Source organism: Varanus komodoensis, unplaced genomic scaffold (genome assembly GCF_004798865.1).
Source record: "Varanus komodoensis strain SLA01 unplaced genomic scaffold, ASM479886v1 scaffold3, whole genome shotgun sequence".
Lineage (NCBI taxonomy): Eukaryota > Metazoa > Chordata > Lepidosauria > Squamata > Varanidae > Varanus > Varanus komodoensis.
In genome coordinates, this window is record NW_025335761.1 from 36,226,760 (window position 1) to 36,446,269 (window position 219,510).

At 42.4% G+C, this 219,510-nt stretch overlaps 1 protein-coding gene across 3 annotated transcripts; it reads left to right on the forward strand.

Annotated features, from left to right (window-relative positions):
* The first annotated feature begins 69,755 nt into the window (after nt 1-69,755).
* On the forward strand, nt 69,756-188,169 carry ESRRB (estrogen related receptor beta). Of its 3 annotated transcripts, XM_044436349.1 has the most exons (8): nt 130,872-131,268; nt 145,476-145,592; nt 170,762-170,872; nt 172,340-172,345; nt 172,610-172,624; nt 172,778-172,939; nt 184,276-184,545; nt 187,925-188,169. In XM_044436349.1, exons 1-8 carry the CDS (start codon nt 130,872-130,874, stop codon nt 188,167-188,169), a joined length of 1,323 nt encoding a protein of 440 aa, XP_044292284.1. The 3 variants fall into 3 exon arrangements, with proteins under 3 accessions (XP_044292283.1, XP_044292284.1, XP_044292285.1); XM_044436348.1 differs by lacking the exons at nt 172,340-172,345; nt 172,610-172,624 and adding an exon at nt 69,756-69,922 and having other exon boundaries at nt 130,859-131,268; XM_044436350.1 differs by lacking the exons at nt 145,476-145,592; nt 172,340-172,345; nt 172,610-172,624.
* The last annotated feature ends 31,341 nt before the right edge of the window (nt 188,170-219,510 follow it).

A 219,510-nucleotide genomic window follows, 5' to 3' on the forward strand; every position in this document is an offset into this window, starting at 1 on the left:
TCTCTCTCTCTCTCTCTCTCTCTCTCTCTCTCTCTCTCTCTCATTCCTCCCCCACTACATTGTATAAATGTGTTGCAAAGGTAAACTGAAACAGGATAGCAGTGACACTTGTTTTGAGAAACGCTTACCTTTTCCAAGTTGAAAAGTCTATTTTTTCTTCTAAAAATCTGCTATTTCCTTTGAGAATATAGAAGAAAGCAACATGTCCTGTCTAAAAATCTTTCCTTTCAAATAGGACCAAACTCTTATTTACTGAAATATTTCTAAAAGGAGGGGCAGGAAGGTTAAAGGGAAGATATCTAAGTAACATACCAGAGTATAAATTTTCCTGCTATTGGATTATGACTACTAACATCATCATCATCCCACATGGACTTCTACAACCTTTAGTGCTAGTCTGAATTTTTGCCTCTGCATATTGGCCCATTGGGCAGTGTTATATAACCTGCCCTATTTACCTTCAGTTTTCTGCAGTTCAGGCTGGAACTTCATAGTATGACAAGCACCCCCCCCCCCCGTCATGTTTAGTAATGCAACCTGTGATGATGGCACAGGTGGAGCTACCTGTTTCCACAAGTGATGTGGAGTAGGAAGAGGGCAACTCTTGATGTTGCTGTGGCACCTCACCTCACATGCTTTACTAGACGTTCTTGGGGAGATGAGAGGATGGAGAGAAACTTGTGTTCAGCTGTAGTCCCATTGGTCAAAATAAGTAATCAGTCAGTATCTGGAAGTTCATCCTCTCTGTTTTGTTGAAAAGCCCTAGGAAAGTCACAAAAGCAGGGAAGTGAAGCGTGCGTGTGTGTGCGTGTGTGAAATCTTCAGTTGGACAGACTGCTTGGCCCAGGGGGACCCTCTTCTCCTTGATCTTCATGTCACTTTCCTGTGTTGTCAGCAGAATTCTGGTGTCCCACGAGCAACTTTATATTCCAATAGCTTTTCCAGTGACTTCAAGAAGCAAAAACGTTTCCCTTTGCTTAGCTTCCCAGTGTGCCTTTTTAAGTGCTTTGAACTGGGGAGGGCTGGGAGTGAGGGAGAAGGAGGGAAATAGAACTTCAGTCTCAAGTGTGAACTTTTTATATATCCCTTCACAAGTTTTATCTCCTCATTACTATGGACTAGTTGGTCAGTCTGTAAAATGGACAATCTGTGCTTTCCTTCCTGTAATCCTAATCTCTATGGAGGGCTTTATGCTCCAAGAGAATTGTAGCTAATGCTACATTTATATTCTGAAGTCTCCTACCCACTTTGCTGAAACTAGTCATCTACTTCTCATTACAGCATTTGGAGCATTTTTCAAAATCTTCAACATTTTTCTCCTCCTCATCTCCTCTGTCTCTTTGTTCTGGTCAAAACTTCTCTGCTGTTATCCTTCTTTGTCTCTTCACATTCCTGTTTCTACCCTCTCTGTTGGCTGTTCCTCCATCTGCCTCCGTGTCTCTGTCAGGCTGGATTTCACAGAATCTGCTTCTTTGCTGTGGTGATTCTTGCAGTTATCCTGCATTTGGAAACCAGAGCACCTTTATAAAGGGACCATGCACAAGATGAGTTTTGCAGCCAGCAATCTGTGCACAACTTACATTGTGTGGCTAATCTAATAGGCATTTGCTGCAGAGACCATCATAAGTTAGATTAAGCTGAAGATGGATGAAGAAGATTTCTCCCCACATACACTGTGGGATAAATTGTCCAGAAAGCCTACATTTTGTTTTTGCTTTTCCACAGAATTCATATGGCTAAAGCATGATTTGGCCATTAGGTTCACATACTGGGTTCATCTACTTCCTCCTCCCATCCTCCTCCTTTCCCTCTTTCTCTTCTCCTCATGATTTATTCTCTTATTTTCCAGTTCACATTGGGTTAGATCCAGGATCTGCCTTCTACTTGCAGGAGAAGGAGTTGAAAAGGACATCTAGGACATCAGTGCAATTGATGACACATAAAAATGGATCCAGTCTAATAATTGTAGCTCACTATGACATTCACATTGGGCAAGTCATCATGACAACAAACCTGGGTTTTCCTCAACACCATTACTGGAATCCAGAGTTCAAACCTGGAAGCAACCTATGCAGTAACTATAGTTTGCCCAGTTTGGACATCATGACAAACTGCAGTCATTATCAGCTAGGAAGTTGAGGGTGGGTAGAAACATGCAAGGGGAGGAGGCAGGGGGCCTGAGCCAAAGCCCAGTGACCAATCCATGGCTCATCCAATGTATGAAAAAGGCCATGCTGAGTAACTTGGTTCTTTTGCTTGGGGCATCCAGAGGGATTTGCTTCGTGGGCTCTGTTGGACACCTCCTTTTTGCCTGTCACACATGATGGTTTAAATTGTGCTCTGAAGTAAGTCATACTGATTTGATTGCGAACTACTGGTAAGCTTGGTTAGAGCTGCAATCTTACTTCAGAATGCTGAAGCTAGAACTGTTTGTCTCTCTGCCTGATTGACTCTTCCCCTTCAGGAAAACACACCCAACAGATGAAGAAAGTTTCCTTATCACAAAGTACTATTCTGGTTTGAATTACCACAGAACTGAATTTTAGGTTCGAGAGAACTGAAACTGTAATGTATATTTTTCATAAATATGCAGTCCCGTAGGGAAACTTGTTCCAGGTGTGGTGGGTGTAGTTCCTGGGTGATGCTTCCACATCTGGGGGCTTGGTGCCATCCTAGAAAGGACTGAGCTCAGTGCAACGTTGATCATCCCATTCCAGAGAGGACTCTGGATCACCTGAAACCTTTTCCAGACCAAAGGGCTCAGCCTTCCTATGAAGGATGGCTCTTCCAAAGCTTTTCAGCTCTTTCATCCACAATGAAGCATGCTACAGAAATGAGCTCGGGCCCTTTAAAGCTGCAGGCAGTGCTCAGTGGATGGGAGAGCTTCTGGGAGACATTAGCTGACCAGCCTTCCTAAGCTCCCAGTGACTGCTAGTCTCTTGCTGGAACAACAGCTCCATTCATCAGGACCTTCTCTCGCCTAGCTGCTTCTGCAGAGCTCTCTCCAAGGTGCTGGTAGTTTCTGCCTTGCCAGCTATAGACTCCTGGGGTGTGTGTGTGGGCAATCTACACTAGAGGCCCCTCCATTTATCAGGAAGCAGTTTTGCAATGTTTATGCATGTATCTGCCACTGTTGGGGTACATGCAAGCACAGCTTCCACTGGGTTGAAAATATGTTCTTGTGTAACACAAATGCAATTCTGGGAGAAGTAGGAAGAGTTGAAAAGGTAACATGTGCAAGGAAATGGACCTTTCGGGTTCATTTTTTAAAAGAGATCTGTTCACTTATTTGCAGGCTCAATCATATGAAAAAAAATTACAACACTTAAAAATTTTCAGTACCTCTTGTCCTCTCACCAAAAAAATCATGGACAAGGTAAAGGAGAGGTTGGGATTTGACAGCTTCATGGGGTGAAGCCATTGAATCGGTACTCCCATTCCCCTTGATGCACAAGCAATTCCCAAAAGCAAGTGCAGCCCCACTTCTGTGCTGACTTTCCTAAGAGTAAGCACCACTGAAGTCAATGCAATTCATTTCTGGGTAAGTGCCATTGACGATAAAGCGATTTACTTCTGTGTAGGCATGTGTATCAGTACATTTTCAGCAAGTTGTTTTGTTAGGCAAGAGGACAACGGAGACATTAGGAAAGACATTCCAAACTACGTTTTCAAAGGACAGAAGAACAGAGGGGATGAGAGGGTGGAAGCAGCATCGCATTTTCTCTCCAGTTCATTGTGCAAGGCAGAGACAGATAGCCAGGCAGGCAGATAAGCTATGGGGCTGGGAAAGGTGACGGAGGCGGGAAAGCAACAAAGCTGACTGGGCTTCTCTCCTCCTCAGCGTAGCTGCTGTTTGGTGGAGGCTGCCCAAGCCAAGCAGAGCCACAAGCAGCCTTCCTCTTTCGGCCCCTCAAGCAATGTGAGAGGTTTGTGCTGTTCACAGGTTCACAGCCCCACATTAGCAAATACTGCCAATAATAAAGAAAGGACACTTCCTATTGTATTGCCGCTCTCCGGCAGCCCACCTGCTCCCTAAGCCATTCCTGCTGCCCTCAGAACAGTATCTCAGATTTAGCATACATTGTAATATGTGCCTCAGAAAAAGCGCAATACAGGAAAACTTTGAGATCTGAAGTGTTCTGAAGAAAGCTGGGATACAATGGCAGAAATAGTGTGAGGAGGTCGGTTTCGGGTGAGTGTCATACAGCATACCAATGTGTCAGGCATTACCCTGCTGATAAAAACCTCTCGTGCAGATCTCCAGAGTCTCCTTGAGTGCCTGACTGAGCAGCTGCTTCCTCCACAGTCCAGTGCCAGCCAGGACAGCCAGTGATCCAGACTACGACATCTTTAGTTGTTTAGACTTCTGTAAAGCACTCTGCGTGGGGCTGCCCTTGAAGACGGTCCAGATACTTCAATTGGTGCAAAACAGAGCTGCCAGCTTGCTGACGGGGACTGGGCGTTGTTCTCATATAACCCCAGTCCTCCGTCAGCTTCACTGGCTCCCCATTGAAGTCCAGGCCCAATTCAAGGAGTTGGTTAACACCTATAAAGCCCTCAATGGCTTGGGTCCTGGTTATCTAAAGGAGCGCTTGTGTCCATATATGCCCTCCCACCCCCTGAGATCGGCGGGGGAGGCCCTTCTCCGGGAGCCCTCTGTGAGGGATATTAGGAGGGTGAGTACCCCGAGGAGGGCCTTCTCTGCGGTGGCGCCCCACCTATGGAATGCGCTCCCCAGAGAGGTCCGCCTGGCACTGTCATTATTTGTTTTTCGGAGCCAATATTTTAATTGTTAATTGTTGTTTTTATTTATTGGTTTTATACTATTGCCAAGCTGCTCCGGATTTTTATGTTTATTCTATGTTTGTTTATTCTGCTTTGTAAGCCGCCCCGAGGCTTTCTGCGATGCGGGCAGCATAAAAATGCTGTAATAAACAAACAAATAAATAAATAGTTTTGGTGGGACTAAATGAGGCAATAGCCTGTTTTTGCATAAGAACAAAAGAGCCACGCTGGATCAGACCAAGGGGCGGTCTACTCCAGCATTGTGTCCATACAGTGGCCAACCAGCTGCCCATGAGAAACTCACAAACTGGAGTTGAGTGCAAAAACACGCTTCTGCCTGTGTTTGCGCAACTGGTGTACATGGGCATACTGCCTCTGATACTGGAGATAGTTTTATGCTATCTGAACTAGTAGCCATGGGCAGCTTTATCCTCCATGAATTTGTTCAATCCCTTTTTAAAGCTATCTAAACTGTTACCCATCATTACATTGTATGGAAGTGAATTCCTTAGTTTAGCTATGAGCTGTGTGCAGAAGTGCCTCCTTTTATCTGTCTCCCATCAATCCGACCCTGGGTTTTAGTACTATGAAAGGGTAAGAAGAAAATCTATGTCCTTCCTCCACATCAAGCATGATCTCATACACCTTTATCATATTTCCTTTTACTTGTCTTCTTTCTAAGCCAACTCTTCCAGATATTGTAATCTTTATTCATGGATGACTTGCTCTCACCCCTTGACCATTTTAGTTGCCCTTTTCCCAACTGTACAATGCCCTTTTTTAGGTGTGGTGACAAAAATTGTACGCTGCATTTTAAGTGTGGTAACATCACAGATTTGCATAAGGGCCCTGCGATAGTGGCAATTTTATTTTCAACACCTTTCCTTATTAAGCCTAACACGAAATCTGCTTTTTTCATAACTGCTGCACCCTGGGTTGACTTTTTCTCCATGCTGCCCACTACAACCACATCGTCTCTTTCTTGGTCAGTCACTGCTCATCCATGACCCTACCCATTGGGAGTTTTTCCGCAAAGTGCACCATTTTGTAAGCTGTCTGTAAGTGCACAGCTATGGTAAGCCATCCTGGGATCTTGTATAATAGGACAGCATACAAATGCTTTAAATAATTACCTGAAGGAGCGCTTACATCCATATGTGCCCAGCCGCCCCCTGAGACCTGTGGGAGAGGCCCTTCTCCGGGAACCCTCCGTGAAAGAAATTAGGAGGGTGGGTACTCAGAGGAGGGCTTTCTCTGCGGTGGCGCCTAAGTTATGGAATGTGCTCCCCAGAGAGGTCCGCCTGGTGCCGTTGTTATTTGTTTTTCGGTGCCAGGCGAAGACGTTTTTATTTAAGCGGCATTTTAATTGTTAATATTATTAGATTTTATCTGGCCAGGGCGGCTTATTTTATATTGTTATTTTTGTATTTTTAATTTTAATGTTTATATTTTTAATTTAATGTTATTTATTTTTAACTTATTGTTGTAAGCCGCCCCGAGGCTTCGGCGAATGGGGCGGAATAAAAATGTTTTAATAAATAAATAAATAAATAAATAAATAAATAAATTTTACATTTGCTTACATTACACTGTATTTGCCATTTTGATGCCCATTCTCTCAGCTTATCAGGCTCTTTCTTGAACTCTTCACAGTCTTTTCTTATTTTAACTACCCTAAATAAATTGGTGTCATTGGCAAACTTGGCCAATTTCGTTGCTCACTCCTAATTCTAGATCATTTATGGGTAAGTTGAAAAGCATTGGTTTCAATGATTGGTTTCAATGGTTCTCATAGAACCCCATTGTTTACATTCCTCCATTGGCAGCACTTACCTTTTATTCCAGTTATTCCTTTGATAGGCTGATGATGCAGCCCTCATCTCAGAAACCCAGGAAGGTCTAAAGCAATTGATCCAAAGAATCAAAGAAGAGAGTGAGAAGTTTGGCCTCCTTCTGAACATCAAAAAGATGAAGATCTTGATGACTGCACAGAATGAAGCCATCAAAATAGCAGTTGATAATGTGGAAATTGAATGTGTAGAGGAATTCACTTTCCTGGGATCTCTGATTACTTGCAGCGGTGAATGCAGTCCAGAAATAAAGCGATGAATTTCACTAGGTCATATGGCAATGACAAGCATGAATCCAGCATGGAAAACAAGAACATCAGCTTGGCAACCAAGTGCAGATTGGTCGAAGCAATCATTTTTCCTACAGCAACCTCTGGTTGGGAAAGCCCGACAATGAAAAAGTTAGACAAGAGGAAAATTAACTCATTTGAGCTTTGGTGTTGGCAGAGGCTCTTGTGCATTCCATGGACAATGTGCGTGACGAACAAGCAGATGCTAGAGCATATTAAAGCAGATGAATCCCTGGTCGGCAAGATAACAGAGCTGCGGCTCACTTATTTTGGCCATGTCATGCAATCAAGCTCATTAGAAAAAGACAGAATGCTTGGAATGCTCAGTGGCAAGAGAAACCAGGTCACCAAACAGCAAGGTGGTTAGTCTCCATCAAAGAGGATGCAGGTCAGAGCATAGTTCAGCCGAAAGAGGTGGCGTTGGATTGAAAAGTGTGGCATAATTTGGCCCATGGGATCACTTATAGTCAGACACAACTGAACAGCCAAACATGAACAACCTTTTATTCCTACTCTCTGCTCTTTAACCAGTTACTAAGCTTTAGTTTAAATATGTTGTTGAGGTTCTCTTCAAGCACTTGGGAATCTCTGTTAGAGCAAGACTGCAAGAAGTCAAGTGTCTGTTGGATTGTCCACCTCACGTTCTTAAACCCTCAAAGCTTTTTAGTTGGTAGCTTTGGCAGCAGTGCCAAGTGCTGCTCTTGGTGGAGTGACTTAGAGTGGTTGCTTTCCATCTCCTCCCTTTCCAGCTTAAAGGGTTTGAAGGCTCACAGTGCAGGATGGTGGGGAGATCAAGACAGCTGGACAAGAGTAAATTTAGAACTCTTGAGAGAACTCTGGCACCTGGATAGGGATGGTTGCATCTGTCCATTCTGTTTTCCCCACTTTTGATTTTTCACAAATCAAGATCTTTTCATTGTGAATATGAAGAGATTTGCCAGTATTTGTAAATTCTTATCCAAAATGAAATTCTCACCCTCTGTACTGGCCCAGTTCAATAGGCACAGCTATTCCCAGCATGGAGAGGCTCATGGGAGGAGCCTCAGAGAAAAAAGATGTGCCAATCTGAATTCAGCAGTAAGGTGCTTGAATACACAGGGATTAAAACACAAACTTTTAATAGCAAAGCACTCAAACCCCTGGCCCTGGATGGATGGATGGATGGATGGATGAATACATCAGTTACTGAGTCTTCCATATTCATTTTTAAATCACAGATACTTTCCATTCTGGATATGTGGAATGATGTAAATTTTGGTAAATTCTTATTAAAAAATGAAATGAAATTTTCAGCACATCCTTATACTGAGAATGGTTCTAGGGTCATGGGAACCTGGAAAATGAACAATGAAAACAAGGTCTTGTGCAATCCAGTGCTTTGAGTGTCATTATGAATTTAGCACACAATCCTATACAAGTTTAGACAGAAAAAAAATCTTACACCTCCCAGCATGTGTTTGAAACATGGTATTGGAGGAGAGTTTTGTGAATACAGAAAGGCAGCAAGTAGTTCTAGATCCAATGAAGCCAGAACTTTTCATGGAAGCAAAAATGGCAAAACTGAAGTGGTAGGCTGGACCCACTGGAGAAGCCAGTAAAACTGAAGGCAGAAGAAGAAGAAGAGGGGGAGGCGGAGGATGAGGACCAGCTATGAGATGAATCAATTCCATAAGAGAAGCCACAGCCTTGAGGTTATAATAGCTGAGCAGGGCTGTCAAGGACAGGCCATTCTAGATAGTGTCCATTCATAGAGTCACCAAATGCTGGGGGTGACCTGAAGGCTTGCAGCAGCAGCAGCAGCGATAACAACAGCAGACCTGCACAGGATCGCGCTCTTAATTATTTACTCATTGGGTAAATTTGCATGTCAAGCTAAAGCAGAGAAGGCATGTTACTTCCTGCCAGTGATCGTGTTGAAGTCAATGGGTGGTGAAGTGAACACATGTTTTTGAATGTGGGCGAAAACAGTTCTGTCAGAAACATTTGCCCTGCATCAGTGCCCTTGTGCAATTGGCCCACTGGAGTTGCTGGCTCATTTATTTGTTTATTTATTTATTTATTAAAACATTTTTATGCCGCCCCATTCGCCGAAGCCTCGGGGCGGCTTACAACAATTTGCCCATGTGAGCTCTTCAAAGGAAGTATTTTTATTAGCCTTCAAGCAGAAGTAGTGCTGGATCAGACCAAAGGTCTGTCTGCTCGTATAGTGGCCAACCAGCTGCCCATGGCTCTTACCAGCAGGACATGAGCACAGCATTGCTCTCCCAGCGATGCTTCCCAGCCACTGATGTACATCGGCATACTGCCTCGGATACTTGCCATAGCATAGAAGCATCGGGACTAATAGTCATTGATAGCATTCTCACTCAATGTGTACAACCCTCTTTTAAAGCTGTTCAAATAGCTGGCCCTCACTATGTCTTGTGGAAGTGAATTCCATGGTTTAACTATGCACTGTGTAAGGAAGTATGTCCTTTCATTTGTCCAGAATATCCTGCCAAAGAACATGATAATGCATTAGTGAACAATTTTATTTTGGGGTGGGGGTGGGATCTTGTGAAAATATGCAGGAGTATAAGACCACCTGCCTGCTATTTAACCCAGCAGATTGAAATTCCCCCCTTGTCAATGTTACTGTCGATTTCATTCTCTACTTCAGCTCTTGCCTTACAAAATGACATCCTTCCACCAAACAGGAAGCCCCTTGTCCTGCAGCTTTCAGCCACTTTCAGCATTTCCCACCTTCATGCTTATCACTCCCTCCACTGGTCACTGTTTTCAGCCTTCACACATACATATGGGTTAGACTGGAAAGATACACACACTTCAAGGCAAATCTGTAAAGCAGACGCTGATTCACAGCAATGGACTTTTAAATGTGCACACTTTGTGCATGACTGAAAAATTTAAAAGTTACAGAAAAGTTGCAAGCGCATACAAGAAACTCTCAGTATCTTTTCTTCTTGGTTTTTAGGAGCTCAGGAACTGACAAGGGATGAGGGAGGATGGCAGTGGCCCTGCCAAGATCCCAAGGAGTGTCTGGCAGGGTTTTTCTGCTACTCTTGCCAGGTAGTTTTCTTGCTTCTTTAAACAACAACTGCTGAAGAAATTCTGCCATGCTCACATATCACAACAAGCAAACTGTAGAATGAACCATGTTAAACAAGCCATGTGTTCTCAGAGTGGCTCATTTGCAAAAAACAAACAAACAAACAACCCATGACAGAAAGGCTGCACTGGGTTTAGATGTCACACTAAGCCACCCTGCAACCGCCCATGATAAAAACCCATCACAGCTTAGCCTAGTGTGTGGACTAGATCTCTGTGTTCTTTAGTTCTTGATGTTCATCTTAGATTAAGATTAGCACCCTAGGAATGGCTGAAATTCTACAGGGTATCTACTGGATTTTCTACCATTCCATTGGCCATATGGTCAGGAGATTGATCCTGCTGTGCAAATTAGCAGTGTGTGAGAAATCCAGTTTGGAGTGGGAATCTACTGGATGTCCTTGGTTTGGCTTCCTGGAGTCTGGCCCCCTTTGTCCTTAGGTCATCTTGTGCTGAGGGTTTGTGTGAGTCTGTGAGGCCAGCTTGTGCACACATTCTCTGCGTGCTAGCGTGCAAGCGTTCTTCTTCCACACATCAGTGCAGGCTTTGCATCCTTTGCAGAGATGATTTTGTACTTTGTGTACTGTGCGCAAAGAATTATGTGCTTTGCCTACTTTATGGAAAGAAGCCATTAGTGTTACTGAGAGTTTGTGAACTTGATCTAATGTGTGCAACCAGCTGCCTGAAGCAGATTTCCTCACCCCCTTCTCTTCCCCATAACAACTCCTCTAGATCCCACCTGAAAGTGTTACTGTAGAGATGACTGGGGGACTTCGCTGAATGGGGGAGGCTGCCGTGCAAGGAGAAGGACGCACTATTTCTAAACAAGGATGTATGGACAGGGTGGAGGAGGGCATTTGACTTTAGAAGAAAACTCCAGGCAGAAAGATTCAAGGAGTGGGGGCAACAGGGGGTGAATTGCATGTGGGCAAAAAGCTGGCCAAGCTGGGGGATCAATTGCAGTAGAGAACATAGGGTCCTTGTACTTTGATATCAGCAAGTGCCTGTGGACAGCAGGGTTGGGGGGCAGGTAGAGATTCAGGGCTCCAGTCCTTGTGGGCCACACCCAATATTGCCTTTGCTAGCACCCTTCTGGACTCCAGTGGGCACAGCCCCTCTGTATGGCCCATACTGGCTGGGATTTAGAGGGGTTGTAGTCCAAAACTTCTGGAGGGTACCAGCTCTAGTTCCTTGAAAGCACTTGATAAGATTGACTCAATCCCCCTCTCCTCACATTTTCATTGTTTTGTGACACTCCCATCACCAGCAGCAGCAGCAGCACCTTTTCTGCTTCTTTGCAGGACTGCAATCCAGCCTTATTTAACACCACAACCAAAAGTAGAAAACAGGAAGTCCAGCTGGTTTTGACAGGGGAAATCAGGCCAGCTTTCTCTAAGCTGGTGGCCTTCAAATGTGTTGCCGTCTGCAGCACATTTGGACACTATTAGCCATGCTAGTAGGAATTGCCATCCAACACACCTGGAAGGTTACGGGTTGGGAAAGGCTCTGTCTCAGAGAGCTTCAGCCAGTGGGGAACATAGAAAGGTAATAAATGAATAAATCAATCTAGGAAGGGTGGGTTAAAGTGGAGAATTCATACAGCTTTTGTTTTGTTTTTTTGCTCACCCTTTAAACTTCTTTCTCCAGGGCTGAAGTGCATATAGCTAGCTTTAAAAACAAGAGACCCTTCTGGTTGCATGAGTTGTCTCTTTCCCACAGCAAAATTGTGTCTTCCATAGCAAGGCATCCCTTACTATTCAGAGGTCTAGTTGCAAGCCCAGGACCAGCAAATAACCATTCAGAGAGCAATGTGCAATGCCATTCACTTCAGCATCTGCTCTTCTTATTTAAAAAGCATACCCACAACGTTTTATACTCCGATGGCAAGCAACTGATAGTTACTGATGCGCATTTTACTTTATTTTTACTTTTACTCTCTTCCTTTTTTTTTTTTTTTTTTGGCAAACCATTAATACTTATTCCCATGTCAGTGTGGTTAGCATCAGGGCAGCAGAAGAAAATGCCATTTTATTCCTGCAGTCAGGAAGGATATTGTGACCAGAGTGATCTTAAAACGTGAAGTTGCACATGCTCAAAGTAGTTGTTCTTTCAAATCAGACTTGGCAAAAGGGTTCTGTTTTGTGTTGTTTTCCTTTTAACATATCAGTAATGTGGAAGCAGTTGTAAAGCATGGAATGGTGATGGCACGGGAGGGGAGAAGAGGAATATTGGCTGTGAGTTTCATAACTGCAGCAGAACACATGGACTCTAAAGCCTCCCCCTCCCCCGTAAGCTAAGATGTCCAGGATCTAACACTGATTAGCCACACTGTTGCGCTATTGTGATGTGTGAACAGGACAGGGGTGGGATGGGAAAGGAAAACTGGAAATCTTTTGCAGGATCATGGTGCATAATCAATCATATGGAACTTTCTATTTAAAAACGATTAGAAAAATGCTATCCAGCAGGAGTGAAAGGGACAGAAACTGAGCTGTGTGGGGGTCATGCATTTCAAGGGAATGTGACTCAAGCTGACAGCATATTTGTGTGCACACGTGTGTGTGTGTGTGTGTGTGTGTGCGCGCATTGTGCACAGAAACAATTGGCATTGACCTATGCAAACACACAGCATATGATAGCTTCCCCATAAACAAATTAACTTGCTTTAAAAGGTGAAAAGCGCTATAAAATTGTCTCCCCTATTGTTTATGGTGTGCATGTGGATGCATTACATTGCGGAGGCATGCAAATTCCTGCATCCTCTCCCTCCCCTTCCTGAAATGGACTCAAGCTCTGTCCATTTTGCCATTGTTCCTGCCAGCCTGGTCCCAGCAGGGGCTCCCTAATTAGCAATCTCTTCATTTCCAATCAAAGCACAAAGCAGCCCCAAAAGCCTCTCTTTATGAGGGAGCTGAGCAGTGGCTGGGGACACAGAAGGGATAATTGCCTTCGCCACTGGCAGCGGTAAGCAGCCTGGCTAATTCATTATTGTAATAACTTTGCTTGTCCTTGGGGAGTGTGGAGGTAGTGGCGACGGAGCGGAGTGCCTGCCTCGGTGTGTGCGCGTGTGTGGGGTCAGAGTGGGAGAACTGAGCCAACTGGTGCCAGCTGAGGACAGGAGGGAAGTTGGGAGCCCAGCCAGGGTTCAAGTAAGATGGGAATAATTAGCTAGCAAGGAGAGACCTTTCCAGGTGAGTTTTTTGTTTTTTCTTCCGTTGTGAAAACTAAATGGTACTGGTGATAACCACCACCCCTTGGTTTAATATTAACAGGGAGCAATAATGCAGTTGTCCCAGCATGAACAGGATAATAAAACTGAGGTTGTGATGAGGGAACAAAAGAATACGTTTGGACTGTGATCAGAGGTGCATAGGCATTTAGTCAGAATTTGGGCAGCTGATCTTTCGGCATGGCTGGAGCATCTCCTTAAGCAGAAGATGTCTTGCCCTCATCATAGGGTATTGCATCATACCCTTTTCTCATATCGATGAAATCTGGGAAGGCCAAAGCAGCAGGGTCTGTGTATTTAAACACTGGGCTTCCCAGTCAGCCTTTGTCTTCATGGGAGAAGGGAAATTTGGATTTTAGTGGCATTTGGGCATTGAAACCTCTCTGCTCCTGGTGTTCATTCCCCTTCCCCATCTTTTCCACATGTTTGCATGCATGTTTTGGCCCTGCCAAGGTCACTTCTGGCATCATAGAAACATAGAAACAGAGCGATTCATGAGAGGACTCCTGGGTCATCTAGTCTGACCCCTGGCTCCAGCCGACTCCGCTCAGAGCTCAGCTGAGGAGAAGCACTTTCTGGGAGAAAAGCTGTGGGGAACATGGGCGCATTATTCACTCTCAAGGGTGGCTCCAGAAAAACTAGAGGGACAAATATTTAATCCATGCTACAGAAGACCTTCATATCCTAAAGCTAGGAGAGCAAATGGGGCATAGGAAGTTATTATCTGGAATTATTCCCATCACTTTTGCCTGCCCCTTTCGCTAGTGAAATCACATCCCATTTGCTACGTGATTGAAATAACTCCATGTTTACACTCAGAGAACTGCTACCACTGCCTCTATTTTGGCCCTGTGGTAATTCTGCTAGATGGGACCCAATGTGTGGGAAGGAAATGCAGATAACACAAGGTACCTGAGATGTTGAAAAGTGGAATCGAATACTGGTGAGGTGGTGACTATCTTGAACCTTGAAGTGGTAAATGATGCACCTGGCTGTGTACATGTTACACTAGTGTTAAAGCACCTTGCTATTTGTTAGCTACAAGTTCTTCCTCTTGACATAGAAAGCCTTGAACCACTTGGGACCTGGATACTCAAGAGAGACCTATGAGATTGTGAAGAACATGGGAAGGGGTCTTGCTGGTTGCACCCTGGACTGCAGATCGCTATTTTGCAGCAATATGAAGTGGGCCTTCTCTATGGTAGCGTCTACCTTATGGAATGATCTTCCCAGTTCCCCCAGTATTTGGGAGGAGTGATCCATAGCATACTCTAGGCATTGATTAAATGTTCATTTCGCCTGGCGCCGTCGTTATTTGCTTTTCGGCGTCAGGCGAAAACCTTTTTATTTAAGCGGTATTTTAACTGTTAGTATTAACTGATTTTATCTGGCCAGGGCGGCTTATTTTATATTGTATTTTTTGGATTTTTAATGTTTATATTAATTTATTGTTGTAAGCCGCCCCGAGGCTTCGGCGAATGGGGCGGCATAAAAATGTTTTAATAAATAAATAAAATAAATAAAATTTCTTCACCCAGGCCTTCCCTGAGTGCATGGACTGTTTACTTTGTTAAGTATGGTATTTTATTGGTTTTAATGTTTTTATTACTGCTTGATGTATATGCTTAAATAATTCTCTCTCTCTGTGTGTATCACAGGATATGTTAGAATATTTATTTTTCTAGTGAACCCCTTGGAAGTATTTCTGGATATAGTCAGCAACAGATAGACCTATTTAATAGTAGTATTTATAATAATAAGATGGATGAGGTCCAGGGAACTGAATCTTAACCCACAGAAGTCAAAGGTTCTGTTAGTAGTGGTGTGTCTGTCCAGTTAAGTAGCATGCAGCCTGCTCTAAATGGGCTGGTGCTCCCCTGGAAGGAGCAGGTTCATATTCTGGGGGTGCTTGTAGCTCTAGCTCTGTCACCTGAGGCCCAGGTGTCTTCAGGGGCATGAAATGCTTCAGCAGATATACCAGCTTCAACCTTAACCTGCACAGTTATCCATGTGCACCGAAGGATTGCAGTGTGGTACGAGTGAAGCTACTTCTGATGATGGTCTGCAAACTTCTGTTTATGCTGAATATCCGGGCTGCATACTGGGCCTGGCCAATTTGAACATATTACCCCAGTACTGTGTCAATAGCACTGGTTGCCAGTTAGTTTGGGGGCCTGACTCAAACTGCTGAGGTCAACCTTCAAAGCCATAAATGGCTTAGGATCAGCCTACTTGAAGAAGTGTCTTCTCCCATATGTGTCTGCTCGACCATTAATATAATATTTGGAGGTTTTTCTCCAGGTGCTGCCACCCATAATGATGTGATGGGCTGCTACCAGGGAGAGAAGCTTCTCTATAGTGGGCTCAAGTTTGTGGAATGCCCTTTCCATGGATTGACTCATCTATGGTTTGATGTCTTTATTGTTGAATGCTGTCCCTTCATCATTTTGATGTAGTTACTATCTTAATGTTTCCTTATTTCCATTGGTGGTGTTCATGTTGTTGAGTGTTTGCGGTTATATCATTGCAAACTGCTCTGAGGGCATTTGTCTGCTTCTCAGGATGTGAATCTAGCAAACAAATATTTTAGAGAAAGCATGGCTGCCACCATTAAACAAATCCTTTAAAAACAAACAAACCAGTATCAATGCTATTTTACTCCAAATAATTTAAGTTGGATTTATATCACTATTCATGATTTGTGTTGGCCTTGTGTGTGTCTACAAATGTTTTACTTATATTATGGAACCATCCTTTTTATGCAACCTTTTGGGACCAATATTCAGAATAAGTTTAATAAAGTTAAGTGTTTGCTCAGTCCACAAAATCCTAAAGTAGGAGCACTGTGTTATCTTAAAGATTTTGTTTATATTGACCCTGAAATTGTTGTAAACCTGCTCAGGGCAGCTAAAATGTACATAGCAGCAAACAGAAAGGAAGCTGCTGCTCCATCGATAACTGAATGTTATGACAGATATTGCAATTCTGTCAAAAATAATGATCAAAGATCAAATAAAGGACAACAAACAAATACATTTCTTGAAAGACAGACTTGATTTGTAATGTTCTGCAATATATCAGGACAGTATTTAATCGTATCTATTCTTCTTACCATAGAGTATTTCCTGCCTTATTGTATATGTGCTTATATAATCACGCATTCTGCAGTTTAATATATGTATAAAATAAATGAAACACGGCTGTTGCTGAAAAAAGCAGCCCCATGTTTCCCCTTTCCTTTTCTCATGGCAACATGTAGTAAACCTCAATGAAATGATGTGAAGTTTCTCACCCATGCAGATGGCTGCTAATGAAGTAGAGGAGGGACAGGGAATGTTACATGGAATGACAATGTATGTCACTAAAATATGTAGATGGTACTAGAAGAGAAGGAAGGAGAAGATGGAGAACTGTTGTTTCGTGTTTCGTGGCTGTCATGGGTTCTCTGCGGCTTCTAATATCATCGCAAATGTTGGTGCTGAGGGCAGTGATGTAAAAGATGATCAGCCTTGTAAAGAACTTAGCTGCTTCCTGTTTGAAGTTAACTCTCCTGTATGCAAACTCAGCAGTCTACAAAGGTGAAACCTTGTGTGCCCGTGCAAGTTTCAATCTTTGAAGTACTTCATCTTCATGACTACTAGGAAACGAGAACGGATACATAGGCCAGGTCACAAATGGGCAGGTGGGAGAAATGAGAAGAGTTTAAGATCCTCTCTGCTCTAGCTAAAATCTGAGTTCTGCACCCACAGACAATTCCATAACAGCAATCAAATATGGCTAAATTGTACTACCTAAAGGCTTTCCAATGGCAAATGCAGAGTACAAGTGACAAGTAAAGTCTCTCCAGTTCTGTTTGCCTCCTTATTTATTTAAATTTATATCTGAGTTCTCCATGGACTCAAGGTGGCCCACTCTGCTTCTTCTTTCATTTTCTCTGCTTGACTTACAGTGTGAGCACACTTTGCTTCGGTGGTAAGTCCTGTGGTGTCAGTGAAGGCCTGGTGTCTTTGGGCAAGGTTGGCATTCAATCTGAGGACTGGGGGCAAGTCAGTTTCAGGGAATTCTGACCAAGCAGTGATGAGATTGCCCAGAGTGACAGGAGGAAATACAACAGCAGAGCTGCTACCAGCACCACCAAGAACTCCAAGTGATGCTGTAAACCAGACAAGTTTGTTGATATGTTGCTTCTATAAGGAGCAGATTGTGACCAAGCTTTAAGTATAGTTTTGGCTTCTTTTGATCTGGTAAATCCCACCTATCTTTTGGCTGAGGCTTTCTTTCTTAAAGGGGATGGTCTGGTTCAGTGGACTTGGCTGCAACAATATGGAAATGACTTTGGCATGGTGGTATCTTCATGACTAGAGACTGTGGAATCCAAGGAGGGCAATACATCCTTCCCTGGACATGTGGAGATGGTCCATGGCCCCTTCTTGGGAAACTAGGTCCTGAGGAGGTGAGAACCTCATCATACCCCTCTATAACTAAGCCCTTTTCCTGATCCATTAACTTAGGAGTTTTGTCCTCTGATGAGAAGAAGTTGAGGTCCTGAACATAACAATGAACAATTTACAAAGAGGACTTGGGACCTGTTAGGTGATTCTTGGTCTCTTTTGACAAGCAAACTAGGATTGGCCCATGCAGGGTGATGGAAAGCACTGTTGCTGATTGGCATGCATGTCAGAATTTGGCAAATATGGCTGAGAACTGATGGAAGGGGTATCATGGGCAGTTAGGATCTCAATCCTCTTTGCCCTCCTTTCATTTCAGAGCATAAACTGTTGCGCTAGTAGCAATTGCTTGTGAAAAGGTAAGAAATTGTAGCAATGGACAGGAGAGGGGAATATTAATGATTCAATTTCCAGCTGGGTTCCACTCCAAGGCCTCGCTGGAAGACGAGCATTTTTAATCATAACAAACCAGAATGAGGAGTCATTTCGATGAAGCAGCTTTGTGTGTAGGACTGCTGCATGCGACATATCTTGTACATCTCCTGCTGAAGGGAAACTGCTCTTACGTGCACTTGCATAAAATCTAGACTCCACTATGCTTTAGGAATGCACCATGTTCTAGCATTTGATTGGAATTCAAAAGACCAGCATAATAAAGTGATCTCCACATCCACAGATATGCATACATGATGAGTGTTCTCCCTCACCTTGTGGGGAAAGTTGGTCGAACTAAATGTTGCGGAGTGTCCAGAGTCATGTCTATATAACTGTCCATTGTGAATTTGTAAATGTTCAGTGGGTGACTGCAAAAGAAATGCTAATATTGATGAAAATGTTGGTAGAATTGGAAATCTGTTCCATTCACTCCAAATACTTTCTCCAAGCTGTTGCCCAAGGCTGTCCCCTGAATGGCCACCAGGTGACTGTTACCCAACAGTTGTAACCACGGGGTATTTGGCAGTGTGTTATTGAAGGATGTGGTGACAGCTTGCTTGTCTGAGCTGAGAGGTCCAAAGAAGCAGGGATAATCATCATACTGTGATGATGATTCTGCCTTCCTTCAAAGTGTAAAGGCTGATCTCTATCATCCCCAGTTTAGGACATCCCCCAAGGTGCCAATCAAAGTTTTCATCAAACAAACATGAACTAAGTTCTCCTCTGCACACCCACAGCACAAAAACATGCCAAACATAATCTCATCTTTCGAGCTCTTTGTAAACCTTCTGAATGTGGTGGTGCTAACATCAACTATTCTGGCTATCTTTTGAGAAAAATTGATTGGAGTTACATGATGCATTCGGTAGCTTTTCTTCATCAGTTGCCACAGACACAGTATCTGAACTAAAATCATGTTCAACTTGTTTTTTTAATCTGCTTCCCTAATTAGTGTATTGCCTGGGTTATTTTCATAGCATACATAATCCTTTCCCAAGCATACTGATACAAATTGCCATCAAAGAAGTACAATTGGGAAAGAAACTGATCCTAAGCTGATAGATATTCAACAGGAGGGCACAGAAACTTTTGCAGACTGATATACCCAAAATACATAGAAACAGAGCAAATCAGAAGGGATCTCCCGGGTCATCTAGTCTGACCCCCAGCTCCAGCCGGCTCTGCTCACAACATGCCCACCATGTGCATGTCTAAATACAGAAGCAATCCGAGAAAATATCACAAGTGCCAGCTTCCTCAAGATCTTATATGAGGCAGCAGTCGCTTCAGTCCACTGCGGTAGCAGACTCAAGGCTCCTAGAGTCTGCTACCGCAGACTCAAGGCTCACAGAGTCATTTTGATTATCAGGAACAATGACATCATCTGCCCCGTGTCAGGATTCCTTGTAACCTCCGAGCTTAGCTGGAACCCTAGTAGTATATAAAACTGATTTCCCCAACAACAATATGTTCTTGTGAGCCACACACATGTGCAAACACACATGGGTTATAAATGCAATATATTACTAATAGTGATAATAATATTCCTGTTTTATTTTGGATTGGATTGGTTCTGAATGGATAATTAAGATAATTAGCCCTCAGAAGACCTACAAAAGACATATATGCTGTACAGAAAGAGAGAGAGAGGAACTCAGTTGCTCATATTTTTGAATTTTGGGGGGCATGGCTATGGAGACTGTCATGATGAACATCCACGTTACAAAATATACCACTGCATTGTAGCCCAAATACTCATGAGCCCGCTTTGGACTCCTCTGTGTCATTGCTGCACCAGATTTGGCTCTTGAGAGACTGAAAGAAGTATTACCATCAACTGCATAGCCTAGCTGTGGAAGCGTTTATATAGTGTGGGTAATGGGGCAGACAACCTAAGTCATTTGATGGCAACAATAGAAGTTGGTTCAGATCTGAGGATAAGAGTATATTGAGATATGGGGAATGCTTTGACTTGGATTTCACCCACTTTTCTGATCAAATATATTTGTTCAAAATGAACTGCAGAGTCATGCCCCTGGGTTGTTACAAACAGATGTAGCTCTGAGACTTTTTGCTCTGAGAAATAATAGTGACACAGGTCTGCTCCAGTTCCCATGTTTGACATCATGTTGGAAACATTGACCTGTGCAGTATTCCGAACAGCAACATTCAGTCGGCACAGCTACAAAATTCTGGAATTCAGAAGCTACCAGTAGATTTGGACAGGATTCCTCTGGCCCCAGCTCTGATACCTTGGTGCTGAAACTTACGGAGCTGACAGAAGTGTATTGAAACCAGTGGACTTTTAGCAAATTGAACTCAATCAAAAGATTTTGAATTTAGAAAATCTCTCTCAGTGCACTTGGATGGGAAATGGTGAATTAGATACCTGCCCAGCTGTATTTTAAATATCTCAGTACTTGGGTCTCCAGAGAAATTTGGCAAGTAATACAGATCAATAAGAAGGACTGTGTGCATCCATCTCTGTTAAGAAAGACAGTCTTCTCTAAAAGACAGGACAACGAGTTCAGTATAGGGAAGAATTCCAGGATTAAAATCAAAGTGAGTTCATTCTTATGGATCTATGGCTAGGAGAAGGATAGAGAAGAATAACTTATTCAGGAGCACAGAAGGAATTTTGGGAGGAATATAGACTTTCAAAAACATGAGTCTGGCAATATTGACAGCAATGGTTTTGGCAACCCATTCAGTTACATTAGGAGCTTCACTCCTTTCTTTAATAACTGGTATGGTTGCTGAATATTCCTAATTTATTTTTCACTTTTGAATGAATGCAAAAACCAGAACTTGGGTCCAGGAAGCAGACAGAAAAAACGATCCTTCCACGTTAGTGGTCTGAGGCTCAAACATCAGTTAAGCATCACAGAACACATTATTTTGGTCTGTTGGACTCAAGGGCAGCCCATTTAGGGAATGATCTCATCAGAGGTGCCTGCCTTGCTTGTCTGTTGTCTATTTTTGGTGTTAGGGGATCACTTTTTTAATTGTTCCAGACATTTAATTTCTTCTGAAGATTGTTGTAATTGTTGCTATTCATCCTGCTATTTGTATAATACTGTTTTTATTGTTTTATTTTATTGCCTCCTACTTTGAAAGCTGCCTTGGAACTGATTTATACAGAAGGGAGGGATATAAATGTAATAAATAAATAAGCAAGCAAGCAAGCAAGCCTGGTTCAATAGAAGAAGCCAAATGCCAAATACCATTATTTAATTTATTTAAGACATTTCTGTGTCGTCCTTTGCAACAAGCCTCAGGACAGTTTACAAACCATGAGATGAGATTGTAGCCTTTGCCTTTTCCTTTCTTTCATGATCTTGCTATTTGTGGTGCTATGCATACCTTGTAAAAGATCGGCTGTACACAGGCTAGTCAGTATTTTTCCAATGAGTACAAGAATCATCTGAGTGCTTCATTTCCTGAAGAGAAGCACAGTACATCTCTCTCTGCTCAACAGGTCAGTCCCCTGCCACAGTTTTACTAATCCACTGGGGATGAGTACACTGGGGAATGTTAAAAAAGGACTAAATTTCACGAACTGGATATGGTGATCCAGTGGTTTGGATCCTTAGAATTAGAAATAAGTAACTAACCTAATTGTTGGGAAAATACTGACTAGCCTACCTCCATTTATTCTTTGAAACGTTTTAGGGCTTATTCCAATGCTCCACGCTCTCACTGAATGTAAAACTCTAGGCCCGGAGAATTACATGCATCCTATGCCTGCGAGGAGGTGGAGTAGAGGTCATCTGCACCATGGCTCTGGTTAGCACCATGCAATTTCTCTGGCTGGCTGCTTTTGGTCAGGGAGGTGGGAAGGAAGCAGTGAGATGCTAATAGGGATAGGCATAAACCCTCGGGCCCAGCCTTGTCCCTAGCCCTGAAGTGCCCCTTCTTCTCCTCTCCAAAGTGCGCTGGTGACTTGGGCAGGGCAGCTGGCACAGTTCTTTCCACACCCACTGCCAGGGGCTTAGTCTCTGGAGCACCACTTCCAGCACAGCAGGTTCTTGGAGCTGGGGCTCTAAATAATCTTGTTGATGTTGGGAGGCCTTAGGACCGTTCATTTAATGCATTTTGTGTATATTCTTAACTGTTCTATGGTATTGCAGTTTTTAACTGTTTGTAATTGCTCAGGGTAATTGTGCAGATTAGAACTGTCATAACAGAAATGAATAAAACTAATAGTTACAAAGCTGTGATGTAAAATGTGGCCAATACATTTTTTGCTGGTGGTTTTATTTTGCTTTCATTATGCGCTGCAGAGTTCTCTTGCTGCTGATTTCTTTCTGAACCTTTTCGTTGTGATTTTCTATATAATCCCCTACCCCAATTAACCTGTTCACTACCCAGAAAACTTTTGTTGTCATGTGATCTAAGTGTCATTTTCAAGAGAAAGCGTGGAGCTTAGTGCTGTACTTTTACAGTCCTGAAATGGATCTGATGAATGTTCATCTTTGATGGCTACTTTTACATTTGTATTTTGTACAATGGATTGATGTCAGTGGGTGTTAAACACTTCTTGTTTGACTTTCCCCTCTTTGTACATGATAATGTGTGAATATGTGTACACTTGTGCTGGGCTTGTTGTTTCTGTGATACGTAGGGGAGCACAGGCTTGTGGGTTCTGTGCTCTAGCAGCCTGCCTCTGATTTAAGGGCAGGTTTTATTCCCCAGGTGCCTCAGGGCTTCTCTTTTCTGATTGCATTCAACTCTCTGTAATTCTCCCCTCATTAATGATTGGCATATTTTTACCTTTCACTGAAGGAGCTTGGAGGCAACTCCCCGTGGGAAAGGGAGGGGAGCCGCTTCCCAAATGAAACAATTTCATCTTGCTCCAGAAATGCATTAAAAAGGGTTTGTCAGGATCTTATCGCAAGTTAGGGGAAAGCTAATCAAATTACTTCTATTTATTAGCTGCCGCAGCCTTGTGCCGTTCTATCAAATACAGCTACTGGGACAGGACGGAGAGCTCTGCAGGCCGTTCAGGAGTTCAGCTTCCTCTCTTCGGTGCCTCCTGCGGGCGGAGGGCGGGTTCCGAAGTGGTGAGCTGACCCCCAACCCAGCCCTTTCTCTCCCTCTCGCCCTACTCCCTTCCTGCCTTGTGCCACTTAAGCGGCCGTCCTGTTGGGGCCCAGCTGGCAACTTTGCACTTAACTGCCGAATTCTCATTGACAGAGACGCTTGCTAATAATAATTGCCATGCAGGAAACAGGCTGTTCTTTCTCAGTCCTGATTACATTTCTATCCGCAGACCCTGCATTCGAAGACAGGGATGCAACACCTCAGGCCCTAGATCCCAAACTGGCTTCCAGGGCTTCCTGGGTGGTCCCGCCCCTTCTCCTGTCCCCACCCCTTTCCCCAATCACAGATCCCTTGGTGGTTGCCTAGCTTTGTAGTTTTTACTTATTCTAAAAAGCTTAAGTCTTAGTTACAGAATGTGAGCCCTATAAGGTAAAATATGCTGGCATCGTTGCATTTTTGCTCCCACCAAGAATATTTGCATAACAAGAATGCCTTCAGCCCCAATGCTGCACTGTGGTTCTTGACAGCTTCTCCAAAACTGAATTTGACCCTTGGGCTGAAAGAAGTCGCTCAGTCTTGTTCTGTCTATGGAAGATCTAGGTGTTTTGCACATCACTGCATTCCTAAGTCCCCCTTGAGTTTAACTGCATGTACATACAAAATGGAAGCCTTGTGGGGAGCCCAGATTTGTTGGAGACCACATCCAGGTGTGATCTTTGAATAATCAGGCCTGCAAATTATGTCATAACTGGTGGTAAGGAAGTAACTTATAACCAAAGGCAGAGAGATACATAGGTTTATCTGCCTCTCTGAGTAATACCATGATTTTCTTCCTAGGAAGTCAAGGATGGCATAAACAGAGCCTCTCACATTTTATCTTTACAACAATTTTGTGAAGTGAGCTAGACAGGAGGATTGTGACTTGCTCAACAACTAGATTAGTGATGGGCAGCTTCTGGGTCTCCAGGCTCCCCCCCCCCCGCAACATGTTAATGGTATTGTAGTCCAGGCATGGCCCCCTGGCCAGTCATCCTTGTACTTAAGCAGCATACAAGAGACAGACCTAAAAATGAAATACATGTGCCACAACGTAAAACCATGATTTTATAAATAAAACTATGATTTATAAAATCATAAAACGTTACAATAAAACAAATTGAAAGCATAAAAGTAGTACAGCAAATTGAACAAAGCAATGCAAGCCTTCAAAGAATCTGGGAAAATACATTTTAATCTGCGGCCAAAATTATAGCAGTGTAGGTACCAGCTGAAGGCATTTCAGTGATGAATTCATTTTGAACTCAGGGCAAGCTCATTAAATTTGCTTTAGGAATAGTCCTTAAAATGCCTCTGAACTTGAACCCGAGTCCTTAGAATCAACACTGGCTTGACACGATGGCTGGTACCCTTGGCTCGTTCCTCCCATGCTGCGGTACCCTTGTTATCCCACGCAATTGAAAAGGCAGTCCAGAATGGCCCGACACATTCCACAAAAGGCTGTATCGATTGGTCTGTCAGAGTGTTTCCTGGGGTCCTTTATATCTCTCTGCCTCTTCATGGGTAATGAAGAGGCTTTGCACAGGGAGAGTCGGCAGATACCCGGCTGCTGGGATTTCTTCATCTTCTCATCAGGATTTTAATTAGACACGTCCGAAAGGGCACACTATGTGAGGGCGGGCAGGAGCTTTATCAAATGCGCCACATCTTTAATTACTGTTTACTGACAGATAACAAGTAGCAGGGTTGGGGTGGGTGGTGGGGTGGTGGGAAGCCTTAGAGAAAGGACAGCAACACCCAGAATATCCTTGCAGTGCAAAAGCGAAGGCTTCTTTCTTCATAGCTCTGTGGGAAATTCTCTGTCACTCTGCTGCCCAGAAGTGGGGAGGAACTGTTGGGTTTTTTGCCAGTTGCACTTGCTTGGTAACTTAAATGAAGACAGGACTCAATGTCTGATGCGAGTGTGAAGCAGTGCCATATGAGAAATAGCCGTCTGAGAGAGATTGAATAAGCACTTCCTTTGACAGGCATCTTCTACCTTGTGAATCACCCAGGTACTGGGTGGTATAGTAATACTAGTAATAATAATAGTAATAAATAGTATTATGAAGCAGTCATCTTGTGGTAGAGGGAGGTAATGATCGGGGCACTGCTGGGGTCAGTCCTGGGCACAGTGCTGTTCACCATTTTTATTAATGATTTGGATGAGGAGGTGCAAGGTATGCTTATAAAATTTGCAGGTGACACAGTATTGGGTGAAAAGCTCTGAAATGACAGAAACGAACATGATCTTGATAGGTTGGAGTGCTGGGCAGAAATCAACAGAATGAAATATAATATGGCAAATGCAAAGTTCTCTGCTTAGAGGAAAGAAACCAAATGCATAGTTACAAGATGGGGATATTTGCTCAACAATATTAAAAGTGAGCAGGTTCTTGGAATTGTTGTAGATCACAAACTGACGATGGGTCTTATGATGTAGCTGAAAAGAAGGCAGATGTGGCTGAAAAAAAGTAAAAGCATGACTTCCAAATCACACATAGCCATAGTTCCCCTCTACTCAGCATTGATTTGGCTTCTTGACTACTGCATCCAGTTTTGAGTGCCACAGTTTAAGAAAGATAATACAAACGGGAAAAGGTTTGGAGGAAAGCAACAAAGATCTCCGGTCTGAAAACAAAGCTGCATGAGGAATCCCTGAAAGAATTGGGCTTGTATGGTCTTGAGAAGAAAAGGCTAAAGGAAGATACAATAGCACTCTTCCAGTACTTGAGAGGTTGTCACACTGTGAGGGCTGGGATCTCTTCTCAGTTATCACAGGGTTCAGTACAGAGAACAATATGCTGAAGTTACAGGAAGCCAGATTCCAGCATCAGGAAAACCTTCCTGACTATTAGAACATACAGCAATGGAACCAAATACCCAGGGAGGCTGTGGGCTCTCCCACACCAGAGGCATCCAAGATGCAGCTGGACAGCCTTCTGATAAGGATGCTTAACCTGGAATCCTACACCGAGCAAGGACCTTATTGTCTTCTTCTAACTCTACTATTCTATAATTAGACCGTATGAGAGAGATTGAATTAGCAGGTTTCCTACGGAAGTCAATACATTTAATAACATTTACATGGCAGAAAACACAGGGATGGGAAAGGCACCATCATCGCTTAGAAATACCTCAGGGAAAGTTATGGCAAACTGTTTCATAACCATAACCATTTCATAACCAAAATGCCAACTTTCTTGGCTAGCTCCTCCAAGTGGAGTTTACATGCTTTTAAAAGTGGAAGAGAGATGATGCTAACAGGTTGATAAATCAGGTCAGCTTGTGCTCTTAGCAGTATCTTGAAGAAATTTTTAAAGGGCACATTAAAATAAAAACAAGTTTATGTAAAACAGCAAAGGGAAGATACATCATAACTCACAATTCCTGACAACCTGGTAAAATTTCAGTGTTTTTGCTATGGGAGTCAAATAAATGGTTAGTACTGGCTCAGTTCATCACCTGCCTTTCCCCTCCTTCCACTACAGGAATGACATACATTTTTTTCCTGGTCTATTCACAAAGTATCTTAAAGAGGTACTGGCCAAAAAGTTACTTTGGAGCACAAGCTTATCTCAACCAGTGGCTAAGAGCTTCCTTGCAGCTGGCTCTAGCACAGAACAGTGATTTCAGAATGAGGGCAAACTTTCCCCTTTTGCTCTGAGAGACCCCAGCTGTGCTGCACAGAAAAGGAGCTGAAGGATATGCCCAGGAGCAGCAAGGACTCCATAATTGTTCTGTTGTTCTTCCACTTTGCTACGCAGTAGTGAGCAGATTATAGAGCCCACTTGCTATAGATTTCCTGTCAGCCCTCATGAATCAAGTTCCACTGTCTTATTTACTGTTATTTACTGTGAATTACATCACATGGGGATATGCTCTTATGCAGTTCTTCATTCTCCCTCCCTCCCTCCCTCCCTCCCTCTTTCACACACACACACACACACACACACACACACAGTGTGATCACATACTGGTTTTGAGTTTTAGTTTTCATCCTCGGTTTTCTCTTCCACCTTCTCCTCTAGCCTTCTGGAAAGATTTATTGAAAATAGAGGCTTCTTTGTTTATCCTCTGGGCACTCAGTGGCAACCTACAAGCCATGCAAGTTCAGCACAATTAATAGGCATGCCTCCTCCCCAAAGGATGGTTGCATCCACTTTTTATAGCATAAAAGATTGGCATTTATATTTAGTTTTGCTGGTGGGAGATGTTAGTGCTGCCTGTTTATACCAAAATTCCTATAGATACTATATGCCTACTTGTTTATAACAAACCTGCTAAGTGTGAGACCTTGGGAACGGAACTTGGTTGCGGTTAAGTATCAGAAACCTCTTTTCTGCAGCTGGCATGATATCATAAGGTACTAGCCTCTTAGCAAATTATTAAAAATATTGCCTTCTGCAAAATGAACTAGTGGATGGATCTTACGGATGAGATTACCTTTCTCTGGGGGCAGCCTGGGAACTCAGCATTTTGGCAGATAAGGATTAGAGCAGTTGCATAAGGATTTGTCACATGTGTTATCCCAAGCGTGTTGGGAAGCAGTTCAGGGCTGGGAAATGACATTGCACTCAGTGTCGGGATGCATGTTTCCTTTTAAAACTTCTCTGTGTTTGTTTAATTAGATGCCTTCTAGTATTTATATTATGTGGAAACCGTTGTTTCTCTAATCCTTACAATATTTTATGTCACTACACTAACCTATTACATTTAGTTCTTTTTTAACCTGAAGAGACTTGGTAGAGATAATACTTGTTGCTCTTGTATGATTCTGAAGATTGTATTCTTGAGAAAATGGCTATTTCTGTTGGGTGCAACTTATCATGGTTTGGCATTTTTGGCATAAGCTGTGACTTTCTAGGTGGCAGATTTACAAACCTTTTAGAGCTGTTGGCCTGGTGGATCAGTTTAGTAGTTGTTGCTGGCCAAGCTTTGTAAATGTGTTTGTCTAGACTCCGTCTCCGTGTGCGCTGTATGCCCAAGAGAGTGCAACGTGCGGCATGAAAAATGCATGTACTACATCGTGTTCTCTTTCTCGACCAAAAAGTGAATGTAATTCTTATAATGTGATCACAGAACAAGAGAAGCGACACAATTCTGCTATTCTGAAGTGTACCTTTCATTGCAATGTGTATACTTTTCTAAGTCTCAAGAAGCACTTAACAAAATCTACTTGAGTCTCGTACATTTTGTCTCCCTTACAGACACATAACAAATTAATTGCTTAATCTGCTCATGTGTCTAACAACTCCTGGGCCCCCAGCCCCATCCCACAGAGATTCATATCAACTAATTGCATAGGGCTACCTATTGCTACCCTTAACTTATTTTACATAGAACCTTAATTAGACAGCTAGTGTATGTAAGCCAAAGTGAAAACCAAATAGTGCTGGTCTTTGCTGTGGTAATTGCTTCGGACAATGAACTTCTGGATAACTCACATTTTATTCTGTCATATTTAAAGTGGTAGTTTCCACTGTACATGGTGAAGTGCAAGATTTAAGAATGTGACAACGCCCAAAAGCATACAGGCATTCCTAATATATAGGAGAGGGTATTAAGTGGGGTAGGATGGAGGTGCAGTAAAATGTAAGCTCATTAAAGAGAATGCTGTTGTTTATGCTTCTGGGCCTGCGTTCAAGTATCAACGCATCTATTACCGGGTGTTTATAGGGCTGCCATGTTAGGTTCACAAGGTGCAGGGTTTACCATTTTAGAATGAAAAACTACCAACGCTTGCAAGTAAGACATTGACTTGAGATGAAGACTTGTAGCTTGGGAACCACACAGTACCTAGGATGTGCCCTGATGCACAGAAAGCCCAAATAAGACATTTCCATGATTGCACATATATGCGAGCTGGATGCAAAGTTGCCCTGTATGATCTGTAAGTAAGGCAGGCTGGACTGATTCATGAGCTGCACACTGACGCGGGATTCAAGCAAAAAACAGAGGCAGTTCCTGATACACTAAGCCACCACTACCAGCATCAGTTATATGTGTAGTATGCGTGTTCACTGGTAGAGGTATAGGTGGAGGGCAGTGCAGGATCACATTGCACTCTTGACTACCATATCTTCATAAAAGTGCCTCTGCCTGCATGGTTCTCTCAGCAGGATAGATACTGCTGAAAAAGTAGAGGTCTGTATCGCACAGAGATGCCCCGTGTGTGTGAAGGTATGCATGGTGGTTCCTTTAGACTTTAATATTCCGGTATATGCCTGTTCGAGTTCTTGGGAGGCCGTTCTCCAGATTCCCCTATCAAATGAAATGAGGTGGGTCCCTGCTAGGTGGAGGGATGTTCCAGCAGTCATACCATCATTAAGGCATGTGCTTCCCAGAAAGGTTCACCTGGTGTCTATGCTCTGGTCTTTTTCTCAATCTTTTAAATTTTCCCTGGCCTTGCATTTTAAATCTTGATTTATTTTAGTGATCTATAGTTCTCATGACATTTTTAGTTTAAAATATGATCTGTGAAATTTCTGATGCTGCCAGAAATCATATTTATTTTATCCTCTGCTGGTGGTTTATATGTTGTATTCAGGGTTTATGGCTGTACCTTTTCTATACATTAAGAAGATTTCTTGGTGAGTTGCTTGTACATATCATAATTTTATTTATTTATTATTTTAAATGATTCATGGGTAGAAACTGCTTTATAAAAATGCAATAATGATCTTGTTGCAGAGATTCCTGTTCGTTTTTCGGATTCCATATGTTCATATAATATCTGCAAAGGGCTCTTGTAGTACTGAGATCTGCAGTCTCAGCTGTGGACATTCAGATAAAAGGTGGGCGGCCATGAGTGAGAGGTATAGCAGCCAATTGTATTTGTAGGTTCACGGTGAAGAACCCCATGTTGCCGTCACAACATGGAGATTGTTCTGGCTCCCTGCCATGTTGGGCTGTATCCAGGCAGTTATTTATTTATTTATTTAAAACATTTCTATGCTGCCCCCATCGCAACAAAGCCTCGGGGCGGCTCACAAAAAATACATAAAATATACATAAATAATAATAATATAACGGGGACTGGGCATTGTTCTCATATAACCCCAGTTCTCCGTCAGCTCCACTGGCTCCCCATTGAAGTCCGGGCCCAATTCAAGGTGTTGGTTATGACCTATAAAGCCCTAAACAGCTTGGGACCTGGATATCTAAAGGAACGCTTGCGTCCATATATGCCCGCCCTCCCACCCCTTCAGATCAGCAACAGATGCCCTTCTCCGGGAACCTTCTGTGAATGATATTAGGAGGGTGAGTACCTGGAGGAGGGCTTTCTCTGCGGTGGCGCCCCATCTATGGAATGTGCTCCCCAGAGAGGTCCGCCTGGCACCGTCGTTATTTGTTTTTCGGCGCCAGGCTAAGACCTTTTTATTTAAAACTTATTTTAATTGTTAAATTATTTGAATTAATAGGATTTTAAATTTTTAGCCGAGATGCACCAGGGGCTTTTAAACAATTTTTTAAAATTGTTATATTGTTATTATTTATGTACTTTGTATCCTGTTGTGAGCCACCCCGAGGCTTTGTTGTGATGGAGGCGGCATAAAAATGTTTTAAATCAATAAATAAATAAATCTCACAGTTGGCCTTCCTTTCATCCTTCTGCATTCAAATTTCCCTAGCCTTATTGGCTTCTCCACTGAGTCTTGTCTTCTCATTATGTACCTGAAGTAGCACAGCTTCAGTTTTGTCATTTTTGCTTCTAGGGATAGTTCTGACTTGATTTGATCTAGAATGCACTTGCTTGTCTTTCTTTTGGTCCAGGGTTAGGGATGTATTTAGGATGCATTTTGGGGGTGGGAATCCATTGGGTTCCCTGAGCTTGACTTCCTGCACTGTGGTTTGCTTTGTTGAAGCCCCGAGTCCAAATTCCTGATGAGCACTCCCAGTGTTTATGTGGAATCAGACCCCATGCGCTGCACAAGCAGCTTCCCTCTCATTTTTTATTTATTTATATATTTATATATTTCTATGCCGCCCCTTGCCGAAGCCTCAGGGCAGCTTACAACATCTAATAAAATACACAATAAATGCCATGTACAGCAGCCTTTGCTTGTGCTGTTACACATGATACAGAAAAAAGTTGCCGGTTGTGCAACCTTTGTTACAAAATCATTTGTGGACCTCCTCACAACGCTCTCACTTTCTGAGACCAGGCTAAGTATAAGAGGAAGTCTGTGACTGCTATGGGGACTTCTGATGAGTTTTGTCCCAACTCTATCCAGGGTATTTGCAAAGCTCTCCAAAGCACCATGTTGAAATGGTGACCCAGCCAATGTACGCAAAATCTTGCCCAATTTCTGACTCTTTACTGAGCAGAAACTTTGTATGATTGTTATATAAGCACAGTGTAAGTTGGTTGTTTGTGTCATCCTGTCAAGCAGAAATTATTTTTATAAAATGACCATAGATCGGGTGTAAACACACTGCAAAATGCCCATTTGTCCTCTCCATGTGTCACTAAAAAAAATTTACCTACTCTTAGTACTCAGGTACTAAGTAGTACCTCTGTACTGCCTGTTGCCCAAAGTGTATCACTGCAATGGGATGGCCAAAAGTTGGCCATAGTCACTGTAGTGTAATGGAAATGCTGTTTTGTTGCATCAAGTGAGAAAATGCCCATTAGCCACCATGTGGTGTCAACTGGAAAGATGAACTTTTCCTTAGCTAATAGTGTTTTAATGAGTTCCAGTGGTTTCAAGATGCTTGCTTAAATGAGCATAGATGCCTTGTGTTGTCTGATGGCAACTAGCCACTTGACACACACCTAACCTGCTTCAAAGGGAGTTGAAGAGAAAGTTCAGGAGTCACTTGGCAAGAAACAGAGCTTTCTCTCTCTCTCTCTGATGCATGTGGTTTGACTTTGAGAATTCCAGGATTGCTTTAGCATTTCCCATCTCCAATAGGTGTCTTCCCCACTCTGGTGTTCTCCAGATATTTTGGACCATAATTCCCAGTATGCCTAAGCTTTGGCCACTCTTACTGGAGCTGAATGGAACCCAGAATACCTGCAAGGCACACTGTGTAAACAAATATTTCTTATGAGAGGCACTATAAGTCTTCTCTACTTTTTTTTTTAGGACATTATCCTTTTAAAAAGTGTCCATCCCTGCAGAACTTCTTAATACAAAGGCAAGCAGGCAGCATGAAATGGTAGGTAAATGGCTTTGCTTGATCCTCGGTCTTCAAGAACTCCGAATAAGTTGCTTGTGTCGAGATTGCGGATTCTCAACTGAGTGGGGGAGTCTCTGTGTTTTACAAATCTGCCAAGTGGAAAATGTTTGTTTGCTGCTTTGAATTCCAGATCAAGGCGGAAAGAAAGAATAAAAGTGATTTCGAAATCACCTGACTGAGCAGCAGAGGACAAATGGGACAAAGAGCTTGTGTGGGGTGCAGCTGGAGATGGGGAGGCATAGATGACCAGATTTATTTATTATTCATATTCTAATTTTTCTCTGCTCGTATTTCTTCAACTGCTGGAAATAAGGATTTTCTTAACTGTCTCCGTTATTTCGTGACTTGTGGGCTCTTTCCCTGACATTGACTCTGTCTTTGAGATTTGGAGCACCCTCTAGTGGTCAAGGACACACCCGCACCTGCATTACTCTATCTTGCTTGTAATGTGCAAATACTGCAGTGCATTTAGGGGGTTTCTCTTGGTGGAGAATACAGAGTGGAATCTGAACGGAAAGGAATTGGAGAAGGAAATCTATAGTGTGCGTTATCAATACTTTTTTTTTCATACTTGTTGGAGGTTACTTTTAAAGACATCCGATGCTGAACTTGATACTATCCTTCAGGAAGCAGTGTTTTGTTAGGGTCCTACTACAGTTCACTGCCAGAGGTTGCTCTGGGGAGCATAAAAGATCTTTCGGGGTAATTGTTCATCTGATGGCCACTTCATGAAATCAGCATGAACCTTGCATGAAGCTCATCATTGAGGGTGATCCTTCCTACACATGCATAATTCACTTTTTCTCATAGATTCATTTTACATGATCCTCTAAATGGGGGGTTTGGGCACCTGTGTTCCTAAACAGAAGTGGGTTCAAAGCCCAGTTTGCATTTTCTAGAGGATTTGCTTCTGTACCCCACCTCCCACAAACAGAAATGCTTCCTACAAATTTTATTTAATTTCAAATTACACTTTCAAATACACTTTCAAATACACTCAAATACAAATTACACTTAATTTCAAATTACACTTTCAAATACACTTAAAGAAGTGCATTCCATTTTATGGTGGACAGGAATTCAGCTCTTGCTCTTAAGCAGTTAAAAAGGCTGAGGTGAAATCTTTGCCTGAATCTTCATTCATTCACATGTTTTACCAGGTAAAGCCACATCCTGAGGCAGGGAGGGGTGCTTGCCTGCAGTGGACTCTACTGTCAGTCACCTGTTAAGCACAGAATATGGATAGTCTTCAGGGAATGGAGGAGGATGAGAGCCAGGATGCAAAGTCTCTGGGAAACCAACAGGGCCTACGGCAGAGATGACTGCCCTCAGTTTCCTGAGCATGTAGAGTTCTCCAAATCTTACTGGAAATGGCTTGGGGGTAAATGCCCATAGATCTCTGAAGAGGAGGCACCTGCCTTCATAGGATCTGAACTGGCAAATGGTTGAACAAAGGAACTAGGCTAACATGACAACAACGTGAAACTCTGCATAAGCCCAAAGAAGCATGGAGAAGACAAAAGATGCAACTTTAGATCATGCAGAGGCACTTGAAGTGATGGCTCCAAGTGGACGTGGCCCTACCATAAGGTAGAACCAAGCCACCTACTTTATTATGATTGTATTTTACTCCCAGGGAGAGCTGTTTGTAGAATTGTCTCCCTAAGTTCCAGAAAAATGCAGCCTTGGGGTACTATGTCTGGTGGCTTTGGGCTGTTCCTCAGGCAGTAAAATGTCTTGGACTGGCCCAGGCTCCAAGCCACAGGACCAGGTTGGAGAACCTGTGACCCTCTGTATGTTCCTGTACTGCAGCTTCCATTATCCCTAGGTCACACAGTCAATGGTGAGATATGATGGGAGTTGCAGTCCAGCAGTATTTGGAGAACTAACCATGCCTTATAATTTTTCCTGGGGGTTGGTATTCTGACAATCACTGGGCAATGTCTGTTCAGCATGGGAGCTCTCCAATGTGCAATATCACTGTGATCTCCGTTATCAAATAGCTGCTCCATGTTTCTTGCTGGCTGCAGCCTGCTGCCAGTTAATCACTTTTCCTTGGATATCAACCAGTATCACAGATGACTTGGTGACTCTTCTTTGGTTAAGATCAAAGACTATTATGATGTGAGAACCTAATACAATTAGGTGGGTATGCTCCTTCTAGCTTGATTTGGAATCAGCTTGCTATGTATGGCATTTGTCTGTGAATGTTTGGGAAAAGTTTCTCTGTTTTCTCAGAGTTATCTCTCAGCTCATTATGTTTAGTCCTCTACACTGAAAGCAAATACATCCATGAACAAAAGCACTGTGACTTGTTTCCAGAATGGCCTTCTTCACTCTGGTGCCCTGAAGATGTTTTGTGTTAGAATGCCACCATCCCCAGCCCATATGGTCAATGGTGATTTCAACTTGGGAATGATAGGGGTTGTGGTCCTACACAGTTGAGGACACCAGGTTGGGAAAGGCAAGTTGAAGAGTTCAAAATAGGGGGAGAGATGGCATTTTGAGGGTGAGTCATAAATACATTGTCTATGCATACAGCTGGGTCTTCATTCAGAGCTGGTGAATAAATATCTGGGGACCTAATACTCAATTTGTACTGTTCTGAGCTTATCAGTTGGACAGAATTTGGTTTCCATTTCAGACTATGGCACAATGAATCATAATGTTGTCTTGCCTGTACTCTTAGAACTATTTGACATTCCAGTTTTGAAAGATGGAGTTTGTTCAGAGCCCAACTACTTTGGCCATAGTTTGTGACACCACAGTGGGGTGGAATCCTGTTCCTGTAGGATGTATGTAGAGTTGACTAGCCCGGAGCTGCTTCCCCCAAACCTGGGGGCAATCTAGACTAGGCATTTGCACCAGCTTTGGAATGTCTGACTCAGTGGCGTGTCACAGGATGCTCACCCCCAAACTGTCCTCCTCATGCTCTTTCTTCCAGTATTTCTTGGATTTCTTTGGACCAGTTATATCATGGCTCTTTTATATGTTGCAGTTTTCCCCCAGAATGCATATGTGTGTGTTTTATCTCAGTGTGGTCCTGCTCTGGGATCAGGAGGAGTGGCTTCAGTAGGCTGGTGGGGAAGAGGAAGGGTCCTATCCGGGCTCTGGCAGAACAACAGCAGGTGAACCTGCTGCTGCTTTGAGGCCTCTCCATTGTCCCCAGTGGCTCCTCTCCTGACTTGCAGTGCTGCTTTCCCTTCCCCTCTCCTTTGAAAAACATACCTTGCAATGGCTTTTCAGACCTCCTCAATTCTCTTCTTTGTCCTCTTGTCTCAAGAAACTACTAGCTGAACACATGTCTCCTCAGAAGTTAATCACCTTTTCTTTAGTGACTTTCCTCTCAAGGAAATCACATTGACTTCAGTGGAGCTGTTATGGGAAATTCAGCTCAGAAGAGGGTCTCCACTTGCTTGCATTTGGGTGTGGGGGGGGGAAATGGGGTGCTAATCTTGCAGGCTTCACTCCAGAGAGGGATGGCAGGATATGGCATCACAATTCCTCACCTCTCCCCTTTCCTTTTCTCCATGCTGTTTTGTGGGGGAAGAGAAAAAGCTGTCTTTTCTCCTCCTTTTAAAAGTCTGTGCTCCTATGCACCTCTGCACTTGTCTAGCTCAGGGGTCAGCAACCTTTAATACTCAAAGAGCCATTTGGACCCGTTTCCCACAGAAAAGAAAACACCGGGAGCAGCAAAACTCTTTTGACCTCTAAAATGAAAATAACACTGCATATATCGTTTTTTACCTTTATGCTATGTATAAAAAAAAAACTATAGTGTGTTGCATTTATGAAACAGATTGGCGGCTGTGCTATGCGGGAGCGGGTCGCAGATCGGGGGCTGTGCTGTGCGGGGGGCTGTGCCGGCGCAGGTCGCAGATTGGGGGCTGTGAGCGACGGAGCCGCAGTGGAGGGATTCAAGAGCCACGTGCAGCTCCAGAGCCATGAGTTGCCGAGCCCTGGTCTAGCTCATGTTTTTAAAGGGGTATTCAGGCTCATAGCAGAAACTACACGGCATTCTTTAGCATGTGGCACAATTGCAATAAATGCATTCTGCATAGATACTGAGACTTGCTCCTTCATAAATGGAAGGGGCTCCAGTGTAGATCCCCTTCCCCTGATACTCTCCAGAAAGTTGGACTTTAACTTTCTTCAGCCCCAGTCAACATGGACAATGGCAGTTACAACCCAAAACATCTGCAGGCACCAGTTTGGGAGAGGCTTATGTAGAGCTAGAATGCCATAAGGATGATATGCCTCTGTGCAATCCTTAAAAAGAAAGAATCAATTTGTTAAGGCTGCTGATTTTTCAGGTCTTTGCTTTTCCAGAAGAAAGAGGGGCTAATCCTCTTTCAGATCTACATAGACCTCCCTCAAAAACCCACAACCTGCATGTGTTGTTAAGTTTGCCCTGGGAATCATGCAGCCCTGCCTTCGGAATAGGCAGAGTTGGTAAACCTTCAGTTCTGTCCTGAAACTCTAAACTGGCCTATTCTATATGTATTTCTCTGGATCTTCCACAGGAGTCCTGCTCCTGTCCATATTATGCTAAACACCTCCCCAATCCTGATAAACTCCTTCCCAGGAGAAAACCCTACTCTTTACTGAAAGGAAAATAAGGAAAGCAAAATCACATTTGGAAATCCCTTGCAGACCAGCACTGCTTCAAAAGGGGAGCTCAAAGAAAATACATGGTCCCTTCCTAGTGTAATCGGTGTGCTCGTTGTTCCCAGGAGGCCCCCTGGATGCTCTCAGTAGCCTTTTCTGCCCCTGAGACATTTGTACATTCTGTGCAGCATTAGGAACATTCTGGGCTTGAATCATGCTCACCTTCCTGAGACCCAGACTGTGGAAAGGGAGTTCAAGCAGCACCTGCCACCAACTCCCCATCCCTCCAAAATCTTTTCCGAGCAGAAAGGGTTGCCCCAGGAGAAGAGGAACGAGTCCATAAATAAATAATCTCTTCTGTCTTTTTCAATCAGTCCAAGGAGCTGTGAGTGGTCCTGGGTGACCCGCCTGCTGTAAAGATGGCTTTTAAGCTAAAGTCACCCTCAGTATGAACATCCAGATCTTCCTTCTTTCTCTGGAAGACCAGCTGCAAATTTTAGAATGGTACTCTCTCTTTCCATTTACATATTTCTATGCCAGTCTCCTTTTTCAAAAATGGGAAAATCTGCTTATTTGTTTTGGCTAGATGAGAGATTTTTTGGAAAAGAAGAATGAGTTATTCCACTGCGGAGTAGTGATTAGAGTGTTAGAATAAGGCAGAGGACATGTAAGTCCTGGTTCACATGTGACTGTGTAAGACACCAGGACTGTGCTCCTATATGCTTTTACAACACTGAAAGGGATTCTGGGCACACCTCTTGGATTGGAGGGCACTTTGCTGACTCCCCTGAAAATATTGGTCCCACAAGAAATTACTTTAGCTGGCCCTGCTGCAAGATCCTAGCCTACATCACTCCATCCAGCTGTCTCTCAAAGTTGGATCTGCTCTGCATTCTGTCTACACTGTTCGTCTGGATACTGTGTCCATTGTGGAGGGGTTTTCATGCTCTTTCTAATTCTATCCCCCTCTCTTCCTGGCATGTCTTTTGAACACTGTTGAGGCTCTTCTTTGTTCTCTCATTCCTTCTCGGTGCTCTCTTGGTGGTCTTGTTCTTTTGCTGACCCTTTGGGGGTTTTATTGAGGTTGGTGTCTCAGCAGTGCGCCAAGTCACTGTAGAAGGTTGAGCCCAGCGGCATCCACTTCCAGAGAGCACATTTCTCTCCCTAGGGGATTTCAGCATGTAACATATATCATCACCCGTCATTCCGAGACAGCTTTACTCACTGTACAAGTATTAATTAATTAACCCTCACCATGTGCTGTGAGGGCAGCACTAAAATGCTCATTTCCCCATGAAGGCAATGAGAGGTTAAGTGACTTGTGTCCTAACTGTTCGTTCAGTGAAATGATAGATCTGGGGAAAGAATGACAATGTTCTGAGCCCCTATTCTCTCCTTTCAGTATTTACTTAGATATGTAGCCTGCCTTATCTCTAAGACTTAAGGCAGGTAACATGTGATCCTTATCCTTTTCTTGCACACCATGGACTGGTTGAAGTGACTGCTTGCTTATAGATGCATAAGTAGGGTTCTGTAGATATACTTGATCAAGAGAGTTCATATATGAGCTGAGATCTGAATCCATGTTTTGTATATATCTATATCTCTGTGTATAGGAACCTGGCTGATAAATGGAATAATCTATTTAGATACCCTTGAGATCTATCTCAAGACATCATTATTTATTGCCCTGTGGGACCAACACAAACTTTGGTTCTTAACTAAGACCAGTTTATTTGTTACAAAACTATCTGGAACATCCAGGACAAAAGCTAAGGTTGGTGCAATTAAAAAATAACAATTAGCTTGTCTTTCATCCCACTGTGCCCTTGAAATGGTGATACAACAACTGTATTTACTGCAGACTAAGCCAAAATGCTGCAAATCTGCAGTTTAACAGCTTGAACTCAGGACTGCCAGAAACATTTCTGGTGCTGAAAAGAGGCTTGCTTTATTAATTTATTTATTTGCATTTTCTTTCTATATTAGTTACCCCATAAAATGAATTATCTAAGTGGTATACAAGTGTAAAATCTATTCAGACAAGTGAGTCACCTCCAGCATCATCATATTCAGTGTCAAAAAGTCCTAAAAAGCATAGCAGGAGAAGAAAACAAAGCCAAAGTCTACATATTATTATGCATGTAAAAGGTGCTAAAACAACTTCAAGCAATTGCCATCAAAACTGCCGAAACAAATAGTGCCAAGGATCATTATAAATATTACACAGCCAGTGAATGATGAAAAATATTCCAGATGTGGTTTTTAAAAAGAATTTAATAGGTCAAAGGCAGCCTTCTGAGTGAAGCTCAGAAGCAAACTGGAAAACAGTGAAGGTAAGACAAGACTGGAATAATATGGTTATGACACCCGATTCTTTGAACTTTCACAGCCGTATTCTGTGCTCTGTACCACAGAGGTCATTTGTGCCTCTAATGACCGTGATGGATTGGAGATTCACCCTCAAACCACAAAGAATATTTTAGAAGAATGCAGCCATCTTCAGCACAGGTTGAATTCCACTGATCTCACCTGAGAAACTACCTACTATCAGTGTCTTCATCTTCTTTGGACTGAGTTTCAGTTTCTTAACCCCCTCCCAATCCATTGACACAGTAGCCAGCAAGACAGCACACAAATTATATTATTTTCTAATGATAGAAGGTATTATGTACAGAAGAGAAAACTCTCCCCAAAGAATTTAGAAATGTAGTGTAAGCCAGTTCCTGGCTCCTTTCCCATTGTTTTGCTGGACTGGATGATTAAAATAGCAGGAGGCAGTGTTGCATTGTACTGTGGTCTCTCGCTCCCACATTAGCATCATCTCAGGAAACTGGAAAGGGAAGGAAGATAAGATAGAAGCATGTCTGCTGCCTGTGATTCAGACTGGGACCTGTTCAGGTGATCATGGCAGCTGGGGTGGTGCTGTGCAATTCCGACATTCCTATAATCCTGGCCTGTATTTCCCTAGTCCAGAGAATCCACTTTTTTGTCTGCATTGCAATAGAATATTGGAATGTTGTGTGTTACATGATGGACTTTTGTACAATACCAGAATGGATTGTACCAAAAATACCTGTGCATATGCTACACAGTTACCATGAGTTGAATATATCAGGGATGCTCATAGGGTACTGACTTGATGTTCTGCTGACCATTTTACATCATCTTGCTGGTTAGAATTTCTTTGTATTGCAATGTTGTATTGGAGGAAAATCTCTGTTGTGCTGAAATATTAGGGTAGCTGCTTATCAAGACGGTGGGCTTTTCAAGATTAGTTTTATACTGTGCAACAATCACCTGTTTATTTCTCATTTACATTCGATAGTCAACTTACCTGCCCTCAAGGTTGCACGTCTATTGCTGAGATACTTATTTCCCCAGCACCGAAACATCCTGTGTTTAATGCAGAAAAGATGACATTACTCTTCAGTAATGTGCACGTGCTTCTAACCACATCCAGAATTTTATGTTATGCTGATGCTCTGTGCTGCCTTGTTCTTCACAGCATTGTTGGGATCACACTTCTGAAAAGGTTTCAGAAGGTGTTGCTTGGCATCATGCACACAACGGTCTCCCTGCTGTTCAATCTTCAAATGTGAAAAATGTCCAGTGCTTAGAGATTCCTTTGTGTATGCACATGAAGGGGCAAAGTAATGAGGAACATCAGTGTTGAGAAACAAATGCAAAACTAAATTTTCTGCATTGGTAGGGGGTTGGTTTAGATGACCTTTGAGATCCCTTTCAACTTTTAACAGTCTAAATATGGCACAACTAGCAGGAGCAAACAAGGCACCCAGCCTTGCCAAACAAAACAGTATGTCCTGCACAAAGAGGACTATTGATTAGCCAGGCTTTTAATTTATTTGTTTTAAATGATGTGATGAGATAACAAATTATCTTATCTTGTAGAGTGCCTTACAAAAGGCTACAGTTCACTAGGAAACAAGCCCCATTGAAATTGCTGCTCTGTTGCACAACACACATTCATTTCAAAAAGACTTGCACAGAAGTTCCCATTAGACCATGCCCAAGGTTACTTAAACCATGAACTTGAAGAAAGCAGAGTGATGACAATTAAATCAGTTGCTGATAAATTCAAATTATTGTACCTTATAAATAAATACTAAAATAATGATTTTACAACAGACAGTATTGAGCTCAGATCATCATCATCAACCAGTGGCAACTGATGGCTCCTAGGGCTGGTAGGGTAGAAACTTAGACCAAGAGAGGCTGAGCCAACAGGGTCATGAGAAGTGGGGCAGATTTTTTAAATCCACATCAGCCAGGGAAGTTATGAACTTCAAGCTGAGTGAGAAGCAGGCAGTGGGGAATTCACAAAGTCCTTCTTCACCTTTTTCTGTTTCCATTTACAGAGAATCGAGCGGTTTTAACTTCATAACAGCAAAAGTAATAACAGTAACTACATCACCACAGATCGTTATAATTATGAAAATGAGAATTATGATAATGATGATTTTGATGATGATGATGATCTGTCTTTGGAACACATCAGCAAGTTCTAAGGGCATAAAAAAACTCCCTGTTCTGCATAGTCTCCAGAATGCACCCCAGAATTACCCCCACTTCCCTACTCAGACCTAAGAGTGAGAAGCAATGCAGTATAATGTTCATGCATATGTACTATGTAGTAAGAAGAACTGGATTACTGGACTGAGCACAGAAGCAAGTTTTGAGCACATTCGCAGTCCATCCCTCTGAATGTAGTAACAATTATTAGTAAGGTATCACTGGAACCTCACAGTGTGATTCATGGCAAAATACACTCACAGACACACAGCTCCACCTCCACATTCAGAGGCTAACCCCATTCACTCTTACAGACACAAACAAGCCTCCCATTCTCACAGCACTTTGAGCCAGCTTTGATGCCCACTGATGGTTTCTCTTGTTTCGTACTGCAAAAAGCTGTGGGTAAGAGAAGGGCACTGGGAAAGATGCCATTGCTTCAAAGCTTTTCGGGTGCCAGCGATTTCTCTCTCACCCCTCACGCCTCCCACAGCGCTGCTTCTGTGCTGCTGCCATTCCATGTGGCTGGTGCTGAGTGTGAGCAGTGTCACGAGGTTCCCAAGGAAATGGACTGGCCTGGCTGCAGTGAAGTGGGGAACCCACAGGTGGCCTCATGGATGTCCCATCTTGGCAATCAAAAGGATGTGCTGGGTCCTGTACATCAGCAGATTGGCTTGCAGCCATAGCATCTCTCAGAATCTGTGTAAGCAGCTTTCAGGGGATCATTGGTTCCCCTTTGAGAAATGTAGGCACTCGTTGCCCTGTATTGCCTTTGGCCTCATCAGGAGGAGGAGGCTGATGGAACACAGATGGAACCAGCATGATTGTGGAGATAGTTCTGCTCTACTTCAAAAGAGTAAATTTGTGGTTCAATGTCTCTCTCTTCCTCTCCCTCTCAGAGGCAGGGACTGACCCTCTCCAAATGAAAAAAGGGCCACCACTGCCAGTCAGAACTTTGTGGGGGAAGTAGTGCTAGAAGTTCATAGGAACAATCAGTTCTGTGTCTTGCAGAATAAAAAATTTAAGGAATGAACAAAGCAGGGAGGCAAATCAAGGCATGTTGTGGACAGATTGGGATGTGGATCTGCAGGAACTGATTTCAAGTCTCCTTTCTGTCCTAGACCGACCTTGGACCTGTCTTGCAACCCCAGCTCTCCATCCATTGCATAGCAGGATTTGCCACCTATCTCCCAAAGGTGTTGTGAGGCAAAGCATAGTAAGAGGAATGCAGGCATACACAGCTCTTACTAACAAGTAAGTAGGGAAAGACCCTTGCAATGTGGACCTCTGTGTTTATCCTGGAATTTTGTAGAACTTTGATCTGCGGTGTGCACCCTAGGTATTCTTAGATTATTTTAAAAAGCCACTGGTGTGCAGTATCTTCACTGAAAGCATCTTGGCTGTCTCATACACCATTTCTTTACTGCATGCATAACATTGCCATATTGGTGGTAGCTCACAACCCACATGCAGATTGCCAGGCATCATGATTACAAACGTGTCTGGCTACCTGTACCTACCCTGGAAAGTCAAGGTAAAATGAGGAATTTTCACTCTTGAGTACATGCAGTGAAATGCATGTCATTGTCACATGTGGTGCTCAACATGTGGATTGCACAGAATTTGCTACAAGGATGGATTTGGTGGCCCTCATTGTAGGTGCCACTTCAAAGTAGTTATGTGCTGTCAAGTCATCTCTGACGTATGGTGACCCTATGAATGAACGCCCTCCAAAATGTCCTGACCTTGATAGCCCTGCTCAGCTCTTCTAAACTCTAGGATGTAGTTTCCTTTGTGGAATTGATCTATCTCATATTTGATCTTCCTCATCTTTTTTCTTTGTTTAACTTTCCTTAGCATTATTGTCTATTCCAATGAGTTTTGCCTTCTGAAGCTTCTCAGTCCGACAGCTTCAGTTTCATCATTTTTGCTTCCAGTGAAAATACTGACTTGATTTGATCTAGGACCCACTTGTTCATCTGTTTGTCAGTCCAGGCTATTCATGAAAGTCTCCTACAGCAAAACATTTGAGTGCATTCATTTTCTTCCCCTCAGCTTTCTTCACTGTTCAGCCTTTACACCTGTACATAGTGACCTGGGATCGAATTGGGCGGATGATCTTGGTCTTAGTTTCAGGTGAAACATCCTTACACCTCATGATCTTTTCTATTTCTTTCATTGCTTCCCATTTCTTGGCTGTAGCTTCCATCTAAATTGATGATTGAGCCAAGGTATGCCAAATTTTCTGCAATTTTAATTTCTTCATTGTTGACATCAAAGTTGTATAAATCTTCTGCAGTCATGGTGTTTGTTTTCTTAATGTTCAGTTGCAGTCCTGCTTTTGCATTCTCTTCTTTCATTTTCATCAGGAGTTGTTTCAATTCATTGTTGCTTTCTGCCAGTAATATGGTATCATCTGTGTATCTTAAATTAGTGATGTTTCTTCTGCCAATTTTTATTCTTCCTTCCTCTGATCTAATCCAGCTTTCCCTATGATATGTTCTGCATACAGAATGAACTGATGTGAAGATAATATACAGCATCCAGAGATGGGCAACAAAAATGAACCAGGGTTTGGAAACTTCGCTCTTTGAGGAGATACTGAGAGAACTGGGCATGTTCAGCCTTGAGAGGGCTGTGGGGGGTGGGGGGGTACCTCAGAGGTTGTCACAAAGAGGAAGGTGGAGATCTCTTCTTGCTGATACCAGAGTGTAGGACATGGAATAATCAATTCAAGCTGCAACAGCCCAGATTCAGCCTAGATATCAGGAAAAGCTTCCTCACTGTCAGAGCAGTACAACAGAGGAACCAACTGCCTAGAGTGGTGGTGAGCTCTCCCACACTGGAGAAATTCATAAAGAAACTGGACAGCCATCTGAGTGGGATGGTGTAAATGGGTGTCCTGCAACAGAAAGGGGCGGACCTGATGGCCTTCTTGGTCCCTTCCAACTCTACTATTCTACACATCTTTGTCTGATGCCTTTGTCTATAGGAGACCATTCTGTTTCTCCATATGTTGTCCTAACAGTAGTTTCTTGTGTGTGATACAGGTTACTCATCCGGACAAGCAAGCGGTGAGGCACACCCATTTCTTTCAGAACCACCATAGTTTCTCATGATCCATACAATCAAAGGTGCTGTTATAATCTATAAGGCATAGACAGATCTATTGAAATTCTTTGGTGTGCACCAGTAGCCAACATATATTTGCAAAATGTTCTCAAGTGCCTCTTTCTTTTCAGAATCCAGTCTGAATGTCAGGCATTTCTTGGCCCATTTAGGGTAATATTCTTTGTGGCAACACCTTGAGCATCACCTTCTTTACATGGGAAATTAGTTCAAAGCTATTATAGTTGTTGCACTCCTTAGAATTTTCTTTCTTGAGGACTGGAATGTATATTGAAGACTTCCAGTCTATGGGTCACTGTTTTGTTTTACCTATTTGTTGGCATATTCTTGCTAGGATTTGGACCTATTCAGTCTCTGCAGCTTTGAATAGTTCTATTGGTGTCCTCTCTTTTGCAAGTGCTTTACTTCTTCCAAGTGCTTTCAGAGCAGCTTTCACATTTCTTTCTAATATTTCTAATTTTCTTCCTCATAGGAGTCCTCTTTGAAGGAGTCTGTCATCCTTTAATTTCTTTATAGCTCTTCTGTATATTGTTTCCACCTTCTGTATATTTTATCCTGGTCAAATAGTTTGTTCCCCTGCTGGTCTTTCAGCATTCCTAATCTAGGTCTGAATTTCCCTAGATTCTGGAAGGTCTCTTGCTTTTCTCTTCTATTGTTGTCTTCTGTTTCTTTGCGCTGGCCATTGTAGCAGTTCCTTTTGTTTCTACTTGATAGTTCAGATAGTCGCACAAGAGTTGCATTCAGAATTCTGAACCTATTTCTGTTGCACTTTACTTTTGTTTCTGGCCTGTACCTAGCAGTTGTGTTTCTTCTGTCATCCATCTAGGCTCTCCCCACAGCCCTTTTGCTGTAGGAATGGTCCGTTTGCATTCATCCCTAAACTGGTTTCAGTCTACAATTTTTCTGGTTCGCAATCAGGTCAATTCAATAATTTATTTATTTATTTAGCAGACTTATATGCCGCCCCATTCGCCTAAGCCTCGGGGCGGCTTACAAATAAATAAGTACCATTAATACAATAAAATACAATTGGAGACATCCTGGCCAAAGTTGTTCAAATCAATCAATAAATCAACAATTAAAATGCTGTTTAAATAAAAAGGTCTTGGCCTGGCGCCGAAAAGCAAATAACGACGGCGCCAGGCGGACCTCTCTGGGGAGCGCATTCCATAGGTTGGGTGCCACTGCAGAGAAAGCCCTCCTCCGGGTACTCACCCTCCTGATGTCCTTCATGGAGGGCTCCCGGAGAAGGGCCTCTGCCGCCGATCTCAAGGGGCAGGAGGGCACATCTGGACGTAAGTGCTCCTTTAGGTAACCAGGACCCAAGCCATTAAGGGCTTTATAGGTGATAACCAACACTTTGAATTGGGCCCGGACTACAATGGGGAGCCAGTGAAGCTGACGGAGGACTGGAGTTATGTGAGCACAACACCCAGTCCCCGTCAGCAAACTGGCAGCTCTGTTTTGCACCAATTGAAGTATCCAGACCATCTTCAAGGGCAGCCCCATGTAGAGTGTGTTACAGAAGTCTAGTTGGGAAGTTACCAATGCGTGAGTCACTGTTGCTAGGCAATCGTTCTCCAGGTAGGGACGCAGCTGGTGAATCAGCTGAAGCTGAAAGAAAGTGCTCCTTGCCACCGCTGTTACTTGAGCTTCGAGCGAAAGCTCTGGATCGAGGAACACTCCCAAGCTGCAGACCTTGTCCTTCAGAGGGAGTGCAACCCTATTCAGGACAAGGTCAAGGTCCCCTTCCCCGAAGCCCGAACCACCTACCAAAAAGACCTCTGTCTTGTCTGGATTGAGCTTCAGTTTATTGGCCCTCATCCAGCCCATTACCTCGGCCAGGCACCGGTTCAGTACAGCCACTGCCTCACCTGAATGTCCCCTTGCGTCTCCCTTTATTCTATAGTGCACTAGAATAAAGCTGATTTTGGCTCTAAGTCTTGTCTCAGGCTCTGTTTGGCTTGGGTCTGGGGTCCACCCGGGTTTGCCCCAGCTGTTGACTGGCTCAGTCCAGTAACATGGACATTCATGCATAACTGTTCTTTATATGGACTTCCAATTCTTCAGGAATGTTATTTAAGTTGTATTTTGGTACTATCCTTCTGTCAATGATCTTTTTCAGCCTTACTCGGATTTTTTGATATTAAGAATTCACGGTTACTACCATAATCTGCTCCCGGTCTTGCTTTGGCAGTGAGAATATCAGGAAATACTTTGTGTTCATATCCCATTGGAATGAAGAGAAGCTGCACATGAAAGCTACCACTACATGATTGATGTGACCATATCAGTGAGACTTGCATAGCATACCTTCCTTGTAAATTGTGAACAAGTTGGGTTGCACTGATTTGAATAGAAGCTAATGTTTCTAGTAAAGCCTAACGAGATACAAAAAGGTGTGGAAGTCAAACAGCCAAAAGCCAGTCTACATCCCACATAGAAAGGGCTGAAGATGCACGTAGAGGAATTCAGAATGCTAGTAGATGGAAGATCAGGGCTGGCATCAAGAGTGGGCAGAATCAGGCCCCTGATGAGGGTACCACACTTCAACAGCGGCCCACTCCTCCTCTTCATCATTGCAACCTTTTTCACCTGTCTCTCACTCTGGCCCAGAAAATGAAGGTGATGAAGAGGAGGAGCGCTGGTCCTGCCTACTTGCTCACTGGCTACCTGTCAGTCATGCCAGTAGTAGAAACAGTGAGAAAGCAGGTGAAGAACCATAGAAGCTGGTGAGTGAGAAGGTGGAGACAGTGATGGAGCAGGGTCTTGCCAGGGCCCCCAACATTTTGGAGCTAGTGCTGAAGGAGGCGTTTGTATCTTTGGATGCTCCTCCACTAAAAGGTTTCTGTATGTAGAACACTAGTATTGCAGTGGGTGACAGCTATCTAAACATGAGCTACATTTCCTCCTGCAGAGGAACATTCAGAAATGTGAACCTTCCCATCTGTAGTCTGAAGTGGTACAGGAATCAGAATGCTTTGTGCAACAGTGCTGAGGTTAGTCCCTTCCTTGACTTTTTTTGGAAGGCGTATTAGTCTGTCTTTGTATCTTCACTTGCCATTTCCACAGCTGTCTGCCCATTTTACTTGGCACAATATAAATGTTATCAGGTACCAGGCAACCATTTTCCACCTGGCTTGCTGTGTGGTTTTTTGTTCATTAAACTCTTCTGCAGAATGTTGCCATGTTTCCATTACAGCTCTGCCTTTCCTCCAAGAATATTTTGTAATCTATGAATGGGAGAGCCCCTGTTCCACCCCCTGCCCCTGCAGCCAAGTCCTCTTCAGTCCACATTTGTTCCCTTTATTTACATGCAGTGTTATGTTATCAAACAGCACAATCGGGTCCACTTGGCATGAATTTCTAGGCTCTCGTGTATATTATACAAAATGAAATATCTGCCAGTCATTCTGTCAGCTCACTGGGAAGTTGGTCATTATTTTATGATAAAAGTAAAATATTAATCCGTCACAAAATTGCTTAGTCATTAAAGGAGAGGGGTGAGGGAAATGCAAAGCCAATTTCTCAGTCCATCACCTCTGAGAATAAAATAAAAGGCAGTGTGTTCTTGGGGGTGGGTGAGAGAGAGAGGGATGAGACTGAGCAGTTTTACACCAGGCAGGAGTCCTGTAGTGGAGGCTGAGCGCTAAGGGAGGCAGCACCTGCACTTCTTCATTAGCAGGGATGCTGACATCACCTGCCACCCCACTCAGAATTCCCTTTTGCTCTGCACTTACCTGTAGCTGCGTGAGCATGGAAGCAGGCCCCTTTGTTCAGAGGCCTTTGGCCCCTTTGGACCCATTGCCTCTGCCAAAGTCAACTGAATTCTCACATAGCTAGAAAGGCTTTAGATATATGTCAAAGCTTCAGGTCTGACAATGGCCGAAATATAAGGCTGAGTGCAGTAGTAACCAAATTTGAAGATTACTGCATGCCAACTGCTAATGACATCTCAGAAAGATAGGTTTTGTTTTGCAGCCCTACACAGTTGAGGAAGCCACTGTGACAGTGTAAAATTCTGGCTATTTTGGGAAATGTGTAGAATCCAAGTATGGTGACAGAAATATATGTATGGTTACAGTGTGTTAAGTCAGAAGGTGCTTAGTATGGGTGGCTTAATCCGAAAAAGACAAGATCTGTAAGAAGCAGAAGACACCAAATATTTATTTATTTATTTAATTTCTAGACCCCCTCCCCCCCATAACACTTGGAAGTATTTTCTATTCACTAAAAAGAAAGGAAATGTAGCCAAAGAAATTTGATTCACACCACAGCTGTATACCTGTCTACCCAAATGTAAGCCCCACTCTGTTCAATGGAAATTTCTCCCAGGTAAGTGAAGTGGGCATAGGACTGCAGTATTAGATTACAGAGGAAGTAAGGAAGGTGGCCATGAAGTTAAGGACCTTCTTGGCTGTGGCAACCCAATTATGGAACCAGCTTCCCAGGGAGCTATGCCTGGCACCCATTCTATATATGTCAGGTTAAACCCTTCAGTGCCAGGTTAAGCCCCTTTAATTCTCTTGCTATTTTAATTGCGGAATATTATTGAATTTCATATTGGTTTTTATCTATATTATTATTTGTACATGTAGATTAGCTGTTAAATTATTGTCATGTGTTGCTTTCCTTATTATTGATCATAATCTATGTTGGCTGAATTTTATTGGTTGTACAGTTGTCTTATGACAGGTGTACCTGATTGTTGATACTATATATTGTTTTGATAGGATTTTATTGTGCACCATTCTGTGAGCTCTGTGCTAATGAACAGTATATAAAAGCCTACCTATTTATTTATGTAAAACTTTTCTATGCCGTCCCATCACAGACGTAACTAAATAAAATAAACTGGGAGAGATTAGCTCATACCAATGAAGTTGCATGGAACAACACTTGCATTCAACTTTGACAGTGGAGCTCAGGTCAATATTTTCCCAGATTCAGGCTATAAACAATTAAAACTTAGACCAGAAGCAAAACAACCAATATAGAGGGTTATTCAGGAAAACTATGCAAGTGAAAGGGAAGTCCATCATTAGCATGATGTACAGACAAGAGGAAGCTGTTGCCTGCTATGCCACTGGGGCCCCTCATCCAGGGCAGCTTTTCTTTTAAATGAAATATCTGTGATGCAGAACTCCAACCCTAAAATAGGCTCACCACCATGGAGCACCTATAAATCTAAAAAGAAAAGCTGTAATAGATGAGGTGCTCCCTGTACTTCTGAAGAAAGTAGTGAAATGAGTACTTGCAGGAAAGCAAATTCTGAGGTGAAATATAAGGCACCCCTTGATAATACTAGGATGTATTTGCCATACTATGCTTATATATTTTATTATATTTATCTTCCGCCTCTCCACTCAAAATAGTGCTCAAGGTGGTGAACAATACGATACAGATAAAATAACAAAGCTATCAAATAACGTGGTGTCTGCAGGCAATGGCATGTAAGGGCGAGCCACTCAACCATGGGAATGTACCCACAGAGTCAGAAACCTCAGTGAGCTTAAAATGCCTCTTGAAGTTGGATCTATTACTCAAATTTCCCCTAACCTGTGGTCAGTGGCGATATTACTCTGTTCTCTGTTGTCTTTGTTGTAACATTTTTAATGTACTTAGTATTCTCTATTGCTTTACATTGGTTTTTACACTGTACTATACATTTGATGTAAGCTGCTTAGCAGTTTTGAGACAGAAAACCAGTATGCATGAAGAAGTAGCTGATGAAGTAACAAAAACACACCAATAAGAAAGAAATGAAAGCACTCAACAGCAAGTGAGCATATATGCCAAAATCTTGCTGACAGAAGGACAACCGAGATAGAGCTATTCTGGTCTCCCTTGACAGGAAGTTTCAAAGCCTGAGAGCAGTCCCCAAGAAGGCCCCTCTCACATTCCCACCCAATTTTGATGGCAGTAAAATAAAATCCAAATAGGGGGTCCTTTTCTGTATTCATCCTTGCAGAAAGGTCCCAGCTGCCCTCTCCCTCAGGAGAAGGGTAGCAAGGATATAAGCTTTACAAGTCATCCAGAGCACTGAAGAATCAACATAGTGAGTATTTTTGTCATTACAAAGAAACATCATGGCAGCCTTCCCCATGATGGCTGACAAAAAAGAAATCATACAACTTCTGAGACATGCTGGGTTTTTCTGTAGACATTTCATCTTAAATCTATCAGGAAAGCTCTAAGTTATGTACATTTCTGCTTGCAAGGTTCAAATGTCTGTGGCTTCCTGAAAGTGTATCACCTAAAAGTGTATCACAAAGATCTAATGGTACATTGATAGTGAGGATACATCTATGAATGTATTCTTATCTGAGGTTCCACCAAACAAACAAACATGGCAATTTAGGTGGAAATAGGATGCTAGCCTCATAAATGGCTATTTTCAGCAAACTGCAGAATGTCTATAGCAGGGACAGGCATGGGTACCAGTATGCCCCCAGACATCTTTCTTGGTGCCTGCCTAGGTGCCGTGTCCTCCAACTTCCTAAACATTTTCCAACACATTTTCATCAGCAGCCGGGATTACTTCAAAGTAAAGTGAAGGCCTTGAGCCACTGCTACATTATTTCTCATTACTGCCAAGGGCAGGCGGCTACAGGCTGATGCTTTCCTCTGTGGTGTTCCCACCCATCAAGAAAACAAAAGGCGAAAGAAAAAGGCCCTCCTGTCATTTCTGTCTGGCAAACTGTGGGTAGGAGGAATGAGAAAGCGGGGGTGGGGCACTTGGGAGAGCAGTGGGAAAACAGGAAAGCGCAATAGTAGGTCAACTTGTTGTGTGTGTGTGGGTACTTCATGAAATATGTTTCTGTACGTCCTGAAAACTGTATTTAAGGAGATCTTTTAGTGTGTTGGAGCTCAGACGTTTGGACTCAATGCTTCTGCCTTGTACTCAATGTTTTAGATAAGTTACTTGACCTCTGTGACTGGCCACATCTTTGTGGTGCTGCCCAGGACAGCTTCTGAAATTGCCAAATGTGCCTATGGTGTCAGGGCCTGAAGCCTTGACACACCTTGACCTGGTGATGAGCAGCACAGTTCACCTTGAAGTGCCTCCAGGGCTAGAGCAGACTGTAGGCACTTGCAAAGGAGACTATGCAATCACGCAACACCGTTGGGAGCTAATAGAAGCCTCTAGAAAAAAACTCCCCTGCATTGCTCAGTTTGGTGATAATAACACATGGTCTTTGTGGTGGCTGCTTTGTGTTCCTGTTCCTGTTTCAGACTTGCCCCAACTTTGCTTGTTTTTGATTTTGCCTTTGCTTCTGGCTCTGCTGCATCAATGCCAAGAGCTCCATCATCCATAGTCCCAGTGTTCTAGCCACAGACAGTTGCTGCCTGCATCACAGATAGGACCTATGAGTCCCTCCCACTACACTATACCTTCAAGCACAAGTGGGGAGCAGGTAGCCCCACAGATGTAATCGGAACTCCTACTACTACAAGCTTCAGCCAAGGTCAGGTAGGAAGGAAGCTGGGAATTTGGGACACTGCAAGTTGTCCCAAAACATAAGGAGGGCCTCAGTTCCCCACCCCTGTCTGCAGGATCCAAATGAATTACTTAAATATCATACCTATAACTATATATACATAAATAAAATATAAGAGCAAAGGGGTACAGAATTAACCAGGGTGAATGTATCCAGATAAACCTAACTAGATGATGTCCCTGTTTTCCAAGTTTTTGAACAATATAGTACTGTTAGAGCTATTTGCTTTCCTATTAAGTTTTCTTTCATGACAGTGATGAGGTATTTCATTTCCATACTGCCCCATAGTCAAAGCTTCTTTCCTTTCAACCTCCAAACCTTCTTCTCTGTTTTGATAATTCCTGTTCTAAGAGTTTAACCTTTTATATGTTAAAGCTACTTGTTCTCTTCTAACTGGCCAATCAAGAAGGCTTGTATTTACCATATATTCCTTTTGCTGAGCTCCTTGGAAACAATTCTGCAAACTGGAAAGGGCATCTTGCAAAACTATAGACCATTTCACACTGAATGTAAGACTATCCTCACCCTCTTATCTTGTTCACTAGCTGATGAACCTTGTTCTTATAGATTTATTGGCACCAAAGCCCCTCCCCCAAAACATTAACTGAATGTTTAACCTTTTGATTTCACACTGATCAACACACACAGAGAAGAAAGTAACTCCTAACAGCTATATACATAATTTTGACAATTCTGTTCTCTCATATTTGGTCTTTCTTATTTATTAATGCATATGTTTATTAAATTTCTGAACTGCCCATATATTAAGTTCTTTGTGTGATTTCCATAGATATTACAATATATTGTGATTCTGTTCCCATCCCCCACACCCTTTTTCATGTTTGTCCACAGACCTGGAGTAAGTGTGAGTGCTATTGAATGAAATGTCCAAATTTGCTGTGCCATCAAGCAGATTTTTGTCTTTGACACATATGGATGATTTGCTAGGATGTAGTCCAAAAACTATGCTTTTTCTTGGTTACTATGTGTAAATTAAGGATGAGAGTATTTGTTGATTAATTGGTATGATCAATACATCAAAACAGAGTTCTTATTTATCCAAATTAGATTTCTGGACTTTCCCATAGCTTATACTAACACTTGGCTTGCTTCTTTGTTCTTTGCTTTCTCCTTTTGTAGTACTCTCACTTTGTGTTGGTGGATTTCACTAGAAAATAGAAAGCACAGGCTGACTGGTTCATGAGGACAAGACAGAAAATGGAGACTAAAGTGTGGAGGACTAAAGCCTAGCAATGCTGCCACATTCCATTGCTTTATTGTTTCTGTAGTGTAGGCCAGAAATGAGCAAGGATGTTTCTGATGGAAAGAACTCCTTGGTGAGAGGAAAGATGGAAGAATTCATTGGCTTTATGAAAGTATTCCTTACTTTAGAGCAGTGATGGGGGAGTTGTTTTCCCCCATATGTTTGGATTCTAACTCTCATTGGTACCACACAGGAAGACTAATGGTAATGTTGGTGACATACAGGTATGTGAGGGGATGTCACATGGAGATGGGTAGAGAACTGTTCTCCCCTGCAGAGGAAGGCGGGACGCGTTCCAACGGAACAAAGCTCAGGGAGCCAAGGTTCCATTTGGATGCCAGGAAGCACTTCTTGACAGTCAGGACCCTGAGGGTGTGGAATGGGCTTCCACGAGAGGTCGTTGAGGCCCCATCGGTGCGGGTGTTCAAGGATAGGCTGGACGTGCACATGGTGGGCATGTTGTGAGCGGAGCTGGCTGGTGCTGGAGGTCAGACTAGATGGCCTGGGAGGCCCCTTCTGACTCGCTCTGTTTCTATGTTTCTATGTAATGGATGATGTGAGTTTTAATCTAACAACATCTGGGAAGTCACAGATTGACCAGTCTTGCTTTAGCCAATGCCCTAATGTGTGGGGGATTTGTGCTCTGATTTGCATCTACTTCACTAGATAGCCCATCATTTGATAACTTACAGCTGAAAATGTGAATAGCTTCCATGGAAAGACAGTCTTTTTGAGATAATGTGGCATATAACTCTGGCCGTGGTATTTAAACTTTAGTAAATGCATCACATGTGCAAGTCATTATTTGATGTTTCAATCAAGTGATAAACATAGAGGGGTAAATTGCACTCAGGCTGCAATCCTATACCCACCTACCTGGCAGTAAGTCTGTGTGCATGAGTATGCCTCCATTTGCCTTGATACACCTGCTCTAGTAGAGACTCTTGAAAGTTGCAATAACTGTGAAGTGTTAAGTGCATACACTTACATTGTCGGTTTGATCTTTTCATAGCTCAGATACACTCAATTGCATTATCTATGTGCCCAAAGTCCCCTGAGCAAAGCCCATGCTGGTCCCTTGCCTCCCTGCATTGTGGAAGAGGACATCTGATGTTGAGGTTGCCTGGATGAGGGCTCTTTGGGCCACAAGGGAGCTCATAAATGTATAAATACATTTGTGTAAATGTTCAAAGCTCCAAAGAGTCTTCAGGGATAACCATTAAATGGAAAAACAGGGACCTGAGAAATCCATATATGGAGTCCTGCTTCTGACTGTCAGGATGGTCAAGATGATAAATGTAGAAAGTCCAGACTAGTGGCTCCTTCAGCTAGTCCAGAAAAAGGAAAAAGTTACATTTGTCCTTTTACACTGACTATAAAGTAATATTAATTTCTCTATCAATAATGGTTTTGTCGAGCCTTTTCAGAAATTCTCCTCTCTCTTTTCTGCATGGGCATTTCTCTGTCAGCAGGAGTCCATTATCTGAGCACAAACCTCCATTGTGTTACCGTTATCAGTTAATTAGACCACATGAAGTCTGTGCCAGCCAATCCAATGGCTCCATGGCTCACTCTTTTAGGTCCTGATAAAAGTCAAAACCCCAAATTAAAAATATCAGCTTTTGGAAACCAGCACCTGCCTTCTTGGAGGTTCAGCACCAGAGCATGTGAACTGTAGGGCACAATCTCACATGCTTCCTCCTCCCTCCTTTCCTGGTTCCAGTGCAGGGTGAATCCTGCCACAGAATCAGGTCAGGGCTGGTGGGAGCTATAGCCCCAAACATCTGGATACCTACCTCTGCCCCACAGATCTATTATGAAATGATGCTTCCAAGGAGACAGCTGCCCAACCATCCTGAAACAGATATAGAGGGGTCAGGAGGGTTAGGCTTCCAGGCTTCCTAGCATGGAAGGCTTTTTCGGTTGAACCAAGGGGGTAGCTGTACATGCATGCCTCCACTTGCATGCCTTGAATACAGGGGTGTAGAACCTCAGCCCTGGACACCCAATTCAGCCTCCTATGCTCTCAATTTGGTCCTCTAGTTCCCTTTCCCCCAATGCATGGGTGCTTTCCTGGCTTTTGCAGCCCCTGCTCCCCGAATCCTTCTCCTCAGGATTAGTTCCTGGCAGTAGGTACTTTAAAGTAATAATCTATCCAAGTTAAGACAGAAAAAGGCCTACAACGCCTTATCTGCCCCAGCCAGCCTTAGTCTAAATTATAACATACTGGTTTGGGGCTCCAACCCTTTTGAGTTTGGCCTCATGCACCACTAGAGTGTGGCACCAAGAAGCTGCTCCAACTGGGATTTGGCCCTCTGGCTCAAAGAGGTTCAGTGCGTTTAGCCACAGCATGAAGTAAGTTATCAGGAAAGCTTTAAACTGAATCTTACAGGGTAGGGAAAGTACACCTGGGCATAACAACATACAAAGGCTTATGCACTACAAGAGAGAGCAGCTCTAACAGTGCCCAATAAAACTATTCCAAAAAATGTAGGAAGAAAGCTAAAGCACCTGGTCTCCACTATCTCTACACTAATGCCTGGAGTATGGAAACAAACAGCGTAAACTTGAACTCTTAACACAGGAGGGTGAATATGACCTGAACTGAAACTTGGTGGGATGACTCACATGGCTGAAATTCAACTGGACACATACTGCTGATAATTTCCTCCACAGTGGTAGCTATGGGAACTCTACAGGAGAGTGACCATGTCATACTTGAATTCTTGATTCTAAAGGAAGTAAAAGCCAAATGCAGCCAAATATGTACCCTGGATTTTTGGAAAGCCAATTTTAATGAACTTAGAACAATGATAAGTAAAGTTCCATGGCAAGTGACTAATGAGAAAAGGAGTCCAAGATGTGTGGAAAGTTTTAAAATAGAAACTATAAAGGCACAATTACAAATAATTCCAATAAGGAAAAACAGTATAAGACAACAGAAGAAGCCATTTTACTTTTCCCATGTGTATAGGAAGTGGAAAGAAGGCCAGGCTACAGAAGAATACAGGCAGGTAGTATGGAATTGCAGGTATGGCATGAAGAAGGCTAAAGCTAGGAATGAACTGAGGCTAGTTAGGGATGCTAAAAGGAGTAAACAAGCCTTCTTCAGGTATGTCCAAAGTAAAAGAGGAAAGAAATTTTGCCATCCACAATACTCAGTGTGGATGGCAAAATGATAACAGATAACAAAGAAAAGGCAGAAGTGCTCAATTCCTACTTTGGGTCAGACGTCTCCCAAAAGACCTTCCTGATTAAGGGGGAAGTACAAGATGAAGGAACAGGGTGGCATCTCCAAAGGGTCATAGATCATTTATTTGGGCTGAATGAGTTCAGATCTCCAATAAACTGCATCCTAGAGTCATAAAGGAGCTAGCAGAAGAACTCTCAGAACCACTATCTATTCTTTGAGAAATCATGGATGACAGGGGAAGTGCCAGGTGACTAGATGGGATAATGTTGTCCCCATCTTCAAGAAAGGAAAAAAAAAAGATATGAATCTGGGAACTATAGGTCAGTCTGACATCAATTCCTGGGAAAGGTCTGGAGCAGATTATAAAGCAGTCAGTCTGAAAACACCTTAAAACAATGCAGCAATTTCTAGAAGCCAACATGGATTTCTCAAGAAAAAAACCTGCCAGACTAATCTGATTTTATTTTTTAAAATTGGGTAACCTAATGGACTGTGGGAATGCTATGGACATAATATATCTTGACTTCAGCAAAGCTTTTGACAAAGTGCCCCATGGCAGCCTGATTGGTAAACTAGCTAAAAGTGGGCTAGATGGAACAATGATCAGGTGGATCCACAGCTGGCTACAGAATTGGGCTCAAAAAGCGCTAATCAATGACACCTTCTCAAACTGGGGAAAGGTAACAAGTGGGATACCACAGGATTCTGTCCTGGGCCCAGCACTCTTCAACATTTTTATTGATGATTTGGATGAGGAAGTGTAGGGAATAAGTATAAAATTTGCAGATGACACCAAACTGGGTGGGATAGCTAATACCCTGGAAAACAGAAAGAAGATTCAAGATGATCTTGATAGAGTACTGCTCTGGGCTGAAAACAACAGAATGAAGTAGGGACAAGTGCCAAGTTCTGTGCCTAGGAAAAAGAAACCAAGTGCATTGTGACAAGATGGGAAATGCTCAGCTCAACGATACTGCAAGTGGAATTTGAATTTTGGAATTGTTGTAGATCACAAGCTGAATATGAGGCAACAACGTGATGTGGCAGCAAAAAGGGTAAATGCTATTTTAGGCTGGATTAATTTTATTTATTTATTTAAAAACATTTGTGTCCTGTCCTTCCAACAAGTGCTCAGGACGGCTTGCATTGCATTAATTAATAGAAGTACCATTTCCAAATCACATGAAATACTATTTACTCAGCACTGGTTAAGCCTCACCTGGAATACTGTGTCCAGTTGTGGGCACTGTAGTTTGAGAAAGATGCAGACAAGCTGGAAAGGGTTCAGAGCAGACCAACAAGGATGATCTAGGGACTGGAAACAAAACTTTGTGAGGTGAGATTGAAAGAACAAGGCATGTTTAGCCTTAAGAAGAGAAGACTGAGGGGAGATAGGATAGCACTCTACAAGTACTTGAAATGTTGTCACGAAGAGGAAGGATAGGATCTCTTCTTGATCATGCCAGAGTGCAGGACATGGAATAACAGGCTCAAGTTACAGAAAATCAGGTTACAGCTAAATATCAAGAAAAAAATCCTGACTGTTAGAACAGTGTGACAAGGGAACCAATAACCTAGGGAGGTTGCAGGCTGTCCCACTCTAGAAGTATTTAAGATGCCACTGGACAGCCATCGGAGAGGGGTGCTTTAACTTGGAGTCCTGCACTGAGTTGGACCTGATTGTCCTCTGGCCCCTTCCAACTCTACTGTTCTATGATATGTGACCATTAGCCTTGTTGGCTGGGGTGATGGGAATTGGGGTTCAACAAAATCTAAAGTTAGATACAAAGGTTACCCCTTATATATTCCACAAAAGGAAGTCCTATTAATTTTCCATCTGAGCCACAACCTTAACATATGTACACTATGGAGTAAGTGTAGATGCATTTTGAAATATCAGGGTGGGCAAGAAGATTGCTTGCTTTTTCCCATTGGCATGAAAAATCTGGCATATGAGAGGATCATTGTAAAGAGGATAAGAAGGAACTACTGTTGATGACTAGATAACAGAGATATTTAGGTAGAGTCTTCAAGTCTGTGGCTTTAGTATTGTGCACAACTGTTGTCCAGTTATTGCTGTATGTATATCTGAAGTCTAGTTACTTCCATGTTGATGGTAGCTATTTTGAAATTGTTTACTTATTAAACAGTCAGTTGCTGTATCAGTGACTTGAGTCAGTTGCTGTATCAGTGATTTTCTTTTGCAGGTTGTGACAATTAAAAACAAATGCTGCTCATGTATTTTGTTATTTTTAAACTGTTCATAAGGAAAAATATGTAATCATTCACCGTATATCCAATAATTAATTACATTAATGAATATGAAAGGTCAGGCCTCTTGCTCTGTGTGGGATGTTCAACTTTCATTATTTTAAAGTGTACCATGAGTAAATTTGAAAGTAATGCAGTTTTGTCAAAGGAAATTAATTTTAAATGTTTATGAGAATTCAATCAAGGTGTTCAAATGACCCTTCCATATGGGATTTGAATGGGTTGAGGGTGAACTGCATCATTCCAAATCTCCAGACTTCACTGGGCCCACTTGCAGTGTGCATACACTGAAGCTCAGATGGCAGTTTACACATGTGCAGCTGTTTCTTATGTAGGTTGGGATGCTTAACTTGAGGGCACTGCACCAGTTCCAGATCACGAGTCCAAATCTATCTCTCCAGCATTCCCCACAAAGCCAAACCCTGTTCTCCCAACCTTTCTTCAGCCATGTAGGTTTGGTGGATTTCTTGTTCTTGTACAGCTTCTCCCTCTCCAGATTCTAAAAATCTGGAATGCCTCTCCTTAGGCATAGTTAATGGCAACAAGAGCTTTAAGCTAAAGGATGCTGATATTTGGCCATCAGCCACCCCTGGAATGCCTCTTCCAGGGACTTCTCTGAATTGTATGTGGTTCTTGGGCTGAAAGACTGTCACCATCCAGTTGGGAACCTTTAGGAACCCCCTACCTAAAGGGCAACTATCTCCTACCTGAACCTGTCTGGCTATTCAGATTGGCCTCATGTGTGCCCCCTCCCATCTGAAGTAAGGCAGGTGGTAGCAGAAGAGCCTCTTTAGCTGTAGCAACTATATTTTGTTTCTGGTGCCATGTTAAATCTTTACATTTTATTTTCCCAGGCTTTCTAATGATGTACATGTTTTATGCTTAGATTTAAAAAAACATGTAAATCTTGGGTGCAAAGCTAGTTTTTATTGTGTGATTATTAGCTCTGCTTTACTGTTTTATTGTCATGGTTTTATTGCTTTGTTGATCTGATGTAAGCTGCTATTGAGCTTTGCCAAAAATTGTTTAAATAAATATAAGCCTGTGCGGAGTTTCCAATGGCATGTGGAGAATACAAGTGTATATAGCTATGCATGGATAGCTCCCCTTTCTAATATTGCACTGAATGCATGGACTCAGGGGTTCAGGCTGAGAAGCAGGGCTCCTGCCCCTATGTTGGATGTGTGTATATATGGAGTAGATTGTTGAACATCACTCATATCTCTTTGGAGTTGTATACATAATTTTAATTGTTAATATTATTTATTCATTTTATTCTTTGGCCAGGGCAGCTTAATTTATATTGTTAATTTATATTATTCTATTGAAGTTTATTTATGGTTGTGAGCCACCCTGAGGCTTCAGCGAATGGGGCGGCATAGAAGTCTCCTAAATAAATAAAATAAATAATTTAGAAGGCAGCATCTTTTCTTTTTCACCAAATGTGACACGTATGTTACTGTGGAGTGAGATTTATCTTCTCCTTCTTCTCGAAATCCATTCTTTATTTTAGAATTTCCTGCAACATTAAGTTCTGCTGATCAACAAGGTGTTCTACTGCATACATTTTTCTCATGCAATCACATATTTTAATCTCTGTTATTTTTTCATCCCGCAAAATCTGTAAAATAAGATATTACTGGATCATATGGAAGAGCAATTCACAGGATCCTGCTTCTTTAGAAACATCTGTTATGTAACCATCATAACACCACCTTGGCTTTTAAATGAGTTTTGAGTAGAGCCTCTTTATAGACTTAGCACATCAGCTTAAATCAGTCAAAATTACACTTTAGTGGAAAAATATACTTCTGTTTGATTTTTTTTTTTTTTTTTGCAATCTGAATGTTGTCTGAGTTCCAGATCAAGGTGGGAATAATACTTTTAAAATAAATAAAATCTTGCCTACCAACTTTGAAGATGGGACCTGCTATTAAGTTTTTTATCCTTCTCCTTCCCTCAGCAGCTCTCTTCTGTCTTGCAGTGTTATAATCTCATAACCACGTAAGCCGTCCCAAGGCTATGTGATGGGACACCATACAAAAATTCTAAATAAATAAATAAATAAATAAATAAAATTATTCATATCAGCTGACCAGTTGGTCCATTGGTCAGTTTTTTGTCTCTGGTTCCTATGTGTCCACTGAATTCAGTGAGACTTATGAGTAGATACGCATAGGACTGCACTGCTAGACATTCACCTGTCACGTCTCCCTCCCACAAAAACTGACCTAGCAGAGTACGATGATGTTCCTTATTTTTCTCTTCTGTGTTTTCTTAATTAGATCTCATCTCTACAAATTTCATTTAAAATCTGTAAAAATCACACCGCTTTAGAGTCCATGCTTTTCAGGCTGATGGTTCAATCCTCAGCAACTCTAGGAAAAGGTAGGAAAGTCTTCTGCTGGACCCTTTTGAGTAGCCTTTCCCAGTCTGGTCCCTCTAGAAGTGCTGGACCTCTGGCTTCCATTATTCCCAGCCAGCAATCCAATGTCCATTGTGGCCCGGAGATGATGGAAGTTTTAGTCCAACACATTTGGAGGATGCTAGTTTAGAGAAGGCTACTTTAGAAACTCTGACGATGGTCCATGTAGACCTTGGGGTGCAGAACTGTTTAGGGATGAAGGGAAGATCCCCCCCCCCCGCCCCATATAAGATCTACATAGTACCAGTGGTCTTTGTATAAGACAATTGCTCCTGTTCCCTTTGAAGTTTCCATTGGAGCTTTCTAGGGAGTAAGTCTATTTAGACATGCAGCTGGTGCATAGGTGTGATCCAGCCAAAATGTAGCATGTTTAAAACAAGTCCCACTGGATGCCATCCCTCAAAGGATCCTCATGAATTATTGCTCCTAATGTTCTCAGAGGAACAAAACATTGAATATTTATTTAGTTCTACACATAACAAGCCTATAAAGGCAGCTGCATATCTGTGCACTGCTTTTACTGGCTCTGCATTTTGATGCTTTACATGGGGCAGAGGAATCTGCACCCCTCTCTGGATGTTGTAGGACTACAACTCCAATAATCTCGGACTACTAAATGGTTATATCGGTGTTGCAGTCCAACAGGGGCTGGAAGGCCACAAAGTTCTCAATTCCTGGTATATAAGTGGATGCATTTTAAATATATGTGACAGTGTAATGTAATGCCCATATAAGATTTTGCCTTTCACTTCGTGGTCAAAGTGTCGAGCTTGTAAACTTTGTTCCTGCACCTTTTAAAACGTAGTGGGAAGTGGAAGAAAGCTAAGACAACCTCTTTGGTTTTGTGCTTGTTCATGAGTACATGTATTTTTAGATTGAGTCAAGGTGCAATCCTATACATGTTTAGACAGCAAAAAGACTTTTTCTGCCCAAAGATATATAGGATTATATCCTTAGTCATTTAACCTTGTCGTTTGAAAAGCAAAAGGAAATCCATTTGTCTAAGATTTCCTTTTCTGCGATCCTCGGTTAACTAGACACCAGCCCGGGACGACCACTTACAAAACGGCGATTCGTTAGTGGGGCGGACGATAAAACGCTGTCAGACTTTCCGACACGCGCCCAGTTCTGTTCGGTATGATTTTAGGACAAGTGTTTCCGAAAGTTGAAGATAAACTGATCTTTTCAGTTCCTCGTTAGCAACCGGGAAAACCCCAGCCAGGACCGGGCTTTACAGTGCGGCGGCGGCGGCGGGGGGTGGGGTGGATTAACGCTTCCCTTTTCGTGTAGCTGCGAGGCGGAGCAGGTCGCTGGGCAGCCAAATGCCACCCACGCCGCTTTTGCTTTCTTCCTTCCTTTTTGTCGGGATAAGGTTTGCAGACTTGCTCTTTCTCGCTGCCCGTACCCCGCGATCGTTCAGAACTCCTAAACCGGGGTGGGGGTGGGGATCGACACGGTTGACAGATGCACACGACCGGGACCGCGCGCGCGTCGCTGCTGCACCGCCTTCCCCAGCAGGCCCTTTTTGAATCGGGTATCCGAAAGCACGTTTTACAGACTTGGCGCCTTTAGAAGCGCACCAACCTCGCCCCTCGACGTCCAATCGGGACTCCACCGCACGGCGAAGAAGCGGCTGCGTGCGGGGCAGCGAGAGGGCGCCCGGCCGCTCCTGTGGCGGTTGCTCCGCCACGTGTGGGAATGTTACTTAGTCTCGCTCGCGCGGCCGCCCGCCAACGGCTCCCCGATTTCTCCAGTCCCCGACCTCCCCCTCCACTCGCCGCCGCGGCGCTGTCACTTCAAGTCCAGCCCCCGCGAGGCAGCCAATCGCAGCCGTGCCATATTCATCCGTCTCCCGGTCTTAAAGCTACAGTGGGGCGGGGGTGTCGCTCGTGGCATCTAAATCGCTCGTGCCTGCGCTCCTCGGCTGTCTCCCTTCTCTCCGCTTGCCTCAGTGTGATTGGACGAGCGGGAGTGTGTGGATGTGCTGGATGCTGATGTCTCTTTCCCTCTTCAGTCTCTTTCTGCCTTGCTCTCTTTCCTTGTTTCCTCGCTATCGCTCACTCCATCACCCTCCTTTCTTCGTGTTTCCCCATGTCCCACTTTCCCCGTCTGGTCATTTTCTTTCCCTAATTGCCCGGCGCTCGCCTTCCCCACCCCCATTGCTCTCTTTCTCCTCAGTGTGATCTAGTCGCTTTTCTCTGCCAACTGGGAATGCTAAAACAGAACTGATGGACATTTCCGAACTTTGCATCTCAGACCCTCTCAACTACCACAACCAGTAGGTGCCCTCATTGCTTTCATCTTTCTTTCGAACGGCGTTGCGTTTTGCCTGTTACGGAAGTGACAGGCAGGATGGCATCCGATCCAAATGGGTCGCCGCGGTGTGGGATTTTGAGTTTGGAAAGGGAAGAAGCACTCCTCTGAACTTCTCTACTCTCCTTTACGGGAGGAGAAGAGCCTTTATACCTGCCTCCTCTCTTGGGCATATGAAGTACAAAGGCGTGTGTGTGTGTGTGTGTGTGTGTGTTTGGGTGATGTGCATCATGGTGCAAAAAGCTCGCTCCTTTTTGAAAAGCAGGAATGATGCAAATCCTCATTTAGTACAGAGGTAATACCCAGGGAGCAGCGGCTACACGAATTAAAAAGTGGAGGCTTCCGAGAGAAGCTGCCTAATTTTAGCTGACTTTAAGCATTCACTACTTAAATGATCACATAACTTCTTTCTCCCATTTTCCAGGCATGCAGAGGGATTAAAATGGGAACTCCACATTTTCTGCTTTCAAAAGCTGGGCTTTCCCCTTTACTATAAAAGTTTATGTGGCTGAATTAACTCAGAATATGTATAGATCAAGGCGTCCCTTGGCCACTTATAACAATATCAAGGGGTGTGTGCGTGTGTAAGAGAATTCTCTCTCTCTCTCGTTCTACACACACATCTGAAAGAAGGCAGCCCTTCTTTGCATAGCGAGAGCAGCCTGGGCAGGGATGTTGTTGAGCAAGTATTCCAAGTTCAGACTGATGACAGAGTCACCTGCTGTTTCTTGTTCTTTATAATGCTTTGGAGAAGTATCCATTGATGATGCTTTGCGTGAAATTGTTTTAGTAAGTAAAGGCTGAGCCTTCTGAGGAACTTTGGAAACTGGGTGGAATTCACTTGTCATTTGTGTCCACTCTGCCAGCGTGATTCCTTCTCAAGTCTGCTGCTCTACATTTGATGAATCAGTTTCTGAGCCAAGTCCCCTTTTGTGTGCTTGTGTATTGGTCTGTGTGATATTTCTGAAGGTGTTGTGCCTGAAGAGATCCAAAACATTTTCTGTATCATTACCCTGGGTAGACCTTGTTTAATTCTAATAGCCACAACTTCAGTATTAGTTAAGAAAAATGAATATAATTTGACTGAAAATAATGGCCATTCCTCTTCCTCCTCTTTTTGACCTCTCTCTTTCTGGTCTATCTTTTTCTTCTTTTTTCTGAGTAGCTGTCATTGCTTCTGAGTTCCCCATTCCATTTTACTTTAGTCTCCACTCCCTTTCATGTGAATAAAAGACATAAAGAATATAATCTCTGTTGGGTTTTGTTTCCTGGAATGCTCTGACCTGTGCCAGGTGCCCCCCTCCCACCTCCTCAAGGATTAACAGTATCATTTCCAATCTTTGTTTTTAGTTTTCATGAACCAGTGGATTAAGAATTAAAAAAGGAGATCATATACCATTTTGCATTGTACTGAATGCAATTAAGTGATTCTCTTCACAAAAAAGGTGTTCATTGTTTTCTAGAGATTGACACTATGTCTTCCCTTTTAACTTTCCCCCTGATCACATATAACCTACTTGTAGAATAACAGGAGTGAATGACCAACCTACAAAATAACTGAAATGAAGCATTTACTTGATTTTTAATGGCTTGCATAATTTGATAATGTTAATAAAAAGTCACCAAGAATTTTTGGCTTAATCAATTTTCCTACTTTACTCTTAGCTTGGTTTCCAATTCAAGAAACAAAAAGTGGTCCAGGGGTATGTGGCATTGAAAGTCCTGATATAGAACTGATGGCTATAGAGGTATAATATTCTTTCAGTTACTAAAAGTGCAATCCTCTACTGAAAAGTAAGTCCAACTGAGTTCAGTAGGACTTATTTTTAGGTAAATGTTGGCATGGAATTTACATTTTTAAAAAGAAAGATTGCATACTATATTAGGTTCAGAGAATTTTAAAAATATTTGGAATGGATTTGGGATGTGCATAGAATGGTTGCTGGAGAATAGGTATAGGATTTTGAAACTAGTCCTAATTATTTCATGATGCTATTTCCACATCCATTAGCCCTTTTTTCTTATGTAGTTGAACATAATTATAAATCAAGGCCAGCTACAGCCATGTGAATAACAATTTATCCAGTGCACATAGATGTTTGTATGGGTGCAGGTACTTATGGTACAGAAGAATTTTAATATAATCTGCATATATATACATATATAAAATCTGTCATGAGTACCCATGCTGAATACTGGCTATTTTGATATCTACTTAACTATTTTAAAATAGCTATGATTTTCTATAGTGGTTATTAGTCTTTCTAGGCAAATATTGTATATAAAGTTGTAATTTGCTGTATTTAAAAGGAGCTTTTTTCTTTTGAAAAGCAGCTTTATTACAATAATGACCATGGCTGCAACTACTAGTTTTCTCTTTCAAATATTTTGATTAATTCTCTAGAACTTACTGTTGCTGCCTACCTCTGTTTCTATACATCAGCAAGAAAATGCAAATAAGAGGCAAACAAGTAATCTGTTCAGATATGTACACACAACTGTGTTCAGATCCTTGAGTGACAACAAGCAGAACCTAACTGGGCTGAGGATATCAGCTTCTGCCCAGACTCAGGATATTGTGCCTTGTGGTTCACCTTCCTAGGGGAAGGAAAGTTCTTTCTCTCCCCCTGCGCACCACCTCATCTTCCTCTGGGTTCAAATGTGCCTTGATGTAGCACTTCAGAAAGAACAGAAGAGGGAAGTTGATAATTCCTGAAGCATGAGAATTGCCCCCAAGTAATATAACACCAGGCACACATGCACACCTTTTTATTAATTTGATCTCTGCTGGATTAATTCCTTGTAACCATTAATGTGGTATTGGAAAAGTTTACCTGTCTTGTCTGTAGCATGGAGAGCAAAATCCAAACTGAAACCTTTGATTAAAATTAGCAAGAATGCCTACAAAACAAATGAACCTGCAGTTTGTCTTACAGGTCAAGACAGGTGAATGCATAATATTAGTCTAACTGTATTGACAGGGCTTGTCTGCAGTGCTGCAGCTATGTAATACATATTTGCATGTGCGCATAAATATGTCATGAATTTATCTGTAACTGCATGTCATGCCTGTATTTGTGGTTGTATAAGTAAACACATGGAATACCCCTTCTAGGCACTTTTTGATAAGTGTACCATTAATGTCACAGCCTCAGATAAGAAGTAGATTACACTTCTTTCAACAACCTCCCTTCTTTTTCCCCCTTTTAGCTGTTGTCTTAAATGTTATTCAGGCTATAGAAAATACTTTTTGATTTCTATTCAATTGCGTGTATAGGAGAAAAGTAAAACAGCAAAGAGTACCCTATTAGAAAATAAATAATGCCATTTTGGTGTACAAATGTGTTTTGTCAGACATGCCTGTTAAAATGCTTTCTGACCGGCTAGAAAAATGGTCAAATATGGGCCTGTTAAATAAAAATGAGCAATCAGTTGCAAAAAAAAGAAAAGAAAAGAAAAAGATCAATTTATGAACATGAAAATCTAGATTCACAGAAAACAATGTGATTCCATTCAGTACAAGAATAGCAAAGGGGTAGATAATTCATTTCTTTTGCTTTTTCATTATTTACAGATCACAGAAATGTGACTTGGCTTCTGAAAGATGTAGCACTTTGCTTCTGTGAATGGGAAAAAATCATTGTCTGAAAGGCTGAATGAAGCTGCTTGAGTTCTAGGCACTCCTGGAAATCTAGAATGATTTCTCTGCTTTCCAGCCCTACTTCTGTGAATGAGAAGCAATTCTTAACAGAAAATATGTATTCTTGGATATCTGCAACAGAGAGTTTTTAAGTCTCTGTTTTCTTACTGATGGAATCATTCAAGAAGCTGTAAGGCAAAGGAGCGGGCTTAGTTTGCTTTTCTGAAACTGGTTTCCTATTGTTTGCTACCAGGAGTCTGGCCAGCCTTGAATGTTAAAGGAAAATGTTAACCTTTCTTCTACCTGTCTTTCAGATTCTACTTTTTTCATAGCAATTAAAGAAAATTATGAAAAGATCAATTTATTATTAATATTTTAGTTAAAAAACACCCAACAACTGGACAGGGATCTTTCATTGTATTGACTGGAAACAATCAATAGATATTGCATTTAACCTAAGAGAGAAGACTTGGGTGGGCTTACATCACAGAAAGTTGCTGTGACAGAAATTTTACATCAGAATCATGTGTGTGTTTCCTGGGAGAATATGTTGCTTATATCTTCTACCTTTAATCCCCCTCCCCACCTTTTCCTAGTGTGCCATTTTAAAAAATTCAATACAAACAAGCACTTATTTAATGCTTCTAGTGAGAAATTTCATATATACATTTCTGCAGACCTGAAACAGCTCTTTTCTGGATAGCATGGCTTCTTATAGATGATAAAAGGGGGAAAGGGTATAAATGGACTGCACAATCCTAAGCATGTTTGCTGAGAAGTAAATCTCACTGTGTTTGTGTTTGCTCCCTAGTAAATGTGTTTAGGATTGCTGGTTTAAGTGACTATAGAAGCAAAGTTCTGTGATGTAGTGATAAATGATCTCTTGCAAGCATGTCCACATGTTTAGGATGCATTTAGATGGGAAAAGAAACAGCACAAACAAGACAAACCAGGCGTGCTCCTAGCTTTAACTACTTGGTTCTATGTCCAACATCCTGAGGGTTGAGGAGTGCTCCTTGTAAATGCATTAGGTAGAACATTATGGTACCCTAGAGACCCATAGCTGTTCCTCCAGCTTATTTAAAGATGCTGCATTCCTGAACACGATTACTAGGGAGTAAGCTCCATTGATTTCAGTGGGATGTACTCCTGAGTAACCATGTTAGTCCCACTGAAAGAGGGCTTGGAGTCCTGTTTGTAATTTATTTTGAAAACTGGAAAATAAGTGGAGTGTTTCTATACATGTGTGCATGTGGGAGAACAGTTTCATTGATGTATAATGTACCAAAGAGGTACCAAGCTATCCTCTTAGAAGCATAATAGTGAAGATGGTGAATAACAGATATTCATTAATATTTTGGATGTTTGTTCAGATATATTTCAACTTTAACTCTAGCAATGAAGTAGGAAGGAAAAAAAACTGCTGTATTTCTGCTCCTTAGTATTGGCAGGGAGAGCTAGAATTACACTGTAATAAAGAAAAAGACTTTACATGCCCATGAGGAAATAGCTCTAGATGGTCGATTGGCAGGGTATAAGCATTAACAAAGACTTAAGAAAAAAATCTTCATTTACAGAGCATTATTCCTGAAGAGCCCTTACCCTTTCATTTTTCTATATTCTCTGCACTAGCTTGGCCTCCTGTCTCTAAAGCTCTTTTCTGTCTCTGCTTAGCTCTTGAGCTGCCCACAAAGTGGCCCTTCCATCTGAAGTACCAGTTATTTTGTCTGTCAAGAAGCACTTGCGAGCTTGGAGGCAAATAGCAGTTAGGAAAAGTATGCCTGCTTGAAGTGGAACACACTGTAGAATAACATCTTTGCTGTGTTTTTAATTGTAAATGTAATTAGCAAACAAGCTCTGGCGGATTAAGAATGCGAAACTTTCACTGCACATGACTTGACCCTGTGTTAGCCAAGCTAGAATGGCATGTGCTGTTTAACCTATGGCAGCTCTGTGTTTTTATCTTGGCATGTTTGGTGCTCTTAGATTCTGTTTTGTAGCGATGACCTTGCCCGTTCGTTTTCTTAGCATCCCCTGTACTTTGGACTCTCTTCAGAAATACAGCAACAATCAGTCTTGGAAACAAAAATGTGCTCATACATACTCGTTTGTTGAGCTGTTTGGTGTTAACATTAATTGCCCTTTTGGTTCTGCAGACAAGTTTGAAAAAGCAAATAGTATCTATTGTCACACAACGTGTATTGGCTTATAGGGTGGTTTCCCCCTTGCTTTCTTCTCTGGGTTCAATGTATTTTCTTCTCCCCTCACCTGCAGAAGAAAAGATTTCAATGTTTAGATTTTGGGGGGTCACATCATCCACATTCTCAAGCCTTGTGCTCACTTCTTCAGCCTGTGCAGAACATTTTGGATGCACAAACATCTTGCAAACAATAGACATCAAATCATTTCAGAAAGTCACAAACTTTTGTGTGTGTCTGGTGAGGGAGGGGGTGTTGTTTGCTTTCTTATGCAAATTTCATCATGCTAGAGGTTCTTTTCTGCTCCCTTTGTATGCCGTATTTAAGTTGCAGTAACATGCCATGACCAAGCTGTTTTTGTTTTGTTTTTTAGTGTGAAAGGGAATGGATTGAGAATAGAGAGAGGCGGCGTATCTTGTCCGATTCTGCACTGCCGGTGAGGCGTTGATTTCTAGGGTACCTCCATAATTATTATGTCCTGGTTATGGGAGAGGAAAGGGAACTACTCTAGGCAGAAAATGCAATTTGGACAAAACTGTGGACCCAGACATTCAACCAAAACTATTGTCACATGCTCTTTTTGCATGTATCAAAAAACGGTTGTGTAGTTTTCCAAACCACCAACTGGGAGCATCTTCTGTGGTGACAAAGGAGACAGCCTTACACCTGTCTCTTGAGTTGACGATATATAGTTGAACTGATTGTTTTACTGGAAGACACCTGTGTTTATAATATTTGTTTATAATATTTATTACCTGAATGCCAAGATTTCCTATCCTGTGGACATTTTTCTTTTCCCCTTTGTTTTTAAAATTCTATTATCCCACTCTTAAGCTATAAAACATTCTATAGAAATGGGATAATCTTTGTAAACAGTCACTTAGAAATGTATAGTCTGCTTAGTTAAGAATACCATCATAAGAATGTCTTCACAAATGTTTACTCTTCTGCTTTGTTTTTCTATAGGATTGCTATCCTTTAAAAAACTGTTGCTTCTTCCTTGTAAAAATGCAGGGAGAAGTAAAGGACCAATATATGATTTTCTGTTCCTGACATGTATTTACATAAAAGATTGTGTAACTTTTAAGTATGCACCTGAAAACAAGTACAGTTTTTTTTCCCACTTATATAGATATCACTTTCTAGGTCTGGAAATTTTAAGATGTATCTAAACATAAGTTTAGCAAAAAGCTTATTGAGAGGAGCTTTGTACCAATCAGGTTTTATTCTTTGTGCAATGCAAATAAACATCAATTGGTTATCATAACCTGCACATATATAAGAACCTGGTTATTCTTTTTGTGCCAGAAAATTCTTAAGATTTTCCACATTTTTCTGTGATAGTTTTTAGAGTAGTGGTGGAGCTTATGACTGGAAATATTTGCAGGTTCCCTGCCCCTCTTTTCCTGGTTCTAAAAATAAACCCAGAAAATACAGGATAACAAAATAGTTTCTGAGTCATAGCATCTTTGGTTTTGAGTCCACATCTACGTCATACATTTCATATGTGAGAAGTACTCACAAATGTTTTGATACAACTTAATTCAAAATCCTGCTTATAACCAGTCCTCACTCATGTTCTGTCTTTCTAGACATTTCTGTCTTCTCTCCACTTACTGCTTCATTCAACATTTCCAGTGTTTCTATGTTTATGCTATTTGCTTTTTTGGTAGCTGTGGGGTGAGCTGACAGGGGGAAGAAAATAGGGGTGTTCATGCTGCAGTAAGATGCTAAGCAGCAATTCCTCTGAAGCCTAAAACCTTAATGCCCATTGCCTGCCACACTTTAGTAGTCAATTTGGCATATATGCCTCTTCTGTCAAAAAGAGTATCTTAAGGGAAGAGGAGCCTTTGTGTAACTAACTGGTCTATTCTCCGTTGATAATTGAGTCAATGTAGCCTTCAGTGCACTCTAACCTGGTGGTAGAAGCAGAGGGAAAAGGTACAAAAATGATCCCAGGATAAACCTGGGCTGATGTTCTAATGTCTTTAGAAAGGTTTACCTTAACTTTTCCTGCGTGCCTTCTGCATTAATAGGTTGTAGAAACATCCTTTTGCCAAGGGTAACAGTTGAATCAAATGCAGTTGCATATGCACACATTTTCATAAATGACGGTGGATGTTTGATTTAAAATAAATGTATATATGGTTCTAGTTTCCTTCTCATACAGATATTGCATGAGTGCTAGAAAATAATCTGATTAGTCTGTGTAATGTGCATATATGCAAATACATTTATACAGCATGCATTCCTGTGCTATAATTATGCACAAATGTATACTGCAAATGATAATATGTGTGCAAATCAGTACTCAATATATGTGTATATTTTTATAAACTAATGTCCGTATGTCTAGCATGAAATTGCTAATCTGTATCTGAACAGGCTACTTGCATCTATATTTCTAAGTATCTTTAGAGGAAAAATAAAGTTAATCTTATCTCACTAAAAAGTAGTTCTGACTCAGTGCTTGTGGAACATAAAAAATCCTTGTGTATAAGATAACAAATGCAAAGTAGTCTTCTATGTAAATATAGTGCACATATATAGCTTATCAGTAGATGTAGCTTGATACAGAGTGAATATAGCAGAGGAGCAGGTAGTATGTTTTCGAAGTTTTTGAGTGATCTTTTTGCCTGGTTAAAATTCAAGAATAAAAAAGATGTCCGAAATCATGAGCGAATACAATTCTGTTTTGTTAAGAATAAGCTGGTTACTTGGGTATTTTCATTTGGACCCTTCAAGAACTTTGTGGGGAAGAGGTGTGCATGCATGTGTGTGAACTGTAGATATTACATCCAATGACATCAGTGTTTCTCTTGTTAAGTAATCAAAAAGCCAGGAGTAATTTTAAAACAGCAGTTTCTGTCGGACTTTGTAATTCAATTTCTCAGTGTAATTCTTAAGAAAGAACCATGCAGAGAAAATCATACATGTTAATGATCTCTTTGCAGGGTTCCCCAGCTTTCCAAAATACTTTCTTGTTTTAATAGAAACAATGTAGTTGAATTCTACTGGTTCACTGAAAATGTTTGACACAACTATATTTGCTAAGAAATTTGTGTGAGGAATGCCTTTGAGGAATGTCCAAAGTTGCATTATATTTGCAATTAATTCATTTTTCTTTATAATGTTCAATTTAGGAATGGGGGGGGGGTCGGACCAAAAGCTCTTTAATGGTCAACTGGAGAGTAACCTGTCTTCATCCCATTAGGTTTTGGCTGTTCTTTCTGTCACGGTGAAACTTCTTTACTTCAATCTCTGCAAAATGTTATAGATTCAATTCCCCTGTTGGCCTGGAGTTAAAAATTAATCCATGAATAATAAAAACCAATCAGTCTTGTTGAGTTTAAGAGGGATTAGAAGAGAGGGGTCTGCACAGAAGCGTTATATACCTTTGTGCTGATGTTGTTGGACTATTAGATATTGCACTGGGTCTCACTGGTTTATCAGATAACAGTGCCTGATTTACAAAATACAGTTGTTATCCTGATGACTAACGAGCCTAATATTGGATGGATTAGCAGGGGTCACACAGCTAGTGCCTATTACAAGTTCTCAGCCCCTTCTGAGATAATTCGGCTCATTTGAAAGCTTTTTGACGGTAAAGCAATTGGGACAAAACATGTTTGTACAAGAGTAGTTCTTGCTACTGCTGCTTATTAGTTAGAGAGAGCTTTTCAAAGGGATTTAGATTATTAATACCCATTGAAATCCATTTGGGGATTTAGATGCTCAAACACCAACAATGTTTTCAGAGCCGTACACTTCACAAATTTATTCACAATGGCTCCTGCCCTGAAGAGGTTACGGTTCAGTACGTAAGTACTAAACCCAAAATACTGGCAAGATGTTGGCCACAGCAGTAGTTTTTAAGTCTGGCTATTTCAGCTTTTAGAATATTTTATTTCCTCTTCTGCTTTTATACAGTAAAGCAAACCTAACCTTTTCATTTCCTGAATTGATACAGGGGAACTGTATCAATTTAGGCCTGAAAGTGGGGGGAATTCCTCCTCCTCATGACTCTAGGAGCAGGCTACATTATTCTGTGATATAACCCTGATTATTTTATTATTTTCCATTGTTACCTTGTGTTTTCTTCATTTGTATACCACTAGAGACCTTCTGTTATTAAGCAGTTAAAATATAATAAATACATAAAAATAGTATTTACCATTGTCAAACTCTTACCATATTTACTTGTGAATTCTCAGTTTTATGATGTCATGAAGTGAAGAAGTAGTGTAGTCTTCCATTTGCTTCATCCTTATCTCATATCCCAGAACACACTCAGCTTGCACAATGCTGTAAAACCATTTCCTAAGTCTTGTATCATGGTTGCCTGAGTGTCAAACAGCTGTGTCATATGAACATGAGAGGAACCTGGCTGGATTGGACCAAAGGCCTGTCTAGTCAAGCATTCTGTTCCTCTTGTGGCCAATGAGATGCTCCAGTGAGAAGCCCATGAACCAGACCTGAATACAATAGCACCCCTCAGCTCATGTTCCTCATTTCCAGCAACTGGAATGGAGAAGTACATTGCCTCTGATACTGCATATAATACATAGAGCCCTCATGACTTGGAGCCATGAATGAATTTGTCACTCCCCTTTTTTCAGTGAAGTCCTGTTGCTCTGGCTCAGGAAAATGTGAGGGACCTGCTGCCTTGAGTGCTTCACAAGCTGCACAGTTAGAACTCAGAACAGCTTGTTCATTGAACACGAACACTAATTTTTCTAGCATACACCCCTGCTCATCAGTCTTATATCTAGCATGATCTGTATGCCAGCAGATCTAACGGAATGGATTCCCTCTGTTTGCGGGTGTTGGGACCTCCAGAGCAGTCTTGGGGAGCATGAAGGGGGAGGAGAACAAGGGGAGGCTCCACTGTACAAGCAGGATTCTGCTCATAAGGTGTTGAATGTCCCCATCGTGAGAGACCAAGAATGACCACTAACTTTGGAACAGAAGGCCTGTTAAACAGGTATACTTAGCATTACACTATAAATAATATTATAGAGAGGGAAACCATGGTGAATTTGTTTCTACATGTAATAGATGCTGATTAAGGATTTTGTTCTACTACTGCTGTCATCTGGTTAAAGAAATACTAGTTGGCTAATTGTAAGTGATTTCTAAGGCTATGTATGTGTCTATGAGAGTAAGTCTCTGAACTCCATGGGACATACCTCTGAAAAGACATGAATAGGATTTCAAGTGTTAATCAACCAAGTGTCGTCGTCATCATCATCATCATTGCATTCCATGTTACTTTTTCAAGGAACCCAGGCTGGCTTACAAGGAATCATCCTTTCAATTTTATGCTTACAACAACATTCCTGCAAGGTAGATTAGGCTGAAAGTCTGATTGACCGAAAGCTATTCATTGAGCTTCATGGCTGGGTAGGGACCAGAACACAGATTTCAACCCATTGGAACACTAATCATTACGCTACACTCGCTCCCATACATAAATGAGCAAATGAATAAAACTATTCTTTTAGGGAAAAAAAACTTCCATCCAATTATTGTTACTAGATGAAGTGTGCTTGTATTATAGCATGCATTATTTTAGAAGAGGCATTCGTTACTCTTTCTGCATGAGTGAGTATGCGAGTATGAAGGAGAGAGGAGGAGGGGGAATATTTCTTCTAAGGCATTTGCCACCCATAATTTTTGTAATGGTTTTATTAAAAATAATTAGCAATGTTAAAATATTTTCTTAGTTATTTGGGGGAACTTTTTCAATCAAGCCAACATGTTTTGATTAATTAATCTTATTAATTGACTAAACATGGCAGCCCTAATTATAATATGGTTATATAGCATGCCTGCATACTGAAACTATGCCTTAGTATGTTTGATTGGAATAATTGTGTATATCCAACCCATTCCAAAATATGAGAGGAATCAACCCCATAAATGAAGCCACAGCCTTGAATGTACAAGAGGTGAGGGCCTCAAGGACAGGACATTTTGGAGGGCACTCATTCTAGGGTCATGGCATATAACAACAATCCACCCATCCTCATATGCGTCCGCTGCTTTCCTCTTTGTTCTTTTGCATGCGTCGGATTTTAACTTGCAAGCTGCTTAGGACAGGGTGCTGTGTATATTTGTATGCTATACATCTGGTTTCTGTTTGCATAGAAAATGCTGCACATTACAGGAGGCTTAAAAAGTGAACTAGGACTAAGATATCACCAGGAATCAGTATGTGAGGATGATTGAGGCAAATTTGGGACCTCATTTCATCATCCTTCCATTCATTCATTTATTATGTTTCTGTACTGCCAAAAGACCCTGCCCAGTTTGCAGTTGTTCACTGCTCAGTTAAACTGGTTTGTTATCATGAGATGACATTATATAGATTGGAAAGCAAAAGGAAGACAGAACAACGGCCTTGGGTACGGCACAACATGCTGTACAAGACAAATCCATACCAATTCAAGAAAGGTAGTTTCACTGAAGTTAGAATGCCTTTTAACCTGGTACATTACTTTTCTGTAGTGTTAATGTGAGATGGGAAGAGAGGAATCCCAGTCTGTGCACTTTTTTTCATTCAGTTTGGCTAATGCAGTTAAGAAGATCCCCCACACACGTTTCACTGCATTCCTATTCATGTTTACTAACAGGCTGTGTCTTCAAAAGTTATTCCCAGGTAAGTGTGCATAGGCTTGCAGCCTGGCACTTTCCTGGATGTAAGCCCCTCTGAACATGGGGGAGGGGGGTTACTTCTGAATATGCATGCCTAGGTATTGACAGTATGCCACCTTTTAATATTCCTTAACTTGTGGAAATGTCATGGATCATAATAAGTGCTCCTTTAAAAAAATGAAAACCTTAGAAAAGTAAACTTTCAATAATATACAAGCTGGGGCTCCAAGGAGCCATAGTATGAAACATGCCATTGCTTAACTAGGAAGATGCATCAGCACACATGGTCAGTGACACTAACTCGGTGTTTTGTAGAAGGGTTGTGACAAAAACTCCTTTGTTTTGGCTGATACAGGCTGGCTCAGCTGAGCATCCTCCGAAAGCAGTGATTGCATTTTGGGCCCATATGTTGTAATGGCCATAGAAAGTGAATGCAGAAGAACGCGACAGCCCCCTACAGGGCTTGACTGGCACTTAGCAGCACATGGCTTTCAGCGCAGCAAGGAGGCATGGATGCTGTTGAATTGCATTGGAGGGTCAGTCCTAGTATTCTTTTTACAGATGTAATCTTGAGAGGTAATGAAATTACACTGTGGTTTGAAAGGTAAAATACAAATTCCTCTGCCATACTTCGTTGATTGTTTAATCCCTTTCTCAGGCACAGAATTGTAATGCTTGAGATGAGCATACAGATTAGGTGTTCCAACTAACATCCTTTTGCCATCTCAGGATTCTGCCTTGGAAGTATTTCTCTAATTGGTGCAATCTCATTTTGTCCGATATGAGCAATGGATATTATATGCTATGAATACAGTTAATGCCATCTTTATCATTTATAGTCCCGTGTAGTTTCTTCTCCTTGGGAAGCATGTGCATATAGCATAAACAATACATTGTAGTCGATCTAGACTCATTTTATTCATATAAATTAGGTACTCTATACTACCTTTTTTATTTAGATAAAATCTTCTCCCCATTCCTGAGCTTAAGTAATCCTATTTTATTCAAGCTTCTATCTCCTGATATTCAGTCTTTTTCTTTTTCCTTTCTTCACCTTTTTATTACCATGCTAAAGAATTTGATCAGCTTTTTTGCTGTTATTTGTATTTGGAACTAATACCTATATTAGTTCCATATGTAGGAATCTTCTGTCTGTGCTGTATGGCAAGATCCTTCTGTAGGCAAATTACAGTGTAAGTCTATATGTTTTTAGTCAGAAATAAATCTCATTTTAGTCAATTGAGCTTATGCCAGGTAAGTGTATGTAGGATTGCAGTCATAGATTTTATTTATTTATTTTGCAGCTGTTCCCATGCTTGATTACCATTAGCTTTTTCTCGAAACATTCAGTTTCTATTCTGCCTTCTCTGGATTTTGTCTCAAGCAGAAACATGTTTGGTTGCATTATATGTGATGGTTTATTCTTGAAATACTTCTGTATAATACTGCACATATTACTTGTTTTTAAAACATACTCTATGTCATTTTGTCTAATTTATTTCACTTAATGTACATTTTCAAGAAAACATTTATTGCTATCCAGTGATGTTCTGAATATTAACTTTCAGAAGACATTTTCCCCATTAATAAATTTGTGGCCCCCAGTTGGAAAAATAATTAGGCATGTCTCAGTCAAAATTAATCACTTTTCAATTTTGGTGCTTTATGCAATTCTATGAATACCTACTCAGAGAAGTCCCTTTGTATTAAACGGGGTGCACCCGTAAGTAAAGGTATATAGGACTATAATCTTGGGCTTGTGTTTGACAGTATAATCCTATCATGTCTACTCTAAAGCAACTGAGTTCATTGGGATGTTTTCTCAGGTAAGTATGTATGGAATTGCTGTCCAAATCTCTTTACAATCAGTGTTGCTTGAAGATGCCTAACTTTGCTTGGAACATGTTTTCCCTGCATTAATCACTGCACAGAGCTTTGGTTTTAAAAAGTACGCCATTTCCAACAATTCTTGGGCCAATTTCCCTCACCATGTCTGCACAACTACATGTGCATACGAAGGGGCAGGATGAATGAAGTAGGGAGAGCAATATGAGGAAGAATTTCATGTAGTTATTTGCACTGGGTATTTTTATTTCCTGAATGATCCGACCTACGTTATCCTTGCATTTGGAAAAACTAGGCAGTAGTATAGCAAAAATCTGTGATCTTCACTATTTTTTAAGCATAGTTTTAAACTGCCTAATCTCCTTTGTATATTCAACAAAGTTTTGTTATTTGGATTCAAGTACTTTTTAAACCTTTCTTGTTAAATAAGATTTTGCCTGAGCCACTGAACGATTCTGTTATTTCTGTATTGTTGGTCATAAAACTACAACTGGTGCATTTTTATTTTTTTTAACGCCCCTTCAAAAAAAGGGGGGGTCAATTTCAATGTTTTCAACAAGCAGATAAACCTTCTTTGTAGTATCCTACCCTGCTTCTCCTCCCCCCCACATATGTATACCAGAATGAAACACTGTATTATAGATTGAACACGGCCAAATAAAAATGTGGATTGATTTTTTAAATAAACAAGATCTTGAACATAACATAACAAAAGAAGAGTCATGCTGAATTGGGCCAAGAATCCATCTAGTCCAGTATTCTGTTCATATAGTGGCCAACCTGCAGGAAACTCACACGCAGCACAGGAATGCAGCAATACCCCGCTGTCCATTTTCCCGAGCTACTGGTGCACATCGCCATACTGTCTCTGACACTTAAGGAGGAATTTAGCTATCTGAACTAGTAGTCAGTAATAGCCTTATCGTCCATGAATTTGTCCATCCTCTACTAATCAGAAAGTGGTGGCCCCCACTACATCTTGTGGAAGTGAATTCCATATCTTAACTATACAAAGTACTTCTTTCTATCTGCCCTAAATCCCCCACTGGTCAAAACCCCAGGCTGGTTCTAGTATTAAGAGAGCGGGGGAAAATTGCCTTCCTATCCTATATTGCTTCCCTATCCTGTATATCCTATCGTATATATACCACATCAGTTTATATTGGAAGTTGCAGATCTTTCTTTGTCCCAATGTGCATTACTTTACATTTGCTTACTCTGAATCATATTTGTCATTTTGATGCTCATTTCTCCAGTTTGGAGAATTCCTTCTGGAGTTCCTTGCATTCCCTTTGGTTTTAACCACCTTAAATAATTTGGATATTAAATTTAAAAGGGCTTAAAGTAAATCATGCCTAAATCCCATTGACAAGACTATGATTTCAAGCAATAAGAGTGAGGTCTGCAGTGAACTCTAAAATATATTCATTTTCTTTCAAAATTCTTGTGATAATTTACAGGGATGGAAATTAGAATTTCAATTTTTCGTTCTTTCAGGGACTGTTAGTAGTGGAATTTGAAGGAAATATATAGAATCTTAGAGGATGGGAAGCACAGTGATAAAGTGGCAAGTGGTGATCAGCAGGTAGTGTGGTGTGCTTCCAATATGAAAGAATGTACTCAGTAATGCATATATTAAGTCTTTTTTAAAGCAACGGCTTAGGGGATGGAAGACCAATGGGTAAAAATGTTTTAAGTGAAATGCAACAGCTTTTCCTAGAATATAGTGTTCTGAAGAAAAAGTGGATGTCAGCTTCTCAAATTCCCACCTACAAAATGGGATTGTCAGCAAGCCTTGTTACTAATGTCCTCTCTTTCCCCGGCTCTGTTTCACCTCTGAGCAAGCAATGATGGGAGAGGTGAGGATGGCAGGTGGAATCCTTTAGTGGCCAGGAATAGCCAGGAGCCACTAGTTGTCTCCTCCTGATGTAGTTGTGGGAAGCCCAGGATAATCAGTTTTGCAAAACTCTGTCAGGTGCATTTATTGACTCAGATTGCCAGCTGCTTCTTTCTGAGTTTGAGTTTCATGCTTCCAGTGCATGAAACGATTCCCTTTGCCCTTTGGGAGTAATTTGGAGTGTGTTGGAGGAAGCTCCAAAGTAGCAACTGGGGAGTTGTTTTCAATGGTAAAATGCACAAAGGACAAAAATGTCAAATGAGGTGTGAAAGGAGATGAAGTGTGAACTCGCTGAATTTGCAAAGAATGTTTTTGGGGGGATTTTAAACACACACTCACACACACAAGTTAAGCGAAGGGGTCAGAAACTGTAGCAAGCACAGATGAAAACCAGGAAGCAAAGAGGAAAGGCAGGAGGCAAGTCCATCAGAAGCTCCACCAAACTGGCAGAGGGCAAATCTGTCAATAATGACTTTTGGTGAGGTCATCATTATTACAGGAGATACAAAACTTGGAAAGTGAAGACCTCAGAATATAGGAATAATATTCAGGATGACTTAGTTAGGATGTAAAGCTGGGCTGAAACTAACAAAATGTAACAGACAAATGCAAGATTCTGCATTTAAGCAAGTAAGAAATACAACGAACATCTTCAAAGGCAAGCTTCTTAACTGGGTTGAGTCTAGAATCTGAATCTTCAAAGTCCCAGTACAGCATGCTAACCTCTAAACTACACTGTCTCTCAGTACCTTACATGTGGTGGGAGGGGTGGTTTAACAATGGAACCAATTATCTAGATGAGTGGTACTTTTTCTTGGGAGGTCTTCCAACAGAAGCTGGAAAGTCACCTAATAAGGATTTAGATTTTAGGTTCTAGATTTTGATTTCATGAAGTGATCAGCAGGTTGGACTAGGGGTTCTAGGAGCCTTCTCTGACTCCAAGGTTCTGTGATTCTGTGTAAGCAACTTCAGTAAAAAAATAATGGGGTTCTAAGAGAAACTTCAAATACACAAAACACTATGAATTTGATAGCTGTAATACCACCAAACTGAGCTTCACATTAAGTTGACAGCAGGGAAGAAGATACAGAGAGATCCAGGGTACCTGCCACTTTCATTTTAAGTTGACGCCTCTTCTCAAGGACTAATATAGTCAGTACATGAACCAGATGCTTAGAAATGTCATTTGTGTAGAAAGTATGCTTTGCACACAGGATTTTGGAGGCTATAGGGAGAGCCAGAGATTTGTATAATGATTGATGGAAGCTGATAATCACTCTTGACATGTCTGAAAGAGAACAGGAATTAAAAGGTGTGCGTTCGTTTAAGCAATATACCTTTAATTGCTTAATTGTATATTCCTCATTTAAGCAATGTACCATGTTCACTGCTGGGGAGTTCAAAGAGAGATTGTGAATGGAGGAATTAGCCAAATATATAGGCTGGCAATCAGAAGTTCTTACAAAGTCTGGTTCAACCCTTTTGAAACCTGGCAGTTTCCTTACACTACTGCATTTGATAAACGGCATGCAGTAGCTCCAAGGAGAAATAGTTTCATGTTTGAGGTTTCCAATATGAAGCTAATAGCGGCTACTTAATGCAAGAGTTATGCAGGAAGATTAAAGAGTGAGATGCTGCTTAACAGCAGTAACAATCTGGGGTTAGCCTGATGTTCTTTTTAATTGAAGATGGCAAAGTTTGAACCGTGGACCTTCTGCAGGCTAAGCATTTATTCTGCCCTTGAGCAATGGTCCCTTTCCTGCATTCCTGAGTGTCTGAGCATAAGAAAAGTCAGAGATCAGGGATTATGTGGTGTAGAAGCAGGAGGAGAAGGAAGTTTACAGGGCTTGGAAGATGCAGTTTGCAATTTTCAGAAGAGTCACTACATTAATCTGTTGTTGCTGCAAACATGGAAAAATCTCAGACTCAAACATGTATTATGGCACAAACTTTAGTGGATTAGAATCTCCTTCATCAGATGAATGAACTCTTGTTCAAAGTGGCAGGTACACATGCAACATATACACACATCTGTTTTCTATATATATGCTTGGGTACAGAGTGGGGAAAAATAAGTTGTGAGTTCAGAGGGAAGGGAAATGTAAACACTGCAAACTGCAGTGATTATGGTAAATTTAAAGTGGATGCCAAATAATTGCCACGACCATTCACAGAGTAACATCGATGGTAAGACAAACATTTTGGCATTGGTAAACTAACACCTGTAGTGGCATAAAATCCCATTATTACAATTCATAATTGTACTTTTCCTCTTCCATTAAGTTAACCCATTGCTGCATCCACTCTGAATTGGTGATGTGGCATTATCACATGGCCCAACTGGATTGGCTGTGCATGGCATTCTCATGCACATACCAGCCCGAATCATGTTGTGAAAGAGGGGGAAATGGCAACAAAGGAGCAAGAGACAGAAAACAGGCATGAACAGGACTGAAATAAAATTGCATGTATCTTTTTCAACAACACCCTCCTGATACTATTTTTGGTAATGTTCAGAAGTGCAGCTTAACTGTTTGTGAAATCCCTCTATTTGCATTTTGAAGTGGTATAGTTCTGAAAGGACTGTACCACGTGCCTTTTTTACCTTTATGTCTAAATCAACTTTTAGTCAACAAAATAGAATAGTTCTGTAAGATATCTTGGTCACAGCTTTCCACAATAGTTTTCACACCTTCGGTTGATTGAAGATGTTTGAGCAGGATGGCAAGAAATGTACTACAAATCATCAAATAATTCTTTTCCTAAGATACACGGTTCAGATAAGATTTAAACGACTTGAGAAAAAAGCTTCATCTTAACATACACACAGAAACACACAGATGTGCACAAATGTACATGGCTGGGATAGAGCAGTGGACAGTACATTGTGAAGCTGGTGAGACTGCTACCCAGGTGCCCTAAGGCACTTTCAGACATGCCTTTCTTTTTAGCTGTGTGTATATTTACATTTGCTTGATTATCCAGCAAGCAAGGACAGAACGTTTGTTTCCAGCAGCATGCTTAATATCCTTGTGTGACCACAAGGTCCTGTTGGTTTCCAGGATGCACCAAACAGCAGCACTCAGTAAAATTAATAACAATGAAAGTACATTATATAATTCATCAATCTTTTGTTTCCGGCCTTGGAGCAATGCAGTATGGGCTATTCAGGTCATATAAGGACCAACACTCTCATTACAAACTCTTTCCACATCTCCTTTTTTCCAAGAATGGGATAGAGCTTTTCTCTATAACATTTGAAGCAGGAGGAGGTGTGGAAAATGAACTAACTGGGAGGAGAACCATATAAAGTGTAATAATTCTCCTGCACATGTACAGACAAGTTTCTTCTTAGAAGCTTCCAGGATGCCAACCAGATAATCTACAACATTGTTTAATGGCCTGTAGAGGGTTTAAAAAATATTTTTGTGTGAATGTAGTGCTTGTGAATGCAGCTGGTGGCAGGCACAGGGCAAATGAACTGATTCCAGCAAAGTAGGCTTCCTATTTTATTTTCATCCTGTTGCACCTTCTACAAGGGAACTTTTGCTTATCTGAGCTTTGATTGTTTTAATCTCCTTGTGTCTGAATTCATTTTCCCATGTAATGTATGTAAATAGCATAGAGAACGCCACAGCTGGACCTCTGATTATCTCAACATTTTATGATATGATATCTTTTTGGCTTTCTGTGGAAGAAAAGAGATGGGGCTTTACTTTATAGCTGTATCTTCACCTTAGCTCCATATTTTTGTCTATGCGCCATTACCTTCTTTGTACACCTCTAATTAATCTATTTAATCTAATCAAATGGCAGATTATTTAAGTCCATTACAAGATTGCTAATTATACATTCTTATTTGTTTCTTTTGCTTGGCCTTGTAGCCCACCCCATCCCCAAGTCATAATAACATGTCAAATTCAAAATCATATGTTTCATACTGCTACTACGATAATAATAATTTGCCATCAAAAAGCAAGCCTAGAATAGGCAAATCTTACCATTTTTCTGAAAGAACCATGGCAACATCTAGCTAGAGACTACTACTACTACTACTACTGCTACATTTATTGGATTTGCATCTTTCTTTTTTGTTATAGTGAGGAATTCAAGGAGGCTTACGTAGCTCCATTTTATCCTCACAATGTAGGCTGGGCTGGGAATGAGTGACTGACCCAAAATCACCAAAGTGAACTTCATGGCTGAGTGGGGACTAAAACCCAGTTCTGCCGAGCCCCCAGTCCAACACTCTGAGCCCCAGTTCCACTCTCTTAGACTTAACGCTTATGTTGAATGGTGTGGGCAGATGTTTAGGACCTTTTGGTGACTACTCCCAGACTTTGGAACTCCCTGCCAAGGGAGGTCAGGATGGCAGCTTCTTTCCTGTACCTTCCGTTTGTATGCAAAGAGGTTTTTTATTACAGCAGGGCTTTTGTCATCATGTAAGCTGTTTCTGAAGCAGGTCTAATATTTTTAATTCTACTATTTTTAATTATGTTGTTCAGTATACGTGTTTTTCATTCAGTTTGGTTTAGTTCTGGCTTGCTTTAATTGCATTTATTTTAATGTTGGTTTTAATTTCTGTTAGCCACTACAAGCACCATCTTGTTTGGTGAAATGGCACATCCAAATCAAGTGGATAAATACTGCTAGGACACAGTTCTGCCAGGATGCCCATAAGCCCCTGAGCTCAAAGGACTGCAGGTATCCAAGACAGAGCGGGGTGAGTGCTGGAGATGACCTTCACTTCCCCTTCCTCCTGCTCCACATTTTTGCTGGATAAGCATCCTGGAGGAGGGGGACAGGAGGTGTGAGAGGGTGAAGGTTGCCTCCTATTGTGGCTTCCCTATCTCTTCCCCTCCTCATTCCACAAAACTGCCCAATTTACCCTATTTGAGGTCACTGTCCTAACTTCAGAGAGCAACAGGTTTAGGTTTTTTGTGCTGGTTGTGAGGGCTGGGGTTGGAGCTTCCCAATGCTGAATGCGGAATACTGTCTCCACCCTGGGAATCTGAGTTTTGCTGTGGTCCCTCAGACCCTGTCTAGAGTCCATAGGATTGATCCCTTAGTATAGAATTGCTGCTATGATATTCATATTGAATTATTAATCCCCAAGATTGATTATGGTCTCTGTTGTGCTTTGTACTGTTAGAAAAACACAGAAAGAAATCTTCTTAGTCCCAGCATTGAAATGATCTAAGAAAATGCAGCAAGAGCTAAATAGAAAGTACACAGAAATACAGGAAAGAACTTTGTGGTTCGGGCAGCTGACTACTACTGAAAATTTAATTCCTTGTTTTTTTTTACTTTGATTGGCAAAAAGAATGAATTCTTTTTGGTCACAATTGCATTAAAAACAAAGTATCTTTCTGGAGGATTGTTTTATTGTAGGTGATGCAAAATGTGCCCTTAGTAGGCATGTTCAAAGCCTGCAGGTAAAATGTTCTTTGGGTTCCTTTTTACGGTCTGTGAGCAGAGGATGTCTGGGCAAAGAAATTCTTTGGGTTTTGGACAGTTCTTTTTGGGCTGCTGTTCTTCAAATGCTGCAGAGTGTTCAATTCAGTCAAAAAGCCCTGAGTATATTTGCATATATGTTTTTTGCTTGCAGTCCTAGCATCACATGTAGTTGTAATGGTGCATAGGCATCAAACACTTGTGCAAGTGGAGGTAGTTTAATGTGAACAGTTTAAAGGATTGCAAGAATGCATATAGCTCAATGCCAAAGGTTGTGAGAATACATCACATTTGGTCATTTAAGAATGCCATATAATTGGATTTCTTGAAAGCATGGTGTATTTTGAAATGAGCACCAGAATATTCACAATTGCCTTGAGATAGCAAGGATCGGCAGGAATGGAACTGGCCCTGCGGTGAAGGAGAGTGACTGCCTCAGTAGGCAGGTGCTTCTGGTGGGAGATACTTCTTGTGGGGAGCAGTGGGTGGGGAGCAGCAGTGAGACAGACAGAGCTCCCTGTGCCTTGTGGAAACCCCACCTTTCCCCAGTTCGTTTTTGCAGTGGAGGCTGCTGGACTGTCCAGTGCTAAATTAAGATTAATGTGCCAGTCTCGGCTGGGCAAAGGCACTTTGCTGCCCAAGCTGAAGGACAAGATGGAGCCTTCTCCATTCCACATACAGAAGCTGACCAGACAGGCAGGACTCTTCTCCAACGCTGGTGGTGGAATAGCCTCATCTACCACACTTGAGGGCCGCATGTTAGTTTAGGGGTCGCATGCCTGGCTGTGTGGCAAGCATGACTCATTCCTTAACAAGAGGGGAATGGCTGGAGGGTCAGGAAGAATAGCCAGACACGTGCCACCACTGCCTCCAGCCTTTGCTGTCGGAGGCTGTAACTTCCTTCTGCCAAATGGAGAGCCAGTGTGGTGTAGTGGTTAAGAGCATGGGACTGGGACTCGGACGATCTGGGTTCTAGTCCCCGCTCAGCCATGGAGCCAACTGGGTGACTTTGGGCCAGTCACAGACGCTCAGCCCAACCTACCTCACAGGGTTGTTGTTGTGGGGAGGAGGAGATGTAAGCTGTCTTGAGACCTTTGTAGGAAAAAGGCAGAATATAAATCAATAGATAGGTAGGTAGGTAGGTAGGTAGGTAGATAGATAGATAGATAGATAGATAAATAGATAGATAAATGGTAGGACTGGCCCTGCTGTCACTCTGGCCAGTCCCTCTGCACACAGTGTACATGCTGATTTGTCCATTAAATTCCATTAACATGCCTTCTGGTGACAATGTCTAGTTTCATAGGTGCTATGTGCTAAGGCTATGCTTAGGCTTAGGTGTAGAGCAGCTCAGAGTATAAGGGCTGATGTAGCCTTGAATTCGTGTATGAATTTTTCATGTTAATGATGCAGAGGGCAAGAAAACCTTTTCTGTATCATTTGGACATTTATAGCAACTGTGGAAGTTCATTAAAGCAAGAGGCAATTGCATAGCTATTGTGGATATTTAGCATTTCAAAGTCAGTAAATTCTCAAATGCCAGCAACAACTAGTAAAAGGATGGAAAACCTGGACTTTGGAATAGATTGTAGGCATTCATTGAGCCCACAGACGGAGTTACCATGCTGGAAATTCCAGGTGATTCTGTACTAGATAATGATATGATACATGGCAGATTCTTAGGCTGAAAAGGGCTGGGTTTTTCTTTTCAAAGGTAGGGATCAGTAAAACCACTATTTTTGAGCTCACCTGCATGCTTGAGAAATCACCTCCTCAGCATTATTGCTGATTTCAGATATCTAAGAGCTGGTTCAGATGTTACAATTTGTGTACACAAGCTCCAAGTCCACAATTGCTTAGGCAAACATACTGGCCACCGTCCAACACAATAGGCTTAAGTGCACTTAAGTCTGCATTGGATTGTGGCCATTGAACTTATCATGGTGATTGGCCAGCAGCAGCTTCCTTGATTGTAAGGCAGTTTTTGCACCTATCATGATGCTATTGTCTATCTCACACACATTACAATTATATATAATGTTAAAAAGCTCTGTTCTCTTTATCAGCCCCTTCCTTCTAGATTTTTGCTTTCTTCCTAATGGAGTCTTTTTCATTTGATACATATTTTGCTCAACAGAGTCCAGTTTGCTATTTTGTGGCATTAGCACAGGAAAAATTAATAACTATTATCGTTCATGTTTGATTTCTAATGGATTCAACCAAAGCCATCCTCACTGTTTTGGTCTTGTACTAGATAAACATACACTTTTTATCAATTCTGTCCTCCATGGGTTCCTATTTATTTTAATTTTAACTGAATCACAGATTTCCAAGCTAAGGATGCTGGAAAATTTGGTTTAGTTCACATTTTAGAGCAAAGAGACATAGTTCATGGCTCCTAGATTTAGGTGTAATTCTGTTCTGATGATGCAGAGCCGGAGGAACAGCTGAGGCAATCTCTGTGCCCCTTCCTTCCTCCCTTGCATTTCCACTAGGCAGGCTTTTTTGACCATCCAACTAGAACATTGGGGGAAGCTGTAGTGGGATCAGGAGGCTTTGTGTCGCCTCTGCTCCCCGCTCCCCAGAATGCCTCCCTTCTCCTTGGTAGAACATATGCCTGAATTTCTGGGAATCTGAAATTGCCTATGGCCCCCCAGATGCTGTCTACAGGCCATAGGATTGCTGATTACACTGGTCAGAGCACAGTTATCTTACGGACTGGGCACTTTCAAATTTTGCAATGAATTTCTAGTCTAAAAGAAGCCACGTACAAGGAAGCAAGGGCTGGAGAGGGAATTGTACAGTCTTGAGTAGATGCGATAGCATCTGCGATTGAATTTCCCATGTGCTTCTCAGAGGATACACAAGTTGCTAACCATTAATGTAGATATGGACTGATGGAAGATGGGTGATATAGTACATTAACTTTTACAGCCATGAGGGAATTCTATCATCTACCCCATCCTTGGCTTTGCATTTTTTTTTTGGATACACCTCCCTTCTTTAGACTTTAGAGATACAGACTTTATAGATGGACTTTGGCTCAAGTCATCTCTCCTCCCTTGGATCAAGACAAATAGGAGTTTATGTTGGTAGTGTCTATTAAAAGCAGCCTGCATATAAAATGAGACAATATGGCCTTGATAGCCTCTACCTGGGATCCTGTTGAAAGCCAGAGGGCTTCTGACCATCATTGCAGCCAAGAAAACTATCTTATTATGCTCCTGCAAAGGTTAATTGCATTGAAAGCTGCTCTTGTCTTCAGTGTATAACTGCCATGCAACTGCACCACAGCTGGGAGCACAAGACCTGCCGTGAGAGGAAGATCCTAAGCAGATGACTTGAGCAGAAGCAGATGCAACTCTGGCGTTTGTAAGGTGGGGGAAGAAGAACAGATAGATCCTCTAAATATAATGGAACCATAAGATATAGTTCTGTTTCTCCCTACCCCCTTGACTTATTTCCATGTCATCCTTCATACTGTTGCCTTGCTTTTTTCTTGTATTCCCATTATGTCTTTGCAATCCATTCTTTTGGGGCAGGCCATTCTTTTCTTCTTTCTTCAGGGAATTTATCTGTGAATGAAACTCCTTTACCAACAAAGCAGCTTTGCCTTAAATACAGCTACATGAGCATGTGTGAACAAATTTCCATCACAACTTAGGATGGAAATGAGGGCAGCTGCAACTAAAGGTATCCGCAATACCACCAATTTTAAACCAGTTTGAGAACAGCTAAGGAACTGTATATTTTGTGCACAAAATATGGATATTAGGCAAAAATAAATGTATTTTCTGCACAAAAATGTTTACGAATATTCATGTGAACAGTAAAAAAATCTCAATGTTTGGAAAGAACCAAATTTGAGATTGGGCAAAAGAGATACTGAGGAAAAATCGACAGATTCCTCCATCACTGGCTGTGAGAAGAATGAAGCAGATAATTGTTATTTTTAGGGCCTGCGTGGAGATATCTTAGAGGCTGTGGCAGCTTTCACCAGCTGGAAAGGGGCTAAGAGAGAATTGGGACAGACTGGGGAGGTTCTGCATGTGGTAATTTCCTGAGCAGGGACATGCGGCTTTTTGACTGCAAGTGCTCTAATATTTCACACACGTAAATAAGGGACTTTCTTGTATTACCTTCTGGTCCATTATCTTTAGAGGGTCTGCCTATATGTACTATATTCACAGACATCTGCTTGTGCTCACCCCCAGCTTTATTTCAACAGTATAGTTTATGGTAGGGTTGAGGGAGTTATTTGGTGCTGCTGCTGTTAAACTATTAGAAGTCAAATCCTTGCCAGTCAGCTGCAACGCATCCAGAGATTTACTGCTGGATCCAGAGATTTACTTTTGCCTCCACATGTTGTGATTCACATGTGACACTTTTTACATTACTCGCTTGAAAATCAAAATCGGATCAAGGTTTTATCAGGGACAAGCCTAGGGATGTAGGGATTCAGGCCATGGCCCCCTTCCCTGACCTGGTGCTCCGCAGATGTTTTTGACTTCAAATCCCATCAACCCCAGCCAGCATGGCCAGTAGTCAGAAATGTTGGGAACTTTAGTCCAAAGCATCTGGAGGACCAGATTGGGGAAGGTTGTCTGAAATACTATATTTTTAAAATGCTACCACAACCCCAAATTTTCAAGGAGTGCCAATGGGGGTGAAAGTCTGACAGATTTTCTTGACTGGGCCCTGCAGACTCCATTACATCAATCTTGTATTGATTACAGCTTCATCTTACAAGAGTCAAGACAGTATGCAGACTGTCCATTTTTTAAATGGATCATGATTTGCATATGTATAAAACCAGGAACATTTATACAAATTTGTGTCTTCTCTGCAAATTTTTGCAAATTGCATAAATTCATGAAATTGCAGTGCAGAAGTGGAGCTTTGCACAAATCTGAAATGAACAGTTCGGAGCTTCAAGGTGGCCAAGCTGGAGTGTGTGCTTCTGCAATAAGAGGAGGATGCCTGTATACCTCTCATGTTAATCCTACAACTAGACAACCATGAATCAAATCAAATAAGTTGGCTCTAGTTAGCACAAATTGCAGTTTGCACAGATAGTGCTAGAGATACATACTTCTTGCCTTCAAATTTGTGGAAATATTTTGAGCAATTTTGCAGAACACCCCACCCATCACCACTGAATTGGAAACTTGTCAGAAGTCCATCAATCACAAATGGAATGTTTCCAGTGTTGCACTTCCCTAGGGAGAAGAATATTTATGTATGTATTTATTTATACATTTGCATGCCACCCCATACTTCAGGAGTACTTTGTAATTACTTCCCACTATCCTCCCCAGTAGTCTTGTCTCCTCAGAAGTATGCATGGAAACATCATTCTTGATAAATTACCAAACCCAGGGTTTAAGTTCTCAGATTTACGTAGGGTTGTGTTTAGTGCTGGCCATTGATCAGTGCAGTGGAAACTGCTGGGAAACAGATTTCCTTGCTGCATTGCAGCCTCCTGTAGATCTCCTCCCCATCAGCTTTAGGCTGCTGCCCCCCAAGAAGATTTGGGTATGTGTGGTAGAGGAGAGACGCAGGAGGGAGGAGATCAAGGGGGAACTCCCACTGTGCAAACAAATGCCCACTTCTGTACCATGTGATTTAACTATGTAGTTTGTAGAGGTGAGCACTCAGCTGAACTTTTGTGCAACTACCAGGGATAGGTGCATGGCTTGCTACCTTACTTTGTCACAATGCTTTGGGTTTACCAGTACCATACTAAGTTTAATGTATTGCTTCATGTATTTTTAATTCATTTGTTGATTTCATTTATATCCTACGTATTGTTCTCTGGCAAGAAACCCAAGGTGGCTTACATAAACCTCTTTTTCATGTTATCACAGCAACCTTGTGGGGTAGGTTAGTGACAGTCCCACAGTCACCTAATGAATTCCATGGCTGAGTGGGGACTAGAACCTGAACCTCCTTCCACTGGCACTCTAACCAATGCACCACACTGGCCCTCTTATTGAGAAAAATGTGCATAACACTTGCAAAAACAGAACTCCCAGAGGTTCACATGGTGGCAATCTGAGGTGCTCACCCTCTGGGGGATGCTGTACAGAATTTTCCTTAGGGAAGCATTTCTTACTTGAACTCAGGGCCAATTCTGATATGACCAAACCAACATTTTTGTGACTGTTCTGTTCCTATATAAATCTGGGAGATGGGGTGGTGGCAGCTTCTGTAGCAGTGGCAGGGGTGCATCAGAGAAGTATGAATAAAATATATTCAAATAAGGTTCCCTGCAATTTCCCTATCCAGGCAATTGGCTCCAGTCCCTGCTCCAAAGCTGGAACTGAGCCACAGACAGAGCAACAGACTGAGGAGGTGAGCAAAGAGGGAAGGACCTCTCTGCTGTGTGATCCTTTTACTGTTGAAGTCAGATACTTCTGTCCACATAACAGGGAATAAACAGGAGTGCACTCCTATTGGATCTAGTTATATCCTCAGATTCTCTGTTGGGTCTCATCTCAGGAGGAGTCCACACATTCTCGCTCAGTGCGCAAGAACTCTCTGCTGCAGTTTGGCAGGTGGTATGGGAGGAAGGGAGCTTCCAGGGGAAGCAGGCCGCTGTGGCTGTGGCTCTTAGCTGGATGGCATAACGGACGGTGTAGTAAAGTCTAAGGTCTTATTTCAAGAGGTGGAGCTTGGACAGCTTGAAATATGCCTTGGCATGGGCCAGATTCAGCTGGGAGGGCAGAATTAGGCTAAAGAAATCAGAGCTGTTTATTTGATTAGATCACTGGATGAAGTCTCCTATCCTAAAGCAAAGGGAGATGTTGCTTCAGCAGGATGCAAAAACCTTATCAAGGTTGGTCATCCTGGAAGTGCTGTTTGCTTTGGCTCCACTGGGAACCTACCAAAGATTGGGAGGACTATGGCCCTGTTCAATAGCTGCTGGCTCTGACGCGTAGAGGGTGATCAGCATTGATTCTGAGCCCATTAAAGCTGTAGTTTCTGGCCTGGAATGACATGGGCAAACCCTCCTTATCCAGGTTGTCCTCTGAGCTTGAGCAAGGGGTTGAAGGAGTCAAGGCCAGCAAACATGACCAGGAAAGAGAATGATGGCTTATACACAGTCATGCTGGAAGAAATGTTTCTGCTTTCAAACAGAACTCCTCTCTTATTTACTTTTCGGCAAGTATAATCTGTATAATCAGGGGACTTAACATAATTAACAACACAAGTATTTTCTTCACTATCATCTTAAACACAAGTTGTTCTACAGATAGGGACTTAATATGCCAGACCCACACTCAGCAACACTTATTTTTCTTTTGAAATATAAATGAACATCCAGCGTGAGGAAACATTATTTGTTACTTATAAGGTCATACATCATGTTGTGAACTTGGTAGATGCTAAAATAAGACCTATGTGATGGATCCTGTGACTATGGGAATCGGTGTGCCTAAATTGGTTTTAATTCATGTACTCTGGATACATTGTGATTCAATCTGTAGAGCGGAAGGGGTAAAGTGTCCTAGAGATCTGAATGAAGGACAAGTCAGTGCGTGTGTCTATGGCAAAGGGAGTGTGGTGGAGGGGAGTCTGGTAAGAATGTTTTGGTGTCAGGAGGGCAGTTTGGTGTTTTGTAATGTTTTCCCCATGTGCATCGGGATCTCGTTGAGGAAGGGAGCAGCAAAGAGCTCTCTCTTTATTACAGTGCACATTTTATCTCTGCAGTCTTTGTGCAGACTTAGTTTAAAGATCTCGGCTCAATACCATTAGTGTATCTCTGCTGATGGCCCTTTATAAAATTGATTAGAAACTGGGCTTTTGCATGTGTGTGTGTGGGCTCTAATCTGATTTGAGTCCGAGATGGTATCTTTAATTCAGTGCATTGTGGCAACTAACTCACGAACTTCACCGAGAGTCAGGGTCCCTAATTTGGTTTGAGAATACATTAGCAAAACGAGCTCAGAAGGCCCTTTTGGAAGGAGGCGTTGTGGGGGGATGTGCCATCGGGAGTGTGCGTGCGTGCGGGGTCTACTTTATAGAAAGCTGCAGATTGAAACAAAGATCCTGGGCAAGATATTCTTGCAGCTGTTCCCAGGAAAGAATGAAGAAGAAAAAGAAGAAACCAAATAAAAGCAGAAGCTTGATTGATGGCCAGCATCATTGCACAGGTAATAGTCAGCAAAGAGATTAACCTTTAGTACTCGAGTCAAATAAGGGATCCTCAGTAGGCTCTGCTTACAACATTTCCTCTCCATACATGCACATCTGCCTCCTCGTGCTATAGACATTCTCTCTCTCTCTCTCTCTCTCCCCCTCCCCATCCCCCCCCACACTGCTGTTGCAATCTTCAAATGCCACACAATTAAAAACAAAATTACCATTATGGCACTAGGAAAGGGTTTTTGTTATTGTTTTGTTTGGGGTAACTTCTTTGATTAAAAAAAGATCCTAGGTCATTGATGAACCCATCACTGATGCTGAATGTTGAGCGATGTTGCTGATGAATCATGGTGAATACAGGCAAGTAGCCCGATAGTCTGTTACACAGGCAGATAATTCAGTTCAGCTTATCATTCTTATTATTAAAGAAAGTAGTGATGCTGTTCATGCAGTGGGTTGTCTCCCCTCACTTGTCTGCTTGCTTTTAAGCCTGATCACACACTGACAACAAATACAGTTCCCTGAAAAAAGTCCATGTGAAATAAATGGCATTTTGACAAAGAGCAGCAATAGGGCTTGTGCCAGGGAAAGGTGGCACTGCATATTTCTTGGACTCAGGTGCTTACCCAGATATTTTTAATGGGTTTTTAAAAACTCTGTATTTGTGCTTGCAAGTAGGATACTTTATGTGTAAATGGGGATAATTGAGGTAGCACTGCTACTGAGGACTGACTTTATCACACACACATCTAAACATGTTTGTGGAAAAGGAGAGCACCCATGCCAAAAAGAGCATTCCCAAGTGTTTTCCACCTTTGGTGGAGGAGTGATTAGTCTCACTCTTGTGAGGATGCAAAGTTCTGCAAAAGCACCAGTCCTCTCCTGCCAAACTTCTGTCGTCAAGGGGAGAGAAAATGACATGGTTCATATGAACAACCAGCCAGAGTATTGGTCCTTTTCTTACCCAACATTTAACTATGGTTTGTCTGCCAGGCAATCATGCAAAGCACAAGTTACTCTTTTAATTTCCGGTTTGTTTGATTCCCTCCTCCTTTGTTTCCTCTCAGATGTTTTTGCAGTGCTGTAAAGAGCAACCAGGTTTGTTTGTTTGTTTGTTTTTACCATTCTTGCCTGCCACCTCTGTAGCCTGGTGAAACACCCCTTGGTTCTCGATTCATATGTAATTATAACCCAGTTGACTGTCGGCTGATTGATAACTATCAACCAGAGAGAGAAAACATTTCATCCTTGACCCCACGAATGTACACTAAAAATGCAACAATTAAATGCATAAAAATACAAACCCCTGAAAAACAGGGATCAGCATTAACTGTTAAAAGTTCACTATAACAGTCCTGTCTTTGTCAGCCATCTGAAGGCCATTAAGAAGAGCCAGCATGGTGTAGTGGTTAAGAGCACAGAACTGCGACTCAGACAACCTGGGTTCTAGGCCCTGCTCAGCCATGAAACCAACTGGGTGATTTGTGCTTGTTGTAAACCATCCCGAGACGTCAGTAATGGGATGGTATATAAAAGCTTTAAATAAATAAAATAAATAAAGAGCATAATTATGAGACCCAGTCCCAAAACTCTGGATAACCTCTCCAGCATGAACAGACAGACTACAGCCCTGCGGGATTCAAAAGGGTGAATAATAGTCTTCTATTACAACTATCTAGGAATGCTCTGCCAAATAGGACCGGAACTGCTACAATATGGTACCACCAAGTTCCATCTCAGCCAAACATCCAAGAAAGATTCTTTGATCAATGATATCAAATAACTCTAAAAGTTGGTTCAGAGGAACCAATAGGGATGCATTACTCATGTCTTACTCCTGATGTAGGTCATCAAATAAGGCAACCAAGGCTGTTTTCCACCCCCAAACCAGGTCTGAACCTAGATGGAAAAGGACGTAGACAATCTATTTTACTGAAGATAATGCGGAGTTGTGAGGCTACCATCTGCTCCAAGACCTTACTCAAAAAGCGAGTTTTGAAACAGACCTATCATCAAGGTTGATAAGAACCTATGGATTTATCTTTAATAAAGGTCTCACTTACCACAGCCTCCTTTAGAGAAGCCAGAACATGGTGCTCTTTCAAGGATGTTGAAAGATATTAAAAGAAAATTCCTTAAAAAAATCCCAAGCCACTACTGTGATATTTTAAATTATTGTCAATGCAGAAATGTTTTAAGATAAAACTTGAATATGGAGTATAAAATAATTAAAAGTTACTTAACAAGTTTTATGCATATGCTACTGGATGGGTACATCTGCAGATTGCAAAAATCATGCCTACCATTGAAATAAAATATGATACAGCCCAACAAAGTGAAGAAGACTGGCCAGGTTGCCCATGTGCCTGCTCAGTCTACCATTGATAGGCAACTACAAGGTCCTTCCTCCTCTACTTGTGGCTCAAAATGGACATGGTCTGGACAGGCCTTCAAAGAACGGACTTTTTTCAGCACCATACACAAAGAGAACTGTCCTCTGTAAATGAGGATGCCATCCATCCATCAGAATCTTTTAGAGAGAGAGAGCAGAGCTCAGTGTTTGAGCACCTGATTGCAAACCAAAGGTCCCAGGTTCTGCCTTTAACATCTCCAGTTGAAAGGGTCTCAGGTAGCAGGTGATGGGGAAGGAGTTTGGCTAGGAAGTTTCTCTGCTGCCAGTGAGAACAGGCAATCCTGTTCATCAACCTGCTTCCTGTGTTTAGGAGCTCATCTGTAGGCACACAGATACTTGCTGATCACATACGACTCTCTGTCTAGTAAATTATATCAGCCTCTGTTTAGTGGATTTCCTTTTTTCCACCTTCCCTGACAAACTGCCATGCTCAGCTCTTTTGCTTCTGTGGATTGCACCATTGAACTTCAGTTCTGTACTTACATCTCTAGCCAGTCAGCACCGCACTGCAGAGAAATAATCCAATTTTCCTTGATTATTAATAATTACTCCATGCTGCTATTTTTTGAGTCAATTGATTAAAATTAACGACGATCTGACAGGATACTCTACACCTCATAACCTAACACCTTAGCTCTTGCTTTATTGCTCACATTTGCTTTGATTTTCAAGGAGACCCCTCAGTCCAATGAAGGGGGAGATGGATGGTTGGGCTAGAAAGTCAAATTTCAAAGGACATGAATTACATATATCAGAGGTGGGCAGAAGGTGGGTTGGGATCTACTGGTATATCTCTGGCTGACCTGCAGTAGATTAGCAAGGTTTCCTAACTCATGTTTTGAAAAACAATAATAGCAAGAAAATGATGCCTACCAGTATCGCATGGTGGTTGGAATGTTGGACTGGAGATCTGGGTCCTAGTCCTTTCTTGGCTGTGAAGCTCACTAGGTGACTTTGGGCCAGTCACTCACCCTCAGCCTAATCTACCTCACAGGGCTGTTATTGTAAGGATAAAATGGAGTGAAGAAGGATTCCTCTCAAGAGGAAAAAATGTGGGATACAAATGTAATGATAAAAATATCAGTCTAATTATATTACTGGAGGGAATAAAGTTTGTGGGTAAGCAGGGTGGATGAACTTACAGTCAGAAATCTTTTCTACTACAAATCAAAGAGAAATTTGCTGGTACTTTGGATACTGATCTACGAAGCTCTGAACCTGAACATTTTCTGAAAGTCCTAGAAGATGTTTTAAATTGGGCTCTGGTTAGACAGGTCCGGACTAATTTTAATCCTGAAAGGTATTTTGCCAAGGTATTTTGTGCATGAGTCTTACCAAACCTTGGTTTTAATTTGGCAGAACTCCCTGCCCTCCCAAATCAAGCTAGAAATCTATTTAATTAGCTGCTTTCCATCTTCTCAGGAGCTGCACTGAAGTCAGTGCAAGTGTTTATATTAATGAATGCAAACTTGGTTGCCTGTTCCATCATCTTTCTGAAGGATTTTTAGTGAGTCACACTAAAACTTTCCTCATCCTAGTGCTCTCCAGATATGCTGGACCACAAGTCCCATAATCCTCAGCCAGTGGGGATGTTGTCTGGGAATTCTAAGAGGTTTGTTCTAACACATCTAGAGAGCATCATCTTGGGAAAAGCTGTGCTAAAGTATGATGGAAACTTGGGGTCTGCATGTTGGTGAACATCATCTGTGTCTTCGTGTTTATATGAGATAGATGATGCATCCTTGAATTTAATGTGCAGGCTTTGAAAAAGTGCAGGCAACATTGTGGTTGAGAATTATTGAGATCATAGCAGATACGAAGAGGGAATTTATCCTTCCATCCATGACTGATAATTATCACGTACCAACTGAAGTATTTGCATTCTAAAAATACCTGCCATGTCGTGTGTGTGTGTGTGTGTGTATGCATGTGTGTTTCTTATGAGTTATGGTCACAGGAGAGGGCCAGTATGGTGCACTGGAACTCAGAAGATCCAGGTCCTAGTCACTAAGTGGTACCTTGGCTCACGAACTTAATTTGTTCCAGGACTCTGGTCGTGACCCAAATTGGTCAAGTTAAATTTCCCATAAGGTTCAATGTAAATAAGGTTAATCCATTCTGTAACCATTTTTTAAATCAGAAAAATCTGAAGCAAAGTGACAACAACAAAGATCACGGCCATCTCCCTGCCTCCCCAGCACTACCAAGATTGCGCCTGTCATCCCTGCAGGCCCCCTTCATCCCAGCGCGCTGAGGGGTGGAGGGTAGAGACGGGAGTGATCGTGGGCGCAATGGGGGAGGAAGAGACGGGTGCAAACGGTGCTCTGGGGGAGGGAGAGATGGCCGCAATTGTGCTGGTTGGTGGGGGGAGATGGCTGAGATTGTGCCCATCTTTCCTGCAGGAGCACACCTCTGATCACACACACCTTCCCTGCATGAAAGCAACAGCGAACGTGGCCATCTCTCCACTTGTGAGGGGAAGATGGCCACGATCTTGGTTGCCACCCACTGCAAATTTCACGACCCAAGTCAAAATTTTTCAGAAATTTTTGTTCATGACCTGATTTGTTCGTGAACCAAGGTGTTCTTGAGCTGAGGTTCCACTGTACTTGGCCATGAAGCTCACTGTGTGATATTTAAGGCTGGCCAAATCTGTGAGTGTCACTTCCTCCTTTATTTGCATTTTCAAAAAATTCAGCTTTTCAGTCTCAGACATTGCAGAGTTTGGTAAATTCCCACTAAAAATGAGCAGAAGCTAAGTTCTCACCCATCTGTAAATTCAGCTGGTCCAGCTGTACCTAGCATAGAGAAGAGCATCATGTCCCAGGCTGCTGTGTGGCTATGAAAGATGGGGACCTTGTCGGCAAAAAGATGTGTCAACCCTAATTCAGCAGTTATCTGGTTGAACACAAAGAGGTTCAAATCCAGACTTTTAACAAAATGCACAAAATCTTAGACTTTAATGGGCAAATATGTTACCCCTAGTGACTTTGACCCACTTACTGACCTTCAACCTAACCCACCTCACAGGGCTGTTGTAAGGATAAAATGGAGAAGAGGAGGTTTATGCAAGATAGCTTGGATTCCTTGCATGAAGAAAACAGTAAGATATAAAGTAATTCTACTAAATAATAATATGCAGTAAATTCTTGAATTTCGACAGTTCCTATGATACAGTTTGCTTGCCTCGAGGTATTTAGATGCAGTTTGAATTATGCATGTGCATTCTTTCTTACTGATCTGAATTTGACGCTTGGTGATGTTTCTAAATTGTCATCCCCCACCCCCATTCACTACAAAGGTATAGATAGAAGCCTGAAATTCTGAATTGGTGTGCTGCAGATGAGGTCAGAATGTTACATGGCTCAGATGAAAACTCTGCCCAAAGTGGATCAGGATGAAGCATAACAAGGAGTAGCATAGGCAGTTGGGGTCAGAAAAGTCTTGAGAGATGTGTAATGGACATGTGGAAAAAGGAATAGGGTAAAGATAGTAGAAGAAAATAACATTGATCCACAAGGTCCCTTCCATCTGTGTGAATTCATGGTATCTACGTGTGAGCTGTTATATCAAAGTCCAGTAAAAATTGTCGCACAATTTATATCCCAACCTTTTGTTTCAAATTCTGATGTTCATTAGTTTCCAGGGAATTGAGCTTAGCGTGGTCTTTCCTGGCAATTGTTTTATTGTACTTGTCCATTTTGTTAGGGAACCCTAAGGCTCCAATCCCCAGCTAGCATGATCCATGTGATATCTGTAGCTACGTGTGATCTAAACTTCTCCACCATAGGTTGCAGGGATTCTCATTTTCACCAGCATGCAAGATCCAAATCTTCCTCATTCTGCTCTGTACCTGAGCCAGCCAGCACTTCCTTTCCTCCTTACACAGGTTTCTCTGGTGGCATTTGGGTGGTCTCCAAGGCTTCGCTGGTGACCCAGCATCTTCTTTCATCCCATCTTGTTTTGAGAATCTGATCCATGTTGAGAACTTTTTAAACACCTTCCACTGACCCATAATTTTACATTGCTTTTTGAAGCTGGGCTGCATGACTCCAAAGCAGGATCAGACCTTCATGAATAATGCAGCATCCATGTGGTGTTGACTTTCTCTCACATTGCTCAAGAACACAGAGCATGCCACAGGAGTCAGCAGGGAGAGTGATGCTTTAAAGGAGGACTGCTGTTACAGAGCCAACGTGGGGACAGGGAGCCGTGAAGGCAAAGGAGTTCCTTATCCAAAACCCCAATGGGGATGGATGCACAGGCAGAAGGAAAGAGTAGCTCCTTCCATCCCTCCATCCATCCTTCCTTCCTTCCCACTGATGCTAATAAAAAGAAAATGAGCTTTGCTAGCGCCAAAGCTGCTGTAGTTCTCCCCACATTGAGGGTGACTAGGGCACAGGAGAGCTGTGAATCTACCGTTTCATCTGAGAAGCCTTCTCTAGAGATCCAATATCAAGGAAACCCTTGGCTCAAGATCTTTCCACAACCTCACAGAGGGAGAGTACCTTGGGATGAGATGATTTTAAAAATCCTATGGACCCTGGGACACTGTCTGAGGGATCGCAGGACTGCAAACTCTGTTTTAGTCGATGAATCGATTAAAAAAATCACCTGGGAGAGCACAATTATTTTGAAGCAAAAAGTTTTGTTTTATTTTTAGATTATGGAGGTGAGTGCTCTAATAGGTATCCTCATAGAGGAAGCATCTCTTCCTATGTGAACAAAGAAGGAAAGGCCCTTTTAAGATGATGCTTTCCATCCACAGCTCTCACGGTTCAGCCTTTCCCAGCCAGGTGCCCCCCAGATGTCTTGAACTGCAACTCCCATCATTGCCAGCCAAGTTACTGGAACTGCAGCTGAACACATTGGAGGGGAAGGCTGTTATAAATGCAGTAAATGCTTATAACTATTACAAATGCTTTAGTGAAATTCATCTTCATAAAATCTACTGCCTGATGAAGCAGATGTACCTTGTAGTCAATTAAAGTTTTAAAACAAGTTCTTCTAACTGATTAAATAATGAAATGTCACATCAGTTTTGGGTCTGTGACAGTTTCATATCGGTTCATTCCTAAGCTTGCACCATCCTGTTTCTCCATCAAAAAAGGATGAAAATTCAGATTATTTTTAACACGTATTTGTCACAACACAGACATTTTTTTTTGCACAGCATTCACCTTTTTTTCCCTTTCCATATGCATTTTACCAGATCACACAGTTTGATATGAATTTTGGTAGATTTTGAGCCAAGAACTGTATGGTATGAAATTCAGAGAAGTCCCAAAACTGAAGAATAGCTACCTCCTGATTCACTAGGTTGGTTCACTTAATAATACAGACTGAACCAGAGGTTTATGGCTCCCTAGATAAAGGAGGTACTTCTTCATGCAACATATGGTTAAACTATGGAATTTGCTGCCCTGGGAAGTGGTGATGGCTGCCAATCTGGATGAGTTTAAAAAGGGATTGGACGGATTCATGAGGGAGGAGGCTATCAGTGGCTACTAGCCTCATTGGCTATGTGCTTCCTCCGTTAACTGGACATGTCATGTCTGCATGCACCAGTTGCCAAGGAGTTTGGACAGGAGGAGGTCTTGCACCCATCCTGATTGAGGGATCCCATGGGCAGCTAGTTTGGCACTTTGCGCCTCTGACTAGAAGGACCTTGATGGTCTCATCCAGCATGGCTTTTCTTGCATTCTTAAGAGCCATAAGATATTCTTAAGAGCCATAAGAAAAATATGGGCATTTAAATGTATAATCTCAGTTTGTATAATCCCGATTTTAGACTCAAGAAGCTAGGTTTAGAAGCCATGAGTTGGGATCTGTGCAGTAGTTAGGCTGATGGGTGTTAGTTTATAGATTTTCTGTCTTTATAGATCATATTGATCTTACTCAGTTCAATATATCATAGTGAGCATTTATTTTATATAATGTGACAGTTTCCTATAGCTTTGTTTATTTTTAACCCTTAGCTTCTCTGTTGTTGGCTAGCAAAGGGATTTGGTGGAAGCAAGTAGATATCACGTGTGAATAAGAGATTTACTAAACAGTCATTTTAAATCATCATAGCTTCCCACCCACTCCAAAATGACCACTTTTTCTGGGAGGTGTCAGGCCCAATCTTGCTGTGTTGTTCTAGGGCATCCTGGAATCCATGCACATAAAAAGGAGAGTAAGCCAAGCTACATATTACTATTTATTTATTTATTTATTTATTTATTTATTTATTTATTTATTAAAACATTTCTATGCCACCCCTTGCCGAAGCCTCGGGGTGGCTCACAACATCTAATAAAATACACAATAAATTAAAACAATAACAATTAAAATATATACAGTAGAATAAAATAAGCCGCCCTGGCCAAATAAAATTCAATAATATTAACATTTAAAATGCTGCTTAAATAAAAAGGTCTTCGCCTGGCGCCAAAAAACAAATAACGACGGCGCCAGGCGGACCTCTCTGGGGAGCGCATTCCATAACTTAGGCGCCACCGCTGAGAAAGCCCTCCTCCGAGTAACCACCCTCCTAATTTCCTTCACTGAGGGCTCCCGGAGGAGGGCCTCTCCCGCTGATCTCAGGGGGCGGCTGGGCATATATGGACGTAAGTGCTCCTTCAGGTAACCAGGACCCAAGCTGCTTAGGGTTTTATAGGTCATCACCAACACCTTGAATTGGGCCCGGACTTCAATGGGAAGCCAGTGAAGCGGCTGGAGAACTGGAGTCATGTGAACATAACGTCCAGTTCCTGTCAGCAGCCTGGCAGCTCTATTTTGAACCAATTGAAGTATCCGGACCGTCTTCAAGGGCAGCCCCACGTAGAGCGCGTTACAGAAGTCAAGACGGGAAGTCACCAGTGCATGAGTCACTGTTGCGAGGCAGTCGTCCTCCAGATAGGGGCGCAGCTGATGAATCAGCCGAAGCTGGAGGAAAGCGCTCCTCGCCGCTGCTGTTACCTGAGCTTTGAGTGAATGCTCCGGGTCGAGGAGCACTCCCAAGCTGCGGACCTTATCCCTAGGAGGGAGTGCAACCCCGTTCAGGACAAGGTTCAATTCACCTTCTCCGAAGCCTGAACCGCCTACCAACAGGACCTCCGTCTTGTCTGGATTGAGCTTCAGTTTACTAGTGCTCTTCACCATTTTGTTTACTCCCACACATGGGCAGGACATTTTTAAACATTCCTAATGAGCCAGTTCCCCTCCCCTCAACACACATATTTACCTCCTCTCTCCACTGGCCCAAAAAATGGGGAAAAGAGGTTGCCCTCCATGAAGTAAGTGAAATCAAGCGGACAGGCCATTTATTTATTTATTTATTTATTTTTCAATTTATATCCCGCCTTTTTCCTACAAAGGGCTCAAGGCAGCTTACATCATTCTCCTCCTCCATCTTATCCCCACAACGACAACCCTGTGAGGTAGGTTGGGCTTGAGAGTCTGTGACTGGCCCAAAGTCACGCAGTTGGCTCCATGGCTGAGCAGGGACTAGAACCCAGATCGTCGGAGTCCCAGTCCCATGCTCTTAACCACTACACACACTGGCTCTCACCGAAATGCCATTAAGTTGCAGATGCTGATGTGTCCTCATTTTTCCCTAAGGCAGGGATGGGAAGCCTCCAACCCTCAGACCAACTCTAGGGGAATCATCTCTCTTGCCTTCCTTTACTATAGATTCAACTAAATATCTTAATTTGTAGTCATTTGTATTCATTTTATTCATTGCCTTGTCACTTAGTGGCCTGACTGACATGTCATGAAACCCTGGCTAACAGTGAACAAGTGGAAATGAATGAGTGTGCCATCTCCTGGCCAGCCAGTAACCTGCCTACTTAGACAAGTTGTGATGTCTGAACTCAGTGGCTGTTGCAGGAAGGACAGCCCAGACTTGTAACCTAAGTCTGGTTTGCAACTGTTTAACTCCCTGGGAGTGAATGGGTTGTCAGAAGTCATCATGTTTGCTCAACCCCACTTCACTATAAGCAATCTATGATTAACTATCCTTGGGTTGTTTTCGATGTGTGAACTGGGTCACTGTCTGTGTGGCTGATGATCTATTTATGTAAGTTTGATTTCTTTTTTTAAAGAGATGAAGCTAACCTCAGTGGCTTCTGATATCAGTCCATGTTTTGAGGAGTATATTTTTATATTCTTGTCTCCATATGATACTTCCGGGACCAGAGTCTAAAGATAGTAATCAAATAGTGCTCCCCTTTGATGCACCCTAATTACACTATCCCCAAGATAGTGTAAGTATCAGCATCTCCCCCATGGCTTCAAGGTTGTGGTTATTTAACAGGCCTCTCCTGTCCCAAACTCAAGCAACATTTCTCTACTATGGTTTCGTAAAGTAGTGAACTGTTCCTATGAGAGGGAACTCAGAAAGAAGGTCAGAATTTATAGGGTGAGGACACTGAGAAGTATTGGGGAAAGCACTACTTCCAGGTTCTCCAACAGCATCACAATCCTTGACATATTTGTAGGAATGGGGCAAGAAACAGACATTTCTGCTTTGTTGTATGGTTCCTATCACTGCTCTGCCCTGCCAATGCAGTGCAAAGCTATTTATTATGTTCAGCCTTGCAGGGCTTTCCAGGGTGCTTTATGCCTGGCCTTATGTTGGTTGGCTGCATTTCTGTATTTTATTTTCTGAAGTTTATGTTATTTCATTGATTTTTATGATGTGACCTTTAATTGTTGTAAGTAAGCCATGTTCAGTGTGATAAAATAATGATAGATTTTTTTTAAAAAATGAATAAATAAAAATCAATAAACCTAGAGAGAGGAGACAGAGGACATTTTTAGATCCCAGATATTCAGAGTGCAATATGCAAAGAGTTACTAGGAATCCTTCTTATGCATAGAGCTTCTCAGGTCTTACACCACTGAACTGTGATGGTCAGTAGAGCAGTATTCCCCAGACTAGTGTTCTCCAGCTGATTAGGGCTACAGCTCCCATCAGGTCCAGCCAGTATCGGCAGTGGTCAAGAATGTTCAAAACTTCTGGCAAGTACCCGATTATTTATTTATTTCATTTATTTAGAGTTTTTATATGCCATCCCCTTGCTATATAGCCTCAGGACGGCTCACACAAATAAATAAATATAATACAAATACAGTTAAAACCCAGAAACACCCTGGCTGCACAATTAAAACCTATAAATATTAAACGTTGTTAAAATATTGTTTGAATAAAAAAGTCTTAGCCTGGCGCTGAAAAACAAGTAACAATGGCACCAGGCAGACCTCTCTGGGGAGCGCATTCCACAGATGGGGCGCCACCGCAGAGAAAGCCCTTCTCTGGGTACTTTGCTTCCTGATGTCTCTCCCGGAGGGCTCCCGGAGGAGGGCCTCTGCTGCTGATCTCACGGGGCGGGAGGGCAAATATGGAAGCAGGTGTTCCTTTAGGTATCCAGGTCCCAAGCCATTAAGGACTTTATAGGTGATTACCAACACCTTGAATTGATCCTGGACTTCGATGGGAAGCCAGTGAAGCTGGTAGAGGACTGGGGTTATATGAGAATAACGCCCAGTCCCCGTCAGCAACCTGGCTGCTCTATTTGTACCATCTGAAGTACCCGGACTGTCTTCAAGGGCAACCCCACGTAGAGCGCGTTACAGAAATCCAACCGGGAAGTAACCAATGCATGCATAACTGTCGCTAGGCAGTCATACTCCAGGTAGGGACACGGCTGATGGATTAGCCGAAGCTGATGGAAAGCACTCTTCGCCACCGCCGTCATTTGAGCTTCCAAAGGCAGCTCTGGGTCGAGGAGCACTCCCAAGCTGCGGACCCTGTCCTTTAGAGGGAGTGCAACCCCATCCAGGGCAAGGTCCAAGTCACCTACCCAGGAGCTCGATCCACCCACCAACAGGACTTCTGTCTTGTCTGGATTGAGTTTCAGTTTATTGGCCCTCATCCAGCCCATTACCTCAGCCAGGCACTGGTTCAGTACAGCCACTGCCTCACCTGGATTAGGAAAGCTGCAGTAGAGTGACACTTTATGGACAGAAGAATGACACAATGTTTTGGTGCTATGTAGCCTGGAGACCACATGGTGTCTTGACACCCCCCCGCCCCCGTCATATCATCTAAAGAAAAATATGGGCATTTACAAGGTCCAGTCCCTTTCCCCCTTTCCTTGGAGCAGTTGTCATTGGGAACTTCTTTTCCACAGTATCCAACTAGTGTAACTCATGTCCCTAAAAGAGACTTAACTGGTGTTTTGGTTTGGGTTTCTTTTTTCCAAGCCTGGTCCTTCAAGGTCACTCGCATCATAATTCAGTTGATCTCCAAAATGTTAGTGAGCAGGGCAGTTGCATCCTCTTCAACCTGCAGTCATTCTCAAGGAATCACAGCAATCAGCCAAGTCATAGCAGAATTGGTTTTACAGCTCAGCCCCTGTCAGTGGTGGGAGAGGCAAATAAAGTTAAAATTAAAAATCTTGGTGTAGTTCTTGTCCCAAAATAGCATGGAAAAAGCAGTGGCAGCAATCAGAAACCACCACCTCTCTTTCACTGTTTACATTGTTGGCCCATAACCACGAATTGATTTCCAGCCCTTATATCATTGGATTCTTGGATGTCGTAACCAACTGGACTCAATCCAGCTTCAGGACTAACTGTCCATCAGGAGTCTAATGAACTCACCAGTTAGGTAAATGCCAAGGAAAACCTTGTGCTGGGGCGTGTGACCTCTCCCTTGAGTCTAGCCTTCTCACACACACTTTCCCTTTCTGTCTACATCCTTCCCCCTGCTCTGCAGGACTGTCTCCCCATCTCCCTTCTATGCATCCAGTGGAGGGTGGTAATCCTGTTAGGTGCTTGCAAGAGGCAGTGCTGTTGCTGCGTTTGCTCACAGCGCCTGTGCCAGGTCGAGTGTCATTGCCAGCAGCACTCTTGGCGGGATGAAGGTTGCATTAGTGAACAGTAATTGAAATGCAAAATAACATTTTGATCGAGCGAGCAGGCTGTTTATTTATCAGATCAATAGCCAAAATGCCCCATCTGGAGAAGTCAGTGTGATAATAAGTGATAGCATTCCAAGGGCAAGCGGAACGCGCACAGCAGGGAGGACATGCAAGGAGGGTTGGGATGTTTGCAGTAGGGTGGGTGTCTCCAAAGCAGGCTCCCCCTTCTCTTTTCCTTGTTGGAGGTAGCCATCTTCCTAATAGCTTTCACCAAGGGCAGTATGTTCGTTTCCACATTTAGCAACAGGAAAGCAAACATCCCTTAAATAGCCCATCGAATCCAATTCTAGATGGGTATGTAAAATCATATGAGGGAAATGGTTCCTTTGTGTCTCCCCAGGAGAGGCAGGGCTCAGGTGTGGGGTGCCATTCAGCAAGGATATCCGGCAAGGATTTTCTTTTGCCTGTTAAAAAATCATCCTGCTGTGTATGTAGTCACCACGAACTTATTGGTATACCTCTTTTTCAAATATACCGTATTTTTCGCTCTACAAGACGCACTTTTCCCACCCTCAAAAGTAAGGGGAAATGTCTGTGCATCTTATAGAGCGAATGTTTGTGTGCCCGACGCCCGGGACGCTGCCGGCCCGCCTGCACCATGTGGCACCACCTGGCCGGCATGCGCTTGGCGTGCCCTGCTCCGCCCCCCCCCCCGGCACAGGTGAGAGCTGTGCCGCTCAGGGAGCGGTGCAGAGGAGGAGGAGCCGCAGGCTTTAACCCGCCGGCCGCACGGAGAAACGGACTGCTCACCCCCACCGCCCGGGAAGACCTGCTGCTGCCACTGCGCTGCCTGTAAGACCACCGCCGGCATGCTGCCAGCCCGGCTGCACCACACCTGGCTGGCACATGCTCGGCGCTCTGCTCCACCCCCCTCCTCCGGCGCAGGTGAGAGCTGTTAATCACAGGTCGGTGTGTGTTTTCAAATGGCAACCCGTCTTTTAATGAAGCCCATGGGGAAATGATGGGGAATGTGCCTGTGATTATCAGGAAGCTTTCCATGGATCCCTCCTCTAAAAACTAGGTGCGTCTTATGGTCAGGTGCATCTTATAGAGCGAAAAATACGGTAGTTATCATAACTGGTGACAGATAACAGTGCATAACATGTACATATGGTAATAATAGGTTATTTTCCCCTCTATTTTTTATCTTCTTCTCAAAAGAGTTTACTAAATAGCTGGATGGTATGGATTCCGAAGATGTTTGGAATTTGCTTGATCAAGCTTCCAGAGAAATGGAAAACTGAAATGATCTTCTCCGGCACATATTTATTTATTTAGCTAGTTATTTATCTGGAAATGTTTACTCCATCCATTCTTTTAATACATGCACATCACTAAAGGCAGCTCACAATTATGAAATCACCGTTTTGGAATAGAACAATGACTTCAGCCAAAGCATGACAGAGGCTGCAGGCATAATAGTTATGCTATTCCTAAAATGTGGACCTTAACTCATCCTTTTTTCATCACTGTAGAATCACATCATATTGCATGCTGTTTGTCTCCCATTATATCTTCTTTCAAACTAGTCCATCTTGAAAGTTATGTCTCATTTTCAAGAATTTCAGTTTGATACCATGTTTACTTTTGATTTTTTTTTTATAAATGCAGAGAAATATACTTTAAATCAATGGAAGAAGAATCTGTATTTTTCAAAGATGCACACAACTGAAATGTACCTTTGGGAAAATATATACAAAATATGCACAGTTTTTCATGTGAAAACAAAACAATAAAACTCACAATCTGATACAGACTCAAGTTGGGACTAGCTTCACCGAGGAATTGGAATAACTTCAGCAAGATTGAATTTTGCTGATTTTCATGTCCCTGTACTTTAGTTTTTGGGTGGATTATTGTTCCTTTACTCTCACTGAGAAATGATTTGTTTGTGAATGGCCATGCCTATTATGCCAGGCATTTTAAGAAAATGCAGGCCCTCTACACGGTTATTTTGTGAGTGTGCCCACATCACTCTTGACATTTAAAAGCACTTCAATGACCAGAAAAGATTGGGAACCCATGCCTTACCACAAAACAAAGCTGCTGTTGAAGTACTCAGCTTTCAAAGCAGCTGGTAGGTAGAAAGGGCTGCGACAGGATAACAGTTAAAGTTTCACTGGACTCAGAACTGCGGATGCGTGACACTGGAAAATTAATTCTGTTTGAGCCTGACAGATTTTGACCAGTTTCTAAGCTGACAGAGCTGAGACAGATTTTTGTTTTCACCTTTTGCAAACTTGTTTGAAATATTTGTACAAATGTGGAACCATGAACTGCGTGTTTTTAGTACAATTTGTGTACATTATGCAAATGTGTGCAAATTTGGTTTTAGTTGCTCCAGATAGCATTCAACATGTGAAGTATGGAAGCATCTTTCTTTCCCCACACACACGCCATTTTGGCCACCCTAAATTTTTCTGACACTTAATTTCATATTTGTGCACAAATCACACTTCCTTTCCATAATTTGTACAGATTTACTCAAATGTGTATAAAGAGCACAGATTTATAGAATCTGTGTAAATTTGTGCTTATTGTGGAGCAGAGACACATTTTGTGCAAATTTAAAACAAATGCAAGTTGCATCCTATTTTAACAAATGGAAGTCTGTACATCCTTTGACTCACATCAGGTTGAGTCAGTGCCAGCTCAGGTTGGACAGAAGAGAATCCACAGGGCTGAGTCAAGAAACTCTGTCAGATTTTCACCCACTATTGGATTCCTCACACATCCCTAATCTACACACTGCTCTGAATCAACATCTAGATCTGTTCCCATCTTGATTATTGTAATCTTCTTTTCAATGACCTTCCCAATTCTCACCTTGACCCTCTTATCTCTGTTTAGAATGCTGGTGCTAGAATAATTTACTTTGCTTGTTATTTTGATCGCATCTATTTTACATCCAGCATTAACTTCTTGTTCTTAGTTCATCATGACTTTACTTTCACTTACTTATCGTCTGTTATGCTAGTTCTCCATTTATGCATCTCATCTCTCAGACCGAAAATAGGTCTCACCTTTTGACGGAACAATTGGAAAGCCATTTCCTGGTTCTTCCAGTGTTAATGTGCTTTGAACTCACTGGGCAACTAGAGCTGCTTCTCAGTTGTATTTGTTGGCTGTCATTTAGTTTTTTGTGGAAAATGGCACAAGGTGAGATTCAGAATATGAAAGGAAGAAAACACAAAAATAAAGCTGGACATGCACCTGAAAAAAGAATATAATGAGGGGATTTCAATCCCTTTCAGAATGCTGCTACTAATTAACACTACTTTAGGGAGTTTTAATGTGGCAGGGGACAACTTGGGATGCCCACAGCTACCAAGTTGGCACAGAGAAAGGCATTTTGCTTTGACTTCATGATGGACTAAGAGTTGCCAATGTGCTGCACCTGCAAACTGGATGAATGCAATTCTTTCCTATCTATTGAGTAAGCTGATTCTAGTCAAACTATGGTTGCATTGAGATTAGAGGTGTGCTTGAGAAAGTTCACTCATTTATTCACATATTGACAACATTTTTATGCTGCCTTTCATTTTATTTAGAGTATCATGTTTGGTGTTTGGTCAGGTATACTTAAGTTGGTCAGTTGCACCGAATACAGTAATAAACCATCAATGAAAGTCCTTAACATACACCCAATGGAATATCACCACATGCCATTTCAAAGTAGGGCCTTCTTGGTAGTGGCACCCACTTTTTACAACACCGTTTCTGCTGTGGTCTGGGAAAAGATAGGAAATAACATAGTTTGTATGCTGCCTGAAAATGTAACCCATGTGCTTGTGATTGATGAAAATGACACTACTCCAGCTTTGATATATTTTAATTGTTTCTGTTTCTTCTTTTGCTTTATTATTGTTGTAATTGTTCATTCACTGAGTATTTTATTAGTGATTTATAGTACTTCTTCATGTAAACTGCATAGAGATTTTTTTTTTAATTTCGCTGCCCTGAGACACTGTGAAGGGGCGGGATACAAAATAAATACATATTAAATATATTCAGTTGGAGAGGAAGGGGATTATGAAAGTTACCTTGGGTTCCTTGCAGGAAGAAGCCAGGAGAGAACTGTAATAAATAAACAAACCAATTAAACAATTTGGATGAACAAAAACCATTTAGTCTGGTGCTGAAAAGAATGCCATGTGGAAACAAAGTGGCCCCTATGGCAGTCTTCCTCAAGAACCTTTGGTGATACAGGCTGGTTATGATTGTATTTCCAAGGAGGGATGTATTAAGAATCTGTTTTGGTATGTGCAGGTCCACCCAATTCGCTGGGCTCAGCTCTGTGGACTGCAGCCTGCTCTATTGTAGCCATGGGTCTGACTTCCTGGCAAGCTTCATGTGAATGCTGTGCAAGCACTGTCCCTCTTCCTTTCACTCCTAAGAAAATACTTCAAATGTTTCCCACAGATATTTTAGTTTGGAGGAAGACACTCTCTGTCCCCAAATAGACCTAGGACTTTGTGTATAATTAAATTCAAATTCGTTTGGCTTCCCTGAATTACTCAGATACCTCTCTTGAGGAGGAACCCCCAAATTTGTTTCAAATTGACTGAAGGTGTCAATTCAATGGCAACTTCCATTCATATTTTTTTACTCTCGGGCAATTCTTTACTCTGTGAGAAATAACAGAAATGAAAACGTTAATGAGCACGAATACAGAGAACTTGCTTGTTTAACTTAGAAAAAAGAGGTACTCAAGGGATACAATAGCGTTCTTGAAATGCATCAAAGCATCCCTTAAAAGTCCAAGAATTAGTTACTCCAAACTACATATTTTATTTATTTATTTGGAATTTTTGTATGCCGTCCCATTCGCAGAAGCCTCGGGACGGCTTCCAACATCATAAATAAATACATATACAAATACATACATACATATCCCCCCCTAGCCTCCAACAAGAGGCACCTTTGTTCCAGCCAGCCCGGAACAGGAGCTGTACAGAGGTGTGGACATTTCCGAAGGTGCGAAGGGAAAAGCGGAACAGCGTTTTTCTTTCCTGCCCTGCTGGGACGCTGCTCTGTTGTACAGCACTGAAGGGGTGAGGTGCCACCATGGAACCTGAGTGCTGTGTGGCTGCACTGGAGAGGCAGAAAGTGAGGAGGCTTCTGCGACACATTGAGGCTTCTGTGACACATATTTTTTCTCCCACCATCCACCCTCCTTGAAGCCTTGCCTGCTCTGACTAAAATGTCCCCCTCCCCAGGCCCTGTCAATGCCAGGGACCCTCAGGAAAGGATCTTGAAGGAATTTCTTTGCATATAGGCAGGTTCTGCCCAGCATTCATTCCAACTCCAAATCCTCGGTATCTCAGAATACAACTTGTTAGAGCCTCAAGCAAGCCAAGGTTCTCTTTCTCCTGGATTTTCCTTCCCTTCCCCTTTGACAGACTCCCGGGATATTCCGTAACCCAACCTCCTTTGACATTACTAAAATCTTGGAAGGCACAGAGTATAAATCCTTGATGGGGCATTCATCTTTTGGTTTTTCAGAATTCCTTTTCCTTTTAATGAACGTACTTATGCTTCTGCATATCTGGAAAGTCCTCCAAATATACAGGAAGTACAATCTTATTTTGGGGTGACCTGGCCTTCCGGACATGTACACACAGGACCCCTAAGTTTGGCATTAGAGGGACTCGCTTTGGTAGCAGTTTTAGGCGTTGTGCCCTCTGCACAAGGAGACAGCCCGAGTTCCTCGCTGAGGTAGCTTGTAACCTGCTTCAAACTGAAGCGGAGTCTCTAGGGAAAACTTTGCTACTTGCTGATTCTGCACTTACAAACTGAACCTTGCTGCACTTCTATGAAGCAGCATGCTACTAAGGGATCTTTACCATAATCTCCACCCACAAAGAGCCCCCCATGTGGCCAGTGCTTGTGCAGGTTGGGAGCAGATGACTGTCTGCTGTTGCCAAAACAGTTTGGATAGGATAAAAACACAATTCAGAAGCTGGAGGAAGCCAAAAACTGCAAAGCTTGTAGAAGAGAGGCCCATGTCCAGCCAGGCTTTCAATACAGGCCACAGCTAACAGAACAATCTCTGTGACACATCTGGAACCAAGGAGGTTGCTGTTGTACTCACTCGACTGTTACCTCCTTATGAAGGGTGCTGATCAACTGGTCATAGGTCAGGATATAATTCAGAGGGAACTTTCTCTTGACCAATCTGCCTTTGCCGACAGACTCCTCTATGTAAACCAGCTCTTGCATCCCATTTGATATTGATCGACTAACTCAGTAATTAGAATTAAAACAAATACCAGTGTTGCAACTTTCTGGAATGGTCACTGTTGCACACTGGCTGGAGCAAAGAGTCAAACCAGAGATTTAGCTAGTCAGGAAGGATGCACTGTGGGTTTATGTTATGATCCTCCTGATAGAGCAAGTGTGGGCAACTTGGGACCCTCCAACTGTTTTGCCTACAACTCCCACCATCCCCCACCACTGGCTATGTTGACAAGGGCTGATGTATGTTGTGGGTGGAAACATCTGGAGGGCCACAAGTTGCCCACCCCTGTGGTGGAGGATGTTTTATGGTTTCTTCCTTTCCCCCCAGAGCATAACAGAGTTGCATAAGGGATGTATCTCAGGTGCTAATTTTGTTTTTAATGGTTCAGTGGTTTTGCTCACATTCAGGATGACACTGATCGTCCTCTCCTGTTGCTGGCTAGGAAAGAAGTTTCCTCAGATTGGCTAGATCAGGGCATGGCAGGCTTTGGGCATATGGAATCTACTTTTTTTTAAAAATTACTAGATCTCCAAGTTCCATCAACTGGAGCCGGCTGCTGGCTCAGGGAGAAAAACCAGTTACCAAGTCCCATGAGCTGTATGCTGGGATAACCCGCATAAGCAAAATCAAGGTTTCTGACTAATTGAGGCGAAGACCTTTTTATTTAAGCGTCATTTTAATTGTTAACAGTATTTGCTTATTTTATCTGGCCAGGGCGACTTCTTTTATATTGTTATTCTTTTATATTGTTATTTATTTTATATTGTTATTTTTATATTGTTATTTTTGTATTTTTCTTCATGTTGTGAGCCGCCCCGAGGCTTCGGCGAATGGGGCGGCATAGAAATGTTTTAATAAATAAATAAATAAATAAATATTACTGTTGGTAAAGAATTTAGAGTTGCCAACATGTTGCAGATAGCCAGTACATCCTGATCTACCTTCCAGACTAGAGAGTGCTTGGGTTTTGTGGTTTTCCGTCATTTAACTGTGGCTTGTCTTTTTTGCTTGAGTTACCTAACCCTGTTTGCACCTTTTCTGATGTTCTGAAGTGTACCTTTTCTTAGCTTGTGGCGTGCTCTTAACTGTATTTATTTATTTATTTATTTATATTGTGATTTATATCCTGCCTTTTTCCTACAAAGGGCTCAAGGCAGCTTACATCTCCTCCTCCATCTTATCCCCACAACAACAACCCTGCGAGGTAGGTTGGGCTGAGAGTCTGTGACTGGCCCAAAGTCACCCAGTTGGCTCCATGGCTGAGCGGGGACTAGAACCCAGATCCTCTGAGTCCCGGTCCCATGCTCTTAACCACTACACCACACTGGCTCTCCATTGGTTGGTATAGAAATGGGAGCTGGTGGGTGAATGGTCATGCTACTTTTGGGCATGCTGCCCACTCCTGAGTCCTTTATTTTGTAGCCAGGGCTGAATATGGAGGAGAGGAAATAGTTGTCTTCATGAGACACCCTAGGACTATATGTCAATACAGTCTGCTACTGTATACAGTGAGTATAATCCACTGAGAAGTTTGTTTATTTGTTTATGCATTTATATGCCTCCCAATACTCCCAATGGAGTCCTTTGCATACGTTCTCTTGTAGAATTCCATTGGGCTGCCTGAGAGTTATGCAAAAACATGGTCGTTTGCATAGTATAATAACTTTATAAAGTCTTTGTTTGCAGTAGTGCTAAGTTAGCATTGGGCACATGAGGAAGCATAGATACATCTGTTTCTTTAATTCTGGGCTGGTTAAAAATAAAGCAAACAAATGAAGTTAATTTGAAAAATAAGTTTCCCAAATGGTTATTCAGATCAGCCCTTACTAGTAAGGAAGATCTTAACTTCCTGGAAAATTAGAACACAAAGTGGCCGTGTTGTATTTTTTTATGCTGCGAATTCTTCATGGATGTTAGCCTTTATGCTGGGGAAAGATAGCACTGGAAACTACCAGTGAACGTGAAAATTGCTAAGCTGTGCTTCAGGATAGCTACTGGCATATAGCTAATTGTTTTGAGGGTATATTTGTACAAGTAGGTCAAAGGAAGGGGTTGCAGGCATTCTATATATAATACACTCTTTTAACTTTCACAGTAGTTAGGAAAATAAGATCTAGTCAAAATAGGTGAAAACTCAGTGGAGAGATTTCAGGTACAGTACATGTATTGTTAAAATGAAATGGTGTCAAGATATTTTCAGTCCTGATATGTAGCAGCCTGTTCCATAACCATTCCAGATGTGAGTACCTTCTGCAAATGTGCTGATGCATTTCATTCTTGATTCTCTGTTTCATTGTTCCCTTACCAATATATCCATCTGACTGTTTTTTGGTGGCAGTTCTTTTTTACCCATGACTTAGTGTCATGGGCACATCTGGGATGGTGTCCTGGAATTTGTTTTGAGCCTGGCTCAGATATAGTTAGTGCTATGTATATAGTCTAGCTCTCAACCTACATTTTCACACTTCTCAGTATTACTTCTGCCAGAAAATCCATGGCTAACAAACCCTAACTGAAAAGAACTAATTGCCTATCATTATTTACTAGGCTGTAATACATATGACGGGATTACAACTTGTCATCTAGGGCTTGTCGTCTTTTTATCAATCTTACAGAAGATGTCAAATTCTACAGTTGGTCCAACTGTTTGCCTGCTCTGAATTTTGAACTGGAAGAAGTCCTTTTGTGGGTGGGGGAAATAGTTCCTGAAGATCCCTCAAAGTACACAAATGCCAACCTTTTAATTTCTTTTCAGTGCGATTGCATCCCTCTGTACTACTGCAGCTTTGGTCCTGTGGTAATTGCTTCAGAATCTGATTACAGTGTCTTCTTCCTCCTCAGTTAAAATCACATGGATTATCTCTGGCTAATAGGAGATCCCAAAGTGAATGGCATGACACAACACTGCTACAAAGTCAAGAGTTCTGCACATATTTCTAGTTCTTACTTTTTCTTAATGTGGAAATGGTAAATTGGTAGAGGTGGACTGCTGGGCATGCACGTTCTGGCAAACTGCAGGGGCACAAATGAGAGGCTGACCATTTTGGCTGGACTGGCAGCTAAGATCCTGAGAATGAGATGTGTGCAGGGGAGCTGGGCTATCCTGGCAGGGCTGAAGCTCAGGCCCTGATAACAAGATACTTGTTGAAACGAACCCAGTTCCGGCTGCAGTCCGAGGCCAGCACCTATGCCTGCTATGGGAGAGATTAGTTCAAGGGCAACTGTGGGGCCAGTCAACCCACCCATGGGAACGAGGAACAGTAACAAGATCCTGAGGGGGTAAATTTAGAGATGGGGGTCTATCAGATGGGGAACTCCAGTCTCCTGAGGAGGTGGACCCAATAGTCCGTTGTCACAGAAACAGGGTGACCCAGTTGGGATCTCAGAGCGAAGGCGTGCCCAGTTCCACAGCGTTCCTCCCTCCAGGGACAGGTGCAGAAGGATTCATAAGCAAAGCTTTGGGTGAAGAAGGCCAGAGAGGGTTTGACATTTCGCTTTGTGTATGCTTAGAGACTTACATGTAAAATAGAGACATTTGGTAAGAAGCAGTGGTGACATTCTTACTGTTAGGAGGGAGAACTCAACACACAACATGGCCTCATAGTGTCTTTGTAGGCCATAGTTTCTTTTTGAGTTAGAATTTTATCCTGACATACAGTGCAAGTTTAAGCCAGTTCAGAGAGAACAATACTTCTTGACATAGCATCTTCCTTCCGAATGGGCAGTTCTGTTCCCTTTTTGAGTAATTCACAAAATATAATTGAAAGGAAGCTTGTTTTTCATTGTGGTAGAAGATGTCTGCAAAAGTGTCTTTTCTGGCCTTTTCTCATAACTCCAAATACAGCACAATCAAGGCTGCTTACAATGAATGGATTTCCTTGTTTGTTTGTAGAAAAGGTGACATACAGTATTAACTATTATCTGTGATCTGGTAAGGTGGTGAATTAGGATGAGAAAAGAAAAGAAAGGAAAAAGGTAGTACTTAACCCAGGCTGTAACGCTTGGCAAAGGACGGAAAACAGCACCCACTGTACAAGAATTAAAGGGCTCAAGTAAGTGACAAAATGAGAATGATAGCATTTGGTTGTTAAGTAAGTTGTGCATTTGGAAATGAAACAGTCCATGTGTAGAGGGAGGGGGGGACCATGGTAAGAGGCTGGTGGGACTCTTTAATTTTTGTTTAAATAAACAAACGGGAGTGTTCCTCAGTGAGATTTGAGATACGATTCTGGAGCTACTTCTTTGTTCTCTGAAGGATCAAAGGAACAAAATAACCATCTGTTTTAGCTCTGTGTATATTTTAGCTCAAAAGCTGGCACCCAAGTCCCCCCCTCCACTCCCACACAAAAGAGCCTGGAATTCAGTCTTCCTACCTCCTCCATAGGGGGAAAAAAATCAATTCCTTCGATTCATTTGGAAGAACTGGGTCTCAGCCAACTTCCACATCAATAGACCTAATATAACCCAGTTCTCCTCTGACTGCCAGCAAGACTGCCCCCCGGAGCCCTGTCTTGAGACAGACGTCTCAGGCTGGGGAGCAGTCAGGTTGACTGGGCAGTTCAATTGTTTAGAGCTTGAACCTGCTTCTTCTGCATGTTCCATTCCTCAAGGTAAGCCCAGAAGTAACACATGAGCAGTGCAGAAAGAGTTCAGACAAAACACAGTGGGTGGGATGAGAGGTGGATTCAGAGCAAGAGCAGACAAGACAAGAAGTGAGAATGGAGAACTACAACCATGCTGAAGTTTAATTTAGCACTTTTTCACCAGTAGTATAAAACAGGCAGCAGATCCTCTGGGGGAAATTACCTATGTGTTTGTTTACGATTTAATTATGTATGTATTAGGTGTCTGTGAGACTTTCCCAATGGAGGCTGGAGCACTTGCACCTGGTTGAGCAGAAGGCAGGGCAGCTAATGGTAGGCGGAACTAAGAGGTCAGAGTAGGTGGAGCTGCAAATATGGTTGTACAAGTTACCTGCAAGTCTGTGAGTAACAAAAGAGAAGGGCGTGCGTGTTTCTGATGCACTGTAAAACCCAAAAGCAGTTCTCCGAGTCCTCACACAAGGACAAAAGAATGGTGCTTTGAATTTCCATTTGTGTGCTATGGTAACATCTCCCCCCGCCCCCCGCCAACCAAGATGAACTTTGACTTCAAGCATGCAAAGTGGAGGGCTGCATATATACGCATACTCGCCAAAAATACACAAATAAAAGCAAAAACGTAATCTGACTGCCGGCTGCTGCTTTTGAGTCTCTTAATTCACATCAGATTCACATAAAATGAGAGAATGCACAGCCTAAGAAGCACACTTTCTCATTCAGTCTCTCTCTCACCCCCCCCCAAAGACATTTTCTCATTCAATCATTCTCTCATATTTAGTCTCTTTCTCATTCAGCCCCTCTCTTTCATGCACAGACATTCTCTCATTCTCTCCCTCCCTTCTCTCTCTCTCTCACACACCAGGCACAGTCTGTCTATGTGTGCATTGGGGTGGGGGGCTTGCAGCCCAAACTATATATATTTTGGAGAAGTTCCACTGAGGCTGTGGAATGAAGATCATTATTGCTCTTTTAAAAAATAGTAGAACTACATACACATATTAATGCTCCTTTCTGTAAGCTCCTGGGATAAGCAGGCTAACAAGCCATTGGGGTATCCATTCAGTTGTCCTCTGGATCATCCCTCAACACATTCATACACACTCTCGCACACACCTACTTCAAATGCACCTTAGAAAGTAAAAGGAGAGGACCAGTTAGAGTAATATTTACAATTCTCCAGTAGGAAATGGTAGGGCAGCAGTGAAGAAACTGGAAAAGATCATCCAGTGGAATGATATTTCACTGGAGACAAAGGTCAAGATTATTCACACTATTGTATTCCTTATCACTGTGTATGGGTGTGAAAGCTAGACAGTGAAGAAGGAGTAAAAAGAGCTTTGTGAATATCCTAGACTGACAGAAAGACAAACAAGTAGGCCCTAGATCAAATCAAGCCAGGGCTTTCCCTAGAAGCAAAAAATGACAACATTGAGGCTGTCACAGTTTGGGCACATCATGAGAAGGCAAACCTACCTGAAAAAGACAATCATGCTAGGGAAAAATAAAGGCAGAAGAAGAAAAGTAAGACCAAATAGGAGATGGATTGACTCCATAAAGGAAGCCATGGCCTGGAATTTTTAAGTGCTGAACAGGGCTGTCATGGATAGGACTTTCTGGAGGCAAAAAATGACTTGATGGCATGTAACAACAGCAGCAGCAGCAGCAAAATGTTGTGGGCAGGTCACTTTCTTCTTTTGTTCCCTTTTTGTAGACTCAAAATGAAACTTTAGAACTTAGAGGTTACAGAACAGGATAGAACAAAGTCTTGTTCTCCTTGAGATATGGAAGAAGCATCTGCTCATGTAAAGAGTTGAATCCAAACTGAAAGGTACCCTCCTTTGCTCCTTTTCAGCAAAGCTTCTGGCTCCTTCCTCAGGGTTGTTCCTGCTACTTGTGGGCTAGACGGTGGGAAAGCAGGACAGTTAGTAATTGGTCTTTTTGATTCACTTTTGATTCACTCTTGACCTGATCAAAGAGTTCTCCATGCATCCGCTCCCACGGTAGACCTGAAAAGTCTCCCTCCCTTTCCAAAGCAGGCTGGTTCTAATGCTCTGCCTGAGAAACTTCACCAGGTAAGCTTGAAACTGCCATATCTTCTGCCCTCCTTCCTCTGACTCACTCCTCTGCCTCCACTTCAGAATCGGATTAATCCATCTCAACAGAATGTAACGTGTGACAGATGGGCCCCCTCTCTACATCAAGAATTTATTTCAGAGTAAATTTACTTGAATAGGTTTGGGTTTCATAAAGTTTGAGCGGTATAGGTTTCATTCAGTGTCTTTATGACATTCTGAGAATGCACAGAATGTGTCCTGTACTTTGCAGCAGAGATAAAGGAAACGGGAAATCATGCTTTCATCAGACCCTTTCTAAAGGCTGTTTGTGACCTGGAGGGACTGGGGAAGGCAGAGAATTGAGGCAGCAATAGGAAGGCAGTAGTAGGCAGTTTGTCTCCTTGTTTGCTCCAACTAGCCGGCTGTAGCTGTACTGGTTTTGCATTGTTGTACTTGTGGGCACCATTCTGCCCAGATAACTCGGATACCAGGATCTCTGTCTCTCCAATTTTAATTTTATTTCTTAAAATTTCATTTCTTCAGCACAATTTTTATTTGGCATTTGGTCTTTGGAGCTCAGACCAGTACGTAGACTTTTAGGCAAGTTACCTTTCTCTTAATTTCACCAGTTTGCCTTTTGGGAAATGATTTTTTATTTTTTATTTATGTTTTGGTAACAGGGCATGTCCATTATGGCAATCATTTCATGAATGAGTAAGCCCCCAGGCAGCCATTTTGTGAGAGTGTTCATGACATGATTCCAAATTCCAAATGTGCTCACTGACTTAGAAATCTTCGGGACTACTGGCTCGTGATATTTAAAAGATATCTCTAAGTGATTTAGAAAAAAGAAAGATTAAAATGCAATAAATTACCACAATAGATGAAAAATATATAATACATTTATAAGCCTACTGAAACCAAATACTCAAATCACCATACTGAATAATCAAACTGGTTATTAATCTGGTGAAATCAATCTGGCAAAACCTAGGTAAAGAAATGGGCCTTTAATTAGCACCTTAACATGCCATAGATGCCACTGGTATTTGGCACCTCCAAAATACAAGTGGGAAGCATTCCATAGTGTGGGCAACCACGACAAAGAGTAGCCAGTCCCTGGCTGCTGCAAGATGGCCATCTGCAGTTCATGGTACAACCAATAAGCCCTCCTCTAATGACCTTAAAGATCATGTAGGTCTGTAACAGTGAAGGTGATCTGCCAAGTAACCTGGTCTCAAGCTGATATTGCCACAGAAGCTTCTGGAAAAAAATCAAGCTAAGTTTATCATTTATAAGATTTTGTATCTGATTGCTACCAAGGTTCAGTGGCATAGTAGGGGCAGCAGGGACTATACCGCATGCAGGGCTGGCTGCATGCAGCCTGCAGTCTTTCTAAAGCACGCTCCTGTTTTAAATATGACCTTCACTCCTAATGTTATATATTCTGCACCTCAATTGTTTTACATGCCATCATGCTTACTCGACAGTAACCCTACTGAGTTCAGTAGAACTTGCTTCTGAGTATGTATATATAGAGGATCGTAGTCTCAATTGGATCTGCCATTCCTTAATTTTTAAGGGATCACATGGAAGGAAAAGACACTTCTTCTCAAAGCACTCTCCCTTATCCCTTTTTTATTCTATAAATTTCTCCAACAGAATATCTTTTCAGAAAGTACTAAAGTTAACAACCCTGGCTTAAACAATCCTTGCTAATTGATCTGCAGCAGCTCAAACTTGCTGCAAAGCAATTAAGCTATAGCCCATATTGCCAATAATGCATAATCAATTTAATTACTTGAGTCTTAAAGAAACAGAAGTATTCAGAAAAAGTGCAGCAAAAACTAGTTAACACTTCCTATTCATGCTATGGCATTTATTTAATGGATAATAGAGCTGTCAGAGCTGTCCATGGTGCTGCAATCAGCCAAGCAAGATAGACATGCTCACCCAGTTCTTCGTATTTCCTTTTGCTACAGGCATATATGTCGCAAATGCCAATGTAAAACAGTTGCTGTTGCAATAAATGAAATTGCAACACCTGGTTTTTATTTTGCTGACACGGCTTCACTGCTGCATTTCCCCAAATTTCATGGTAAACTCATCATATTGGTCAAGAACTTTCTCAACGTCAGTTTTTCCTTTATTTATCTTTCAAGTTTCTTTTGGATTGTTTCTCTAACCTGATGGCCATTAGAATTCAGATCACATCATCTGGAGCCTTCATAAGCATTTAAAATACATAAGATTTGTGACATGGTAGTGAAAAGCATTTCTTTATCCTGAACTGAAACTCTGGGGTTAAACAAATATTTATTTCAATCCTGTGTAGCTCAAAGAGAGTGCAAGTCAATTTTTCAAATGACCCATTTGTGATTGGTATGACAATCTGCATGGTCATCAAAGGCAAAGACTCAGTCACCTTTGCTGGGAAAACCTTTAAGCACTCCAAACCATGGGGTTTCTTCACACATTGCAATTTTCCTACATGGAGACAATCTTGAGAAAGGAAGAAAGCATGCACATTTTTCACACAATCCAGAATAAAAGATGTCTATTTATTTTACCAGGCTGGTGTATCCATGGCTCCCCACACTGAGTTTATCTTAAAATTGGATCCCTGTTTAGACAAGTGTAAAATCTAAACATGGAAAAGAGAGGGGTCTCCAGCATCACTGTTGAGCTCTTTGCTCCTCCAAATCTTTATTTTATTAAGATTTTTTTAATTATTCCTTTTTATCTGGGAGGTTGGCATGCTGCAAAGTGAAGGGGTGCCTTCCAGGACCATCTTTATTGAGGCTCAAGAGCTCAAACCCTACCTCACTTTTGTACTTACATTCTTAGTCAAATTACTTTCTTTTAGTCACTTTACCTCCTCAGTTTTCCTGTGTGACTCATCATGCTCCCCATGAAAGTCCCCACAACTGTTGTGGGGACTTTTGTGAGAGTCCCCACAACATTTTTCAAATTTCCAAATGTATCCCAACCTTTGGGGGGACTCCTGCTGTCACCACATCTGGCCACAGTGATCTGCCTGATTGGCACAATAGGCACAGTCCTACAGAGCACATTCAACTGAATATGGTTACAGTTTTACTTTAGACCTTTCCCATAAATGTGGAAAGGCTGTAATGGAGTGGGTGAGGCCAGAGTATGTATCCCATCATTCTGCGATGGATGGAATTTCCTAATACCAGAACTAGGGCTTGGAAAAACAACACACATGAAGTGGTCGTAAGGAAGGTTGCTAACGGGATCAATCCCACCACAACAGGCTTTTAAATTGTCTTTGTATCCCATGGGCATTTTTTCTGTTTATCTAGTGAGTTGGTAGTCTATGTGTTTTAATATATATTTTACTGGATGTTGTGGGTTTTGTTTCTGAACACAGAAGTTTTAAGGAAATGTAAGTTCTTAAATAACAGTGTCAAACTGTTCAAATTGGCCAGCACTGTATATAGTTCCACCTGACATACGTTTTCTGGTTTTAAATCTCCAGCAACTGTATTTGGTTTGATTACTTTCCTTTACACTATTTTATTTTTCTTTTTTATTTTCACTATGAGAGTTGGTATTACCAGTTGTCATACAATTAAATCTATTAGTTTTCTGACTGTTCCATATCATATGTATTTAAGACTAAAAAATCCTACTAATCTATTTTTTAAAATCTTGTGTGGTTATCTGAGCCAAGTTTACTTTCAGTTTTCCTAACTGACAGATTGGTTCATCCAAAATTTTGAAGTTGTCACTTCAGTTGTAGTTAGGTAAAATCAGTGGAACTTTTATAAGGCATCCCTGGATTGGACATATTAAGCCTAAGTAATAGCATAACAAGGAAACAAAATCTGTGAGTTAAAGAAAAAAGAAAATTAAAAAACCAGGGTATTAACCCCGCCCCCCCACACACACATTTATTGCCTTTGCTGGCTTTTTAAAAAAAATTCGGGTTTACTGAAACATTCTTCTTAACGGTATGATGTAAAGTAACTTTCATAATCTACAGTATAAAGTGAATTAAATGGATAAATCGAACAATATAAAGCAATTTACTGCAGAACTCAATTCCAGGGGTCCTGTTTCCCTTGACCGAAACTCAGCAAATTCAGAGAAATAGAGAACAACAAGAGAGGAGAGGAGAGGAGAGAAGAGGAGAGGAAGCACATAGTCTCCCAAGTCAAGCTTGGGAAATATCGCTTGGCCCCATGGATTCTCCAACATGGGGTTCTTTGGGAGATGGTTGCGTCCTTCATGCTACTCAACATATACATGAAACCACAAAGTAGGATCATCTGGAGTTTCAGGGTGCATTCCCCTTGGTATGCTGATGACATGCTGCTCTGTTTTCATCCTCTGCAGGTCAGGCTATGACTGTGCTAACTGGTGCCTGACTGTAACAGTAGACTAGATGAGAGTTAGTCAGTTGAAACTCAATCCAGACAAGACCGAGATGATTTTGGTGGGTGATCCTCCGGCTGAATGGAGGGTGCTTAACCTTTTCTGGGTGGGATTATATTCTCCTTGGGGAAGCAAGATCATAGCTTGGAGGTGCTCCTTGAGCCATCTTTGCCAGATGCTTGGGTAGTCTCAGTGGCACTTTCAACCACATTTGTTTGATGGCTCAGCTATGCCCCTGCCTGGATAAGGAAAGCCTGATTTCAGTCATCTATGCTCCAGTAATCTCTAAAATCTCTAAACCACTGCAGTTCCTCTGAAGAATATTCAGAAGTAGGTGCAAACTGTGGCAGAAAGACTGATAAAAAAGGTCTGAACACAGATTGCCAGTTATTGATCATTCGCATTGGTTGCCTCTAGGTTTCTGAGCCTGAATCAAGGTGCTGGTTTTATATAAAGCCTCTCCAAGCCACAATCCTCCCAGCCACCATGCTGAACATCTGGCTTATTCCTCCAAATACTGCTTCCAAGGGAGGCTCAGTTGATGGCAATGGGGAGGACCTTCTCTGTGGTAGCCTCCAAATTATGGAATGATCTCTCTACTGAGACTCACTTAGCAACGACTTTAATATCCTTTCAGCACCAGGCTGACTGCTCTCTATGCTGATGCATGTAACAACTCTCAATTGCACATTGCCTGTGGTTTTTACCGATCAAGCTGTATGAATCTGTCTTAGCTGTTTAAGTTGTTAAAATTTGAAATGTTGATATTTTATTGTTATTTATATTTTAAATGGGATTCTATTGTATATTATCAGTTGTTGTACACCATGCAGGAAGTTTTGCTTTTGAATGGAATGGAAATAACTGTAATAGTCTGGCAGGCATTTTCTTAGCCAGATTCTAATCTATTTACAGCTTTAAAGATTAAGACCAACACCCTGAATTGAACCTGGAAAGCAATTGGACAGGTGTAATATAGTCTCAGTGCTGTGTACCAGTTAGCAGCAGAGTTTTGTACTAACAGAAACTTCCAGACACTGTTTTTATTAGCCCCACTTAGAATACATGCATTAGTCTAAACCTGATGTAACCAGGGCATGGTTAACTGTTGCTAAGTCAGGCAGTTTGAGGAAGGGTGGTTATTGGTGCATGAAGTGTAATTGTACAAATACACTGCTTGCAATTGCTGCCATTGGAAAGTCCTGGAACCAGTGCTTTTGTGTGCATGCACACACCCAAGAACTGCCAAATTTCCTGTTTGATTGGCAGTTTCTCACACTGCATTGGAAAGTTTTTCTGCAAGGTTGCTAGAGATGTATGAAGAATTTGATAAATTATGAAAATCTGATAAATTATCTTGACTTTACTCCATGGTTTCCATTCCATCAACCTGCACTGGGACCAACTCTTTCTGATAAAGTCAAGCCAGCACAAAAAATCTGGCCACAATTTGCATTTTTAAAGAAAGCCAGAAAAATGTCCAAAATTTGGACATCAGTTTTGCAGTTTGCATAAATCTAAAAAAAGTAAATACTGCAAATTGCAGAGTAGAGGTCAAAATTCTGCTTGAATCTGTAAGTTTAAGAAAAGTCATGATTGCCAAAGTTAGACGCAGTGAAAAGAGGATGCTTTCATACTACTTACATTAAATGTTGCAACAAGAACAACTCAAATATAACAATTAGTGCAAATCATGCTCATTCTCAACTCAAAAATTTGAACAATTTCATGGTAGCAAAACTAAACTAAAACCCCTGTCAGCACAGGAATGTATCGAAAGTGTGCTGATACTGTTGAGCTCAAATGAAATGAATTTGGCTGCACTGGACAAATCTGTCCATCTTATTCTTTGCTGCATTTGATTTTTAAAAATCTATTACAACTGCAAAGAAAGTTGTGAAATTCACATTAAGGACAAACTGCACTTAAGCTGTCATCTGCACCAGCAAAATTCCATGGATACAGCTATTCCCAGCATAGGGAGAACTGCATTGTACCTGCCTGCTATATAACCTGTAAAGGTGAGAAGCCTTTCAGAAGAAAGATGTGGAGACCATAATTTAGCACCAATGTTGATGTAACCTAGACTTTTAAAAGCAAAGCAGTGAAATCCCTGGAACTAGATAGATAATTCTGTCAATTTTGTTTTATCTCACATTTGATTTTTTTTAAAAATTCCATGTTCTTTGTGTTCTAGATATGAAGAAATATGTGGATTTTGGGAAGTCCATATTAAAAAATGAACTAAAAAGAAATCTTTACCCTTCTTAATTTCACTAGGAAAGGTACCATTCTGTAAACACAGTAAGTTTGGCATCTAGCCCTTTAGGTGCTACCCACATGAATTCGAAATAACAAGAAGGATTGCAAACACTAATGGAAATAATTATTGCAAAGAGGTGAATATGCTTTGCTAGGAGAAACCTGAGGGGGTAAGGACAGCTATCAGGAGATAGCAATCTGCAACATGATACAGGGCTTATACTGCAAATGGCATGTTTTGCCGTAGAGCTTACTGTTCAGACTTCGTGTTTAGGAAGCAGTCTCTTACTCTAATGCTGCATCTCGGCTGCATTTCAGGTTCTGCCCAGATTCTTATCTGGGCACCTCACTGCAGGAAAGATGGAAAAAAATTTGGAGAGGATCCAGAGAAGGGCAATGAAGATGTTTAAAGGATTATAGGAAATGACCTGTGATTTAAAGCACACACACACATATGCTCACAGACACAAAAGGAAGAAAAGAATACAGTGTTTGTAACCTCTAAGCATACTACATCAGGCCAAGAATAGTAATGGAATTTCCTGTAGCAGTTCATAGAAGAACTGGGTGACATTTCTCCCCTTCCCTGTGCCTAATAAAATAACCAGAGCCAGGCAGAATGTTTTTTCTTGGTGGAGGCATCCTAGGACAAACAAGTACACATTGCCCTGATGTTGGACAACACGTGCCTTTTGTATGCTTCTAATCATTAATTCAACAAAATAACAATAAGTGTGCCATTTAAAAAAAAGTCGCAGTTTCATTGGAATGATGGGAATATTGCAGATGACACTTCAAAGAAATATGTGAGCCGTTAAGTGAACACACCAAGGATCATCTAGATTGGCTTCTTCTTTTCAAATAGGGCCAGGCATCTGCTTCTAGGAAGTCTACAGGGCACCCATTAAGACAATAGAACTCACTCATTGGTTTCCAGCACCTGTTATTTAAGAGAATGTTTCCTCAGAATTACGAGGCTTTATTTAGCTACCAAGGCTAATAGCCATTGCTAAATCTATTCCAAATAAATTTTTCTAATCTCTTTTTGAAGCAGTCTAAGCCAGTGGTGATATCTTGTGGCAAGGATTTTCATATATTAATTATACATTGTGTGAATTAATATTTTTGAACAACATGTACATACAAATGAACAAACCTGGAAGTCCCGCCCTGTCCTCGAGTGGCAAGCAGGAACCTGCTGGTTCTGGGCAGTGAGGAGAAGAAGAGGAAGGAAGGAAGGAAGGAAGGAAGGAAGGAAGGAAGGGAAATGAGAAGGGGAAAAGCCATGCTGGCGAGTAGTGAAGTCAGAACTAGAAAGTGACTCCAATGGTAATCCTCCACCCCCTCCAGCAGCACAATCAAACCCTGCCTCTCTAGCACCAGGTCCATCTCCACCATGATCCAGTTAATGTTAGGCTTACTGTTAGCTCAAGAAGTGTTAATCTTTAATAATCTCTTTACTATTTTTCTATCTTTCTGACTAAAGTTTTAAGGACTATACTGTACACATACAGATTCTCCCCTCTCTCTCTTCAGTACTTGTGGTCACTCTATTATTACTGTATTGTAATTATTAAAATGCTGTATTGTGTTTAAGATGTTTTAGTATATATGGAAGTGTTTCTTAAGGGTTTTATATGCTTTTTATATATGGGATCCAACTTACATACAAATTCAACTTAAGGACGTTCTCAGGAATGGAACTCATCTGTAACCCAGGGACTACTTTCTTTAAACAGTTTTAACCTATTTACTAAGCCAAGAAAGCTCCCAGAATGGCTTACGGATCAATGATGATGATGGTGGAGAGGATGATAATGACAAACACAGTAGCATGACAATCCCTGGGCTCAGGTTTACCGTTTGAAAGACACAGCATAGAATGAAAAAGGGATGGAAGAGGAGGAGGAAAACAGACAGACTCGGGCATTAGTTCTTAAAGTTTCAGTTGTCATAGGAACCTGCTAGGATGGAAATAGTTCAAATAGGATGTGCAGTATAGTTGGACTGGTGTGGGGAAAGGCAGCTGTTTGTAGCTGAGCTAGTGGAATAGCCTTGCTTCCCTCCTCTTCCTCTGTTGAAATTTCATGGGGTTTTGTCTATCCTGGGTCTACTGCCAATTAATTTAACATGGTGAGCCAATTTGATTGATTCTAGTGTTATGAGAAAAGTCTACACAATTCTTGATTTTATAAAGGTCAAAAATGTCTCCCTTTCCCCTTCTAAATTAAGCAGCTCCAAAATACTTTAGTCTTTCATTATCATTTTTCTAATTCTTACTATTCTGAGAAAATAGGAACGGTAAACAGTCAGACCAGTGGATTCTTTCCAGTCCAATTGTAGGCAAGTTATCCATGTGCCCATGTCTGGCATTGCAATTATTCATCAAAATAGCATTAAAATGCATGACATACTTAAGCATTTGTCATGCCAAGTACCCAATGTTTAATTCTGACTGTAACTTAATATATGCTAACTTTCTGTGCAAACCAGGACTATTGTCCAGATCAGCTTCATCCTTTTAAAAAATCTGGTCCACCCAAGTCAGTCTGTCCATGTCCAGGTTATGAATGTTCATACAAGCAAAACTTGAGGTCCTTCTCCAAATCCCACTTTGAAGCTTCTTCAGTCTTGCATTCATACCAGATAGTGAACTTTGTTTTTTGTTTTTGTATTTTGCATCAAAAATTGTACTTATTTTTATGTACATTTCCTCATATATCTTGTGAACATCTTCGAAATGTATACATTATTCTCCATGGATTAAAGTATGTTTGCATGCATTTTTCACAAGTATGCATTTTTTCAAGGAACTTTGAAACATGTGTACCTTCTAGGGGACATCCTTCAGGCCTGCAAATCACATCACAGTGGTGTTTGAGTCTGGCTGGAAGGTGTGAACTGAGTAATTTCTGATAAAAACTGAATGGAAATCATGTTCTTATTCATCCCCAGTTAAGGTACATGTTTGGATGGACCAATATAATAGGAGAATTGCTGGGCACACCTTGCAGATATATGCAAGATTGGTTGCAAGATGTATCATGGTGACCACAGAAAAATTTGGAAGGAATCCATACAAGTTCTGATATTTCTAGATGATTCTGTGCCACCCTCCCTGGACAGTGTAGAGGAGCTTGAAAATGACCAGGCCATAGGCTATCACTGCCCTTCTTGGCTTCTCAGTTCTTAGCTGGGAGGTTGTACAGTTGCTTTGCCTGGTTGTGTAGCTCTTTCAGAACAACTGCTAGTTTAACTTACTTTGATTGATCTGATCTTTGAACATACCACACACTTCTTTAAAAGATACAATAGAAGAGAAGGGGATTCAAGTGCCACTAGCAGCATTTATTTTGAAAGCTAAAAAATGATGATTTATTTTGTATCGCTTATGATACTTCTATATTACTTAGGAGAATAACTTCTCTGGTAGAAGGACCATATGTTGTATTATATTGTATTTGTTTGAGTTGTAAATTGCCCAGAGAGCTCTGGCTATTGGGCAGAATAGCAATTAACACCAACACCAACACCACCAACATACCTCTAGGCAGCATATTTGGGACCATAGGATGCTTTGGATTCCTAGATCCAAGTTTGGAAAAGATTTCCAAACATGGAGTTGGGATCCTGTGCAGGTTGCTTCTCTGAGGTCATAAATGTCACCTCGGGGAAAGGGGGCATTCTGGGGGGCAGGGAGGCAGGCTGCTAGTACTGCAACCTCCTTTCCTCTCCATCCAAAGTACCTCAGCTAGATGGTCAGGAGTTCATAGGCTTATGGGTATCCCCACTGGGTTGTGCCCTAAGTGGTTCACACTAAAATGCATATATAGAAACAATATAAAATAGAGAATTAAAATGTTACAGCAATGGAACCAATCAAACAGAGCAGTATAGCAGGCCATTGCAAGTTCGTGTAAAAAAGTATAGACAAATGTGTAACATTTGTGTAAGCACAGGTATTTGAGGCTTGCCTCTTGAACCATTTTTGAGGCTTTCTACCTCCTGAACCATATGTGGGAGAGGTTCCAGGGAGAGAGTGCCTCTACTGGGTAGCGGTGGCATTAAACTTTATCATTAAACTTGAGGAAACTTTGAAAAGTGATCTGGTTTATGTCACAACATAAGTATTAAAAAACTTATTTTGCCTGATGCAAGGAAGAATTATTCTAATATCATTACAGACTTTTTTCATATCATTCAGTAAGTTTAGCCAAGAAATGTACAACTCTGTCAATATCAAGCCCTCATTTTTTCTAATCTTAAATTTGTTTTCATCCTGTTTCCTCATCAGTTTGTAAAAAAAGAAAAGAAATTGGGATGCCCAATGGAAATTAGCTTTCAGGGTGTATTTTAAAATGGGCCCTATTCCAACAGTGTGTTGTTTTTCAACCCCTAATGGGTTTTCTTTGATTCCTACCCACAGGTTACTAGGCAGGATGTCCACAGACGAGCGACACCTCACCTCCAGTTGTGGATCATTCATTAAGACTGAGCCTTCCAGCCCTTCCTCTGGCATTGACGCCATTAGCCACCACAGTCCAAGTGGTTCATCTGATGCCAGTGGTGGATATGGCATCACTATTGGCGGACACCCCAATGGCCTGGACTCACCACCCATGTTCAGCAGTGCAGGGATTGGTGGCGGACCCTGCCGCAAGAGGTATGACGACTGTGCCAGCGCCATCATGGAAGACTCGCCCACCAAGTGCGAGTATATGCTCAACGCCATCCCCAAGCGGCTGTGTCTGGTGTGTGGGGACATTGCATCTGGATATCACTATGGTGTGGCCTCCTGTGAAGCATGCAAAGCTTTCTTCAAGCGAACAATTCAAGGTATGGGGCCTGGGAAAGGGGATGCAAATAAGGTGGGCGCATGGCCAACTGTACTCCTTGATTTGCAGACAGAAACCATTTAATTGTTTCCCCTAGGAACGGAAATGTGACTGTTGAATTTTTAGGGAATGGGAATCAGAACTAAGGCCCTTGGTGAATGTGAACTGCATGGAGCCTAGGGGTTTTTGTTTTGTTTTGTTTTTTGTTTTAAAGAACCATTACCATTTCGTTAATACAAGCAAGTTTAATTAACATTAACAACTTTCATATATTTTTTATTTTCTTCTTGTAATTTTGTACGACTTGGTTAATGAACATCTTGAATCCTGGTCATTCATTTTAAGTGGTTTCTTGTGTATCCACTCCTTTAACTAATTTGCTTGTTTGTTCATTCACATAATGTGTCAGGTTTTTTCAAAAGAAAAATACTCTGTTCAGCAATGAAAAAGAACATTGAACTATAGTCGTTGTGTTTGGAAGGAGCCCAAGATGAATTCCTACGTTGTTCATTCCAGGAAACATAGCACTAAGATTGGATTGAAATGAAATGGGGAAAAAATCAGCCAGAAAATGAGAAACTGATCTCTGGGGGATGAGGTTTTATTCAGAGAATTGTTGGGATGTACAACCCATCTCCCAGAGAGGGAGACTGGGAATTGCCAGGGCTACTGTTTTGTTATTTAAAGATGAATGACATTTCAACAAAATTTGCTAAGCTGAGAGCTGCAATTTTTGAAAATTTAAACAATTGGGAGTTTAGTCTGCAGAAATCAGAGTGTGCATGTGCATGCATGCGTGTGTGTGTGTGCATGTATACATGTGTGCCCATGCACTGATTATCAGATGTTGGTGAGAAGAGCTGAATCTTGATGCTGAGACAGGACAATTGCCAGTCACAGAGATCTATACACTCTGGCTGCCACTTGAAGTTTATCTTTTGAGAGTCAAATATTGCCATCAGAAATGGTTAGTTAAGCTTGTTGCTGATGTTGTCAGAATGGAACTCAAAGTTTGTGCTGCATGTTCATGTTCGTTTGGTCTTTCACTTGTGTAAATGCAAACTATAATAGGGATTCATTTACATTTACTTGTACCATTAGGGGAGAACACAATCACTGGAAGATCAAGGAAGGTCTTCTTACGGTATTAAAAAGCAGTGTTTTGCAAGTAATTCTTTTGTAATGCATTAAACTTATGTTTAAGGTTGCCAAGTCATTTTTAAATGCAAATTTGCCTGATTTTGCACATTTGAACCAATACACAACTCAAAAAGCTGTTATCCTTGCAAATATGCACTTTGCGAAGGAGTTCCCCCCAAATAATACAGAAGTATGTACAAATGTATTATATGGGGGAAGCACACAAGAAAATGTATACATTAGTGAAAATAATAGTAGCATGCTTTATACTAGGAAAATTGCTTGCAATAATGTATATTTTAGGGGAAAAAATTATGTATTAGGAAGAATGTACACAAAAGAGTGCACACATTTTCATACAAACTTTAAAAAGACATATTCAAAAATTCAGAACAAACAAACTTGAAAAAATTTCTCAAAGCTTAGAATTAACCAAGCTTAAGACTGGAAAAAGGAGTTCCTAAGCCCTGTGGGTTGTTTCCTCACTGCTTGTAGCCTTCAAACTGAGAGTCTTATGAGTATCCTGTACGGAGCAGGAGGAATGGCAGAAATGTTCTCCACCTCCCAGATCCTCTGACAGTATATTTGCTAGATGGCTGACTATTTTACTGTGGTTCTTCAGAGGGGGTGGTGGGGAGGCTGCTGTGAACATAGGATAGCTCACATCCTGGCCTCTGCAGTCTCCTCCCCTCCGTGCCCCTGGAATGCACCCTTTACCCCCTCTCTGAGGTTGAATGTCTGGCCCTGGAGAGGCAGCCAGTGGCATCCTTGCACTGGCTGTGAGGGTCAGGGAAAGGAGATGAAAGCATGGATTTCCTACTCTGATGCCGGAGTTTCTTACCAGGGATCTGGGAATCCAGTGGCCAGCAAATGATAGCTGTGAACATAGGATAGTTCCCTAAGCAAAACAAAATAGATAGATATATCAGATACATCCATCTCTACTCCTGCAAAGTCTCAAGCTGTAGAGCAGTTTAGTTCTGTACTTTGTATTATGATATTTCTGATTCATGACTGTATGCCACAAATTACAGACGATTTAATACCACCAATGATTTAATACCACCAATGTTATTGTTAATAGTACAGGACAATTATTATTTTTACCAGACTATATCAAATCCCCAAGGAACCTTTTCTTGAAAAATAATATTTTCCTCCAAAATTTCTCAGTGATTAAGAACCCACCTCCTTTCAATGGTGAACAACCTGCTATAGAAGCTACATGGCAGATTTTAATTTCTTCTGTTTTAATTTCCAGCTTCTATGTAAAGGTTGTTAGGCATTCTGCATGCTAAAAGAGCAAAAAAAAAGTGAAGCCACCATTTAAACACAGTGTATCTTATTGTCCTTAGTACAATATAGTATGGCACACTTTAATCAATACTCTGCTGTTCTGTCATTAAATTTCAAGACATGTGCATGGATGTGTAAATACATCTAAATTTCCATTACATGCATGGATCAGTATGTAGGTATACTATGTGCACTACATTCCTGTGGTCATGCCTCTGCAAATTGAGAATACCATGTACATTACTGTGAAAGAGAAAATAAATTTTGTTCATTTCCAAAGACAGCCTGAATCCCATGAAATGAATGAAGGGGACTAATTTTATTTTCACTCAGACTTGTTTTCTTAGTCCTGATTATTATTCATTGAGGATGTCAAAATCTTAGCAAGTATTTCAGAGGGAAATCATATACAACCATCAGATGGGTAGATGGTAATTTACTTTCATTACATTGATTTTAGTCATCTTCCTTTATGTTATACAGATTACATTCTTCAGATCCTAATCTGAAGGATTCTCCAGATTCTTCTACTTCTTCTAAGCTGAAGAAGCTGAGAACTGAGGAATCCTCTACCTGGATCATTATCTCTTGTTACATTTGGCAAAAAGCATAAACATGCCCATGAGGTTTTTTGCAGCTTGGCAACCAGCTGAGCTGAATGTTGTTATTCCTCTTTCTGAGGACTTTCTTTCTGAGGCTAAGAAAATTCAGAAGGCTTCAAGTTGAGTGGGAGGGTAGTAAAAGACTGTTCAGCCCTTTCCTACCCTGGCATTTGTCCACATAAGACCACCTCCCCCAACACTGCTTTTCTCCTGAGGAGATGAAAGGTACTGGTTTACATTGGTGTCAGACATTGGCATTCTACTGATAGAAGCAGTTCCAGTATTGGGGGGAGGGGGTGTCATTCTTTCTTTTCCCTGTAAGCTCCTCACAGCCTCCCAATCTGCTCTGGAGGGTGGGGAAGCCACACAGGGCAGAATTATGGATGGCATGGGCGCCTTTATGGAAGCAGTGTGCTGTGTGTCGTCATTATGGTTTTGTTCTTGCTTTCCTCTCTTGTAAGCCATCCACAGACTTTTTATAGTAATGGATGGCATAGAAAAATTCTAAATAAATAAATAAAATTTATGGGGGAGGAGAGATGGAGATACCTCCATCACTGCCATATTGGATTAAACCCTTAGGATTTCATTAAACGTGGAGCTAAAGCCCTAGATTTGTTTTGTTTACCCAACAATTTTGCCAGATGTTACAGAGGCACAAGAAGGGAGTGGCATCCAGCTGGTAAAGAACAATAAAAAAATACTGGAAAAGCAAAAACTGAAAAGCTCCAATTGAACCTCTTGCAAGTGACATATACATACATTCCTGAGTATGGTACCTCTTCTTGAAACTAATTTCCCCCTGATGAAGAGTTAAGCTTGAACGATGCTTAATGGTATACCATTTTCATAGTAAATCTATTTTTGGTAGTAGCAGCTTGTTCCATGGTAGTTCTGCAGTGTGGGAAGATACTGTACTTGCCAAATTTATTCCTTCTACAACTATTAAAAGAGCAGTGGCCTTGTTCTGTACAGAAGTGGAGAGCCCTTGCTGGGTGGCCTCCAAAACTGCTTTTCTCACATGCACTTGGTGGACCCTACTAAAGCCCTGCCAGTTGATCCTCTAAACTTAACTTGCTGACTCAAAAGAAGAAGCCATTCTGTAGGTTCTTGCCATTTCTATTAGCTTGATTTTCATACTTCCCATTTCTTTACAATGGTCTCACCTGCTCTGCTTTAGGCAGGTTGAAAGGTTTTTAAGGTTTCTTTGCCTTTCTTAAGAATCTTCCATTCTTCATTTTGGAGAACTACACCTGGAAAAAGAGAGCTTGGATGTTGTGTCTTCTCTACAGCAGCAACAATGATTGCAATGAAATAATGTACATCCTAAGCACTGCACCTGTTCACGGGAACAGGAAATTGTGCACCCACCATATCATTTGAATTAAATGGCCACACTTGTAGGCCATTCATTCAACTTAAAACAGCTGTTACCCGCATTACATGGTGCATTAACTATATTTACAATCTCAAAAAACCTGCCTTGGAGACTCAGAGATGTTCTTAGGCTGTGACAATGCCAGCAGTTTTCCTTGCAATATGTTGCCAGATTTCCACAAGGAAGGGCACAATCCATACCACATCACTGAACTGCCCCTACTGATTTTCCTGTGTGAAATCATGCAGCTCATCAAAGAAATAAAAGTATTTTGTGCGATGTGTGCAACATTGTGCCACTTTCTGGGTATTATGCTCTTTCTTCTTCATTACTAAAGACACTTATTTAAAAGAGAAAGTGAGAAAATATGCTTGATTGCACACCTATATTTCTGAACTCATACATGATGGTCTGTTTGCCCGTTGGTAAATTTAGTGCCATGCGCCAACCAATCCATGGGGGTGCCATTAAAAAAAACCTGTTTATGTATAGGAACGTCAGATAGGGTCATGAGCACACTGGCGCTGTTCAGGTACAGAAATTAAATCTTCCAAAGAACAAGCTGGCAAGAAAAATTATTCTGGCATCTGTAATGAACTGGTATCTTTGCACAAAACTGCGCTGGGGTATAATGCTACATATGTTTAGACAGAAAAAAACTGTACAACTCCCAGCATGCTATCCACCAAGGATGCTCCACAAATGTCTTTTTGGGGTGGGGGTGAAAACAGACAGAGAGGGATGCATGAGAATACAGGATTGGCTGTCCGAAGTTTTATTCACTTCAAAGCAGATGGGGTGGGGGGAGAAAATGCTTCAGTTTGGATTGAAATAGTGGCACTGGGGGAAGGGGGGTTAACAGCTTTCCCTTTCCTAAATCTACCTGTCCTGGACTTGCTATCAGACCTATAGGGAAGATAATAGTACCTTGTTCAAGCCTGTCCTTTTCCACCACCTGCTCTCCTCTACCCATGTAATACTATGTTTATTCGTGGGGAAGGGGAGATTTAGGGAAGATTTAGCATGCAAAGGCTCTCCCCACCCCCATGAGCAAAACTTCTGCTCTAATCAAAAGTTAAGCCTCAAATCACGTCAGGCTTAACGTCAGGAGACCCAGTTCCTAACCTCAGAAGCCCTGTCTTTAGCAGCCTTGAGATTTCCCGGGATTTGTTTCTTTAGAGTAGGGGTGGGCAACCTTTTTGTGCTGAGGGCATATTTGGCAATTTAGGAAACTGTACTAGGTGCCATCTCAAAATGGCTGCCACAGAGGGGCTGGAAAAGGAGAAGGAATCTGCCAAAGGAATGAGTGTAAGCAAAGGTAGGGTCTAATCCCCAGTAAACTAAACAGCTCATTTGTACTCATACTTCCCACCAATATCAGAAACATTTTTCACAGCAAATCCAGCTGCTGGTAAGAAAAATTAATCCTAAAACTGGGTGGGGGGAGAGCAAGAAACCTTGGTGAGCACCATGAAAGGCATGTGGGATGGGAGTCATTTGGTGTCCACAGGTGCCACTTTGCTTACCCCTGATTTAAAGAAAGTGTGCAATTATGTTTTGTTGTGTGCAGCTGTACAACTCTGTTGAGAGCTTTATGGCCCAGTTGTGTGCAGCAATTATTGAGTGTCAAACCTTGCTTCTGCGTTTAGTTTGTGACAGCCAAGTCATGCTTATGGCCACTGTAGATGACCTTGTTTGCAACTACGAGGTATTAACCTGTTGGCAAACCTGTGGGATAGGATCACTGAATATCCTGAGGGTTTCCATTGGAACTCATTCGAGATGCCCTCACCACCTATTGCTATTTCAAAACTAGAAACATATAACATGCCAGAAGATGTATTAATACTAAGTGCAGTGATGTAGAGAGCCAGAAAATGCCTCCTGACATTATCCAACAGTCACTTCACTCTAACGGCTGAACATGCAGCATTAAATATGGTGCGTTTGTGTAACTGCAATCAAGGACCTTTCAGTCCTGACATGGAGATGACTTTAGAATTCTATAAAGTAGAACAAGGTGCTCTTCCAGTGTTGCTGTTGTGATGGGGATGAGGGTTTGAGTGAGTTTACGGGGAACCAGTTTGATGTGTTTGTCTTTCATCATGATAACTTCCAACTGCAGTGCGCACGTGCACACACACACACACACACACACACACCCTTTCCTACACCAGTAGGCTCTTCTGGCAGGGAATTGTGGGAAGTCAAAATGGCTGTTCCTGATGGGTACGCAGTTGGGGAATGACCATTCCATTTTCTTTTATTTTCTACATATATAGCTCACCCTTCTAACAAATAGAATATCGTGAAGTAATGTGTCATCAGGAGGTATTATGGGTACCTGAACTAGTAGTCTCCCAGTTCCATCTGCCTGGCCTGGAATGGAGTCCAGTGCTAGCACTGGGTGCATCTTCCCAAAGTGCTGAATGCTGCTGAGGCATCAGGTGCTGCCAAGGTGCTGAGATCCTGGCAACTGCCTGAGGGTGCAGCCCCAGATTGCCACCCTCAAGTTCCTGCAGTCATGCCTAGAGGCTGGAGAGTGGCAGGAAGCAGGCTTGCTTTATTTATTTCTGTGCCACCTTCCTGTCCAGGCTTCAAAGGTGAACTGCTGTTTTTTGAATTATGAAAGAAACAATACCAGCAAACCCCACCAGAATATAGTTGGCTCAGGCTGCTTGAAGTTCTTTTCAAATTGCTGATGCCATGGACTCACAGCTGGGAAAGATGAGGGATGGGTTTGCTCTGTTGGTCATGCAAGCACAGAAGGCCAGATTCTCAGTATTCCTACCATGGCAAGTCAGTGGGCCTCAAACTGCCTGCCAACCACAGGTCTTGATGATGCTCATCCTTGTTCCCTTCTGTGCCCTAAAAGGACTCTGGACCCCAGCATGCAAAATCCTGGATTACATTCAAAATTATGTCCCATTCTCATGCCATGAAGCTTCTAGTTCAAGGCTTCTGAACCTCCTCTTTGAAACAGTCATTTTGTTCTCATTCACATGGACAAATAGGAGGACTCCCTTGCTCAAAACCTATTCTCATGCACATGTATGAACAGGCTCACATGCATGCACATTGACGGCTGCTTCTGCTCATTGGCATGCACGCAGGTTTCCTCTCTGGCTGCTGAAGACACCCTGGAGCTCTTTCAGCTGCTGTTTGCCAGATCGCCCCTTGTCCACAGCGACTGAAATGGCCGTGCGACTGCCAGCCGGTGGAAGGCTGCTGGAATCCCGATGAGTTAATCTCATCACTTTATCACAGGGCACTTATAGAAATTGCAAGGCGCTGTGAGTGGCTCTGCTCTGCTGGCAGACAGCCTCAGGACCCATAAACGAAATTGAGAGTCTTGGGGGAAGAAATGGAAAAACAACAAGAGAGCAGAGAACTTTGCTAAAGTTTTGAAGACAATAGCTTATCTTGTGCTGGTGTGGCTGACTGTGTCATTCTTTTCTTCTTTCTCCTAAATGGTTGATGCAGCTTCCTACATCTCCATGAAAATAAGGATCGGGGAGAAGTTTGTTCCATCCACATTTTAATATAAATGAGTCTAATTTGTAATTCCTGAAAAAATATATGAACAGAAATGTAAATTTCCTTCAGTTTTTGTACTTCTCCAGAATTTTAAAAAGTTAGGAAACACTGCATATAGAAATAAATGCATTAGAAGAAATAGCCTACAAAAGACATATTTGTGAAATGTGCTTGCAGTATATGCAGCTTTTTGGGAGAACTGTACAAAACACCTACACATTGAAAAAAGATGCATATTATAGAAAGGTAAACAGATGGATTTGTCCATCTCTCTTTTAGACTTGTCCGTTCTCTGAAAGCCTGCAGTTCTGCTAATTCACAATACTGGGTAGTCCAACGGTTATTCGATTTTGAAGAATATTTTTCTAGTTTCTACATCAGGAGCTTTATGGCTCTACTAGTGTTTTCTTTCTTGTATCAATATGTGATGATCTGATGAATATAAACATGACACTGAAAGTTTGATAATGGGATGTCCAAGTTCCCTAGCAATGTTGCTGGCTGTTCCTTTGTATTAAATCTTTTTTTCTTAGAAGGTTTTTTTTCCTAACTGAAATGGATAGAGCTATTGGTACAGTTTGCAGGCACTGTATCCTCACATATGAACATGAAGAATAGAAGATTCAATTGCAGTAATGTATGAAAAGGACAAATCTTCTATGCTTTCAAAAAGCGGTTCCTACTGCTTTGGCTGTGGGACACTGCGGAAGGACAGGGATTCTTGAGCTCTTATCTCTGTGGTGTAGTGAGTAGCTCAGATGTGGTAAGAGGTAGCCTATTCAAGGCCATCTAAAAAGTTTTTGGGCTCAGCAGGAATAAACTCAGATACATGTTCGTGTCCACTCTAATTAGATTCTTCTTCTCATGCACTTTGAAAAGACATGGCTCATAGTGTGTGGAAGCTTAACATCAAAACCTTGTCTGTAACAAAGCTTTTCTGGAACCTTCCCCGCTCTTCCTCTCCCACCTCATCCTCCAAGTCATCTGTACCACTCATAAATCCATGGCTTGCCTTTCCCTCCCCTGTGTGCAACTGATGCTGATTGCAAGCCCTCTGGGCAGGGACCATGTCACTTCTGTGTGCTTGTCACAAGAAGGAAGCATTAGGCTGTCTCAGGACATTTTTTATGCACATGAGGCTGACACTGTCTTTGAGCCTCTTGAGTGATTTCTCTGAATGTGAGCTGGAGGATAATGCAGCAAAGAGGTATTTGTTCTTGCAGGTTCCTGTGAGCAAGAAACCGGAAGGGAGCAATCTGGATTGCATGTGCAGCTCCGATAGCAAGGGTGTTGAGACTCTTCAAGCTGAATCCAATTTTGGAGAAGGTCTCTGTGACCTCATTCCAGGGGTGGCAGGGTGGGTCTGAAGGCAAAAAGAAAAGGGGCAGGTCAAAACCATGAAAATGCCCCAAAAGAACAGCCTACTTTAGCTTAAAGTTCTTACTGTGAGTAGCTAGTGTGGTGCCACAGGGTTCAGTCCTGGGTCCAGCGCTCTTCAACATCTTTATTAATATATTAGGTGTGGAATTAGAAGGAAAGGTAATCAAATTTGCAAGTGACACCAAACTGGGTAGAACAGTGAACACCTCAGAAGACAGAAAGAAGATCTAGGGCAATCTTCATACAAGGGGCGTTCAATGTTATTCTTGGTATCGGGTTGATTTGCTATTGATGTGGGTAATTTGATTATTTCATTAGCTAATGACACTATCTGAGGGTATACATGCAAAATTTCAAATAAGTGTGATCATTAGTTCCCTAGTAATCTTGAATGCTGGGGTGAAAGTAACAGAATGAGATTCAGTAGGAACAAGTCCCAGTCCTCCACCTAGGGAAAAGAAACCAAGTGCATCGCTACAAGATGGAGAATGTGTGACTCGATGGAAGTGAAAAAGAAAAAGACCTTGGGGTTATTGTGGAAAACAGGCTAAATATGAGCCAACAATGCGATGCAGCTACAAAAAGGGCAAAGACTATTTTGGGATGCATTAATAGAAGTATTACTTCCAAATCACAAGAAGTAGTAATTCCTGAAACCAGAGTGTATGACACAGAATAAATAAGTTGCGACAATCCAGATTCACACTGGATATCAGGAAAATATATGATATTCAGACTAGATATCAGAGCAATATGACAGTGGAACCACTTGCCTAGAGAGGCGGTGGGCTCTCCCCCACTAGAGAAATTCCAAAAGAAACTGGGCAGCCATCTGAGTGGGATGGTGTAACTGCAACAGCAGGGGGTTGAACTCAATGGCCTTCTTGGCCCCTTCCAACCCCACTATTCTATGATTCTATGAACGAAGCCTCATGAAAGGATTTTCATCACCTAATTGGTAGAGTGAAGTGGAAAGACCATCTTATCTCTTTCCAGGCAGATCTAAACCATCCAACTTCTTTTGAATACATGCAGTTGAGTGCCTTACTTTGAAATGAACCCAACTCTCATTTTCCTACTTTCTCCCTCTTTCAGCACTGAGTAATTTCAAACATGTCATGACTCCATCTCCTCCAAAGAACCCCTCTAGGACAACCTGATGCCCCGAGATATTTTGGACTACAACTCCCATAAGCCCCAGAGAGGATAGTAGTAAGGTATCTGTTATTGGAGCTGTAGCTTTCTGAAAGGGCTAGATCAGCCGTCCCAAATCTGGTACTTGCAAGAAACTTTGGATTACAACTTCCATCAGCCCCAGTCAGTATAGCCAATTCTCAGAGAAGGTGTCAGGTTTGGCTCACCTTCTTCACAAATAATATTTATTCTTCACATTAATAATGTTAATGTGTTTTATATTTTTAGTGTTTTATATTTTCACTGATGTTTTGTAAGCCGCCCCGAGGCCCTGGGGCGGCATAGAAATTTTTAAAGAAAGAAAGAAAGAAAGAAAGAAAGAAAGAAAGAAAGAAAGAATTGTCAGCAATTTCATAGAATCATAGAATAGTAGGGTAGGAAGGGGCGATGAAGGCCATTTCTCTACACAACAAAAATTTAGCAAATGTTTGTGTGTGTGGCCATGGCAATGTCAAAAGAATTATTCACATTTTTATGCTGTAGGTTATTTTTTGGGGTGTAGTTTCAGCCACACTTTCTGACCAAGCTCTAGCAGCCTTTCCTCAGTCTAAGTAGCCTCCACATCTCCCAGGCAAAAGACTTGGGGGGTTGATACTGGACTTTCTTTCAGGGCCAAAAGCACATAACATTATACACACACACACACACACACACACACACACACACACACACATCTGGCTTTCTGGTGTTTTTTGCTCTACTCCAAACCTAATTTGCCCCCCCCCCCCATTTCAGTAAGAGGTTTAATCTTTCCCTCCACAGCCCCAACTGCCCAAGTGTGGGAATTAGACAAAGTAAGGAACACCTCCTAGTATGTCCCGTGGGAGGTTTTAATTTTTTTTTTAAAAAAGCAACAAACCCTCTAACGCCTGGAAGTGGGAGGGATTCTGGAGAAGAGGTCACATCTAGGAAGGGAAGAAATAAATTTTCCCTTTCTGCACCCACTGGTCCCAATCAGATCATTCCTACCTTATTTTTGAGTGCAGAAAAAACTCATAGGATCTTGCATGCTACATATACAGCAAAACATGATTTTTACCCCTCAGTGTTGTATTATTTTATTATTATTATTATTATTATTATTATTATTATTATTATTATTATTATTATAACATTTCTATGCCGCCCCTTGTGTTGTTGCTGAGCACAGCATCACCATGGTTACCCATGGGCAGCTGCTCAGATCCCAGCTCAGCAGAAAAAGTAAAATGGGGATTTCTGGCTTGTTCTGATGCAAGATACCTTAGAACCTGCTCTCCTGTTGATCCCAGAAGTCGTAACTCTTGGCTCACTGCCCCAGACTCTACCCTTTAGATCGGCCAATTAAGTAGCTGTTAGGCTAGGCTTACAGAAAGGGACATATAACTCCAGGAAAATCCATGTGTGTAGGGTTTAGAAGTACACCAACATTTTTTTTCAGGCCAGTCTGCTAGAAATGTGCTTAAGTTCTTTAGTGTTACTGAATCAAGCTTATCTGTTGTTTAATGATGCAGTTGGAATTATGTTTTATCAGTTGAAGCTCAGATGAAGCACAGATGGAGGTTAAATCCCATCAGACCCAGAAAGAAGCCATATTAGGCGCATACGGAAGACACCTTCCAGTCTCCTCAACCATTGTTTATTCTGACATGATCCACAGCCTGGGGTTTTCCTTTGTTCTAAGATTTACATTATAAGACAGAGATTATATTTCAGTCATAAAGCAACAGGGCAGCCAAGAGGGTGAATGCCACCCTTGGATGCACAGTCAGAAGCACTCTATACAACTCTGGTGTGCCTGCAGCTGGAGTATTGTGTTCCGTTCTGGCCCCTTCATTACAAGATGGATTAGCAAGGTTGGAATTGGTGCAGCGAAGGGCCACTAAGATGGTGGCTGATTTGCAGGGTAAGCCATATGAAGAGAGACTGAGGGAACTGGGTCCTTTCAACCTTGAGAAGAGGAAACTCAGAGGGAACCTGTTAGCGACATACAGGTATGTGAGGGGGAGTCATGCAGAGGTGGGTCGTGACCTTTTTTCACCTGTTGAGGAGGGTAGGAGCAAAGCTCAGGGAACCAAGATTCAAGGTAGATGCCAGGAAGTGCTTCCTGACAGTTAGGACCCCTAGGATATGGAATGGGCTTCCATGGGAAGTGGTTTAAGGATAAAGATAGGCTCTACATGCACATGGTAGGCATGTCATGAGTGGAGCTGGCTGGAGCTGGGGGTCAGGCTAGATGGCCCAGGAGACACCTTCTGCCTCACTCTGTTTCTATATTTCTGTGAAGGGTGCTACATAATTGTGAAACTCTGTTCTTTTACAAGTTTGTCTTATACCAAAGAGCTTTCTAAAGGTGCTTTAAGACCATAAAAAGATTCATGTTGTATCAATCCAAACTCCATCTAATCTAGCATTCTGTTAATACAGTTGCCAACCAGCTGCCTGTGGAAAACCTACAAGCAGGACACAAGTGCAACAGTACCCTCCCACCCATATTCTCCAGCAACTAGTGCATGTAGCCACTTCCATATGGGCTGAAGTGCCTGATCCAGCCTAATTTTGGAAGCTAAGCAGGGTCAGGCCTGGTTGAAATCTGGATGGGAGACTTGCATTGAACAGCCAGTTGAACTCAATGGTCTGCTAGGCTCCTTCCAACTGTATGATTCTATGAAGCTATTAGAGGTAGCATACAGACAGCAGAAATAATAGCCATTGATAGCCTTTTTTCCATGAATTTTTCCAATCTTCTTTTAAAGCCACCCAAATTTATAGTCATCGCTCCATGTTCTGGTAGCAAAATTTAATTCTACACTGAAGAAGCACTGTCCTGAATCCCCTATCAGTCAGATCCATAGAGTTCTAGTATTGTGAAAGGGGAGATATATGTTCTCTTATTTACTTTCACTGCATCATGAATAATTCTGCATACTTGCTTGTTTGGGCTGATGTTTCTTAATAGCACTTTGTATGCAGTTTTGATCAGATGAACATAAGAGAATGAGAGTGTGAAAATCCAGTTATTTGCTATCATTGTTAAGTTCTGGATACAGTGGCTGTCTGGGGTCTTCTCTTTATATGCCAATCTGTATTATTTCAAAATAAGTCCAGGCAGCCCTGCTGTGTTTGAGGGCCCTCTGGGGAGTGCTGAGCGAGGTTCTTGAGTTTCGCTTCAGAATTGTGCCCTGATACCAGTTGATCTCTTGGCCTACCTTGCCTCATCATAGTGCTATAATGATAAAATAGAGGACAGGTCAGACACACACACAAAGATTGATCATTTTGTCCGGGGGGAGATTGTGAGGCCCTCCAGATGTAGCTAGGTTGCAGATCCCTAGCCTTAGCTGATGGGATCTGCAGAGGTAAAGGCTGGTAATAAAAACCAGTGGTAAACAAAACAGTGGTAAAGGTTGACAGGAGTCAAAGTGCAGCAGCATCTGGAGGGTCCCTGATTTATACCATCATGCTTCAACAGCTTGGGGGTTGCTCTGGACAGTCTCTTTCCTGAGCTGTTCCCGTGGCAAACCAGTGAACCACAACATATATGTAGGTTGTGCCTCTGGCAGCACATGATTTCACGATCTAGCCTCTATTTGGTCATAGTATTGACTTCTTTTGTTCTCAGAGCAAAGCCTGTTAAGGTTGTCTTTGCCTCCGTTTCATGGCAAGGCCTTAGTCACTCTCTCTCTCTTTCTGTGTTTGCAGGGAACATTGAATACAGCTGTCCAGCTACCAATGAGTGTGAAATCACAAAGCGGAGGCGCAAGTCTTGCCAAGCCTGTCGCTTTATGAAATGCCTCAAAGTGGGGATGCTGAAAGAAGGTAAGGTGAGATAGTCGTGCGCCTGCTTGTCAGCACCGGGAAAAGTTATTTGGCCAGGATCCAATTATGTTTTACTGTTGGGGAGGAAGTGGTACAGAGTGGTTACAATTTTGGGTGAGGGTGGTCATAATACTTTGTGGTAAAGTAAAATTCAGTTTCTAATATGTTAGAAATGGGTTACATTTAAGAGGCAAATGCCAAAGCAGGCAAAGCAAAGGCTGGTCAGCCTTGCTCTTTCCATCTTTCCTTTGGAATAAAGCTCTGTTGCCACAAATAGGCCAGTGAAGATGATGATAGTGACTACATTGCATTTATGTTTTGCCTTGTTGCCTCTTGTGAAAAACCCAAGGTGGCTTACATAGATAGCTCCCTTTATCCTCCCAGCAGCATCAACAACCCTGTCAGGTGGGTTGGGCTGAGGCCATGATGGGCCCAAAGTCATCCATCTTTGTGGCTGAGTGATGGCAAGAACCTGCCTCTCCCAGGTCCCCAGTGCAGCACTCTAACTGCCCACCACATTGGCTCTCAGCTGAGCCTTAGAATTCTTGGGGCAGGTATGAAAGCAACCTGCCTACCTTCTGGTGTCAGCAATGGGGAAGGTGTCTCCTAAGCAAAGACAGTGCAAGATGTAGGCCATCTGCATTGGAGGACTCTGTTGCCTCCACTGTTGTTTCCTGTCATAAGAAGAGAGCAGTTGGTACGGCTCCCCAAGAGAGTCTGCCTACCTGTGCCTCCCTCTGGGAGGTTCTCGGAACAAAGCATCAGGTGGGCAGCTGCCCCAGAGAATGGCGGGGGGGGGGGCAGCTGTCTGGTGCCTTGGCACCCTCAGCCTGGAAGGTAATGACAGGCAGTAGCAGGAGAGCCTTCAGCTGGGGCAGGGACCCTGCCGAATGGGGTGAGCTGCGATGTGTGGGAGGAGGAGATCTCCAAAATCAGACAGAGGTGAAGATCCTGGATCCAACCCATTATAAACATGGAATCTCACAGTGAGGACAAACACTTGCATGTTTTTCTATATATGAAAGTTGGCACTATTTTTCCAGCACATATTTTTATCTTTTGCAGAGTTGGGTGTGGGTATACCATCTGTGAACTCAACTGTATCTTCCCATTCTATATATCCTTTTGAGAAAAATATTTTCATATTTTTGTTAGATCAACCAAAATATCACAAAACAGTGTGCAAGTTTTTGAGATCTCCAGAACAATGTATTAGGCAAAACCTTAAAGGAAGGTAGGGGGAAGGTTCAAGACATGGGAGCTTTTTTGTTTTGTTTTGTTTTTTGTTCTCTTTATAATCTTAAAATAGATTTTGGGAGGTGTTAGACATTTAATTAGACTGTATTTTGTGACACTCTGAAGATATCAAGGTGCACCTAGGACCATCCCTCAGATTGATATGATGAAGAAAGGCTGATCCCCCATTTTTGAAAAGATAAACTCCTGCTCTTTTCCAAATCTGTCTCCATGCTTTGGTGAGGCATACCATAGGGTCTCCTGGGCCATCTAGTCTGACCCCCAGCTCCAGCCGGCTCCGCTCACAACAGGCCCACCATGTGCATGTCAGTTACCAGTTCCTTGGTAAGTGAAAAACAGAAGTAGGGAGAAGCTTGATTCTTTTTTAATTCTGAAGATTAGTTTTAGGTGGTATACTAACTTTCAGAACACAATAGAATTCAAATTGGGTATTTTTACTTAGCAGTTTGACAGAAAAAGAATAAAGGGCCATTTCAGCTGGTATGAATCCTAAACGGTTTAATTTCTTGCCTGATGAAGACTTCCAGAAAACGTAAAAGTTTGTATGCAATTTTTTGATGTTTTGATTAGTCTAATCAACTATTTGTCCTAATGGGAATTTTGGAATTTTTCTTATGGGTCAGTACGCTGTTTGGTTTTTCTGTGCTTTATAGAAAGTGGTATTATATTGTTTGGAACTCATCCTCTTCCCGTGAATTTTGGCTCATATATATTATAAACACTGAAAGAGTGAGCTACATATATTAGGTTGCTGTATAGGGATGTGTGAGAAATCTGATGGGGGTATGGGATGTGAAAATTTGATGGATTTTCATTATTCTACTTGTCTTCCAGGATTCCAGTTTGTTAGCTTTCCAGTGGTGCCAATGCATTGTGGCTTAAATTGAGTGAGATCACTGACTTTTGTCTCTAAGATAGATCATGATTTGCTCATTTTTTAAACTGCTAATGAAACATGCATAAATAAACACACTTGTCCTAGCATGAGCTATGCAGAATCAGCCACTTTTGTGCAAAACAGACTAGAGCCACATGGTTTGGGGGAACTTGTGCAAAACTGGCTGATTTAATGCAAATAGAATTAGATGCACATGGTTTGGGGGTGCCTATTTGCCCAAATTCCATTAGTGGTTTAAAAAATGTGCAAATTTCAGTTTGTTTTAGAGATGGAAGTCTGCAAAAAAGGGATCAAAAGTAAGCAGGAAATCCATCAAGCTCCAATGAACTGGGCTTCCATGTTTTGGGATACCCTTAGCTCAGTGTATACCAACAGAACTGAGCACTGAGTGTTTACTGAATAATGCAGTTTGTATCAGAGCCAGACTATATATATGCTATGTTAAATGCATAGCCTGTAGTTGATCCTAACTTTGTTTTTTGTTGTTTACTGTAAGTGATCTAGATTTGAAAAAGAAATCCTCCAAAACCCTCCACTGGCACTATTTTTTTTTTCTTCCCTTTGCCCCTTTTTGAATGTGTTTGTGGAATTTAGGGGCAGGGTGGAGAAGTGACGGGGTGAAAAGTTTTTTTGCACTGATTCTGATCCAGATCAGAACCAGTGCACCATCTTACACTGATGTTAAAAAAGGTTAGGATCTGCTGTATGCTACTCATTTACTGTATTGTGGAGTTCAGCCCTTAGTCTCAGCAGAAATGGAAAGAAAGTGTGGTAATTGCCTGTTCAGAGCAAAGATAAATGTTTCTGGCTGGAGAGAGGCCTTTCTCTCAGTGCAGGTGGCCTCCTTTATCCTGCAATGCTCAGCCTGTCATCTCAGCCTATTGATTTGCCCAGTGTTCCCTGAACAGTGTTGGCTCATCCCCTTGCGCTCCTTGCCTCCCACCCCCTTCCCTCATCTATTCAAGGTGTGCCGTGGGGAATTCAATGGCAATTAAACATATTCTTACGAATTGGCCTCCAAGCTTTGTTTCCTTGGGTCCCCTCTGGCATGGAAGGATGGGGGCAGGGAGGTAAGGTAGCACTTGTGACTCTCTGCATCGATGTACTTGGGAAAGCACAGCTGCCTCAGCTTAACCTGCCGAAAAGCTGATCAGCTGCAGAGGGCTCCTGTGCTGCACATTTCAGCCAAAGCAGGCGGGCTGCCATCACGGGCGCCAGTAATGAATTGGAACCCAAAGCGCTTTCCTCTGAGGTGTTGCAAGAGTGATAAAAGCCCATGCTGCGAGTAATGTAGATTTCAAATCCTGTTTTGTCCTTTGACTGACAGGTTGTATCTGAGGTTAAATCGCTCTCTCTCCTGCTCAGCCGCAGCTCTCCTGACATTGGCGAGGTCAGCCCTGTGACCCTCCATGACCTTGCTTTTAGATTAGGATGGTGATGGATTCAGGGAAAGATATTAGCTTGCTTTGAAGGTGGAGTGGGTAGCCTACTGATGTGTTTTCCTCTGGAAACCAGTGGCAGAAATGGCGATCTCTCTCCTGTTCCCTTGGATTCTTTCATATGACTTATTCTACTGTACTTCTTCCCCATGCATCACCAGAACACCTTTATTCCAGGATTTCTTAATGAAATCAACTTAAGATCTAAGTCATCATCCCTAAGGTCAGTGGCTCTTTTGCTAGGGCCCTGCAGTTCCAAATCTAGAGTTTTGCAATTTCACAAGTGGTTGAATTATATGTGTAACCGGAACATCTGTGACAGGAGACCATTGCCTGGTCTAAGAAGTCAGGGTCTACCTGTTGCCAGGACTTCTGATTGCTGCCATTTGTCCAGGCACCAAAAGATACATTGTCAGTCCCAAACCTTTGTAACACGTGCATTATTATGATTGGGGAGACTGAGACCGGAACTGGATGTGCATGTTGCAGCCACTCATCTCCTCCTGCAGGACACCTCCAGGAATATCTAGTAATGCAAAACTGGTGAGGTGGACAGCATTGCCTTGGGAATTTCCCTGCTTCCTCCACACATGACAGTCAATACAGTGAAGAAGCAAACTCTAAAAGTGGTGACATCTTGTTATATGTTACGTATTACCAGACTTATAGAGGAGGAGGAGAAGACGCAGGTGCAAGGATGAACATGAGATATAATGTAATGAGAATTTAGTTTGTGTTTGAAAAACAGCAGAACATTCCCCATTCACAACTGCAAATGTGAAAACAGTTGAATTTTTTGAAAAAAAAATCACATATTCTTGAGCTTCCAATCACATTCACAAAATGAGATCCTTCTTTTAAAAAATGTGCATTAACAAAACACTTGCATGCTTTAATCAATGGGGGGAAAGTGTATGTTTGAGTGCTTGCTTTAAAATGAATTTATACTAAAATTGTGCACTTTTTCCCATTGGAGGGTGGCTCACATTCAGGAATGAGAACAAGGCTAACCAAGCATCAGGTTAGAACTCAGAGAACCTCACCTAGTTCAAACATCACTGGTTCTCCCTTCATTTCTATATTCTTCTGGGCTATGATAACCTTCATATGTACTGATTGAGCTGTGAACTGTTGTTACCACTTTAAAGATTGTTAATATTAATAATGGTGGCAACAACAAGATTACATTGATAATAACGATCATAATAATGTTAATTCAGTCAATAACCTGTATAAAAATAAAATCCAGCAAAGGGAAGAAAATTGTTTTATAGTATTTTGTCTCAAAGGAGTCAGCAATTTTCTGGGAAGAACAAATCCATAATTGTTCGACTTTCTGCACAGAGATGCAGGATTGGCTGGGGATTTTAAGTTATAGAGGGTTCGTTGGCTTTTCCTACCTCTGGTTCCTGTTGTTCTATTAGATCATCCACGCAATCGCACAGTCAATGGAGGATTGTTCCCAGTTGCACATTTTCTGTATCTAGGCCAACCTTAGAAGTTCCAAGTGTAGGTGCTTCCCTTGAGAGGTACATCTTACATTTTCTCTGTTCAAAAGTGAGTATTGATATCCAAGCTCATACGCATATTTTCCCCTTTCCAGAGTCTCATTCATCATGTTGCCTTCAGTAATCACCATTTGCAAATATCATATTAAATAATTTTTGTCCTTGTTTTGAAAGACATGTATTGTACCTGCATTGCAGAAGTCAGGCTGCTATTCTTGTACTTATAGATAGCTCTTCTGGATTCCATTTCTAGTATTTATCTTGATTCTCTCCTGTGACCTAAGATCAATCACTTATGAGATTGTTTTTGTGAAAATGCTAATACAAATCTTCTTAACAATGAGATTAGGGAGGTTCTGTGAACAGTGATTTATACTTTGATTCATTTTTACAGAGTCTGAATTAAATTAAAATAAGAGCAATACCAAGCAAAATTTCAGGTCAGAGGTAGGGGTGTAAGAAGAGTCCTGCCAGTTCAGACAAAAAGTTTATAGGGTCCTTCATTCTGTTCCCACAACAGCTGACCAGTCACTTATGGAAAGTCCACTTGCGCGTGAGCACAATGCCACCCTTCCACTTGTGTTCCCCCGTGGCTTGTATTTACAGAAATACTGACTCTGATACCAGTGATACTTAGCCATCTTGTCTAGTAGCTTTTGATAGCCTTGGCCTCAACGAATTTGCCTGCTTCCCCATTAAAACCACAAGCTGCAAATTCTGTAGGTTATGCAAATGACTCTGCAGCTCAACCATTTCTTATGCTATATAATGTCACTTTGGAAGAAAGAAACAATAGATATTGCTCCTGTTGGAGGGATTTGATGTTTCAATTTGTGCCCATGATGCAGCACTAAGCCAGCAGCTGCACCTCACTTGTTGGCTTACCTTTGTTGAATTAATATTATAGCTATTTTAATAAAAGGAGCAAAAGCTGCCTTTGCCCCCAGCAGCAGCACAGCTTGCCCAATGGCCCTTGGGCTTGGCCCCCTTCCCCCATCTTTTGTAGCCACTGCATGATTTCAGATCTGGTTCAGGACATTTGGTGGCAGACCTCACTGGCCCACCCTCTGTCACCACCCTTTTTAGTGTGCCAGAACTCACACAATAACAATGCAAAAGCAAAACCATTCTTGGCATCCCCAAAATGCAGAAATTACAAAAGAACTAGAATATAGGGAGTGCCCTTGATAAATAGGGACATTTGGAACTGATTCTTCAGGTGAAGGGGAAAAAATAAACCTCCAAAGGGATACTTAGAGCCTGTGAAAGACTATCCCTGTGATGTACACAGCATGGGGGTTTGGTATGGCAGTGCAGAAAGTGAATGAGAAACAGAGGCAGGAAGGGAGCAGAGTGAGCAATCAATAGGTTTCTCAGATATCCCGGCTACTTTGCTTAAGAGTGCCCTAATCCATGCAGTGCAGCTGGGGGAATGTATGTGCACTGGGCCATCTCAGTTTCTTTCATCGTGACATTGCAGAGTGGAAATTCACTGAGTTGACTACAATAATGTGGATAAAACAGAGGCTGGAAAACTACCCGTGTAAAACCTGATATATACGACAAGAGCACATGTATTCAACGTGTTGACTTTCTTGCCAGCAGTAAATCATTCTTCCCCAGCCCCGCCACCCAGCAAGAATGTGCCTGTTATATCCGCTTTGCATCTTAGCTGAGTGTCCTGGCAGAGACGTACAGGAGTGAGTGGATTTAGAACTGGAAGTCTCAACTCTCATATTGAGTCAGTGTTTCTGTTTGACTGAGTATCTTAAGTTGCAGTATACCCAGTCTCTGTTGGATGTCATGGATGGCTCTGAGGATTGCAACACCATGGCGTCCACATTAGTCTCTTTATGACTAAAAGCCCTCTTGGTCCAGAAGGGCATTGGTACTAGGGTTTCATTTTGGTTTTCAGACACTGGGTCAGGAAGCCTTACAGAAATAAATACTGATAAAATAAATACAGTTGCAGAAGTTGCTGTATAGGGTCTATCTAATCCATGATGCCAGGATCAGTATAATTGTTTCTAGGAACTAAAAAATATACAGTAACAACTGGCAGACATCAGTCTTGTTGGGCCTATTTTTAAAAAAATAGAAATCCATAATCACCAACCAGAGCCTGATGCAACTAGGGATGGGTAAACATGTGATGTTAACTTCTTGGAGTTCTCTGAATTCTCATTGATCGTATTTCTGAATTCATGCATTTTGGAGCATTTTTAAAGATATAGATTTTCCCAGTTGAAAATGTACATTTCTCTCATAGGCTAAAGCATGAAACGCACATTTTGGACATACATGCATGTGTCTGCATATGAGCAATTGTGCATATGGGCACATTCTAAATCACAGAGATGAGTTTGGAAAATTGTGACATTTCCCCAAGAATTATGTTCCTGCCCCTGTTTGCATTCAGGATTGCAAGTGGGTTATGTTTGCATGATTTTCAAACAAGAGTAAAATGAAATTCTTATTCATTCCCATGGAAATGACATGGATCAAGGTTTGTCTGAGCACATTCTGAGCATCATCATTATCATCATCATTTTGAAATAACAGCAATCCCATTCCTTTTACACAAGGTCCACTTTTCGTTGGCCCATTTTTTTCATTTCAGGAGCCTGATTTAGGTGGGAAAAGTGTGTTTGTTTGGCTATTACATTGCTGAAGAATCAGAAGTTGCAAACTCTTACTCACCTGCTGAAAATCACCCGGATGTCTACTGCCAGATCCAGCTTTACCTTTTCCCCCTCCGTGCAAAATGATGTGGTTGAATTCCTTTGAGACTGCAGTAGGGAGACTGTAATTAATGAAGAATTTAACTTCTTCATTAAAAAAACAAACACATGCCCTGCATGTATACAGAAAACAAATACAGTGGGAGAGGCTTAAGCTAGAACTTATACCTTTAAGGTGCTAGATTGCTATTTTATATGTGCAGAAGTGGTACTGCCATGGAAAGATCTTAGTATACAATTCTGCTGAAGATATAGTTCTTTTATCAGAACTCTAAAATAGTAAATTTGCCCAGGAAGAAAGATTTGATTCCCTATTCAGGAGAGCTTGCCCTTCAGCTCTGTTGAAGTTGGAATGTTGGATGTTGAAAGAAAATAAGAGTTGTTCACCTCTTCAAATTCTAATTTTTTGTTGTTATTGAAAAAAGCAGAAGAGGGATTAACTCAGAACTACAGTAAGGGAGATCACATTTCAGATAGACATTCTTTAAATAAGGCTCTTTTTAGCCCTGTCTGCATATTTCTGACCATGTGCTGAGGTCATTCTCTTGTGATTATGACTTTACAGAGCACTGGTGCAGAAAAATGCTTTTTTTGTCCATTTTCTCTGGATTAGGCAGCAAGAAGGAAAGTTGCATGAGCTGAGCAATGGTATATTGCACACTTTTTATTTCACATGTCCAACACAGTAAAGGAGTCCTGTTGTCAGATCCCATCCAGCAAAGCGTTTCTTTGAAAAGGGCTGAAAGGGAGCCTGCATTGCAAAGACCTCTGAGAAAGTTGATGAAAAGAAGCAGAGGCTGCAAAGGAGGAAGCACTATGCACAACATGCCAAGTTCATGACAAGAAGAAATTCTCAAGCAGTTTCTTTCCACCTCCACTTCTCATATGGAGGTGGTGGTGAGTATGCAAAGTGTATCTGTATGCAAACAATATCCGGAAGCTCTTAAATAATGTGGGCATTTGCCCCTGCTTGGATAGACTGCAGGCCAATGATGGGGTGGCCCTTACAGCCTGTGGGCCAGTTTTGTACAGCTCCTAGCACCACACTCTGGTGGATGGTAGGGCTGTAGGAAGTCAAAAGAGGCAGGGCCCAAAATGCACCAAACCACACAAAAGCACCAGCATACTGCATCTTAAAGCACTTGCGCAAAACATGAGAAACCACTGAATGAACAGTAGCTGGGGGTAGAGCCTATGGGAAGGAGTTGTGACCTTTTGGGGAATGCCAGAGTGCTATCCTGGGACCCCTGGAGAATCAGATTTGGCCCCTGGGCCTGATATTCTGCAGCCTTGCTATAGACTATTTGTAGTTATATGTTCCCAGGCCTCCTGGGATCATCGTAATTACTCCATGGTAGCTTGAAATTGCCTGATGATATGAATTTATATGAAACTGCAAGACTAAAGCACACAGAGTTGGGCCAATAACCCATCTAGCTGCAGGATTTGGGGCAGAGGTCTTTCCCAATAATAGTTGACGATTCTGTGGCCTGAGCCTGGGACCTTCTGAATGTGCCAATAGCTTTTGCTCTTCACCTTCCTCCAACCTTGAGGCAACCCCCTTAGCCTCGTCTCAGGATTGAGTACCCCACTCAGCTGGCAGTGAAATGAAACTTTGCTAGTGTGCCTATTCTAGGGATGACCAGAGGTCAGCTGATATCATGCTGATAAACTGAGCTTTAATATATATGGATTATGAGACACATAACAAAAGCCACAGAGGAAGTTCAAAACGCTGCGAGTCTGTTAACATATGTGCCTTTAGCATTTATTAACTGATAGTTCTCTTTTATTCTCTATTTATGTTTTTAAGTCCAGGTGACACTGAGAAATACCCTCTAACCTTGCAATAATAATGTAAGAATACTAACAATGTAACTCGCATATAGACTGAAGAGATCATATGGAAGAAAAACATTGTTTACCATATCAATCAGAGCACTCTATCCAGAGCTATCTAGTCCAGCCTCTGGAGTGGTCAGCCAGGCATATATAAAACACTGCCTTCCCCATGATGGTCTTAGAACCTTTCTTAAAGTGGTGCTGACTCAATCCTCTTTGTACAGTGATGACCAACATCAGAGAAGACACTTCCGCCTTCAAACTTGCTGTTGCTCCCTAAATGCCTTCTTGCCCCGTGTTCACACTGGAAGAGATGCTTCCACAGACAGTTACCTCCAAGACTCCTGTTGACTCACACCTATATCAGAGTCATTTATTTATAAGCAAGTGCAGGTTAAGAAACCTTATTATATGTTCATCTGACATTTGCAAAATTCTACTACTGAGCTGCAGTAGAATCTTAAGCAGTAATTCACTTCCAGAGAATGATGGCCAGTTAATATCTGACATTGGTTTGTCCTCTTAACACAATACTTGAATCCTTCTTGCCTGTGTCCAGAGTCTACTTCAGGCCTTTGCACATAAAGGGGGAAGGTATACAAATAGCCAGAGAAGGAAAACATACAGAACATGAGGGAATGTTGTCACCCCAAGATTTATTTACACAGGAATTCATATTCTGCTTTCCCCCTGCATATGGAGGTTTCCAAAGGAATCTGCAAAATAAAAAGTATAATAAACAGATTTAAAAAATAAAACAATCACTTAACATATGAAAGTAAGTAAAGTGTTAAAACTGAAAAATTCAAAATAAAAAAAAAATCTTTATCATGGGGAATTTGAAAACTTACTGGGAAAAAAGGGTATTTCAAGAGGCAAGTAGTTACATGGGAGACGAACTACCTCCTAGGACAATATTATAGTCCTTAACAACAGCACTTTTATAGTCAGCCTGACTTTTTGCAACTTGTCTTTGTGAGCAAGTAGTGCTCATGGTGAACTTTGTAGCTTCCAGATCATGACTGCACTGAAGCGGCCCACCCCAAACAGCCCCAAATGCCTGTGCATAGATTTAATTTGTATATTTCATCTTTTGAAATAAAGATATTCAAGCTGAACTAAATACAGTAGAATGCATAAACTGTCTATCATATACAAACCCTAATGACTCTTCTTTCCATGCTTCTTGATCGTGGATTCAAGAAAGTAGGCAGCACAAGCATGTTAATCAGTTCCCACAGCTACTTACTTGTTCTCTGAGATGTTTCTGCTGGCAGAATGCAAATTGCGAGCTAAACATGAGTTTTAACTAGTTGAAATAGTTCCACTTCTAAATAAGAGTTTGCCTGTCCTAAGTAATTTTCAAGGAGTTGTGTTTGCATGCTGATTGAGAGGAAAGTGCTGTTTCAAGAAGCTTTCAAGAACAGTTTGCCATCCAGTTGCAGTCTTAGCAAATACCCACTAAGTAGCAGTGAGGGGTGTCTGGATGTATTATAAAAGCACTGGAATAGATTTCTGAGTAGTTCCCATCACTGTTGCAAGAGTGCATCAGCTGGTGGCTGTAGCTCTGTACAGGTGTTGTGCATCTGGGGCTAATAAACATGGGAGGGGAGAGAGTGTGGTAGCCCACCCATCAGCATCACTGAGTTTGTCACCCTTTATTCCATGTCTCCCCCGCCGGCCCCCGCCACAGCTTTCTGATTGTGTGGAGATCCTCCATGAATACAGGGGCAGTTCCCAAATGTCCCCCTCCCCAAGAACAGGGTAATGGAAATGCACAAGGAAGGAGACAGGTCTGGTGTATTTTCTTTCATGTGTGGTAGAAGGCCTGAATGGGGCTTGTGTTAGCTGTGTAGTACGTACTATGTCTTCAGCAATGATATTATCAGCCTGTGTGTTTTTTTGTAAAAATAAGTATCTTAGGAGAAGACCTATTCTCTTTTTAAGGTCACTCACAGCTTGTTCTCTGCAACAAGAAGGAGATGTCCTATTAGTGTTGCCACCATTTTTCCCCCACTAGCTGTGTTCCTCTGATTTTAACAGCTGCATAAAAGGACTAGTTTCAGTGGACCAGGCTTTCCAGTGGATTGCATGTCCAGAATGGGAAAAGCTTTTGCTGCTGAATCACGCAGTAGTGAATGGCAGAGAGAGGACCAGTGCCATAAAAAGGGTTTTGCCGCAATTGAACAGGAGATTGCAAATACCAGTGATCTAAACCCGGGTCTATATCAGTCACTGTGGTAATCCACATAGAAGATTAAATAGTTTTAAGCAGTAGAGAGTTCATTTAATAGTTAAAATCGTCCTCCTTTTGTTTATCCTTAAGAATCTTTCAATGAAGAGCAGCCATTCTAGAACTCCCCTTACCGCCTCTCAGATGTTGCCTCCAGGCCCTCCCCCCACCCACCCCCAGCATCCATTCCATGTGTTTTCTGAAAGATATTTGATTTCAGTGAAAGCTCTGCTGACATCCATGCAATATGCTTGCGCTTTCTCTTTGTGCTTCCTGGGAAGGATGAGGACTCCTCCGGGGATTCTGGGTAATTGGGTTAGTGGCCAGCTCATGTCAGGAAATTAAAAGGCGGCCCTGATCAGGTTGCTGCTGCATGGGGCTTAATGGCTTTGTATTTATAGAGCATTCTGCTTCTAGCCCATGCCAGAAATACCACTTTTCGACACATTTCAAATGAACAAAGCAAGTGGAGGGAAGTTTCCTCACTAAAATGTGCATACATTTTAAATTCTCTCTGGGTATGTTGTAAATGTAGTAATAGTTTTTAAAAGCAAATGTTTAATGCAACGTGAACCTCCTGCCAGCATCTCAGATATCTAATTCAGGATTTTCTCAGATATCTAATACAGGATTTTCTTTATTGTATTGTCTTCATAAGAGTCACTTTTAGGGCATTTCCAGATTACAGATGTTTAGGCATCCTGGAAAAGGTATGATTCTTTAGCCCTTTATGTGCTTTCCCTCTTTATGCTATTATGATGAATGTTAAGAACTGTTCCTGCATAATATTTTTATGGTCTCTGCATAGCAATGTGAATTGCAATCATGGAAGCAAGATGAATATTGAGGGTGCAGTGGGGTTTTTCCCGCCATGAGATCGAAGGAAACAGCAGATTATGGGCTGAGAATTAGCAAGCAACAGGATTCAACTTCATGCCTGCAAGGCTGCCAGACATGCCTGTGGAGAAAAGAAAACCTTTTTAATCACAGGGGTGAGAGATGTGTGGTGCAAGATATGGGGGTCAGCCCAATAGCTCTTGCTGTCTGAGGCAAAGGACAAGATAAAGCAAGGGATGCCAACTGGACTGGCACTTAAATATGACTTTTAAACTGGCAAATTCAAAATTCTACCTGAAGGCAGCAGGCTAGTTTTAGGGGTCCAAAGCAGGCCATGTGAAGCACAGACTTCTCTCCTCTGACTTCTTGTAGCTACCCACTAGCATCTGCTGCCTGAGGAAGAATTGGCCAGGCAAGATACAGTAAGTTGCAACAGTGTTGTTTTGGCAAGTTGAATTGAGGGGAGACAGATGGTAGGATCGCTTCAAGTGGTGGTGTAGAATATCATGCATACATATACACATGCACAAATGCATAGCAACTGGGCACACCTTGCCCCAGCAACTATATGCAGAATGATGGATCACAAGACCTTCTACAGGGACTCTGTCGAGAAGAATGCACATCCTGTAAATTCAGTGTGACAGCCACTGTTGGGCCTAGGCTGTATTTCCCACTGTCGAGGGCTTTGCTTCGTGGAGCTTTGAAAGGTATTTTTAGTCTCCTGGAAAGAAAAAAGAAAGAAAACTTGATTGCTTGTGCTACCTCCTCTGCACACTCGGCTATTTTTACTTCCGACAGACTGGGACAGCATCCAGCATTTAGAAGGAATGAAAAAGAGGAAAAACAAATGGTGGAATTATTTGACTTCCATTAAGGGGGGAAAAAACACCCAATGCCTGATGTTATCGAGTCAGCGAGGGGACATCTGATCTCAAACTTGTTGGACAGATGTCTCTTGGCAGGGCCACACAAGAGAAATGCAAAAAGCTCGAACAGATCAGCAGAACCGCTCTCGTACTGCAGAGAGCCGGTACTGGCACAGCTCTCTTTGAAGGACTTCTGGAACATGAGTGGCACCAACAGGATGGTTAGAAAATTGACAACCTTCTTAGAGGTATGAGGTAATGGTAGATCTGGGACAAATGAGACTTCTTTCTAAATTACTTCTGGAATGCATGTCACCTTGCTTTTCCCAGGAACAGAACAAGCAGAAAAAAGCAGAACATGAAAATTCTACAAGAAGAAGGGAGTCCCTCTCTTGCTTTTTCTGTGAGGGTCAGCAAGTAGGAAGGGAAATATTGCATACCTTTACCTCACATTTGTTTACCTTCTACCTGGCTGTTCATTCTTTTGGTTAAATATACATGAAGAGAAGAAAAAAAAAAAATCTGCAATAGTGTTATCAGGCGTTTGAAACTTGTAAAACCAACAACTGCCCTGCAGGGTGTGAGCTGGTAGGCTTTGCACTACATTGTGCCTTAGTGCTCATATGTACACATTTATTCCACATCTGCACTAGAGACATGATACTTCCAGCCCTACCACTGGCTTATTCATAGATTTAACTTCTAGAAACCTGGAAGAAGGAGGGAGCTGTAACCTGAAGAATGACCACTTTAGGAGCCCACACTGACTATGCTGAGCAAAGTATTCCTCCAAAGGCAAAATTAAAAAATGGGGAGAGGAATTTACCAAGGACAAAGAACAGTGAAAAAAGGGTCTGTCCTTAACAAATAGGAATGAAGTATGCATATCATGCTGATCAGCATAAACTTCCTTTGTTTCAAACAAACTGTCCCCAAACAGATATTTTATTTATTAGACTTGGACAAGCCAGCTTGTCTCAGAGCAGCCCACATACAGTTGCCAGACAGTCTTTCATTTAGACATCCTATAAGACAAGCTCTCCTGAGCTGCGGTAGTACAACTGTGATATATGTTTCCTGGAGAGTATTTTCTGGGCTGTAATAGTACAGCCATTATAATCTCAGGAGCACCTGGACCAGTAACCTCATTGCTTGCTTTCACGTAATTTCGTTTCTCTTTCTGCCCCCCCCCCCCCACATTTCCTATTACTGGTCTTTCATTCTTCATCATATCTTCCATAAATAAGACTTCCTCCTCTGAAATTATAGGTTTGTTTCTCCAATATGTATACAGAAGAGTTATCAAGGAACGGGCCCAGGATGGTTTGCACTGCTTTAAGGAGGTAGAAACTTTCATGAAAGATCAGCACAAAGAATGATTTATCCCTGGATGTGTACTCCCTCCTCACATAGTTTTCTGTAGCAGAACATTTAAAAAGCTGCTACTCTGGAAGAACTGAATGAAATGGCCTCCCCAAATCCCTCACCCTGTTCATGGGCAACAAAACTGGCAGGGGAAGATTAACTGAATGTCTTCCAGGAGGCAACATCATTCATCAACAGTTCCTTGACAGGAGATGGGTGGGCATGTCACCATTAGCAGTGATGTGGCTCTTCTTTTCTACATCATCTTTTTAAACTTACTATACACTACAAACAAAATTTGAGGCTCTTCTCTCCCTCCTCCAAGGGATGTTTGGAGGATGGCCATAAGAGACAGAGCCTTTTTGGCAGTGCCTTCCACATATACAAACCTGACTGTGAAATGCAGTCCCCAGAAAGACCCAGCTGGAGCCAGCATTGTCACCTTTTCCACACTGAATCAAGACTTTCCTCTATTCCTGGGCATTTGATTGTGTTTGCTTGCTTCCTTCCTGCAAGAATCCCAGGCTGGCTTACATAAGCCTGCTCCTCTCCATTTTACCCTCCTAACAGAACATTCATCACTCCCCCTGTGAGGTGGGCTAGGCTAAGAGTAGGTGACTGGCTCAAAGTCACCCAGTGAGCATCATGGCTGAGTAGAAACAATAACAATAGTAGTAGTAGTAGTATTCACCTCCCAAGTGTATCTGTATGCCTGCAATACTTCCTAGCCTGTCTAGTCCCCAAGGAATTTTTATTAAATCCTAATAAAACCTTTTGATGCAATTACCCCCTCCCCCCTCCATGCATTTACCTACTTTCTCCCTGTTTCCAGAAGTAAATAGGGAGATGGGCATGTTGCTTGGCCAATAGGAATTAAGTGGTTGATTACACATATGTTGCTAGGGAGCTGAAGGTCATCGAGGATGGGTGGCTGAACGGCCACTTCTATGGTTGCTCTTTCCACAGGGCTCTATGGTGCTTCTATAACAATGGTAAAATGGCAATCCCAGATGAAGCATAGTATAGACCGTTGATTCTCTGCCTGGTTTCAGGAAACTAAAGGTATTGCACAGAATCGCTGCAACTGGGTCTGGATGACATAACTGACTAGCACGTGTAAGAAATCACCATGGCTTCTCATGTTGTGTGAACCTGGATGCTGTTCATTACTTTAATACATCAGTGGGATTTTTTTATGGTTACCATTGGTGTTGGGTGCCTTTACAGGGTAGTGGTAGTGGAGGAGATAATTCTTTTTTCGTAGCTTTAAATTTTGTTTTAATTTTGCTGAACGTTGCCTTGAGTCTTTTTGAAAAAGGCATTTAAGAAATCTATAATTAGGCAATAAAATAAAAAGGGGTGGTTCCGCTGAAGAAGCGGCAGCAGCAACTACAACAAAATGACCTCCTGCTGTCAGCCCAGCCACAGCAGTGCCTCAGGCCTAGCACCTGAGGGGACTTTGTAGAGTAAAATAGTGGGGAATATTCAACAAAATGGCTGCTTATTGGAAGAGCCCCCCACCCAAATCAGAAAATTCTCTGAAAAATCTCTTCTGAAAACATTCAAATCAGCTCTGCACTGACTGTTCAGCACAACATATGCGCACGCACACACAAAACACTGTTGTTATTTTCCCCAGGGGAAAGGAAAACACTTTGTTAACCGCACATGTTTATTCATTCAAATGTGTGAAGATGTAATTTTTAACATAAACTACCATTGAGACTGAGGGCTTTTTATTTTGTTTTGATCGGGTAAATAAACTGATTGGGGTAGTTTAAAGTGGCTTGGAGCTACATAACGCCCACACCCCTCCCCAAATGCAGCACCCCTACATCAAAATTAGATTTTTTTTTCAATGTACAGCAAAAAAGGGGAACCAAGCAAAATGTCTTGGACCAGCCCTGGGGTTTTTACTTGCAATTCCCAACCATTCCCAGGTAACAGTCATCATTCAGTGCAGTGGATCTTTACGGACCTTTAGTGAAACTGAATTGGACAGTATGAATTATGCGTGTGTGGGGGTGCCTAGTTGTTTTTTTGCCTGTCTTCCACACAGCATTTTCATTTAGTGCTGTCCGTACACTGCTGTCAAACTTCAGAACTAAAGCAGCCAGCATGAAATGCAGAATAATTACTACAGTGTAATTTTCAATTGACATCCTCAATGAATCTTGTAAAGCTTAGCATATCCATCTTTCTTCTCTTACTGCTTCTGTTCAAGCTTCACAACCAATTTCTGTTTCTGTCATCCCACCCCAACTGTTTCCTCTCTATGGAGACAACTCCCAGTGACTACAACTTGCATTTTTTTTTGTTTCTTTTCTTTTAGAAAAAAGTAGATAATTCAAATTATACAACTTTCCTCATACTTCCAGAGTATACATTCCAACAATCCATAAAACATGCCCATTTTTAGCAATACTAAATACGATTTTTTCTTGATATGTATTGCATCAGTTAACTTGTTCAACTTCACTATATCCAAATATTTGAGATTTTTTCCAGTTTTGAGCACAGGCAATACTTAGAGAGTTTGATGAAGTCTTTGCCAATGATACAGATTGATTAATGAAATTTATATCCCACATTTTTCTTTTTTAAAGAACTCAAAGCTGCTTACATAACCCTCTCTTTCCTGATCTTAGTTTTATCCCACAACTAAGGGCTAGTGAGGAAGGTTGGGCTGAGTAGGTGACTGGCCCAAAGTCACTGAGCTGGCTCGATGGCTCAGCAGGGACTAGAACTGAAATCTTCTGAGCCATTCTCTTAACCACAATACCATACTGGTTCTCTATATTGATTGGGTGCAGATTTGCACTGATGAAAGCAGACTGCCTTGTCCTACTTCTCACAGCTATCCCTCCAGCCCCTAAATATACTCCACAGGATGTCGGGGGACCTTGATGAATGGTATGAGCTGGGGTGTGGGGGAGTAGTTTTCCCAGAAATTGGTTAAAGGGGCCTTCTGCAAACAGAACCTTTCTTCTCATGGAATGTCCCTTTCTTTTGCAGAAGAGAGATCCTGGATCCAGCCTATAATATTTCAAATTATTTTTTCCTATTCAGTAATAACTGTAAAGAAGGGTTGGTCTCTGATGGCCGTGCTGTTTCAGAGTGATGGGAATACAGATGTACTCCAGCCCATCTGTAAGATACCAAGTTGGAGGTAGCTGCTGAATATCTGTAATTTCTGATAATGTGTTTATCACTTGTTTGAAACTTCTAATATCACCATCAACCCAACACATCCAATATTCACCTTTTTTTCTCAGAATATGTCTTGCTATCCTAGCAGCTAACAAATACCACTGAAATAATAATGTATATTAATAAAAATAAACATCTATAAAAAGCAAATTAAACATTCTATTACCACCAACTGATATATCATATTCCATTTCTTTTTCAAGAGAGCAATTCAGATTTCTCTTTCCTATTGTGACTTAATTTTTTGAAACTTGCTTCATTTCATGGAGATAGATATATAGATATACATGCACATACAGAGTTATACACGTAGACACAGACCTTTACACATTTTGAAAGAGTTTGTATTTCCAGATAGATTGATTGTACTTTTGCTCTCTTCCAAATATGCAGATAGCATGGAAAAGCTTGACAATCCTTGCAGATTCAAGTATAACCATTTGCTGAGTCTAAATCCTTCAAGTTACACAGAACCAGTCTGATTGGCTGGGACCACATAGTAAAGAAAGAGGAAAATATCCTACAAATCAGAACCGTGATCAAATACACAGAATAAGTAAATGCACACAAAGAAGACACAAAATATGGATATCTGAGAGTGGTTTCTTATACTCCCTGAACACTTCTTCATTCCTGAAAAGCATTCATGTGCAAATCTCTACTGAAACTTTGCTCCAAATTTAACACGATGTTAACGCTAATACTGTCCAAACACAAATTTTGCCCGAAATCCAACAGATGTGCCATATCTTTCAGATCTTGCTCTAAGTAGCCCCTCCGGATCTTAATCTAAGGAAGGTCTAATGGGCCAGAGGCAGAAAATGTGGTTGAGGATGGGCTGGTGGTCAAGTTCCAGATCAAGAAGATGAGGATCAAAGGGCCAAAAGTGTAGCAATAGGTCTTTGCTCCTACCTGGTATTTGCTCTTGAGCATAGGGTTTCCCCCATGTAATCCACCTGGTCCCCATGAATGTAAGGCAGGCAAAACTAGGAATGAGGAGTCTTGCCCAGCAAATACACAATGCCTTAACCTTGTAAACTGCCCAGGGAGCTTTGACTGTTGAGTGGATAGTGAACTGATATGAACTTGAATGAATGAATGAATGAATGAATGAATGAATGAATGAATGAATGAATGAATGCCTTCAGGAGGAGAAATGAAACCAGACAAAAACGCTTGCCCATCCTCACACTAAAAGCAGTGGCTCATGGAGTCCAGCATTCCATTTCCTTGGTAGCCAAGCAGATGTGTCAGATGGGCCTGGGAAGCCCACAAGCAAGACATGAGTAGCACCTGCCTGCACATGTTCCCCACAACTACTGTTGATATGCACACTGCCTCTCCTCCAGGGACTCTATCGCTATCACAACTCTATCCAGGGACTCTATTGCTATCACGATGGGCAGCCACTGATGGCCTTCTCCTCCATGAATCTTTCAAATCCTATTTTAAAATAATCCCAGTTGTTCATCATTGCTAATGAGCTCCATAGTTTAACTGTGGGGGTCTTTTGGAGGGGGGCTTTTCTAATGAGCTCCTGCTTCCTCCCCTGCCTTTCTGTCTGCCACTGCTAGTGGAGTTAGCCAAAGCCAGGACACATTCCTGTGTTTCTAGGAAGGAGTTAAAGAACTGAAGTCCTGCTGGGGGGCTTCCCATAGGCGTTTGGTTGGCCAATGTAGGAACAGCATCTTGGGCTAAATAGGTCTCTGAGCTGATTCAGAACAGCTCTTCTTAATTTCTTAGGCCATGACCCAGTGAGCAGATCTCATTCCACCTGACCTGGCCATCCAGCACGACTTCAGTCTCAAGTCATGGTGGGTGAACCATTTCTCAAAACAAAGACAAATTTCTTGCTTTCCTTTCCAATATACCTTAACACAGTGGAGGTTTCTGTTTCTCAGTATTCCAATAATACCATAAGAAAATGTGTGTGTGTCACCTGAAAGTCACTGCTCTGCAGCTGGGGTGCATTTCTGTCCATTTGTGTGAAATTGCAAGGTCTTTGGGGCAGGGAACGTGCCCTGATGTGTCTGCTAAGGCAGCTGTAAATGATTTCTGTACCACTGTTGTGCCTGGAGATTCCTCTGCATGGTGCCTGCAAAGCAGGACAGGCTGTTCATCACGTGGCTGAGTCTGCATACTGTCTCTTTAATGCTGCCAGTGATGATGACTGTGTTGGGATGAAACAACAACTTTGACCTTATTTAAAGTGCTTGCCTCAAGGAGTGTCACACAGGATGCAGGGACAGAAGAACAGAGCCTTGTTGGAAATTAACGAGCCAAAGTCCTTGGATGAACAGACATATGCACTCAGCAAGGGAAAAGGGGATGCAGCAGAAATCTCTCTCCCCCCTCCCCTTCCCCTCCACTCCCCCCCTCTTATCTCTTTTAATGCACTTAAGTCCTTTTGTGTCTCTCTAATCTGATTGAGGATGCCTAATACCTCTGCAACCTGTGCAGCCACCTTCCCAGCCAAGCACTGAGGACACTGTGTTTATATATGCACAAGTCTCCTTGGTTAAACATTAGAGTGACTCCCTCTGCTGTTTTCCTTACTGCCTGTGCCTGTGACTGCATTTAGCTGCCTGAAAGAAACAGCCTTCTAGCTGGAGCTGAAGAGGAAAAAACTTTCCTGGTCCAACTGCTTGCTGATTTGAACTAGCCATGCATGTTGCCTGGAGAGGTTCTTTATCTCCCCAGCTGTGACAAGGGATGTTAGTTCCATGGTAGCAGTAACATCAGAGATGGGGTTGCCCCTTTGAGGGGATGCAGGGGCTACTGGCCTGTCATTGGGTCGACTGGCTGTGTGTTTGTTTAGGAGTGTATGTGTGTGTACTCTTAAAATATAGTCGTATGTCTGGGAGAGATGCTATGGGGCTAAGTGTAGAGCCTGTGATTATGGGACAAAAGCGATGTGGCATTAGGAAAAGGGCTAGTCCGGTTAACATGGCCCAAACAGTTAATGGTTGTGATGTGTTCTGATCTTCCCCTCACCCCCAGGTTTGTTGGTTGCCCTATAAGCTTGCCCTCAAGTCTCTAGATGCCGTTTTGGATTTCCAGATTAATTCCAAATAATATTTTATTTATTTATGTATTTATTTAAAACATTGCTCTTCCTTATCAATGATGTAAGAATGCATGAGAAAGTGATCTGGCAGGGATAACTGAGAACTGGGTGAGTGAGCAGAGAGGAGTTAATCTCTCCCAGCTCTGCCCATGGAGGTACTTGGTTCAGCATCAGGGTAGACTTGAGGACCAAGGAGCAGGGGAGGGGTTGATGTAAGAATTTCATCTCCCTCTGCATGCTCCCTGTCCATCTGGACTGTTTACAACATGTGTTGGATCACCTTGTGGCAGGGCATTTGCTAGACCTGGTTGTCTCAATTGGACAGAAAGATGTTGATCTGAAGTTGGAGGACTCTGGATCAGTTCTTTTGTCATGATTAGATCATCACCTGCTCAGGTTTAAACTTGAAACAGCATTTCTCCTTCACAAGTGGAGGAGATCTAGATGGTCTGTTCTTCTAGGATAAAATCTCTTGCATGTTCTAGGACTTGGATTCCAAGTGTTATAGCAGGTGAATCAGGCAAGATACCCAGAGCATAGTCTTCTCTAGTTTTCTTGGATGAGTTTCAGTTGGTACAGCTGACAAGATGCTTGGACAGGTTCATGCAACCATTTTCATATTGGATCTTTGCCCTCTTGGCTTATAAAACCTGGCAGAAAGTGAACAGCCAGCTGGGTTAGACATGTGAATAATGCTTCTTTATTAGGGTCCCAGACCTCCTGAGAAAGGTGGCAGTGAGACTGTTCTTGAAGAAACTCTCCCCAGACCTGAAAAACTTTAATAATTTTAGGTAATTGGCAAATGTTCCTTTTCTGCTCAAGTTCCTTGAGTGGGTGATTGCTAACTGGTTTCAGACACTCTTGGATGAGAGCAATTATCTGGATTCATTTTAGTCAGGAATCAGGCTCACTTTTGGCAAGGACAAACCTTTGGCCAACTTGTAAAATCACCTGTGTTTGGAGAGGGGCGGGGGGAGAATATGACCTGTTGATTCTCCTTGTTCCTGCATTAATGACCAGGGTACCCTTCTGGGATGATGGTTTCAGTTGGGATTGGGGGTGGGTACTGTTTTGCAATGGTTTCACTCTTACTTGGATGGATATTGCTCAGCCCTGTGCATTCTCTAGTAGAAGGTTCTACAGAAGTTAGTTGTGTCCTCTGCACTATTTAACTCTGATATGAAACTACTTAGTACAATCATCCAGAGTTTTGGAGAGCACAGTCATCAGTGTGCTGATGACACACAGCTCTATTTCTCCTTTTCATTCCTATCAGGGGGACTGTGGACATGTTGAAGCAGTGCCTGTCTGTGACAATGGACTGGGTGAAAATCAATCCAGACAAGACTGAAGTGCTATTAGTGGCTGATTTTTTTGACTGCATGGAGGGCTCTCAGTTTGTTTTGGATGGAGCTACATTTCCTCTGAAGGAGTAGGTCAATGTCTTGGGGTTTCCCTTGGATCCATCTTTGTCAATTAAGACTCAGAGAGCCTTAGTGGCATAAAGTTCCTTCTACCTGTTTTGATTGGTTGCCCAGCTATACCCCTATCTGGGCAGGAGTAACCTGGCTTCAGTTGTCTGTGCTCTGGTAACCTCCTCTGGTAACCTCTGATAATTTACTACAGTGGGCTCCATGTGAGGCTACCTTTGAAGATAACTCAATAGCTGCAGTTTGTGCAAAGTCAAAATATCAATCAGCCAGAATGATAAGAGGGGCGAGAAGGCCTGAAAGTATAACATCAATGTTGACTCATTTGTACTGGCAGCCTGTATGTTTCCAAACCTTATTCAAGGTCTGGCTTTGACCTATAAAGCCTTTTACAGCTTGAGACCACACAACCTGATGGAGCAGTTCTCCCAACCTGAGTCTACCTGATCACTCTGCTCAGCATCTGAGGCCCTCCTCCAGGTAGAGAAGTGCAGGACAGGGCTACAAGGAGAAGGCCTTTTTGGTGGTGGCTCTCCAGTTATGGAATAATCTCCCCACTTAAGTCTGCCTGGTGCCAGCATGGTTATCCTTCTGCACCAAATTAAGACCATCCTCTTCTCTCAGTCATTTGACAGCATATGATGTGGTTTAATTTTTTTCTTGTTGATTGCTTGAACTTGTTTTAGATATGTGTGTCTCTCACTATGTATTGTTTATTTACATTTCTGTATGTGTTTTTAATCATGTATTTTTGAGGTTTTAGTCTATGTGAACTGTCCAGAGAGTTCCAGCAGCAGGGTGTTTTACAAATTTAATAAATGAACGAAATAATGAAATGTGATGAAATGTAATGAAATTAAATTGGCCCATAACTGCACACTTGGGGCTTGCAACAAAGGCAATTCCTTGTCACCATCCAGTAGTCTACATTAGGGATGTACGAATCGGGAAGGCTCAAGTTCACTGATTTCTGCCTGAACGCCTGTTTCAAGCCATAATTTTATCAGACTGCAATCATTTTTCTCTCTGAATTGTGCACACTTTTTGAAATGAACCCCTTTTTCTACTCATTCAAGCGTGTCTGTGTGCATTTTTTAAAAATATGCTTTTTATGCAAATGTGTGCATGTTCTCAAACTCATTTTTGTACTCTGTAAAACACATTTCAAACTCAGAAATATACTGACTTTGACTGCAGAGTGCTCATTTGGGTCCAGGTCGAGGAGGTGCAAATTAGGTAAATTCTACATAAGAATTGAACAAATTTCTCACACATTGCTAGTGTTCTTATTGGGAGGAGGAGATATTGGATTGTCCCCATGATCCTCAGCCATGTGGATGTGAAAGAACTGCATGTTTTCACACTGAACATTTTCTGGTGCAAATGGGTATATAACAAACTGACATGGAGTATTTGCAGGTATTTAGTGTTGATGTATAGGTAGCCACAAAACTGGTTCACTCTGACCACCTTGATCCTGCCTGCTATCCACAGTTCTCAAATTTAAAACAATTAACATTTTTTTGCAACTTTTATGCAGCTTAGTCAATTGGCCATATTTTCAGTTGGTCAAAAGGGTTATAACAATGTTTTTTCTCTTCCCAACCGATTAATTAACTAAGCACTGCAGCATTTATGTATACCTACACAAGAAAGGAAAAGGTCTGCATGCATCTTCCTCAACCTAGTTCCCTCCAGGTATTTTGTACTACAACTCCCATCAGCCACCTCCAACATGGCATGGGATAAGGAATGATGGGATTTGAAGTCTAAAACATCTGGAGTGCCACATAATCTTAGAATGTATGTGACAAATTTCTGCACAGTTAGAATAATAGAATCACAGAACACTAGGGTTGGATGGGGTCAGAAGGCCATCAGGTCCAATCCTGTGCTTGGTGCAGGACACCAGGCCCACAACCTCACAGGGTAATTGGTCCCATTGTTGTACTATTCTAACAGTCAGGAGATTTTTTCCTGCTATCTAGCTGGAACCCGACTTCCTGTAACTTGAGCCCATTATTCCATGTCCTGAACTCTGGGATGATTGTGATGAGATCCTGTCCTTCCTCTTTGTGACAGCTTTTCAAGTCCTTGTAGAGTACTCTCATATCTCCCCTCAGTCTTCTCTTCTCAAGGCTAAACATGCCCAGTTCTTTCAACCCCTCCTCACGGGTCTTTGTTTCCAGTCCCTGGATTATCCTTGTTGCCCTCCTCTGAACCTTTTGCAGTTTGACTGAATCTTTCTTAAGCTGTGTTGCCCAGAACTGGACACAGTGCTGCAGATGAGGCCAAACCAGTTGTACTATTTGGAACAGAAATACTTACCTATTTCTTTTCCTTGTATGTAATACCAATTTCTTTGTCTACCCTTGTTATGCTTGGTAAAAATAAGACAACAGTTTTGTGTCCTTGTTTATGCTTCCAGATCTGGCACAAGATCTTTAGGATCTCCTTTATTTTTTGCTTACAGGAGTGCGTCTGGATCGGGTCCGTGGAGGCCGTCAAAAGTACAAAAGAAGATTGGACTCTGAGAGCAGCACTTATCTGAGCTTACAAATTCCTCCCCCAGCCAAAAAACCATGTAGGTTTCAATGTTACATCTTGCTTTACATGAGCCAAACCCATGTTTTTGCTTCTTCCAGTATGGCGAAGTGGGAGAGATTGCACTACTTTCCCTGTTTATGGGAAGTGTGGGAAGTGTGTTCTCCACTTCCTAATTGGGTAGAGAATTATGACTTAAATAGTGGCACTGGATATTGTTGCTTTCAGCTCTCTGCCCTCACAATCACAATTTTCTGAGAGAGAGAATAATAGTACAGATATAAGATAACATCTTGCCTTTTCCAGCTCACAGCTTGCTAGTTGACCTGATACAACTGTGTCTTCCCAGCTGCTTCTTCTACTTTTGCTTCAGTGATATTGTGCAGTATCCTATTTGGCATAGCACTAATGGAAAGAAAACTGCAAAAACTGAAATAAGCAAAGTATAGCATAAGGGCAATAGCATTTGCTAGGCCATGGGTTTTGCTGGGAAACCCATCATGACCAGCACACACACAGAAACATAGCAAGTCAGAAAAGGTTTCCCGGGCCATCTAGTCTGACCCCCCAGCTCTGCTCATGTAATACCCAGGTTGTATTACATGACTGGTTGTCTAGTCTTTCCTGGAATGCCCTCACTGATGGGGCCTCCACCACCTCTTGTGAAAGCCCATTCTATATCCTAGGGGTCCTAACCTTCAGGAAGTACTTCTTAACATCCAACCTGAAACCCAGTTCCTTGAGGTTTGCTCTATTGGATTGTGTCTTGTTCTCTGCCGCAGGGGAGAACAGGTCACAACCCTTCACAGTGTGACAGCTCTTCCCATACCTGTATGTTGCTATAAGATCTCCTGTGAGTCTTCACTTCTCCAGGATGAAAAGACCCAGTTCCTTCAGTCTCATCTCATATGTCATCCCCTGCCCTGCCCAGTCCAGCTGCCATCCTTGTGACCCTAAACTGGACTCTAACCTAGCTAACATGATTGGTGTTGCATTAGAGGTTACTTGTACTGTAACTCAGTGTAATTTACATTGGCACTAGTACCAAATAGGATACTGCCCCTGGTTTGGAGTGCAGGAAGCAGGCCATGGCAAAGACAAAACACTTAGCTTCCAGCAGGTTTACCCTCTTTTGGAGGAAGGCCAAGCCATGTAGGCTACACAGTCTGAGTAGCCTACATGGAGCTCAGCAGTCACCTGCAGCTCAGCAATCACCTGCACGGGTAGACAGAAACAGGCTGAGCTATCCTCCATGTACAGGGGTGGGATCAAATGTGTGAAAGGCCACTTCACATTGCAGTCGCTCACACACACAGACTGAAAGTTCTTTGAAGCAGCAATTAGGAATGACTCCTCATTCCATTACCTCGTGGGTGTTGGTTTAAACTGTTTTTTCCTGCAAGACTAATTTGTCCCTGAATGCATGTTAGAGCAGTTATCACTTACAATGCACAACATTTTCAAATAGGACAGGTACATCTTTACCAAACTCACTGAGGTAGATAAGTAATTTGTGCATGTAAATCTAGGAAAGGGTTAGGATGAAATCATAGCTCAGTGGTGGAGCACATGTTTTGCATGCAATAGTTTGTAGGTGCATTTCCTGATGTCTCCGTTTCAAAGGATCAAGCAATTGTGATGGGAAAGACCTTTGTTAGAGAGCTCTGATAACAGGAAACACTACTGGGCTTGGTGAACAAATAATCTGACCTGGTATTAGGCAGCTTCCTCTCTTCCTAGGATACCCAAGGAAACAGAAACGCAAAAGTAGCGTAAGGGAGCAATCCTGTGTGTGTTTAGACATGCGCTCCGGGAGTTTTCTTTGTCTAAATGTGTATAAGATTGCACCTTAGGTATTATTTCAGAAATGAAATGTCAAGGTGCATTTTTTAATTGTGTAAAATTCAGCAAGTGTATGTTCTGACATCTGCTTTGTAATTTGCAGTGACTAAGATTGTCTCTCACTTGCTGGTGGCAGAGCCAGAGAAGATTTATGCTATGCCTGATCCTACCATGCCGGAGAGTGACATAAAAGCACTGACCACACTCTGTGACTTGGCAGACAGAGAGCTGGTTGTGATCATTGGCTGGGCAAAGCACATCCCAGGTAAGAAGTGTGCGGGAAGGTGGGTGGCAAAAGGTAGCTGCAGTTACTTACCACCATGGGCTCCAGTTTATTATTTTCCGTAAAGAAATTGATGCTGCTTGATGGGGAGATCTGGAATCCTGAATTCAAAACAAAAATCTCAGACGTTGAAAGGTCAAGCCCAATGTTCTGCAAATAGAATAAAAATGCAGTGCAGTGGGCATCTTTATCCAGTGAGAAACCTAGGGTCAGGGTAGCCTCTCAAGAATCTCCAGAGAAGACAAGAGAGAGCACAACACGGTTTAAAATGTGTTTAGTCTAATTTATATGTAAAGATGCACATTTAGAAATAATGTTCATAATGTCAATATAGTAAATCCCATGATAATGGGAAAAATGGTCGGCAAATGAGTTGTGTGCTGTCCATTCAGTCTGCTGTCAAGGTGCTAACTGTGGTGGGCAATGGTTGATCTGGTTCTTTATACTGGAATTGGATAGGACAGTCCTTCAGATAGAGGACTATCCTCTGGTAAAAGAGGACATCTGGCCATCCTCTTGTTGTACATTAAAAGAAGCAAGAAGAAGTAGATGGGCAATAACTTTCTGTAATGCTGCTTTCAGCATGTGCAAAGGAGAACTTGTACATTTTCCCACTGAAAAATGTGTGAGTTTCCATTTTAGGTATTACAAGAAGAAGCAGGAAATGAAAGTTGTAATTGCTCATATGTATCTGCTTTTTGCTGGTCTTTTTAGAATGTAAAGAGGCCTCAAGGAGAATCTGTGTTCAACAGAAAACAGGTTATGAGAGGACTCCTGCTAGCTTACAGCCATCTCCTTGCTTTTGCACTGAATTCCAATGCTGTTATTGATTTATTTGTATAAATTAATATATCCTTCAATGCTTGCGATTAAGTTGTAGCTTTAAGCTTTGACCTGAAAAACTCAAGCATATAGGTGCCTGGGGAATGAGGTCAGCCTTTGGGTACTGCTTCTCAGCAAATCTTAATCCCAGAGGTGTCCTTCTTGAAGATGGCCTGTCATGTCAGGGATTACCCCACTCACCAGCTCCCCAATCTGTCAGGACCTGATTCAGCATAAACAGAGTTATGCTGCAGATTAAGGGACCTCAGTATGGATTGCTCCACTAACCTAACAGCTGAAGAGAATTAACAGGCAGGATAATAACAAGCCACAGCAGACAATGGTTTTATTAATGCTCAGGCCAGCATTTCCATATCAATGAGATCCTTTTGGCATGAGAATTTGTGAGATTAGTGGGCATTTGTTTCCCATTTGTAGTGCATGATCCAGATGCACTTTAGCCCACATAGAGCTTTTGCTGTGGAGATACCACAGGTATTTTGCAGCTGAGAAAGTATCTAGGAACATGTGAAACCTTCTCCAGAAACCTTTTGTGGGTACAGTGTGGTATGCGTTTGCATTTCAGTGGAAGGGACCTGACTGCATCCTGGCCTATTACTTGCAAAAGCAAAGTGTGATATTTTATGAAATGCTTTCCACTTTGTGAAACCTGTGCTTCTTGGGTAGCATCGAGCTCATGGGACACAGCACACTCACAGTGGGACTCTGTTTCTTCTAAAAATAAGCCAAATGAGTAGAAACCCCCATTTCTTGAATGGGATAGGTCAGCGGAGCATGCAGACAGAAACTTTGCTAAACTGTCTCAGTTTGAAATGGGAAGTGCAAAGCCCTGTTGTGCATGTGGTGAGTCCGGTTAGCACAATGGAACAAGTGGAGGTGGAGTGGCTCTTTTTGCCATGGCTCTTTGCTTTGGTGCACAAGTGCTTGAGCAACTGAGAACCCCATGTCCCAGCCCTCCTAGTACAATTGGAGCATAAATTCGGTATTTGTTTCTGAATGTGATGCTAAAAGCAGTGAAATGGGCTAGAAAAATTTCCCAACCCCTATATTTTTCAATGGAAAATTTTCCATATCATATATCTCTGTTTTACTCCATAGTTTTCTGGGCTGTTGTACTGCAATCAATCATGTTAGATGGGGTAGATATAGGATGTGCACCTCTGTAAGTTATTCTTCTGAGACAAACATTGACAAACTCTAGTGCTCAGCTGCCCATGGGAGAACTGAAAAATAAGGTATGGCAAACCTTTCTTGAGCACAGTGCACTTGGCTCTTGGACTGGAGTTAAGCATGGAGTATATGCCCTCTGTTGGTAACATTCTTCAATAACAAATGGAAGGAAAAGTGAAATGCTATGATTTCTCTTTGTCTCACTCAAGTGCATGAGCTGTGTTGGATCAGACCAAAGGCCCATCTAGGTCAGGATTCTCTCTCCACACTGGTGGCCAAGCGGTTGCCCCAGTGAGAAGCCCACAAGCAAGACATGAGTGTGCCACATCCTCCTGTCCAAGCCCCCAGCCTGAGCCCCAGACCCACACCTGTCCTGTAGCAACCTGGGGTGTTCAACTGAATCTGATTTTTCTCAAGCAGTGCAGAGAGTGAGTGAAGCTGAACGAGAAATTTTTGGGTGCTCATGAAATGCTGTTGCTCCCCCTCGGATACACTTCTGTCGGAATGAGGTGCAGCAGATGTTGTGCAATATCCAGTGTTGTCCTTGTGTTAGCAGGGATGAATTTAGCGCAACTGGAAGCAAGCACTTGAGAGCAGGGCCAGAAACTGCTAGAGTGGGGCAAGTCAGTGGGCCTCACAGAGAGGAGCCCTGCTGATTGTCCCACTGTGAAAGCACCAGTCTGAGCTAGTTTCCCTGGTTGTGCTATGAAGTGCTGGCTTCTCATTGCTCTAGTGGCCATGCCCACTAATGCTTCATGCTTAGCAATGGTGGACTGCTAGTGCTGGATATGGACCTCAGTCCACATGCTTTGACATGTATCTTGTTGGCATGAATATACTCAACTACAGCCTCATCAACCCATCATGACTCATATTCTTTCCACGACTTTCCGCCACTGCTATTTCTCGGTTTGTATCAGGAAAATAGTGTTTATTTATACTAATAGTACAATGTTCTGCACACTATTCTTATAATTGGACGTAAAATCTGGACACTGGTTTGGTTTGTTTAATGAAGAAATGTGTTTATATAGAACTAGGTAGCCAAGAATGGCATTAAACCCTGTTTTAACCAAAGTAAACAAGCACTCAAGAGTGAGCTGACAGCATGACAGGAAAGGAAAAATGGAGCTAAACGTAACAATATATGCTGATCCTGAGAAGATCCTGAATACTGGGGGGGGGGGATTCATTGATTTGATAGGTGAAATTAGCAGACTTGTTTGCCGAGCTATCATTTGTGATATATATTTTAGACACTGAAAGCAGTGTGTGTCTATAAACACGGGTTTGTGCCTGCATATTAAACAGAATCACATCTTTCAGATTCGCATTAATTCCAGAACTTACAAGTAAACATCTCTGTATGTTCTACTACTAATTCCCTCCAAATTATGTCAGCAAATGAGATCAATTAAACTTAAAGCCTCTCTCCTGAAATTCAGCACAGAAAAACATGTCCTCATAATGTTCAGCAAACATTATTACCCCAGTATCCAGCCAAAAAGGTTGTGGTTCTTCCCACCTGGATAGGGCTCCTGTTCTTTCATGCTTTGCACCCACCTCTTCCATTAATCACCCATGCATTGCTTCCATCTCCTCAGTGTGTCCCAGCAGGAAGAGGAGACTTCCGAGGAGAGCTGATGACAGGGGCTCTCCCAGGGTGGCTGTTTTGCTGCTCTTCTTGCTGAGAAGATGAAAGCCCAGCACAGGATGAAATATGTCTGGTGGAGTGACAGCAGCTGTGTCTAGAGTGGCCTCAGATCCTATAATTACATCTCTCTTTATTACAGCTGCTAATGGCCCTCCAGGATGACAGAAATGATAATAAATTTACAGATTATGAACTCCACTTGCCACAAATTATGTGTTTTCTCTCTCAGACTCCCTCTCTTTCAAACATGAACACTCCTGCTGCTAAATGTCTGAAAATGAATACCAGGTCACAAGAGCCAAGGGTGCAAATACCACAGGTTTCAAAGGGCATATTTGAGGCTCAGCTGAAGATACAACCCAAAAAATCTTACATTTGAATGTCACATGCTCTGGACACAATTCAGGGTGGTCAGATCTTTCAGTTTTGGTGTCTCTTCAGCTTTTCATTCTTCCAATCTTAAATTCAGTTCATCTTGAACTTTAATATACATATATTTGATGATATTTTAATTAGATAATTTAATTGCAAAAGTACACATTTCAAATGATTTGGTTCATACTATGTTTTATATTCCAGTGTTTGGTAAATTGACACAAAATACGAAGCGAATGCAGCACTGGGTACAATGTAGGAAATTTATGCAAGTATTTTCTGATATGACAGATTCCAGGATGTTGGTATAGTGCAGCAGATACGTTGCATTTTTGTCCTCCTAGAGCAATTTTCATCCCTGAATTCAGTCCCTGAATCTCCTCTGGGCACTGCATAATCTACAAGTTAGCCCTCCCCAAGCTTCCAAAATGGGAGTGGAATCTCCAGTTTGCCAACAGAATTTGGCAGCAAACTGCTCCACAGTGCTAGAGAGTGCCACAAGCAAGTGTGGTAATAGGTACTCAAAAGGTCTGGGCTCAGGCATGGGAAAAAATGCAAGCACAAAATTACATATGCTTATTTACATAAGCTAAAGCCTGTGTTATGTATCCTTAAAGGACCTATCTCCTAAGGAAACTGTTTGTAAAGAAGGATATTGATAAGGGAGAGCAAGGCATTTGATTTCAGAAAATAAACTTAGGCAGAAAGATTCAAGGGAAGCAGCAGAGGAAAGATACATGTGTGCAAAAAGACTGCCAGTTCAGCAAGATCAGCTGCTACCAGTATCAGGGTCCTTAAACTTTCATCCCAGTAAGTGCCTATGGGACAGCAGGATGGGCCAGATGCTCCCCTAGAGATTCAGGTTACATCTGAAAGTTGCAGGGCCTGAATCAGGGCTCTTTTAATTTAAATAATTAATTTTAGCTTGCTTTCCAGCAAAAGTCAACTCTCTTCTACACGTGGTATTGGGTGTAGAGATTTGTTGAGTTGACAGGAGCTTCTATCAGTCTCAGTTCTCTAGTGATTCCTGAGTAAGACACACATTTTTAAGCATATTTGTCACATTCACACCTCACAGTTAGGTGTAAGTTTAAATTCTAGGTGAGCATTTCAAAATGTTACTTATGATAAAAACTTGAGTTATCAGATCAGGTGTTGCATGAATTGGTTAGGGCAGATAAATCAGGTTCTAGGAGATTTGCAGTAGATCTGCAAGAATGTCTAATTCCCAGTTGTCTAACAATACCAACAGGTAAACAGAAAGGGGGAACTGTTGGAGGAAAACCTGGAGTATATTTTCGTGTGAAAGTACTTGTGAGCTCAGTTCTGGTACTACTTGTAAATTCCTGGACTGCACATGTGCTCAGAGGCACTATCTCCTTAATCCTTAGCAAATGTCCTTCTGCTTGAACCACCAATTTGCACTTGGTCTGACTGGTAGATCTCAGGTAAAAAAAAAGGAAATCCCAGAAGCTTGAAGTCTGCCTGCTTCTGGACTGGAAGGCCATTTGTATTGTTGGGATGTGGAATCACACATGCATGCTTTCCTGCTTTAAATTATCAGTCTGGTTCAAACTGGCTCAAAACTGAATTCTTTCTGTCTGGGGTAGACTTTCTGGAGAGTTAGTGCTCTTGGCCATTCTTAGGTGTCCAGCAAAAGCTCCTTCCATTTCTAGGGCAAAGTCAAGTGTACATGAACAGGCCTCAATGCGACATCATTATAGGTCTCTGGTAGAACTTATGCCTTGTGATTATAATTTTGTTGGCAAATATATGAGGGGAAGAAACTGCCTACCCAGCAGGGCTGGTCGTTGTTGCTCAAACACATACAGGGCAAGCCCAGACTTGTCTGCACACTGCAGCCTTGTTGTGCCTGGTTTCACTTCTTGCCATCTGCAGACTTGCCTGACAAGGGTCAAATTTGGAGTTCATCTCCCTGGTGTCCCAGACTTCTCTTCAGCTGTCCTCTTATTTCTTCTGGCACTCCTCCCCAATGCTTTATCGATCCCTCCCTCCTACCCATCAGACCTCACACACGCACACACAACATGTGACAGCTGATTGGTATCTGTTAATTAATGTGGCCTGCGGCCTCTTTTCTATTCAGTGGCCTGATAAGGGAAATTGGATGTCCAAGGACTGCTGTGCCATTATCACCCCTTACCTCCTCTGGCAACACAAACACAAAACATGGTGTAGTGATAAATAAACACCACTAACCCATCTCTCTGCCCTCACTTCCTTGGGCTGAGATAGCTGAGATAGAAAAATAGAACTCCCGACCAGTCAATACAGCAATCACCAGCTCTTTTGTTAATTGCTGAGTTGATAACAAGAGAAATCAAATGATCCTTGCAGTGACTGGCTCCCTTGGCCCAGATGCAGGCACACAACTGCGCGCGCAGAGGGCTTTGGGAATAGAGGCATTCTGCTGAGCATAAATCACAGCCACTGGGACTGGCACATTGGTGAGCCAAAGGTTAATGAGCGTGGAAAGACCTGTGGGGACAACTGTGAGGCAGTTGTACGTATAAACAGAAGGGAAAGAGAGGAGGACAATCTTTATTGCACACAGCAAGAGGATTTAGTCTGCTCCCATCTTGCATATACCAAAGTACCCACTTGCTAGCAAGGGTGAAAACAAGGCAGCTTCTCTTGCAGGAGCCAACACACTTCTTGGCCGGGCTGTTTTGCTCTGTGTCTAGTATTTGACTCCCTAGTATGTGGACCTGCTGGGGCAGTCCAGGTGCACCATAGATGCTCCATGGTTGCTGCACTCGCTTTGCATTCCATCCCCTACCTGCAAGGACAACTGTCCTTACTTGTTTAGGTGAACCTCTTTTGTTTTTTTGTTTTTTTGCTCATTTTGAAAGAGCATCCCAGTCATATAATGTTTGTGCCTATAAACAATAATAATGAAAAATAATAAAACAATAAAAATGAAAAATAATGCAACTGTTTATGAGTCAGATGCTCATATGCCAAATGATTTCCATTTGTGTCTGAACTGCTACCTTTAGACCCTAGTCTATTAGGTGTTTTGAATGAAATTTTAATACAGGAAGTGGATCTTTCTCATACTTCCTTGGGTTCCACATGGAAACAAGCTCCACTTCCTTGCCTCCTTGTTCCCATCAGCTATAATGCCTGATTTAGTTTTTCCATTGCGAACAGTGTGCCATGTCCTTCCCAGTTCCTATTTATCTTTTCCCAATATTGCAGGTAAACCAGGTATCTCGCCTTCGCTAGTGGTGTTCTTTCCTGGGATTTTCAGCAGTTCAGTTTGTTCTTGGGCCTCATCTGCTTGGTTCCCATTTATGCATTTCTAGTGTTTGGTCTAGTACTCAACTTGGTGTTTGTATTAGGCTGGGTAATATTTTTCTGCTAGTGTTCAGGTTATAGCGATGGTGCTGTCATTGGTGAGAGTAATATATGCAACTGAATTGTATTCCATTATGATTTAAAGTCTGATTTCCTGAAGATACCGAAAATACTGCTGGTTTGATTGACTTTTCATTTGGATCCTTCTGTGAGCATGTCAATCCATTCATTTACAGAGCCAAATATTGGGATCTAAGCCTTCAATAAAGAAATAAAGTATAAAGACTGTTGTGATAAAATGTTGCAAAACTGGTTCACATGAAATATATGTAAGCCTAATATTGATAGCCTGCTGCATGGCAGTCCTTAATTGTATTCTATGATAGCAGGAACCACTCACAACCCTGGAAAAAGGTTACATTTATTTAATTATAATGTACATGGTTTATGAAGACATTTTTCCATCTAAATGACTGAAGCTGGTGTTTTTACAGAAACATTTCATATTTTAAAATTTATTTATTGATTGATTGCTTTCATTTTTATGCTGCCTAATAGCTCAGGTTCTCTGGATGGTTAAAAAAAGTTAAAAACACACAAACAACAAAAATTAACATAAGACAATAAAAACCACAGCAATTGTAACTGAATCAGCACAGGGGTATAATGGCGGTACAGGTTAAATGTGATATTAATACTAAAGTTAAAAAGTTAACTGCTAAAATACTGGGAAAATAAAAAGGGTTTTACTGGTGCTGAAAAGAATACAGAGTAGGCTCCAGGTGCATGTCTTTGGGGAGCTCATTCCATAGCCAGGGTGCCACTACTGAAAAGGCCCTTTTCCTAGTAGCCAGCCACTTCACCTCTATGGAAGGGGCCCCTGGAGAACAACTCTGAAGATGTCCTCAGGGTCCAGGTAGGTATATATGGGACAAGGTGTTTCTTCAGATAACCTGGCCCCAAGCCGTTTAGGGCTTTGAATGTTAATACAGTGGTACCTCGGCTCACGAACACCTCAGTTCATGACCAAATCAGGTCGCGAACAAACATTTCATAAACATTTTGACTCAGGTTGTGAACTCCGCATTGGGTAGCGACCGCAATCGCAGCCAACTCCCCACCCCCACCCCTCTGATGGCCGCGATCGTGCTGGGGGTGGGGGGGGAGATGACTGTGATTGCGCCTGTCTTTCCTGCACGAGCACAACCACAATCTTGGCAATTCCCCCCCCCAGCATGATTGCGCCCATCTCTCCCCCCCCAGCGCGCCTGTGTTCATGCCTGTCTCTTCCTCCTCCCCCCCCCCAGCGCACTGGGATGACAGGCGCATGCAGGGATGAGGGGCGCAATCGTGGTCATGCTGGGGGGGCAGGGAGATGGCTGCGCTCGTGCTCGGGGGGGGGGAGATGGCCACGGTCTTTGTTGTTCTTTGTCACTTTGCTTTACATTTTTCTGATTAATAAAATAGTTACAGAATGGATTAACCTTATTTACATTAAACCTTATGGGGAAAATTAACATGGCTCATAACCAATTTGGGTCACGAGCAGAGTCCTGGAACGGATGAAGTTTGTGAGTCAAGGTACCACTGTATTAGCACTTTGAATAAGATCCATACTTCAACTGGCAGCCAGTGTAGCTGAAGAAGAATTGGCATAATATGTTCTTGTAAGCCAGTCCCCATTAGCTTAAATATATTAAGCTACCCTTAAATATATTAAAAATTCTGTATTTTTCAAGAATTTATAATATTTAAAATGTTTAAATTTATGATTAAAAAAATTGAAATGATTCAAATTGATAAACAATATAAATGGAATGGACTGCTGGTGGTCCTTTTGTTTGCTTGCACTAATTCATCTAAATTTTGCCAATTTTACATATGTACCTGAGCCTCTGCTCTTTTGGAGAGGGGAAGGCTCCTGGTTGCTACTAGTCATGGTAGTGTTTATTGCTTGCAGTATCAGAGTCCCTGTGCCTCTGAAAGCCCATTGCAGGGGAACATGAGCAGCAGGCCACTACTGCGCTCATGTCCTGTGTCGGCATCTGGTTGGCCACTGTGTGAACAGCACATTCAACTAGAGAGAACTTTAGTCTGATCTAGGAGGGCTCTTCTTCTCTTACATTCATTCAAGACCTGATCCTCTGGATTTTTCAGAGTCCCAGCTCTGAGGTCCTGCAATCTCATTCTCAGAGCTGCAACCTGGAAGCCTAAGACCCCACTCTGCTCCCTTGAAGCCAGCACAAAAAGGACTGTGCCAGCTGCCCCCCCACCCCAGGCAGCGGTAGTAGCTGGGCCTTAGCAGTGAGGAAGGGGGATGCTGAGGGGTGGGGCAGGGGCTGTGGCTGCAGAGTTATGTCCATTCTGACTGGACAGAGCCTCTTTCCATCCCCCTCCTCAGCACAAAACCTGGACAGCCAAAACCTCACAGGGTTGTTGTTGTGGGGATAAGATGGAGGAGGAGAATGATGTAAGCTACCTTGGGCCCTTTGTAGGAAAAAGGCAGGATATAAACCAAAAAATAAATAAAAAGCATCTGGGGAAAATGCAGAGTGTGTGATCTGGCTGCAGGGATCAGCACTGCCACACCTCACTCCTCTGCTTGTAAGCCTCCAAGCTTGGGGGTCAGCATGCATCCCGCACACGGTTGATGGGGCTATACCCTCTGTCAGTCCACTATGTGCACGTCTGTATGAAGCCTACATGCACAAGAGGCAGCAGTTTGTGTGCTCAGATGTCTGAGTGGTTCCACGTGAGGCTGCGTGATCTGGAGACGTCTGTCACAAACTTCTGTCCTCAGCCATTGCCTTTTGTGATGCTATGGTTAAAAATTGCTTGGACTTTTAAGGAGCAGCTTACCATGTGAAGCCACCTTTCAGATAGGGAAGGATAAGAATTTTATTTCAAAATTTGTGGGTTTCAAACATTGTATTTCAGAAGATAGTCATATTTTTATAAGTAGGACAGGCAGGTTTTGAAAATTCAAATGTGAGAGAACACAAAACCAACAGCTTTGACCATCCAGGCTATGAGTGCTTAAAAGACTGGGCTTGAAATCCTGTATATTCAGCCACATCCATGACACTCAGTGAGAGCTGCCACATCTATTTTTTTTCTTTTTGGCAAACTCCTCCATATTAACAGCTACATGTTAGGCAGGTACGCCATGGTCCCTTCCTGTTGAATTTGGCTTATGCAGATGGGTGAGAATTTCATTTGGTGTGCTTTTCAATAAGAAATTCATAGATCTCTTTATAGATGGGCAAAAAGAAAAAAGAAAACACCCTGGATTGATTTTTTTTAAATAGCAAATATGTGAGAAACTGAAATCAACAGATTTGTCCATTCCTACTTTCAAATAGCTGCTCCTTGAACATATCATTAAGGCCCAGGGCTTCTGGGGGAAGAACTTCAGAGGTAGTTGAATCTTAAAGTTAAGCTCAGGAAAGGTTGCATGAGAACACTTTTTGTGCTTCAGTGAATGGGAGGAAAGTGCTCAGTTTTAAAAAACATGCAAAGAAATGTACACTTTTTTCCTCTTGAAATACACATTTTCCCTGTTCGAGTAAGCCTAAAGCCAAGTGAAAAGTGAAAATGGGAGTGAACCCAAAAAAAAAAAAAAAAAGTCAACATGATTTCTGGAGATCTGAGGCAAGCATGAAAATTGCTGGTTCTTCCAACTCTAGATTGAGAGGGCTGAGAGTTTCACTTCTGTGTTTCTTAGGATGCAGTCCTAAGAATCCTATACTTTCTGCACCCTTAGCTTACCTGTGCACCTTAACCTGGTTACTGTGGCTATTTATGCCAAAGTAGTTTGACATGGAGGGGTGGTTCCTGCCTTCGTAAGGTAAGCTAGCAAAGCCCCGGCTAGTTTTCTGTGCTTGGGGCTAGCAGTGCTAATGCAGAGTCTTCTATTGGGTACATAAGCTGAGTTTCTGTTCTCTTGTTCTGCCAGGGTTCTCTAATCTTTCCTTGGGAGACCAGATGAGCCTATTGCAGAGTGCCTGGATGGAGATCCTCATCCTGGGTATTGTGTACCGCTCATTACCTTACGAGGATAAATTGGTCTATGCTGAAGATTACATCATGGATGAGGAACACTCTCGCTTGACGGGGTTATTGGAACTCTACTTGGCCATCCTGCAGCTGGTGCGCCGGTACAAAAAGCTGAAAGTGGAGAAGGAAGAGTTTGTCACACTCAAAGCCCTGGCACTTGCCAACTCAGGTAAGATTCTGCAAGGAGCATAAGGGTTTGATCACCAAGGACCATGGAATACAAATTTATGTATTATTATAAATGATTATAATTCATATACTGCCCTATTTGCTAAAAATTGATCAAGGCAATGGCTGGGTTAAGACAACATAAAACTCCACATGCAGAGTATGAGTATGGATTAAATGTGGGTTATCACTGAAGCATGGCTTGTTGTTGAAACATGGGTTCTTGTGTTCCCTGAATCTAGCCATCACAACTGCCATGGTTGGCTAACCATGAACAACCCACAATTCAGAACCCAACAACAAACCATGGATTATTTTCATGGGTTGTTCATGGCTTATTATTGCAGTTGGGTGCAGACAACATGGTAGCCCACATTACAACAACAACATCTGGTTCAACAACAACCTGTAGGTGTAGATTATTGTGTAGTCTGAATTCAGCCAGTGTGAAACTGTGAGAGACTATCTGAAACCAGTGGTACAGCTAGGGCTGGAATTTGGGGGCAGAATCTGGAAGATTGTGGAATGCTCCAAAGCATGGGTCCTCAAACTATGGCCCGGGGGCTGGATCTGGCCCACCATGCCCATTTGGACCCACTGTGCGCACACGTGTGTGCCTGTGCTCCCGCCTGCTGCCCCCCACCTCACTCTGTGCACGGGGAGGCAGCAGTTTGCTCACTCAGAGAAAACAGTCTCCAAGCAAGCAAGCAAGCAAGCAAGCTGGTGCCTTGTGCACCCGCCTTGCGGCATGTGCTCACCCCCACATTGGCTCGCCTCCCTTCACCAGCCGTATGTGCCTGCCCGCATCTTGCCTCCCCTCAGTGTGAGCACCAGCACGAGCCACCCCCGCCCCTGCGCCGGCCCATGCACACTGCCGGCACCACCTTTCCAGCCCGCCCCTAGCACCGGCACCTTTCAACTGGCCCCTTGGTTAAAAAGTTTGAGGACCCCTGATTCAAATCATATATTTATGGTACAAGAGGGGCTGCCGAGTGGAGGAGAGTATGCAGAAGTCCCGTTCCACCAGTGGTTTCTTTTCTTTGACAGAACTAAGGACTGGATCCAGCCTCATGGAAACATGTATCAAGACTATTCAGTAACTTTTTCACTAAATAGGGTTTTTTAAAATATATTTTCTATTTGTATTGATTTTAAATTTGTATAGTTTAGTTTTTATAAATTTGCATTCTTTTAAAATTATCATTAGGGCTTTAAATCAAGGGCTGCTGTTAACATAATGTCAAATCATCTCTGATTTATGGTGACCCTATGAATTAATGTTCTCCAAAATGTCCTGCCCTTGACAGTCCTGCTTAGTTCTTGTAAAACAAAAACAAAAAACTAAGCCTATCCCATATTTAATCTAAATAATTACTATGGCACAGAAACAGTTTGATTAATTAAAGAAATCTTTTAAGCATTATACATTTGTGTTACAAGACTCCAAGGATGAAAAGACTTAGACCACAATACTGTAATACGAACTGATACAGCAGGCATTCATGAGCTACATTTCCAAGGGCTGGCCAAGCTGAACTAATGCTGAAACAGGCCACTGACCAATTATTCAGTTTGCTGAGGCACATATGTTTTCATATTGCTCTTTCAATTGCTATTTCTTCTAAAACCCACCACATCCTATAGTTGGCAGCTTGCTGGTCGCTCAGCTGCTCTGGCAATTGAGTCCAGGAGTCTGCTTAGCATCATGGTGTCCTAGATTTGGAAGGGATTCAAGGAATGCCAAGTCTAGCATCCTGCTGTGTGGCAAAACAGTGCAAAAATGAGCTTGGCCTTAGCTTCCTCTGGTGTTTGGGTTCTTGCAAAGCTGGACTAACCCTTCTTGCATCCTGTTTTATGCAGAAGGCAAAAGGCCTACTGCTTTTTTGAGCAAGGGTGACCTGCAGACTTTAACTGGAAACTTTTCTCCTTATTTGTTGGTCCTTGACCACATAGCCTTTTTGAAGAAAGCAAGGTTCTGTTTAGGAGGAAATCTTTCTTCTTCATATCATTTTATTTTTATTTATTTATTTATTAAAACATTTTTATGCCGCCCCATTCGCCGAAGCCTCGGGGCGGCTTACAACCTATTCCTATTCTCTGGATAGTCTCTCCATACCCACCCCATTTTCCTGACAACTAGGGAAAGAATCATATTCATTAATTTAGTAATTAACAGTTTATCAGTGCTGTTGATGCTAGTCCACTAATTGTTTGCAAGAAAATTAATTCAGCAATGCTGGTTTATTTTCTGTTCTATGAAAAATAAAGTGTACTGGATAACCTGTACATTTGAGAGAGTAAGGGCTAAGACCTTGATGAAAGGGCAATTGAAAGGAATCTATGAGTTACTTTGATCTGTGTAATTGCTTATAATCAGATGCTATACATTGTGTAAATTTGACAAAAAAAAGCCTTAGAGCATTGCCTGTCATTATGTAACATAAATTGCAGTGTCCTTCTCTCTTCCATTGTATGTCCTACACTACACTACACTTCTCTCTCTCTCTCTCACGCACACGCACTGCCCAAGGTTTAGATTTTTAAAGGATACCAATGGATGAGTATAGGCCAGTGATGGCGAACCTTTTAGAGACCAAGTGCCAAAACTGCAACCCAAAACCCACTTATGTATCGCAAAATGCCAACACTGCAATAAAACCTGAATACTGAGGTTTTACAACTCACAGCCTTGACAGCGCACTGACTGGCCATGTGAAAGCCCAGACAAGTCGCAGCTAATGAGTCGCGGCTCGTGACGTCATTGCCTGGCACCGCTACTCCCTTCCGAGCATGTGCATTGCCCCTGTGTATGCTGTTATCTCATGCTCGGCTGCTGAGGCGATGGTAGGGCGACTTGGCTCACGCGTGCCATAGGTTCACCACCCTGGTATAGGCTAATGAGTGTAGGTTGATAGCATGTTTCATGAAGTCACCAAGATACTTCTTTAATATTTAATTTTCTTTAATATTACATTTTCTATATTATTTATTTGAATTTTATTTCAGGACTATCTAAAAAGTGAATAGTTTAATGGGTACAAGTTTAATTAGCATATAGAAGTCAGGAAGTTTTGCTTAGGAAGCACGAGATGACAAAGTTCAACAAAGAGACATGTTTTATCTCAGGAAATAGAAAACTGGTTGGCTGAAGTTGACCAACACACACACAGTATTAGCCCTAAAATAGCCTAAAGCTAAGCTGAACATCAAATATAGATGACTGTTTGGCTGTTTTTCAATCCCTGGCTGAGGCTGATGAGAATTGTAGTCCAAAATATCCAGAAGGCGTTTAGTTGAAGAAGGCTGTTTGAAGGTTAAACACTTCCCCAACCTGTTCAAGCAGCCTTGTCCCCTCACTGTTTTTGCGTTTCTGCTTACAGATTCCATGCACATAGAGGACATGGATGCGGTGCAGAAACTCCAAGACCTTCTGCACGAAGCCCTTCAGGACTACGAGCTGAGTCAACGTCACGAAGAGCCACGGCGTGCGGGGAAGCTGCTGCTGACCCTGCCCCTCCTGCGGCAAACCGCAGCCAAGGCAGTGCAGCACTTTTACAGCATCAAACTGCAGGGCAAGGTCCCCATGCACAAACTCTTCCTAGAAATGCTTGAGGCCAAGGTCTGACAGGCCCGGCTCCATCCACAGTGCCCAGGAAGCAAACTGGAAACAGCGGCGCAGCCATGGAGCAAACCCGACCGAGGTGGCAGCTGGCTCTTCTCTCCAATCATTTATTATGGAAGAATTATTTAACGTCCATCTGGCAGCCTGCCAGCTTGTACGTCCATCTGAAGATTATTCTGTACAGAGAGGAAAACTCTTTTAATCAACAGCACTCTTTTTGTTTTTCTTTTTCTTTCTGGGAGATTCTAGAACAAGCTCTTGCACTTGCAAAGGGAGTCAAGGGAATTTGGACCCCCTGAGCAGTGATGCTCTTTGCACTATCCAAGGCAGCCGATTCCTCTCTCTTTCTACCTTCCAGGGAAGGGACATGGAGACTGGAAGCAGGAAATGATGAAATAATTAAGAATTTATGAAATTCAAAGCAAGGTGGTGTCAGAGGAGACAAAAGAAAATGCGGGCATCAGTGGGCCTGCGTGTGATGCCTTTTTGCCAAGCACAGGCCCACCTGACAGCTGTTTATTTGAAGAGGAGCATCATGGAACCTCTTAAGTCCAAAATAGCTGCCTCTTACGCTCAAGCTACTCATGAAATATGTACATAGAGGCCCTGCTTCTTATTGGGAAAGACAGGCCTGATGGTGTAAGATATTTGGTAACCTTGAACAGTGTCTTTGCACCTGGCTTTCCCCCCACCCATGTGCAATCATAACATCCCCAGTGGTGGTTGCTATAGAGGCTGGAGGTATGTCCTTGAGAGAGGAAGGTCTCGTGGGTTTGGAGCATGCAGAGAGAAGGAGCCTGACACGATTCTGTCCCCAGGCTGCAGTCACTCAGTAACCCTGCCCTCTTCCTGTATGTGGTGCTACTCAAAACCCCTCTACCTCCTTCCTTCCTTCCTTCCCCACTTGGCACAAGGCCGAGGCTTCTGGAATCTGTCTACTGTGCACACTCACGTAAAAAAGGTCTCTCAAACTAGGGCATTTCCCAGTCTCTTTCAATAAATGGAAGTCTTGATCTAAATCCTGATGTTGGATAGCTATTCCATGAGGGGTAGTGGGGAAGCAAATCACCTCAGAAAGCTTTTGGGCTTATGCCATTTTAACAGAACGAAACCAAATGTCTTGTGGAGAGATATTTAGTCCTTGCTTCATGAATACCTCCTTTTTCTTCCACAGTTCTCTCATCTAGGCCAGTTGCTTGAATCCAGCCCAGCTCAGTGGCTTAGGACAGGGCTGGAGAACCAGTTTTCTCTCGAGGCTCATATTCCCTCAGGGGCAATCTAGCAGTAGCCACATCCTGGCAGTGGGTGTTGCTGAAACCAGTGGTGAGGGGATGGCCTCTTTTTCTCTCTCTTTCTTGCACCTTTCTGTGTCTGTCTGTCTGTGTCTCCCCACTTTTCCTCCACACTCAGTTGATTGTTAGGCAAGAGGCAGGTCACTTCCAGGGATCTGACCTGATAATGGGCAGAGAGCTTATGAAATCAGGCTGTGGGGCAAGAGTCACCCATCCCTGATTTAGGGGACAGGCAGTAGCAGCAGAGGACTTCTGAGAATGGGGAGTGCAATTTCCTCGCTTCTGAGGGATGGTGGAGGAGTAGGGTTTTAGGGTTAATTGGAAATCCGGCTTCCAAGTTAGCTCTGTTAGATCCTTTGTTCAGAGATGTATCACTTTGCTTCAGATCACTCCCATGGGAACCACAAGTGAAGTTAGTCCTGGCTGGCATTTCAGTGGTGTGTAGGTATGTGTATTTTATAGTTCTTTTACAGATTCAGCCATGAGCTAAGAGCTTGTTCCTCTGATGTAGGGGCAGCATTGAGCCAAGACGATCAAACAAGTGAGTATCCCAAGTAAAGAGAGCAGGGAAACAGGTGGAAAAAAGAACCAACCAAAGCAATAAAAGGCATGGATGGCACAAACCAAGGAGGTGCTCTGCATTCTCATCCCATCTTCTTCCCAAGGGTAGTGAGAAAGAAGGCTTGTCCTTTTGATGTTCACTTAATTTCCTGGGCTGCTTCCTCCAGATTCCAGTCCAAAGGTCTGTTCTTTGATTGGAGGGGGCGGGGGGAGGCAAACTGATCACCCAACCATGTAAAGTGGTCTTCTGTGGCTCTGATGGGCGAGATGAAAATCAACCTCGTAGCTGTGAGTGGCTGTTTGCTGTGGCAGCTTGTACAAACCCAGCCACACTTAGCGACACTGTAGCAATCTTTTGGTGTTCCTTGCCTAACCTGCGCTCACCAGGTCCACATGACACACCAATCCCAAGCAGGAACTGCATATGCAACTTGACACCTGAAGGTACCGCAGCTCTTTGAGCATTAAATAATGTATTAGGAGCTGAAGCACGTTGCCCGAACCCAGTCACTGTTCGGCAGGGCAGCCTCCTTGCCAGAACGGCCTTGCCTGTCCTACCAGTAGAGCTCCCTGTTATTCTCCAAGACAACAATCCTACGTAGGAGAGAAACCATATCTCAGAACACGGGTTTTGCACACACATGTCCCAGGTTTATTCTCTGCCATCTTGTGCTTAAAAGGATCAATTAAGAGGTGAGGTGAGCAATCTCTACCTGAATTACCAAAGTACGCAATAACAGGAAAGCAGACACACACTTTCTAACTTGGTATCAGGCAGCCTCCTCTGCCTGTCCATCTTTTCTTTGCGAAGCAGTGTGTGAACCTCCCCTGGTGATGGCCTGAGTGGCAAAAGCATTTTCACACTCATTTGCAGTCAGACATTTTCTTCTGCCACTCAGGCAGTGAAAAAGGAGGAACAAAGGCCAGTGCAAGAAGTAATACTTCTTGTTCCCAGCCTGCTGGGGCTACCAGCCAAGGGAGACTGGAAACCCTCGGAGCTCCCATCAGCCCCAACCAACATGTCTAATGATCATGAACGTGGGCAGCTGTAGCCCAGCAACATCCCAGAGGGAACAATGCTGGATGAGGCAGGCCAAAGGGCATCCCTATGCTGGCAGCGTGTAGAAAGACAAGACTTGCCTTGCTGGGTCAGAGCCATTTTATCCAGCCTTCAGTCTCCACCCAAGACCATTCAGATGTCTCCAGTGAGGTCACAAGCCGGCCACTGCCCACATCGTAGAATAATCTGTGTTATATTGCATTGCCTTCTGAAGTAGGAAGCAACATGGATCCTGTTTTTCTATTCTGCACTGAACCCTTTTAGGATTGCTGAAATTAGAACTGTATCACTCTAACCTAAATGAATGAGTGAACACTACCTAATCATTTGTTAGGTAGTTGACCAGCAAAATACATTGAATTGTATGCGATACAAACTCCCACTAGAGGCTGTGGGAAGGTTATGGCTGCATGTTCTGATTTAACTTGATAGGACACACGCTTAAAGAGGGCTGCCACAGCAGGGGTGGCTGAGCCTGCAGAGGGTTCTTATGGGGGAGAGGATGCTGGGCTCCAGCAATAGCCTTTTAGAGCAAGGAGAGATGGGCCTTTGCTTCACACTGTGGGAACTAAAAACTGTGTGTGTGTGTGTGTGTGTGTGTGTGTGTGTGTGTGTACACATGTGTGTGCACACACAAACATTCACACACTGATTTTTTTTCTGCTTTACAGTAATATACACTATCATGGACATTCAAAGGCCAAATACTTTCTAGGAATTAACTCCTGTGTTCAGGAATGATTCTGGCAATGGCAAGTCCTTGTACAATTATAGCATCCATAGAGTAGGCAGTACTGAAACCAAGTTCCTAAAGGTTAACTCCAAAATTAGCTTAGGACAAGACATGCAGGTCAGTGGCTTTATTGGAACAGGGGCAAAATAGGACTTGGGCTATTTCTTTTTTATCTTGTTTGTTTTCAGTAGAAACACAAGATCCAGTAATCAGAACCAGCTGTAAAAGACATACAGTACACTAAGAATTAAAGAACACAATGCCTTTGCTTTTAAGTTTTAAATGCCTCACATTTTAAGCTTAGGAATTTGTTTTGAGAAGATGGTGTTCAGTCCTTTTCACAGAAGTCCACTCCTGGTCATCCCAAGCTTCATTTCAGTAGCTGATAAAAATCATTTTGATGTTGCCATTGTTGAGATGGAAACTCTAGCAGATCTTCTGGTAGATCATCCAGAGATCTACCAGAAGATCCAGATCTACCTTCCGCCTTCACCTGTATTAGAATGTAAGCATGGCACTAGTCAACCCTGTCCTTTCAAGGGAGTTGTAGCATCCCACGTCTGCACCTACCTCCTGCCCATAGCTTTGCACGGCTAGTTGTCTTCTGCAACGCAACACAACCTTCCTTTTGAGCCTTGGAAGCAACTGATGTGGCTCATGTTTATGTTCCTCTCTGGGAACAGAGGTCTCTGGCTTTTAGTGCAACCCTCCCTCCCCCACCCCCAACACACACACCTCCAAGTTGATGGGAATCAATTCTGATCAATGTTGAGAGACCACCCTGCTTGTATCTGAGAAAACATAGACGTTGTTTTGAAGTGAAAATGCTAGGAATCTGCAAAACCACAACCAAAACAGTATTGCTTATGCCAAATAAGGGGGTGGTATCTTTTCATAAACCAGACTGACTCACGCATTTAGAATTGTTTGACACATCTTTTGCAATCATGCTGGAACAACTATCAAAACCATAAAAAGCAAAGTAGTGGTGAAGGACCTAAGAATGTAAGTGGCCGAGTTTTCTGCCAACTAAGAGAGAATTTTTGCCTTGTAGCCTCCAGCTACAACTAATCATGTGGTCAAAAACCAGCCCTGCTCCTGAGGCTTGTTGGTTAAGAAAGGCCAAAAATAATAAGAATAAATAAAAAAGGAAAGCCTGTGCAAACTATGCAGGGTGTCATAGTCCAAGAGTGAAATAAATAGTATCTACTCAACTATTATCTGCTCCTGAAAACAAACAAAACCTGTTAAATAATTGCATAAATTGTATTCTTGTGGTACAGGTCATTCAAACAATCTGCAAAATAAAACAAATGTACAAACAAATCCTGTTGAGATGGCATTTATTGGGTATTCTAAAGCATCTTTTCATGCATTGGACAGGTAATGCTTTCTTTACACCATATTAGACAGTATAAATATCATCGTTGATGGGTTCTGTATTAACACCACTCTGAAATGTTCTGACCAGCTGTTGAGGCTGGTACCCTATTTGTGAAGCCCCCATGCAAGTACTGACTTCCCCTTCCGTGATGATTTTGTTTTTGTTTTATGTAATAAAGGGCCGTTGTAGATTGAACTTGCTCAGTCTTATCGGACAAAGCGCTATTTTTAGAGCTTGTGTGCCCCTACTTTTTCTTTTATTATTTGTGAAATTTATATACAAACTTTCCCGCAAGTGATTCTCTTCCTTTTCATTCTTGCAACCATCCTATGAGATAAGATTTGAGTAAGAGACAGGCCCAAAGTCGCCCAATAAGTTTCATGGCCAGGTATAGATGTGAACTCGCATCTCCCCAAACAGCCTAACAGTGACACCACGGTAGCTTGTGCTTTGTTCTCCATGTATTCCACTGGTTTTATTATTTCCTGTTGATCCCATCTTAGGCATTTAGTGAGTAATTTTCCCCTAGAATAGCTTCCATATTGATTGCTCCTTGTCAATGTTCTCCCCACCCCTCATGGGGTATGAATTTAATTGCTGACTTTCATTTTTAATTTTTTTTAAAACAAGAAAAATAGCATCATTTAAATATAAGAAAAATCTGCGGGAATCAATCACTGAATTTAATAATTAAATCTCAATGGGAAAAGAAACTACCATGGGGCAATTCATGGGCTATTCCAGCAATAAAGTCAGCTGAACCTGCAAGCAAAATGGTCTGAAATTGCCAGGGAACTTTGCTTAATGGAATTTAATGAGTATATTATTAAAGAAGGACCTTAGCCATGGGGGAAGGCAATGCTAGCAATATAGAAATATATCTGATGCTGGGTGGGACCTGGGCAGCCCATCGTCTTGGATCCTGAGATAAGTGAACTCGAGGAAGTTTACAAAAAGAATGTTTCCCACCCTTTCCCCTGCAGCTACCTGCATTCCACAGATGACCTCTCTGGAGTATCAGGGTGGCTTCCTGAACAATGGAAATGGTCAGTGGAGGAATGTAGGGGCAAGTGTGGGTAGGAAACTTTTCATGAAATTATATTAGGATCCCAGCCTCATTTCATAGAATCGTAGAGCTGGAAGGGACTAGAAGATTTGGGACTGTCCTCCCTCCCTCCCCCATAGAACCTGCAGAAAGTGGATGAGAAGAGGTTAAGAGATGGTGCCAGGGATGGTAGCCAGTGTGCCATTGTGGCTGGAGTGTTCAGTTGGGACCCGGGAGATCTGGCTTCTGCTCCCACTCATCCATGAATCTCACTAGGTGTCTTTGGACCAGTCACGGACTTTCAGCCTAACTTACCTCATAAAACAGAGAGGAGGAGAACCTTGTAAGCTGCCTTGGATTCTTTGCAAAAGAAAGAAAGACAAGGTATAAATGTACTAACACCCCACCAAGCTCTGCTCATTCAAAAGAATGGATAGTGACTTTGCAGTCACATTTCAGTGAGTAACAGCAGAAATCAAGTTTAGCCCTTAGGTGGCACTGAACTTGCATGCGTGTGGATAGAGTCAAGACTTTCCAATCAGTGCCCTTGGAGAGCAGATGCAGTTACTGCCTACCTAACTGGTGGGTCTTCTAATCTTCCATGAGATGAACCTTGCAAGCTTTAACAAAGTGCATTATGGCATGAGAAGGGACAAAGATGTTCACAAGGGTTCCACTTGATACATCCTGTGCACACCAGCACTCCTCCTGGTTCTTGACCTTGCGATGTTGAAAAACTATGTTGGAAGACAAGCTCTCCTCAAGTTGACTTGAAGCCAAGTAAGGTACACAATCAGGGCTCCCATTAATCAAGGACTGCATGAAGAGTTCTACCTGTATGCAATCAGCATGCACTGGATGTAGCGGACAGAGCCAGCATGCTTGGATCCAGGCCCCTATGGAACTGGAGCCACCTCCACAAACTTTCATCCTCACCACTGGCTGATGGCATGCTTGGGATGAAGGGGCTGCTGTATTAACAATACAGAGGTGGGCAGATACTGTATTGAATGCTGTGCAACAACATGATGTTGACTGGGGAACTGGAGTGAAGGGAGGAGCAGGAGTAAAGGAAGGAGGAATAGAAGGACAAGAAGCCCCCCCCCCATCTTTCTTGCCTGCCCCCATGGGGCTGCCCATACTGCATGCTTCCATTGGATGTCTTGCTCACACTGGAGCCTACTTCTGCCGGGACAACTTCTAATCTCAGGCAGCAGTGAGGTGGCAAGCAGGTACAGCCTCCATTGGCTTCCACGATCGGCTGCTTGGTTCTTACCCTCCTGCTCTCCCCACTAGCAGAGAACAGGTGGCTCCCTGGTTACCACGGCAGGAGCCACTCATGTCTGCGAAAAGAACTGAAGTCACAGCTCCCAAAGACAACAAAAATGGCCCAGTTCCCTGCACTAGAAGCCTTCAGCTTCAGTAATCCAACAGCATGGCTTGAATGGAAAACAAGACCGGCTTGCTTTTTTTCTTTTTCTCACAGAAGTCCAGATGGAGAAAGGAGTAGTGTAAGTTGTGCTTTGTACTACAGAGAAAAAAGTCAGCAATGTTTATAACTGATCCTTTATCTCTGATCAAAAGGGCAAAAGTGCTTTCTGCCCAGGTGTGATAGCCTTCCCTCCCCAAGAAGAAAGGAGCCCTGAAGCCTGGAGAAACTGTTGAGTGGAGTGGTTTCTTAGGCTCTTGCACAAACAGTCTGAATACTGTCAGTTGTGTGTGTGTGTGTGTGTGTGTGTGTGTGTGTGTGTGTGAGAGAGAGAGAGAGAGAGAGAGAGAGAGAGAGAGAGAGAGAGAGAGAGAGAGAGAATGAGAACTACCTTGTAAAAAGACTGGTCTGTTGAAATTCCAGACCAAAGGAGTCCTCCCCCAAAATGCTGCTAATAGAGGACTTGTCCACTTGCTAAGCCATGCAGATAGCAAGACAATCAGAATTGATCAAAATCAAGAAGAGTGAACAGAGACAACTTGGAAGTGGCTTCAAGGAGATAGCTGCTACTCCACAAAAGTCTAGAAGTGTCATCAGTCACCCTTGTGAAAAAGACACAATCATTCCCATTGTCTCTGCAAAAGGTGCTCAGAAGAAAGTCGTCTGGCTTGCTCTCACATAGAATACAGGAGAAGTGGAAACATTCACAGTGTAATATGGGCTTGTGTACCTACAGAAGCAGAGTGCAGGAAGTGTTTAAAAGGCATTTTGTGATCATGGGTCATACTTAGGTAGTCCAAGAAGTGAGCACAGTGGTGGGTACCCCCTATTACTTTGTAAAAATCCTTATTTTCTCTGACTGTTTTGCTGCCTCCTGACTGTTGCACTCCACATTTCTAAAAGGTTGGAATTCCTTTCCTAAAGCTTAATTGTTACATGCTGTCAGATTGTCTCTGAGTTATGGCAAGCCTAGGAATGAATGCCCTCCAAAATGTCATATTATTGACAGCCGTGCCCAGCTCTTTTAAATTCAAGGCGGTGGCTTCCTTTGAAGAATTGATATATTTCATAGGTGGTCTTGCTCTTCTCCTGCCTTTCACTTTCTTTGGCACTATTGTCTTCTTCTGGTTGTCTTGCCTTCTTGTGAGGTGCCTGAAACATGCTAGCCTGTTTCATCCTTTTTGCTTCCAGAGCAAGTTCTAGATCAGTGAGGGTCCTCAAACTTTTTCAACAGGGGGCCAGTTGAAAGGTGGTGGCAGTGGGCGCAGGCCGGTGAGAGGAGGGGTGGGGGCACATGCACATGGCGAGGGGAGAGATCGTTTTCTCCGAGTGAGTCCAAAACAATCTCTGCGTGAGCAAGCCGCTGCCCAGTGCACAGCGATTCCAAAACCTCTGAGGCAGGCCAGATAAATGGGCATGGTGGGCTGGATCCGGCCTGCGGGCTGTAGTTTGAGGACCCATGTTCTAGAGTGATTTGATCTATGACCCACTAGTTCCTGTTCCTGTCAGTCCAGAATATTTGCAAAGTACTCCTCCAGCACCATCTTTCAAGAGCATCGATTCTTTTCCTGTCAGCTTTCTTCACTGGCCAACTTTCACATCTATAATGCTAAGCTACTGGCAATAAAAAACATTAAGCCAAAATATGCTGGTCTTTTGGGAATTTTGGGCCTGCCCTACTTGCCTTCATCTCTGCCAATCAGTGGAATATGAGCCGGCAAGAGTTTCTCCAAAACTGAACTCATCCTTCAAGCTGAAAGAGGTTCAAGAACCCTGTTACAATGATTTAAAAACATTGCATGCTGCTGTTTTTGCTGCTTTCCAATGAACTAGGGAGAAGGCAAAATCTGCTGATACACTGCAGTCTCGTATGTCCCCCTGCTCTGGAGGGTTGGAACACCCTTCAGAACACTGGGGCGGTAGTGCTGGGACGACAGAGGGAGGGGGAATCAGCAAAAGCGGCCTTCCCCCTTAAACAAACTCATAAATTTGCTTTGGGACACTCCTACCCGAGGAACAGAACCCCTGGATTCAGCGTTTCTGTGGCAGTCTGGACAATAGATGGATTGCTTTTGATAAAGGTGCAGAACCCTCTAGCCAAGTAATGCACATAGGCCTCCAAGTTCAGAGGTGACCCTCTGTCATCCTAAGCTCACTTTTAGAGACATCAGACTCCTGATTCTAGGAGAAAAATATTCTGTAAGGTCTTTTTAAGGTAAGATATGTTACTTCTGCATACAATTTCTCTATGCCAAAAAAGGCTTTGCTGACAGCACTCACTTCATATTTTCCGCAGCATTGGCATAGCACCTAAATGTGTCTCCAATGTACAGCAAAAAAAGCCAGAACAGTGATCAGATAAGGGGTGGGGGCGAAGCTGGGGAAAGCCACTTTAACTAAACTGGCAGGGACTGATATAAACGAAAGCCTGCACTTAATAGCTGAGTTAAAAACCAAATCACATAAATGTTGTTTTCATGGGGAGATGAGGAGAGGGTAATTTACACAGCCTGTCAATTAAATCGAGTGCAATGTGCTGGTTATGAATAATCTTATTGGGGTGAAGAATGTTATTTTTGGACAGAAAATGATCTAAAGCCAGATTATATCATCCTGAACAATTCAATTTTCAGAGATGTAAATTCACTTCAATTTTAATATTGAAGCTAGTCAATCCTGCAAATAATGTTTATCACCATTTACATTATTAAAACTACACACATTAACCCAAACATAACATGATGTCTAGAAGCATGTTGAAGGTTTGGTCATTTTAGCACCAGCAAGGGAAAAAAGCCATTGTGAAATGAATTTGCAATTACACTTTCATTTGCATACTGTGCAAGCTAGCTGACAACAGATAACCAGACCTAAGACACATGTACAAATTAGTCCCTGGTGTCTTCAGAATTCCTAAAATCTGTATCCAAGCCATTCCAGAAGCAACCAGAAGCAAACACATCAATTACAGACTTGCTAACCAGTATTTCTGTTCATGGATTGTTCATCGGGCCAACAGGCTTCAGTAATGGCATAATTCTATGAATATTTAGACCAGTATGATGGTGGTGGTGGTGGTTCTGCAACTTTCAGCATAGCTTTCTGGAAAATATTGGGAGCTGTAAGGCTTTCTTCCTGCCTAAACATGCACAGGCATGTTCCCTTATAGTTGCTATTGCGCCCCACCTCCCCACCTGGTACCTGAGACTGCACATGGCACAGTTATCATAACATGCAGTTTGGCTCTTCAGATCTGGAAGTGATGGTCTTATGGAGAGGGAGCTCTTTAGATACTAATAATTATTGCATCAAAATGAGGGGACATGATATCCCTATATAAATACCTCAAAGGCTGTCATGAAGAGGAAGGTCACAATCTCTTCTTGCTGATACCAGAGTGTAGGACACAGAATAATAAATTCAAGTCGCGACAACCCAGATTCAGGCTGGACATCAGGAAATGCTTCCTCACTGTCAGAGCAATACAACAGAGGGGCCAGCTGCCTAGAGAGGTGGTGGGCTCTCCTGCACTAGAGACTTTCAAAAAGAAACTGGACAGCCACCTGAGAGGGATGGTGTAACATGGTGTCCTGCAACAGCAGGGGGTTGGACCTGATGGCCTTCTTGGCCCCTTCAAATTCTACTATTCTATGAGTCTATGATTCTATGTGCCAAGCCAATGGAGGCCTGGGACCTTAATCTCCTACATAGTGGTAACCCAGCAGCAAGCCACAACTTGCCTGTACTGGCCCATTTTCATGAATGGCATGCTCCACCACCTCTTCTCTGGCAGACTGTCCTGCCAGGCTGGGTCTGGCTCATTCCTGAAGCAATCTATAGGGCAAATCCACTCAGCAGGATCAAAATAAAGGCAGAGTTCGGGAGCATGGTACTGCCAGTCAGAGGAGAGGCAGTCAAAAGCAGGGTTGGAGGCACTCCAAAGACTGGATCCAAGGCTGGGCAAAAGAAAGGCAAGCACAGATAAACAGCCCAAATGAGTTGCAATTGAACAAACAGGCTTGGCAAGCAGAAAAGATTATTCTGAAGCAAAAGCAAGGGCAGGGAAGCTAGGCTGGAAGGTGCTGGGAGTTGAAATCAAGGTGCTGTTCCAGTGGCTAGCTAATCTCAGCTGAAGATCAGATCTCCCAGCCCCTACCCAAGTACAGCAAGAAGGAGTTAGCCCAAGCAGCAGACCCTCTCCTACTTCTGAGGAGTCCCTTATCTTGGGCAGACCTTTACTCTTGGGAAGCCTGGTTGGTTTCAGCCTTGCAGCATGAGCTTTGCTTCCAAGTAACACCCTGTGCCTTACACCTGCTGCTGCTGGCTTTCTCTCAGGCTGGGCAGGTTCTCAGCATCCTCCTCTGAAACTGTGGGTGGCGCATGTTCCTCAGGGCCCTCTCCACGAGTTCCCCAAGGTCCACCATGCTTGAAGGGCCCAGTGCAGCTTTCCAACAAATGTTGGAGAGGCCTGGATCAGTTCAAGCATCAGAGGCAGCTTCCAGAGTTGGAATAATTAGAGAGTCCTGTTGGACAATTGAGTAAGCAGAATATAAATTCAATAATAAATAAAATAATAAAATAATTAGACCTACTGCATGGAAGGAAAAGAAGGGCAGAATGGTATGGCCTCCTGACCTTGTTGTAAGAGGCATAGGATTATTCAGGGTCCCAGTTCTGAGGTTCTGTGAGCCTGCCAGCACCTTACATGGGATGCAGGAGGACTCCCACTGTGGTGGCTCATGTGCATCAACGCAGGGGCTGTTAAATGGCACCCTAAATGGTGAAAGCATGTAGGGATTATGGGTGCTGGTTCTGGCTTCTCTTTGCCTGTACACTTTGCCTGCTTTAGTTGTAACAAGATGCTTCCCATGAATATTAAGCAAAGGACCTGCTTAAAGTGTGCAAATGATTTCTGTTTCCAGACATAAGTTACTTCTGTCAGACATAACTTACTTGGCAACATCTGAACAGTTATATTGCCCAGTCCCTGAATGTTGGAGCTCACCACTCTCCGTGTCCCTGCATGTACAGCAGCACCATTGCCTATAGCCAAATGGTAGTGAGAAGCAATGCATTGGAAGAATGCCAAGATTTGCTGAGCTTCTGCAGGCAGGTGCATCAGTGGGGAGCTTCTGTGGGCAGGCACTTTAGCTATGACAGTGCTCATCAACAGAGTCTGGCACCAGTTCTGTCCCATTTGTAGAAAATCACATGCTGTGCAGACAGAAGGTCCTGGGTTCAAACTGTAGCCTCTCCAGGTAGGGCTTGCAAAGAGCCCAGCCTGTGACCTGTAGCTGACGGTCATTCTAGACCAGGGATGAGGAAGTTGGTCCACTAGACCAACCCAACTGGCCTGTGTGGGCTTAGGAGAGCTAAAGAGCTGAAGGAGAGCTAAAGCCTCACTCCACAGGGCTAGCAGGAAAGCAAATACCTATTATTATGTCTGATCACTGAGGCACTTGACATCATTCAGCTGGTAGAGACTGGTCAAACAGTCAGTTTCAGATTCATCCTGTTTCCCATTTTCTTGATGTGCAAATCCACCCCTCCCCCATCCAAAAGAGAGAGAACCATTCATTAGAACATAAGAAAAGTCATGCTAGATCAGACCAGAGATCCATCTTGTCTAGCACTCTGTGCACATGGTGGCAAAATGGCTGCCCACAGGCTCCCTCAAGCAGGAAGGGTGCAAGTCCTCCTCCTTCCTCAGCTCCTCAGCTGCTGGTATACGCAGGCAGGCCACCTCTGCCAAAGGAGGCAGCACGCCGCCCTCACGGATGTCCTCCTCCCCCATGAATCTGTCCAATACCATTTCATTGCCCTTCTCTGTACTTTTTTCCAACTCAATAATGTCTTTTTTGGGTAAGGCAATGAGAACAGAACACAATATTCCTAGCGTGGTCATATCAGAGAGTGGTATAAAGGAAGTAAGATTTTGGCAGTTCTATTTTCTATTCTGTTCCTAATTATGCCTAACATGGAGGGTTTTTTTTCCTTCTTTCCCCTCAGCAGCTGTACATTGGGATGACATTTTCATCGGACTGTCCACCACTGCCCTGTCTTGCTCTGTCACTACCAGTTCAGATTCCATCAGCATATACTTGGCATTGGGATTTTTGTCTCAACTTTACACTTTTGCATTGCTTTACACTGGTGTTGCATTTTTACATTACTTTACACTTAGAATTTTGAATCCCACTTCTAAATACTAAATTATACTTCTAGAATTGCACTTCTAAATTAATTGTATACCATTCCATTAGCTTTTGATGTGGAATGATTTATTAGTTCTGTAATAAATAAATTTCCACAGAAGGATTTATTGCATGCATTTTTGTGTGCATTTATTTGAGTATGAACATTTTGTATGTACTTTTCCAAGTATGCAGCCTTTGTGAAAGCAGTTTCCTCTAAAATAAAATATAGCCCTTAGAATAAATTCCTAAAATATATGCATTTGTGCTCTTTTTTTCTTAATATATGGTCATAGTTCAGTATTACAAAAACCATTGCACAAATGTGCATTTTAGTGTGAATTTTCTGAGTCATGTGGACTTTAGTACACATTGCATTCCAGTTCATGTGTGGCTTCAGAAGGTACAAACTGAGAAACTTCATATAAAAAATTCAGGGCCAAAGACTTTCCCCTCAATTCCTAATTCACACTCCAGCCCTCTATAAGTGGGTCTTCAGGGGATTTTAAAACTCATCAGGGGCTGTTTCTCTAGTCTACAGCCATCCCATGATGCGCCATTGCTAGGAATTGCTCTCAGGGCCTGGGTTCAGCGGGACCTGACAAGCTCAGAAGCTCCTGCAGCATCTCTTTGAGCAATTACACAGAATGTAGCTCATCCCAGATGCTTCTCAAGAAGGATGGAGAAGCTGGCTGCCACATTGTCAGGAGATGGAATTGCTGTGTGTAATGTATGCTGTCAGAACTGTCACAGTGGCAGGGAAAATGTATGAGCACATTGAAAAATATGCTCTGCTTTATATATGGCTGTTCACATTTTGATCATTTCCCCTTAAGTCTTTTCTTCAAAGCAGCAATGGACCACCTACGGGGAGTGCGGTACACAAGCAAAGACTTCAGAAGGCGCACAAAGGAATTGAGAAACTGTGCTATTTCTGAAAGTGTATAAACTGGCAATGACCCTTGAGTTCCAGACGGAGAATCATCTAGTAATTGAAGGCAATTTCAAGGGCTTATCCTCTGCTTGATGACACATAAGCAAATGATTTGGAACAAGTTATGGCCATCTACATGAACATGATAAAAGCATCCTCAGGAATATGGGGCAAGATAGAAAAAGGAACACTCACATGCCTTAATTCACCTGATAAGTAATGGATGGAGAAATCAATAGTTTCCGCCTACATATTCCCAATATAAGCATACCCTTCAGTGATTGGGTGAATTATCAGGTGAGGGTGCAAAGCAGTGCTTCCCACCGTGATGAAGAGAATGCCAGAAGGGGGTTGTGATGAAGGGCACCTTGGTGAGTTGCAGGCAAACAAAGAAGTGGCCCACCGCTCAGTGCCAGCTTTGGTTCAGGTGTGGAGCCTGCTGGGTGCAAGGAGATGGGAAGACCCTTCCCAGCTTGTTCAAGAACGGAATTCTGCCTTCTTTCAAGCCATGTCCCAAGACATGCAGAGTCCAGTAATAGCTTAAGGAATAAAGCTTTAAAAAGAGGCAAAATAGGAAAGAGGGCAGAGCAAAAAACAAGCACAAGGAATGCATGATGACAAGCCATCCGTTTGCCACAACAGTCTTGACCCGAGTGTCATTAGATGAAATGGTTATCTACTTCAAGTGCATGTGCAAAAGTGAGAATCCACTTGTGCAACAGTGCACAGCACAGCATGGTCTCGGGCAATTCTTGTGCATCTATAATATGCAGCATGGGTGTGTTTCCTACTGGACCCTCATGCAAAGCCTTGGCAAGGAAACAGTGAGTCTAGCACAGGGCAGAAGCAGAGCAGGGGTCAGGGTTTGGAGAGCCGCACCAGGGGAATCCAAAGGATTCCCACCCTCAAACCAGATTCCTTGCACCTAGTGAGATGCATACATGGTCAGCATTATTTGTGATTCAGGCAGATTCTTTGACCAAAAAAGCTAATAATTTCATTGAGATTTTCTTCTGTCTCCTTTGCATCATGAGGACTGGAATGCTTTATAATATGACAAAACTCACTTGCTTTATGGGATATCTAACTGAAGAACAAGTTAGGGAAAGGGTATTAGAAATTTTTGTTATGTTTGAACATTAGGCAGACTTTTCATGGCAAGCTGATTGTCTAGGGATGTCATCTTAAAAAGTTTTGCTAAAAGCTCTATCCTGTGTGATCAGTGAGATAAACAGACACAAGAAGAATGAATCTAGAAACCACCATCACTTGTCTTGCTGCCCACAAGCTCTGGTCATTAGTCAGGTGGCTTCTTTACATGTTGCAACCATGGTGTCCTTGGTGGTAAAAAGATTATCTGGCAGATTTCGAACATTTTTTCAACAGTGACAGGCAAGCGGAAGAGAAACAGCCTTAGATCATAGAGATTCTGACAAGATATGGCCAGGCTGGGCCCGAGCAGATGGGACCACCAAAGTAAGGCAGCTATGCAGGATGAACACTCTTGTCTGGTTGCCCTTCAGGAAGGAGTTTGACCTGCTTCTTGGAGGCGATTGAGAAATGTGATAGTTTCTCACCACCTGCAGGTTCCAAGTAGCAAAGCCTTGAATACAGGAATTCTATGAGGAGAGTGGCAATGAAGGAGCTCCTCAGTTTTTCAGGATCTATTCCAGTGTTACACTGTGTTCTTAAAACACGTCACAGAGTACTGGGAAATAGCCACGAACCACTGTCTTTGGAAGAGTGCTAATGAAAATGTTCAAACCAGAGCCCATGCACCAGGCATCCAGCATTAAATCAGTACCTGTCTCTGAATTACCATATAACACAAGAAGCAACCCTTGAGGTTAATTCTGTGGTCAGTGTTGCAATTTGCTTCAGCCATATCAGGGGTCTCAAACTCAACTTACCTGGGGGCAGTCTGGGTGAGGCTGGGCCGCATCAAGTATTCCACCACCGCGGCGGTGGTGGGCCGCTCATCCCGCGTCGCTCCCGGAGGCCGGCCCGGGCGCCACAGGCAATTGGCCCACGGGCCGCGCGTTGGAGACCCCTGGCCTATATAATGGTGACCATATGGCAAACAACAGAGATGTCCTATTCTGTGTATAGAGAAGAAATCGCCTTTTGCCCTTCCTTTTCTTTGGCCTTTCCTTTTGCCACCTAGTTGGCATTTCCCCGCCCCCTTCTGCTTCCACCAGTGTGAAAACTCCTTGAGGTCTCAAATGACCCTTTTCAGTCATGTGGGGACAGGTTATTAGATTGGAGTGAATAACCCAACATTAAACAAAAAAGGCTGCAATGTTTTGGACAACTGTTTAGTTTTTAAAAAGTGTTGTTAGGAAAAAGTTTTATCTCTGAATAGATGCGCACATACAACACACAAAAGGCGTGTGACTATCAGAAGATAACCAGGGATAAACACATCCACTTAACCTAAGAAGGCTGCTTCCTTTGTTTCTCCAGATCTCACCTCAGCAATATCTAACTGTCATAGTTCACATTTTAATTCCAGTTCTTCAGGTTATAGCAGCTGTCATTCTGCTCCGGAGGAAGTTGGAAGACTTTCTGGGACAGTGGGAGAAGTTGGCCCTGGGGGCTAGAGGGGAGGGAAGAATTTGCAGGAAAGACCTCCCTCCCACACCTGTCTGTTAGTAGGTGCATTCTTGGCAAAACTCTGCTTGGGAATGCTCCTGCCAACAGAATTAAAACCTCTGGTTCCAACCCTCGCACTGGGCTTCCCTTCTTGCAGAGGGTACTCTGTAAAGTAGAATTCATGGCTTAAACAGAACACTAAATAATCCACTGGTAGTACTGTAGCATGATATGTCTAGGTTCAGATAAGAAAACACAATAATGAGTTATTGAGTCTGAGTTACTGAGTTGTTTAAAAATTATCATGTTGTCTGTATCCAGCCATAACAATAACCCACATTCTGTTCCCCAGAAACAAACCCACGGTCTGTTCTTGGGCTGTAAACTGCAAATTGCTTGTGGTTAATACATCATGACTAGTTATTGCAGAAGAATTCAGGCAGCACAACCACCTATGGTTCAGTCACACAGCCTTGGAATGTGGGTTCTCATATTGTCTGAACCCAGCCACCTAGACTGGAAAGAGAAGCTAGCAGAGGCAGGTAGAGAAGTGAAGGAAAGAAGAAGGTGCGCACTTCCTGGAGCAGTCTAAAGAATTGTGCCCAGTCTTAGGCTTCAGTGAATTCTATCGGGGGAAATTAAACTCCAGCTTCACAGCGAAGAATCATGTGTGAGGAGAATGCCCCTCAGGGACAAATGATGAATGTCACTTGCCATGACACATTCTTTATTGGAGCTTTGTCACTGCACTGCTTTGTGGATAATGCAATACAAATTACTATTATCATTACTTAGCCCTGTCAGCATTCTCCAGTCCATAGAGACAGAAGCCTTTCTACAGAGCTCATCTCTGTCCCACAAAACTGACCAAAAGCACAAGTAGAGGCACTGCATGGCTTTGGGCCACTGTTCAAAACAGCACCTTTGCAGCCAGTGCTGAATCCTGTCATATTGCCTTTTTAATCATTTTTAAAGGAAGCCTTGGAACATTCTAAAATGGTGCAGGGGAGAGAGACTGAAAAAGAAAGAAGAGAATATTTGTCATCAGGTCTTCCTTTTCAAAGCTGCCCTTTAGATACGGAAGGAAGGAAGGAAGGAAGGAAGGAAGGAAGGAAGGAAGGAAGGAAGGAAGGAAGGAAGGAGAAGAGAAAATGGGGGGATGGAGAGACAGAAGAGTAGGAAAGAGATGGGAGGTGGAAGTGAGAAAGAGAGTATTATGAAGGAGGAACGGAGTTAGAAAGAAAGGTAAAGAGGTGGAGGAGGAGGAAAATGTGGAGAGATAGAAAAGAGACAGGGAGAACTATTAAGAGAAAGGAGGTGAGAGAAAGAAGTGTAGGAAGCAGGAAAGAAGAAGAGAAATGGTGGGTGGCAGGAGAACAAGTGAAGGGCCCAGAAAGAACTGTGAGAGATGGTTGGCCAAAGTGTAAACAGAATGGAAATAGACAGAGCCTTGATCTGATCCAGCAGCGCTCTTCTTCTGTTCTTACATTGTTATGAGTAGGGTTGGGACAAACTGTATTGGAATTTGTCCCTCCAAGCATTCATAGGCGTCCTCTTGTGCTTGGCCCCATCCTCCAAAGCCAACTGAGCTGAGAGGAAGTCCTCAAGTGCCTATGGAGCCCCTGTAGTGCAACCAGCAACTTTCTTCTGCAGCAGCTGCAGCAGCCCCAAAGGCGCAGATCCCCAGGAAAGTAGCTGTGGCTGGCACAGCAGAGGGGCGCTACTTTCATGGTAGCCACAGGGAGTCTGCTTTCCCGGCAGGCCCCTCCTCACCAGGCTGTTTTGGCACCATTGCAGCCATGCCAACAGTGCTGCTCCTGGGATGGAAGAAAGGCACCCCTTGCATGGTGTGTGGGACTCGATTCCTGGAGAATGCCCCACAAGAACTGGTGGCACTCACTAGGCTCTTGTGCTCTGGGTTGCTGCAAAGTGGACCAGAGCCCGGGGAGCTGGGCCTGAGGAGATTCCTCACACAACTCTAGTTATTAGGAGAGAAGGCAGGCAGGCAGGCAGGCAGACAGCCTGAAGGGGATTAAGCAGAAACAGAAGAGGAAGGGAAAGATAGCGGAATGAGAGAGAGAGAGAAGAAGGAAAATGGGTGAGAAACCACCAGCTCTGGCCCCATCCATTGCTGACTGTCCTGTCCTTGTCCATAATGGTCTTCTCCTCAAGAGAAACAAATATAAGCCTTAGACATGGCTTAGACATAGAAGCAAATATGGCCTTAGCCAAGGAGAGGTTCACCTCCTCTGCTTTAGATTTATTTATTTTCGATTTATATCTTGCCTTTTTCCTACAAAGGGCTCAAGGCAGCTTACATCATTCTCCTCCTCCATCTTATCCCCACAACAACAACCCTGTGAGGTAGGTTGGGCTGAGAGTCTGTGACTGGCCCAAAGTCACCCAGTTGGCTCCATGGCTGAGTGGGAACTAGAACCCAGATCCTTTGAGTCCCAGTCCCATGCTCTTAACCCCTACACCACACTGGCTCTCAATGTCTAGATCTATCTCTTGTCACAAGAAGTCTGTCCTCCCCATCTTGTAGCTGGGGATGGCATGCTACAATTCATTGCTATACATCAGAGGTCCCCAACCCCTGGGCCATGGACCAGTATCTGTCCATGGGCTGTTTGCAATTGGGCCGCACAGCAGGAGGTGAGCGGCAGGCGAGCCAGCAAAGCTTCATCTGCATTTGTATCCACTCCCCAGTTCTGACACCACCACTGGGGAGCAGCTGAAAATACAGATTATCATTAGGGTCCTTTGGGGTATTTGGCTCAAAAGGAGGAGGGAGCGGCAGTGGTGACGGTGACGGTGACGGTGACGGCAGCAGAGCTGGGGGGCAAGTGGAGTGGAGAAGCTGGGAGGGCACATGCAAGCCGTGAAGGAACTGGGAACCAGGGAAGAGCTGAGCTGCTTGGCTGCAGGTTGCGGTGGGGGGGGGAGGGGGCTCCCAGTGATTCTGCATTATGGTGGTTCATATAATTATTTCATGATATATTACAATGTTATAATAATAGAAATAAAGCGCACAATAAATGTAATGTTCTTGAATAGCCCAAAACCATCCTCCCTCCCAGTCTGTGGAAAAATAGCCTTCCACGAAACCAGTCCCTTAGGGCCAAAAAGGTTGGGTCCCACTGCGATACATGCTTACTCAGAAGTCAATCCCACTGAGTTCTGATTGTTGCCTGATTGATTCCACCATGTGGTACAGCCAACCATTTGGCTTCTTCCCATGATTCTATGGCCTTGATTAACACAACTGGATTGTCGACTTGGACAGCCGTGTCATTCTGAAGCTATTCTTATCAACTGTGGAAGAGTGGCTCTCTTGGGAAATACATCCAAAGGCACCTCAGCAGAGAGAGAGAGAGAAGGGGGAGTCAGATAACAATTGAAGAAATCTCTACCAAATTTTGAGTTGTCTGTTTCTGTTGGCTTTGTTGGGTACAATTCAGGCTTTGATGCCTGAAAATTCTGCAATATAACTTTAGTCGTAAGTCCAGGTTCATGGCATCTTTCCTCTGGTATTGATCTACAGATGGTTTTAAGAAATGGATTTTATTTTCCCAGTAACTAGAAGTTGTTTAGAATTAGTGCCCGCAATGTCAGGTTAATAGCAATTGCACATGTCTTTCTCCAACTGTGGTGCATTAGGTAATTCTAGGCTCTCTATTTGATGCCACTCCCCTCCCCAAGATAGCAATGCATATTACTGTACTTCCTGACAGTTAGGACCCCAAGGTATGAAATGGGTTTCCACGGGAGGTGGTTGAAGCCCCATCAGTGAGCGTGTTCAAGGACAGGCTGGACATGCACATGGTAGGCATGTCAGGAATGGAGCTGGCTGCAGCTGGGGGTCAGACTAGATGGCCCAGGAAGTCCCTTCTGACTTGCTCTGATTCTGTTTCTGTTATGTTTCTACTTCACTTGCTTCACTTGGTTGAGTTTGTGGATCCTTTTGTTCATTTTCTGCTGGCCAGCTCCCTGGAGTTCTGCCAGAAAGTCCTGCTGTGTTGGCACTGCTGCTCCCACACCCGTGAGAGTGCTGTGGCAAACTTGTCAGAACACCACCTTTCGACATTCTTCGCTTGGCCATGCCTGACCCATGCCACACTTCTGGCCCATATCCTCTTTGGAGTGGAAGGAAAATCCCTTCAAGAGAGGAAGGCTGGGGCAAACCAAAGACTCTTCTCCTGATTGACAGGGAGCAGTTCTGCTGCAATAGCTTTGTTTAAAATGCAAAATGTAGATGTGTTTAGAGGACACATCAGCATCAATCACTGCATGCAAATGCCTACTGTAGGGAAGAGATTTGCTCCTGAGCTGTTCCTTGCTGCCCTAATCAAGGTAAAGCCAGTGACTGAGGACGTCCGTAACACTGATGGGCTGCTGATAGCTCTTCTGCATGAAAGATTAATATAAGGTGGTAAGACGCCAGTGAGCAGTGGAATACTTGGAGCGGGGCGTGTATGTTACAGATGTGTGAAAATTCATCGCAGTGCCTTTTTCATCAGGATTTACCCACCGTACCACTCACGCTTAACCCAGATTTGACCACAATCTGTGGCCAAATTTTGTACATTTCTGAGCATGTTCTGTGATTTGCAGAGCAAACAAGTATGCATATGACAACATCCATAAATTTTAAGATACGCATATAAGAGTAAAGGTTTCCCCTTGACATTAAGTCCAGTCATGCCTGACTCTAGGGGGCGGTGCTCATCTCCGTTTCCTAGCCGAGGGAGCCAGCGTTTGTCTGCAGACAGTCTCCGTGGTCATGTGGCCGGCATGACTAAACACCCAAGTGCACGGAACGCTGTTACCTGCCCACCGAAGTGGTACCTTTTTATCTACTTGCATTTGCATGCTTTCAAACTGCAAGGTTGGCAGGAGCTGGGACGGAGCAACGGGAACTCACCCTGTTGTGCAGATTCAAACTGGCGACCTTTCGAACAACCAGCCCAGCGGTTTAAACCACTGCACCACCTGCAGTCCCTAAGATATGCATATAAACATGCTCTAATCCATGTGAGAGGAATTTGTACATTTCAACAATGTGCATGACTGGATACATTTGGAAAAACATGCATGGAAATGCACACAAATTTTCACACAAAAAGGGGAAAAAAACCTCACAGTTTGAAATCTGTTATGGACTTGAGATCTAATGAACTTCAAAGAGCAATTTGAGGAACTTCAATAAACTCACGCTTTGGGCACATATCCTTAGTGTGCACGTGCCTGCACAGGGAAAACAGTTCTGAGGGCCTGAGTGTCTTTTAAGAGCCTTAAAAGTCTTCATGGCAATTCAGCCGTGCTTATGGTGCTGAATTAGAGTTGAAACTTTTTTTCCTGAAAGAGTCCTGATCTGTGACAGCTTTATGGCAGACACATACAGCAAAGTCCTGCCTATGCTATGATGAGAGAGAATTTTATACAGGGCAGGGGGCTCTTTTATTAAATAAGAAATGATCAAAAATTGCGTATTTTCTCATAAACAGATCAGAAAGAATTTAGAGAGGGTTTTTTAAAAGATGGACTGTGGGGAATTTGACAGGCTTGCCCATCCCTGACACTGAACATGTTTTCCAGAGGGACTAGTAAGATTTGGCCTTAGGAGAGCTGTAGTCATACAGATCTCACGGGACTGATTTTGAGGTTGTGATGAGCCAACTTTTCTGCACTCTTTGGGCTTTTACTCATACTTGCCTCTGGCTTACAAAGTCAGCTGAGCTGAGATCAAGTCTGCGAACACTTACAAATTCTAGTGCAACTCCTCTTCAGTGCAGTGAGCCACATTTTTCACAAACCTAGCATGCTTCTGCAGCATATGCAACACATGCACGGAGCCCACAACTCACAAGTGTGGAAGAAGGACTCTGATTGCACAGTGTGGGTGCAGACAGCCCTAATATGACTCCATTCCTGGAAGATGCCTGTGCAAATTCACGCTGGGCTCATTCTGGACCATGTATGACTTAGGGCAGACACAAAGCAGGCCAAAGTCTGGAGAGCTGAGCCAAGGGAATTGTACGGATTCCCATAGGATCCCTCAAGCAGGGTGGATACAAGCCCTCTGCCTGCCTGAAATTGGTATATGCTGCCTCTGATAACTTAAAGGCAGCATAGACCAGCAAGTCAAGTAGCCATTCATAGCCTCCTCCTCCCTACTTCCCCCCTCCAGATCGGTGGCCTTCACTACAGTGAATGTCATAGTTTAACTATGTACTGTGTAATGAAGTACTTCATTTCATCTGTTCTGACTCCCCCACCTTCATGGGATGACTCTGTAGTCTAGTATTGTGGGAACTGGAGAAAATTGTCCCCCTTGCTATTTTCTCCACAGCATGTTCAACTTCAAATGCATCTATCTTGTCACCCCTTGCCTCTTTTTCTAAACTAAACAATCCCAGTTGTTGTAGCTATTCCTCAAAGAGTAGTTGATTCAATACTTTGATCACTTTTGTTGCCCTATTCTGCACCTTTTCCAACTCAGTAATGTCTTTTTTCAGGTGTGGTGGCCACTGAGGCACACTATATTCTAAGTGACGTCACACCAAAGATTTGTATAAGAGGAGTATGATCTTGGCAGTTTTATTTTCAACTCCTTTCCTAATTTTGCATATCATGGACTTTGTCTTTTCCAGAGTAACTGCACACTGAGTTGACATTTCCACTGAGTTGTCCTCCAAAACCTCAAGATCCCTTTCTTGTTCAATCACTGCAAGCTCAGATGGCACCAGTCTATGCTTGAAGTTAGGATATTTTGCCCCAACATGCATTGCTTTATACTTGCTTACACTGAACTGCATGTGCCATTTTGATGCCCATTCTCTCCACTTGGGGAGATCTCTTTGAAGTGCCTCACAATCAGCTTTGGTTTTAACCACCTTAAACAATTTGGTGCCATCAACAAATGATGCCTCTCTACTGCTTACTCCTAAATCCAAATTGTTTCTGAATAAGTGCCAAAGCACTGGCCCGGTATAGAACCTAGGGGACCTCTCTGCTTGCATGTCTCCATTGGGAGAAATTACCATTGATTCCCAATCTCTGCTTTCTGTTCTTTAACTAGTTACTGATCCGTAAGAGGATCCCTGCCCTTATTCCACTACTATTTGGTTTACTTAGGAATCTTTGGTGAGGGATTTTATCAAAAACCACTTGGAAGTAAACCATGTCTACAGGATCACCCCTATCTATGGGCTTATTTACACTCTCAACGAACGCAATTAGATTAGCGAGATAAGAGTCTTGTGGAGGCCATGCTGATTTTTTTCCGGCAGTTTGTCCATCTGTGTGTTTACTTTAATAGTGTTTTCAACCAATTTGCTCAGAACAGGCATCGTGCTAACTGGCCTTTAATTTCCGAATCCCATTTTTAAAAGTCAGTGTTACACTACACTGACTATTCTCCAGTCGTTTGGTACAGAGGCTGATCTTAGGGACATATTACATATTTTATAAGAAGGTCAGCAATGTCATATTTCAGCTCTTTAAGAACCCAAGGATGGATGCCATCTGGGCCCAATGATTTATTAACTTTAAGTTTGTCAATTTGGTCAAGAATTTCAACATTTGTCAGTACTATCTGCTTTAATTCCTCCAACTCCCTCCTGGAACACATAGATTCAGCTTCTCCGCCTTCTCCTTAACTGCCCCCCCCCACCCACAACAAGTGGCCCTTTGATTCCATTATTATCCAGCAGTTCAATTGCCTCTCAGGCTGGATTCTCTCTTCTCATATATTTAAAGAATTCTTTCTCTTTGGCCTTGATGTTGTTAACAATGTGCTCCTCAAAATGTTTCTTTACTTCTTTCATCTGCTTGCATCTTCCTTGGGTAAGTTTGGGCTCCCTTTTGTTTTTCTGATTTGGGAAAGATTTCCATTTTTTGAAGGAAAACTTCTCTTAAATAGTTTTTTGACTCTATTTGTTAACCATGCTGGTGTCCTCTTTGATTTCACACTGTCTTCCCTAACTTGTGACATGCACACTCTCTGTGCCTCTCCTATTGCAGCATTGACCTGTCTCCAACATTTTGAAGGGATTTAACCCTCTTGGCTATCCTCTTCAACATAGGTTTTGCAAGTTTTTTGCAAGATTTAAAGTGGATGCCAGGAAGTACTTCCTGTTGGTTAGGACCCTGAGGGTATGGAATGGGCTTCCATGGGAGGTGGTTGAAGCCCTAATGGTGAGGATGTTCAAGGATAGGCTGGACATGCACATGGTAGACATGTCATGAGTGGAGTCGGCTGGAGTCAGGGGTCAGACAAGATGGCCCAGGAGACCCCTTCTGACTTGCTCTGTTTCTATGTTTCTAAGTTCCCTCATTTTAGAGAAGTTTCCTTTTCTGAGGTCAAATGTGATTGCGTTGGCCCTCTTCAGCAATCTTCCAGTTAACTGTGTATATTAATCTGATAGTGCTGTAGTCACGGTTTTCAATTGGTACAATAACATTTACATCCCATACTATGACCCGGACAACTGCTCCTAGGATTATATCCAGGACCGTGATATTTCTATAAGCCTCATTCCTCCACTAATACAAGTGTATTATTTTTAGGCCACCTCTAAAGATGCCATGGACTCAGGGAGGGTATAGTGTGTAGCCACAGTGGCAAATTAAGAGGGAAAAAGCAGTGCTGATCCTGAACAGGCACTCCACTCCATGGTTTGCACTGTGTTTTTAAAAACTGTTTTAAATGTAAGAAGTGTTTGACTCCCTAAAAAGTCATTAGTCCCAATGTTGAAATGACATTGGTACTCCTCTAAATCCTTCAGTATGTCAGATTTTGCCTTGTGAAATCTCATGGCGATTCCAAAGTTTGCAGCCTACCTGCTCCCTTCACAAGCACATGTATGAAATTTCAGGAAATATACTGAGAAAGTTAAGACTTCTTTCAACATTCTTCAGATGTTTTCCCCTAGAAGGAAGCCCCAAAATGTCTTGAAGTTTACTTTAGCATTTTTTTGCCGGCAACATACAAAACATTCAACTATTCAAACTGTAAATTAGAATCTCTCTCTCCCTCTCTCTCTCTCTCTCTCTCTCTCTCTCTCTCTCTCTCTCTCTCTCTCTCTCTCTCTCTCACACACACACACACACACACACACACACACACACTTCACACAGCAGTCATGTTAACAATTGAGTATGGAGGAGGAATTATGTACACAATATGGGAATTAAGGGCATGCACTGCCCTTGCTCCCCTTCAACTTGAACCAGGTCAACACCCTGGAAAGTGGTCCATTTCTACTTGAAGTGATATGGAGCTGGTTCATTTCTGCTTGGTGGTGTTGTACTTCCACACTGCAAACCTGTGATAATTATTCAGTCTGTCCTCAGTTCACCTTTATAAAGAACAAATACACTCCAAATGACATCCAAGTAAGTGAATTGTTACTTTACATTTCCTCCCATTTCTCTCAGACTGCCATCAAGTACAGGCCACTCTAATTGTTTTTTTCTCCCCTCACCACTTTTTACCACTTCATATTCTTTGGCACACAGCCTTCTTTGTAGAGATTTCCTCCTTTTTTCATGGGTCCAGATGATCCCCCTCCTCCACGTGATACTTCTTTACAAAGCACCCAGATGCAAAGACTTTATGCTGTGTAAAACCCATCAACCCTCTCATGTTGAATTATTGTCCTGCATCTATCTTGTATGTCTGAGTTACACTGTCATCTCCTTGGAGAGCAGGAATCTTGCCTTTTATGATTCTGTAAAGTGCTCTGAATGTTTATGGTGCCCTATAAATAAGGCTAATAAGAATCTGTTAGCAGCCCCAAAAGCAAAGGGAAGAAGATGGCATCTGTTTCAGAAGACAAAAGATGCTTTTGACAGTCACATTCTTTTTGGCTAGCTGTATGTCTGCCACCACCCAATCTGCTTGGTAGAAATCAACTAACCAAGCTGCCTGGCCGCTGAGGTCATCAGAGGACATTCTCCTAGTGGTTTCTCATGGGCCTATAGTCCAACTGGAGCCTACTTTGAGAAGAGCCTTTAGCTTGATGGCTCCACTTCTGTGAAATTCCTGCTTCTGGAGGTCATGCAGGCTCCAACATTGCATAATTTTCAGGGCCAACTGAAGACATCTCTGTTCTGGGGAGTCTTCCTGGCTGACCAGTTGCAGTTTTACGGTTTTAAATTCAATATTTGTATTTCTTCATCTCGTTATCTTTTTATTGTTCACTGCTCTAAAAACTGTCTAGATATGGAATAGTATACAAATGCTGTAAAAATCAAGTAATCAATAAATAAACTGCAAACACTGTATTCCTTGGGACTTGTTGTAAGCTCTCTTGAACATATGGAGATATGGGATGGTTGGTTGATTGATTGATTGATTGACTGGCAGACATTAAAATAGATCGTCAAGCAGCCGCTGATGTAGGCTGCCCTCTTACATAGCATTAATGCTATGCAAGAGAAATGAGGATGGTGATGTGAATTGGAATAACACGCCCTTCTGTCCTATCTTGGTGTCCTTCTCTCAGAGGCCCTGTTGATATAACAAGTTCAGGGCTTGATGCCGCACATCCCTCAGACTCTGTTAGCTTTTGCTTTTCTTCTGGAAAGCATTAAGAGAAGTGGAAATTCCCAAATTTTCAGAGGGCAGCACCAACATATCCAGGGAATTCATGCAGTTATGCCACACAAAGAAGATATGTCAGATGAAGCAGATGAGCATGGGCACTATCCCACATTACCTCCCTCACTAGCGGAACAGACTGCTACCACAACAGGGACTTGCAGTTCCTGAAACCACCAGAAGCAATCAACAACACTAGTTTCTGAAATGGCATATCAACAGAGCTCACTGAAAAGCATTTGTTGACCAATCCCATTCTCAGGATGGGCGAATGCTTGTTCCTTGGGTTGTCCGTTGCAGGGAAACAGGGGCAGGAAGGTGCTGCTTTACTCATGTCCTGCTTGTGGGTTTCAGGGAAAACTGTGGGTCCAGATGTGTGCACAAGATGCTGGACCGGAGGATTCTTTGTCTGCTCCAGGATGCCTCTTCTCATGTCCTTATGACTGCCCTCTTGAAGTGCCATACCAATTTTCTTCGATGAAAACTGTTGTTTTTGCACAATGCTCCTTAACAGATCATGAAGCCTCTTGTAGGATGAATATAAGAACTCCAGGTGCACTCTTCTAAGCATGATAAGTCCAGGCTTGTGATGTGAGCATTGCTGAAGAATCTTTCAAATGGGTTGGTACAGACTGTTACTTAATAAAGCACAACACATGCCAAGAGGGTGCAGCGTCAGAGGAACACAGGGTTAAGGGAACATCTGCAATCCATGGTGCAGGGAAACCCATTTCCCGGGGTGTATCTGTAGAAACACGGTGGTCCTCAGGACATGTCCTTCATTTGGAATTTGCTAATGGGGTACGTACTAAGGCAAAGTGAACATTGGAATGTAGCACCAGAACTTTCTTTGTGGCAGTGAGGTGCATTTGCTCCCTGGGTATAAAACATCTCAATGGCAAAGTGAAGGGAATTGAGCAAGGCAAAGGTTTTGGCTTTACAAGAGGATGACGAATGGCAACAGCAGTAGGAACAAACCAAGCATCCTTCATGCTGTCAGAACAATTAAGTTGGCACATAGCAAGATGTGGTTCTGGGACAGTGTTGCATTTTAGAAGAGCTCAAAATGCCAAGTCATTTTTGGTCAGTCAGAATCAACACACCAATTTGTCTTCTACCATCTTCCATGGAACTGCAACACCATTTGTGACATTGCACAGTATTGGTACTGAACCTTGGACACATCTGTTAAGGAATCAGTCTCAGCTTCCAACTTCCTGGCTTGGTGGAACATCTGTCAACTTAAGCTAGCTTTATCTCAAGTCTTAAAGCAGCCGGTTTTGGGGGGGGGGGGGGAGAGAGAGAGAGAGAGAGAGAGGGAGGGAGGATAATGAGATTGCTTACACAATTTATTCTACAATAAGAATGCACAGTTTGTGAAGTTCCCACATGTTGAATGGATGGCCACAAAGTTCAGGAAGTGGCGTGCCTGGGTACCTGGCACTGCAGCATTAAAAACAGGACATTTAGAAAATATCTTCAAAGCCTGGAAACTGGCTATGAGACTCTTCTGTCTCCAAGTCTCTCAAGATAACTCCCTGCCTCTTTCCCTTTGCAAAGTGTTGGTTTGTAGACACATGGGGAGACAAAAGAAGGATCAAATATCAAGGCTAAAAGCTTCTTCTGCTCATATGAAATGAGAGAGCTCATGCATATTAAATGAAAATAGGCTTTGAGAGGCTGAAAAATCACTATGGTTAAATGGCAACCCCCCTCCATCCTCTACCAACAATTCACAAAGGGATATAAAAGGGAAAAGGAAACTTCTACCCAGTGAAAAGCCAAATCCACAGGTTAGCACAGGCTGCTCCACAGCATTCCTTGGATTCCCAGTACAAACATCAAGCAAAAGATGCCGACCAACTATAACTTCACTTGGCTTTCCTTTTTGTGCATACCTCAGAATTTAGCTTCAACTAGCACATTGTTTGCTTTAGCAGGAAGCATCACTGGATACTGACCCGTGCATTAACACATCTGCTTTTCTAAAAAATGGGGGAGTCTGATCAGGATAGGACCCATGGGACATGGGGATGGAGGAAGAACTGCCCTTTTATCCCTTACTGTTTTCCTGATAAAAAGCACCTCCTGGGATCTGCTATTGGCAAATGAAATCTATAACTTAGCATCAGTTTCACCCCTCAATTTTATTTCTCTGGCTACAGTGTATTATTGTAATATTAGCATTTCTAATATTAGCATTTCTAATATTTCTAATATTAGACCTAATATTTTGATTCCACTTGCTCAAATACAGGCTGTTGCCTAAAGTGTTGCACAGTGTGTCACACAAGTTATTGAACAAGCTGTTTATTAATTTAATTTGTACTATTTTTATATTACTAAATATTAAGAAAAATCCCTAAGTGGTTTTCATATAAATAGTAAATTCACAATTGTAATCACCTTTAAAATATAATTGTAGAAACTATGAAATTACAACATTAATATTGTTGTATTAATTGTTGCATTAATATTGTAATTTAATGTTTTTAATATTTAAAGATATTAAATATTTAATAATTACTATTATTTGTCTATGTGTACAAATAATATGTTAATATTTTGTTGTCATTTATTGTATTATTTGTATGGATAGCAGTATGCAGCTCAGAGAGCTTTGGTTATGGGGCAGTTTAAGAATGAAAGACAAAATTAAACAACAACAGCAATACATACAAATGCAGAACAATACAGGAGAAGCAAAATGGAAGGGCAGAGTGGGGCATGTGAAAGATGCCAATCTTTCTATCTCCTGAACTGCATGGTGGGTGTTTCTTCTACAGGGTAAGCAGAAGCCCCACTGTCAAGGTACAACATGGTAACATTCCAATAATTTTGAAATGATCAACAAGGCCTCCTTTGATTATCTGAAGAGTTAGGTGGGCAGATATACGGGAGGACTGTGTCCTAACTGTGGCACCACTTGTTATGCAAAAGTTCTCCTGCAGATCAGAGCACAAGGCATTACATGTGGCATTTCATACAGTGCTGCATAACTCACAGCAACTTGCAGACCGGGTGCCGCTTGTGCGAGTTGTGCTAGTTCTGATCACAGTAATGTCAGCTCATGCCGTTTTTCTGCTAGTGCTACACTGGACGCATGTTCCATGGCTGTATAAGGCACTTTTTTTTCTAGGGCTGTACTTGCAATCACTGTTGCTTAAGTTTTTACTGATAATTCAATAGATGAGGGCAATGGTGAAGATCAGGTGTCTCTGCGCACGACTGGCAGTATTGAAAGTCATCACCAATTGGAAGCCACCAGGGAAACACTTTATTGCCACAAAACGAGGGTGAACCCCACCAGAAATCTGCTGTGTTCTTGCACTGCTCCCATTAACTTAAATGGGGCTGTGGGTTATGCACAGAGTTGCAGCATAAATCTTCCAGTATAGAAAAGAATTAATGTCTGCCTCACCTATCTGAATGCCACATTTATTGCAAATTAGAGAGCAGCGTATTTTCCTATAGTTAGACACATAGAAGCAACACTTCTCATCCCATTATTCTT

Coding starts and splice junctions, on each gene's coding strand:
- ESRRB (XM_044436349.1), top strand. CDS start 130,872: ATGTCCACAGACGAGCGACACCTCACCTCCAGTTGTGGATCATTCATT. Junction 145,593..170,761: donor AGTGGGGATGCTGAAAGAAG/GTAAGGTGAGAT, acceptor TTTTGCTTACAG/GAGTGCGTCTGGATCGGGTC. Junction 184,546..187,924: donor CCTGGCACTTGCCAACTCAG/GTAAGATTCTGC, acceptor TTCTGCTTACAG/ATTCCATGCACATAGAGGAC.